General features: G+C 44.8%; 2 protein-coding genes, 3 long non-coding RNA genes, 4 other non-coding genes and 1 pseudogene across 21 annotated transcripts; 7 read left to right on the top strand and 3 right to left on the bottom strand.

The window, feature by feature from the left end:
- Nucleotides 1-51,856: 51,856 nt before the first annotated feature.
- LOC125122596 (uncharacterized) lies at nt 51,857-56,934 on the bottom strand. Of its 5 annotated transcripts, none has more exons than XR_007133856.1 (5): nt 56,427-56,934; nt 54,928-55,037; nt 53,272-53,384; nt 52,376-52,487; nt 51,857-52,178 (listed from the first exon to the last, which is right to left on the bottom strand). It is a non-coding gene; the product is annotated as an uncharacterized LOC125122596 (long non-coding RNA). The 5 variants fall into 5 exon arrangements; XR_007133855.1 differs by having other exon boundaries at nt 54,928-55,000; XR_007133857.1 differs by having other exon boundaries at nt 54,928-56,574; nt 56,766-56,934.
- On the bottom strand, nt 54,114-54,244 carry LOC125123784 (small nucleolar RNA SNORA71). The gene has a single exon (XR_007134162.1). It is a non-coding gene; the product is annotated as a small nucleolar RNA SNORA71 (small nucleolar RNA).
- LOC125123782 (small nucleolar RNA SNORA71) lies at nt 55,937-56,069 on the bottom strand. The gene has a single exon (XR_007134160.1). It is a non-coding gene; the product is annotated as a small nucleolar RNA SNORA71 (small nucleolar RNA).
- A 9,670-nt stretch (nt 56,935-66,604) lies between the features above and the next one.
- On the top strand, nt 66,605-72,823 carry LOC125122595 (uncharacterized). Of its 6 annotated transcripts, none has more exons than XR_007133848.1 (8): nt 66,605-66,806; nt 67,387-67,501; nt 68,516-68,638; nt 69,233-69,312; nt 70,451-70,524; nt 71,809-71,940; nt 72,262-72,356; nt 72,443-72,823. It is a non-coding gene; the product is annotated as an uncharacterized LOC125122595 (long non-coding RNA). The 6 variants fall into 6 exon arrangements; XR_007133851.1 differs by having other exon boundaries at nt 66,638-66,806; nt 68,516-68,702; XR_007133852.1 differs by having other exon boundaries at nt 66,639-66,806; nt 68,516-68,620.
- Nucleotides 68,040-68,172, top strand: LOC125123785 (small nucleolar RNA SNORA71). The gene has a single exon (XR_007134163.1). It is a non-coding gene; the product is annotated as a small nucleolar RNA SNORA71 (small nucleolar RNA).
- LOC125123783 (small nucleolar RNA SNORA71) lies at nt 71,163-71,296 on the top strand. The gene has a single exon (XR_007134161.1). It is a non-coding gene; the product is annotated as a small nucleolar RNA SNORA71 (small nucleolar RNA).
- Nucleotides 72,824-83,979: 11,156 nt separating the features above from the next.
- Nucleotides 83,980-186,409, top strand: RALGAPB (Ral GTPase activating protein non-catalytic subunit beta). Of its 3 annotated transcripts, none has more exons than XM_047771106.1 (30): nt 83,980-84,229; nt 99,007-99,222; nt 102,381-102,583; nt 111,304-111,467; nt 112,983-113,169; nt 116,385-116,516; nt 123,510-123,688; nt 124,728-124,876; nt 125,004-125,220; nt 128,972-129,173; nt 131,810-131,977; nt 132,475-132,589; nt 132,962-133,109; nt 135,814-135,878; nt 137,404-137,533; nt 139,323-139,444; nt 143,954-144,136; nt 145,823-145,974; nt 150,567-150,754; nt 154,197-154,303; nt 155,901-156,053; nt 158,520-158,729; nt 164,320-164,478; nt 171,337-171,502; nt 174,173-174,295; nt 175,579-175,715; nt 177,425-177,533; nt 178,303-178,381; nt 181,425-181,573; nt 182,347-186,409. In XM_047771106.1, exons 2-30 carry the CDS (start codon nt 99,037-99,039, stop codon nt 182,538-182,540), a joined length of 4,476 nt encoding a protein of 1,491 aa, XP_047627062.1. In that variant the 5' UTR covers nt 83,980-84,229; nt 99,007-99,036; the 3' UTR covers nt 182,541-186,409. The 3 variants fall into 3 exon arrangements, with proteins under 3 accessions (XP_047627062.1, XP_047627061.1, XP_047627063.1); XM_047771105.1 differs by having other exon boundaries at nt 139,311-139,444; XM_047771107.1 differs by lacking the exon at nt 131,810-131,977 and having other exon boundaries at nt 139,311-139,444.
- On the top strand, nt 141,690-143,104 carry LOC125122594 (40S ribosomal protein S3-like; annotated as a pseudogene).
- A 2,285-nt stretch (nt 186,410-188,694) lies between the features above and the next one.
- On the top strand, nt 188,695-195,687 carry ADIG (adipogenin). Its single transcript, XM_047770319.1, has 3 exons — nt 188,695-189,087; nt 192,076-192,208; nt 194,981-195,687. The coding sequence occupies exons 1-2, from the start codon at nt 188,961-188,963 to the stop codon at nt 192,192-192,194; spliced, it is 246 nt and encodes an 81-aa protein (XP_047626275.1). The 5' UTR covers nt 188,695-188,960; the 3' UTR covers nt 192,195-192,208; nt 194,981-195,687.
- Nucleotides 195,688-198,400: 2,713 nt separating this feature from the next.
- On the top strand, nt 198,401-211,756 carry LOC125122592 (uncharacterized). Of its 2 annotated transcripts, none has more exons than XR_007133847.1 (4): nt 198,401-199,001; nt 207,472-207,623; nt 208,434-208,560; nt 211,391-211,756. It is a non-coding gene; the product is annotated as an uncharacterized LOC125122592 (long non-coding RNA). The 2 variants fall into 2 exon arrangements; XR_007133846.1 differs by lacking the exon at nt 198,401-199,001 and adding an exon at nt 204,613-205,225.
- Nucleotides 211,757-249,784: the final 38,028 nt, after the last annotated feature.

Here is a 249,784-nt window from a genome sequence, read left to right as displayed (position 1 = left end):
AAGAAGGATTCTACCCAAGAGTCTCAGAGGAAGCAAGGGCCCAGGGACACCTTCTGGCCTCCAGAACCTTGAGACACTACTTTTCTGTTGTTTTAACCCACCCAGCTTGTGGTCTTTTTTTACCGCAGTCCTAGCGAACTTTCCTTCTCCGTGCTTCCTTCACCAATGGGTTTTTCCTTAGTCAGGCAAAAGTCAGCATCTCCCTGAGTTTGCACAATAACCGCAGCTGTTCCAAGTATGCTTTTGAGAGGAGATGACCTCCTGGGTTGCCATGCTTTTTTCTTGGCAGAAAGTCCCAGCGACTCAGTTCCCTCAAGACCTGCCCGTCTGCCCCCGCAAGCCTCCCATGCACTGAGGCGGAGAATCTGATGGTGGTAGCTGCTGAGCTTTGGTGTTCAGTTATTTGGAAAAAATTCTTTTTGCTTCCATTAGAACATCAAGTTTCCCCAATCTATGGGCCAATATCCACAAATATTTATTGAGTCTGCCCTATACACCAGATGGGATATATCCATACACAAAAGAGACCCCAAATCCGCACCTCTGTAAAGCTTATATTCGAGAGGGGAGAGAGAGGCAATAAACAAAAACATAACGCATTCATTACACAGTAGGTTATGAAATGATCACGTTTATGGGAGAATATAGAACAGGGTAATAATCGGATCTTTATTTTGTTGCTCAAAGAGTCCCAGCTTTAAGCCATTAGGAGTGACTTCAGGTTGGTTCCTGGGTCCTCCCACTATAGCCCCATCATTTTCTCAGCACTTCATCATGTCCCAGGATTGTGTTTTACTTTCCATGCCCAAGTTCTGGAATCAACTACTTCCCCAAGACATTTTAGGTATATGTGTATATATATATATATATATATATGGAAAAATACATATATTTATATATGGATACATATATATATGTGTGTATAATTGAAAATGGTATTTAGAAACCACAATCTGGGTACTACATCTCCAGATATGCTCATTGCTACTGGGTTGTCATTGCCTTCTGAGAAGACAGAACGGAAATACATAGGGGAAGCCTAACACATTCATACACATATCCATATTTATTTCTATGTATATCCACGTGTAAATATAAAAAAATATAGGTTATAATTACATTTCCATTTCCAATCCAACACCACACAGGCTTCATTCTAGCCCTTTCTTTATTTCTTTCTTTTCTTCTTTTTTTTTTGTTTTTTGTTTTTTTAGGGTCGCACCCACAGTATATGGAGGTTCCCAGGCTAGGGATCCAATCGGAGGATCCCCACAGCAAGGCCATATCTGAACCAAATCTGTGACCTACACCACAGCTTACAGCAACACCAGATCCTTAACCCGCTGGATGAGGCCAGAGATTGAACCCACAACCTCATGGTTCCTAGTCAGATTCGTTTCGGCTGCACCACGACAGGAACTTCCCCTTTTTTTATTTCTAATTTCTTTTTCTGACCATGAAAAACTTGGCTCTTGTTATCCACAGTATATTTATTTTTTGGTTCAGTAATAGAATAAATATACTTACTCAATAGAGTACAATATTTGTGTGCTCTTCTTTTTGTCTGTAGCCTTACAGCATCCAGTCAAAATACTATATTTAAAAGTTACATAGGTGGTTCTGGAGTTTCCTTGTGACCTAGTGGCTAAAAATCTGGTAGAGGTACAGATTCCATCCCTGACCCAGAAACTTCTACATGCTGTGAGTGTGACCAAAAAAAAAAAAAAAACTACTTAGTTCTTTAATTCTTCAGTAGGATTATCTTATTCACTTGGAACACCAGTTTATTTGCTATGCTTTGTATGCCATTTGGGTTTCTTCCACTTATTCTAGTTGGGTTTTGTTTTCGGTTTTTTTAACTTTTACTATAGTTGATTCACAATATTCTGTAAATTTCTGCTGTACAGCAAAGCGACCCAGTTACACATGTAAATACATGCTTTTTCTCAGAAGATCCTCCATCATGTTCCATCAAAAAGATTTGATATAGTTCCTGGTGCTATACATCAGGATCTCATTGCTTATCCCCTCCAAATGCAATAGTTTGCATCTACCAACCCCAAACTCCCAGTCCATCCTATTCCCTCAACCTTCCTCTTGGCAACCACAAGTCTGTTCTCCATGTTCGTGAGTTTGTTTGTTTTCTGTAGATAGGTGCTTTTGTGCCATATATTAGATTCCAGATATAAGTGATATTATACAATATTTGTCTTTCTCTTTCTGACTTAGCTCACTTAGAATGTGAATCTCTAGTTCCATCCACGTGGCTGCAAGTGGCATTATTTTGTTCTTTTTTATGGCTGAGTAGTATTCCATTGTGTATATGTACCACACCTTCTTAATCCATTCATCTGTTGATGGACATTTAGGTTGTTTCCATGTCTTGGCTATTGTGAATAGACTGCAATGAACATAGAGATGCATGTGTCTTTTTGAATGTTTCGTCTGGATAGATGCCCAGGAGTGGGATTGCTAGATCATATGGTAGTTCTATATTTAGTTTTCTGAAGAATCTCCATACTGTTTTCCATAGTGGTTGTACCAATTTATATTCTCACCAACAGCATAGGAGGGTTCCCTTTTCTTCACATCCTCTCCAGCATTTGTTATTTGTAGACTTATTAATGATGGCCATCATGACAGGTGTGAGATGGTACCTCATTGTAGTTTTGATTTGCATTTCTCTAATAAATGCAAATGAGCATTTTTTCCATGTGACTTTTGGCCATCCATATGTCTTCTTTGGAGAAATGCCTATTCAGATCTTCTACCCATTTTTTAGATGGGTTGTTTGTTTTTTTGCTGTTAAGTTGTGGTTTCTGTTATTTATTTTCTAACTGGGTATGGGAAACATCACCATGGTTCTAAGGGTCAAGGCTATAGAAAAATTGTACTCCCCAGCACTTGGTATTATCAGTATTTTTAACTATAGCCATCCTAATAGGTGTATAATGGCATTTCATTGTGTCTTTAACTTGCATTTTCCTAATAACTAATGATGTTATGTTTCATGTGCTTATTTGCCACCTTTGTATCTTTTTTGGTGAAGAGTCTGTCCAAATCCTTTATACATTTTCTCACTGGATTGTTATCTTAATGTTTTTTGGGGGGGGTTATTAAAGTGTAGTTGAGGAGTTCCTATCGTGGCTCAGTAGTTAACGAACCTGACTAGTATCCATGAGGACTGGGTTCGATCCCTGGCCTCACTCAGTGGGTTAAGGATCCAGCATTGCTGTGAGCTGTGGTGTAGGTCGCAGACATGGCTCGGATCTGATGTTTCTGTGGCTGTAGTGTAGGCCGGCAGCTATAGCTCTATTGGACCCCTAGCCTGGGAATCTCCACATGCCATGGGTGTGGAGACGAAGGACAAAAAAAAGTGTAGTTGATTTGCAATGTTGTGCCAATTTCTGCAGTACAGCCAAGTGATTCAGTCATACTCTAAATGTTGAGTCTAGAGAATTCTTTATATATTCTGGACTCAAGTCTTTTGTCAGATATGTGATATGCATATCTTTAATTTTCTTGTGTCTTGTCTTTTCCTTTTCTTAACAGGATCTTTCACAAATCAAAAGCCTTTTATTTTGATGAAGTCCAACATATCAATTATTTTTTCTTTTATGGCTTGTGCTTTTGGTGTCATGTCTAAGAACTCTTCACCAAGTCCTAGGTCATGAAAATTTCCTCCTAGATTTTCTGGTAAAAGTTTTGTAGTGTTGCATTTTATACTTATATCTATAATTCATTTGGAGTTACCTTTTCATACAGTGTACAGTTTGGGATTGAGGTTCTTTTTTTTTTTTTTTTGGCCTTTCTAAGTACAATTGTACCATTACTACTTGTTGAAGAAAACACTATCTTTGCTCCACTAGGTTGCTTTTGCCCCTTTGTCAAGAATCTGCTGATCAACTTGTGTAGATTTATTTCTGGACTCTATTTTGTTCCCATGATTTGTGTCTGTCCCAGCAGCAATACCACTAGTCTCGATTACTGCAGCTACATAGTAAGTAGTAAAATCAGGAAGTCTGATTCCTCTAAATTTATTTTTCATTTTCAGTTGTTTTAACTATTCTAGCTCCTTTGCCTTTATGTATACATTTTAGAATCAGCTTGTCTGAACCTACAAAAATTCCTGATGGAAGTTTGATAGGAATTATATTAAACCTATATTTAAATTTGGGGAGAAGTGTCATCTTTGTAATGTTGAATAAGCTAATCCAATTATTGTATATTATTTATATAATATGTATATTATTTGTAAGATATTATAATCTATAATTATTGATGTTTTTGACTTCATAACACTTGAGAGTTTTCATCATATTTTGTACATATTTTGTTGGATCTATACCTAAGTTTGCACTTTTAAGAGCTATTGAAAATAGTATTGTGTTTTCGATTTCAATTTCCAATTGGTAATATATAGAAATATGACTGACAGGACTGATTTCTGTATGTTAACCACCTCCCATTCTTTGGCTATAATTTTTTTTTAATTTTTAACTATATAGCTGGGTTCCACCTCTTCATACTTCATGAAGTTCTGCTTTGATATTCATAGATTAAAGTGGTCTGTGAATTTCTTTTTGCTGCTTGGTCAGCTTTTGTTATTTGTCTTAGTTCAGGCTGCTATAACAAAGTACCATAGATGGGGCAGCTTGAACAACAGAAACTTATGTCTCACAGTTCTGGAGGCTTCAAGTCTAAGATCAAGCTGCTATTCAGTTCTTCCTGGTTAGGGTCTCATTCCTGGCTTGCAGATGGCCATCCTCTTGCTGTTTCTCAATGTAGCAGAGAGAAAGGGGGATCACTGTGGTGTCTCTTTTTATAAGGGCACTAACCCCAGCCTGAGGACCTCATCTAAACCACTGTCCAAAAGCCTCACCTCCTAATACCTACCACACTGTGAGTTAGGGCTTCGACGTATGAATTTTGTGGGGAGATACAGTACAAGCTGTGGCAATATTGACATTCTTCCAAAAAAAAAAACCACTGAGGGAGTTCCTGCTTTGGTGCAACAGGATCAGTAGCATCTATGGAGGGCTGAGATGTGGATTCGATCCCCTGCCCAGCACCAATCCCCGGCCCAGCACCGTAGGGTTCCAGTATTGCTGCAGGCGAGTGGGTTGAAACTGTGGCTCAGATCTGATCCCTAGCCCAAGAACTCTGTATGCTGTGGGGTGGCCAAAAAAGAAAAAAAGAAAAATCATTGGGCGGTTTCCTTCTTCCTCTATGCTCTGGAGGAGTTCGATGAGCTTTGAAATTCTGTGTTACCTGTAGATTTGAAAGAAACTATGGGCTTGTTGGGGCTGTCTTGGACAGTTTCTTCAGCTACTTCTATAATTATTTGTCTGTTTGGATTTCTACTTAAATCAATCTTTTTTTTTTCTTTGTCTTTTTGCCTTTTTCTAGAGCTGAACCCACAGCATATGGAGGTTCCCAGACTAGGGGTCTAATCGGAGCTACAGCTGCCAGCCACAGCAACAGCCACAGCAACGCAGGATCTAAGCCATGTCTGTGACCTACACCACAGCTCACGGCAATGCCAGATCCTTAACCCACTGAGTGAGGCCAGAGATTGAACTTGAAACCTCATGGTTCCTAGTCGGATTCGTTAACCACTGAGCCATGATGGGAAGTCCTTAAGTCAATCTTAATAAATTTTATTTTTATTTTATTTATCTTTTTTTTTGTCTTTTTGTCTATTTGGGCCATACCTGCGTCATATGGAGGTTCCCAGGCTAGGGGTCCAGTCGGAGCTGTATTCGCCGGCCCACACCACAGCCACACAGGATCCAAGCCACGTCAGCAAACTACACCACAGCTCACGGCAACAGCGGATCCTTAATTCACTGAGTGAAGCCCGGGATCTAACCTGTGTCCTCATGGATGCTATTCAGGTTCGTTAACTGCTGAGCCACAAGGAGAACTCCTATTTTTTAATTTATTTTGTTTTTTTATTTTTTAATTTTTTAAATTTGTTTTCACTTTATGAGCAGGCTTATGACATATGGATGTTCCCAGGCCGGGGACTGAATGCCAGATCCTTTAACCCACTGTACTGGGCTGGGGATCAAATCTTTACCTCTGCAGCAACCCCAGCTCCTGCAGTGGGATTCTTAACCCACTGCACCCAGTAGGAACTCCCTATTTTAGTTTTAAATCATCCTAATTTTCAGGAGTAGCACTGCATGTGTTAAATAGGCTTTGCTGATTTTCCCCTTGCCTTTATGCTATATCCTATCATGCAGCAATTAAAGAGAGTAAAATAGATCTATATATGCTAACATGGAAATATCTATAAGACAGAAATGGGCAGGAGCAAGTCTCAGAGACAGAGAGAATCCATTTTTTAAAATAAGCTTTTATTGGAGTTCTCTTGTGGTACAGCAGCTTAAGGATCTGGTGTTGTCACTGCAGTGGCTCAAATCACTGCTGTGGTATGCAGGTTTGATCCCTAGTCTGAGAACTTCCATATGCCCTGGGTGCAGCCAAAAAATAAGCTTTTATTTCAGAATTAGAATCTCCTCTTTATACATAAAATGGATGCAAAATGGTCTGGAAAAAAAAAACTCACTAATACCTAATTGTAGTTGGAGTTCCCACTGTGGCTCAGCAGGTTAAGAACCTGACATAGTGTCCATGAGGATGTGAGTTCGATCCCTGGCCTTGCTCAGCGGGTGAAGGATCTGGCACTGCTGCAAGTTGCAGCATATATGGCTTGAATGCAGTGTTTCTGTGGCTCTGGCCTAGGCCGGCAGCTGCAGCTCTGATTCGACCCCTAGCCTGGGAACCTCCATATGTCATGGGTGCAGCTATAAAAAGAAAAAAAAAAATCTAGTTGTAGCAATATTATTCTTAGACCTGAGCAAGAGGGACCTCTCCTTTGGGCACTTGCTTTAGAGGGCCTGCTCATCCTCCCTCCAGGTGCACCACGCCCACGGAGGACATGCCCACCTGGAGCCTGAGCTTCCTTCTAGACCAGGCTTCCTGTTCCATGAGACCCCAGCATTCCCTCTGGAGTCTGAGGAGGGCCTTGCCCCAGGTACGTCCTCTTAAGCATGGAGTGCCCCACTGCTGTGACCACTACTGGCCCAAGCAGTAACCCAGGGGCGCCATTTGAGGGGACGTGGAGGGACAGAGGTGTGCAGGTTAGAGTCTCCATCCATGTATCCACAGGGCCCTTGTGGTATAGACGGCATCTGGCAGGGGAAGAAAAGGGAGAGGCCCCACTGTCACATTCTGAGAAGGGACTTGGGAAAGTCCAGAAATTCTCAATCTGAACCTGGTTTCCCAGGTCAATATGAAGATACACTGGGGTTCCCATCGTGGCTCAGTGGTAATGAACCTGACTAGTATCCAGAAGGACGCGGGTGCTATCCCTGGCCCTGCTCAGTGGGTTAAGGATCCAATGTTGCCGTGTGCTGCAGGGTAGGTCAAAGGTGTGGCTCGGATCTGGCGTTGCTGTGGCTGTGGCGTAGGCCAGCAGCAGCAGCTAGGATTCAACCCCTAGTCTGGGAACCTCCATGTGCCATGGGTATGGCCCTGAAAAGACCAAAAAAAAAAAATTTTTTTTAATGAAGATATATTTATCTAGGTAGGAGGATAGAACATTTTTATGTAACTTCGTTAGCTGGATTTATGAGCCGTAAATGTCATGGAGGGCCTGGTTAGTCGTGTTCCTTCTGGAAAAGAGTGGGGCTTGAGAGGGAAAAGGTTAGAGAGGATGTTGTGCCCTAAACTCCCAGATTCCTATACGAAAGCCCTAAATGCAACCCCACCCCTGTACCTCAGAAGGTGACTATATTTGGAAATGGGGCCTTTTTTTTTTTTCTTTTCTTTTTTTTTTATGGCTACACCTGCAGCATATGGACGTTCCCAGACTAAGGATGGAATTGGAGCTGCAGCTGCCGATCTACACCACAGCCACAGCAACACCAGATCCTTAACCCACTAAGGGAGGCCAGGGATGGAACCTGCATCCTCATGGATGCCAGCTGGTTTTGTTAACCTGCTGAGCCACAAGGGGAACTCCCGGAAATGGGGCCTTTTAATGGGATGATTACGTTCAAATTAGGCTGGACCCTGATCCAAACTGGCTGTTGTCTTTATGAGAAGAGAAATTTGGACACACCAAAAGACCCTGGGGGCTCGTGTACTGAGGGGCGAGCACATGAAGAGGCAGCAAGAGGGCAGCCATCTGCACCCCAAGGAGAGGGGCCTTAGAAGAAACCAGACCTGAGGGCACCTCGTTCTTGGGCTTTCAGCCCCCAGAACTATAAGCAAATACATTTCTTTCGTTTAACGCCACCCAGCCTATTGGTGTTTTGTGATGGCAGCCTGAGCAGACTTTACCCTTTTTACTCTATTTTTTTCTTCTTTTTTGACTTTTATCTCCAATGCATATGTATCTGTGCATTATTTTTTATGCGCATTATTTATGTAATTTAAAAATACATATTAAAATGTTCTCAGCGTGCTTATCTTTCATTTCTCATTCCTAATTGTGTCTTCTCTGTATGTGTTTTTTTTAATCCCCTTGATTAGGCTGCCTAATGGCTTCTCTATTTTACTGTGCGAGGTTTTTTTCCACAGTGAATCAGCTTTTCCATTGATCAATTCTACCTTTGTTCTGTACTTCGATCCATTAATTTCTACTTGTCTTCATTCTGCCCTTTGTTTGCCTTGGATGTTGCTCATTCTGTGTCTTCCTGGGTGGAAGGCGAGACTCATTTATATCTGTCTTTCATTTTCTTTTTCAGAATATAAATGTTTAAGACTAACATTTCCTTTCATAATGGTATTAGCTGTAGCTCATTGCTTTGGACACATAGTGTTTTCTTTTTCTTTTTTTTTTTTTTTCCAATCTGGTTTGAACTCGCAATTTTGATTTCCTTTTGTTCTCAAATGGTTTTCAGTTTTCAGGGAGGGGTTTTTATTTTAATTTTTTAAAGTTTTATTGGGGAGTTCCCACTATAGCTCAGGGTGTTAAGAATCCAAGTAGTATCCATGAGGATGCGAGTTCGAACCCTGGCCCCACTCAGTGGGTTAAGGATCCGGTGTTGCCACAAGCTGTGTCATAGGTCATAGATGCAGCTCGGATCCTGCATTGCTGTGGCTGTGGTGTAGGCCTCAGCTTTAGCTCTGATTCGACTCCTAGCCCAGGAACTTCCATACGCTCCAGTTTTGGCCATAAAAAATAATAATAATAAAGTTTTATTGAAGTATAGTTGATTTACAATGTTGTAATTTCTGTTGTACAACAAAGTGATTCAATTATACACATACACATATCCATTCTTTTGCAGAATCTTTCCCCATATATGCTATCACAGAATATTGAGCAGAGGTTCTTGCGCTATATAGCACGTCCCGGTTGACCATTTATTCCACATACAAGAGTGCACAGATCCCAGTCCCAAACCCCTAATCCATCCCTCCACCCTCACCTGTCTCCTTTGGTAACCATAAGTTGGTTTTCAAAGACTGTGAGTCTGTTTCCCTTTTACTCTACTTTTTTGGCCACACGCATGGCATGCAGAAGTTCCTGGGCCAGGGATTGAACACTCACCACAGCAGTAACCAGAGCCATGGCAGTGACAGCAGCAAATGCCTAACCCACTGAGCCACCAGGGAACTCCACTTTCTGCCTTGTAAATAAGTTTTTTGTATCATTGTCTTTTTGGATTCCTCATAGAAATGATATTACACAATATTTGTCTTTCTCTGTCTGACTTACTTCACTTAATAATTTTGCATGTGGCTGGGTTTTTGTCTCACTTCTACTCTGGGTTTTAACTTCTGGTTTTATTACTGGGTGGTCAAAGAGGTCTCTACTATTTCTATTGGGGGAAAGATACTTATATGTCCTTTAGCGCCTTGGTCAACTCTTGGAAATATTCTCATGGGTCTTTCAATATAAGATATATCCTCTGTTTATATATTCATTTGTATGCATGATAACATATTATCACTAATATGCACCTGTTAGTTATTTGATTCAGATCCTCTGTATCCCGTTGTGACCTGTGGCTCCTGGCAAAGCCCCTTCTCCTGGGTGGGTCAGTCAATTCATCTCTGTTCCACCAGCTTGTGCAAGGCTGATGCCGAAGTGCCATTCTCAGCTCTTCTCCTGACCTCACCCTCACCCTGTTGGTTTGATATGGGAGCCCAGCTCAGAGAAAACAAGGGTTGTGATGTCACTGGGTCCTCCACGATGATAGCCCGGGCTCCCATCAACCCAGGGCTTGAAGACAGTGGCAAGATGTAATCTTCCCTAACTCCTTTGAGACCTCTTCTCCTCTGAGTTCTCCTAATTCCATGTGAAGATATTGGCCAGTCCCTTTCAGACTTTCTCACTTCTTCTTAGGAAACCTGCACCTATTTAATATCCCAGAGATACGCAGGGGTCTCCATGCCTTCCTCAAATATGTTCCAGATATCTCTACATGTCCGGAAGGTACTCAGTTTTCTCCACTCTGCCACATTCATTACAGACGGCACGTTCTTCTATTACCCCATCATTAAATGGTCTCTGCTGCTGCTGCTGTTCACCTGAGAGGTGGTGGGGAGGGGTCAGCAGGGGCTTCGCTCTGCCACCGTTTCCTCCTTATGCTCATCAAAGCCAATTGCTCCCGTCTCTTGCCACATTCTCTGAAAGCCAAGGACTGGATCCTCACTAAATTGAGAGACTATGTGCTGAAGTCTCTGATTCAAGATAAAGGCTATTAACTTTGTGGATCCCTGGGGATGCCTCAAAGGTCATTCTGAAACTAGAGTTCAGGAGGAAGCCGTGCGCCTGCTGATGAGGACAGACAAGGCATGTTAAGATGCCGTTGACAGAGAACACAGTGGCTTCACACTGCGTCTCGAGGACAGAGAGATGCTCCCTATTGTGCCGCCCACAGGCAACTCGATGTGGCCTCTACGTGAGCAGGCTGCACTGGCTTGATAATGTTCCTCTTATGCTCCTGAGCATCACCAGGGAGTCTGTTGAATTGTCTCTAAACACAGCATCCTCAAATTTTCTTTGCTTTTTCTTTACTGATTCACCTTTCTCGTTTTCCTTTCCATTCTTTTTCTTCCTTCTCCTGATCCTGTAACAGATTTGGAAGCACCAGTGTTTCTAATGTCCAGGAAGTATTTTTATGACTCTTTCCCTCTGCTGAAGACCTCATTAGCTCTTTCTCTCACCTTAAGTCTTACCTCCTCGTAGTATTTTACAAGACAGAGGAAATGTCTATTTACTTTAACTGGCAATTTTTACATAAAACATCCTTCATGTGTATTGGTCAGCTTTCACCACATTATGCTGCAGAACAAACAACCCCAGGATCTTAGCGTCTGACTATCACAATGGTTTGTTTCTCAGTCACATGACATCATCAGTTGCAGCTCTGTGCCAAGTCCTCTCCATTCTGGATCCAGGCTGCAGGGGAAAAAAAGGGAAGATCAAGGTGCAAAAGGGGCAAGCTAGCCAAATCAAATCACTTTTAAAGGATTTTCCAGGAGCCCACCTCTTCCTGGTTCAGATGTGTCACAATAGCCTCCTACAGGGCAGGCGGCTATTCTAGCACCTGTTCCTACAGTACAGCAGCCAGCAGCACCAAAAAGCCATAGCTCCCCTCAGCATCCTCACCTTTGGCAATTTTGTATTCAAGTGCCTCCAGTGAGATACCTCAGTGGTATCAGGATAGCTTTCCCTGGTTCATTAGAGGGCAAATTTCTGACAAGTTCCACCAGTAGAAAATTCGGTGACTCCTCTGCTGTCCAGTGAACCATGGCTGTGCCCAATCCAACAAAGTCTGGACCTCAACACTGAGGGGGAGGGAGTGGGGAAGGGCTGGGGGAGGAGAAGCTCTGTCTCAGCCCTAAGGGTAGCGACTGCTCCTTGTATCTGCTACTTTATGTGTATTCTTCAGAGTTCTCTTTACTCCTTCTTCTTCTTTTCTTTTCTTTCTTTTTTTTTTCTTTTTGTCTTTTAGGGCTGCACCCGCAGCATATGGAGGTTCCCAAGTTAGGGGAGCTGTGGCCACCGGCCTATGACAGAGCCACAGCAACTCGGGATCCGAGCTGCATCTGCAACCTACACCACAGCTCATGGCAAGGCCGGATCCTCAACCCACTGAGCAAGGCCAGGGATTGAACCCGAGTCCTCATGGATGCTATTCGGGTTCGTTAACCACTGAGCCACGAGGGGAACTCCCTCTCTTCACTTCTTACTAGCCAATCCTTCATGCTGCCATCTCCTCTTATAGTCAATAATTCTATTAAACTTTCCCTATTCAAATTACAATGTAGTTTTTCTCTCCCCACTGAATCTAGACTAACATCTGCACAGCATTGTTGACTCACATCTCATTGCCAGGACTAGGTGCCAGTGCTGGGAAATGTAGCTCGTTAGCTGGGCAGGTGTCCACTTCCACTAATCCAGGATTCTGCTAATAAGGAAGGAGGGGAGTTGAGGTCTTGCATGAACAACCGGCAGCGTCTGCCTCAACAGCAGCACGTATGGATAAGAATGCCTTTCAGATCTCCAGTGAAACTCTGTTTTCTAGGACACCTCCCTTGACCACATGCACTGGTGAAAATCCCCGCCTGCCCACATTGCCAGGTGAACATTCCTACCTGTCCATGTCTCCAGGCGCCTTTCACGCCATCCTCCCCGATACGATGGATTTCTTCCCTTGAAAATCCCCTCAATGCAATCTCGTCAACAAGTATGATTTGTACCATGACGAGTATTACGCACATCAAATATCCCACAATGTCCCTCTTGTCTTTGGAAAGCCCCCAGTCCCTCCAGCCTCTCAAGCATCTGCTAGACAGCCATCCCATTGACCCTCCATGTGCTGTGACCCATGTTGGGTCTGCCTTCCGGAACATTTGAGCCCCCTCTTAATGGGGAACCTGACCAGTGTCTGTCCCTTGCAGCTCCCTGCCCAGTCACTCTGGCCCCCAAGGCAGGGAGGGGCATCCCTTCCTTTCTCAGGAGGCTTCCTGAGCTCTCAGACGCCGTGCTTGCAACGCAGGCATTATTGCTCCCCATCTACTCCTTTGACTCAAGCACATGTTCCAGTCAAGGTGGAAACAGGAGGTGGTGACAGGGACTTGCTATGTGACTGTGAGAAGGCTAACAATCCCCTCGGGGTAGTTGTGAGCATTACATGAGAACGTGAGAATCATGCTAGTCAGTGTGTCACACACCATATTCTCTCAGTAAATGTTCATTGCGGGTATTACTGGTATCATTTCAACATTTTCTTTTTTTTTTTTTTTGTCTTTTTTGTCTTTTCTGGGGCCACTCCCGAGGCATATGGAGGTTCCCAGGCTAGGGGGTCTAATCAGAGCTGAGCAAGGTCAAGGATCAAACCCGCAACCTCATGGTTCCTAGTCGGATTCGTTAACCACTGAACCACAACGGGAACTCCTATTTCAACATTTTCTGGCTAGCTCTTCAGAAAAAGAGGTCCCTCACCTCCAGGAGCTTAGGAACTTCCAAGTGGGTTCTGACCACTTTGAGGTCCTGGGGCATCAAGAGAAGTCACTCTGAAGGGACAGGAAGGGAAAGTAGGAGGCAGGCAGCTTAAACAGCCAAGCTTTCCTGGTAGATGTTAGCTTGAACAGGAAGCAGCACAATTAGATCTTTCCAGAAACACAGAAGCTGCATTGAAAGTGCAGACTGCACTGCCATCTACTGGCCACGTCTTGGAATGTTACCGCTGGAAAGAATGTAGACAACGAACGGGTCCAGGATGCTGGTTAATCACACAGATTCTGGGCCCACACTCTCAGGGGTACCAGGGGTGTCTGCACATTTATTGAGACCCTCAGAGGATTCTCTTACAGGAGATCCAGTGCTCCCCACTCCTTCCCATGAGGGGACCTTATTTTAAGGTATGAACAAACATGTTCACAACGATGTGATGCCCTAAGTTGCTTTCCTGCCCAAAACACTTAACCTGAATCAAATCATGAGGAAACATCAGACAAACCTAAAGGGAGTGACCGGCCTGTACTCTTCAAAAATATCAAGGTCATGAGAGACAAGAAGACTGGGAAACTCTTACCTAAAGAAGACAATCGAAGGTAATACATGATGCAGGATTTTATTTTGCTCCACAGCATGTTATGGGACAGTTGACAGAATCTGAATATAGTCTGCTGAATAGAGTATTTCATCAATGTCAATTTCATGATTTTTTTTTATCTTTTTGCCATTTCTTGGGCTGCTCCCCCGGCATATGGAGGTTCCCAGGCTAGGGGTCGAATCGGAGCTGTAGCTGCCAGCCTACACCACAGCTACACAGCAACGCAGGATCCGAGCCGCATCTGCGACCTACACCACAGCTCACGGCAAGGCTGGATCCTTAACCCACTGAGCAAGGCCAAGGATCGAACCCTCAACCTCATGGTTCCTAGTCAGATTTGTTAACCACTGTGCCACGACGGGAACTCCCAATTTCATGATTTTTATCATTGTAGTGTGACTATAATAAGAGAGAATTCCTTGCTTTTAGGGAATATATACTTAAGTATTTAGGAGTAAAGGCATATTTAAATAAAGGCATATTTATATATGTGAAATCTTGATAAGAGGCATTCAGGAATTCTTTGCACAGTTTTTGCCTCTTTTTTAATAGTCTGAAATTATACTAAAATGAGAAGTATACTAAAAGCGAATTTTTTTTCACAGCCCTTCTGAGAAACTAGTGACATAATGTCGCCTTGAAGTCAGTCACGCATTAAAACCGTGTCGTTTTCCAGTGCCCTTAGTAGGTGCTGGGTGCATGCTAATTACTTGTCATGGTTTACCTCGTTTAATCCTCTCAGCAACACTATCAGAGAGATGCTATTATCATCCTCCACTTTTCACATGAGGAAAGCTTTATCTCAGAGAGGTGACCTGACTTGCCCCAAGTCACACAGCTAATGATGGAACTGGGGTGGGCTCTCTCAATCCAGAGTCATAAAAATCCAACCAGCAGCATGTGGGGGTCCACAACCCTAGAGGACAGAGTTCTCATTATTGAAAGGACTGCAGGGCACCACTCCTGCAGTTGCCAGATTGAACTCAACCGTCTCCGCCAAACATACCTGGGCCTTGATTCTGCCTCTGTCCAGGCCATTGCCCCTGGATGCCCTTCTCACAGTCGCCAGCGTCCTTCCCCTACATCATCTTCTGGGATGAAACACCTGTTCCCTCACAGTTCCTTCCCAAGCCCTCTGTCTGGGAGGCCCCCCTCCCCACTCTGCAGTCCCATGGCCCTATACCTGTCCCTCTCCCCAAGGCTATTCCATTCTGCATCTCTCGCTGTAATTCCTTTGGCAGAGGCAGAAGAGTGTATCTTTTGTTGGGTCCAGCTCTGGACTCAGGCCTGGGTTCAAAACCTGGCTCTGTTATTTACTGACTGTGTGATCTTGGGCAACTCGCTTCACCTCCCTGAGCATCTTCTAAGTAAAACGGAGCTATGATAACCCAACTCCTATAAAGAGAATTATACAAACCCTTTCCTATGACATCTAGCAAGCAGCAAGTACTTTGAAATGTTAGTTACCATTCTTCCGTCCTATCTCCATAATCACTGCTTAAATTTTTGGAGATAAAATTTGTTATAAGCCTGTGTCAATGTTTGACTTGGATCTTACCACAAAGCCAAGTCACCGTTCCCCTTTTGTTAAGGACATGTCACGGCAGAAGAGGATGGGTGGATAAGCATTATTAAACTGAATACAAGACAAAGAATGTCTGATAGTCAGCTGAGTGTTCGGGTAGCTGATTTCCCCAAGGAGGTGTTAATCTTTTTAAAGTTTATCAGAAATTTACTTAAGCATTTATCAAGAATGCTAATTGCCTCCCAGAAGGAATCTGTGAATTGCATCAAGCAAGAGCGTTCTATACCAGATCATGAGGGGGACATCCGTCTCTTAATCAAACCCGTAATAACCAAGGCTGGCATTTCTCGAAGGTTCACTATACACTTAGCCTGGAGTTGTGTCCCAAGCCCAGCCTCGAAGCAGATCCTGGATGCTTTTTGTCCATTGTGTCCTGCTTCCACGTCCCCCAGGGTCAGACTATGCAGGTGGCTACAACATGGTGATGGGATGGGTAAATGGGAATAGTGGCCATTAAATTCCAGGCCTTTGCACGATGTAGGACACACACCTTCTCCTGTCCTGCGCACTATCTAGGTGGAAATAAATGAGTTTCTGAGAGTGAAAAATCACCCACTGTTCCCTCAATATAGTGAGATGTAGGTAGGTGTTACTCAGGAGAATGAGACTTAGTTAGGCTTTCTGGTCCAATACTGTCAAGTAAGTCCTTTACCAGCTAGATGACAAGGTGTTTAATTCTGGCACAAGGTGCTTAATTCTGCCCACAGAGCCCAGAAGACTGACCAAAGGCTTGTTGTTAAGCATGGATGCCTTTCCTCTAACAGACAACAAAGGGTTGGATCCAAGTTGCTCATTAGCTTCTTTAGGGATTTGTTGGACATCTTGCTGCTATATGAACAAACAGATGGACTTGGCTGTTGGCTGCAGGGATATTTAGGAAGGAGCAGATCTGCCTACTTACTGTGAAGAGCAAGACACTGTATGTGAAGGGGGTGCACGGCCTCCAAACTGGTTTTGGAGGACCTCCGTGGTCTTTGAAGTGTGGTCCCCCCGCCAGCAGCTTCAGCGTCACCTGGGAGTTTGTCAGAAGTGACATGCCTTGGGCCCCACCCTAGACTTAAAGAATCTGAAACTCTGAGAGGGAGCCCAGCACTCTGTGTTTTAACAAGCCTTCTAGGTGATTTGGATGCATATTGCAGTTGAGCTAGGTTAAGCTGGAATATCTTTTCCTCTTATCTCACTTCCCCCATCTTGTCTCTCTTCCCATCACCTCCAGTCCCTTCTCCCCAAAACCAAGACCTTCTCAGAAGCCCCTGGGATGGAATCTGCTAGATTGTGAGACCCCTCAGTGGATCACCAAGGAAGATGAAAGATTATCAGACTCCAGAAAATTGTCACATTCTCCCAGCTGAATGTTTGTGAGCAGGCCTGCCTGCATGATTTAGAAACAATCTTGATGGCATCTGAGGCCTCATCCTCACATGACTCTGAGTAAGAAGCAAGCTCAGGCTGGAGTTTGGAGTCTGTGCTACCCTGGAGCCAGCCTTAGCTGCTTAAAGGATGTTTGGAGCAAAATAGTTTAGGGAAAGAATAGCAGTGGGGAGAAGACATGATGAAGTGGCTGTAGATGCCCACAAAGAGGCTATCACAGTGCAGTCAGAGAAAAACACAACGGCAGCAGAACAGCTCTTCTGGAACACACCAGCATGTGCTGGGATCTTGAACAGATTTCCTGATGACCTTGGGGCTCATATTCAGTGGTTGTTCAAGGAAAGAGCAAAGCGACTTCTATTTTTTATTTTTTGTCTTTTTCCCTTTTCTAGGGCTGCTTCCAAGGCATACGGAGGTTCTCAAGCTAGGGGTCTAATCAGAGCTGTAGCCACCAGCCTACGCCAGAGCCACAGCCACAGCAACACAGGATCTGAGCCTCCTCTGCAACCTACACCACAGCTCACGGCAAGGCTGGATCCTTAACCCATTGAGCAAGGCCAGGGAGCAAACCTCATGGTTCCTAGTTGAATTCATTAACCACTGAACTACGACGGGAACTCCAAGAGTGACTTCTAAAGACTGGAGAACTTGGGACATTCATACAACACTCACAAAGAGAAAGCACAGCCCACCGATTCTTTTTTTTTTTTTTTTTTGCTTTTTAGGACTGTAGCCACAGCATATAGAAATTCCCAGGCTAATGTCGAATAGGACCTACAGCTGCCGGCCTACACCACAGCCACAGCAACACCAGATCTGAGCTGCGTCTGCGACCTACACCACAGCTCACAGAAACGCTGGATCCTTAACCCCCTGAGCAAGGCCAGGGATCAAACCCACATCCTCATGGATACTAGTCAGGTTGTTTACTGCTGAGCCACAATAGGAACTCCAATAAATATTTTCAGTTCACCATGGCACATGGATTTTAAGTAGAGGACAGGTCTGGTACCTCACTCTGGTACTGCGATCCGTTCTAGTAAGCTCTCCAGCCAGCTCCACAACCATCTCCAAGTCTACTCAGACTACTCAGAATCCCAGGAAGCTCAGAGAAACTAAATTCTAAAGCCTCCTGCTATGAACCGAATTATGTACACCCAAAATCTATATGTCGAAGCCAAACCCCCAATGCAACAGTATTTGGAATAAGAACTAATTAACGTTAAATGACATCATAAGGAAGGAACACTAATCTGGTAAAACTGGTGTCCTTGTAAGAGACACCAAGGCACATATATGATGGAATACTACTCGGCCATAAAAAGGAATGAACTCTTGCCATTTGCAGTGATATGGATGGACCTGGAGGGTATGCTAAGTGAAATAAGTCAGAGACAGAGAAAGTCAAACACTGCATGGTATCACTTATATGTGAGATGTAAAATATAAAACAAACGAATGAATATAACAAGGAAGAAGGAAGAAGAGGAGGAGAAGGAGAAGTGGTTGTTCCCTGGTGGCTCACCAGTTAAGGATCCAGCCTTGTCACACTGTGGTGCAAGTTCGATCCCTGGTCTGATAACCTCCGCATGCCAGAGATGTTCTCTCCCCCCCCCCAAAAAAAAAACAGCAAACATAGGGGTGAAGGAAGTAAAAATACAGGATTGTTAAAATGTTTTTGAACTTAAGATCTCAGGAACTTTATCACATAGAGATTGCTATGTACAGAGTGGGGGATATAGAAATAACTATGTAATACCTTTGTATGGTGACTTGTAACTAGAACTGAAGGTTGGTGATCATTTCAAAAGGACTAGAAATACCAATTCACTGTCGTGTCACAGGAACTAACATAGTGTTGTAGGTTAGTTATACTTCAAACCCAACCAAATAAACAAACTCATAGAAGAAAAGAGGTCAGATTTGTGGTTACCAGTGGAAGGGATGAGGGAAAGGGGGATTGGATGGAGGTGGTCAAAAGGAAGAAACTTTTGGTTATAAGATGAATAAGTACTAGGGATGTAATGTACAATATAATCAATATAATGAATACTGTGTGTGGTATATATGAAAGTTGTTAAGAGGGTAAAAAAAAAATTTTTCTTTTTAGGGCCGCACCTGCAGCATATGGAGGTTCCCAGGCTAGGGGTCCAATCAAAGCTGCAGCTGCCAGCCTATGCCACAGCCATAGCAATGTGGGATCCGAGCCAAGTTTGTGACCTACACCACAGCTCACGGCATTGCCCGATACTTAACCCACAGAGTGAGGCCAGGGATCGAACCTGCATCCTTATGGATCCTTCTCAGGTTCATTACTACTAAGCCATGGGAGGAACTCCCAAATCTTAAGAGTTCACATCACAAGAAAATCTTTTTTCTATTTCATTAATTTTGCATCCCTATGAGATAATGAATGCTCACTAAACTTATTGGGATAATCATTTCATGATGTATGTAAGTCAAATCATTATGCTGTACACCTTAAACTTATATAGTGCTGTATGTCAATTACATCTTCCAGTCAAACTGGAAGAAAAAATTCATAATAATAAAACGTCCATACCACCCAAAGCAATCTACAGATTCAATGCAATTCCTATCAAAATTCCAATGACATAATTCACAGAAATAAAACAAACAAGCCCAAAATTTATATGGCAACAGCCAAAGAAATCTTAAGAAATAAGATCACAGCCAGAGCATCACACTCTGATTTCAAAATACATTCTAAAGCTATAATTATCAAAACAACATGATATTGGCATAAAATCAAAAACACAGATGAGTGTAACAGAATAGAGAGCCCAGAAATAAACCCACACTTTTATTGTCAAATAATTTACAACTAGGGAGCCAAAAATGATACAATGGGGAAAGAACAGTCTCTTTAATAAATAGTGTTGGGAAAACTGGGCAGATACATGCAAAAGAATCAAACTGTATCTATACACAAAATGTAACTCAAAGTGGATTTAAGACTTGAATGTAAACCTGAAACCATAAACCTTCTAGAGAAAACATAGATGGTAAGCGCTTTGACATCAGTTTTGACAATGATTTTTTTGGATTTGACATGAAAAGCAAAGGCAACCAAAGCAAAAATAAGCAAGTGGGACTATATCAAACTAAAAAGCTTCTGCACAACGAAGGAAACCCGAATGAAAAGTCCACCTACTAAATGGGAGAACATATTTTCAAATCATTTATCTGACAGGAGGATAAAAATCAAAAGAAGGAAAGAACTCACACAACTCAGTGGTTAAAAAAAAAATCTGATTGTCAAATGGGCAAAGGATCTAAATAGACATTTCCCCAAAGAAGACATACAGATGGCCAACAGGTACATGAAATGATAATCCCGATGGCACTAATCATCAGGGAAATGATCTTGAAAACCCCAGGCAAATATCACCTCGTGCCTGTTAGATTGGCTAACATCAAAAAGACAAGAAATAACAAGTTCTGGCTTACTGTGGTGAAAAAGGAACCCTTGCACATGCACTGTTGGTGGGAACTTAAATTGGTGCAGCCACTATGGAAAACGGTATGGAAGTTTCTCAAAAAAATCAAAAATAGAGGAGTTCCCATTGTGGCGCAGTGGTTAATGAATCCAACTAGGAACTATGAGGTTGTGGGTTCGATCCCTGCCCTTGCTCAGTGGGTTAGGGATCCGACATTGCCGCGAACTGTGGTGTAGGTTGCAGACGTGGCTCAGATCCCATGTTGCTGTGGCTGTGGGGTAGGCCAGCAGCAAAAGCTCCGATTAGACCCCTAGCCTGGGAACCTCCATATGCCACGGGAGTGGCCCTAGAAAAGGCGAAAAGGCAAAAAGACCAAAAAAATTAATAATAAATTAAATTAAATTAAATTAAAAATAGAACTACATTATGATTCAGCAATTTCACTTTTGGGTATCTATCCAAAGGGAGAAAAAGAAAAAACACTAACTTGAAAAGATATATGGACGCCATGTTCACTATGTTATTTACAAGAAATGAGAACAACCCAAGTGTCTATCAATGGATGAATGGATAAAGGAAATGTGCTATATACATTCAGCCATTGAAAAAAGGAGGACTGGAGTTCCCGTTGTGGCGCAGTGGTTAATGAATCCGACTAGGAACCATGAGGTTGCGGGTTCGAGCCCTGCCCTTGCTCAGTGGGTTAATGATCCGGCGTTGCCGTGAGCTGTGGTGTAGGTCGAAGACGCGGCTCGGATCCTGCATTGCTGTGGCTCTGGCGTAGGCTGGCAGCTACAGCTCCGATTCGACCCCTAGCCCGGGAACCTCCATATGCCGCGGGAGCGGCCCAAGAAATGGCAAAAAGACAAAAAAAAAAGAAAAGAAAAGAAAAGAAAAAAAGGAAGACAGGGAGCTCCCATTGTGGCTCAGCAGTAATGAACCCGACTAGCTTCCATGAGGATGTAGGTTCAATCCCTGGCCTCATTCAGTGGGTTAAGGATCCAGCATTGCCATAAGCCATGGTCTAGGTCGCAGATGTGGCTTGGATCCTGCGTGGCTGTGGCTGTGGTGTCATAAGCCAGCAGCTGCAGTTCCAATCCCACCCCTAGCCTGGGAATTTCCAGATGCTGCAAGTGCAACCCTAAAATAAAGCAAAAAAAAAAAAAAAAAGGAGGACAACTTGCTAGTTGTGACAGCATGGATGGAACGTGAGGACATTATGACAAGTGAAATAAGTCAGACAAATACTGCATGGTCTCATTTATGAAATCTAGCAAAAGAAAAAACAAGTTCATAGATACAGAGAACAAGATTAAAAAATAGATGCCAGGGAGATATTGTGCACATCCTGGCAGCTATAATTAATAATACTGTATTGGACTTTTAAAAAGTAATGATCTCATTACCATTTTTAGGAAGAGGACATGTTTCTTTTATGATTCTCAGAGATATTTGCAGGAAATAATCTAACTTAAGTTTCACTTACGTTTATAAAATAAACTAGATTTAGTTTTGCCTACGTGTTCAAATGGTTTCCTCTGCTCAGGGAATTCTCAAGTCTAGTCTCCTTTTCTTCTTATTTCTTTTTTTCTTTTTTTTTTCTTTTCTTTTATTTTAGGGCCTCACCCGTGTCATATGGAGGTTCCCAGGATAGGGGTCGAATTGGAGCTGTAGCTGCTGGCCTATGCCACAGCCACAGCAATGCCAGATCCAAGCCACATCTGCGACCTACACCACAGCTCAGGCAATGCCGGATCCTTAACCCACTGAGCGAGGCCAGGGATCCAACCTGCAACCTCATGGTTCCTAGTCCGATTTGTTTCTGATGTGCCATGACGGGAACTCCTCTTTTTTTCTTTTTATGGCTGCACCTGCAGCATATGGATGTTCCCGGGCTAGGGGTCGAATTGGAGCTGCAGCTGCCAACTTACACCACAGCCACAGCAATGCCAGATCTGTCTGAGCCACATCTTCCAAACTACACTGCAGCTTGCGGCAATGCCGGATCCTTAACCCACTGAGTGAAGCCAGGAATCAAACCCACATACTCACAGAGACAACGTTGGGTCCTTAGCCTACTGAGCCACAGTGGGAACTTCCCTAGCCTCCATTTTGTATTTAATTTTAACACTTCTTTAAACCATCGTTTGTAATATGCCACCCAATCTAAATTTAAATAATACGATGGCAATGAGACACATGGGAAAGTCTGCTGGGGGCCTCTAGGGAAGTTTTTGTCATTCCTAAGAAAGAGACACAAGAGGAGTTCCCGTTGTGGTGCAGCAGAAACAAATCTGACTAGTATCCATGAGAATGCAGGTTCGAGCCCTGGCCCCCCTCAGTGGGTTGGGGCTCTGGCATTGCTGTGGTGGTGGCATGGGCCAGCGGCTACAGCTCCGATTCAACCCCTAGACTGGGAAGCTCCATGTGCTACCGGTGAGGTCCTGAAAAGACAAAAAAAAAAAGCAAGAGACACAAGAAAATAAAAACAACGTTTCTGTTTTTTCCTGTGGCTGCTGTCATGTCTGGATACAACCAAGCAAACTTGATAACAATAAGAAGATGCTAACACGTGGAGATGAGTAGTTTCAAGAGAATCACAGGGAAGCAGAGCACAACCATAACCACGCTGTGCCTGCAGCCCAACTTAACACGAGACTTCTACTTAAGACAGATGATAAATTTTCCTGTTGCCTAAGCCAGGGTATCACAGATTTTGATTCTTTGCTGCCAAAATGCTGATACCCACCCCTACTAAAATTTAAGGTCCATAGTGCAGCAACTCTGCCTGTTCTGTTCATGGCTATATCCCCAGCATCTAACATACCACCCTAGAGTTCCCGTGATGGCTCAGTGGAATCAAATCCAACTAGGTACCGTGAGGACAAGGGTTCGATCCCTGGCCTTGCTCAGTGGGTTAAGGATCCGGCATTGCCATGAGCTGTGGTGTAGGTGGCAGATGTGGCTCAGACCCCAAGTGGCTGTGGCTGTGGTGTAGGCTGGCAGCTGTAGCTCCAATTTAACCCCTAGCCTGGGAACCTCCATATGCCATGAGTGCGGCCCTAAAAAGCCAATAAATAAATAAATAAATAAATAAATAAATAAATAAATACCACCCGGTACATGATAGGTGTTCAATAAATCCTTGTTGGGGAATTAATGGATAAATAAATAAATGGAAAGAGTGATGTCCATTTGAGAAAATACCCGTGAAAGTCCCTTGAGAAATGGAAAACACCAGACATAGCAGCCCAACACGAACTCTCATTATCTGAAAAGAAGAGCAGCCACCATACCAGACAGAAGCTTTCTGGTCATTCTCAGCATCCACGGCTATTGTTCAGCCTCTGTGCCATCCAGTGAGCCTCAAGCATCAGTCGCCTCCCTCACCACCTTCACAATTTTGCCTGAGCCAAAGAGCATCTGTTACCATCAGGTAATATTTCATTAAGTCCACTTTGCGTTAGGACGCTCTTTAAACTTCATCTCCTCCTAAACGATAACATGAATGAAGCCACAGTTTTAACATCCCAGTTATATTTTTTCTAAAATATATTAAAATAATTCTTTAACTATCAAAACTTAAAATATGCATTCATGCATCAGCTAAAGTGGAGGTTGGCAACCTTTTTTTGGAAAGGGCAGCTAATGGATATTTTCAGCGTACCGTCACAGCTCTTCAACTCTGCTGCTGCAGTGTGAAAGCAGCCACAGGCAGTATGCAAATGTATCCCCGTGACTGGGTGCCAAAAAACATTTTTCTCAGAGTTTCCTGGTGGTTCATTGAGTGGAGCATCCGGTGTTGTCACTGCAGTGGCTCGGGTTCCTGCTGTGGCTCAGGTTCGGCCCCTGACCTGGGAACTTCTGCATGCCATGGGTATGGCCAAAAAAAAAAAATCTTTATTCTCAGGTCTAAAGCCACCTCATTCACTGTGCTGAACACCTGAAATGAATACATGGGATGTCAACCCCTCAAAAATGAAAAATAAAAATCAAGCCATCTCAGATATCACCAAGATTGCAGGCCAAATTTGGGAAACCAGAGCACAGTGGGCAGAAAGGTCCATTTGGGAATCAAGGAATTTGATTTCAAACCTCTGCTCTGCCATTTACTACTGTGTGATCTCAGGCAGATACATATTTTCTAAGTCTCAGTGGACTTATCTGTGAAACGAAAAGGCTGTGCCCAAGGAATTCCCACTGGGGCTCGGCATGTTAAGAACCCGCCATAGTGTCCGTGAGGATGCGGGTTCGATCCCTGGTCTTGCTCGGTGGGTTAAGGATCTGGTGTGGCCGCAAGCTGCAGTGTAGGATGCAGATGCAGCTCAGATCGGGCGTTGCTGTGGTTGCGGCATAGGGCACATTCCACCTCTAGCTGGGCTCTTCCATGTGCCGCAGGGGCAAGGCTGTGCCCTCATGAGAGGGCCATGAGAATTTAACACAATCGTGTATACAGAGAAGCTCTTTGTAAGCCATAAACAAGACGTAGATAGATTCCCCTGAAAGCCAGGGAATATCATGCCCTCTTCCTGCAACACGCTCCCTCCCCCATCACCCACAGCCCCCTTGTTCACCCGGCTGCCTCCAGCTGGTCTCCATACCCCTTCACAGGAGGAAACACACTGTATATTCTTTGAACCACTTGTCTGCCTTTGCCGCCGGACCACACAGCAAGACATATCACTCCCAGCTCTGTCTCCACCCCGCCACCCCCAGGCTAGTACCTAGCCTAGAGCCTTCTCAATAAATACTTGCTTAATCTTAAATTCCCTTCCTGAATTCTTCTACTCGAACTTCAGACACATTGTGAAGGAGAGTTGGATGGAGAGAGTAGAAATATTGCCAAGTTCACAGGCTTGGGAATAGTCCCTCTAAAAGCCCAGGATTCTGAGTACCGGAGTCTCTGGAAATACTCTGAGAAGCAGAAAGCTACATGTGTCTGGATGCTCCCACGCTTCTCATTTCTGTTCTGTTTCCTCCTTCTTTAAGGAAAAGGATATCTACATGTCTCCCAGAAATTTCCAGCCTTGGTGGAAACTTCAGCCTATTCATAGGACATTATTAGAGGGCTTTTTTTTTTTTCTTTTTTCTTTCTTTTTTCTTTTTTTTTTTTGACTACGCCAGCAGCAATGTCAGATCCTTAACTCGCTGTGCTGGGCCAAGGATTGAACCTGAGTCCCAGTGCTCCCAAGACACTGCCGATTCCATTGCGCCACAGCGGGGAACTCCTAGAGATATTTTTCCCTCCCATTTTTTTTATATCCCCTCACTTCCAGGCAAGCAAGATAGTCGGGTTGCCTGAATAAAGGGAGGAATTGATCCTCCTGCAATTCCCTTTCCTGCTAAGTTTCCTTGAGCATATGTCTACACTCTGCCACGGAAACGTATGGGAACCTCTTCAGTGTAGTGGTGATGGACTAGAAGACGGCACTCTTGTGTCAATCGTGTCCCCTTGGTGAGTGCCAGGAGTGGGGAATTCCATCAACCCCTGCAGCCAGGAAATGTTTTGCTTCTTATGAGCAACTGGTATTTTTTTGTGTTTTTTTGGTTTTGTTTTGTTTTGTGTTTTTTTGCTTTTCAGGGCTGCACCTGCAACATATGGAAGTTCCCAGGCTAGGGGTCAAATCGAATTGGCGCTGCATCTGCTGCCCTGTATATCACAGCCACAGCAATGAAGGATCTGAGCCACGTCTGCGACCTACACCACAGCTCAAGGCAATGCTGGATCCTTAACCCACTGATCAAGGCCAGGGGTCTAACCTGAATCCTCATGGCTATTAGTCAGGTTCATTTCTGCTGCATCACAATGGAAACTCTGGTGTTTTTTTTCTATGCCGTGTGTAAGTCTTGTTTGCCACTTTGCTTTGGCTGCAGGGAAACTCAGCATCTACCTCTAATTCCTCCTACACACTAACTTTTCTCCCCATCTCCCTCACTCTTCTAACTTTATTTTTCTATCAGATTTTGTTATCTAGTTTCAGCTTATTGTAGTGTTATTACTTTTGTATGTTGCTTTAAAGCCTATTTAAGTGAATTGATTATAGATATAAAAATGCTTTGAGGAGTTTCCATCGTAGCTCAATGGTTAACGTACTTGACTAGGATCCGTGAGGGTCAGTGGGTCAAGGATCTGGCGTTGCCATGAGCTGTGGTGTAGGTCACAGACAAGACTCAGATCCCGTGTTGCTGTGGCTGTCATGTAGCCGGCAGCTGTAGCTCCAATTTGACCCCTAGCCTGGGAAATTTCATGTGCCACAGGTTCGGCCCTAAGGAAAAAAAAAAAAAAGAAGAAAGAAAAGAAAAAAGAAAGGAAAAACCACTTTGATAGGTGTTATTACCTGGAATTCATCTGGGGCACCTGGAAAAATCTGCTTGAATACATTTGACCCCAAGTGCCAATTTTTGGAAGCAGAATCTCCTCCTTAAGATTTTGAAGAATTCCTGGTGGGCCTGGAGTCTCACTTATTGAACCAATGCATACTTCATGAATATGTAAACCACTGCTTCTGTATGCAGTGGTGCCACACACAGAGCCTCAATTCTAAACATAAAATACATCTCCTTGTTTCCTAAAAAAATTCAATGTAGAATTGCCAGGTCATTCAACACTTCCACTATGGCGTATATCCAAAAGCATTGAGGAGTTCCCATCATGGCTCAGCAGAAATGAACCGGACTAGCATCCATGAGGACCCAGATTCCACCCCTGGCCTCACTCGGTTAACTTGAGCTGTGGCGTAGACACGGCTCCGATCTGGTGTGGCTGTGGCCGTGGTGTAGGCCAGCAGTGGTAGCGCCAATTCAATTAAACCCCTAGCTTGGGAGCCCCCATATGCCTCAGGTGTGGCCCTAAAGATAGGGGGAAAAAAAAGAATTGAAAGTAGAAACATTAGCAGATATTTGTACACCAATGTTCATCTCAGCATTAGTTACAATATTCAAAGGGTGGAAACCACCCAAATGTTCATCAGCAGACAAATGTATTAAAAAATGTGGTAAATCACGGGAGTCCCCGTCATGGCGCAGCGGAAACGAATCCGACTAGGAACCATGAGGTTGCGGGTTCGATCCCTAGCCTCGCTCAGTGGGTTAAGGATCCGGCATTGCCCTCAGTTGTGGTGTAGGTCGCAGATGCAGCTCGGTTCTGGTGTTGCTGTGGCTGTGGTGTAGGCCAGCAGCTACAGCTCCAATTAGATCCCTAGCATGGGAACCTCCATATGCTGCGGGCACGGCCCTAAATAGACAAAAGACAAAAAGAAAAAAATGTTGTACATGTAAAAAATGGAATATTATCCAGCCTTAAAAGGGAATAGTACTGTGGAGTTCCTTTCTGGCACCATGGGTTAAGGATCCAGCATTGTCACTGCTGTGGCTCACGTTCATTCCCTGACCTGGGGACTTCCATATGCCATAAGTGCGACCAAAACAAAAAGAGAGCGAGAGTGTGGCTTCCACCAAAAAAAAAAAAAAAAAAAAAAACGAAAACTACTGGTATATGCTATAGCTTGGATGTAGCTTCTAGATAGTATGATAGGAGTTCCCATTGTGGCTCAGCAGGTTAAGAACCCAACTAGTATCCATGAGGTCATAGGTTCAATCCCTGGTCTCGCTCAGTGGGTTAAAAAACGTATGGGAAGGAGTTCCCATCGTGGCTCAGTGGTTAACGAATCCGACTAGGAACCATGAGGTTGCGGGTTCGGTCCCTGCCCTTGCTCAGTGGGTTAATGATCCGGCGTTGCCGTGAGCTGTGGTGTAGGTTGCAGACAAGGCTTGGATCCCGTGTTGCTGTGGCCCTGGTGTAGGCCGGTGGCTACAGCTCCGATTCGACCCCTAGCCTGGGAACCTCCATATGCCATGGGAGCGGCCCTAGAAAAGGCAAAAAGACAAATCAATAAATAAATTCACACACACACACCCCATCCAGGCCATGCCATTTATAGGGCAATGCCCCTTCCGACAGCCCGAGAGCACCCCTTGCACTTGGTTTTCACAGTAAGTTACTGTGGTCTGTTAACATCCAGATCTGCCAGCAACTGTGAGCTCTCCAAAGGAGGGGACTAGGTTTGAATCTCTGTGGCCTCCGTGGTCTGATAGAGCAGGATCTCAGTGAATGTTTGTTGAGTGAACTAATGAGTATTGATCTGACAAGAGCCACCAATTTAAATGACCATGGAGGTAGGGGCAAGTAATGCAAATGAGTGTACCAGGCAGGCTAAATATATCCATCAGGGAGAAGCTAGAAAGGTAGAACCCATGCCAGGAACTCCACTGGAGGGAATTGCCTATTGGGAATTTGCTTCAAAGATGTTAGAAGAGTTGAAAAGCCAAATAGAGAATGGTGAAGCAACCCAAAATTAGCAACAACCCAAAGTCACTAGCATCCCGAAAGCTGGAGAGACCAGGAGATGGTATCAACAGAGCACAGGAGTCAGGATCTCCAGGTGGGAGCTAGGATCATAAAGGAAGGGGGTTGTCTGGCAGCAGCTGGCCCCAGTGTGGAAGTGTGACCACTGCTGAAGACACAATCAGAGGATGGGAGAGAAGGATAAGAAATATCTGGCTTCTACCCTTTTCCTACCTACTCATCTCGCCCCAGTGCTTCCCATTGGCCAATCCTAACTAGGCCTGGATCAATCATTATGGCCTCTTATTGGCTGAGCCAGAATCTAGGACCTAACTTTAGACCTGGGGGTAAGAGTGGAGTCGGTCCCACTGAACCACAAAGACTGGAAATGGGGGATGGGGAAATAGATTTTAAGGAAGGAAAAGATGCTGGAGAAGTTGATATATACAGTTAATACCCCAATCCTAAATAGCCTCCTCCCACTTACATTCCTGATTCAGATACTATAGGTCATCTTCCCTTGAATTAAATTCATCTGGCTGAATCCCCTCTTGGCATGTATGGGGAAAGGTCAGATTCGTGGGTAGCCCTTCTCTTGGGGTGGGGGGGTGCAGTTAATCATAAAGTGGGTTCTGACCCTCTTTCCTCTTTTCTCCAGCTGGATCCTGAATCTCTTCCATGAAAGAATCGAAAACAGTTTCAAAGATGTCTTGGAACAAAAGGTAAGCGAAAGGATGAGGGGATCGGTAGTTAACACGAGGATCATAGGCATGTACACATTTCATATTCGGAAACAGCCTTGTCTCTTAAGTATGTTGTCATTTGAACTTGCTTAGCAAAACCTTCTTCATTCCTGGTACAACTGCAAATTTCAAGGCTTTCTCACATTTGTAGAACCACACATGCTAAATTGGTATTTGGAATTGACAGTGTCTGATATCTGTTGAAGGTAATATTACATATGTGAGTTCTCTTGTGGCCCAGTGGATTAAGGATCCAGCATTGTCACTGCAGTGGCTTGGGTCTCTGCTGTGGCATGGGTTTGACTGCTGGCCTGGGAACTTCCATGTGCTGCAGGAACAGCCAAAAAAAGAAAAAAAAAGTCCTGTTTTGGTAGTTCCCATTGCAGCTCAGTAGCAACAAATCCAGTGAGTATCCATGAGGACGCAGGTTCAACCCCTGGCCTCACTCACTGGGTTAAGGATCCCTTATTGCTGTGGGCTGTGGTGTAGGTAGAAGACGAGCCACGTTGCTGTGGCTGTGGCCTAGGCCAGCAACTACAGCTCTGATTTGACCCCTAGCCTGGGAATTTCCATATGCCACAGGTGTGGCCCTAAAAAGCAATATATATATATATATGAGAGATATGGAGAAGTGACTTTAAATCCTTCCCTCACACTATATATAAAAATCAACTCCAGGTGGCCTATAGATTTAAATGCCAAAATAAATCTAAAACTTTTTTAGGAGGGAGTTCCCGTCGTGGTTCAGCAGAAACATACCTGACTCGCATCAATGAAGAGGCAGGTCCAATCCCTGGCCTTGCTCAGTGGGTTAAGGATCCGGCATTGCCATGAGCTGTGGTGTAGGTCGCAGACACAGCTCAGATCCTACATTGCTGTGGCTGTGGCATAGCCCAAAGGCTGCAGCTCCAATTTGACCCCTAGCCTAGGAATTTCCATATGCCCTAGGGGGTGTGGCCCTAAAAAGACAAAAAATAAAAATAAAAAAAATAAAATAAGAAATGTGAATTCATAGAAATGGTGTAGGTATAGCTGAAGTTAGGAATCACAAACTAGGAAACTTCTGAAATCTCCTAGTCTTGACTGGGAGGAGTAAGTTGGTGGCCAGCTGACCCCTGGAATTCTCTGGAGAACTGTCCTTCTGGCTTTGCTTTGGGGGCCCCCTGGTGGCCCTAGTCAGTACTGCCTGCAGACCAGACACCAAGCTCCTTCCCAGATCCCCTCATCCTGAGTGACAAGGAACCCCAGTAGGAAGAGGGAGGAAAGCAGCTAGGGAATAGGGTTGTGGAGCCTCTGATTCAAGAGCTGCCTCCTGCACCAAAGAAGCTCTTCTGCTTTGTCCCTCTTGCTGTCTAGTAAATGCATTTACCTACTGCACTTCCTGGCACTAAGCAGCCAAGACATTGAACTTAGGACCGCGACAATTGCAGACCCTAGGGCAGTGCCAACTTGACCACCATCTGCATTTTTTTTTCAGGGCCATACCTGTGGCATATGGGAGTTCCCAGTTTAGGGGTCGAATCGGAGCTGGAGCTGCTGGCCTACACCATGGCTCACAGCAATACCAGCTCCTTAACCGGCCGAGTGAGGCCAGGGATTGAACCTGCATAACTCATGAATACTAATCGGGTTCGTAACCTGCTGAGCCACAATGGGAACTCTGTCCACCCTCTGCTTTTAATGTGGGTTCCAGAAAAGTCTGGGAACTTAACCCAGGCCCACCTGTGTCAGAGGCCAGCCTGACTGGAACAGGGACCCCGTGCCATGGTTGGTGGAGGTAGTGATCTCCTCTCCATTGTCACCATACCCTCTCTCCCCCCACTCACCTACCTATAGGGTGGGCATAGAACCCCCGATTCCTGGACTGGTCATCGGGAAGTGGGCAGGGGCAAGACCAAGGGGGAGGGGGAGAAAGGTCTCACCTGCCTTTCTCATCCACTTCTGGCAGATCTGCAAAATGGTCAGGAAGTCGACAAACTCATACCTGAAGCCCTATCTCCAGACTCTGCCAGGTTTGGACCCCCTTGCTTCTCTGGGTGCCATCAGAGGCTGTGGCACCCAGGACCCCTAGAACCACCACCATCATCTCCCAAAAGCCCTGGGAGAATCTTCCCCATCGAGTCTCTCTCCATCCTACATGGATACAGCATGACCCCCTCTCTTGAGGACCTGTTCTCTGGAGAGAGGGCAGCAAGGTGATCAGCAAGGCAGTGACTCAGAAACCTGCTGGGTGCACCAGGTGGGCAAAGGATTATAATCCATGGGAGCATCGCGTGTTGGGCTCTGTCCTGGCTGCTTTAACAAGGCAGGGATGTTCTGAGCTCCCTGTGTAGCCCCCAGACCTGTCCCTCTGTCTGCCATGGGGGGCCTTTTGTTGTTGTTGTTGTTGTCGTTGATGTTATTTGTGTGTTGTGTTGGGTTTTTTTTACTGCCACACCTATGGCATACAGAAATTCCCAGGCTAAGGGTGGAATTGCAGCTGCAGCTGCCAGCCTACACCACAGCCACAGCAACGCAGGACCCAAACTGCATCTGCAACCTACACCACAGCTCATGGCAACACCAAATCCTTAACGCACTGAGTGAAGCCAGAGATCAAACCCACATCCTCATGGATACTAGTTGGGTTCTTAACCCACTGAACCATGACGGGAACTCCCATGGGGCCTTTTACAACCACACATCAGGTCGGGTCTCCCCCTCTTCTTAAAACCCATCAAGGGAGTTCCCATTGTGGCTCAATGGTAACAAACTCGACTAGGATGCAGGTTCCATCCCTGGCTTCGCTCAATGGGTTAAGGATCTAGCATTGCTGTGAGCTGCAGTGTAGGTCACAGAAGTGGCTCGGATCTGGCGTTGCTTTGCCTGTGGTGTAGACTGGCAGCTGCAGCTCCAATTCTACCCCTAGCTTGAGAACTTCTGTGTGCCATGGGTGCAGCCCTAAAAAGCAAAAGCAAAAAAAAAAAAAAATCAGAGACTCCCCTGACTCTCAGAATACTGATCTAGCTGCAAATGACAAGGCCTTGCAACCTGGCCACTGCATATGTCCCCGTGATTCCTCTAATACACCATGCTCCACACTGCTCCAAGGTCTTTGTACATGTCTTTCCCTCTGCCAGGAATGTCCTTCCCCCAGTCCATCCCCCTTCACCCAATCAAACCTACTCCTCCTCATATCTCAGCCCAAGCCACACCTGCTCCAATTCCCTATCCCCCGCTTTACCCCCTGCTATAAGGCTGGCATCAACCTAGGGACTTATGCTACCTAAAAGCGTTGCAATTTTATATCTATTTGCTTAAGTACTTGACAGGAGGGGAAAACTGTCAGCTCCATGAGGTCAGGGACTTTGTCCCACTCAGCTGTTTCATCAGCCCCTGGCATTATGCCTGGCATATAGCAGGCATATAGCAGGAAATATTGAATGAATGGGAGTTCCCACTGTGGCACCATGGGTTAATGATCCAGCTTGTCTCTGTAGCATTGCCTGTTTGATCCTCAGGGCAGTAGGTTAAGGATCCAGCGTTGCTGCCGCTATGGCGTAGGTCACAAATGCGGCTTGGATTCGATCCCTAACTGCAGGTGTGGCCCAAAATAGAAAAAAACTAAAATTAAAAAAAAATTGAATGAATGAATGGAGTGCTCTCTTTGTGACCAAAAGTACCATAGATCGGAACTAGCCCCATTTCCATTCTCCAAGGCTACAATCCATGTGAAAGGAGCTCCCTGGAGTTGTGCAGTGCATAACATGCACAACTGTGTTTGGCTACTCTGTTCATAGTGCTGTCTCTTTCCTGCTCCCTAGTCACCTCAGTGATTGATCAAGTTGCTGGCATTGACTACAGCTTAGTAAGAGCTCCCAAGATGACCTTCCAAGGACTAGACACATCTTTCAAGGTAAGGGGCTATAGAGAAAGGGTCTTAGAGCTGAGAACTGGCAGAAAATCAGCTCTACCTCCCAGAGTGGGCTGCTGCCCTTTCTTTCCAGTTCATCTGCCTAGAAGTCCACATCCCTGTCCAGTGCTCATAGTGGGAAGATGTGATACTTGGAGCTTCAGAACAAAACAAGGTCTCCGAACCAACAGGGTAAATCTATCTGGAGTGCAGAAGACCTGAGCTCAAATCCTGGCTCTAGCGCTTTTGTGCTGGGGAACCTTGGGAGAATTACTTAACCTCTCTGAACCTCTACTGAATTGGATAAATAGCTTAACCGCAGAGTTGCTATAGGAATTGAGATGTGTATAACATGATTAGCAAGTGCCGAGCACACAGTCCTTGTATAAGGTAGTCCTGTTATTACTACCTGCCTTATTCCCTATTATAAATGCCTAAGATGCCCATGTCCCCATCCTCAGAATCTGAGACTTTTACGCTATATGGCAAAAGGGACTCTTCGGGTGTGATGAAATTAAGGATCTTGGGATTACAAAATTATCCTGCACCAAAAAAAAAAAAAAAAAAAAAGGAGTTCCCATTGTGGCGCAGTGGTTAACAAATCCGACTAGGAACCATGAGGTTGCGGGTTCGGTCCCTGCCCTTGCTCAGTGGGTTAAGGATCCGATGTTGCCGTGAGCTGTGCTGTAGTTTGCAGACATGGCTCGGATCCCGCGTTGCTGTGGCTCAGGCGTAGGCTGGTGGCTACAGCTCCAATTCGACCCCTAGCCTGGGAACCTCCATATGCCGTGGGAGTGGCCCAAGAAATAGCAAAAAGACAAAAAAAAAATTATCCTGGATTAGTGGGCTGGGCCATTGTAATCATAGGCGTTCTCCTAAAAAAGGAAGCAGATGGAGTTCCCGTTGTGGCACAGTGGTTATCGAATCCGACTAGGAACCACGAGGTTTCGGGTTCGATCCCTGGCCTTGCTCAGTGGGTTAAGGATCCGGCGTTGCCGTGAGCTGTGGTGTAGGTTGCAGACGCGGCTTGGATCCCGTGTTGCTGTGTGTGGCTCTGGCGTAGGCCGGTGGCTACAGCTCCGATTAGACCCCTAGCCTGGGAATCTCCATGTGCTGCAAGAGTGACCCTCAAAAGGGAAAAGACCAAAAAAAAAAAAAAAAAAGGAAGCAGGAGGTAAGAGACAGCAGTCATTGTGACAACAGAAGCAAGAGGTTGGAGTAAAACTAAGGGTCACAGTCATGAGGCGGGGGTAGGGGGGTGGGGTGACAAGCCAAGGAAAGCAGGTGGCCTCTGCAAGGTAGAAAAGGCAAGGAAGCAGATTCGTCCTTGAAGCCTCCAGAAGGAGCACAGACATGCCAACATCTCGAGGTTAAGCTTCTCACCTCCAAAAATGCAAGAGAGTAAAATCATTGTTGTTCTAAACCGCTAAGATTAGGGGGGTTTGTTACAGCAGCAATAAGACACGAATACACCCCATCTTCATTCCTGCCCCTTCCGCAACCTCCCTGTGGATTGAGCCAGGCCCTGGAATGCCACCCCTGTCCATGTTTAACTATTTAACTAACACGTATATGCTTCTTACTACATGCCAGGGGCTGTTTTAAGTACTCATACAAATATTAACTTACTTAAATGTCCTTCCGCCTCTATGAAGTAGAAACCATTAGCATCCTCCCCATTGTACAGATGAGGAAGTTAAGGCACAAGGAAGTTGGAGACTTACCCAAGGCCCCAGAGCTAGTAAGGGAGAGGCCAGGATCCCAAAACATCAGAGTCCAGCTCCAGAGTCTGTGCTTTTCACTGGGCTGTGTGCTCCCTTCCCTGTATCCTGAGTCTGGAAGAACACAGGACACAGCTCCCCATCCAAAAAAAAAAAAAGGACTACGATGGGAATTTCAGGCAGCTGTCAGGGCCTATATGTTGTGGGGGCCAGAGGAATCTTCCAGGACCTCAGCCCCACCTTCTGGAGACGAAGCCCCACCCCAGCCACCACCATGGCCACCTCCCAGGCAGGCTTGGGAGGCTCCCACCTACCCTCTCTGGTAGGAACCTTGGGTGGCTGATGTGTCCCGTCTCCAGGGAGAATTCTTTGGCCAAAACTTGAGCTCCCCAGTCCCCCTCGACGCTCCACGCATCAGGCTGCCCCAGAAACACAACCGCATGGACTACTTTGCGGTCTCTGAATGCGTCTTCAACACAGCCAGCAGGGTTTACCACCAGGCTGGGCACATGAACTTCACCCTCCAAAACAAGCATGTGAGTAGGGAGGGAGGGGCCTGGGGGTCCCAGGAGAGAGCATGTGGTGGTGGAGGGGGAGGGGGTATAGACCATTGTGGGTGCTCTAGGGAGCCAGGGAAGAATGGGGAATTTGGAGCCTGCCAAATACGGGTTCCAATCCAGTCTGTGCCTCAGTTTCCCTGTCTGTGCATAGGGCTCCCCACAGTGCCTACACGCCTCAGGGGCTATGTGAGAGACCTTCTGCAAAAAACTTGATGTCTGATGCACAATAAGTAGAGTTAGCTATTATCAGAAATATTTTTTTAAAATAAGACAAAAAAATAAAAAGTAAATAAAAATAAGACAGACTCCAGTGTGTCGTCTCAGGTCCTCCAAGCAGCAGATGCCTAGACAGCTTTAGACCTGTAAGACTTATTCGGGGAAATGCCAGAGGGAGATAAAGGGGAGAGGAGGTTGGAGAGGGTCCGAAGAACCCTCAAACCTTGATGCCGGCGAAGCAGAGGGAAGGCAGGCAATTGGGTAGCAGTACCGCTGCAGCCCTAAGTCCTGGTTTAGTTGATGCAGAGCCACAGCTCAAAGCTTGCTTATTAGAGCAGAGGGTATCAGGCAGAAACGGAAGGAGTCTGGCTCCAGGCTGGAATCCTACCCGCAACCCTTAGGTTATTCCATAAGTTTACTTGGCAGGTCTCACCAGACCAGACTTAGTTCCTGGCCAATGCTTGCAGATCTCTGGAGAGAACTGCCCTTAAGGTCTCCAGACCCCGCCCTGCCCCCTACCCTGGGCTGGCCTGCTCTTCTGCCCACCTGCCTCCTTAGGAGAACTTCAGCTGAGACCCCGAACTGGGGGCCTTGAAGATGGGTTTCTCCGGCTTGACTCAGTACTCAGTACTTTTCCCCTCCTGGCCCTTCCCAGTCTCCTCCCATGCCTCCCCCTGGGTCTGCTCTGATAGCAGGTGTCCAGCCACAAGAAAGAGTAGAACATAGCAGGGCCAGCGCCCTTTGCTCTTGCTTACACCATTGCAGTAAGCAGGTGAAGCCTTAATTGTAACTTCCGGTTTGGTTCATTATCTTAATTGGTCACCTCCAATCTGGAGCCAGGAAAAATTCTCCAGGAGTTCCCTTTGTGGCTCAGTGATAGCGAACCTGACTAGTATCCATGAGGATGTAGGTTCGATCCCTGGCCTCATTCAGTGGGTTAAGGATCCAGCGTTGCCGTGAGCTGCAGTATAGGTCAAAGATGCAGCTCAGATCTGGCATCGCTATGGCTGTGGCATAGGCTGGCAGCTGCAGCTCTGAATAGACCCCTAGCCTGGGAACTTCCATTTGCCATGGGTATGGCCCTAAAAAGACACAAAAAATTTTTTTAATTCTCCAGCCCTACAACCCACACAGTGCCCAGTTAGAGGCTGGGAGCATGGCCTCAGGGTGAATGGTGGGGGCCTGAGTGTGAGGCAGGGGGATGTGGGTTTGGTGGGGGGGCTGCTAATCACCTGCCCTCCTTCAGCTGATCCCCTTGAAGGGAGATCTGAGCAGCCGAGCACTGTGATAAGTGTTACAAGAGCAGACCAGGTAAAGAGTGGGGATCCGAGCAGGAGAAAAGATGCAGGAAGGTGGCCTGTGGACAGGTGTAGGCAGGACTCGCCAAGCTGAAACATGAGCCAGTAATAGGCGTGGGTGGAGAACAGCATCATGAGAGATTCCTGGCCAGAAAAGGAGACTGGAGGAAGCCATAATCTGGAAGCACGTTCGCAGTGGTTATCAGCTCTTGTGGGCTTTTTTTTTTTTTTTTTTGTCTTTTTGTCTTTTTGCGATGTCTTGGGCCGCTCCCCCAGCATATGGAGGTTCCCAGGCTAGGGGTCTAATTGGAGCTGTAGCTGCCGGCCTACGCCAGAGCCACAGCAATGCAGGATCCTAGCCTTGTCTGAGAGATACACCAGAGCTCACGGCAACATCAGATCCTTAACCCACTGAGCAAGGGCAGGGATTGAACCCGCAACCTCATGGTTCCTAGTCGGATTCGTTAACCTCTGAGCCACACGGGACCTCCTCTTGTTGGCTTTTTAGGGGAGCATCTGGAGCAGTAATAAATAACAGGAATAGACATTTATGAATTTTCCCTCTGTTCCAGGCCCTGCACTTAGCACCCACTCTGTACAAGTGCTCCTATTATCATCCTCCTTTTCCAGAAGCAGAATCTAATGAAATTTATCAACCATCCATCAGCCCAAAAATGGCGGAAGTGGTATCAGGAGCCCAAGCTGCCTGACCTCCAAGTGCACACCTCTAATTACTCTGCTGTCCTGCTTCTCAAGTAGCTTCCTGCTTCATCTGCTGCAGATTCCCTTAGACGCTTCAATCCACCTGCACACCAGCTCATTCCAGTTCATTCTTCCTCAGGTAAGACCTCGGCCCGCTCATCACAAAGGACAAGACAAAACCCTTTGATGTGAGCCAAATGTGGAGCGTGAATGTGGACATCTATGCATGGTGCATAAATTTTCTCCAAACAGCTGACTTAACGGCATGGTGGAGACAAATAAAATTTATTAAAGGATTTCTTGGGTACAAAACTCCCATTATTCTCTGACTCCTTGTGGCATAAAGGCACAGAATCTGGATTCAGGTCACCTGGGTTTGAATCCAGGATCTGCTCTTTCCAGGAACTCAATGTTGTTGGGCCTCAGTTTCTTCATTTGTCAAATGGGAACAACTACAGTAGTAACTGCCCCACTGGGTGGCTGGGAGGATCAAATGGGGGGTAACACTCAACCAGCACAAATATACAGAATCCTTCAGGCCATAAACAGGGGCACGTTGGGCAGGTTAATAATTGGGGCCTAGGCCAATAATTTATATTGGTTCAATGTGTACGTAGAGCAGAGCTGAAAAGTGGCAGGAGCAGAGCGCAGGCAAGTACTCAGCCTCGCCTCTTTTGAGCCCAGCAATTCAGCTCCAGCCCCAAACTTGCATACTAGTCACCACAAGCTGGCCTGAGTAGGAGGAAGTATAGTAACCATCCACAATGACTGGAGCATGCCCGTTGGGGTGTCTCACCCATCCCACTCTCTATCATGGTGCCCTTTCCAACCATAACAGCCCTCCAATGAAAAGGAGTTCTGGAAAATACAATTCCCAACATCCTGCAATTTTTCTACTCCCAGTTTGGGGTCCGTAAAGATTGGGTCTTGGGGATCTGCCCACCTGGCCTTGCCCAAGATAACTCAGGGTCCCTCTGTCTGTCTCTTGTCCTCCCAAGTCTCTGCTCTTGTTTTCCAGTTGGCCAGGTTGTACCCCAATGTGGAGCTAGAGTTTGAAACATCACCTGAATCGGCTCCTTTGCAGATGTTCACTCCTGGAAATGTGACCTTCGTGCCAGTGATGGGCATCCAGGCCTTCGCTCTCCTGCCCAACTTCTCCGGCCGCCACCCCCTCTTCCAACTCAGGGTGGTGAGTCTGAACCTGGCCAGGGCAACAAAGGGTCATGTTTGCCATGGGTTGAAGCCCCTCCCTCAGCTGAAGGACTGGGAGACTGAACAACTGATGAATGCTGCAGGGTATTTCTTTCTGAAGCGTCATGAATGGGTCTTACATTCCTGGTCTAAACAGCCAGGCTTCCGGAAGGCCTAGTTAATCAAATCATACACTGTCCGAGTTGCAAAAAACCTTCAGAGTCGTTCACTCCAGCTCAGGGGGAAAATGTTAGCTTTCTCACTGTTACTTCTACTATAAAAATGTGTTTAATTTAGGAGTTCCTGTCATGGCTCAGTGGAAACAAACCCAACTAGTCTCCATGAGGATGCAGGTTCGACTCCTGGCCTCGCTCAGTGTGTTAAGGATCCAGCATTGCCATGAGCTGTGGTACAGGTTGCAGACACAGCTCAGATCCGGCATTGCTGTGGCTGGCAGCTACAGCTCCAATTCGATCCCTAGCCTGGGCACTTCCATGTGCTGTGGGTGTGGCCCTAAAAAGCAAAAAAAAAAAAATTAAAAATTAAAAAATAAAAAGTAAATTAATTTAAAAATTGTTTAATTTAAAGCAGAAACCTATTTAAATTGTTAAAAACAAAAATCAAGTTACCCTTTTAAAGAAGGTAAAATTTAAAGAAGTTTTAAAATAGGAAAACTCTCCAAATTGATTTACAGTTTCAACACAATCCCTATCAAAATCCCAGCTGGCTTTTTTCCCTAAAATTCGTATGTAAATTCAGAGGACCCGAAATAACCAAAACAACATTTTTCTCCCCCTTTTTTGGCTGCCTTGCAACATATGGGGTTCCCAGGCCAGGGATTAGAGCTGAGCCATAGTTGTGACCTATGCCATAGCTGCAGCAACACCAGATCCTTTAACCCGCTGTACCAGTCCAGGCCGGGGATCAAACCTGCATCCCGGCACTGCAGAGACACTGCTGATCCTGTTTTGTCACAGTGGAAACTCCAAGCCAAAACAATCTTGATAAAGAGAAAAATTAAGTTGTAGAACTCACACTCCCCTACTTCAAACTTTACTACAAGGCTGTGGTAACCAAGACAGTGCTACTAGTGCAAGGATAGATCTATAGATTGATGGACTATATATAGATTGAGAAACCAGAATTGAAAATATTCTATATATAGAACTGAGAATCCAGAAATAAATTCTCATATTTACAGTCAATTGATTCTCAATAAGGGGATCGATATCATTAAATGTGGAAGAATGAACATTTAAGAAATGGTGCTTAGGAGTTCCTGTTGTAGCTCAACAGGTTACCAGCCCGACTAGTATCCATGAGGATGCAGGTTCGATCCCTGGCCTCACTCAGTGGTTAATCTCGCGTTGCCGTGAGCTGTGGTGTAGGTCACAGACGTGGCTCGGATCCTGCATTGCTGTGGCTGTGGCGTAGCCGGCAGCTGCAGCTCCAATTCAACCCCTAGCTTGGGAACTTCTATATGTTGCAGGGAAGTGTGGCCCTAAAAAAGTAAAAAAAAAAAGCAAAAAAAAAGAAAGAAATGGGGCTTGGGTGACTGGATATTCACACGCAAAACAATGAAACTGAACCCCTTCCTTACGCCATACATGAAAATTAACTCCAAATGGATCACAGAACTAAATGTGAGAGCTAACACTATAAAACTCTTAGAAAATGGGTAGCTGGAGTTCCCATCGTGGCTCGGAGGTTAACAAATCTGACTAGCATCCATGAGGACAAAGGTTCCATCCCTGGCTCAGTGGGTTAAGGATCCAGCATTGCTGTAGCCGCAGCTACAGCTCCGATTCAACCCCTAGCCTGGGAACCTCCATGTGCTGCAGGTGTGGCCCTAAAAAGCAAAAAGAAAAAGAAAGAGAGAGAGAGAAGAGAGAGAAGAGAGAGAAGAGAGAGAGAGAGAAAGAAAGAAAGAAGAACGAAAAAGACGAAAGAAAGAAAGAAAGACGAGAAAGAAGAAGGAGAAGGAAGGAGGAGGAAGGAAGGAAGGAAGGAAGGAAGGAAGGACGTAAGTAAGCAAAAAAACAAAAAAAAAAGAAAATCAACTATACAAAAGACTAAAGAAGAGCAGACATAAAAGACCTCCACTAAAGACAAAACCGTCCTTATTCCTGTCCACCCACTCCCTTCCCTCCCCCAAGCCTGCCCCCCCCCACCTCCGTCATCCCTCCCTCTCCCTCTCCACTCTCCTTCGCTTCCTCCTTCCTTCCTTCCTCTCCCTCCCTCTCCCTACCCTCCCTCCCCCATCCCTCCATCCCCACTCCCCCTCCCTCCCCGTCCCTCCTCTCTTCCTTGCACTTCCTGCCTTCTCCTCCTCCCGTCCTCCCTCTACCTCCCCCCTCAACCCCTCCCTCCCTGCCCTCCCTCCCTCCTTCCCTCGCTCCTTCCTTCTTCATTCCTTCCTCCTGCTTGCCTGTCTCTCCTTCCTCCTGCCTCGCCTCTTCCTTCCTTATTAGTCTCTGTCTCTTCTCTTTCCCTTCCTCGTTTCTTTCTCTTTTTCTCGATTTCGCCTGTGAAATCCGACAGCTCTTCCTATCTACATTCACGGGCTGAGGGTCTGGGCGATCCCCTTTTGCTTTTCTAGGGAAGCAACATCTCCATCAACATCAGTGTGAGCACCAGCAGGATCTTTGGATCACTGGCCACAGGAAGGTAAGAGGCCATGGGTCGGGGGAGGGAGGGGAGTAGGATGGGTCATCAGAGCATCTAGTCTGGCTCACTGATAGGGCTGGGGTTGCCAGAGATCTCCCCTAGGCCTGGTTTGTTCTCCAATTCAGGTGCCCCTCAGGAAAAAAATATATTGACAATGCCTCAGGGAAAAAACCCAAAGCTGAGAAACATAGCTAAATAAGAAGGTTACCTTCAGGCCCCCTATTGCTCTGGATTTCTCATGACCCCCTCTCAGGCATCAATGGAAGAGCTGGAACTTTTGCACAGGGGGACTTAGGAAAAATAGTCTAGTTGGAGAAGGTGGGGCTTGAAGCTGTGTTTCCAAGGACTTTACATATAAGATTGAGGAAAAACTGTCCATATTAACACATCAAAAGGTGGAGGAGATTTTGGAGTTCCCACTGTGGCACAGGGGAAATGAATCGGACTAGTATCCATGAGGATGCTCGTTCAGTCTCTGGCCTCACTCAGTGGGTGGGGGATCCAGCGTTGCTATGAGCTGTGGTGTGGGTCGCAGACGGTGCTTGGATCCTGCATTGCCGTGGCTGTGGCGTAGACTGGCAGGTGTAGCTCTGATTCAACACCTAGCCTGGGAACTTCCATATGCTGGGGTGCTACCCTAAAAAGAAAAAAAAAATCACAGTGCCCTCTTAAAGCCTAAATCCATAAGCACCTCATTGCAGAGGAGCCCTTGGGTGCCAGCCCCCCAAAATGCCTTCACCCATAAGCGCTGCAGACCCCACTTGGGTAGCCTCGGAGAAAGTACTAGCTGTGCATGGGGTGACCCATCTCCTCTTTCTCCAAACAATGAACTGAAACTGCAACTGAAGCACCCCAACATTGGTTTCTTCAATGTGAGTGGTTTTCCTTCAGCATTTCTCGAATGTCCTCTCCAAGCAGGGCTTCACGGGAAGAAGCTTCATGGAAGGGCTCCAGAAGAAGCAGCAAGGTCCCAGACAAAGATGCGCTGTAGTCTTACAGGAGATGGGACACCATGTCGGAAAGTTAACCATTCGAGAAAGATGACACAACATAAACATTAAGAGCACGAGTTTGGGAGGAAGATAGATCTGGGCGCTTCTATTGGCTCTGCCACTGGCTAGCTGTGTGATCCTGGGCAAATCACTTAGCTTTTTCTGAGGCTCAGTTTCCTTGTCTATAAAATGGGAATAATAATAGCATCTACCTCAAATGGAGGCTATAGTATTAAATGGGCAATGAATTCAGTAAGACACTTTGTTTGTTTGTTTAGGGACACATTTTCAGCATATGGAAGTTCCCAGGTGGGGCTCAAATCAGAGCTGCAGCTGCCGGCCTACACCACAGCCACAGCAACGCCAGATCCAAGCCGCATCTGTGTCCTACACCACAGCTCAGGGCAACCCTGGATCCTTAGCCACTGAGCGGGGCCAGAGATCAAACCCATGTCCTCATGGATACTAGTCAGATTTGTTACTGCTGAGCCACAACGAGAACTCCTCAGTAAGACGCCTTTTGATAAAATGTCTCACACATATTAAGCTTTTGACGTATGTCACCATTGTAATAATAGAGCCCAAGTGCACAGTCCCATATCCAAAGCCCTTAGGACTGGTGGGTTTCAGAATTGGGAATTTTTGAGAGGTAATACGGGGCATGGCCCCCATGCTATAGAACACTTCCAGCAGGATCCGGGGCAGTGTTCTGTAATCAAACACATTAATATTTTTGCAGCAAAATGTTCAAACATTCACACAAAGTAAAAAGAAAAAGCACTGGGAGTTCCTCCTGCGGCACAGCAGGATCAGTGGCATCCCTGGATCACTGGGACACAGGTTCAATCCCCAGCCCAGCACAGTGGGTTAAGGATCCAGCATAGGTCACAACAGCAGCTCAGATCTGATCCCTGGCCTGGGCACTCCGTATGCTGAGGGGCAGCCAAAAAAGAAAAAACAAAACAAACAAAAAACGCTGCTAAATAACCCCATGACAATTTAGGTCAAGATTTGCCATAAGTAAGCTTGTGTGCACTTAGGAGAATGAAGTTTGGAAATTGGGGGTTTTGGGAACTGTGAATAGGAGCTGTTTATGTGTGATGTTGATGCGTAACAGTGATGGTCAGGGTTAACCTCTACTTTATAAATGGGATGACAGGTGATGTTTCCAGAGTGGAGAGTCAGAGGTTCTTCCCTTGGATTCCTGTTTGTTTGTTTGTTTAAATTCATATCTTACTTGATTTCTTTGCCCTGACCCCTCCCTCTGCTCCAGGTGGAGTTGATGGAATCCATCGTCAATTACTACGCATTCCACACCATATACCCCTTTCTTAGTGGTAAGAGTGGCTGCTAATGACTGGCTCATGCACCAGTTGAATTCTACCTTTATGTAAGGTTCACGGTTCATTCATTCACTCGTTCATTCAACAAGGTGAACCTCTCTCCTGTGGTGGCTGGGGACTGGCAATCCATGCTCCTCACCCTCACGGAGCCCACACTTTATTGGGAAGGCAGATGTATAAATGACAACACACTTAGATAAATGCACAATAGAAGAAAGCTGGGGGAACTAGGAGGCTGCAGGAGGTAGGAGGGGGCACTGAACATGAGTTAGAGGTCAGGGAGTTCCCATTGTGGCTCAGCAGTAAGGAACCCAACTAGTTCCATGAGGATGCGGGTTTGATCCCTGGCCCTGCTCGGTGGGTTAAGGATCCAGCATTGCCGTGAGCTGTGATGTAGGGCACAGACCAGGTTTGAATCCTGTGTTGCTGTGGCTGTGGTGTAGGCTGGCAGCTGCAGCTCTGATTCGACCCCTAGCCTGGGAACCTCCATATGCTGCAGGAGCCGCCTTTTGAAAAAGAAAGAAAGAAAAGAAAGAAAAAAAGAAAGAAAGAAAGAAAGAAAGAAAGAAAAAAAGAAAAGAAAAGAAAGAACGAAGAAAGAGAAGGAAAGAAAGAAAAAAAGGAGGGAGGAAAGACGGAGTACGAACCAAGGGGGGGCATAGGAATCTAGATACCAGCGGAATAACAGACCAAATGATAAGAAAGAAAGACAAAAGACAAAAGAAACATGACTTGGAGTCCGTCTAACCCCCGGAAGGAGTCTAGGTTAGTCCCAAGCAAGGTAGTTAGCCAGGGGGGGCCTTAACGTGACCTGTGGAGACCTTGGGTTTGCGCACCTGGGTCCCGCTCAGCTAGGTCACTGACTGGCTGGGTGACTTTGATGTAAGCAGTGCTTTGGACAGTGGCTGCTTGTGAACCAAGTGGGCCTCCTCTGATGCCAGGGCCCTCTCCCTCTGGCCTCACCATCTACTTTTTATGACCAAGGGACAAGAGCAGAGAAATTGACCTGGAAAAAAGAAAGTGAGGGAGACAGTGGTCCTTAGGGATGAGTCTTTGGATATAAACCTTGCACATCCCAGCCCAGGCCTCTTGGGATGTGGATGAAAGGGCCCAAGAAAAGCTCAAAAGGCCATATAAACCTGTCCACTCCTGAAGAGGCCTGTGTCTCTATGTGCCCTGCATCCAGTAGCCACATATCAAAGTAGCACACTCTCTCAGTGGCCAGTTGTAAATGCAACACCCTGCATTTTTGCACGTCCCCAGTCTTCTCTGACCAGCCCAACTCTCTCTGCTGTTTCTCTCTCTCTCTTTTTTTTTTTTTTTTTGTCTTTTTGCCATTTCTTGGGCTGCTCCTGCGGCATAATGGAGGTTCCCAGGCTAGGGGTCCAGTCGGAGCCGTAGCTGTCGGCATACGCCAGAGCCACAGCAACGCGGGATCCGAGCCACATCTTCGACCTACACCACAGCTCACAGCAATGCCGGATCCTTAACCCACTGAGTAAGACCAGGGATCAAACCCACAACCTCATGGTTCCTGGTCAGATTCCTTAACCACTGAGCCACAACAGGAACTCCTGCTGTTTCTCTTTCAGCAAAGCTCAAGGAGGGCTTCCTGCTCCCTCTGCCACAGGATACCTGCCTCAACAGCTTGGAGTTCCAAATCCACAAGGTCAATGGAAGGGGAGCTCTGAGACCTTCCAGGAGATCTGCTGCGGATAACTGGGGGAGTCTGTAACCCTCCCCGCCAACATACATCCGGAACCTTTTTTTTTTTTTTTTTTTTGCTTTTTACGGTACGGCGCACCAAGGCATATGGAGGTTCCCAGGTTAGGGATCTAATCGAGCTACAGCTACCGGCCTACACCACAGCCACAGCAATGCAGGACCAAGCCATGTTTGTGACCTACACCAAAACTCATGGCAACACTGGATCCTTAACCCACTGACTGAGGCCAGGGATCAAACCCACATCCTCATGGTTCCTAGTCGGATTCATTTCTGCTGGGCCACAATGGGAACACCCTGAACCTAATTTTTACAGGAAAAAAGTTTTTTTTTTTCTTTTTAGGGCCGAAACTTCAGCATATGGAAGTTACCCGGCTAGGGGTCAAATCGGGGATGCAGCTGCCGGCCTACACCACAGCCACAGCATCGCCAGATCCAAACTTCATCTGCCACCTACACCACAGCTCACAGCATCACCAGATCCTTTAACCCACTTATTGAGGGCAGGGATCAAACCTGCATCCACATGATACTAGTTGTGTTCGTAGCCCACTAAGCCACAACAGGAACTCCAATATTTTTGTTTTAAAGTTTGGAGTGTAAATGGCAGGTCTTGATGATCTGAAATCTTGGCCTCATGCAGAAGAGCTCAGTTCCCAATAATGCAGTGCAAACATGTTAATTGACCATCAACAATGTAAAAGTCCTGTTAGCCGGGTATGGTAGGAGGAGAGGGTGCAAAGGGGTCAGGTTAGATGCACCACTTTTTTTTTTAACTCAATGAATTTTATTACATTTATAGTTGTACAACAATCATCACAACCCAATTTTAACAGCATTTCCATCCTAAACCCCCAGCCCATTCCCCCCTACAACCTGTCTCCTTCAGAAACTAAGTTTTTCAAAGTCTATGAGTCAGTATCTGTTCTGCAAAGAAGTTCCTTTTTTCAGATTCCACATGTGAGTGACAGCATATGACGTTGGTGTCTCAATGTCTAACTTCACTTAGCATGATAATTTCTAGGTCCATCCATGTTGCTGCAAATGCCATTCTTTCTTTCCTCTTAATGGCTGAGTAATATTCCATTGTGTATATGGACTACATCTTCTTTATCCACTCCTCTGTCAAAGGACATTTAGGTTGTTTCCATGTCTTGGCTATTGTATACAGTGCCGCAATGAACACTGGAGTACATATATCTTTTCGAGTCATGGTTTTCACCGGATAGATGCCCAGGAGTGGGATTGCTGGATCAAATGGTAATTCTATTTTTAGTTTTCTGAGGAATCTCCATACTGTTTTCCACAGTGGTTGCACCAATTTACATTCCCACCAACAGTGTAATAGGGTTCCCTTTCCTCCACACCCTCTCCAGCACTTATTGTTTGTAGACTTTCTGATGATAACCATTCTGGCTGGTGTTAGATGCACCACTTCTAAGTTGATAAGGGGCCACCTGAAAAGCCCAGGATCTCCTTGGTGGACTCCCCACCAGCTTTCTTACCCACAGCAGCAAGGGATGGTCCTGGAGAAAAATTGACCAGGACTTCTAATGGAAACATCATCATCAGGGACAGGGATGGGGACAGCCATAGAACGATTTATGATATAAATCCAGAAGTACTACTTTATCAATGCCTTCACTATTCATAATAGATTTTTTTTGTCTTTCTATATAATTTCTTATTACAGTTGATTTACAATGTTCTGTCAATTTCTGTTGTACAGCAAAATGACCCATTTATACATACATTTGTTTTCTCATATTATCTTCTGCTATCAGGTTCTATCACAAGTGACTGGATATAGTCCCCTGTGCTGTGCAACAGGACCTCATCGCTTACCCATTCTAAACATATTTCTTATTCCAAAGTAATCCTGGGCTACATCCTCAGAAACTAATTACATGCACCCATGTGTACATTTCTCCTGGAAGAAAAAAAATTTGAAGCAGGGAAGTGACATTCATAGATGTCTTCCAGATAGGAGATCGGAAGATGCAGATAAATTCCTAGGGGCAGGCAACTGAAAGGGACAGTGTTTTATAAATGCCTCCAAGGCCTTGTTTTGGCACTGACTTGGTCTTTGCTTTTTTTTTAGGATTTTTATTTTTTCCATTATAGTTGATTCACAGTGATCTGTCGATTTCTACTGTACAGCAAAGTGACCCAGTCATACACATATACATTCTTTTTCTCACATTATCCTCCATCATGTTCCACCAGAAGTGACTAAATATAGTTCCCTGTGCTATACAGCAGGATCTCATTGCTTATCCACTCCAAATGCAACAGTTTGCATCTATTAACCCCAGACTCCCAGTCCATCCCACTCCCTCCCCCTGGTCTTTGCCTCTTCCTGTAATGGTTTCCCTTTCAGGAAGCTTCAATGCCATGCAGCTCAGAAAATGATCTTTCTTATTTGTCCTTTTTGCCTTCTCTCCAGAACTTCTCATTCTTAGGGGCTGACATTGATCAGGCTGAAGATGGAAGAGGAGTAACTGCGGCTGGAGGAGTGGACAAGAGCACAGCTGGACCTACCCTTGGCCTTGTGGGGGGTGCAGAGGCTGAGGCCACTCGGTTTCCTCTCCTGAGTGCCCTGGTCCCCATGGACACTAGTCACCATGGAGCCACTGGTGTTTGAAGACACACCTACCCCAAATTTCTCCTCCTTCTCCCCTTTCCCATGTCCCTACATGTTCCCTTTCAGCTGTCCTCAGCCTTACTCTGGGGAGCTCAACCCCAACTCTTTGCCCACAGGCCCCTAGAAAAAATTTCAGCGAAGGAAAAAAGCATGAGCAGTGTTCATCAGCCATGTAGCCTGAAACATCCTGCTCAACTTTAAACACGCATGTAGGAGTTCCTAATGTGGCTCAGCAGGTTAAGGACCCAACATAGTATCTGTGAGGATGCAGGTTTGATCCCTGGCCTTGCTCAGTGGGTTAAGGATCCAGCGTTGCCGCAAGCTGAGGCATAGGTCACAGATGCTGCTTGGATCTGGAGTGCTTGTGGCTGTGGCATAGGCCGGCAGCTGCAGCTCCAATTTGGCCCCTAGCCCAGAAAATTCCACATGCTGCATGTGCTGTCCTAAAAATTTTTTTAATTAAAAGAATAAAATAAACACACATGTGAAACACCATTGTACATGTCATTTGATGTCGTGGTTAAGGGAGTGAAAGTCAGACAGAAGTGGACCTAAATCCTTGTTTTGCCACTTTCTTGGTGTGTAATACTGAGATGGGACAGACCACTCAGCCTCTTTGTAGATTACTCATTTATTCAACAAATTTTGATTTCAATTTTCTGATGATTTACCCACATTGGCTTCTGCCTCTGTACCTGGTGCTACGAGAGGAGGGATTGAACAGGGAGAAAAATGCACAGTCTCTGCCTTTGTCAAGCTTAGTTGGAAACAGCAGCCAGCGAGCTTTTTCTGTAAAAGGCCAGAAATCTTTTAGCAAATCTTTGTCTTTGCCACATATATCATCTGCTATAACTGCTCAACACTGCTGCGGTAGCCGGTGAATGGGTGTGTGTGGCTATATTCCAGTAAAACTTTACAAAAACAAGCAGCAGGCCAGATGTGAGCAATGGGCCACAGTGTGCCAACCACTGGCCTAAAAGAATAATCTACCTGGAGTCTACATGACGAATGCAAGCCTGGCTTACAATTAGAAATTTACTAACATATCATAGCTGGTTACGAGAGTAATAAAGAGCGTAGACTTGGGGCAAGTGTGACCTGCTTAAGAATTGTGCCTCCATCACCTCTCTGCTCTTTTAGCAATTTGCTAAAACCCCTCCAAACCCCAGATTCCTCGGTTTTAAAATAGCATGAGAAGTGGCCAATCACCACACTCATCGTTAAACCTATAGGATGATTCGGCTGTACGCGTCATCTTTTGTCATGACACCGGGAAAATAACTGAAGTAAGGTGTAAAGTACTCAGGGCAATTCTTGGCTCATACTAAGCTAGATCAATAAATGATAGTTATCACCATCCATTCCTAATTATTAAAATTTCCTGGATATACTAGAAGTAGGATGGCACACTAATTAAAAAAAAAAAAATCTTAAACCATCAACCAGTATCATACTTATGGTGAAATTACAGAGGTGTTTGATTTTTATCTTGGAAGGCCCAGGGAATCGCCAAGGATGTCTGATGACCTTGGCCAGGAAAATGCAAACTACCCAAGAGTGAAGAAGTAAGATGATCAGCAAGGATGGTGAAAGATAATAAACCAAAGCTAAATATCATCCTGGGTTGCTTGTTGATTAGCAAAGGAAGTTACAGTTTTTCCTGCAGATGACTGTCTCTACTCTATTGCTCTAAGCATGGACTGTTTGAGAAAAACTTGTTATAAAAACTGTCCCAGGGTTCCCGTCATGGCTCAGTAGTTAAGGAACCCGACTAGCGTTCATGAGGATGAGGGTTCAATCCATGGCCTCGCTCAGTGGGTTAAGGATCTGGCGTTGAGCTGTGGTGTAGGTCACAGACTTGGCTTGGACCTGGCGTTGCTGTGGCTCTGATGTAGGCCGGCAGCTACAGCTCCAATTGGACCCCTAGCCTGGGAACTTCCATATGCTGTGGGTGTGGCCCTAAGATAAAAACAAACAAACAAACAAACAAAAAAAAACCTATCCATCCTCCTCTGTCACTCGTGTTTCTTTGTTTTTTGGCAGAAATAGGTTCCCCCATTCCTCACCGACTTTCCTGGCCAAGGTGATTGGATAACTCTTCCTACTTTCCTGGATTTTCAGAGTAGAAGTATGCTCCCTCCAACTGAAAAGGCCCACTTCTCTTTCTCTTTCTCCCTCTCTCTCTCTCTCTCTCTCTCTCTCTCTCTCACACACACACACACACACACACACACACACACACACACACACACACACACGCACACACACACAAAAGCACATACACCTGTTCTCTCACTGGCAGAAGGCATACCTGTTTTTTTTTTTTTTTTGGAGATTTTGTTTTCCTATTATAGTTAATTTTATAGTGTACTGTCAATTTCTTCTGTACAGCAAAGTGACCCAGTTGTATGTATATATATACATATTCTTTTTCTCACACTATCCTCCAGCATGTTCCATCACAAGTGACTAAATATAGTTCCCTATATTTAGTCACTTGTGATGGTTTTTTTTTTTGGTTTGGTTTTGTTTTGCTTTTTAGAGCTGCACCCAGCATATGGAGGTTCCCAGGCTAGGAGTCCAATCAGAGCTACAGCTGCTGGCCTAAGCCACAGCCACAGCAATGCAGGATCCGAGCCAGGTCTGCAACCTACTCCATAGCTCACGGCAATGCTGGATCCTTAACCCACTGAGGGAGTCCAGGGATTGCACCTACATCCTCATGGATCCTGGTAGGGTTCGTTAACCAATGAGCCATGGAGGGAACTCCAGTACTGTTTTAAAGTCAGCAGACATGTAGGTAGATTGACAAATAAGGCTAAGCCTTTAATAAGGGACTGCTGTCCGAAGCTGGGAGCAAAGGCTGATACACACTTAAAGAATTCAACAGGGAGCTCCCCTTGTGGCTCAGTAGGTTAAGAACCAGACTAGTATCCATGAGGATATGGGTTTGATCCCTGGCCCTCGTTCAGTGGGTAAGGATCTCTTGCTCTGTGCCACAATGGGAACTCCTGGACAATTTTTTAAGTTAAAAATATTGCAGTTCCGGAGTTCCCGTCGCAGCACAGGGGTTAACGAATCTGACTAGGAACCATGAGGTTGCGGGTTCGGTCCCTGGCCTTGCTCAGTGGGTTAAGGATCTGGAGTTGCCATGAGCTGTGGTAGGTTGCAGATAAAGCTCTGATCCCGCACTGCCGTGGCTATGGCATGGGCCGGCGGCTGTAGCTCTGATTAGACCCCTAACCTGGGAACCTCCATATGCCACAGCTGCAGCCCTAAAAAGCAATAAATAAATAAATAAAACCCACGCATGGTGATTGTGTACAGTTTATTGAATGGATGGGTGGAGAGCAGATTGACAAGCAGCTGCCAACTCAAGAGAAAAACTCCTGGTTGAAGTCATCCAGGCGCAGCAGAGAGGCTCAGGGCCAGCCTTCCCCGTTCACAGCTCCCCCAACCCCCAACCAGGACAGTGTCAGGACTCAAGAGACGCCAGTCCCAGGGCTTCCCCTCATCTCTGTGCTGAGGGAAGGGTTCTCCCATGACTCAGCGCAGAGGGCAGCGACCCCTGGTGAGGCTTCGTGTGGGGACCTCCCTCTCCACTCTGTCCCGCTGCTGTGCACATAGTGGATGAATCTAAAACAAAGGACAGGCAAGACGATGGTTTGAAGTTCCCATCTGCACGAACTCGAACCCGTCAACCCTCCGGCAGTGGGTTCCCAGCCCTTGGCATTAAATCTCCTTAGGGAGAAATACCAGCAATCCCAGAACCCAAGTCACCCCAAGGTCACTGCCTCATGGCTTGGGGACTTCATTCCCTATCTGAGGCTTACCTAGAAGCAGCCCACAAGCATTACTTTCCAGCACCATCTTCAAGTAACAGCTCAGAGGATCCCAATGGAACAGGCCCAAGCTCCCAGTTTACACAGCCAAACTAGATGTCACCTGAATATACAAGGTAATAAAGGGGAAAAAAAATCTCAGAAGTTCAGCTTTTAGAATAAATAAATGACTTTTCAAGCAGTTCTCAATCAGGGCAGCTGAGTAGATGGACCAGAGCTTAGCACCACTGGCAGGGGCTCTGACATGAGTTCCCATTGCATCTTGATCAGAGGGATGGACCACCAACCTCAGCAGCTCACCCACCATCGTCATCTGCCCAGCCTGTCATCTTGTTCTGCAAGTACGATCAAGCCAAGAAAGGCAAGAGAAAAATTTTCAACAAGGCTTGTTGGGTGCCCAGATGGTTGAGGATCAAGACTGCCAGGCCCATTTGAAGGACAAACGAGAAAACATCAAGGCTTGAGGACATTACACAAGTGAACCCCAACTCATCGCATGGTGTTAACCCAGATATCTGAATCCCAAGGCCTGGGACTAGGAGTGGGGGGTGATAAACGGTCTTTTTAAAATTGTCATCATCACCACTAAATCCTCCAGACTGGCTGAGCCCTGGGACCAGGGACTAGGCAGTGTGACAGGACAAGTCTCTGATGCAAAAGGTTTGAAAGACAGGAAATCTCAGGTTTATTAGATGACTACCACTTGAATTAGGTGGTTCACATGTATTATTCTCACTACCCTCACATCATGAGATCTGGCGAAACAGGTTTCCATCCCCAAATATGAGAGCCTGAATGTACACAGACGAGAACTAGACAGAAGCCCTCAGACCAAAGTGGGGATGAATGGGATGAATACCCAGACCTCTCCTTCAGTCTCACCTCACCTGCTACCAGGGAGCCAGTCATGCCTCTAGAGGGCGCCGTGTTGCCTCTTCAGGGTCACAGAGTAATGAAAGCACCATTGCAGAGTTTCAGCCTTCCACGAGCACGAACACATCTGTAGCATAGAAAGGCAGGTCAGCCCCCTGCTGAGGGATGGCTGGGGACTCCGCCAGCCATCTAATACACCCACTGATGTGAACCAGAAAGCTAGGGAGCCTCAGACCCACAGGCCTGGGAGTTCTTCTCTAGTGAAACTCTAGGGTCACCCTTTAAAAAGAGAACCTGCAAAAGCACAGATTACAAGGAGGGCTACACTTGGCCAATCAACACCCTCTTCTTCTCAGTGCCCGACAAGACTCCTCAGGTTTTTGGGAGATGGTGACAAACAGAAACTTTTTTACTGATTCAGAATTGATAGAACCTCTCTTTGCCCCTACATCTGGCTCCCATCTTTATTTTCCTTTCTCCATATACTCGACATCACTGGCTGCTGGAGCACACATTGTGCTCCAGGAAGAGTAAAGGAGCAGAGACAACACACCAACGAGCCTGTAAGTCAGGGGCTACAATGAATAATGTATTTTTATGGACTACCCTCCCTCCACTCGTGTAAATTCATAGAGCAGAACTCAATTTACAGTTCTCCCCTGTGCCCATCAGCACCACCTGGATTTTTTCCAGGTGAGGTCCAAATATAAATGTATAGACTGGAGTTCCTGTCAAGTGCCTCCTCAACTCCAAAGACAAAGTGAACCCCACTAGTGGGGGGCTAGCCAGGTCACCACATCACATGCGGGCCAGGAAGGCCTGAGCTTTGAAAGGAATGGCAGAAGACAAAAGCTAGTGTGTGAAAGCTCCAGGGTTTGGAAGGGATGGCTGAGCCCTTCAAACACGGGGAAATGGCTTTCAGCGACTCCTCTCCCTGCAGTATCAATGACCAGGGCACCACAGCCCACGATCACTTTCGATGCAGGAGCAGAAGAGGATGCAAAGAGCCAGGGTGGACAGGAGGCTGGCGCCAGGGGCCTGGGGAATGGCCTGAGCCAGGGAGCGCAGCCCAGCCAAGCACAGCTTCGGTTATATCCTGCAGATGCCTCGTCACCTCCCTGCCCAGGGGGGAGTCAAGACACTTTGGCATAAAAACCTAGACACTGGGCTGGAAAAGACCAGGATCGTGTGGTCACGTGATCATGACACCATCATGAAAATCTTATTAAAACCTTCGCTGCTGGAACTTCCTGGTGGCCTGGTAGGTGAAGATGCAGCATTGTCGCCCAGGAACTTCTGCATGCTGAGGGTGTAGCCAAAAAAAACAAAACAAAAACAAAACAAAAGCTCTTCACTGCTATTCCAGCTTTGATTTTCAGTGGAGTGTGAGACAGGGTTGCAGAGCTAGATGTGTTCAGAGGTGGGCCCAGAGTCTCCGGTGCCTCAAGCCACGCAGTCTCCATCACAGCAGTACCCAGCCTGACACACCAGGACCCAGGAGATGCCCCAGAGAGCCCTTCATCCAAACAGGTTTCTAGAGAGGGACTGCCCTACAGCAGGACGCCACTGTCACCTCACTTCCCCTCACATGATCACCCATGCCCAAAGGAACATGAACGTGACTTTAGAAAATACACACACAATTCCAAAGAAAGGTCCAAAAACCTTACCTGAGGCCCCAGGGTCTAGCGCCTGGCTGACATGAAGAGGAACCTCCCACGGAGCCTGTGTACACAGATCCACCTGAAAGAACGTCGTGAACAGGCGCTCACAGCAGGCCCTGATGGATAGATAACACTTGGCACGGGAGCTGGCAGGTCCTGGCACCCACAAACCTGGGCTGTTACTGTAGTACCTGAATGGCCACACCTACTGTCTCAGAACAAGACAACTTAATTCTAGGAAGGGGTCCACAGATCACCTAGGACAGGAGTAACACCCATGCTATCTGATGTGCCAACTGTGATTAATTTGTTGCCAACCAATCCTGTTAAAAGACCAGGTTTGGGGGAACATACCAGGGCTGACTGGCAGCAACTAGCATGGATGGGGAAAGGTAGCAGGTGGTGGACCCCTGTCTACCATCTAGTATAAGGGCCATGGACATACACAGCCTTGACTATTCTGTGCTTCGTGCAGGTCAGTTACTAGGAAATCACCCCCAAAGGGCCACAGGCCCTGCCCGTGGCCAGGATCAAAAGTAGATGATAACAAGTCTACCTTTCGTTACAAACTCAACACTTCCAGTGAGAAAAGAGACAGCCTCAACCCCCACAGGCTGGCCTGCTGGAGGGCATGGCTCCCTGACCCTGCAATAGGAGAAGCCCTGGGCCCCAGCACCCTGTACCAACCAACTGTGTCACCACCAGCTCTTCAGTTGTTATTTCTGTCCAGGTGCCATACATCAGGCAACACACACAACGCAAAACACGACAGAGGCACTGCCCTCAAGATAACAGCATGGGGGGGGGGACACCCAACAAGTCCACACTGTCCAGGAGGGATTAGTGCCGAAGCAGGGCTGAGGATGTGGGAAGGGCTGAGTGAGGAGAAGGCAGAGCAAGGGTCCAGGAAGGAAGCCCTAGGAGGCAATGGGCCCCAGGGTAGCTCCACCACCAGCCTAGAAACACAAACTCCTGAGACAGGGCCCTGCTCGGGAAAAGGGGCACTCAGTGGACGTGTCCGAAAGCTCCAGAGTTTGTAAGGGACAGGACGGGCCCTCCAAACACGGGGAAGTGCTTTCGGCAGTTCCTCTCCCTGCACTATCAATGACCAGGGCACGGGCAGCCCACCATCACTTTCGAATACAGGGGTGAGCTGGGAAGGGAGGCCACTATCAGAACCCCAGGAAACGGCCTGGACCAGGACAGACCAGCAGACAGTCATGGCCCAGACTTACAACCAAGATGACAGAGCCACTGCTGACAACTTACAGTCCCTACCAAAAGCCTCAGGGAAGACTCACAGCACAAATACCAACCTCTCGCCACCACAGCAGCATCAGGGGCTCCCAGGAGCAGGAGCAGAATCAGGCCCAGGTGGAGGACACTGGGAAGCAGCCCCACTGTACTCTCTCTCACACACACACCCCCATCTCATTACCCAACACCTCTGCTATCGCAGCCTGCAAGGAACTCAAGCTCTAGAGAACCAACAGGCCATCACTTACCTGAGGCTCATAGTCCAGGCTCTTCCTGACCACATCTCTCACAGGACAGCAGGACAAGTCTCCCCACGTGGTGGGTAAGGCCGAGGGCCCGACTTTCCGAAGCGGCGCCGGCCTGTGGCCCCATGACTCGAGGTCCCTTTGTCGAGAGCTCGAATCCCGAAAAGTCCACAGAGCGAGGCAGAGAAAGAGAGCTTGGAACCGGGCTCAAAAATGGGAGCGAATCTGGGATCTGAACTAATTTGCGCGTGGCCCTTCCCACCCCCTCGGGCCTCAGTTTCCTCCTTAACAGGGGGCAGGAGAAGCAGGCCACGTAGTAAGCGCTCCCCGCAGGGAACTCACCGAGGAAGCTGCAACAGACGGCACGGGACAACGGCGGAGATACAGCCAAGAGTGTGGGAAGGCGCGGAGGTGCGTGGATGCCGGCAGATTGGGAGGACACGCGGGAAGTGCAGCCACGCGAGCGGAACACTGCTCCAAACACGCAGCGCCGACGGAAGTGCAGCTGAGGTGGACGCCTGCGGCCTAGAGCGGCGGCGTCCGGGGCCGACCCTGCGCACACCGTCCTGCAGCGCCCCCTGGTGGAGCGGAGCCCAAGTTCTGCGTCTGGATGACCATAATTTCCCAAAGTAGTCTGGAATTTTGGAAATAGCATTCCCTCGCTTGTTTTGCTCTTCTGTGTGTTGTGTTTGTTGTCACTGAATTGTCATTAATTTGTAGGAATTGTCACTCTTCCATGTAAAGAGCTTTAATCATCAAGAGTGCATGTTGAGTTTGAACAACAGAGCTTTTGTCCAATCAACCATTGTATTCAGAGTACTTAGTTTGGTGGCTGGCACAGTTGAACAAATAATGAATTCTGACCATATACTTATTCGGACATCGCCAGACTAAAATATTATTCCGATGACCTGAAACTGGAACGTGAGGGTGACAAGGAGGTAAGCCTAAAGAAATGGGTTTTGCTAAAACTTCATCCTAAAAGTAAAAGCAGCCTTGAGAATTAAGTGAAACAGTTCACACCAAGAGCATAGCACAGAGCAAATGGCCAGGCATGGTAGTTGCTATACTTCAGCATATCTGAGAAAACTCAAGCCTTCTGTCACTGTGAGGACACTGTGGGTTATTTAGGAGGCAGAGAGAGTGTGCTCTATTTGAAGAATCTAAGGCAGCACTATCCAGGAGAAACAGAATGCCAGTCACACGTGATTTTAACTTTTCTGGGAACCATGTTAAAAAGGTACCAAAAAATGAAATTAGTTTTTGTTTTTTGGGTTTTTGTTTTTTTGTTTTTTTTTTGTTTTGTTTTGTTTTGTTTTGTTTTTTAGGGCTGTACCAGAGGCATATGAAAGTTCCCAGGCTAGGGGTTGAATCGGAGATGTAGCTGCCAGCCACAGCAACACTAGGTTCGAGCCACATCTGTGACCTACACACAGTTCACTGCAAAGCCAATCCTTAACCTCCTGATGGAGGCCAGGGATCGAACCCGTGTCCTCATGGATGCTAGTTGGATTCATTACCACTGAGCCACTATGGGAACTCCTGAAATTAATTTTTTTTTGGTCTTTTTTTTTAAGGCCACACCCATGACATATGGAAGTTCCCAGGCTAGGGGTCAAATCAGAGCTACAGCTGCTGGCCTACACCACAGCCACAGCAACACAGGATCGGAGCTGAGCCTGTGACCTACACCACAGCTCAATGCAATGCTGGCACTGAGCGATGCCAGGAATCTAACCCGCATCTTCATGGATACTAGTTGGGTTTGTTACCTCTGAGCCATGACGAGAACTTGGGAACTCCTAAAATTAATTTTAATAACATTTTATTTAATCAAGATAACCAAAATATTATTCCATCATGTAATCGATATTTTTAAATTATCAATAAGATAGTTACTATTCTTTTTCTTTGTACAAAATCTTTGGAGTCAATGCATATTTTATACTGACAGCACTTTGCAACTGGGGTTGGCTACATTTCCGGTGCTCTGTAGTCACATGTGTCTGGCGGCTGCTGTGTTCATTAGGGCAGGTCTAAGTAGCAGTGACAGCTGTGACTCAGACTCAGTCCCTGGCCTGGGAACTTCCATATGCTGTGGCTGCAACCCTAAAAAAAATTTTAAATTAAAATAAAAGAGGGAGAATTATGGATTCTGTGTCTTAAAATAGTGCCGCCAGTCCCCACCCCCCCACCCATCCCAAAGAAGGAGAGCAGGAAGAAGCACCTCTTTCTCTGGTGATCCTCCATCACCAAAAACTTGCTAAATGTTACCTGGAGTTGGGGAGCACAGGTGACCCATACCCAACCCACTCCTCAGTCAAAGGTTCGTTGTCTCCTTCAGCAGGTGTAGACTCTGGGGTAGGAATGTCTGCCTGTTGCCTAGGAGGTTCTGTCTTGGAGGGAGCCTGCCAGGTCAGGGGAACCCAGTCATAGGGCACCAGGGGAAGGGGGTCTCTAAAAAACCCCTGAAATTGGGGCTGAAAACACTCAGCATTTATTTCATGCCCAACCTGGAGATAAATATTCCCCCACCTCACTCTTCAATCCATCTGGGGTTTTTTTAATTGAGGAATAGTTCTGTGTTTTTTTTGTCTGTTTTGGGGGGTTTTTTTAGGGCTGCACATGCAGCATATGCAAGTTCCTAGTCTAGGGGTCAAATCAGAGCTGCAGCTGCCGACTCTGTGGCCACAACACAGGATCCGAGCCCGCATCTACAAACTATGCTGCAGCTCGTGGCAACACTGGATCCTTAACCCCGAGTGAGACCAGGGATCAAACTGGTCGCCTCATGGATACTAGTCAGGTTCTTAACCCACTGAGCCACAATGGGAACTCCCTGAAGTACAGTTGATTTAAAATATCGTGTTAATTTCTGCAGTACAGCAAAGTGATCCAGTTATACATACATACGTGTGTGTATATACACGTTATATACATATCACATACATGTATATATACACATGATATACATATAACATCTATATACATATATGTATACATGTTCTTTTTCATATTCTTTTCCATTATGGTTTATCACAGAATGTAGAAAATAGTTCCCTGGGCTATACAGTAGGACTTTGGTGTTTATCCATTCCCTATAGAATAGCTTACAGCTGCTAACCCCAAACTTCCAGTCCATCCCTCCTCCATCCCCCAGCCCCTTGGCAACCACAAGTCTGTTCTCTATGTCTGTGAGTCTGTTTCTGTTTCATAGATAGGTTCATCTGTGTTATATTTTAGATTCCACATAGAAGTGATATCCTATGGTTTTTGTCTTTCTCTGACTTTACTTAGTATGATAATCTCTAGATCCTCCATGTTGCTCCAAATGGCATTGTTTCATTCCTTTTAAGGGCTGAGTAATATTCCCTGGCATATTATGTACCACATCTTCCTTATCCATTCACCTTTCAATGGATATTTAGGTTGTTTCCATGTCTTGGTTGTTGTGAAGAGTGCTGCAGTGAACATAGAGGTGCATGAATCTTTTTGAATTGCAGTTGTGTCCAGATATATGCCCAGGAGTGGGATTGCTGCAGTCCATCAGTTTTGATCCTGGAGGTATTAGGAGTGGGGTAGTGGACAGAAACCTGGTGAACAGAAACACATTCAGATAAGCAAAGAGAGAAGGTTCCCTTCCCCTCCCAGCAGACAGCAACCCACCCTATGCTTGGCCCCAGCTGGTGGAGAGCAGAGATATTTAACGTATCAATGATCACTGGAAACATGATCAATACGTTAGAGGGACACTTAAGATAATCAAATGGAACCTATGTTCTCCATTTTTAGTAATACAAGACTTATTACTTAAGAATGATCAGAGGGAGTTCCCTCTGTGGCTCAGTGGTTTAGGAGTCCAGCTGCAGCGGCTTGGGCTGTGGTGGCGCAGGTCCAGTCCCCAGCTTGGCACAGTGGGTTAAAGGATCCTTCAATAGCCACAGATGTGGCAGCTCAGATTCAATCCTTGGCCCAGGAACTTCCATATGCCACAGATGCAGCCATTAAAAAAAAAAAAAAAGAAAAAAGAAAAAAAAATAGTTCCCATTGTGGCTCAGCGGGTTAAGGACCGTATGTTGTATCCATGAGGGTTTGGGTTCCTTCCCTGGTCTCGCTCAGTGGGCTCAGGATCTGGTGTTGCCTCAAGCTGCAGCATTGCCATGGCTGTGGTGTCGGCAGGAGCTGCAGCTCTGATTCAGCCCCTAGCCCAGGAACTTCCACATGCTGCAGGTGCAGATATAAAAAGAAAAAAAAAAAGGTTAAAAAACTTATGAGGACTAACTGATATTTTTCTAGGGGCAAGGAAAAGAAATTTCTACTTAGAAATTCTAAAGAGATAAGCAAAAAAAAAATATATATATATATATATATAATTGCATACCAGAAGTCCTCCTTTCAACATCCTGGTTGCCTGCATAAAGGACTGGCTGGGAGCTGGGAGGCCAACATTTCACCCTCCTAGAGTTTGTGATGTCACAGTGGCTGAGAGATCCTTGGAATCTGGAGCCCCTTCCTGCTGGGAGATGAGGGTCTCAGCTGGCCAGACAGACTGTTCCAAGGACCTGATGCACACGGTCTAGGCTGGAAGTCAGCAGCTGGCCTGGCCCCGCAAGACCTGCAGGAGCTCCAAGCCCCACGCCCGCAATCAGAATGATCAACATGCTGGAGGTCTTGCTGCTTGTGTCCGTCTTCCTCCTCCTCTTCTTACTGATCCTCTGTTACTGCATCTTTCTGGAGGAATAGCTCCGGCTCCTGCAGGCTGGGATGGAGGTCTGTTGGTAGCCTGGGCCATCCAGCTGCCCAGGACCTCTGCCACCCCATGGCCTGGGTCTGGGCCTGTTTGGAGATCTCCAGCAGCCCCGGGCCTTCAGTGGATGCTCGGACAAACTGAGATGCAAGGGTCTCCCCTCCAGGGTCAGCTCCCAGCATCCCCTTCTCTCTGGGTCTCCTGGCTGGGCCCTCTGACCCCCCAAAGCCTCTTTGTCACTAGTTTTTCTTCTGATTCATTTTTGTCCTAGACTGAAAGCTACTGGTTCTGGAGCAGTGATCAATGAAGGTGTAAATGGCCCAGGCCTCTGCCGTGGGGACAGACAGAAGAAGAGGTGGCTCTCTCCCTTCAGAAACTGGCCGGGCTGAGCCCTGGGGGACCAGAGGACCTAGGACTGATAACCTTGGCCAGTGACATCGAACTCTCTTTCCATTGGTGGTGGACGATCCTTGAAAGCAACCTTCTTGACAAATAAATCTGGATGGTCTTCGCTAATTAACTTGGGCTTCCCTAAGCAATAACTTTGGCTCTCCCTTGCTAAGTAACTGAGATGCTTGTGTCTAATTACTTAAACTTTCCTGGCTTGAGAAACATTAACTTTCTTGCCTTACTATGTGGGCATTCCAGGATAATGATATTTGACTTTGGCTTGTTATCTTTCATCATGCTAGCTGCCTGTATCGGTTCTTCACTCTTGGGGACCTTGGGTTTTCTTGGCCAAGGGCAAGAGACACCCTGAGTTATTTTTCGGGGACTTTCAAAATATGAATAGAAAAATTCTTCTATGATTTCACCATTAGGTATGATACTGACAGTTGGTTTCTGATATATATTCTGTTTTTAGAATTTTAAGAATTTTAAAAGCAGCGAATGGATATTAATTTTATCAAATCACCATAATCATACTCATGATGATGGTAACCAAAATGTATAACTGTCTTAAATTTTTTTTTTTTTTTTGCTTTTTAGGGGCGCTCCTGTGGCATATGGAGGTTCCCAGGCTAGGGGTAGAATGGGAGCTACAGCTGCTGGCCTACACCACAGCCACAGCAACGAAGGATCGGGGCCTCGTCTGCAACCTACACCACAACTCACGGCAACCCTGGATCTTTAACCCACTGAGTAAGGCCAGGGATCGAACCCGAAACCTCATGGTTCCTAGTCGGATTTGTTAACCACTGAGCCACGACGGGAACTCCTACTAGTTGGGATCTTAACCCACTGAGCCACAATGAGAACTCCTATCACTATCTTACTATAAGCCAACAACGATTAAAAACATTATGATATTCATATATTTCAATATATTACTTTATTTTTAAATTTTTGAGTTGTAAAATAACACATAAAAGCTACCATCTTAACCATTTTATTGTATTTATTTATCTTTATTTTTATTTTTAGGGCTGCACCTGTGGCATATGCAAGTTGCCAGACTAGGGATTTAACTGGAGCTGCAGCTGCCACCTACAGCAATGCAGGATCCAAGTCTACCACAGCCGCAGCAATGCAGGATCTGAGCTGCATCGGCGACCTATGCCACAGCTCGAGGCAACATCGGGTCCCCAACCCACTGAGTGAGGCCAGGAAGCAAACCCACAGCCTCATGGATACTACTAGTGTTCATTACTGCTGAGCCACAACAGGAACTCCCTATTTTATTTTCTTTACTACTGTTTCTTTTTTTTAGTTTTTAAAAAGCTTTATTGAGTTCCCGTCGTGGCGCAGTGGTTAACAAATCTGGCTAGGAACCATGAGGTTGCGGGTTCGGTCCCTGCCTTTGCTCAGTGGGTTAACGATCAGGTGTTTCCGTGAGCTGTGGTGTAGGTTGCAGACGCAGCTCGAGTCCCGAATTGCTGTGGCTCTGGCGTAGGCTGGCAGCTAGAGCTCCGATTGGATCCCTAGCCTGGGAACCTCCATATGCCGCGGGTGCAGCCCTAAAAAAAAAAAAAAAGACGTAAAAAAAGGTGACCCAGTCATCCATAGACACATATTCAGCTCAGTTGCGTCAAGTACATTCTCTATGTTGTGCAACCAATCCCCAGAACCCTCTTCATCTTGCAAAACAGAAACTCTGTACCTGATGACCAACAATTCCCCATTCCTTCCTTCCCCCAGCCCCTGGCAACCACCATTCTGCTTTCTGTCTCTTGAGTTTGACCACTCTGGGAAGCTCGTATAAGTGAAATCATATAGAATTTGTCTTTTATAACTGCCAGGGAGCGAATCCTCATGGTTACTAGTTGGATTCACTACAGCTGAGCCACAGCAGGAACTCCTACTTCTTTGTCTTGGTGACCAGTAGCTCCAAGTGGCTGGTGGCTCCGCCGCCTCCTCCTCCTCCAGCCTCCTTAAGCCCCCTATGCCCGCTCCTGAAAGAGCTTGGTCCAGGCAGACCTTAATCACCAGTCTGCTCCTGCCTGGGTGGGTCCCCAACACATCACCTCCTGGCAAAAGACACACTTGAAATATCCATCCCTTCTGGAGCTAGCAGAGCCTGCTCTGCACTTTTGTTTTAATGTCAGCAGACACACTGCTCACTGACACATAAGGACAAGCCACTGAGCATGGACTATCTGAATGCCAAGAGCCAAGGCTGTCACGACACATTTATTTCGAGCTCTCAACATGCTGCCTTGTTTGTTTGAATCCCCAGTTAGGTAAGCCAGTGACATAGATGGGAAAGTCAACAAGATTAAGCAAAATGCCTGCAGTGCCTCATGCAACAGCCAACCCCCTGATGGAATACCTTAATAACTGGCCATTTGGGGCAAGTTAAGGCAAAGACTCAGGCTTTTAGCCAGTAGTGTTGGTGGCAGAACCCTCACTTATGCTGGAAAAAGAATTACATTATTAGAAAGCTTATGTAATTGAACAAGAGGAAGGGCAGAGGTAGAGCTGGGCTTCCAAGACAACGAACACAAGCAACTGAAATTTCATCAGGGACCCTGCCTCACCTCTCCTTTCCCTGTGTGTGGACTTCTGACTTTACTTTCACTCCATTTAAAAATTTTGTTCACTCCATTTCTTCTTTATGGTGGAGGGGTGGGGGGAAGAACATGTGCTGGGTTTGCCCTGAAGTACATCTCCATCCATCTTCCACTGAAGGTAGGCAGGACCGCCACCTACGGTTGTGCAAGTTGTGCACTGCCCAATTTATGGAAGCACTATTCACATCAGAGTCTCTGGTTGAGAAGCAGAAATGTCAGGGATGCTCGGCTGAGCATGGAAAGCACTTGACGTTTTCCTAGCACTTCCCTCTCTGCTCCAGCCAAGTCACACTATGTCCTGCCATCCTGAAGGAGGGGGTTCAAAAATCCCCATTCTAATCCTTAAATGGGAGGTTCTTCTAATGAAGACCCTTCAGAATATATTAATTTTTGTCTTTTGTCTTTTTAGGGCTGCACCCGCACCCCATGGAGGTTCCCAGGCTAGGGATCCAATCGGAGCTGTTGCTGCCAGTCTATGCCAGAGCCACAGCAACACCAGATCCGAGCTGCATCTGCGACCTACACCACAGTTCATGGCAACGCCAGATCCTTAACTCACTGAGCAAGGCCAGGGATCGAACCCGCAACCTCATGGTTCGTAGTCAGATTTATTTCTGCTGCGCCAAGATGGAAACTCCAAGAATATCTTTAAAGGGCAAAACTTTAGGAGAGTCCCCCCACCCCAAGCTTCATGAGGACAAGCAGAAGATACTTAAACCTGTGACAGTGACACCCGTGCAGATCCATTAGAACAAGAGAAAGGTGTACGAGAAGTGGAAGAACCCTCTGAGAAATTCAGCCCTTAACTCCATGACCGGTGACGCTAGAACTCTTAATTCTCAAAGTTACTTCCACCTTTTTGTAGGTTTGGGGAGACTTACCTACCACAGAGATCTCTCATCTTGGGGTGGGTTGGGAGGTGTTGACTGTGCATAGGCTCCTAGGTGCCCAGGTGTTGAACATGTGTGGACCTCAGGGGCTCTGGTTTGTCCTGCTTGGGATGCTCGGCCAAGACCCATCTCCTTCCTTTTCTTTTTTTTTTTTTTTTTTTTGGCTTTTTAGGACCCAAGGCATATTATGAAGGTTCCCAGCCTAGGGGTCGAATCTGACCTACAGCTGCCAGCCTACACCACAGCAATGCGGGATCACAGCCGCATCTGGGACCTACACCACAGCTCACAGCAACACCGGATCCTTAATTCACTGAGTGAGGCCAAACCTGCATTCTAATGGACACTATGTTGGGTTCTTAACCTACTGAGCCACAACAGGAACGTCTAGCCTTTTCTTTTATTGACCTTGTCTAATTTGGGGATCGTGGTTATTATGCAAACTGAGAACTGTTCTTTATTGTCTGGGAGACTGTGTAAGGCTGCAAAGCTTTGTTGAACTTACGTATGAATACACCTGGGTTTGATGTCTTCTTTGTGAGAAGATTGTTAACCACAGATTCAATTTTTTAAAGTATTATACAATTATTTAGGTTTTCTATTTTTCCTTAAGGCACGTCTGTCAAATATTTTCCAGGAATGTGCTCATTTTACCTAAATTTAAAATTTTATGGGCATTAAGTCAAACACATTGTTCTCTAACCTTTTACTCTCTCCTCTGACTGTCCCAAGTCCTTTTTTTATTCCTAAAATTGTTTGCCTATGTCACTTTAAATATGGGTATCCTCACTTTCTGCCATTTTACTTTATTTGGATCATTTCAGTTGTCATTTTTTCAGTAAGGATCATTTTTTCCTCACTTTTTAAGCCCTCAAGATCCAAAAGCAGACACATGGAATTTTTCTTACACTTCAGAATCAGGTGAGTCCTTCTCCCACTGCAACAATGAAAATTTATCTTTCTTTTCTTGTATAAACACTTGAAGATCATCTCTTACAGGCCATGCAATGAGATGCTCTATCCAGCCTCTAACTTCTTCACATCCCAACATAGACATCTACTCCCCCGTCCCTTCCCCCACATCAGCTTCTGAGTCTTCCTTTTTCTTCCTTTTCTGAACATCTTCCCATCCCCCCTTCTCTGTTTGAGCCCTTCAATACCCCACTGCGGCGCACCACCTCCAAGAATCCGTCTTACTGTGGAAACTGATTGAAGTATGACTCTACCAGTTCACAGCTAGCCTCCAAGCTCCCGTAGGACCCTTGCTTTCTCACACTTGAAATACAAAATTTAGTTAGAAAATATAGATTCCCCAGCTTGGGTCCCTGCTCAACCCTTTGTCAGAAGAGGGCAGGAGACATTATTGACATTCCCAACTAGACAGAGTTCAACAAGAAGGGTGAATGCGGCAAGAAAATCAGGGAGAAGGAGCCGGTAGGTCAAAACTACAGATGTCGTAACCAATCCGGTGGGTAGTTGGGAAAAGGCAAGATGGATACTTGGATACTAGACGGGTCAGAATTTCAGCTCCAACCCACTAGGGGGCGCCGAAGAGACCGCTTGCGCGGGTTCCGCCCGAGGAGCCGCCGCTCTGGGCCGCAGCCCGGGCCCTGACTGCCTTTCCGCCGGCGCCCAAGCGATGAAGGGCGGGTCCTGCATCCGAGGCATCCCCGATCCATCCAGCATCTTCTCGCGCAGTCTTCTTCGACCCGCTGCCACAGTCCCGGCGCCCCAGGTAAGTCAGTGCGGGGCCGCGCTGCCCAGAACCCCCGGCAGTCTGCAAGGCCCGTGCTCCATCTCCCCGCCCCCGACAGGAGGGGAGACCGAGGCCCGAGAGGGCGGGGAGCGCCGGCCGCAGGTCCCCTCGCAGCCCATCCCCTCCCTCGCGTGTGGACTTCTCAGGACTCGTGTCCGGCCGGTGCCATTTCAGAGTATCGGGTCCCCCGGCCTCACCCGCCCCTTGGGGAGACTTGTCCCAGCTGTGATAGCGAGAAGCAGGCCCGGCGACGCGTGGGCCCAAGGTCCTCCCGCAGGGGGTCGTGTGGGGCCCGAGGAGCATCGGCGTCCGCTGCCTTTCACCACCCATCACTCTGAGTAAAGCGTTTCATCCCGCAAAGCCGCTGGTCGGATGAAACCAAATCTGTAGCCCCTGTTCTCTCAGTAACCTTTAAAGGAAAGTGTTAAAAATCTCCATTTTACAGATGGGTCCTTTGCGCTTTAAATTGAGGACGCGCCCAGGGCCCCAGAGGGGCAGAGTCCGGCTTCCTGTCCCCCTGCTTTGCACTCACGCCCTTGCCCACGCTTTCCCTGCCCAGGCCCTGCGCAGATGAAGACCCTCCCTCGGACGGCTTTGCGGGCCCTGCTTCAGCCGGCTCCCCGTTCTCTCCTGCAGGACCCGGACCCGCACTGCAGGGGCTGAGTGCCCCCTGGGTAAGTGCTGCTGCTCCTGGGGCTGTGGCCTTCCTGCCCCAGCGCAGCGGGGTGGTTCTGGGGCTCCGGGGGGCGGGGGGAATGTGGGAGTTGTCTGCCAAGTCCTGGTGCAGGAGGATGGGGCTGGGACTGGGGGCCAGGAGGGCCTGGGGTCAGAGCCTGACTCAGCTCCTCGTTATCTGTGGGATCTGGGGTGAGTTATTTCTTTCTCCTGAGCTTTACTTTCTTTGGGGTGGGGGGTGAGGGGGCAGAAGCCTGGTCTGTGTTTTCCTTTTTGACCCCATAATGCCTGGTCCACAGTAGGTACTCAGCTGGTATTTGTGGGGTGATAAACAATTGAGGCATTGTCATCTGAAGTTGGTCTTCCCCAGCCCTGACTTGATGAGGGGAGATGGGCTGTTGCCATGAGGTGAGGGTGGCCCTTGGGGTCCTGGGTCTGGCTGGGCCTGTTTCCCCAGCCTGGGCAGAGAGCCCGCTGCTGATGTGGGCTCCTCTGCCTGGCTCTCCTCTGCCTGGCTCTCCTCGTGCCCTTCTCTGCCCCAGCCTTTGAAAGTGGTCATGGGCTGCCAGTGCCCCAGTCGTTGATAGCACAGGGAGAGGACCTGCTGAAAGTGCCTCCCCGTGTTTGGAGGGCCTGTTGTGTCCCTTATAAATTCTGGAGCTTTCCCACACACCGCCCCCCCCCCCACCGCTTTTTAGAGGCCTCCTGGTACCTGGTGTGTGTTGAGTGCTCCCTATGAGAGGCTTAGTGCTCGTTGCCGAGAAGCTTTTTAAAAAGGGCGATGAAGCATAGACTGTGTCTAAGGAGATATGGGCGGGCCATGAACCCATAATTGGGTAATTTTCACCAGGGACCTCCTTCCAGAAAGCCACATCTGCCTCCCTTGCCAGTCTAGCATGTTTCCTGGTGTGCTGTAGTCTGGGAAGTGGCTTAACATGAGATGGGGGTTCTAGTCGTACTTTGTGAAAATCATTGATTTTCTTGGCTTTTTGTCTCTCTGTTCTGATCTCAAGGTCGGCATCTGAGTCTTGCCTCCCCATAGGCTCAGTACCTGGCACGTGTCCAAGGCTCAGCGGCTGTACCACAACCACCCAGCAGGAGAGAGACGGAAAGGAGAGGTGCACCCCGGGGATGTGGTGAGGCCATCCCGTCATGGGGAATCAGAAAAGGACTGCGTCTTAGCCAGCCAGATGGGGGAAGGTGGGGGTACCTCTTGTGTTTCCTTTTCTTGGAATTATTCTCCCTGGTGACCGGTATGTATCCATTTGAGGCCCCTTGGCATGAGATAGAGCCCAGGTCACCCGGGGAGACTTAAATAGACACCAGACCTCACCTCGAAGGCGACCTAAGGTGCTCCTGCCCCTTTGCCCTCCCCGTCCAGACCAGGCACTGCCTGTCAGGTGCTGCACGCTCCCAAACCTGTCCTGGATTTTCCATCCTCTTCAAGATTCACCTTCCCAAACCTATACCATGTCATCCGAGACTGCACAAAAGCTGATCTGAAAAGTCTCCTCTGCCTCAGATGCAGATGAATTGTCGTCCCGTGGGGGGTAGTCAGTTTCCTTCCTGCTCACAAGAAGATGGTGTGGCTCATGGGATGGTAACGACAGCCCCCATTCATGAAGTGGCTAGCTGTTGTACCAGATACGTAGATACGTTGCCTGGGCTTCTCGGGACATGTGACCAGGTGGCATCTGGGTTGCTCACCCAGGGCTTCTTGATTGTTGCAGAGGAGGCAGCACCGGGCAGAGGGGCCCTTGAGAGATGTCACCATCCTGTTAAGAAAGGGCTGGACCACAGTGCTGCAGAGGTGAGCTCTGTTCATTGGAGGTCTGGGGCTTGGCATCCCGCAAGTGCCCCCAGGTCCCCTGGTGTGATGTTATCTGGGAAGTAGGTAGAGGAGTGACGAGGGTGGCTTCGTCCTGGCCTTCTCTGGGGCCTTCAGGAACACACCTGGTTTCTACTTATGTCCTTGATTCTGAGAGCTCTTCCTCAGATGTTGGCTGCAGAACGTGTGAATTGAAGCAGGGAAGGGAGTTTGGCATATCCACCTGTACGTGGGTCTCCGTCACTTCTCTGCTGCCTCCTAGCTTTGGGACCTTCTCTTACCTCTGGTTTCACCCTCTGGAAAGCAGGACTCAAATGAGGCCATTTGTCTTCAGATCACATAGCATCTGTCTTTTACAACCTGAGACCTCTTTCACTTTTCCTTCGGAGGCCTCTCCTGTCTGGGCCACGGGGAAGGCTTTGTGCGGGACTGGAAGCAGTTGCTGGGTCCTTGGGCTCCATTGGGCTCACTACTCCCAGGCCTTTTCCATGGGCCTCCTTTTCCAGCAAGCTCCCGTCTTTCCCTGCCCCTGCACTCGGACATGATCACCGGCTGCCCATGGCCCGTTGGTAGGCAGTGCGGGTGGAAGGAGCGTGGGCGGGTTGTCCCACGCTTGGAGAGTCTGCCTCCTTACCCTGCAGTTCCAGGAGCTTTCCCACCCTCCTGCTGCTCCCCTCATACTCCTGGAGCCTCCAGGGCTTCAGGGGCTGTCCTGTGTGCATTAGTGTCATTGTTGGGGCTTTTATTTCCTGCCCTGCTGTTGGGAACCGGACTACATGTGCTGCTTGAGTTCCCCTGAATGTTCAGTTGCTGCCACTCGGCCATGGCATGTTCCCATGGGCCTGGCCTTGACACCCTTTTCTGCCCACCACTGGTGAACGGCACGCTGATTAGCACTGGCCACCCTGCCGCAGGCCATCCGCTGTCTCCCTCTTTAGAGTTAACTACTGTTCTTTTTTATGAGGAAACGGTGTGTCTATTCAGGAAATGATCACTGCCAGCATCTGCAGAGTGCTTACTGTCTGGCGGCTTCTGTGCTGAGCCCTTTTCTGCTGCCTGCCATGTGCTCTATGAGCAGGGGCAAGGCAGGTGCTCATTCTCAGCTTCTTGTCTGATGCAGATGAGTCCACAGTGTGCAGAGGCCGTCGTGGAAGTTGTGGTGTCAGGAGCGCTATAGACCGCAATGTCCTTGAGGTGAGAGCTCTGGTCCATCCTCTGGAGTGTTGGGTCCTCACAGTAGTCATGTGAGTTCTCAGGGCCCTGGGTGCAGATGGAGGGGAGCTGAGAGGTGAGATGAAGGCAGCACCCACGAGTCCCAGATCTGCTCACCACCTCAGCCCCAAGCAACCTCGATCACCCCTGCACGTGTCTTCAGTGGCCGCCAGGGGTGGGCCTCGTGTCCCACTTGGGTACTGGGAGCTCCGGCTCTGGAGTGTCTGCCCTCCGTCCCTCGAGCGTGGGCAGAGCACGTTGGGATGGAAAGTGGGTGGACCAGAGATGCTTTCCCTCTGAGTTTGATGCCCCTTTTGCCGCCATCTCAGTTTGCGACCTTGTCTTCTTCATTTGAAAATCCAAGCTATGACAGAGATGATTTTGTGGTACTTAGGACCGCAAAATGCCTATAATTTCTAGCCATGATATTTTCTCACTGTTTTTGCCCAAAGTGACTCCTCTTTGATTCCCTCTGGCAGGGAGGTCCTGTTGGGCTTTCACAGGAAAGAATGGCCACCCCTGGGCTTCTGTGCTTGGCCGAGTCTTTTTGCTAGACTCAATGTATCCTCTAGGCCACTGGCACCTGCTCATCTTTGTAGATCTCTCTCTGCCTCGCGTGCACCTGCATTCAAAAGTGACCACGGGCTGGCCGTGCTCTGGTCGTTGATAATGCAGGGAGAGGAATTGTGGAAAGCAGTTTCCCGAATTTGGAGGGTCCATACCTGTCCCTTTCAAATGCTGGCGCTTTCACACACTCCTGCTTCTCTCCAGCCCATGCTTTCTGCACTCAGGCAGTGGGAGCTGCGTGTGACAGGCAGTGACAGGAGACTTCCAAGCCTAAGCTTCCTGTTATCAGAGCCAGGCTGTGTCATGTCGTGTTGAGATACTTTAGGGGGTGTAAGGAGCCAGGATGAATTACGCATAATGAATAAGTATGGTGTTGGGGGTGGGTACATAGTGATTGGCATAAGACTTTCTAGGGGAAGCAGCTCTTTGGAGGTGGTGGACTGGGCAGGCCTTTGAAGGGGCGGGTGTCATAGGCAACAGGAAGGGCTTCGAGGGGAGGGGAGGCACACAAGGGTGACTTGAGGCAGGGGTGAGCACGAGCACCGGGGAGTCAGGTGCACAGATAAGTGATGGCTCTGGGGAGTGGGGGACGGCTGCTGGGTGGTGGGCTGAACAGTAGGAGAGAACAAGCTCTCTAGCCATCTCTCTGCCAATTCCCTTTACTCTTTCACCCTGAGAAGACCCATTTCTCCAAGACAGTGTTCATTCTGACTCTTCTCTGGGAGCATTGAGATTCCTTTTTGAGCCAAGTTTGGTGTGGAAAAAAACACTGTAGCTCATCTCTGACTAATTGGAGACGCTTTCATGGATGTCACCTTAAAGAAAGATGAGGTAATATTGGAATTCCCTTTGTGACTCAGCGGAAATGAACCCGACTCGTATCCATGAGTATGCGAGCCCCTGGCCTGGCTCAGTGGGTTAAGGATCTGGCATTGCCATGAGCTGTGGTGTAGGTCGCAGATGCAGCTTGGATCCTGCGTTGCTGTAGCCTAGGATGGCAGCTATAGCTCTGATTCAACCCCTAGCCTGGGAACTTCCATATCCTGTGGGTGCGGCCCTAAAAAGAGAAAAGAAAAAAAAAATAGATGAGGTAATATTGGGGAGCAAACTCTTGTCATGCCCTCCTGGTCTGTGGCCTCCTCATTGCTCTAGGGGTGCTGCTTTGGAAGAAGCCTCGGGGGTCAGAAGCACTCGCCCTCTCAAGGTGAGGACCTGGGTCCCAGCTCCCCCGGAGGGTCCTCCTCATGGTGAGTTACTGCCAAAGGGCTGCGTCGGCCTGTGTTTCTGAGATGGCAGTGCCAAGCTACCAGCCTCATCTGACTTTCTCCTGTAGGTATTTAGGGGCTGACCGCGGACACTGGCTTAGCAGCGTGAAGCAGGATGTTGTCGCATGACCATCGCCAAACCTTTCTCTTCTGTTGCCTCAGCACAGTGTGGAAGGACTCTGCCCTCTGTGTGAACAGGGCAGAGGGGAAGTTCTGGGGCTCCAGGGACTTGGGGTTCAGAGCTGGAGACCTTCTACTGGCTCCCAGCAGGTGCCTCAGAACACTGCTGACCAGGAAGACTGTCTCTTCCCATCTGGACCAGGTCATCCCGTGGCTTCTCTGTCTCCCATTTGCTCCTAGTATAACTTTTTAGAACCAGGAGTTCCTGTTGAAGTCTTGTGTGCCGTGCATCTTATCTTCTCACCCACTTAAATAAATCTCGAAACTGCCCTGCTGCATGTTTTTTCGTTTTTCTTTTTCTAATCCCTGTCTCCATGTGCCAGCAAGGCTGGGTATGGAGCCATGAGGTCACAGGGCAGGTCTTCCAGTTTTTATTCCTTGAGACCTTCCTCTTAGCACATCCCTGAGGCTTGACCCAGGGATGTGGGCTGGGCCGTAGAATTGACATGGGGCCAGATGATCCCAAGTGCTGTGGGGAGCCCAGGCTTAGGAGAGAAGGGAATTGCTGGAATTGTTGGTAGAGGAATGTGTGCACCAGGGCTTCAGAAATGGTAGAGGTGGAGGTAAAGACAGCCAGGGGCCACAGTCCTCGAGGAAGGCAGAGAGCCCGAGCTCTGCGGGTGAAGGGACACCGGGTGACTGTGGGGAGATGGTTTTGATCGGGACTGGGAGTGGGATGTACGAGGCACAGTTGCCCTTGGGAGAACCGGAGGTGTAAGGGCGGGTAAGGGCTAGGGTTGGGGTGGCTCTAGAGTCAACAGTGCGGGCGTGCTTCACCCTGTGGGTACGTGGTGCTCTGCTCGTTTTGCAGGTGTCCACACAGAGGAACTCTCCCAAAGGCCGTGGTGGAAAGGGAAGAGTTCACTGTCTGTTCTTTCCATTGACCTTGGATCACCTTGACTGGGGCAGAGGTAGAAACCAGGTGGTCAGGCTCACATTCGGTGCCTGGATGGCCTCTCTCAGCGGGAGGCATCCTTGGGGCCTGGAGGGTCTACTCTGCCAGCTGGTTCCAGCAGAGGTCCTTATTTCTGCCTTGCTCCATCCTTCGTTCCTACCCCAGGGCCATTTGATGTCTCCTATTTGCTCTATTGATGACCCCCCCCCCCCCCATCTACCAGTTTCATCCCACCATGGCCCTAGGCCCATGTCCCCCAACTTGGCCAAAGCCCCTCCTTTTCAGTGAGATGTCCGTGCTGGTTATCACCTTGGCATCTGGAGACGTCTTTGAAACCAACCATCCCCTCTCATTCCAAGCAGCTTCCCATCAGCTTCGGTAGCAGTGTCCACGCCCCATTCCCCTCTGCTTTATTCTGTTTATTCTCTCTTGCTTTTCCTGACCCCCTACCTCAGTCCTATAGCCTGGGGGTCACTGATGCCCTTTTTACTGTGTTCAGTAAGAGGGGACAGTGATGGAGCAGCGGGAGGAAAGGAAGAGGCGAGAGGGCCATGGTTGGTGAAGTGGAGGGGAGCGAGTCACATGGTGGTAGTGACATCGTCTCTGACCGTGGCTTGGCCCATGGGTACCAGAATTTCCTTTGTAATTAGCTAGACTGGTCAGCTTGTGAGGGTTTCCATCATTCCTTGCCGTGTTTCCACAGCATCCTGGTATCCCTGGACAAGGGGGTTAGTGAAGAAATGCATTAAAGCACTGATTTTGCAGCCCCCGGCACCCAATAAGGTCTCAATAACCTGATCATTGACTTGCTCACTTTCAAATTATAAATGATGCTCACCCCTGCCCCAGCCTCTGAGGTCTGCCCTCTGCTACCCTCACCCACCGGACCCTCAGCCCCAGCATAGGCTTCCCATGCTCAGGGGAGACACGCGGGGCCCGCGGTCTGCCCGTGTACCCTCATCTCAGGCCCCAAAAGTGCCATAGGCCCCAGTCACACTTCCACGTAAGGTTCCTGAACACACTCCCCTTTTCCTGGCCCGTGTGCCAGAAATGTCCTCCCATTTCAGATGCTTGCCTGGCTCAGCTTGGGTCACTTCCTGCAGGAAGCCTTCACTGGCTAGACCTCCACCCAGACTGGATTCTCTGCCTCTCCTTTGATTCACATCAAGTGTCACTTTGGGGCAGGCACAATTCTAGGAAATGGTAAATGAAAGAAAACAAAAGAGCAACCCCCTGCCTTTACAGGGTTTCCATATTAGAGGAAAGAGATGTACAGAGAAGGCCTCACCTGGTAGTGTGATTCGAGTAGAGTAAGGGGCTCACCTTTGGGCGCTGGTGGCAGCCTGTGCAGCCTCCATCACAGCATGGACCAGGGACCGGAACATGCTTTCCCCCAGGATAGCAGGCCCGGGGAACTGGGAGGATGAGAGACCTTTGAGGCCTCTGCAGGGCATCATCTGATGGCCAACATCTGCCATGTGATGAGGGTGGCAGCCAAATCAAGTTAGGATCAGCTGGTCAACCACAGCTCAGTGGACTTGTGCCATCACCCAAGGGTAGGCCTAACCCATGACCTTGGTCTAGGACCAAGAGCAGTGCTAACCAAGCCAGGCAGGTTACCTCTTGAGAGGTTCTGAGTATGGCAAGAGCTTAAGTAATTGGTTATTGGAACCAACACCGGAAGAGATGGAGGAATTAATTCCCTTTAACAGTAGAGTGCAAAGGTGCAGAGCCTCGAGCTCCTATTGTGAGAGAAGCATTTTTTTTTTTTTTTGCTTTTTCTAGGGCCACTCCCGCAGCACATGGAGGTTCCCAGGCTAGGGGTTTAATTGCAGCTGTAGCCGCTGGCCTACGCCAGAGCCTCAGCAAGGCAGGATCTGAGCCACATCTTCGACCTACACCATAGCTCACGGCAACGCTGGATCCTCCCACTGAGCGGGGCTAGGGATCGGACCTAGTCGGATTCTTTTTTTTTTTTTGTCTTTTTGCTATTTCTTGGGCCGCTCCTGCGGCATATGGAGGTTCCCAGGCTAGGGGTCTAATCGGAGCTGTAGCTGCCAGCCTACACTAGAACCAGAGCAACATGGGATCCGAGCTGTGTCTGCAACCTACACCACAGCTCAGAGCAACGCCGGATCTTTAACCCACTGAGCAAGGCCAGGGATGGAACCTGCGATGTCATGGTTCCTAGTCGGATTCGTTAACCACTGCGCCACGACGGGAACTGCCTAGTCGGATTCTTTAACCACCACGCCACAATGGGAACTCCTAAGAGAATCATTTCTTGAACTTTCATAAGGAGAGGATGAGATTCCAGTTTCCAAACCATGTTCGTGCTCCACAAGGCCTGGCTGTAAGCAGCGCTCAGACTTGCTGCAAGGCCTGGGGTTCATTTTGCTCTGAATTTTTATAAGACGTGGCCGAGTGACCAAATTCTAATCTTCCTTTTTAGGGCCACACCCGCACCATCTGGAGGTTCCCAGGCTAGGGATCAAATTGGAACTTCAGTTGCTGGCCTGCACCACAGCTCATGGCAACACCGGATCTTTAACCCACTGAGCGAGGCCAGGGGTCAAACCCACCACCTCATGGTTCCTAGTCGGATTCGCTTCCTCTGAGCCACAACAGGAACTCCTAGTCTTCCTTTTCTTAAGAGCCCTTAACATTGACTATCACTGTGACCTTACTGGAGGGAGATAAATGAGTCTCTGTAAGAGACTGAAGGTGTTACTTACCAGCACAGTGGCTGACACAGGCAAAGAGCTCAATCTGCGTTTACGGATGAGGGATGAAGCCTGTGGTGGCCTTGACCATGGGCACCAGGAATAGCTCTCCAAGGCCCCTCTGCCCTGTGACTACAACTGCCATGTCACCAGGATATTTATTTCCACCTGTATCAAGAAGCAACTGATCTGGAGTTCCCGCTGTGGTGCAGCAGGTTAAGGATCCAGGGTTGTCTGCAGCAGCTCAGGTCACTGCTGAGGCATGGATCCATCCACAGCCTGGCTCAGTGGGTTAAGGATCTGGCATTGCCGTAGCTGTGGCATAGGTTGCAGCCGCAGCTCTGATTCAGTCCCTGACCCGGGAACTTCCATATGCCATGGGTGCAGCTGCCCAGAAAAAGAGAAGAAAAAAAAAAGAAAGCAAAAAATCTGAAAAAGAATGTGTGTGTATGTGTGTGTGTCTGAGTCACTTGGTTGTAGACAGAAATTATCACAACATTGTAAATCAACTATACTTCAATAAAACTTTTAAAAATGGAAAAAGAAGCAATCGACTGAAATGATTGAGTCTGTTGAATTCTGATGTAGTCTTTTAGTGGCTGTGGGGCCTGGAGCATGTTCCTTTGTCTCCTTGAACTTTAGTTTCTGGCTCTGTAGTTTGACCATCAGGATAGGACCTACCCCAAACAGTAATAATGAAATGAGGTGATGCATTTTTATTGTTTTTATTTTTATTTTTGGCTGCACTCGAGGGATATGGAAATTCCCAGATCAGGGATCAAACCCATGCCTCAGCAGTGACCCAAGCTGCTGCAGTGACAACACTAGGTCCTTAACGCACTGTACCCCAAGGGAACTCCCAAAGATGATTAACCTGCCTCTCACAGAGTGCTTTGTGCCTGTCATCTATTTTTATTTGATGAGCATGTCTAGCATGTTGACAGTTAAAATGCAGAACAAATATAAAATGTCATTGTGACAGATTCATCTGTTAATGTGACACCATGAATACTCACTTCTTTGCTAATTTGAAGACATCCCAGTGGGGCTGGCGTTAATCATAGCTTCCATTGATCGAGCTTTTATTAAATGCCATGTGCTCTACTAATTAAGCCTATACCTAGAAGTACTCCATTTAGTCTTCACAACGACCCATTGAGGCCGATTTAATTATCTTCTGTTTCATATACGAGGAAACCAAGGTTCAGAGAAATAAAGGGACCAATGAGCTTCTGCTGAGCGGCCCCACTGGTTTTCCATTTCCTGGTGTATCAAGTAGTGGAAGATGTTGCAGGCTGATTTCATAAATAGCACAAGCACATGAGGCTGTCAGATGCTTGTTTGTACTGGAAAACTGGAAATTAGGATATTTGACTATTCCCTCCATCTGTTTCAAATTATTGCCTAGTAGCCAGGCTTCTTAAAATAGTCCTCATCTGAATTAACAGTCTTGAGGACTGAACTTGTGAACCTGGCCTTGACGGAGATGATGGGAGTATTTCAGTCAACGCCAGAATAGCAAGTGTCCCTCTCACTGAGGTTGTGTCTGAAGCAGGAGTCATCCTAGGTCTTCTGAGCTTGAGGAAACCTTTGCAGGGTATGACCGAGGTGGTCCAGCAACCAGGATCAGGGGAAAGGACAGCCTTGATCCTGTCAGCAAATTGATGCCTGGTACCAGAGCCCCCAGTGAAACAGCTGGTGAGGATTATAGAGCAGAACCAAGCCAGGAGAATGGAGAGCTAGGAAAATGAAGGTTTGTCCATGCAAAAAATATTTGTTAGTTACTTTGCTGAGAATCGCGACATAATGACAAGTAAGAAAGGTTCTGTCCACATGGAGATCACATTCAACAATATAAACAGTAAGTTCTATTTCCAGATATGTGTGAGACAGTCACTCTGAGCCAGGCCTTGCTCTAAGCTGGTCACACAGCTCTGAACAAAGCTGAGAAGGAGCCTTGTGGAGTGTATGATCTAAAACATTACTGTCCAGTGGAAACCAACATATGTAATTTATTTATTTATTTATTTTTGTCTCTTATTTTTTATTTATTTATTTATTTTTTTGGTCCTTTGAGGGCTGCACCCACAGCATATGGAGGTTCCCAGACTAGGGGTCCCATCAGAGCTGTGGCCACTGGCCTACGCCAGAGCCACAGCAACTCGGGATCCCAGCCGCGTCTGCAACCTACACCACAGCTCATGGCAACACCAGGTCCTTAACCCACTGAGCAAGGGCAGGGACCGAACCCGCAACCTCATGGTTCCTAGTCGGATTCGTTAACCACTGCACCACGACGGCAACTCCGAGACTATCTTTCTTCCACTGTATGTTCTTGCCTCCTTTGTCATTGATTAGTTGACCATAGATGCTTGGGTTTATTTCTGTCCTTTCTATCCTGTTCCATTGATCTATATTTCTCTTTTTGTTTTTTCTTATTGAAGGTTCTTCTGCACCAAATCAAGAAGATGGCCAAGTTTTGTGTGTATTTCCTTGTCTTGGAGACTTTGGGGTTGAAGGCTCCAAAGTAGAAGTGTTTGGAGAACTCCTCTTTATTTTTTCCCCCTTTCTTTATTTTCCCTAGAAAATTTGAACAGTACAAGTAATAGACTTGACTTTTAAAAATAAACCTTTTAGGAGTTCCCATTGTGGCTCAGCAGTAACAAACCCAACTAGTATCCATGAGGACCAGGTTTGATCCCTGGCCCCTCTCAGTGGGTTAAGGAATCAGCATTGCCATGAGCTATGTCATAGGTTGCAAATGTGGTTCAGATCTGGCATTGCTGTGAGCTGTGGTGTAGGTCGCAGATGCGGCTCAGATCCTGTGTTGCTATGAATCTGGCGTAGGCCAGCAGCTATAGCTCCAATTAGACCCCTAGCCTGGGAACTTCCATATGCTGAGGGAACGGCCCCAGAAAAGGCAAAAATACAAAACAGAACAAAACAAGACAAAATAAAAGAGCCGTAGTTCTCTCGTGGCTCAGTGGGTCAGGATCTGGTGCTGTTACTGCAGTGATTTGGATTACTGCTGTGGTGAGGGTTCGTTCCCTGGCCTGGGAACTTCGGAATGCTGTGGGTGTGGTCAAAAATAAAACATAAAACAAACAAATGAACAAGCAAATACAAGAACAGGCACACTCCCCCCATGTGGGATAAGTATGTGTGATTTGGACATTTTGACTGAAGGGGATCTTCTGGGGCATCAGCAGTCATTCCAATGGGGGTTCAAGTTGGCAATTAAGACTGCCTGGAAAATGGTGCTTTCAGGGGTGAATGAAGTGAACTCAGAGGAGCTCACAAGGACTATGAGGAGAAGAGAAGGACACTAGCCAAGACCATCCTAGTGTGGGCAAGGCTTCAGGCAAATATTTTTTGCATAGTCCCTGTCTGTATAAACAGTTTGCTTAAAAATATATTACATGGAGTTCCCGCTGTGGCACAACAGGATCAGTGCCATCTCTGGAGTACTGGGACACAGGTTCCATCCCTGGCCTGGCACAATGGCTTAAGGATCTGGTGCTGCTACAGCTGCATTGTAGGTTGCAACTGCAACTGCAGCTTGGATCTGATCCCTTGCTGTGGCTGTGGCTGTGCCCTGGCAGCAGCAGATTTGATTTGACCCCTAGCCTGCGAATTTCCATATGCCACAGGTGCAGCCCTAAAAAGTTTAAAAAAAAAAAAAAAAGAGAGTTGAATAATTCTTCAAAAAGAAGAAATGAGAATGAGACCCACAGGGGATGGACCTGGTCTGGGACTGGGTAGACCTGCCTGAATGGCACTTGTGGCTCTGGTCAGTCCCAACCATTGGAGTGAGACTTAGAATTTTTTTTTTTTTTTTTTTTGCTTTTTAGGGCCTCACCCTCAGCATATGGAAGTTCCCAAGCTAGGGGTTGAAATTGGAGCTACAGCTGCCTACCTACACCACAGCCACAGCAACGTGGGATTTGAGCCTTGTCTGTGACCTATGCCACAGCTCACGGCAACGCCAGATCCCTGACCCACTGAGTGAGGCCAGGGATCGAACCCACATCCTTGTGAATACTAGTTGGATTTGTTTCCATTGCACCACAGTGGGAACTCCAAGACTTAGAAAATTTCAAGATAGAAATTTCTGGCTAATAGGACCCACATGGGACCTGGTCTAGTTTAGGGCACCTCACTAAGATGGCATTGTTGGCCTTGGAGGGGCACTTAGAAAATTTCGAGAAATACCAATCCAAAATGTGGTACTTAAGGCACGGGGTGTGGGGCAGGGGACCTCTTACTTAGGTCTAGTTCCTCTACAACTGAATATCATTCACTAAGATTTAACAACCCAGCAAGAAAGTGGGTTCAGTGCTGAGCTAAAATGCATCTTCCATCCATCCGACAAATGTCCACTGAGCACTTCCACTGTGCTGGTATTGCATTAGGTTCAGGAGAAATAGAAGTGGATTTTTTCAACTGTTATCCACACACCAAGATAGTTCTGCACAACTAACAAAGGAAGAAAAAGAAAAAGAAGGGGGGAATTGGCTACAGATGACATACCTCTCATGTATCTGTTCAGTTAACAACTTTTCTCAGTTATGCTCTTGAAAAGTGTTCCGGTTACTATGACTGCATATAATTCACCCCAAACTTAATAGCTTAAAACAATGATAATATGTTGCTCAGGAATCTGCTTTTTGGGCTGGGGTTATCTTATCTCTGCCCTGCTTGTTTCAGGGAGGTTGGCTTGAAGCTTAGGAACTGGAATCATCTGAAGTCTTCCTTATTCACATATCTGGCCACAGATGTTGTCAGCTAAGATGTTATCTAAGGTTGTCAGCCAGAATATCTCCACATGCTCTCTTCCTGGGGCCTGGGCTTCCTCCCAACATGGTGACTGGGCTTGAAAGGTGAGCTTTGCAAAAAGGTGGTAAGCCAGGTAAAAGCTGTATCCTCCTTTATGATCTGGCCCCTGAGGTCCCATAACATGCCTTCCACCCTACTGGCCGGAACAGTCACAGACCCCAACTAGACTCAAGGGGAGGGAACACGGATCCTGTCTCTCAGGGGGAAGATGTTGGTTACCTTGTAAGAAGAACTGGGGATGGGTTATACATATTGGCATGGCCAACTTAGGAAAAAAGTCTGCCACAAAAGGGTGATACAACTGCTTTGGTTTTTTTTTTTTCTTTTTTGAGTGCGGTGCCTTTAATACACAGTAATTAAACACATGACACAAAGTGATAATTTGATTTATGGTTTCCACTGAAGACAACTCCCCAATTTATTCTACATTTATAATTAGAATTTATGACATAGAACAAATTTGAATTGTGCCGTTTGGAGAATCCATAATGTTTTATTCTGTATATGTCTCTTCAGAATTGTGCATGCACACTTCCCCTACATGTTACAAAATGTTCTGATTTTATTTTATTTTATTTTATTTTATTTTTGGTCTCCAGGGCCACACCCATGGCCTATGGAGGTTCCCAGGCTAGGGTCTGATCGGAGCTACAGCTGTCAGCCTATACCACAGCCACAGCAATGCAGGATTCGAACCATGTCTGTGACCTACACCATAGCTCATGGCGACACTGGATCCTTAACCCACTGAGTGAGGCCAGGGATCGAACCTGCAACCTCATGGTTCCTAGTTGGACGTGCCTCCGCTGTGCCACAATGGGAACTCCCCAAAGTGTTCTGATTTTAGTCTTAAATTTTCCCAAGATGTTTTGTGTGTCTTAAAACTTTATTTTTCTGTTGGCTTAAGAGAAGCCCTCAAAAATTTTTAAAAATTGGCAAATAAAAAGGTGCAGAATTATAATATCAGCTTTAAAGAATGACTTACTTACATCTTCCCCCTACCACCCCTAATCTAATATTAAATCTTGTTTTCTTGGTCAGTACATTAGTCCTTAAAATCTTACAATTTATGTGGAAGCCATATTCTTTTTTTTTTTTTTTGGTCTTTTGTCTTTTTAGGGCCACACCTGAGGCATGTGGAGGTTCCCAGGCTAGGGTTCCAATCGGAGCTGTAGCTGCTGGCCTACGCCAGAGCCACAGCAACGCCAGATCCGAGCCTTGTCTGCGACCTACACTATAGTTCATGGCAACGCCAGATCCTTAACCCACTGAGGGAGGCCAGGGATCGAACCCGAAATCTCATGGTTCCTAGTTGGATTCATTAACCACTGAGCCATGATGGGAACTCCAGGCTTCTTTTGTCCTTCTGTTTTACCTTCCTTGGCACAATCCTCCTCATGGTCCCATGGTGACTACTGCACCTCCAGGCATTACATCTCAGTTCCAAGCATCAAATAGCAGAAGGGTTAAGGTCACAAACTTCTCTAAAGACTTCTTTTATTCAAGCTCTCCACTGGGACTCCTGCCTTACATCTTATTGACCAGAAGTTTGTCTCACTGCCTCTCCTAGCTTCAAGGGAACTGCATGCTTTGCTTTTCAGTCTCTGTAGTTTAGAAAGGCAAAGGATAAGCGGTTGGAATAAATATTGAGAGCCTTTTACAATGTTTGCCTCTTACAATGGAAGTGTATTGCTTTGATTCACAAAGTGTCCCGGATATAGCCTTGTTCTAGTCTTGGAACATTCTCTTTCTTCTTCTCCCCTCTAGCTACTTTTCTGGGTGTGTGGGGCGGGGGGGGGGGGGGGAACGACAAAATCTTGAGGAAATATACTTCTCCTTGGAGTTTCTGTCATGGCGCAGCGGAAGTGAATCTGACTAGGAACCATGAGGTTGCGGGTTAAATCCCTGGCCTTGCTCAGTGGGTTTAGGATCCGGAGTTGCCGTGAGCTGTGATGCAGGTTGCAGACGTGGCTTGGATCCCGAGTTGCTGTGGCTCTGGCCTAGGCCGGCAGCAACAGTTCCAATTAGACCCCTAGCCTGGGAACTTACACATGCTGTGGGTGCGGCCCTATAAAGACAAATATATATATATATGTATTTCTTTATTTTTCTCCTGTAAAGATACCAGTTCCCTTGTCAGGCCTTCCTCCATGGTCTCTTCTGAGGGTAAGGAGGAGGAGTCAGCATCTTTTTCCATTCTGCTCTTTTCAGACACGGTGACTTAAGCACTACTCAGAATGATCCCTTCCTCTCTGAATATCAAGGAAGTTCTCAAGGCCAGGTTTTCTCTCTTCTTTCTCAGCCCAAGTTTTCTCCTTTACATGTCCAAGGCATTTGAGCTTTAACTCTCTGGTGGTGTTTCCCTCGTTGAAGTTGGAACCAAATGATTGCAAGTAGTGCTGTTTACAAAATGTGCGGTGTAACGTAGGTGCTCAAACTGGTATCTCTTGCTGTTGTTATTACTATTAGTAATATCTCGTAGCCTATGTCAGACTCATCTCCTTAATGGCTGTCTCTGAATCTGATGTCTGATTCATCTTTGTAACCCACACCTGGCCTGGAATTGAGTATTGCTTGTAATGCTATAAAGGGGGCAGCTGGTAAAGGGCAACATTTCAAAGGGAAGGGTGCTGTAATGGTGGGACGTGATGAATTCCTAGAACCTGAGTGGGAGGCAGAATCTTTCAGAGAAGACGCTTACTCTGTCCGCACCTAAAACAGGCGGAGTCCCGACTGATGCCTAAGGACCTGTATTGCGATGAGGTAAGAGCACCCGTCACTTCACTGCTCCTCTACATCCGGAAAGGGAGGAGGGACTCTGCCCCGCGCGGTGAACTGGGATAGCTGCGCACGCGCAGCTTCCAGCTCCGTGTCTCGGGAATTATTTGACGCCGCCGCTTCGGCCCTTCAGAAGTCACTGATCAGGCGCAGCGCGCACGCGCAGTGGTCCATTCGACTCCGGGAGTTATTTAACGCTGCAGCTGCTGGCAGTCGGAAGTTGCCTGAGCAGAGCACTGCCGGCTGGCCCTACCGGCCTTCGTCGTCCCTGGCGCCCTCGGAGAGTCGCAGACGTGTAGACGGAGTGACCGCTTGCGGACAGCCTACCGGGACAGCGAAAGCACCGGGCCTATGGCGCGGGTGGCGTGAGGCGGAAGGCCGAGTGCGGCCCGCGGCGGCGACGGCGCCCGCCCCAGCGATGCGGGCCCCGCCCGTCGCCTCAGGTAACCGGGCGGCCCTCCCCATCGCGGCCGGACCCTCCCCTCTCCTCCCCTCCAGGCGGCCCAGGGATGGCTAAGCTTTGTATCTCGGCCCCGGTGGTTCTAAGGCCCCAGCCTTTGGAAGCATATCTCTGCATTTTGGCGGGGGGTGGGGGGTGCGCCTGGCCCTGGAGTCGGCAGCTTCTGTCGGCTCTCTGCAAACCTAGGGGCTGCCTGGGTCGGGAAAACTCTCTTCTGGCAGCCTGGGGGAGGGGGCGGGTCTGGAGCAGAGCTAGACAACTCCGGCTTAGAATCTGGTCCAGCAGCAAGGTTGGTCGAGTGGCTGCCGCCCTGTCGGGACGATGCTGCCCATTACACGGTGACATTAGGAGGAGAAAGAGTTAATTATGAGAAGGCACATCTAACCCTCGTTAAGCGCTTTACTCCACACCGGGCGTTGTGCCAGCCCATTACGTTCACCTCATCTAACTTCACAACAACTCGGTAAAGGAGGATGATTATCCCCATCTTACTGACGAGGCAACTGAGGCCCTGAATGCTTAGGTGACTTCCTTGCCCAAGGTCAGAGAGCTGGTAAATTTGGACCCAGCCAGTCTGACTCCAGATTCAAGTTCTTAGCAATTAGGTCAGTGGCTCTCCAACTTCACTGCACGGAAAAATCACCTGGGGCAGCTTTTAAAGATTCCTGATGCCCAGGTAGCATGGCCAGGCCAATTAAGTCAGCATGTTTGGGAGCAGGATTGGTGAGGAGACAGCAGTGTTTCTTAAAGATCCCCTCATGAATTCAGCGTGCAGCAAAGTTTGGGAACTGCTGCAGTAGATCATTTTGCATCTCAGTAAAACATTTCAGTGTTTCCCCAGTTTAAGTGTGTAGGAGAATCCTCTGTGAGCTTGTTAAAAATGCACGTTCCACCTGCAGAGATCTTTTCATTAGGCCCACTGACTACTATACCTTGTGAAAGCCTGTTGGGGTTGGGAAGTAACTTTCTGTACAGGATTTCTGAGTCAGCTGGACCTTTTAAAGTGCGTGCATCTCATGCAAAACTGTCAGTTTGCCATTTTCCTGAATACACAGTCCTCATGAGTATAGTGTTTCTAAACTCTTGAGTCTTGTTTGCATATGCCGTTCCTCTGCTTAGACTATCCTCCATGCTTTCTCCCTGCTCCACCCAGACCCACACAATGCTGCTCTTTCTTACACACATGCACGTAGCCTTTTCCTCCTGTCTCTGGCTGCATAACTCCCAGCATTCCCAACATTCAAGATGCCTCTGTCTCTGACCCCCACCCTTGACCTCCAGCCACCTTGGGGCTTTCCTGTGTGCTTTTTGGCATCATCATAATGGAATTTACGAGTCATTTTTCTGTGTTGTGTTTTTCTTTTCTGCTAGATTGTGAGCAACTTGAACCATGTCATCTCATCTTTGTATTTCTCCCAGTACTTTGACGTACAGTTTCACAATGGTTTTACTGAATGGAATGTTTGAGTGCCTTTTGTATCCTAGACTGCATGCTGCACACAGATTCTTCTCCATTTCCATTTTTTTTGCAAAAGGTGTTCGGTGTTCTTAGTCTATCAAGTTTTGTTCTTTTTGCTTGAAAATACTCTAGTTACGTTCATTAATTTATCCATTCAGCGGTTGAATAAACATATTGAGTTCTTACCACCAGCAAGACTCTAGGAAGGACTAACTATGCACAGTCAACACTGGTTGGGTTTTAATACCTAGTTTTATCACAATCAAATGCAGTCAGTTCTGTGGTGGAAACCTTTTTATTGCCCTTAGGCCTTTGCATATGTTCCCTCCTAAACACTGTACTGTCCAAAATAATGTTTAGTTGTCATCCACTGAACGTTATTACTTAGTTGGTAAATACTAGTTGATGGAAGTGCTTTTGGTAGTAGTTCATCCTATTCACCAGGAGAGATGACCTGAGTACTTAAGATTAAAACCTTGATATCCGAGGAATTGACACACTTGGTATATATTATTACAGAATTTCTGAACTGCTATTGCCCACCATATTTGCAAATTATAAAGGAAGGCAGGCCAGTAATTCTGATTGTATTTGTATTTGGCTGGTCTTAAAGCCATGTAAGATTTAGAAAATTGCGTAAGTGAAGTGTGTGTGGTCAGTATGAAAAAGTATTTGGACAATCCCAGTTTTTTTGTTTTTTTGTGGGGTTTTTTTGGGGGAAGTTTTTTTATAGCAGTTAAATATGAAGTATATGGATTGAAAAAAAACATTTCACATAATGACATTCTTAACAGAATACAGATTGTTGTAGAACTATTTTCTTGGTTCAGTTTTTTTTGCCATTTTCCCAAATTTTAGGCTAATGCTAATGGTGGAAACTGATGGAGCAATTAATGCTATATTCAGATACTCAAGAAACTTGGCCCTATTTCTCTGATCAGATATGGGCAGAGTATCCAGTTCTGGCCTCAGCACATGGAAGAAACTCAATCTTTAAGCCTGAGGTTTAAGTCTCTAGTTGAGCTGCAAGAAAAGGTGAAAACTACACATGCTCATTTAAAGACCAAAAGTGACTCTAATTATGATAGCCTGAGACCCAAAAATGGATTCCTTTTTTTTGCTTTTAGGGCTGCACCTGTGGCACATGGAGTTTCCCAGGCTAGGGGTTGAATCGGAGTTATAGTTGCCGGCCTACGCTGGAGCCACAGCCACGCCAGATCTGAGCCGTATCTGTGACCTATACCACAGCTCATGGCAACACTGGATCCTTAACCCACTGAGCGAGGCCAGGAATTGAACCCACAACCTCATGGTTCATCGTTGGATTCGTTTCCACTGCCCCGTGACGGGAACTCCTGGATTCTTTTTAATTTGAGGTACCCATCAGTGTTAGCAGATGTAGTTCCCTGACATGTCTAAAGGCTTTTTAGATAGAATGCGTGATTTTCTTTGGTGCAAGATGACCAAAAGTTTTAGAATTAAGATACATGGAGTTTAAGTTTTTATAGATGAAGAAAGTAGTTAACTTGCCTAGGAGTACATGGTTGGCTGTAGCACACCTAGGATTGGAATGCAGGTCTCCTTCCTCTGGACACAGTATCCCCTTCCACCCCCACCTGAGAGGATGTCTTGTTTCTTGTTGTTGTTGTTTTGTGTGTGTGTGAATGTTTGTATGTTGGGGATGGAGGGGAGTGGACAGAGTAGTCTACTATGTTTGAGATATTCAGTTAGATGTACAGTGAGTGCTTGTTGTATGACATGTACTTTGCTGTATAAACTGGGGATATTAAATAAGACACAGCCCCTTCCCTTGAGGAATCTGTAGTCAGAGTTGTAATAAAAGTGTAGTATCTAAGGCAGCCCTGTCAAATAGAAATTTCTGCAGTGATGGAACTGTTCTGTATCTGCAGTGTCCAATATGATAGCCATTAGCCACATGTGATATTGAAAACTTGAAGTGTGACTAGTGTAACTAAGAAACTGAATTTCTAATTTAATTTAAATTTAAGTAACAAGTGGATATGGCTGCTGTGTAAGAGCAAGTGTAAAAGATAAGAACTGTGGTGGTGGTAGGGGTAGGCAGGGTATTTTTTTTTTTTTTTTTGGATAGACTGGCAAAAACTGTTTTCACTTTTGGGGAGGAATGCAGGCAGAACCTGTCTTTCTTTCTTGTGATTCAGGTGTGGTAGGACACTTAATAGTTTGAATCTGGTGCGTAGGTGAATACATTCCTTTTTGGCCAAGCTTGGTTGATATTTGCCTTGTGGGGTCAATAGGACTACAACAAATATGAAGTATGTTCCTTTTGCCTTTGTTAGTCATAAAAGTTATATGGCTGACCTTGAATACACTAGTGTACCATAAAATCCAGTTCATTTACTCAGTTCGTTTATTTATTCAGTGTTTTGGCACCCTAAACCCTATTTTTCCTAAGAGAAGGCATGTCTGATAATGTGTACCTTGCATTTGTACAGCAAAGTGTACTGACCTATGTTGCTTTATTTGTTCCTTCTCCCAAGTCGCTTTAGCTAGGTACTGCAGGTATTTTCCCTGTTGTACAGATCAGGAAAACTGTGACACAGAAACACCATGTGACTTGTCCAAGGTCATATGGTGAGGTATGAAGCCAGAACAAAAGAAGGAGCATTGGACTTCTAGGGAAGAGATGGAATTTCTTGTCCCAGCTCTACTGTTACTTCATATGACTCTGAGCAAGTCATTGTGGCTAGTGACATCTGTCTTACTTAACTTTCTAGGCATGTTACTGAAATAAAGTAACATATGAAAGCTCTTTAAAAATGATCAGTTATACAAAGGTACATTGTTATCAAGCAAGATCTCCAAGAGTTTTTCTGGGAGTTCCCATTGTGGCTCAGTGGAAGTGATCTGACTAGCATCCATGAGGGCGCAGTTTCTATCCCTGGCCTCGCTCAGTGGGTTAAGGATCCGGTGTTGCCATGAGCTGTGGTGTAGGTCACAGACTCGTCTTGGATCTGACATGGCTGTGGTGTAGGCCAGCGGCTACAGCTCTGATTTGACCCCTAGCCTGGGAACCTCCATATGCCAAGGGTATAGCCCTAAAAAGACAGGGAAAAAAAAAACATTTTTTCTGTTGTAGGGTGCTTGCTGCCTTCATAACCTATCCTATCAGTTAGCAAGTTGAATACTACTCTATCATGGATTTATTCATCAGGTCTTCTTCACTATGAAACTTTCTCTTGGGCAGCTATTGTGTCCTGTTTATACATAACTACCTTTCTGCATGTTAGGACCATACCTGAGATGGAGCAGTGCTTAATAAATGTTTGCTCATTGAAATAACAAACATGTACAAATTTACTTTACAAGGTTAAAAAATTGTTCTCTGTAATTAGACTTGAAGCTCCTTGGGAACAAAGATGATGTTTATTCACTATTATAGTTCGTATGCTTGATGTATAGAAGGCATATAATAAATATTGGCTGAGTCAGTTGATGTAATTAATGCCAGGATGTGGTCTTAGTTTGGCGACCACTGTATCAGTCATTTTGGTAATTTGTCAATTAGAACAAACCTTCATGTTACTCTCTGGTGGTATCTATAAACATGAGCTATTATCCAGCACACAGTGGACTTACAGTAGGAACATCCAGAGATTACCTAGAAAATGGGTACGTGTAAAGTTGGGAAGGAGATTGAGTGATCTGCGGGGGGAGCACTGTCGTACTGCCAGAGCATTGAAAGTGGAGTCTTCTTTGCAAGCAGCTTAGGTTGATAGCCAGAAGAGCCTATCTGGGAAGGAGATTCCTCAGATCCTAACACAGCAGTCAAAGCCCTTTACCATCTGACTTCAGTTATGTCTTTGTATCTCACTGCAGTGCCCAACCCTCGCTGCCCTGTTCCCATCCTTCCCGTTCTCCTCCTCCTCAGTGTATTAGCGACACTAGACTTGACCTTTTTGCTGTTCCTTCAGCCTGTCTTGGACACTCCCATCATATTTCCTTAATAGAAATTCAGTTTCTGTTGTATTAGTCCTATGATAAAGTTAAATTTTATGTCATTCTCTGCCCCTAGTTTTTTTTAACTGAATTAATTACAAATTTCCAGTCCTACCTTTTTTTTGTTTGATTGTTTTTGGTTTTTTAGGGCCACACCTGCAGTATGTGGAGGTTCCCAGGCTAGGGGTCCAATCGGAGCTACAGCTGCCAGCCTACACCACAACCACAGCCACATCAGATCTGAGCCATGTCAGTGATCTACACAGCAGCTCACGGCAATACCAGATCCTTAACCCACTGAGCAAGACCAGGGATTGAACCCACAGCCTCATGGTTCCTAGTCGGATTCGTTTCTGCTGAGCCACAGTGGGAACTCCCTCCAGTTCTAGTTTTCATAGTCCTTTATAATTGGTCATGGTTTATTCTTGAAACCTCACTACCTTTTTACCTCTTTTTTTTTGTCTTTTTAGGCTTTCACCCACGGCATATAAAGGTTCCCAGGCTAGAGATCGAATCGGAGCTTTAGCTGCTGGCCTCTGCCATAGCCACAGCAATGTCAGATTCAAGCTGTGTCTGCGACCTACACCATGACTCATGGCAATGCTGGATCCTTAACCCACTGAGCAGGGCCAGGGATCGAACCTGTGTCCTCAAGGATGCTAGTCAGATTCGTTTCCACTGAGCCATGACGGGAACTCCTTCTATGTGCAGCTTTCTTTTCTGCCACGCTAGGTAGACTTTTAGTTTCTGATGCAGTTTTTTGATACTTGAAGCAAGTGTCCTTCCTCTTATATGCTACCTACTCCACTATTCTCACTCTTAACCACTCAGGTTTCTTAATTCTGTTAAAATTATGACCTTTCAGTAGCCAGTTCATATGCCCTGTATGCTGTAATCTTCCCTGATCTTATCCTGCTGTTTTCCAGCTCAACCGTGCTTTCATTCAAAAGTAATCTTTTGTTCTCTGAACTTCGACAGTATCTTGCCTATAGCTTTAAAAAAATGTCATTCAATATTGGAATTTTCTAACTTATGTTGTAATTATGTATTTTTTTTACTTCAATTAAACTGTATAAACTCATTGAAAAAAGTTTCCTATTTTCCTAGTAATCTGTTTTCTTCCTGGTCTTAACACGACATTGTATATAGTAAATAGTAAATAGTTAACCGTCTGTAGAGTAAGCCAACTTGATGCCGGTGTCTGAATGTTCGTATGTATAGTCAGGATGCTGATGTATACTTATCAGTGCTTTGACGTGAAGAGCTTACTACACCAAATTGTACCAACAGTTCTACTACTTAGTGAAAACTGCTTGCAGTTCTCTGTGATCCTTCTACTTTTCAGTCATGTGTATGTGTTTTTCTAGTTGTAATCATGATATATATATATATATATATATAAAACATATCTATATATGTTTTTTCTGCATAGAATAGCTATCATTTGTTGATTGTTCACTGTGGAATAGGTAGGACATGTCCCCAAAATCCCATCACAACTCTGAGGTAGGCTGTTATCCCCATTTCATAGCTGAGGGTGCTCAGACACAGGTAGAGTAACTTTTGCAAGATTTCCCAGTTTGGAGGTGCTGGAGCTGGGTTTTGAATCTAAGAAGTCTAGTTCCAGAGCTCTGGCTCTTAACCGGTCTTCTGTTTGTTTTCATCATTCTCATCTCTGTTTAGTGGCTATATTATCATATGTGAAATTAACATGCTCTGATAATGAAGTTATTCCATTATTGATGGACAGTTAAAAGCTCATGGCAACGCTGGATCCTTAACCCATTGAGCAAGGCCAGGGATCAAACCTATGTCCTCATGGATGCTAGTCAGATTCGTTTCTGCTGAGCCATGACTGGAACTCCTGAGCCACAGTTTTGACCTGTGCTGCAGCTATAGCAATGCCAGATCCTTTAAGCCACTGTGCCAGGCCGGGGATCAAACCTGTGTCCTGGTGCTGCAGAGATGTTGCCAATCCTATTGCACAACAGTGGGAACTCTAATGTATCCTTTTTTTTTTGTCTTTTTTGCTATTTCTTGGGCCGCTCCCTTGGCATATGGAGGTTCCCAGGCTAGGGGTTGAATCGGAGCTGTAGCCACCGGCCTACGCCAGAGCCACAGCAATGTGGGATCCGAGCCTCGTCTGCAACCTGTACCACAGCTCACGGCAACGCCGGATCGTTAACCCACTGAGCAAGGGCAGGGATCGAACCCAAAACCTCATGGTTCCTAGTCGGATTCGTTAACCACTGCGCCACGACGGGAACTCCTTATATCCTTTTTATACCTATCGACTTTACATGTTTCTTGAAGCATTTATTTCATTTTCTTCCACTTAATCATTTAAACATTAATACATTTAACAAATTAAAATCTCTTACATTTAAAAACTTTAGGAGTTCCCATCGTGGTGCAGCAGAAACAAGTCTGACTAGGATTCATGAGGTTGCGGGTTCGATCCCTGGCCTCGCTCATTGGGTTAAGAATCCAAAGTTGCCGTGAGCTGTGGTGTAGGTCGTTGCAGACATGGCTCGGCTCTGGTGTTGCATTGGCTCTGGCATAGGCAGCAATAGCTGCCGGCAGTAACAGCTCCGATTAGACCCCTAGTCTGGGAACCTCCATATGCCGCTGGTGTGGCCCTAAAAGGACGAAAGACAAAATAATAATAATAATAATAAAAATTTTGAAAATAAAATAAAACCTTTAAAAAATTTTTAAAGGAATTTAAGAGTTGTTAATCCTGTTTTGATTGGTCTTTCATAATTTTTTTTTTGCCTTTTCTAGGGCCACTCACACGGAATGTGGAGGTTCCCAGGCTAGGGGTCTAATCAGAGCTGTAGCCACTGGCCTACGCCAGAGCCACAGCAATGCAGCATCCGAGCTGTATTTGTGACCTACACCACAGCTCATGGCAACGCCAGATCCTTAACCCACTGAGCAAGGCAGGGATGGAACCCACAACCTCATGGTTCCTAGTCGGATTCGTTAACCACTGTGCCACGATGGGAACTCCTCATGTTTTTTAAAGAAAGCTTCTTCTGTCTTTACTTCAAAATTGAGAAGCCTGTTACCTGTTTCTTAAGATTCAGATTCCAGGTTCCTACCCAGACCTATAGTATAGAGCTTTTTAGGGATGAAGTCTTGGAATCTGCATTTTACTTTATTTTTATTTTTATGGCCACACCTGCAGCATGTAAAAGTTCCCAGGCCAGGGGCCAGGGGTCGAATCAGGGCTGCGCTGTGGCCTAGGCCACAGCTTGTGACACCGCTGGCTTCTTAGCTCACTGAGCCAAGCCAGGGATTAACCCACATCCTTATATTAAATTACCTTAAATATTTGGAACAATCCAATAATTAAAAAAAAGAATAAATAGCTGAAAAGAGATGGACATTTTTCTATTTTTATTTGCATACAACATGCAGAATTTGGACTTCTTTCAGTGGAATAAAGGGAACACCTTCTAACATCTTCCTTTTTTTCCCTTGGTAAACCTTGACATTCTGAAACATTCCACATGCCCTGTGTGCTAGGGACTACTCAGAGATTCAGGAAGTGAGATTTCCACTCAAAGTTGACACACTTGTGGTGAAGATACCTTTACACAGGTAACAACCTAATGTGAAGCTTAATATGAACAGCCTGTAATAGGGACTCAGAGCTGGGGAAGTGGGATGTTTGGAGGAGTCAAGAAAAGTTTTACCAAAGAGGACATTTGAGCTGTGCTTTGGAGGATGAATACTTCCTAAGGTGGATCAAGTTAGGGAATGGCATGAGTAGGTAATACAAGGTATGAAAAAACTTGTCAGGTTTGAGCAGTCGTCAGTAGTTCTTTGTGGCCATAGCTTGGCAGATGGAGTGGGAAAGTGGTAGTAGAAGATAAGACTGAGAAGGTAGAATAAGCAGTTTCAATTAGAATTTTGGCAAGGTTTTTTTATTTTATTTTTTTATGGCCGCACTTGTGGCCTGTGGAACTTTCCAGGCCAGAGACTAACCTGAGTTGTAGTTGTGACCTGTGGCACAGCTGCCACAACGCTGGATCCTTTAACCAACTGTGCTGGGCTGGGGATTGAACCCGTGCCTCTGAAGCGACCCAAGCTACTGCAGTTGGATTCTGAACCCATGGTGCTGCAGTGGGAACTCCAAGGGTTTTTTTCTTTAATTGCAGAAAATCATCTTAAATTTTATATAAAACAATAAATGCATGGGAATAACCAAGTTTTGAAAAAGAATAGTGGAGGTAGAGGGGGCTTCTATTCCTAGATATAAAATATGTAAAGCTACTGATTAAATCATTATGGCATTAGCATAGAAATAGACAAAGAGTTGAACAGAACAGATTCATAGATTCTTATGTAAATGAGAATTTAATATATGACAAAATTAGTATTTTAACTTCATGGAGAAGAATTTTATTTTTCTGGAGTTCCCGTCATGGCGCAGTGGTTAACAAATCTGACTAGGAACCATGAGTTTGTGGGATCGATCCCTGCCCTTGCTCAGTGGGTTAAGGATCCAGCATTGCCGTGAGCTGTGGTGTAGGTTGAAGACACGGCTCGGATCCCGCGTTGCTGTAGCTCTGGCGTAGGCCAGCGGCTATAGCTCCAGTCGACCCCTAGTTTGGGAACCTCCACATGCCGCATGAGCGGCCCTAGAAAAAGCAAAAAGACAAAAAAAAAAAGAATTTTATTTTTCTTTTTATGGCCCCGCCTGTGGCATATGGAAGTTCCTGGGCTAGGGCTAGGGGTCGAATTGAAGCTTCAGGTCTATGCCACGGCCACGGCAACACAGGATCTGAGCTGAATCTGTGACCTACGCCACAGCTTGCAGCAGTGCCGGATCCTTACCCTACTGAGTGAGGCCAGGAATCGAACCTGCCTCCTCATGGATACCATTTGGTGTTACCACTGAGCCATGACGGGAACTCCCCAAGAATGTGTTTTCGATAGGTGATGTCGGCACAACTGATTCTGCATCTGTAAGAAAATAAAATTAGACCTTTTCTATACCACTTATTGATGTAAAATTCCAGATGACAGAAAATTTAAGTGAAAAGTTCCCTGGTGGCTCAGTGGGTTAAGGATCCCGTGTTGTCACTGCTGTGGCTCAGGTTTGATCCCTGGCCCAGGACCCTCTTTGTGCTGTGAGTGTGACCAAGAAAAAAAAAGGGGGGGGGGAGGAAGAATGAATTATCTTGCATGGAATTCTAGCAGACTACATATGCACTTCAGGGTTATGTTTTTAAGCTTTTAGATTTAGACCTGTGATAAGTATTTTGTGTATTTTACATTTTGACTCAGAATATATATATATATGTATATGTAAAAAATGAAATAAGCTTCATAGAACATTGTTCAGCTTTATGATGTATGGTACCTTTATTGTATATCCTATTTCATATAATTGAAAAGTATTATCTATTGCATTTACTTCATGACCCATAGTTTGAAAAACAGTGATACAGGGAATGGGGGGTGTGTGTGTGAAATCATCTAAGCCAGACACAAAACTAGGGGCTATAAAATAAAGATTAAATATTTGGCTAGAACAATGAACTTTCTCTTCACACCTACTAAATTGGCACATAAATAAATACATAAATAAATCCAATTCTTGGCAAGAAATGGGAGTGAGAGGAGGGAAGAGCTTTCATCCATTCCTGATGTAAATGGGAGTTGTTAGAATCTGGGGGGAAGGAATCTGGCAAGGCCTTTTAACAAAAATACATATACTCTTTGATCCATCAGTTTTATGCTTGGGAACTTGTTCCATAGAAATTAAAAGGCCACTGCTTAAGGATGCATGAACAAGCGTGTTTATTGCGTCATTATTTCCTGGTGACACAAAAAAATGGAAACGAAGAACATCATTAGGAGACTGATTGAATAAGTTATGCCACATCCATGTCATGGAATGTTACATAGCCATTAAAAATCTGTTACTGGAATGATATTCATAAGGTACCATTGGCTAGAAAAAGGATACAGAAAAGTATATAATCCCTAGCTATGCATGTATGTAAATTATTTTAATATGATTGGGCTCAGGTGAGGCAAAATACAAGTGGAAGTGTTAGGTTGGTCAGGATGGATTATTCAGGGAAGTGAATTATTTCGATAGGGAATGAGGATGAAAAAAAAATGAAAAGGGAGAGTTCCCATTGTGGCCCAAGCAGGTTAAAAACCCATCCCCCATGAGGATGAGGGTTCAATCCCTGGCCTTGCTCAGTGGGTTCAGGATCTGGTGTTGCCACAAGCTATGTGGTGTATGCCTAAGTCTTAGACCCGGCTCAGATCTGGCGTTGCTGTGACTGTGGTATAGGCTGGCAGCTGCAGCTTCCATTCAAGCCCTAGCCACAGGTATGGCCCTAAAAAGCGAAAAAGAAGCAAAACAACAACAACAAAATGAAAAGAGTGAAAAATCACACAACACTCTGTAGTGTAATATTCTTGTGCATTTATGTAAGAGATTATAGTGTGTGAATACATATTATGCTGTATACTATATATATTTATATGTGTATGTATGTGTTAATAAAAAAAGGTGAGAAAAAAATGTGTGGGAATAAGTTATCATCTGATGGGGATAGCACCCTGTCAGAGTTTTCCCTTTTTCCCCTTCCACTTTTGAGAGTGCTTATTTTAGGGCAGATGGAGTGGGGGGCACCAGGATATTGTGTGTGTGTGGGGGGGTCCTTACAAATCCTGAGGAAATTGAGGCAACTTTATTTTTTTTTTTAATTAAAAAAAATTTTTTTTTTTATCTTTTTAGGGCCACCTGCAGCATATGGAGGTTCCCAGACTAGGGGTCCAATTGGAACTGTAGCTGCCAGCCTATGCCAGAGCCACAGCAACGAGGGATCCGAGCCGCGTCTGCAACCTACACCACAGCTCACGGCAACGCCGGATCCTTAACTCACTGAGCGCGGCCAGGGATCGAACCTGCAACCTCATGGTTCCTAGTCGGATTCATTTCTGCTGCGCCACGACAGGAACTCTGAGGCTACTTTAATAGTCACATCCGCTGTCCTTCATACCATAGGTACTTCTATACTGGTTCATCCTTTCTCCCTTCCCATTTTTAGGGCCCCTTGGTCCAGAGGAGGACCATATCCTCTTGAAAAAACACTGATACTGGTTGAGCTGGAAGGTGGTTTTTCTAAGATAAACAATGCTACCAGTTTGAAGGAAAGTTAGCTTAAGGGATAGAACTATTTATTTATATATTCATTTGTTTATTTCTTTTGGCCACACCTGTGGCATATGGAAGTTTCTGGGCCAGGGATCAAACACAAACCACAGCAGCGACCCAAGCTGCTGAAGTGACCACACTACATCCTTAACCTGTTGCGCCCCAAGAGAACTCCGGATAGAACTTTTTCTTTCTTTTTTTTTTTTGGTCTTTTTAGGGCCACACCCATGGTATATGGAGGTTCCCAGGCTAGGGGTTGAATCAGAGTGGTAGCTGCTAACCTACACCACAGCCAGAGCAACGCAGGATCTGAGCCACGCCTTTGACATACACCACAGCTACGGCAGTGCCGGATCCTTAACCCACTGAGCAAGGCCATGGACTGAACCTACATCCTCATGGATACTAATTGGGTTTGTTAACCGCTGAGCCACGATGGGAACCCCTGGATAGAACTTTTTATTTTTATTTTTTTTGCTATTTCTTGGGCCACTCCCGCGGCATATGGAGGTTCCCAGGCTAAGGGTCGAATTGGAGCTGTAGCCACCGGCCAACGCCAGAGCCACAGCAATGCAGGATCCAAGCCGCGTCTGCAACCTACACCACAGCTCACGGCAACGCCGGATCGTTAACCCACTGAGCAAGGGCAGGGACGGAACCCGCGACCTCATGGTTCCTAGTTGGATTCGTTAACCACTGCGCCACGACGGGAACTCCTGGATAGAACTTTTTAAAGCTTAAGTGTGTGTACCCTTAAACTCTGCTGGCTGGGCAGACAGATTTCAGAGCACATAGAAAGTGGAGGGTAACAGAAACTAATTGGAAAGGACAAACCATCTTGATTCTCTTTATGAATATGGCGTTTATGATTGTAATATTTACATTGCATTCATATAGATTTGTTTGCTGTGTCTAAAATTGCTCATTCATATTGTAGGCTTAGGTTTCTTTTTATGGAGAATATACAGCATAGGGAGAAGCAGTACCTGTCGTGGAGAATGTATAAGGTAGGGAGGGCCAGTACATGCCTTGGTTAAGAGCACCGTTCCTGGAGCCCAACAGATGTGGGCTCAAAACTTCACTCTACCATGTTATAGTTCTGAAGCCTCAGAGAAGCGGCAAACCTCTCCCTGCCTCAGTTTTTTCATTAATGTTAAGTAATTAACATTACTTCATTTTCATAGAGCTGTTTTGAGTAGTATGTAGTAAGTGGTCAGTAAGTGGTAGCTCTTCCTGGGATGGGAATTGTGGCTGGAAGGGGAATTGTGTGAAGGACACTGACTTCCAGGTGTTCTGGAACCGGAAGTGTGTATGCCACTGCCTTAGAGAATGAAATGTTCTCAAAGAATTTTTTTTTTTTTTTTGTCTTTTCTAGGGCCGCTCCTGCAGCATATGGAGATTCCCAGGCTAGGGGTCTAATCGGAGTTGTAGCCACTGGCCTGAGCCAGAGCCACAGCAACGAGGGATCCGAGCCATCTGAGCCGTGTCTGCAACCTACACCACAGCTCATGGCAATGCCAGATCCTTAACCCACTGAGCGAGGCCAGGGATCAAACCCACAACCTCATGGTTCCTAGTTGGATTCGCTAACCACTAAGCCACGACGGGAACTCCATGTTCTCAAAAAATTTTATGTCTGATTTTAAGGCATTGGTGGGAAATTGCAGGGGTATGTTTCTAGCATGTAATAGGTACTCAGAAACTGTAGGCTGAAAAATCTGGGGCTTAGAATAAGCCCTTTCTTTTGTCTCCCTTTCCTTCTTAGAGTACACCCGTCTTCTATTTTGTTCTGTACTGGAACGTGGAATGAGGAGGGCTCTGCTCATGCTATGAGTGTCCAAATTTGGTTATTTTTTTCCCTTTCATGGTGGCTGTCTGCCCCAGCTCTGCTCCGGGCTTCTGAGGGCTTTTTTGGGGACGTGCTCAGCTGCTTCCCAGGGTCTGCTTTTCTTACCTGATCTTACCAAGAGGCTATTTTAGGACATTCTCAGAACATTTAGATGTTTTTCTCTTAGTCTTCTCAGGGCAATACAGTGCAGCTTTAACTCGCCATATGGGATAAATATGTATTATACTTATTTTTATTAGTTTGCAGCAGTATGATTTGACCCATAATTCTGTCTTGTCTTTTCAGGTGCCATTTGGATAGTCCTTTAGCGGCACGATGTACTCTGAGTGGAGGTCGCTGCATTTGGTGATTCAGAATGATCAGGGCCACACCAGTGTGCTACACAGCTATCCAGAGAGCGTTGGGCGAGAGGTGGCAAATGCGGTGGTTCATCCTCTTGGACAGGCCTTAGGTACCCCTTCAGTGGCTGGTAGTGAGAGTTTGTTAAAAACTGACAAAGAAGTAAGTGTTTCTTCATTTCATCCTACTATGTAAACATGTTTGTTACTGAAGAATTTAGTTAACACTGCCTTTTTAAATGAATGTCTGCTTATTGTAGTGTGACCTCTCAGTTTGACCTGATTTTGGGTTGAGTGTTGGGGCACAGCGTTTGTGGGAGTTATAAGGAATAGGTTGTACTATTGTGCTGTTGGGAATTCCTACTGGCCAGACCCAGTTCTCCACTTGAGCTGGGTGCTAAGACAGAGTCTTGCATGTCAGGCCCTTTTCCCTAAATTCTATACTGTCTTTATTTTTTTATTTTTAAAAATTTTATTTATTTATTTTTGGCTGCATCTACGGCATGCAGAGGTTGCTGAGCCAGGGGTCGAATCTGAGCCATAGCAGTGACAATGCTGAATCCTTGACCACTAGGCCTCTGGGGAACTCCTATGCCCAGTCTTCATATTTCTGTTCAGAGGTTGTATTTGGAAGGTCTTCATTCCTCCTTCTAGATGGTCTCTGACTGAAGGCCTGTTTTGCATTTGACTTCAGGGTACACATATGCCCTGAACTTGAGGCTCTCCCCTATTTCCATAGTCTACCCTTGCCTGGCCTCTGGGTTTTAAGAGTGCTGCAGAGCAGCTAAGTCTGTAGAGCCGTGAGCCCAAGTGGCTGGAATGGGAATTGTGTTTGCCATCCCTAAAGATAAGGCGTTTTTGGAGTGGGTCGGCCTAGAGTAGGTCCTCTCTTCTTGGACTGAAGTTAGGTTGCCAGTGGGAAGTCATGAAAGGGCCCTGAGAATAGGGTGATGCAGGAGCTTGCTAGTATGAGGCCTGGCTGAGATCAGGATTAGAGCCTGTTCCCCATGCTGGGGGCATTCATACAACCTTTATGCTTTGGGTTTACCTATTTCTCAGGAAACCCCTTTTTCCCTGGTGTTTTTTTTTTTTGATTTCCCGTGAAGGAGAGATTAGACTTAATCTAGATATAAGACCCCTCTAGATAGAAGGCTAAAGTTTATCGCTCTGGGGGCAGTTTCTTTACCCTCCGTAGGCCATGGGCTGCCGAAGGGGTGGTGCCTCGTACTGAGGAGTGTCTCTTCTCTTCAGAGTGCCCTGGCAGAGACTCACCTCAAGGCCCAGCGCTTGTCCTGGCACTCTCTCCCCTTGGTATGCCTGTAATTCCTTCGCCTTCTCCTGGGAAGAGATGACATGTGTGTAGATGAAAGTGCTCAGTACAGCCCTTGTTTTTTCCCCCTTTCCCACCCTCAGAAAGATAAGAGAGACTAGTTCCTGAATCCAGTGTCCTCTCGAATTATACTCTCGAAGTGCTGTGTGAAGGTATCACCAAAGATCTTCTCTTTGGTCTTTCCTCTAATAAGTAGGGTCTTGCAGCTTCTTTTAAAAGTCTTTTTCCCTCCACTCCCTGCCCATTTGGCATAGCTTCATGTTGTTATAGTGGCCTTTAACATTTACTGCTATTAAATCAGTTATGTTGCTCTTATGTATTTTCTACCCTTAGCTTTTCTGGTGGTTTTGAGCTTAAAAATTTCAGTACATATATTTATCTTGTTAGATTCAGCTTTAGTTTTAAGTGGTTGAAATCTTTTTGATTCTTGAATTTCTATTTAACAAGTTAGCGATTTTTTTTTTTTTTTTGGTCTTTTTGCCATTTCTTGGGCCGCTCCCGCGGCATATGGAGGTTCCCAGGCTAAGGGTCTAATTGGAGCTGTGGCCGCTAGCCTACACCAGAGCCACAGCAACGCCAGATCCAAGCTGCGTCTGCAACATACACCACAGCTCACAGCAACACCAGATCCTTAACCCACTGAGCGAGGCCAGGGATTGAACCTGCAACCTCATGGTTCCTAGTCGGATTCGTTAACTACTTCGCCACGACAGGAACTCCTGACCAGTTGTAAATCCAGCCATTCTACCTTCTTCTGAAATATATGTCTTCATCTTGTCCGTGGGGATATTCTTCATCTGACCAGATTTGCTAAAGCCTGATTTCTTCTTTGCCAGAGAAAGCTTTTAATGGCATGGTGAGAATAGCTTTAGACTTCTGGTAGGAAGACCAGGGATCAAGTTTTTAGCTCTACCATTTCTAAACTAGTGCCTTTGGCCAAATTGCTTAATTTGCTAAATTTCAGTTTTCTTATTTATAAAGTGAGGCTAGTTTACCCTCCCACATAGGGTTATTTTGATGGTTAGATAGTATTTATGAAAGTGCCTTGTAAACTGATTTTAAATCAGTGCCAGTTTTATAGAGTTGTCAGGTGGCTTCCTAGTAACCCTGTTAATAAAGGAATGAAGCTTGTCTGGCATGACTTGTTCTTTTTGAGCAGGCTGATTCCCTTTTATAAGTGCTTGCTGATCATCTGCTTAGTAATTTGTCCCAGAGTTTTGTCTGGAATTCACTCAGACTTTCTGGTCTAGTTCTGCCCTCTTTTGAAGATTGGGCCATTTCCCCTTTCTCATCTCGCTTTATCCGTATATGACTGCAGGCAGTGGTTCAGTAATCTCTTAGGCAACATCTCTTGGCCCCTAGGATATGATTCTGACAGGTCAGGAGGCTAGAACTCATTTTGTGCAGCTAAGTGCTTTTTAAAAATCTTATCCAGCTTTAGTCCCTTCTGACCTGTGTTTGTTCTTACCCTTCCATTTTAAATATTATTTCTTTGCTCATGAAAATAGTCACAAAATAAGAGTTGGGCATCTTCCTTCCTCTTGTTTGTTAAAGTTGCATAATCTGGAAATGGAATGTGATTAAATTTATGTAAGTGAGTTCCTAAATGATGCACATAACCACATGCAAATTAAATGGAGAAAAATATCTAAAGGTTCTATTTCTGTGCCTCCAATCTCCATGGAAAATTAAGATGATCTGTGTTTACTTTTTATTTTACAATAATAATGTCTATGGGGTGAAAGCCAGTATAGGCTTGATATTTAGAAATAAGCAATTTATTCTTAAATCTTTTGCTTAGGAATTGTTATCTGAATATGTCTTATACATGGAAAGTGCATTATCTAGAACTCGTCTGATGTATCTGTTGAGATGCATGTGCTGTCATTTGAGAGGTTCTTGGCAATGAAATAGGTTAACATTTTAAACCAGTCTACTAATATGCAGATAGAAGGTGTAATGATTCCCTCTCTATATTTTCTTTTGTTTAGGTAAAATGGACCATGGAAGTAATTTGCTATGGACTGACCCTCCCATTGGATGGAGAGACTGTAAAATATTGTGTTGATGTATATACCGACTGGATTATGGCTTTAGTGTTGCCGAAAGATTCTATTCCATTGCCAATTATTAAAGAGCCTAATCTATATGTTCAAAGTATACTAAAACACCTGCAAAATCTGTTTGTACCAAGGTAAGCTGTGCCAGTCTATCTAGCCTCTTATCAGGACCGTAATAAAATATTCATCGGTGTTACTTTTTTATGTTGTTTGTAATTTCATTGTTAGTCCTTTGAACTTTCATTACTTGTTTGTTAAAGGGTGTGTTAATATGTATGATAGAAATGGGCTTATCTAATGTTTACTAGGACTCTATAACAAGTGTATGTTCATTTTAAAGGCTTTTCGCTTTGCTTTAAGATCTGATAGCTATTAAATACTGAAATACCGTGACCCCTTTTCCTTCCACTCAAAAAACTATACTTTTACCTAACATAATTCTTACTTCCACGTAAGTTAAAGGCAACTCAGCCCTCAACCTTAAAATGAATCTTTCTTTCTTTTTTTTTTTGTCTTTTTGCCATTTCTTGGGCCACTCCTGCGGCATATGGAGGTTCCCAGGCTAGGGGTCTAATCGGAGCGTAGCTGCCAGCCTACGCCAGAGCCACAGCAATGCAGAATCCGAGCTGCGTCTGCGACCTATACCACAGCTCACGGCAACGCCGGATTGTTAGCCCACTGAGCAAGGCCAGGGATTGAACCCACAACCTCATGGTTCCTAGTCGGATTCGTTAACCACTGCGCCACGACGGGAACTCCAAAATGAATCTTTCTTGTGAGAGAATGAAAACATTGAAGTAAGCAGATTTGGAATTATTACAGGCAAATTTGTATTAGGCCAAAAGATTACTCTTGGCAGTTTGTTGCTTAGTTTTTCTCCTATTGTCTAAGGCAGAGCCCTTAAATATTATAATGTAAAATTGCCTTATTAGTACTTAAAATTTTTTTTCTAGTCTAGAAGAATTATATGTTATAAAGAACTTTGGAAATATAGAAAATAATGGCAAAGAAAGCATTAGTTCCCTACCCATTTGTAGGGATCTTCTGTGACAGAAATATGTTTTCAGCTATTTTTTTATGTCTGTGAAAGGGTGAGAAGACTTGCCTCCTTTTAGAAGAGTTTTAGTTAGAGCTTTTGGTCTGTCAGATGATGAGGGACTTTGAATCATCCAAAACTCAGCTCTGTAAATGTTAGCTTTTTAAATTTAGAAGGAAGATTACTTGGAAACTCTGAATTAAAAAAAGAGAAATCTCCATTAAGAGCTTTGGTCTGTAGGATCAGGTGTACAGGCATACCTCAAGATGTCATGGGTTTGGTTCCAGACCACTGCAATAAAGCAGGCATTGAGGTAAAGCAAGTCATGAATTTTTTTGGTTTCCCAGTGCATATAAAAGTTACGTTTATATGAAAGTGTAGTCTCCAAGTGTGCATTATGTCTAAAAAAATGTGTGTATCTTACTTAAAAAATACTTTATTGCTAAAAATGCTGACTGTCGTCTGAGCCTTTAGAGAGTTGTATTTCTTTTGCTAGCCTTGATGTGAATGGTTGCTGACTGATCAGGATGATGATTGCTAAAGGCTGGGGTGGCTGTGGCAATTTCTTAAAATAAGACAGCAATGAAGTTTGTTACATTGATTGACTCTTCAGTTCACACATGTTTTCTATGTAGCAGGCAATACTTTTTGACAGCATTTTACCCACAGTAGAAGTTCTTTCAAAATTGGAGTCAGCGCTCTCAAATGCTGCTGCTGCTTTATCAACTAAGTTTATATTCTATTTTTTATTTTATTTTTGTCTTTTTGCCTTTTCTAGGGCCGCTCCCGTGGCATATAGAGGTTCCCAGGCTAGGGGTCTAATTGGAGCTGTAGCCACTGGCCTACGCCAGAGCCACAGCAATGAGGGATCTGAGCCGTGTCTGCAACTTACACCACAGCTCACGGCAATGCCGGATCCTCAACCCACTGAGCAAGGGGAAACCTCATGGTTCCTAGTTGGATTCGTTAACCACTTCACCACCACGGGAACTCCCTAAGTTTATATTCTAAATCCTTTGCTATCATTTCAGTAATCTTCACAGCATCTTCACCAGGTATAGATACCATCTTAAGAAACCACTTTCTTTGTTCACCTATAAGAAGCAACTCTCATCCGTTAACGTTTTATCACGAGATTGTGGCAATTCAGTCATATCCTCAGGCTCCACTTCTAATTTTAGTTCTCTTGTTATTTCTACCACATCTGCAGACTTTCTCCACTGAAGTCTTGAGCCCGTTAAAGTCATCTCTGAGAGCTGGAATCACCTTCTTCTGAACTCTTGTTAATGTTGATAATTTGACATCTTCCCGTGAATCATAAATATTCTTAATGGTATTTAGAATGGTGAACTCTTTCCAGAGGATTTTCAGTTTCCTTTGCCCATATCCATCAGTAGAATAACTGCCTATGGTAGCCATAGTCTTATGAAATGTATTTCTCTAATAAGACTTGAAAGTTGAAATTACTCCTTGATCAGTGGGCAGCAGAATGGATGTTGTATTAGCAGGCAGAAAAGCGTTAATCTTGTTGTCCATCCAATGTTGACTGAAAAAAATGCACAAAGTTGTGAATTCAGAGTTCCCTTGTGGCGAAGTGGGTTAAGAATCTGGCATCATTACTTCAGCAGCTTGGCTTGCTGCTGTGGCGTGAGTTCATTTCCTGGCCTGGGAACTTCCACATGCCGTAAGTGTGGCCAAAAAAAAAAAAGAAAAGTTGAGAATTATGTTTTATTTGGTGACTTACTGAGGACTATAACCAAAGATATAGCTTCTCAGATGGCTTTGAGGGACTGTTCTGACGAGGTAAGGGAGGAGTCCCTGTTGTGGCTCATTGGGTTATGAACCCAGTAGTATCCAGAGGATGTGGGTTCAATCCCTGGCCTCACTCAGTGGGTTAAGGATCCATTGTTGCCACAAGCTGTGGCATAGGTTGTAGATGTGGCTCAGATATGGCATCGCTGTAGTTGTGGTATAGGCCGGCAGCTTCAGCTATTATTCAGCTTCTAGACTGGAAACTTCCATATGCCCCAGGTTTGGCCCTAGACAGAAAAACAGAGGTAAGGGAGATGCAAGGATATGTAGGAGTTTTGCTGAAAAGAAAACAAACCCATGTAGTCGAACATCAAAAGATTACTGTTAATCAAAAAAAACCAAACATCTGAAGTTAATGATTTTAGTACCTTTGGGAAGATGCAAGAGTTTGGGCTCATTGGAATTGTCCCTTTGATATGCATCTGAACTATCTGGGGCCAGTATCTTGTTTTTCTCTGTCCTGAATTCCCCTTAGGGTGTACTGTTGTAGGGGCGCTGTAGTGGCTTATGGCTTTATGACCACAACATCTTTGGTTTCCTGAAACGACAGGCAACATTTCTTTATCCACATCCATCAGAACACTTGGATGACTAGTTGCATTGTCAGTGAGCAGTAATATTTTGAAAGATGTCTTTTTATTTTTTTTCCTGAGCAGTAGGTCTCAACAGTGGGCTTAAAATATTCAGTAGACCATGCTGTAAACAGATATGCTGTCATCCTGGCTTCGTTGTTTCATTTATATGGTACAGGCAGAGTAAATTTATTTATTTATTTATTTATTTTTATTTTTATTTATTTATTTATTTTTGCCTTTTCTAAGGCTGCTCCCGCGGCATATGGAGGTTCCCAGGCTAGGGGTCCAACCGGAGCAGTAGCCACTGGCCTAGGCCACAGCCACAGCAACTCAGGATCCAAGCCGCGTCTGCAACCTACACAGCTCATAGCAATGCCAGATCCTTAACCCACTGAGCAAGGCCAGGGATGGAATCCACAACCTCATGGTTCCTAGTCAGATTCGTTAACCACTGAACCACGATGGGAACTCCATCATAGCTCAATAGCATAATCTTAGGGGCCCTAGGATTTTCAGAATGGCATATGAGCATTGGCTTTAACTTGATGTCACCAGCTGCATTGGCCCCTAACAAGAGAGCCGTCGGCCTGTCCTTTGAAGCTTTGAAGCTAGGCGCTGACTTTTCTCTAGCTATGAAAGTTCTCGATGGCATCTTCTTTCAATAGAAGGCTATATAGGCTGTTTGGTCTACGCTGAAAATCTTCATTAAGTGTCTTGGTTTGATCTGGATAACTTGTTGCAGCTTCTGCTTTAGTTGCTGCTTTACCTTTCACTTTTATTTTATGGAGGTGGCTTCTTTCCTTAAACCTCATGAACCAGTCTCTGCTGGCTTTAAATTTTGCTTCTACAGCTTCCTTGTTTCTCCCAGCCTTCATAGAATTAAGGAGAGTCGGAGCCTTAATGCTGGATTAGGCTTTGGCTCAAGGAAATGTTGTAGCTGGTTTGATCTTCATTCCAGACCACTAAAACTTCCTTCATATCAGCAAGAAGGCTGTTTCTCTTTCTTATCATTTGTGTGTTCACTGGAGTAGCACTTTTCATTTCCCTCAGAAGCCTTTCCTTTGCATTCACAGCTGGGCTAACTATAAGCAGGAGGCCTAGTTTCTGGCTCATCTTGGCTTTCAGTGTGCTTTTTTCACTAAGCTTAATCATTTCTAGTTTTTTTTTTTTTTCCTAAATTGAAGTATAGTGTTTACAGTGTTCCTTTTCAGCTTCTTTTCCATTATAGATTACTACAAAACATTGAATATGGTTCCCTCTGATACACAGTAGGTTTTTGTTGTTGCTGTCTTTTGATTTAAAGTGAGAGACATTCTGTTCTTCTTTTCACTTGAACATGTAGATGCCATTGAAGGGTTATTAAGTGGCCTGATTTCAATATTGTTATGTCTCAAGGAATAGGGAGGCCTGAGGAGAGGGAGGGAGGAGGAAAATGACTGGTTGGTTGGGCAGTCAGAACATACAGCATTTATCAGTTAAGTTTACTGTCTTATATGGGTGTGTTTTGTGGTGCCCCCCCCATTAATAGTAACTTCAGAGCTCACTATAGTGGATATAATAATAACAAAAATATTGCAAGAATTACCAACATGTGGTACAGAGACATGAAACAAGCAAATGCAGTTGGAAAATTAGTGCTGATAGACTTGCTCAATCATTGCAGGATTGCCACAAGTCTTCAGTTTGTTAAACAAAACAAAACAAAAAACAAACCTTGCAATATCTGTGAAGTACAGTAAAATGAAGTGTAATACAATGAGGTATGCCTATAAACTCCTTATCTTATGTGAAATGCCTGCTGTAATCTGACCCCTAACCAAATTAGCTGCTGCTAATTCTGCTTGAGCCCTGCTGTTTGGTCAGACTTATAATTAAACATTCTCCCAGGACTCCTGAAAGATCTTCTCCATCATTACCTGCTTTTGCCATCCTTATCCTCCTCTCGCCCTCCCAGTTGTCCACGTCTCTTCATGGTTCATCTTAAATTCTGCCTTACTTGACCGTCCAGGCCCAGAGGGATCACACCTTTCTGAACCTGTAGGATACTTCTGTGTCTCTCTTGTTATCTAGTTCTATTGCTTATCTTTTAAAATGTATATGTCTCATTTTCCCATCTAACCAACTTGAAGGCAGGAACTGGGTTGTGTATAGTTTGGGCTTCCACAGTACCTGGTGTAGTACTTATATTTCCTTAGGGTGAACTAAATGCTGGTTGCTTGTATTTTTTGATTGCATATGGAAATAATAACAGGAAATAGTGGGAAGTAAGTAGCATATTGTTTGTGGCTAAACAGGTTCTTCTAAAATTATATAATAGTTTTCATCCTTGTCATTCCATTTAGGTGACTGTTTTACTAGGTTTTTTCTTAGTGCATGGAATAGTCTCATGGATAGTGTCGTCACTATGTCTCTTTTCTCTTTGTACCCTTACCAACTCTCAGTGCCCATTTAATTTCTATTAATGAGAAAATCAATGGCATTTTAGTTAATTAGGGAAAAAAGGAGCTCCCTGTTGGCTTAGTGAGTTAAAGATCCAGCTTTGTCATTGCTGTGGTGGGGGTTTGATCCCTAACTCCAGAACTTCTGCATGCCTTGGGCCCATTCGAAAAAAAAATAGATGGCATTTGAGTTAATTAGGCTTTTGCTTTTGCTTCTCTCTCTCTTTTATTTTCTTTTTAGGGCTGCGCCTACACCATATGGAAGTTCCTGGGGTAGGGATCAAATGGAGCTGCAGCTGCCAGCCTACACCACAGCCACAGCAACGCCAGATCCAAGCCACTGCAAGCTATGCTGCAGCTTGTGGCAATGCCAGATCCTTAACCCACTGAGCACAGCCAGGGATTGAACCAGCAAATTTATAGTTGCTGGTCAGGTTCTTAACCCACTGAGCCACAGTGGGAATTCCTGCTTTTGCTTCTCTTTTGAGAAACATGATGACCTTATAAATTGTTCGTTTTACTATTTGATAATTAACTTGTTTTCTCACAGGTGTGTGTGCATATATGTGCATACTTCTGAGAGGGTGCTGAATTTGGGTATTAGAGTTCTCCTGCCCAATAATGTCTTGGGGAGCTGAATATTTTCACTGCTAAATGTTGCAAGTTATGATCTCCTCTCCTATTTATTATTGGAAGAGTCAATTTTTTTTGATTCAGATAGTTAACAAAATTGTCATCAAGTTTATTTAATTAGTTGTTTTTATGAAAACTAACACTCAAAATAGAGGAAACAACCTCTACCACTTTGCTAGAGATAAGTCAGGGTGGATGTAACCTTTCTCTTTGCCTATCAGTTTGATTTTTTTTTTTTTTTGGCACAATTGAATGAAGAGTGAGCCATCTTTTAAAACTGATTAGGGTTTTCATTACTCATATACTGTACTTTAGAAAATGTGATGTCTTTCTAAGGCAGTGGTTGGCAAACTTTGTAAAGAGTCATATAGTAAGTATTTTAGGCTTTTTGGGCCTTACCTTATTTATCACAGTTATTCAACTCTCTGGTGTAGAGAAAGCAGCCATAGGTGGTATATAAATAAACGAATGCTGTTGTGTCCTAATAAAACGTATATTTATAAAAACAGATGCAGGCCATATTTGACCCATTGGCCATTCATAGTTCACCAGCCCCTGTTCTGGGACAGATTTTCTGACGATCACAAGTTGCTTTTGACAGTATTAGGTGGCAAGAAACCTCTCTGGTGTTTAGACTTTTCTCTTTATTTGTCAGTAAAGGTTCCCTGTTTCTCTTAGCTGTCGAAATTTGGACACTGCTCCTGGATTTAGGCCTTCTGAGTGAGGCTACAGTACTTATGGAGCAGAAACTTTTCTGCTAGGTAGTACCTGAAAATGGTGGGTAGGCCTAGGTTATCATTTGGGAGGTTTACAGTGTTATCGCTAGCTTGGAAGAGTGTCAGCCCATGGGACCGTTAGTGGTATAGTATATATATATTTTTTCTTATTCCGAGTTTTTTTTTAATATGGCTAGATGAGGTTTGGGGCTATTATATATTGCTTGCTCTTCTTTAGTAGCTAGAACAACAGAAACAAGCTTGAGCCTCATGGCTTCACAAGGACTGGATTCACCTCCAGCTGAACATGGGACATCTCCCTGCTCCTGGGGGCTCTTGGCTTTTCCTAGGTGAATGTCTCATCATTTTGCTTTAGCTGTGACTCTAGGGAAAACTTAGTGTTGTCGTTTTTTTGCAGCTCCATCGTGTCGTCATGGCCCAGAATCTGGGAATCTTTATCTTAAGGTTACAGTAGAAGTTCTGAGGGTACTCACTTCATTTTCTGGATTTCTTTTTTTTTTCTTTCTTTTTTTTTTTTGTCTTTTTAGGGGCCGAACCCATGGCATATGGAAGTTCCCAGTCTAGGGATTGAATCTGAGCTGCAGTTGCTGGCTATGACACAGCCATAGCAACCTCAGATCCACGCCATGTATGCAACCTACACCATAGCTCATGGCAACGCCAGGTCCTTAACCCACTGAGTAAGGCCAGGGATTGAACCCACATCCTCATGAACACTAGTCAGGTTCTTAACCTGCTGAGTTACAATGGGAACTCCCCTTGTGTTTTTTTTTTTTTGTTTGTTTTTTTTTGCCAGACCCTTGGCATGCTGAAGTTCCTGGGGCAGGGATTGAGCCCGAGCCACAGCAGTGACCTGAGCCACTGATTAGGCAGTGATGCTGAGTCCTTAGCTGCTAGGCCACCAGGGAACCCCAGCCCTAGCCCTGATGTGTTGATCTGTCTTGTTCCTTTGGGGAAAAAATGGTCCTGCTAACTAAAAAGAGTTATAAAACTGTTCTTTGGGAATATCTTGGGTCCTTTAGCCCCCATGTTGGGTTAAGGTGTGTTTTTCAGTAGAACAGTAGTGTCAGGTACTCATTTCTGAGTTGCCTCTATTCTGCATACGTTCGGGAACTGTTAGGATATTCCATTCATACATGCTCTTCTCTGGCAGACGTTAGCTTCAAAGGGACTGTGAGCACTCTGAAATCACAGGCAGAATTGTTATGAATGTGTGTTTACTTTTTTTAAAAAGGAATACAAAGACCATTCTACTTCAGTGTGAGCAGCAGAGGTGGCTGTGGGTATTTACTCGTTGATTCAGCAGAAACCTATTGAGTATCTGTTGGCACAGTTCAGACTTAAAAGAAATCCAGAGGTGAAGTTCACTTTCTAGTGAACTCCCCTATCCCTGGGAGCTTTTCAGGCCTTCCTAGGAGTGGAAGGTTGAGATCCCAGGGTGCTAAACTGTATGATGAGGAATATGTACTTTGAACTGAAGAGGGTGTACCTAGTGCCATCTGCTGATGCTGTTTGTTAGGGAGAGTCATTGCACCATTGCTTGCTGCACCCCAAAGTTGTCTGTCCTTAACTGATACTTTCTCTCTTCGAGGCTTGTCAATGATATCTGTCTGTCTTCTTCAGACAGGATCAGGGCTCCAGTCAGATCCGACTATGCTTACAGGTCCTGAGAGCCATTCAGAAACTGGCCCGTGAGTCATCTATCATGGCCCGAGAAACCTGGGAAGTCTTACTATTGTTTCTTCTGCAGATTAATGACATACTTCTAGCACCACCAACTGTTCAAGGTTTGTTCATTTTTTTCTAATTTATTTCTGAGCCCCAGATACAGTTCATTTTTAGACTCAATGAGTAGTGGACTCAGTGGGGATTTAAATTTTGGCATGACAGTTGGCAAACCAAAATTAAGTTTGAGTGAAAACACTCAAAGTCACAATGTGAAGTTATTTTACCTTCAGTGATGATTTAGCTAATATAGGGAGGGCCTCAGTTAATGAATGTTTGATAATGATAGGAATGGTAGCTTGTTCAGTATATTAGGATAGAGCCTATATAAGAAACAGCTTATTAAATTAGAGCCTATAGGTAATGTACCTGATTACAAAGTAGTTATAGAAGTCGACTCTGAAAACTTGATAGCTATGGAAGATATTTTGTTTATTAGCAAATGAAGCCTACAGAACCTTAAAGTGTCCTATTGGGAAATGTGACAGCATGTCATTCACTATCCAGCCATTAAAAAGTCTCTAATTTTATAAGACTTTAGAGTGTATTTTAGATGTCCTGCTTTGTATGTGTAACATAGTATACACAGACAGTAAGTTCCAAGATCTGTTGTTGCTTATTTGTCTGTGTGATCTCATTACTTACACACACAAGTGTGCTTGTGCTCTTACACAGAGGCAATGTCCAGGAAGATATTTAAAAAAAAAAAAAATCACAGAGTTTTAGTGTTGAAGGGGTCTCTACAATAGGGACACCCTGTCTCCTATGGATGATAGCTGGCCAGACACAGATAGTGTGTGTCTCCACTGCACACTCCCCATGCCAGGGATTTCAGTACCGTAAGGCAGGCGGTCCATCCCCTTCTGGGGCTTGTTATTGTTGAAACTTTGTTTTTGCTCATTTGAAATAGGAATCCTTATAGCTTTTCCTCTGAGTCCTAAGTTTGCTCTCTGGAGCTATGCAGAGTACAGACCACTGCTGTTCTCCTTAGGTCCAGGGCTCGGAACAGAGGAGCAACTCTGTTTTCATGGGAGATGTATACCTGAAGCATTTTATAGCAAAGTTTGGAGGTAGAAAGCCTTGGGTATTTGTTCTGATTGTTTTACCTATTGGCTGCATGAACTTGGGCAAGTTACTTAAATTTCCCAAAACTGTTTTCTCATCTTCAAAATGGGTATAATTGATACTAGGTATTATGAATACCTATGCTGCAGAATTAATGTGTATGGGCTGTGTGGCACAGAAACTGACTCGTGGCAGTCACTCATTGTAGGCATTCATCCTTTCCCTTTTCTCTTCTGTGCTTCTGTCCTACTTGCTGGAAGAATAAGATATTTGATGAGAACTGAGTAGGGTGACTTGAAACTTTCAAAGTGATCATGGGTTGATGTATCCGTGATTTACTTCATAGGAGTTCCTAAGAGTAGTTTTTCATTCTTACTATTGAATGGTTATTTGAAAGTCAAAACTTAATATTGCAGTTACATTAATTTTTTGACCAGTTCTCTCAGATCAGTAAATTAAAGATTGTGCTTTAAAGATAAGTATACCAAAGTCGTTTTCTTTTTGTTGGTAAGGTGGCATTGCTGAGAATCTAGCAGAGAAGTTGATTGGTGTTCTCTTTGAGGTTTGGTTACTAGCTTGTGCTCGGTGCTTCCCAACACCTCCTTACTGGAAAACAGCCAAGGAGATGGTGGCTAACTGGAGGCACCACCCAGCAGTGGTGGAGCAGTGGAGCAAGGTCATCTGTGCACTTACTTCAAGGTGAGTTTTCATCATTGACTTGCCTGCCTTTATCCATTTGGCCTTAGGCACCTTTCTCCTACTTCTGTGTCTTTCTGGGATCTATGGAATACACTGTAAAAGCTTCTATCTGGTGTCTCTTATTACTGTACTTGAGATATAGAATTGAGCCACTTTTTAAAAATAGATGTAGCATTTTGGCTAGTGCCTGTCTAATCTAAAACCTTTCAGAGTAAGCACCTATCTTGGAGAGGCTGCCAAATTCTGAGCCCTACCACTTCTACCCCCAAATCCCACTCTTATTCTGATTATTCAAGAATTCATAGATTCATGACCAAGATAAATAACAAGGACCTATTATGTAGCACAAGGAAATCTACTCAATACTGTGTAATAACCTATATGGGAAAGTAATCTGAAAAAGAATGGATATATGTATGTGTGTAACTGATTTACTTTGCTGTATACCTGAAACTGACACAACTTTGTGTGTCAACTATACTCCAATTAAGTTTTTAAAAAATTCATGATCATTATTTAATTTTAATTTTAATTAATTAATTACTTATTTTGGCTGCACCCGTTGCATGTGGAAGTTCCCGGGCCAGGGATTGAAAACCTGAGCCACAGCAGTGACAAGGTGCCAAATCTTTTTTTTTTAGCCAAAGCATATGGAGGTTCCCAGGCTAAGGGTCTAATTGGAGCTGTAGCCACTGGCCTATGCCACAGACACAGCAACGCCAGTTCAGAGCCACATCTGTGACCTATACCACAGCTCATGACAACACCGAATCCTTAACCCACTGAGCAAGGCCAGGGATCGAACCCACAACCTCATGGTTCTTGGTGGGATTCATTTCCGCTGTGCCACGATGGGAACTCCATTTTTTTTTTTTTTTTAATCTTCTATTTAGGGCTGCACCCGCGGCATATGGAGGTTTCCAGGCTTGGGGTCGAATCAGAGCTGTAGCCGCTGGCCTAGACCACAGCCATACCAACACAGGATCCAAGCTGTGTCTGTGACCTACATACAGCTTATGGCAATGCAGGATCCTTAACCACCTGAGCGAGGCCAGGGATTGAACCTGCTTCCTCATGGTTCCTAGTCAGTTCGTTTCTCCTGAGTCACGACGGGCACCCCAACAAGGCCAAATCTTTAACTGCCAGGCCACCAGGTAGTCCTCATGATCCTTGTTTTAAAAAGCAAACAAGGAGTTCCCTGGTAGCTCAGTGGGTTAGGATCTGATTTCACTGAAGCAGCTCGGGTTGCTGCTGTGGTATGAGGTCAGTCCCTGGCCTGGGAACTTCCACATGCTGTGGGCATGGCCAAAAAAAGATAAAAAATCAATTTGAAATTATTCTATGTAGTATCATCTGCTCTTTTTATTTGATGTCTGCTTCTTGTCCCAGTAATTATATATGCCATTTTTCTTCTTAAATAGATCTCAAGATCATATTTTTAATGGCTTTATAGTTCTTCATTATGTAAATGGAATTATAATTCATTTAATAATTTCCCTGTTGTTTGATACTTAAGTTGTTTCTGTGTTTTACTTAAAAAATATTGTTGATATAATACTTTATACATGGTCTTTGTGTGAATTTTGGTTATTTTATTAAGATAAAATCTCTAGATTATATAATTATAATTATAATAGATTAATAATTGAGTCAGAGGGCTTTGAACAGTTTTAATACATTTGTAATATAGAATTACTTTTTTTTTTTTTTTGGCTTTTGTCTTTTTTGTTGTTGTTGCTATTTCTTGGGCCGCTCCCGCGGCATATGGAGGTTCCCAGGGTAGGGGTCGAATCGGAGCTGTAGCCACCAGCCTACGCCAGAGCCACAGCAACGCGGGATCCGAGCCGCGTCTGCAACCTACACCACAGCTCACGGCAACGCGGGATCGTTAACCCACTGAGCAAGGGCAGGGACCGAACCCGCAACCTCATGGTTCCTAGTCGGATTCGTTAACCACTGCGCCACGTCGGGAACTCCTAGAATTACTTTTAAGGCACACTGTAAATTCTAAACCTCATGTGAAGTTAGCAGTTATTATGAATAAATTACAGCTTAGTTGTGTTGAAGGAGTTTGCAGTATGATGAATTTTTTAAAAATAATTTAAGTAATTTGTATTTTATGACTCATAATTACATAAACATAATTATATATTATGATTATGTGGTTTATTATTTAATTATAAATTAAAATTTTAAATGTGTAATTTTGTAAACAATATAATTTGTAATTTATATTCTATGTGTTGTATAGTTATATAATTATAAACATTATATACAGTATTATGATTACAAAATATTATAAAACTGTGTATTGTATATTATAAAACTTATATGAGATATAATGTTTATAAAATCACTGATTTTACAGTAATTAAATCATAAATAAAATAAACTTACAATTAAATAATGTGTAAATTTATACAGTTGTTCATGAAGAAGTACATTTGTAAATAACAAATTTGTAATATAAATTATATAACTATATGAACTAAATTATAAACAATATTAATTTAAATAAATATTTTAAATAATTTAAAAAATCTTTTACAAAACTGGAAATCCTCTTCTAGTTTGTCTATTTTTTTTGTTTGTTTTCTTTTTCGGCCCCACCTGCAGCATTAGTTTGTCTTTTTATAAACAAGAGTTTTCATTTATTTTATTCACTTCAATGAGGTCTAATACAAGTTTTATTTATTTATTTATTTATTTATTTATTTTTTGGTCTTTTTGCTATTTCTTGGGCCGCTCCCACCTGCAGCATTAGTTTGTCTTTTTATAAACAAGAGTTTTCATTTATTTTATTCACTTCAATGAGGTCTAATACAAGTTTCATTTATTTATTTATTTATTTTTTTGTCTTTTTGCTATTTCTTGGGCCGCTCCCTCGGCATATGGAGGTTCCCAGGCTAGGGGTCCAATCGGAGCTATAGCCACCGGCCTACGCCAGAGCCACAGCAACGCGGGATCCGAGCCGTGTCTGCCACATACACCACAGCTCACGGCAACGCCGGATCCTTAACCCAGTGAGCAAGGGCAGGGATCGAACCCGCAACCTCATGGTTCCTAGTCGGATTTGTTAACCACTGCGCCACGACGAGAACTCCCAAGTTTCATTTATTTTCTCTTATTTTACTCTTATATTTTAATGCTTCATTGTATCTTTTATTCTGTTTCAAAATGAACTTAGTGCGTGTTTTCTTTTTTTAATTTTCTAGATTGCTACGCTTTACATATGGTCCTTCATTTCCTCCTTTTAAAGTTCCCGATGAAGATGCCAGTCTGATTCCTCCTGAAATGGATAACGAGTGTGTTGCACAGACATGGTTTCGCTTTTTACATATGCTAAGGTACTTTGGTTTTAGTATTTCATGTTCTTTATCCAGTGAGTGTCTGAGGGCAGGAACCATGCTGTAACTCCTTGTTGGAGTTCGCAGTGTGGCTGCTAGTTGTCAGATGGAGCCAGATTGAACAACACGCACACTTACATCCTGTACCCCTGCTCTCCCTGTCCCAGGAGGGTCAGGCAGTCCTCAGCCGCTCTTGGGCCACACTGTCTAGGGGCTTGTTCCTAGATGCAATAGATGCAGCATTTGTTCCCATGCCTGTTGCTAGAGCCTAGATGATGATCTTGCTCCCGGGACTTTGTCACATTCTCTGGGGACTAGAGTCTACCTTATTCCTCTCTGCTAGCTGCACTGACTGGTCAGTCTGGCTGTCAGGGCCTCTCCTCTAGCATCCTTGTTTAAAATTTCACTGAGGGTACAGTATAAAATTTCACAAAGGGACAGGTTGCTTAAAGTAGTACTTGCTGCTCTTTCTTTATAGTAATTTTCTGCAATTCAGCTTCATCACTTCATACCTTTCTCTTTCCCAGCCTCATCCTTGCGCTCTGTGAACTTTTGTTCTGTTGTATACTGTCTTGATTTCTAAACTTTTTCCTTGCATGTCTTCTCTTTCTCATTTGACTAGTACTCCTTTCCTTTCCTTTCCTTTCCTTTCCTTTCCTTTTCTATGACTGCACCCTTGGCATATGGAAATTCCTGGGACAGGGATTAAATCTAAGCCACAGCCACAACCCATGCCACAGTTGTGGCAACACTGGATCCCTCAACCCACTGCGCCGGGCTGGGGATCAAAGCCACACCTCCATAGCAACCTGAGCTACTGCACCACAGCAGAAACTACTAGCCTCATTTTCTGCTTATGTGTGGTGATTCTAAATTACCTGTTTATAAGTTAGGGATGTTAACTTTTCTTTTTTTTTTTTCAGTTTGTACTTTTTGTTTTTCATCTTTCAGTGATTTTAGTTGGGTTTTTTGGCTGCATCTGCCGCATGTAGAAGTTCCTGGACCAGGGATTGAACCTGCACCACAGCAGTGACCCAAGCTGCTGCAGTGACAACTCTGGATCCTTAGCCACAAGGGCACTACAGTTTTAGTTTATTTTTAAAAATCTTCTTCTGTGATCATTTTCTGCGTCCTTTAAGATTAGAATGTTTTGGAGTTCCTATTGTGGCTCAGTGAGTTAAGGACCCAGTGTTGTCTCTGTGAGGATGCGGGTTCCATCCCCTGGCCTTGCTAAGTGGGTTAAGGATCTGATGTTGCTGTGGCTGTGGCATAACCTGCAGCTCCCATTTGAATCCTGGCCCGGGAACTTCCATATGCCACAGGTGCAGCCATAAAAAGGATAAAAAAAAAGATTAGAAAGTCTTTTTGTGTTCTTTGATAAGATATTCACTATGATTTCTTCTGACTTTTGTTTCCTTTGTTACATAAAGTTCCTTTTTATTTTTATTTTTTGTTTTTTTGTCTTTTTGTCCTTTTTAGGACCGCACTCACGGCACATGGAGGTTGCCAGGCTAGGGCTCTAATCAGAGCTGTAGCTGCTGGCCTACGCTGGAGCCACAGCAATGCCAGATCCAAGCCACATCTGCGACCTACGCCACAGCTCACAGCAACACTGGATCCTTAACCCACTGAGTGAAGCCAGGGATTGAACCCACAACCTCATGGTTCCTAGTAGGATTTGTTTCCGCTGAGCCATGATGGGAACTCCTTTTTTTTTTTTTTGATAAAATTCCTTTTTATATACAGGTTTTGTCTTTGGGTCAGATATTATTCCATTAATCTCTTCATTCATTCTTTTAGGAGATTCACACTTTTAATTATTTTAACCTTATAATAATTATTGATCTTTGGTAAGCCTAATGTCTTTTTCCCTTTCTTAGAATATTTTTATAATCCCTTTCCTATTTAACACTTCAGATGAATTTTAGAATCCATTTGACATGTTAACAAAATAAACAAACATAAGAACCTCACAACGTTTTGGGGTTTGGAGTGTATATTAATTAGGGTAAGGATCATGTCCTGCTTTAGCAGATGAATCTGAAAATCTTAGTAGCTTAGTACAATACAAGTTTCATTAAGTCTTGGGTAAGGAGTGGTTCAGGGACCCAGGCTCTGCCATCTACAACATGTAGCTTTATTAGGGCCTTACTTGTGTGAGCAGGAGCCTCTGTATCTGGCTAAAAAATGGAAAGGAGAGAGAACAAAGAAAACTGTGGGGGAGGTTTTTATGGACCAGCTCCTGAAATGATGTAAGTCACTGCTGCACGTAATCCATTGGCCAGAACTCAGACATATGCCACACTTAACTGCAAGAGAACATAGGAAGAAGAGAGATACTAGTGAACAGCTAACCAGACTCTGCCAAAGATGAGAATTGTATTAAGCCTGTATATGTATCTAGGGGAAGCTGAGATTCTAAATTTATCAAGTCTGCCTTTCTAAGAGTAGGTATTTTTCTTTTTTAGAATCTTAACTATCTTGCAGAAGTGTTTTATAGTATTCTTTACAAAGATCTGCATAGTTCTTTTACTATTATTCCTATGTATTTATTGCTGATGTTGAAAAGCTTTTTTTTTCTTTTCTTAATCTTATAAGTGGCTATTGCTGCTATAAAGAAAATGTTTTACTTATTTTTATATATTATATCTGGGATTTAAAAATGCTCTGAGTGGAGTTCCCGTTCTGGCTCAGTGGGTTAAGAACCCGACTAGTATCCATGAGATGAGGGTTTGATCCCTGGCCTAGCTCAGTGGGTTAAGGATCCGGTGTTGCTGCAAGCTGTGGTGTAGGCCACAGATGTGTTTCAGATTCCACATTGCTGTGGCTGTGGTGTAGGCCGGTAACTGCAGCTCTGATTCGACCCCTACCCCAGGAACTTCTTCTTTTTTTTTTTTTTTTTTTGTCTTTTTGCCTTTTCTAGGGCTGCTTCCACGGCATATGGAAGTTCCCAGGCTAGGGGTTGGATTGGAGCTGTAGCCACCGGCCTACACCAGGGCCACAGCAACGCGGGATCCGAGCCGCGTCTGTGACCTACACCACAGCTCACGGCAACGCCGGATCCTTAACCCACTGAGCGAGGCCAGGGACCGAACCCGCAACTTTGTGGTTCCTAGTCGGATTCGTTAACCACTGCACCACGATGGGAACTCCAGGAACTTCTATATGCAGCTGGTGTAGCTCTAAAAAGAAAAAAAAAAAAGCTCTTGAGTATTTCACTGATTGAGATTTCTAGATATAATGGTCACATATCTGCAAATAAGAAATGTCTCTTTTCTAGTAATTTGTACTTGAGTCTGTGCTAATTAATTAAAAGTGCTCGGGTTGCAAGACCTTTATGTTTTAACACTTTTTTCTTTGTGAACTTGAGCAAGCAATTTAATCTGCCTGAGTCTCAGTCTCTTTTTAATCTGTAAAATGATAGTAATATCCATATTGTTATAAGAACTGAAGAAAAAGTATTTAAAACAGTATGTCTAGTATGTGGTAGTTCCTTGAAAAGTTGCCATAATTGTTGTAATTACTTCTGTATGTTATTTTACTGCATTAGTCAGAACCTTTAGAACACTGTTGAGTTAAAATGATACTGTTTTGACATCCTTCTTTTGTTATTATTTTCATTGGAATGCCTCTACTACATGAAATTTTGAATGGAATTTTGGTTGTTGATATTAGATAGTTTTTCTTTCTATGTTCCTGATTTCTTGAGCAATTAAAAAAATTTTAGGGGAGTTCCTGCTCAGTGGTTAATCCGACTAGGAACCATGAGGCTGTGGTTTTGATCCCTGGCCTCACTCAGTGGGTTAAGGATCCGGTGTTGCTGTGAGCTGTGGTGTAGGTTGCAGATGCAGCTCAGATCCCATGTTGCTGTGGCTGTGCTGTAGGCTGGCAACTGGAGCTCCAGTTTGACCCCTCGCCTAGGAACCTTCATATGCCATGGGTGGCCCTAAAAAGCAAATAAATAAATAAATAACTTAAACAGTTCCTTGGTGGCCTACTGGATTAAGTTTCCTACGTTGTCATTGCTGTGGCTTGGATCACTGCTGTAGGGCAAGTTCAGTCCCTGGCCTGGAAACTGCCGCTGCCATGGGCACAGCCAAAAAAAAAAAAAACTTTTTAAATTTAAAGATAATGAAATCAGAAATATTACTGGATTATTTTAAGGTCGTATTTTGAGATCCATTTAAGCAATTAAATGTTTTTTGTTCTTTTACCTATGATTTATATTAATTTTCTAATACTGAATCATCATTCTTTAGAGAAAAGTTCTGCTTGGTTATGGAATGCTATTGTTTTAATGTTTTCCCAAATTGTTTGTTTCTTTTCTTTCTTTTTTTTTTCTTTTTTTTTTTTTTTGGTCTTTTTGCCTTTTCCAGGGCCACCTCCCACAGCATATGGAGGTTCCCAGGCTAGGGGTCTAATCGGTGCTGTAGCCACGGGCTTATACCAGAGCCACAGCAACACGGGATCCAAGCCACGTCTGCGACCTACACCACAGCTCACGGCAATGCCAGATCCTTAACCCACTGAGCAAGGCCAGGGATTGAACCCGCAACCTCATCGTTCCTAGTCAGATTTGTTAACCACTGTGCCACGACGGGAACTCCTGTTTCTATTTTTCGACTAATTTATAATTTGGTAACTTTAAAAAAAATTGGAGATGTCTTATCTTTTTCTTTGCTTTGTTGTGTGAAAGTTGTATATTCCTTAAAAAGTTTGAAATAAATCACCAGTAAAACTCTAGTTGTGGTATCTTTTGTAGAGGTAGTTCTTAGATAATCTTTTCCTATTCCTTCATTATTAATTGATCTGTTCAGGCTCGCTCTTCTTGAGGTGAAAGATTTTAGCATTATAGGCAGGATTTTTTTTTTTTTTTTTTAGTATACAGAATAGGAACTTAAGCAAATGCAGGTGAAAAAGAGGGGTTATTTTGTGATGACAGAAAGGTCTCACTAGTCTCCAAGAAGCAGTGAGCATTTTGTACTCAGGATAGGGAGGGATCAAGGCAACCTTGGGACAATATGCCATATCGTCTGTCTCTCTTGGCTTTTTTGCTTCTCTTGTGCATTTATGCTGCTCTCTTTCTCTGGCAGGCTTCCTCTGAGCCCCTGATTCTTCCTGCCTTTAGGGTACATGGAGCCCCATGATAACTACCCAGTGGCGTAAACAGCTATGATGTCGTGTAACTCTCAAACTCTAGCTCTTTCAGTTCATTGGGGCTTTTCCTTTGCTCACATTATCAAAAGGGATAAATTGGATTAAATTATTTTTATTAGGCTGTATTATTTAAAAATCTCTAGCAGACATCTGGATCAACTCCTTTTGGACAGTTTTTCTGTGTTGGTTAAATGAGTTGTGGCTGGGTGGGAGGCAGGATTGTGAAGGTTGCTCAGAAGTGGTGGCTATGGTTATTGGCAAATTCCCAGGAAGAGGGCTGGATATGATGGAGGAAACTGGCATCAAAATTTTGTCCAGTATGGTAATGCTTTATATCTTTTTCCAAGAAAAAAATAAATGTTTCCCCAGTTTAGAATACTACAGTTCTCAAATGCTTGTCCTTGTTTATGTGTGGCCAGTTACCATTTGGGCCCCACCAGGAGGTTCTGTTTCAGTAAATCTAGGTGGAATCTGGATTTATAACAGTCTCTCCAAATCTGTTGGAAACACAGGGCATTGGGAGCTACAGGATTGCCCTTACTATGGTCTGATCCTTGTCCTTTGTTACCCATTCTCATTTCAGATTTTATTTTCTTGAATCTGTTCCCTGAGAATTTGAGGGCCAGTAAATTCATTTCAGGTTTACATCTGGAGAAGCTGGTATTCTCTCCCCAGTTTTCAGTATCAAATAGGCATGAATTTAGCAGCGCTTTGCTGGACCGAGGTGTAGTCCTTTCCAAACTTACTGCTTACTTTTCTGATGTCTGAACAGAGAACTATAGTCCCCCAGTAGAAGCCCATTTTCCACAAATGCATACGTCTCCTGTCCCCACTTGTAATCACTTGAAATAAGAGTCTAAATGGATGGGAAAAGATTTCAAAGGCCAGGGCATCTATAAACCACTGATTTATATTTCTCAGCCTAGTTCTTTTGGTCTTGTAGCTAGTGGAAATTCTTCCCAGGTGCTGGCTATGGGTTGACTAAATATTGCTTTAAGTTGGAAAGACTGTTTAATGGACAGTTGAGAGTATTTTGAGTGGAAATTTAAATCCATTTTTAAATGGAAATACTCAAAATTATACATAAAATATAATTCAAGCCCAAATATATTGTTTTAAATACATTGAAATGTATGACCTAAATATGTACACATGAACACAAACACTGATCCCAATTTTCATACAGTTAAAAAAATTAGAAATGTTAATATTAAAGTAAAATTTTCTTCTTGACATTCTTGTTAATTAATTTATAGTTTCACCACTCCATTGTTTAATTTCAATACACTAAAAAATATCCCTGTATACTTTTAAAAAATTAAAAACTTCCAGTCTTATTTTTTTTTTCAGTTTTTGCTTTTTAGGGCTGTACTCACGGCATATAGAAGTTCCCAGGCTAGGGGTCGAATCAGTGCTACAGTTGCCGGCCTACACCACATCCTCAGCAACACAGGATCCAAGCCGTGTCTGCTACCCACACCACAACTCATGGCAACATCAGATCCCCAACCCACTGAGTGAGGTCAGGGATCAAACCCACATGCTCATGGATACTAGTCGGATTCATTTCTGCTGTGCCACAACAGGAACGCCCCAAAACTTCTAGTCTTGTTTTGATTCTTACTCTGAATAGGCAAAGTAAGTTCATGTAAGCATACTGTATGTCTTCTGTAAAGTGTTGATGTTTGAGTCCCTAGCCTATTAAATACAGATTAATTTCCTCTCTGAATCAAAGAAATAGGCACAGACAGCGCTGTTCTTAAATTAGATTGCGTGTGTTTTATTGTTAAAGAAATTTATAAATGTGTAATTAATTCTTGCTCTCTCTTTTGATAGTAATCCCGTGGATTTGAGTAACCCAGCCATTATAAGCTCTACTCCCAAATTTCAGGAACAGTTCTTAAATGTGAGCGGAATGCCGCAAGAATTGAATCAGTATCCCTGCCTTAAACATCTGCCTCAAATATTTTTTCGTGCCATGCGTGGAATCAGCTGTCTGGTGGATGCATTCTTAGGTGAATTTTGTGTATGTTGCTAGATGTTTGATGATAACTCTAGAGTCTAGTTTTAGAAACTGTTATGGACAGCCCAATGAAAAAGCTGAATAGATTTGATTACAAACAATAAGCTGGGAGAAGTAATTTGCAGTGAATGTAATAGCTAGAGTTTTTGTTATTATTATATAAATCAAGCAATGCAAAGAAAAAGAATAAGACCTGGTAGATAATGGACAGAAGTTATGAATAAATGATTTGCAAAAGAGGAAATTGTTCATTCTCACCAAAAAACGAGAAAGGACAGATTAAAATGCATTAGGTATTATTCATAAGATATCATTTGTAGTGATACATAACTGTATCATTAAGCAAATTATACTTTTCATGAACCATTGTTTTAAACTGTTTTTCACACTTAGGAATGTGAAAAGTCAGAATTTTTTTAACTTATTAAAAGGCGATGATATTTAGTAGCTGTCATTTTCGAAAACATTTGTTATGTGCACTTAATGTATTACATGGTAATATATTAGTTCAGTTAAGTTTGGCTGCCACTTAACCAAAAATACCAGTGGTTTAAACAAGATAGTTTCACCCATGTTGAGCCCAGGGCTAGACTGTCCAGGGCTGCTTGTTATAGCAGTTCCACCATTGTCAGAGACCCAAGGCTCTTCCGTCTTCTGGCTCTTCATCCTATGTGCACTCTCTCATGGGCCATGATGGTTGAAAGAGTTCCAGCTTTCTGTGAAGGAAATGGGAAGGAAGGAACTTCTATCTTTGATTGGTCCTTTTAAGGAGATTTTTTGGAAGGCCCACCCAATAATCACCCACTTTCTCTTGGTCAGAACATGGCCACTCCTAGCTGTAAGGGAGGCTTCGAAATGTGGTTGTTTATTCTGGGTGGTCATGTCCACCTGAAATTTGTGTTCTGTAACTCAGGGAGGCAACTGGCAATCTCTGCTGTAGTCTATCCTGAGCCTTCACTAGCCTGCTTGTGGAAGATTTTCTGACCACATATTTTGTACCAAAGAATAACTCCATTGTCTTCTCTTTAAAGGCATTTCTAGACCCCGATCAGATAGTGCTCCTCCAACACCCGTGAATAGATTGAGTATGCCTCAAAGCACTGCTGTCAATACTACCCCACCACATAATCGGAGGCACCGGGCTGTTACTGTGAATAAGGCCACCATGAAGACAAGCACAGTAAGAGTTTTTATTACCATTATGTACTATATAAAGTTGGCTGTTGAATCTACCATCCTTTTAAAACAATCCTGCTGTTTTCTCACACTTTTCTTGAGTGTGCTATATTCTTGTGTTCTTCTAATAGGTTACTACTGCTCATGCCTCCAAGGTTCAGCACCAGACATCCTCCACCTCTCCTCTGTCAAGTCCAAATCAGACTAGTTCAGAACCCCGGCCACTGCCCGCCCCACGGAGACCAAAGGTTAACAGCATCTTGAATCTCTTTGGATCATGGTTATTTGATGCAGCATTTGTTCACTGTAAACTTCATAATGGGATAAACAGAGACAGCAGCATGACTGGTAAATATTGCCCAAGAAATATGTTATCATTTTTTTCTTTTCTTTTTTTTCTTTTTAATCTTTCCTACCTGCAAGATTAATACGTATCTTAAAAAGCTCTCTGTCTCTGACCAAGCAGTGTCTTGTGCTTAACCCCTTCCAGCTGAAGTAACAAGATTTTTGGAAGTTTTCCTACTTGTCCTTTTTATATTTGTTCTATGAGGTTTGGTTTTTGTCTGGTTTTATTAGACGTATTTCAGGTTAGCCACTTTTTGTTAAATCATATTCCTTTCAGTAGGTGACCTGGAAATTCCCTTCATGTCAGCCAGGATAATAATATTGGTATAAAGAATTAAAGATAGTGACCAGAAATTTATTCACAAGAAGTGTTTTCATAGATTTTGATAGCCACTCATTACTACATATAAATATTAGAAAATTTCTGCTTCACAGAAGACTAACTTTTTAGATTTTAATCTAGAGAATTTATTTCAAGGGCACACTTTAAAAATGTCATTTGCTCTGTAAGTAAATAAGACTGGTGAAGAATTAATAATTCAGTCCTAATATCTTCATTTAGATTTTATCACAGAAATGAAATTCCATTCAAATCTGATTTATTTTTGTCATCTTAAGCATTATACTTGGAAGTAGTGGCATAGGGCGGAGGATAGGAGGGTACTGCAGAGTATACTGAATATTTATGACTTTTTAATAGAGCTGATAATAATAATGGCCTAGCATTTATTGAGCTGCAACTACTGTGCCAGGCACTATGCGTTATGCATTAATTGTGCTATATGCAATAATATAATTAATATTGGTGTGTTGGTAAGAGAAGCACTTTTCCACCAAGTTTAGAAGTAACTTGAAATAAAAGGATGCCTAATTGCATTAGATTATGTGTCTCCAGGGAGAGTGTTAATTCCAAGGATAAAACTAATAAAATGGCCATGAGGATCTCTGCTTTCTCTCAGCTATTATGAGTCATCTCAGAACAAAGGTCTATATTAGCATTATACACATGTAATTATTTTGAATGTTCTTACAATCTTTAAATAATTTAGAAAAGTAGTGCATATAAAGGCATTTTCAGGAATATAGTTTGAGATTGCATGATTGAGTTTAGGGATTCCTTTATTTATTTTGTTTAAATCAGACACTTTATATTCTACCATTTCCATATTTTATTTGCAAGTTTGACTTTTGGATAAATAAATGTACTTATTTGATGACCAGATGAAAATATTTTAGAAACATTTTTGTTTATGTTCATGTGCCTTATATTTTGAGTTTTCTGAACCATGTTTATGTTTATTCATTTGTACTATATTTTCTAAATGAGTCAGTCGTATTTTTATTTTTTATTTATATTAAAGTATAGTTCTTTACAATGTAACTTTTGGGAATCAAGCTCTTGACACTAGAATCTCTAAATTCACAGTGGCTCAACCTGCTGCTTCCTTGGTGGGCTTGCTTAAAGGGAACTTAGAGATTTTCCCACTCTAAGAAGTTTGTAACAGCTTTGCTTACCCTCTTGTGCCAAAAGATAGAAACTAGAATTCAAATAATATGTGGGCAACAAATTCTTACTTTTAAGTCTTAAATTTTCCTTGGTGGGGAAAATATAGAAACTCTTCTTCTTTCCCTGCCTTGTGTTCAGAGATGAGAAAGGCTGTTATGTTACCCAGGAGGTAGGGGGCGTGCGGGTATTTGACTGAGTTGGAGTGCTGTGGGTGCCACTCTAGAGGGCTTGGGATGGTGAGAAGTTTGAGAATACTAACTCTGTTAGTCTGTTTTTTTGTTTGTTTGGTTGGTTTTTTTTTTTTAGTTTTGTTTTGTCTTTTTGTCTCTTTACGGCTGCCCTCATGGCATATGGAGATCCCAGGCTAGGGGTTAAATTGGAGCTGTAGCCTCCAGCCTACACCAGAGTCACAGCAACGTGGGATCCAAGCTGAGTCTGCGACCTACGCCACAGCCACAGCCACAGCCACAGTGGATCAACAACCCACTGAGCAAGGCCAGGGATCGAACCCGAGTCCTCATGGATGCTAGTCGGGTTCCTCACCTGCTGAGCCATGACGGGAACTCCTAGTCTGTTTTCTAAGTACTGGCTGCCATCAAGGAATTCTGCCATGTAGTTCACCTCTAACTTAAAATGTTTGCTTCTATGAACTGGTTAGCTTTAGATTTATATAACAGTACACTATGCTTTGTAAGTGTAACATTGAGCTGGGAAGGGTTAATGAACTAAAATTTTAATGCACGTTCTGGGCAGTTCAAAACCTCAATTCTTTGTAGTTGTGTAATTTTCTTTGTTCATTGTTTTGCATGATACAAAAATCATAATTTTGGATCTGAATGCACAATTTCCTGTTTTTGAACTAGCTTGTGGTATCATAAAGCTTTTAATTTAACTTTTAAAAAGCTAAAAGCTTCTTAACGTATTGTAAAATTTCACCATCTTTAAAGTATTTTATAATTACTGCTGTCCTTTGATTTGTTTCCATTTATTTCTATTATCTTGCAGCATCTTTTATCCAAATTCTTCTTTCTTATAAATCTTGTAAGTAGGAACCAGAAGCTTCTCCTTAATTGCAGTCATGTTTTTATTTTTTTCATAATTCCATTAAAAATTTTGATTGTCATTGTCTCTTGTAGTTTTTGCACTTGGGAAAAGAAATATTCTGTGTTTTGAATGGGGAAGATTGTTGGCAAAAGCAAATTAATCTGCCTGAATCAGTCCCATTATTTTTGTACACTAGTCTGGTCATGTCATGAATTCCAGGATTTTGCACTAACTGTGTTTTGGCTTTTTTTTTTTTTTTAATTTAAAGCTTTAAGCTTATTTTTATACAGATTTAGTGTTTGATTTGTATGCATTCTGCATGTAGTGTTTTTCAATTGTATTATTGCTGGATAGCTTTTATTCAGGGCTAAAAATGGCTCATGGGAAGTTGCATAAAGATTTATGCTTGACTCTGCATTCTGTTAAATCTAATATTACAAAATAATTTAAACATTTCATGTAGAGTGATAAAAGATTTCAGAGTGATTTTCAATTCACTGTGAAATCTTTTGTTAAAAATAAAAGCAACTTTCGAAGGGCTTCTGTTTCAGTGACAGCGAAATATTTCTTACCAATCCAGTTTTCTGATTTATCAACCTCAAGTTAGCTGCTGTCTGTGGTTGTTAAAATTCATTCTCATTTTGCTTGGTTGGGCGATTCTTTGGTGTGTGTTTTGGAGTTGGGTGGGTGGTGGGAATGTTCTCTCTTCCTCCCTACCCATTTCTTATCCTTACCTTGCCCTCTCCCTGAAGTTTACAACCTGGCATGGAATTGCCCATTCAGTTGCAATGTCTGGGGTAATGTGTAAATTGCAGTAGCTGTTTTTCTTATTGTTTAATAGGGAGAGGAAAAAAACCTGAGAATAAAAAATAGAAAAGCCAAATTCTGTGTTATATATCTGTATGTATAGGAATACAGATATATGCAAATGTACTCAATCAAAAATTCAGTTGAAAAATGCTTCTTGTAGAATCTATTAAACTGACAATACCACTGTAAATTGTTACCCCTTTTCAAGGTAGATTTCAGAGAGCCCTTTTTTTAAAAAAAAAAATTAAAGACATAGTTGCTGAACAAAAGCATTATTGGATTCTATTCAAGTAGCTATTAAATGACATCAACATTTGATCTTTGTGTCCAGGGTCCCATGAGCCTATTTGCATATCAACAAATATAATAAAACTCCTCCTTTTTTCTCCCCAGCCATTACAACACAAGCTAGCATGGAGTTTCGACGAAAAGGGTCACAAATGTCCACAGACACCATGGTTTCCAATCCCATGTTTGATGCAAGTGAATTTCCTGATAACTATGAAGCAGGAAGAGCTGAGGCTTGTGGGACACTGTGTAGGATTTTTTGTAGCAAGAAGACTGGAGAAGAGATTCTGCCAGCTTATTTATCCAGGTCTTAGTTTTTTTTGTTTGTTTGTTTATTTTTCCATTTATATAGTTGTGATAGTGAAACCCTATTGTAGCATGGCTGAAGTAGTAGGCTGAATTGATAAGTAAAATGTTGGTTTGAAATACCTGCAAATGTATGTAAGTAATCGAGATTTTTGCTTGAATTCTTCCTTTTTTACCTAATGAGATTTGTTGAAGACCCTTAACAACCTTTTTATTTTAGGAGAATTATTTATTTCATCTTATTTGACTTTTATTAATTATGAAGAGATTTGGAAGGGCCACACTAAATTTTTAATACATTTTTACCACAGTATTAGACAATATGGATGGTCCAGAATGCTTATTTTTTCAAGTGAGTAAAGCCATGTACCCAGGTAACACTGATCCAAGAGCAATAGGAAGTTGGTAGGAGAGAGGCACAGGAAGAAGCAGCATACGTTTGCCCTGGGGATTCAGAAAAGAGTTACAGAGGATTGGATGATTGTGTTGGACTTAGAGAAGTTGACTGGTGTTCAGACTATGGTAGCAAGTTGGGTAGGGTCATCTATCCAAATCTGTGACTTCAGTCTTTTTGAATGGCTCTGCCATTCATTAAGTTGCTTATGCCAGAAACTAGGAATCATTTTAGGCTTCTCTAGTCTCCCTCTGTATCTTTAGTTGGTCAGCCAACTCTGCTACTTAACCCTCTTTATAATCTCTCCACTCTGTCCCCACCATGACACTTCAGGCCTTGTCACGTTTTCCCTAAATTAACTTATAGTGGCCTCCTATTTTCCTTGCCTCTGTTTTGCCTTTCTCAACGGATCATTCACACAGCTGCTAAAGTGATGCTAATGTCAATCAAAACATTCAAGTGTCTGTAACCCTCTAAAGTCAGGACATGCAGCAAGTTTTCATGAAGGGCAGAAACCAGGGGCTAGAAAATGTTCAAGGACCAAAACAACTTTCTTCTTTTCTGTTTCTCTGTCATCATGGTCTCCCAGAACTGCTTCATTTTCTCTTATCTGCAGACCACTTTCTTACATTGCAACATGCTTCTAAGTTCCTAATTTCCATGGCCTTGGTATAGGTGACCAGCAGGGCCAATTAGCATTCTGAATCCTAATTTCAGATTCCTGGGAAAGAGATCTGATTAATCAGCTGTCTACCTCTGGTCTAATCAGCTACTGCTGTGAAGGCAGGTCATATTGGATACTGGCGTCCCTTATGGTGGAGGCGCATTTCTTAGGAGGGAGACGATGGATTGGGACTATACTCCAAACAGTATCAATAGCTGTAAGGGAGAGGGCTGTGACCATGAGCCTTCCATCTGGCCCATACAACTGGATGGGTGGTAGTATGATCAACCAAAGCAACAGATTTGTGAGGGGGCCAAGGATGAACTTAGTATTGAGCCTATTGAATTTGAGGTGCCTGTGGGATATTTATCAACAAATATTTATTAAGTTCCTACTTTGTGTCAGGCACTGTGCTCAGGAAATACTAGAGTATCATCCATAGGCATGTCCTGTCCTCAGGTGTCCAGTATGCTTTTGGCTGATAGATCTGGACCTAGAGACTGATTTGCATATATTTAGTGGCTTAAGTAGTGTTTAAAACCAGGTTAGTTGAAGAGATAGCTTAGAGAACTGAAGGGAGGATCGAATGCTTTAAAAAGGCAGAATAAGTTAAGACTTAGGCATGTCTTCTGGATTTAGCAATTGAGAGGCCATTGGTTATTTGCTGTAACATGGTTTTAGTTGAGTTCTAAAGAGAGAAGATAGATTGAAATGGCTCAAGCAGTGACCAAGAGGGGAGGAAGTTGTTTTGGAAGAGTTTGTGGAGAAAAGTGCCTTATTGTCAGTAATAGAAGAGTATACCAGTACAGTTACTGTGTGTGTGTGTGTTTAGGGCCTCACCCATGGCACATGGAGGTTCCCAGGCTAGGGGTCGAAGAGGAGCTGCAGCTGCCAGCCTGCACCATAGCCTCAGCAACACCAGATCCTTAACTCACTGAGCGAGGCCAGGGATTGAACCTGCATCCTCATGGATACTAGTCAGATTTGTTTCCTCTGAGCCATGACGGGAACTCTAGTATAGTTACTTTTGAATGATGGAAGATTAAATGCTTAGTTCATTGAGGGTCAGGAGCGGATGTTGAGCGGTACATTTCTAAAAGGAATCTTAAGAGTGACCCACATATGATGAATACAGGGTTGAATGAGGTTTCCTTCTTTCATTGTGCCCCCCAAAAATAATAAGGGGGAGAAAAGACAACACACGCCTTTTTTTCCAGAAATTGTGAAATGCTAAAATTTTACTGACATGAAATTTAATTCATTAATTCCTCCAGTTTACTGATAGTTACTGCAGCATTTTTGTATTTAGTTAACTTCATTTGCTGGCACCTGTAACTGAGTTGCAAGACTTAAAACATCAAAGATTCATAGACATGAATCTTCTTTTTTTTCTTTTCATTAGGAAGGGTAATTTGGTTCGTAGTGTATTTGATTCTGAATTGTTTTCACTCCAGTGATACCTTTTAAAGGATAGAAGTAGTGAAGATTAGAAATAGACTTTAAGATGACTATTTAGAAAATATTAATAATTATGAAAATGATCAGTAGTTTTTAAAAAATTTTTTTCTTGCTTTCCTAGATTTTACATGCTTTTAATTCAAGGTTTGCAGATAAATGATTATGTGTGCCATCCTGTCTTGGCCAGCGTTATTCTAAACTCCCCTCCTTTGTTCTGCTGTGACTTGAAAGGGATTGATGTTGTGGTTCCTTACTTTATTTCAGCTCTTGAAACCATTTTGCCTGACAGGTAAGCTATCCCCCAGTACTAATATGTCAGTTGTCAGTTTTGGCCTGGTCTGTTTTGGTGCTTCCTCCTCAGTTTCCTAATTTATCCTGTCCAGTTGTCTTTGTAGCCCAAGGGAACTCAGACCACATTAAATGAGTGTAGAACATCTAGACCCACCTTGTCCCTGAACTCCTTCAGTTTTGATTTGTCCATGGGCCTGTTGAATCTTGGCCTGGTCTAGAGGATAAGAGTAGCCCCAGTCCCGAAGTCTTTTACGGAGTAGGCCTTACATTTAAAACCAGTCAATCAGATACTAGTTTAATTCCAAAACAGTTTAACAGAGATTCTTACACATACACATACACAAATTGTGAATATAAACTCAGAGGAAAGTGGTTTCTGCATTCTTTATAAAACCAAACCCAGTACCTGTGAAAAATTGGCATTATGTATATTTGGCAATAGCTAAAAACATACTTTAGTTTGGAAATATTAATAGCTTTTTTTTTTCACCCCAGAGAACTCTCAAAATTCAAAAGCTATGTAAATCCAACAGAATTGAGAAGATCTTCCATTAATATCCTACTTTCTTTGTTGCCCCTCCCTCATCACTTTGGCACAGTCAAATCTGAGGTAAGTTTTTATTAAAGTTTTTTTAATTCTGTATTCTGTTTTGTCTGCTAATTCAAGCCAGATTGTATGTAAAAATGGAACAGGAGCTTTTAAACTTTTTTCCAGATTATTTCAAGTGAACTAACAAAGTTGATTTGTTTTAGTATTTCTTCTGTCCGTCAGCCTGCATGCCTTGGCCTGCCATTTCAAGTGGCGATGGGCTAGCGACATCTGATAACATGTATTGTGTGAGTTAGTGGTAGACTTAGCACAGTGGCTAATATTAGGCAAACTGAAAGCCGCCTTTGTTAGACTGATGTCTTTGTCCATTGTGGTTCCTATATGGACATTGTGTACCGCAACAGACTATGTTGTTATTTGTTTCTTTCATAGGTGGTCCTGGAGGGAAAATTTAGTAATGATGACAGCTCTTCTTATGATAAACCAATAACTTTTTTGTCACTGAAGTTGAGACTTGTGAATATACTAATAGGTGCCTTGCAAACAGAAACGGATCCCAACAACACTCAAATGATATTAGGTTTGTGTTCACACTTTTTTTTTTTTTTTTGTTAGTGAAAACCCAGGTACAATTGACCTCAGGCATGTCAAGGAGGCAGGAGTTAGTGATGGGAACCTAAGCATAATAGAGCCCTATTTATCCCATTGGAGGCAGAGTTTATTTGCTTTTGTGTGTGACAGCATTTGAAGGGGGTGAAATGACATAAGGCGAGCATCATAGTTGTCTTGGTAGGTCATTCTGGCTTAATTTTATTTGTGTTCTCTATTTTTCTTTCCCTCTTGCCCTTCCTTTTTCCTTCTTTCCCCTTTCCTCCACTTCTTCTCCCCTTTCCTCTCTTCCCTCTCCTTTCTGCCCTCATACTACTACTGCTTCTGCCTCTTTCTCCTGCCCATTACAAGTGAAAATATTTTGAGTTGAGTGTAATTCTGGAAGCTTTCAGAACCCTGCCAAGAGGAGACTGAAGAAGCGCTGTTGCTGTGCCTCCTCCCTTTTTCCTTACTATTTCTTACTGGTTTTCTTTTTTTTCTTTTTTCTTTTTTTTTTTTTGTCTTTTTGCTATTTCTTGGGCCGCTCCCACGGCATATGGAGGTTCCCAGGCTAGGGGTCGAATCGGAGCTGTAGCCACCGGCCTATGCCAGAGCTACAGCAACGCAGGATCCGAGCCGTGTCTGCAACCTACACCACAGCTCACGGCAATGCGGGATCGTTAACCCACTGAGCAAGGGCAGGGACCGAACCCGCAACCTCATGGTTCCTAGTTGGATTCGTTAACCACTGCACCACGACAGGAACTCCTCTTACTGGTTTTCTAATCATACTGACTCTGTGTCTTAAATGGCTCCTTATCGTTATAGTCGCTTTCATATTTTAAATCCACATCACTTCTCAACGTGATTATTGCAGCTCTTAACTGTATTTCTGTTTTTTGGGGGCGGTTTTTGTTTTTTTCAGATGTACCTGTGGCATGTGGAAGTTCTGGGGCCAGGGATTGAACCCATACCACAGCAGTAACCTGACCCACAGCAGTGACAATGCCGGATTCTAACACGCTGAGCCACCAGGGAACTTCTTATTTTTGTCTTCTTTTTTGGCCATCACACCCCCTTCACCTCCCACCCCTGAGACGTTTGGAGTTCCTGGGCCAGGAATCAGATCCAAGCCGAAGTTGTAACCTATGCAACAGTGGTGACAACAATGGATCCCTAACCCACTGTGCTGGGCCAGGGATTGAACCTGTGTCCCAGCACTCCAGAGATACCACTGATCCCATTGTGCTACAGTGAGAATTCCTTTTTTTTTTTTTTTTTTTTTTAATCAAAGCCAAGGGCATGGTCCTAGGTATAGGTACTCTGAGGAGAAAGAAGTGAATGGCATAGATTTTATCCTTGAGCAAGTCTCATTGCAGAGGTTGGAATACCTCACAGAGTTATCAGATAACAGCACAAGGTAGTGCTGCTTGCCTGTCATGTTGAGTAACCTCAGTGTTGAGAGAAAAGAAACCAAAAGAGCAAGGAAACTTCATAGGGGCAAGTGGAAGTTAAATGGAATCTTGTAGGGCAGGATTTGAATAGGTGCCAGTGGGAGTTAGGATTTCATTCCGGGCGAGGGAAAGACATGGCCAGAGAATTAGTGATGGCAGTAGTGGTTGGAGTGGGTAATCTGGAAGTGTAGTATGTTATGCAGCCAAGAGGGTGAATAAATAGGAAAGAGTAAATCCTTTCACTTTGGAAAGGAGTTGAAGGAACAGAGATTAAATATGAGAGAGCCTCCAAGTTGTGTTTTTTTAGGTTGTTCAAATAACCTATCACTTGAAATCAGATAACTTCTACAACTGATAGAGTATTTTCATCTTGCTTTTACTCTTGTGCTGAAGAAGCTCCTATGTATGTGCCAAGGAAGAGTCCATTGTCACTCTCGCCATATTTTGGCAAGGCTGTGTCTGTTCTGTCTCTACCTATTGTGCTTAAGAGCATTCCCCCACTGAAACGAGAAGCACTGTGCATTTTGTTTCTGTTAGCCTTTCTGTATATAAATTTGTAGTTGGCCTTCAGAATACACAGCCATGGGCAAGCCCTGAACCATTCTTAAAAAGCAGTTGGTCAGAAAGATATAGTTGTGATTTTTGTTCTGTTATTTTGTATTGAAAAAATCAGAGTGTGGGGAGTTCCTGTCATGGCTTAGCGGAAGCGAATCTGACTAGGAACCATGAGGTTGTGGGTTTGATCCCTGGCCTCGCTCAGTGGGTTAAGGATCCTGTATTGCTGTGGCTGTGACATAGGCCAGCAGTTGTAGCTCTGATTTGACCCCTAGTCTGGGAACCTCCATATGCCATGAGTGTGGCCCTAAAAAGCCAAAAAAAAAGAAAAAAGAAAAAAATCAGAGTCTGGCTTTAAAAGCATTCCATAATATTTTTCTCAATTTGTATTACCCTTGAAATTGAGATGTTTACATCTGGTCTTTCACACCAATTTTAAAAAATACCTGAAAATGGTCATGTTTTTATGTAAAGCAAAGTTTGACCTTCAGATTTCTTTAAGAAAAACATTTCACAATTTGGGGAGGGCAGATCAGAATTAGGTCTTTTCTGACCAATTTTGGATTTATTAGTAATTTTATGAAAATTTCAGGAAAAGTCTGCTAAAATAATATTTTTATCTCTCCTATGAGGCATTTTAGTGTTCTTATCATATATTTAAATGCATTTTTTGTTTGTTTGTTTCAGGGGCAATGTTAAATATTGTTCAAGATTCAGCACTTTTAGAAGCCATTGGTTGCCAAATGGAGATGGTAAGAAGCATACAGCATATAATTTGTTGGAGAATATCAGCTTCTGTTTTTATGTAAATTATATTCCAAAGTGTCTGTCCTTGTGATTTTTAAAGGCATTTGTGTATAAATTCAGAAGGATCCTTTTTATTTTTTTTAATTAAAAAATTTTTTAATTGAAGTACAGTTGATTTAACAGTGTTGTGCCAATTGCTGCTGTACAGCAAAGTGACCCAGTCATACGTATGTATACATAGAAGGACCCTTTTTAAAATGCTATCTGTTCTGAAGTTTCTTACCTTTCAGTGCCTCATCAGGTCCCTGAGAGATTCTGTATGAAAGAAACTCTAGCTAAACACCTTTTATTCCTGGGCAGTGTCTACTTAAAGCTCTTATTCTTTTGCTATGTTGGTGAACTGGCTTGAATAATCTAGAAAAAGCCCCCTACTCTGTAATACCGTGTGCCCTTCAAAGATCTAATGTTGGCTGTAAGCAAGCATCTAGTTTATTCTTTTCTATCTCACCAGCTTTTTCTGGCCCCTCTAGACCAAATTTTTAAGACCCTAAAGCACCACTGTTTCTAAATAAAAACAGTGTCCTCTACTTCTGTCTTCATGATACGGAATCTCTATATGTGGAGTAGAAGTGGAGTGAGGGAGAATTAATAGAGTAAAGGGGCAGATGTAGGAAAGGTGATCAGATTATTATTAGGGAATTATGTTCATGTCCCAGTAGTTGGTTACTAACCATTTGGATAAAGTGAATTGTGTTTGTAGGGAGAAAAAAATGAGGGAAATCTTTAGCAGATACCTTTGTTAGCTCCTATGCATATGGGAGTTATACTAATCATTTATTTTATTATTTGTGTTTTATGATACAACTGAATGTGAAAGTTACCATTGTTTGCTTATTTGTGTGTGTGTGTGTGGTTTTTTTTTTTTGTCTTTTTGCTATTTCTTTGGGCCGCTTCCACGGCATATGGAGGTTCCCAGGCTAGGGGTCGAATCAGAGCTGTAGCCGATGGCCTACGCCAGAGCCACAGCAACGTGGGATCCGAGCCACGTCTGCAACCTACACTACAGCTCACGGCAACGCCGGATTGTTAACCCATTGAGCAAGGGCAGGGATCGAACCTGCAACTTCATGGTTCCTAGTCGGATTCGTTAGCCATTGCACCACGATGGGAACTCCTTTTTTTTTTTTTTTTTTTTAAAGATTGTGTTCCTGTTCTGAAGTTTTGCTTGGGAGACACTAGGGTATTTCTTTAAGAACCCAGACTTATTAGCTAGTGAAGATGGAAGATGGCCCTTTTAAACAATAGCAGAGAACTCACCAATAAAGGGTGTTTATACCATTGATAACCTCCAGTAAAGGGTGTTTTAAAAACACCACAGCAGATTCAGTCTTTTGTCATTTTTATCTGGTATCAGTTTTTGCTGTTTGGCACGTTCTGTTTTATCAACATGGCTTTTAATGATTAACCTCTATTTGTACTTGTGAACTATGGATGTAATTGTCAAATATTTTATTCATTTTTATTGACTAGGGTGGTGGAGAAAATAACTTGAAGAGTCATAGTCGCACTAATAGTGGTATTAGTTCAGCAAGTGGTGGAAGCACAGAGCCCACAACTCCTGATAGTGAAAGACCTGCTCAAGCTCTCCTAAGAGATTATGGTAAGCCATGTTTTTTTTTTTTTTCTTTTTTTGAAAAAATTACTTTTAATGCCCAGATATATAAACCAAACCAAACCAAATTTTAGACAAGATTTTAATGTTTGTGATTTTTACATATTTAAGTATAATAATCTAAAACATTAAGAAAAAGAAGTCTTTTAAATTTAGCTCTACAGCTTTTAGTAGTTAGATTTTAGGTGGTTTCTTAGATTTTATAAATTATTTTAATGTGTGGTTAGGAAACATTTCTGGACTCTGTAGTAGGTGCTAGTAATACAGAGTCAAATAGGATTTAGGCTTTGCCTCAGAGTCAGCCAGTTTATCAGTTAGTACAGTGTAGTAAGGGTAAGTGATGGTTTATACATGAAATGGTAACCCAGAGGAGAGTCCGTCTTTGTGTTTAAAGCCCACATACCCTACTATATCTGGTTAGATTCTTTAGTCACAAAGAATAAGAAAGAATAAGGAAATGCTTGCATCCTATTCAATGATGCCCTTTACCCTGGGTAGTTACTTTATGGGTTCTCTGAGTTTGTGGGCGCCTTTAGTTTTTTTACATAAATACTGATAGTATATTGAATCTGTGAGAAATAATTCAACAGTAGATTGGAATGAAATCTAGCTCCTTAGATATGAGTTTAATTTTTTAAATTTTCTGGAGAGTTCATGACCCTGGGAGTCCAGGCATGTTTCCGTGACTTAAGTTAGCTCTAAGTATCCTTGAGCATGTCACATACATAAGGTCTTATGTGGCTATTTGACATTTAAATTTTGCATTTATAAAGAAGTTATTTAAATTGTTATCTTACTCATTATTTTTATGGATTTAAGTTTACTTTAGGTGAAAAATTTTTTTCATGCTTCTAAGATACATTTAAACTAAAGCAATTTTTGCATTATTATATGTGTTCTAATATAAATGTTTGAAGTGGTTATTGTTTGTTTCAGTATTTCTAACTGGTGTTAGTTCTGCTTGTAATGTCATAAAATATTTTTTACTAAGAAATCCAGATTTGTGTTAGTGTTGCATGAATGTCTCTCTTTAATGATCATTCCTTTTTCTGTTGTCACTGCCCTCTTTCTGATAGGATCGACAGGTATAATGTCCCTAAAGCTTCCTTTATAAATTCAATTTCATTTGTCCTAATTTATTATTAACTAAGTAGTAAATACTTTTAAATATAGAATTGGAGGCTAAATAAAAACACAGTGACTCAGTTATTTAAATTTCTTTAGAGGTATTAAAGTTGTCCTAGAGAATTAAATGTTAGAATGTGTTTGAAAAGGCATTGCATGTGACTTTGGGTGGCTTAAACCCTGAAAGTAATTTTAAAAGATGCTTTAGGATAATTTCCAGCATCTGAGAAGATTCTAAAATTTGAATTTATTTCTTCTCTGAAATTCCAAGGAAATAATTGATAGCCTTTTCATTGTTTTTTTTTTTTTAATGTGACTCTGTGAATTAACTTAGAAATTTTAAGATTTACACTGATACAAGAATGATACTGAAACTGCCAAATCCCAGTGGATGTCTGTATGAGAATACCTGAGCTGGGAGCTAGAAGCTGCTTTGGTCCAGTGTATGTGCCCTAAGCACTGTTGTTGAGTGAGGCTTGATGCTCAAGCCAGTGGGGCGGGGAGCTATAGCACTGTGTGGGTGCCCGTCATGCTCACTGTGGCTGCTGTGGTCTGTACCTGGTGGAATGCTGTGCTTCTCGTTACTAATGCTTAGTTGTTTTCCCTCCCTGTTGGATGTGGCATTGGGGTTATATCCTAGCTCTTAATACAGATTCAGCTGCTGGGCTCCTGATTCGCAGCATTCATCTCGTCACCCAAAGACTCAACTCCCAGTGGCGGCAAGACATGAGCATATCACTGGCAGCTCTAGAGCTCCTCTCTGGCCTGGCCAAGGTGAGAACATTCCTTTTATTTTAGCCCAGCAGCCTTGGACTGTGGCTCTTTTTTCTGTATCTTCTGACCAATTCGTGTGTAGGTGTTGCAAATGTCGGTTATACTCAACATAGTTTATACTGTGTTGTATAAAATGTGCAAAATGAGCCTCACTTCTCACTTCAGTCACTGAGTGAGATTTTACAAAATGATCTTTACTTTTTTGTTTAATAGGTTCAAGGAGTGCGGATGACATTTTTGCTGTTAAATTAAGGGGAAACATTTCAATACTTGCTATTTATTTATTTGCACATAATAGTAGAATACCTATTGATTTTGTATTTGCTTGTAATACCCTTAAATTTTCAACGTGATATTTTATGCCATTATGAGATCATCTAATTTTCATGAACAAATAGAGATTTAGTAAAGAAAGAAAAGCTTATCTTAAAATATGCCATTTGGAACTACCTATGACTCTCCTGTTTTCTGTTATCACAGATAAGTGAAAATTGGCTCTACTTTCAAATTTCTTTCATGGATCTTATTTCAATTTTGTGCAACCTTAGAGCCCGTTTGCATTTCTCTAAGTGTTTTTTTTTTTTTTTTATTGAGGTGAAATTCACGTAGCATAAATTCAACCATTTAATAGTGAACAACAATTCAGTGCCTATTAAGTGCTTTCACAGTGTTGTGCAACCATTACCTCTGTCTAGTTCCAAAACACTTAGCACCCCCCCAAAAGAAACCCTATACTCAGTAAGCAATTGCTTCCTGGTCTCCCTTTCCCCTAATGCCTAGCAACCATCAATCTATAGTCTGTCTCTATGGATTTACCTGTTCTGGATATTTTATATAAATTAAAATGTGACCTTTTGTATATAGCTGCTTTCACTTGATATGTTTTTGAGGTTCACTTATGTTATAACCTATGTCACAGTTTCATTCCATTTTATGGATGAATGATGTTCCATCATATTTATGTACCAGTTTGTCCGTCTGTTCCTCTGTTGCACATTTTGGCTATTATGAACAGTGCTGCTGTGAACATGCAGGTACATGTATTTATTTGAATATCAATTTTCGATTATTTTGGATATATACCTAGGAGTGGAATTGCTGGGTCATATGGTAATTCCATATTTAACTTTTTGAGGAGCTGCCAAATTGTTTTCTACAGCAACTGAATCAGTGTACCTTTCCACTAGTCATATAGGAAGGTTCAGCTCTCTCCATATCTTCACTGACATCAAGTATTATCTGTGAAATGGGAAGGATTGTCTTGTGTATAACACCTGGTGATGTGAGGATGAAATGAAGTGAAATATGTAGAACACTTTGTAAACACAAAAGTGTTATATACAGGTAAGGTGATATTGTCTGAGAAGATAAAATTCCAGCCCCCATTTTAGGTAACGCTTAGGTAAGGCTGTGACTCACCTAAGTCATGAGAGACAAAATAGGCAAAAAACCTAAGACCTTCTCCCCACCACTTAGAGTTTACCTCACAGATTCTCAGGAGTAGGTGTAATGGCCATAGTTTGTGAGGAGCAGTTATTGATGCAGGAGGTAATAACAGCCATTTGTGAGATGTGCAGGACCGTGCTTGTCTTTGAGGGCAAGGTACTGTTGCCTGTGACCTTCAGTGCACTCTCAGTAGTAGGGGTAATTGGTCCTAGATGGAGTGCTCTCCGGACCTAACGAATTATAAAGGGCTTATACGACTTGATTTTAAGACTTACCATAAAGCTACAATAGTCAAAACAGTTTGGTATTGAAATAAGGATAAACAGACAGATCAGTAGAATAGTATAGGGAGTCCAGAAGTAGATCCACACATGTATGGACATTCAATTTTTGACAAAGGTACAGTGATAATTCAAAGGATAAAAGATAGTCTTTTCAGCATTTGGCGCTGGAACAATCAGATACTCATATTACAAAAAACTCCTTTGATTCATATTTTGTGCTGTGTACAGAAATTACCCCCAAAATGGATTGTAGACCTAAATATAAAACTTAAATTCTAAACTCTAGAAGGAATCATGGGAGAAAATTGTTGTCAGTTGTACTAAGATTTGGGTTATACAGAGATTTCTTAGATATTATACCATAGAGGAACAAACTTTTAAATCTGACTTTTTAAAAACTAAAACCTGGAGCTCCTGCTGTGGCACAATGGGCTCGGCAGCATCTTGGGAGCACTGGGAAGTGGGTTTGATTCCCAGTCCAGCATAGTGGGTTAGGGGTCCGGCGTTGCCACAGCTATGGCTTAGGTTGCAGCCACTTCTCGGATCTGATCTCTGGCCCTGGAGCTCCATATGCCACAGGGTGGCAAAAAAAAAACCAAAAAACAAAAAACCTAAAATCCAATGGTCTTCAAAAAATGCTGTTAGGAGAATGAGATGACAAGTCACAGATTGGGAGAAAGTTTTCCAGAGAATGTATGTGATAAAGGACCTATATCCAGATCATGTAAAGAATTCTCAAAGCTGAGTAATAACCTTTCCTTTTGGTGATGTGCAATATGGTGATGAAAATTTCCAAGAAAGGGATGCTTGTTGTTGATGGCTTCTTCAGAATTAAACTGAAAGAGTTCCTCACTCAGAGACTTGCCAAAGATGACTACTCTGGAATTGAGGTCTGAATTATACCAACCAGGACAGAAATCATTACCTTGGCCTCCAGGATGCAGAATGTCCTTGGTGAGAAGAACGTGTGGATCCTGGAATTGACCAACGTAGTTCAGAAGAAGTTTGGCTTCTCTGAAGGCTGTGTAGAGCTTTTCCTGGAAAGGTGGCTGCCAGAGGTCTGTGTGCCTTTGTCCAGATGGAGTCTGCATTGCAAACTCCTAGGAGGGGTTGCTAGGCAGAGCCCTCCTATGGGATGCTGCAGTTCATCATGGAGAGTGGGGCCAAGGGCTACAGGATCATGGGTGTCAGGGAAACTCCAAGGACAGAGGGCCAAATCCATGAAGTTTCTGGATGGTGTGATGATCCACAGTGAGGATCCTGTTAACTACTATATTGATACCGTCATGTGCCACATACTACTCAGATATGCTGTGCTGGGCATCACAGTGAAGATCATGCTGTCCTGGACCCAAGTGGTAAGACCAGGCCTGGGAGCCAGTGGACCCTGCCTCTGACCACATGAGCACTGTGGACCCTAAAGATGAGATTTTATCCACCATTTCCATCTTGGGACAGAAGGTTAGGAAGCCAGAGCTGTCTGTCCTGCTCTAACCAGTGCCCACTGCATAACAGGGTCTTCTTAGCACCTGGATCTGGAGGTGCCAAGATAATACAGCAAACAACCCAATCTTAAAATGGGCAAAAGCTTGAACACGTATTTTGCCAAAGAAGATATACTGATGGCAAATAAGCACATGAAAATATGCTTATTATCATTACTTATTAGGGAAATGCAATTAAAACCACTCCCTATCTGTCAGGATGGTTCATATTTAAAAGACTGACTATACCAAATGTTTGGTGGTGATAGAGAAGAATTGGAACTCATGTACTCTTTGTACTGTTGAAGGGAATGTTAATCAATCCAATTATTTTAGAAAACAGCTTGGTGGGTCCTTAAAAATTAAATTTACATCTATCGTATGATCCAGTTAGTCCACTCGCAGGAAATAAGAGAGTATATGTCCATACAAAAACATGTATGTGAATGTTTATAGCAGCTTTATTTGTAATATTCAAAAGTTGGAAACAATTCAAATGTCCAGCAGGTGACTGGATAAATGAGTTGTGGTATATAATCCATATAAGGGAATACTAAGCAATAAAAAGGAATGACTGATTGATACACCCAAAAATGTGGATTAATCTCAAAATGATTATGCTGAGTAAGAGAAACCAGATTTCCCCCTACTCCATAGTATAGTATTCTGTGATTTTATTTAAATAAAACTCTAGAAAATGCAAGTTAACCTATAGTGACAGAAAGCAAAGCAGCAGTAACCTAAGCAGGGGCAAAAAGAAGTGGAAGTATTACAAAGGTGCCTGAGGAATTTGCAGGATGATGAGCATATCGCCATCTTGATTGTGCTCATAGTTCATAGGTGTATACCTATGCCAAAATTTATCAAATTGTATATTTAAATATGTGTAATTTACTGTGTGTTAATTATACCTCTGAGCAGCTGCACGGAACTTTGTACCCCTTAGAGATCACTGTGGGGTTTGGTTAGGGGGCTTCAGAAATGTGCACATGTTCCATTGCCAGCCATTCTTGTGATCTGTGGCAGTGATGAGTAGGTGCCCCCCAGGAGTTCGGGTTTTAGAGCATGGAAAATGAAATACTGCGTTAGGATTTGAAAAATGCCCTCTATTTTTATTATAGAGTAGTATACGGTGGTATAGCTGAAATACTACGTTCTTCTATATAAATAATATTTTAAAAGTCAAGGCTTCCTGTGGTGTGTCACATTATCAGAAAGGCTGAGCCTCAGTGTAGAGGCTTTGAAAAGGTACAGTGGTTTCTGGCTAACTGTGTTCCCCATACAAATACGCTTAGGTGAAGGTGATGGTTGACTCAGGAGACCGGAAGCGAGCCATCAGTTCTGTGTGCAGCTACATCGTGTACCAGTGTAGTCGGCCAGCTCCTCTCCACTCCCGGGATCTACACTCCATGATAGTAGCAGCTTTTCAGTGTCTCTGTGTCTGGCTGACAGAGCACCCTGATATGCTTGATGAAAAGGTTAGTTTACTGGATCCTCAAACAGTAAATAGAAACAAAAATGTATGCTGGGAAAATGTCTTTTAAAAGAGAATATCCAAATTTAAACGCAACATCACATTCTTTAAACTGAATATACTTGTTCGGTTTCAAGAGAACATGTGTCCTTTTGAGCACAACTCAAAAAATGTCATCATACAGTTGATCTTTGAACAACATGGGGTCGAACTGTGTGGGGCTGCTTGTTTGCAAATTTTTTAAAATAGTATATACAACACCATTACGTGATTCATGATTGGTTGAATTTGCAAATGTGGAACTGTGGATAAGGAGGAGCTATGTATATGGAGGAGGGCTGACTATAATTTATATGTGGATTTTTTTTTTTTTTTTGTCACACCCATGGCATGTGGAAGCTTCTGGGCCAGGGATCAAACCTGTGCCACAGCAGTGACCTGAGCCACTGCAGTAGCAACACTGGATCCTTAACCACCAGGCCACCAGGGAACTCCTATTCATGGATTTTTTTACTGTACTCTGAAGGGTCAGCAGCTCTAACCCTCATGTTGTTGAAGAGTCAACTGTGTTTGGTTGCAAATTAACCTTTAGAGAAGTTCTTTTAAAAGATGGGGCTTTAGATAATTTATCTATGAACTATCAAGAATGTTCTTTCTGAGGTTCCTGTTGTGGCTCAGTGGGTTAAAAACCCAATGTTGTCTCTGTGAGGATGTGGCTTTGATCTCTGGCCTTGCTCAGTAGGTTAGGGATAGGCATTGACACAAGTTGTGGCATAGGTTGCAGATGCAGCTTGGATCTGGTGTGGCTGTGGCTGTGGTATAGACCATAGCTGCTGCTCTAATTCAAAGAAAAAAAATGTTCTTTCTTGAAAGGGTAGTAGCCTTGAGATGGCCAGTAGGTACCTTAGTCACTAGTCATCAAATCAAGAGGGATAGTTGATAGCCAGGCTCAAACCTAAAGCACAGCTCATTCTTAAAGTTGCTTGTATCCAAAAATGTCATTTCACATATGTTTCTTTTCAAGTAGACACAAATATCTAGGCTGCTTTCCCTACCATTGTTCCATGTAATACTTTTCTTATGGGAAGGCAGGCAGGTATAAAGAATTTACAGTGTTAAAAAAAAAAAAATCATAGATGGACACGTTTAATCATTTCTTGAATAAAAAAATTTGCAAACCTGTAAAAAAAAAAGAATTCACAGTGTAAATAAAAGAAGAGATAGAGAGCTTTTAATACTGTTGATTTAATCTTAGTCATTTTCATTATGACTTCTGAGGTTATGACACTAGAAATTGCTTAAAAATGTCGATAATTGATGAGCTTCCCTTTGGATAATCTAACATGTTTTAAACCATTCAGGTTTAACTGAATTACTGTTACATCTCTTTTACTTGGGCTTCACTATTTATAGTACAGTGAGTTTTACAAGAATTGTGACCGATAAAATTGAATTTATCTTTACTTACTCTCAAAATCTCTGAACACTTAAATTTAGTGCTTTAAAAAAAATTGGGGGGAAGTTTATTTAATTATATTGTATGAAGTTAATATATACCTATTAAAGCAAATGAGAAAGAAACTAGAGCCCTAACACCAAAACACAAGCACTATTGGCATGTTGATCTGTTTCCTTGCGTTTTGATAAAATAGATGTATTACAAAAAGTAATGTGCCTTTCCTTCTTCTAGGACTGTCTTAAGGAAGTGTTGGAGATTGTGGAACTGGGTATTTCAGGAAGCAAGTCCAAGAATAGTGAGCAGGAAGTCAAGTACAAAGGAGATAAAGAGCCAAACCCTGCATCTATGAGGGTGAAGGATGCTGCTGAAGCCACCCTAACATGGTATGAAAGTGATTCTACAGGGATTGTGCCTAGGAGCTAGATGGGATTAGATGGGATCCTGTGTTGTTTCATCTCCTCCAGTCATTCAGCATTAAGTGACATAATCCATTTAGGATACTTTGGACCAAAGGAAACCAGGAACTTGGGGCTAAGAGTTTGGGGTCCTTGTTTGTCTCTGCTGGTTGACGGTAATTCAAGTGGTATCATGTTAGAGCTGGAAAGGATTTTGGAGAACCTTACCCACCACCTCACTTCGGTGGCTAAGTGCAGAGACGGGGTATGTCTGTGGTCACACCATTAGGTCTCTTGCTTTGCAGCTTAGTGGTTTGTATTCTCTGCTGCACCATTTATATTACATATTACAGATTCATTCAGCCAAGATTTATGAACTTCTTGTGAACTGGTAATAGAATTGTAAAGATAAATCAGATCCACTTAACCACCCTCAAAGAACTTCTCATCCAATAGGGAAGATAAGATGTGAACACAAATATCTATAATATTAGGTGGAAAACAGATGCTCTAAGAGAAGAGGTACAAATAAAATGCTGGGTATTGGAAGGGGGAAATGAATGCTTCCAGATTAGGGGAAATCAAAGTAAGATTTCTAAGGAAAATGACATTGACCTGACTCCTAGAGAATGGGTAGTTTGGAGCTGTAAGTCAGATTGCAGGGTGATGAAGGCAGCAAGAAAAGACTCGTGTTTCAAGCATTTTGGTAGTGAACGGAAGGAGACAGGTTGGCGCCTTGAAAAAGCAGAGAGAGTTGAGAGCGTTTGTGTTTGGCTAGTAGGTGAGCAGAGCAGGAAGAGGAAAGGAAGGCAGTAGGCACATTTATCAACTGAAAGAAAGAGGTAGGTGGAGAAGATTAGGTAGAATCAGTACAGATGGAAAGATGGGGTATATGAAAAAGGGTGGATGTGGACCCAGAACAACATAAAAGCAGGAAGAAGTTATGTCACTTCAGTCTGGGTTGGCTCATCCTTGGTCTTCTTAAAGAGGGAGGTGACACAGTTTGTAGAAGATTTATGTGTAAATCAGCCCTTACCAAGATCCCAGAATGTTTTATGAGTTCAGTGACCTTCAGTAACTTGGGGCATGCACAATAAATTTGGGTTTATTTCTGTTCCTCTTGGCTTAGGTCATTCCGTAAAGTTTTAGAAGCATACTTGCTTTAGTTTAGTCCTGCTCATTATGCTAATGCTGGGCTTTTGATGACTTTGTGAAGGTTTGGCTCATAGCTAGAAAATCAGGAAAAATGCTTACTGGGACTCTGCATTATACAAAAAATAAGTTTGCTGCATCTTAGCCTGGATGGGACATTCCATTGAGAGTATAATTGGCAATGAGGATTGGATATGAGCTCGGAGTGAGTAGAGAGTCCTGGGATGCTTCCCACTAACCCAGCCAGGTGTCTCCCCTGCCTTGTCTCTGCTGGCAGCTCTACAAACGATAGCTTCAGTTTCAAGTCTTGAAGAGGGCCCTGAAGAGTCATCATGAAGCATATCCAAAACCAGTTTTCTCTGTCCCTCTCACAGTTACAGCTCTATGTCCCTGTCATTGCTGGTTTCCAGTTATGCAGACACAAAACTTTAACTCCTTTTCTCACTTATGAAGCCCATGACTGAGTCCAATAAACTTTAAATTGTTTTTTGGCCACACCCATGGCATGTGGAAATTCCCAGGCCAGGGGTTAAACCTGGTCCATGGCAGTGGCAATGCTGAGTCCTTAACCACTCGGCCACCAGGGAACTCAGTAGACTTGACTTTTGAATGCATTTCCTCCATCCCTCTAACCTCAGATGGTATCCTAGTCCAGACTGCTCTCACTTATTATTCTACTTCTTTTCTACACATCTGTGCTCATTCAGTCTGACCCTACCACACAGCATGGAATTCTGTCCTGTCCTGATCACACCTGGTTATACTTAATACATGCTAGTGTTGTCTCCCCAGCCTAGACATCGATGATTATGGAATGCAGAGCTGCTGCTTGGTATTTTTCCCTTTGTTGTGCATTAGGACTCTCTGAAGTCATTTCAGCAGCTCCTCTGCTTAAGTCACCTTTAAGATCATGTACCAAGTTATTTAGCCTCTAGTTTTGGGATACTTTAACCTCAGAGGTTTCTCATTTCATTTTAGTTGTTAAAAACTTTGTATTTACATTGAGCTGAAATCTCTCCCACTTTAACTTCTACCCATGGTTCTGATTCAAACTTTTGATGATGAAATCCTTTTGTCCAAAGAGTAGCAATATCTGACAACAATGCTTGTGTTCTTTCTGGTTCATTTCTGTCACTACCTTCAGCTGTTTTTCATATGACAGGGTGTTAAAGTACCTTTCAGTGGTGAAGGTTTGACTGTACCTCTCTAAAGGTCGTTCAGTGAGTATAGTAGGCTAAAGGTCTAGTGACCTTTACACTCTGTAGAATATTATATTTTCACTAAAATATCCTTGCAGACTACATTGGGTTTTTCAGAACCTGATAGATGAGCACTAAGTCAACTAAAATCTTTGAGGCTTTAAAAATTTCATTATGTTTTTCTTCTTTTATTTTATTTATGTATTTTTTGGGGCTACCTCGTGGCTTAGGAGTTCCCAGGCCAGGGATCAGATCTGAGCCACAGTTGTGATCTGTGCCGCACAGGTCCTCTATGTGATAAGGGATTTCCCTTCAGGTTCATAAGGATTTTAAAATCTTGTCTACGTATTTATCAATAAAGTGGCATGTCTTTATTTCAGAGATATTTCTCTGCCTTTCCAGTCTAATCATTATCAAGAAGAGAAAATGTGTTTAGGCTGGTGTGATGATCTTAATTACTTGTTCCCTTGCCAGCATCCTATTTGATAATGTCTTAGAATCTTGCATGGAACATAGGCTCACATGGTCCATATGCTTTGTGGCAACCATCTCTGTCCTGTGCTCTATAGAAACCCACATTTTTCCATTACTGGTCTCCTGGTTTTCCACAAATCCTTAGGCCTTAATTCATTGTGAAATTCTCCTGGTTCCTGAACTTCTCAGATAGTCCTCCTCCTAGGAGGAGAGAAAATGAAAAATACCTGTTGAGCAATATTGCCTTTTAGTATCAGAAAGATTCGGGTTCAAGCATTAGAATGACAGAGAGGAGTTCCCATTGTAGCTCAGCGAGTTAAGGACCAGACAGAGTCTCCATGAGGATCTGGCATTGCCAGAAGCTGCGGCATAGGTCGCAGATGTGACCTGGAGCCGGTTTTGCTGTGGCTGTGGTGTAGGCCTCAGCTGCAGCTCCGATTTGACTCCTAGCCTGGGAACTTTCATATGCTGCAGCTTCGTCTGTAAAAACAGAAAAGGAAAAAAAAACAAAAAAAAACAATGGAAGAGAAAGGGAGGGGCCTCTCAAACGGAGGACTGAGATGAGGAAAGTGGTGTTGGGGAATACTAGCTTTCTAAGTAAGTTGCACATGAAGGGCCAGGTGATATTAGGGCTCTAAGATAAAATCTTTCTATTCCTAGCAAGATTCTTTCTGTGTTTCAGTTTCTCAATTAAGAGATGGGAATAATAATGGTACCTATCCCATAGGGTTGTTATAATAACTAAATAAAATAATATGTGTAAAGTGCTTAGACCTAGTGCCTGGCACATGGTAAGGGGTATATATATGTAAGTTATTATTATTCATTGAATGTATGCAGAAATCTCTGTGGATATAAACATTTCTGAATGTTAAGACTTGATCACTTGAATTCCAGTTTACAGAACATTTTTTGGTATATGTTCTTATTTAACAATTACAACAGTTCTGTGAGTTGTAGCTATTAGTGCATAAAATTCCTTATCTGTAAAATGAGGATTTCTATTCACGGCCCCTGGTTCTGGTCTCTCAGTGATCACATATCATCTGAGCCTAAGTTTCCTTGTCTGAAAATTGAGGGGGGTTGGCTGATTCGGGGTCCTTTTCTAGGTCTAGAGTGCTTTAGCTAGCATAATCCTGAAACCTGGAGCAGACACATTTTTTAAAATATATCTTTAGGAGCTTCATGGTCTGGAAGTATGTTTAGTCGTGTTCCCTGGGTAGCAAATTTAGAGAGAAAATTTCTTGAAAGAGGTTTATTGGAAAGTGCTCTCAGGATCAACCCTTATGGGGGAATGAGGGAAGTAGGACTGAGTGCAGGGAACCACTAAATTGTGATGCATTTGCAACAAAAAGCTCTGGAGCTGGACTGGCCCTTCAGAATTCTCTTTTGTTGGGGCCTAGGGGCTGGAACTTATACCCCTGCATCAGCAAGTCATTGGACGTAAGCTGTCTCAGGAGGAAGCTGTGATCTTGAGTGAAGTGGTTCTCACTGGCCTCTTTAGAGCTCAGATGAAAGCTATGGCCACCATCCCCCTGCATCTGAAGGAATGAATCTTTCAGTTTTGGAGCAGGAAATAAGTGTGGACAGCCCACCTTGGCATCCATCATGGGGAGTATATCTGACCCTCAAAGAGGAAGCATGTCTGTGTCAGTTAAAATCCAAAAAAACAGAAGGACAGATTGATTGATGCATAAGGTAAAAACTTAAGTGTTTGCTTTGGGAATTAACTGCTATCTTTTGCATTCTCTATAGTATTATGCAGCTGCTTGGCGCGTTTCCTTCACCCAGTGGTCCTGCCTCTCCTTGTAGTCTGGTGAATGAGACCACTTTGATTAAATACTCCAGGCTGCCAACCATCAACAAGCATAGCTTCCGGTACTTTGTCTTGGATAACAGTGTCATCCTGGCAATGCTGGAGCAACCTCTTGGAAATGAACAGAGTAAGTTTCAGCACTTTGGGCTTTTTCCACTGCTAAGTCAACATGTTCATTGGTACTAGCAAGCTGTCTCCAGGATTGGGGAAGGAAAGCTGAAAATTATAAGTATTTTACATTTGTCGAAAAGGCTTCTAGGAGTTCCCCTGTGGCACAGTGGGTTAAGAATCTGGCATTGTCACTGCAGTGGCTCAGGTTCAGTCCCTGGCCCAGTAATTTCCACATGCCGCAGCCAAAAAAAGAAAAAAAAAAAGTCTTCAAATTGTGAAATAATAATGACTGAAAAATTGAGGGTCAGAAAATTGAATATACACATTAAATACAATCTTTTGAGGCTCTTTTCTGCATCTGAAATATCAGAAAAGAGCTCCTTAGGTTTTGTAAAAAGTTTGTTGGAGTTCCAGTGGTTAACGAATCCAACTAGGAACCATGAGGTTGCGGGTTCGAGCCCTGGCCTTGCTCAGTGGGTTAAGGATCCAGCGTTGCCGTGAGCTGTGGTGTAGGTCGCAGACGCGGCTCAGATCCTGCGTTGCTGTGGCTGTGGTGTAGGCCGGCAGCTATAGCTCCGATTCGACCCCTAGCCTGGGAACCTCCATATGCCAAGGGAGTGGCCCAAAAAATGGCAAAAAGACAAAAAAAAAGATCCCAACTAGTATATATGAGGGTATGAGTTCGATCCCTGGCCTTGCTCAGTGGGTTGAGGATCTGGTGTTGCTGTGATATAGGTTGCAGACGTGGCTTGAATCCCGCATTCCTGCGGCTCTGGCGGAGGCCGGTGGCTACAGCTCCGACTCGACCCCTGGCCTGGGAACCTCCATATGCCGTGGGAGCGGCCCAAGAAATGGCAGAAAGACCAAAAAATAAAAAAAAGTAAAAAGTTTGTAAAAATCATTATTTATTACTCTTCCTTCCTTCCCCTCAGGCCACATTGTTCTTTTTTAGTTATTGATGCCACCCATACAGGCTAGAAATTGGAGGAGTCATCTTTACCTGCTCCCTCCTGTTACTCCCCTTATGTAGTTGGTTTCCACGTTTCTACCTTCCCAGTGACTTTGGAATCGTCTTTTCTCTGCATCCCTCCCGATACAGCCAAATGCAGGATCTTATGATTTCTTGCCTAGGTAATTGCAGTTGCTTCCTACCTGACCTGATTCTCTCTTCATTCAGTTCCAAAGTTCCTTACCCATACCTACATCCTACTTGATGCCACCATTGTCTTTATCCTTAAATGCAGATCTTACCGTGCCAGTGCCCTTCTGAAAATCTTTCAGTGCTTTTCCATTGACAAAACATGCACTGTTTTCCTCCCCTATTTCCCCCAGTTATAAACCATCTCAAGGTACGTGATTACCACAGCAATGCAGACTACTCAAAATCCATTTTTTCCTGATATTAATTGGAATCAGCTGGTATGTAAAGGAAGCATATTCTTATTGCTGGAAAGGTGAAGAAAAGTGAGGGTTACAGAATCTCTGGGCTCACAGAGAGACCCAGGGAATCACCTCGTGTACAGTTTCCTTGTTTACAGGTGAAGAAACTGGGGCTCAGAGAAAGTATGTGACTTGACCAGGGTTACTAGAGAAGTAGATGGTATATATGCTTCTAGTGTATGACTGGGACTAGAATCCAAATTTTCTGAACCTCATACTCTGTTACAGTTTTCCCACAGTGACAGGATTTTCTCCGTTATTAAAGACTTGCCTTCTTATTTTTACAAAGGTGAAAGTGGTTTTAGAGGGCCATGCAGATTCTCTTAAATCCGTAAAGTAAAATGAAACATTTCCCAGTAGTTCAGGGATAAATGAATACCATCACAGGTTTCCGTCATGCTGTGGTAAGATACAGTGACTTTAATATGAAACAAATGGGGCCTTTAATCATTGCCCAACTCCAAAAGCACTGGTCCTAAGTCTTTCCTGCCAGCATCCCATCCTTCTCTACCTTAGACCCGGTGATTGCTTGACTTTATTCCCTGGCTTGGGCCAGTTATTCATGATTCCTTCAGCTTCCCACTCCCAAGCCACCTGATAAAGATCTGTAAAATCCCATTATCCCCTCCAGGTTTTCTGGCATGGGGTTAAGTGTCAACTCTTTTCCACAATTTTTAATACTCTGCTGCTGTCATTCTAAGTAATTTCATTGCCTTGGAAGTCTGTATCAAAAGTAAAAACAGGAATTCCTGTCGTGGCGCAGTGGTTAACGAATCCATCTAGGAACCATGAGGTTTCGGGTTTGATCCCTGCCCTTGCTCAGTGGGTTAACGATCTGGCATTGCTGTGAGCTGTGATGTAGGTTGCAGACGCAGCTCAGATTCTGCGTTGCTATAGCTCTGGCGGTTAGGCTGGCAGCTACAGCTTCCCCTAGCCTGGGAATCTCCATATGCCACGGGAGCAGCCCAAGAAATGGCAAAAAAAAAAGTAAAAACATTTGGGATTTTATAGATGTACAAGGACATTTTAATGGTTCACTGTAATAGTTAATAACAGAAGTGAGGAGTTCCCGTAGTGGCTCAGCGGTTAACAAACCCAGCTAGCATCCGTGAGGATGTGGGTTCAATCCCTGACCTTGCTCAGAGGGTTTAGGACCCAACGTTGTGGTGAGCTACGTTGTGGTGTAGGTCGCAGACGCTGCTTGGGTCCCTCGTTACTGTGGTTGTGGTGTAGGGGGGCAGCTATAGCTCTGATTTGACCCCTAGCCTGGGAACCTCCATAGGCCGTGGGTGCAGGCCTAAAAAGACAAAAAAAAAAACAACCGAAAAACAGAAGTGAGAGGGAAGTTTAAATAAGTTGACTCCTATAGCAGAGACAAAAGAAGGGACTAGGAAGAAAGATCTGGGTCACTCAGGAAGTCCATCGTGAATTCTTTACCCCTCTTCTTCCTGCCCCTGAACTTCTGCTGGGATAGAACAGTGCCTACATGTGGTGGGCAGTGGTACACAAAGGCATGGGTGGATGTAACATCAGCACTAGACTCTTAACCCACTGAGCCACCAGGGAATTCCCTATTTCATGTATCTTTAAACATGTTTTAAATATATATATAATTGGCACGCTAAAATTCATGGTCTTACTTTTTTTTTTTTTTGGTCCATTTAGGGCCACACCCGTGGCATATGGAAGTTCCCAGACAAGGGGATCAAAACTCCTCATGGTCTAGTTTTAAAATCAAAATACGTAATTTCTTTTAAAAATGTTAACTTTTTTAAAAAAGGGAAGAAAGTGATTGATACAAAGTAAGACAGTAGTAACAATGGTACATGGACATGACAGAATTCACAGAGGTGGTTCATAAAGGATGAAAGTGATATATGGTGAGATGGTACATGGATATGACAAAGTTTGAGAAATACTGTGCTAAGGCTTGATTTTTAGAGGCTGTAAAGTTGACAATAGGGATATTTTATATGTTGTCAGGAATTAAAGCTTTTAATACCAACGTTTTATTCCAGATGATTTTTTCCCCTCTGTCACTGTGCTGGTCCGGGGAATGTCTGGAAGACTTGCTTGGGCACAACAACTTTGCCTTTTACCCAGAGGAGCAAAAGCAAATCAGAAGGTATCCATCAGAAGTTACAGGGAAGTGACTAGGAATGAGTGCGTGTGTGTTTTGTGATTTAAAGGTTAAATAATATTCCAACAAAAATCACAGGCAAAATAAACTTTTTGATCCAAGCCAGATTCTCAGTCAGTGAGTTCACATCAGAATCATCTAGAATTTCAGGTCCACTGAATTACTCTTTAAAGATATCTTCAAGGCATGTGTGTTTTCAAAAAGCTTTCTGGGTAACTCTGACATCTCTACTTACGACTAAGAACTGCTGTTCTGAACAATGGCCCGAATTTTTTTCATGCAGTGTTAAATATCATAAAATTTAGGTACATGCCATTATGAAAAAAATTTGGCCAGATCCTTGATGCCTCTGGCAGTAGGACTTAGTTTCAAATTGTTTCATACTATTTATAACCATACAATTGGTAATATATACTATAATTTTAAAATATGCAGTATAATTTGATGAAATCTTCCTTTGTGGTGGCACAGCTTATTTTCTTTAATAACAGTTATGTGAATAAAATTTGCTTATGGGCAAAGGTTAGAAAATTCAGATAATAAACTTTAAATCGACTGTGCTCTTACTCTCCAGAAGTAGATAGCCACTGTCACTGTCTTGGTGGATTTCCTTAACAGTATTTTTTCCTTTCTGTATGTAACACTTAAGTAGGATTTTAGTCGTTTTCCGATGCCGTTTTCATTTATCTCATTGTCAGCTTTTACCTAAAGTTACTAAAAATCTAGAACATACTTAATAAAACTTGCCCAGCACTGAAGACAGAGACCACAGAATTAGAGCATGTGCCTAAGCTAATTGAACATCCTCAGTGTCTCTGTGAAGTGAGATGTTTTGCTGTGTGGAGCTCACCCGCTTTTCTCCTGGTAGCATCATGCCAGTCACATTCAGCAGCACTATAAGCCACTGAGAGCATTAAAAACTGACTTGGAAGGAGATGAGGACAGGCACTAAAACTGGTTGATAATTTAATATAGGTCATATGTATTTTTATTTAATCCTTACAACAGTCTTGTGATGAGTTATTTCCATTTTTAAGATGTGAAAATGACAGTCACATAGCTAATACATATTAAAGCAGAGATTTGGAGCCATGAAGGCCTAGATCTGGTGCCATACTTTTTCAGTTAAGCATGCCGAGGTTCTAATTATTTAACTCACTGTCTAGAGATGCCTGGTGGACCCAAACTTGCACTTTATTATATGGAATGATTTCAGAGCCCTTAAGGAAAAAGGAGGTTTGAGCCTTAAGCTCTGAGTGCCTTATCTATTGGCCGACCCACTGAATATGCAGGATACAGGCCTGTGCAGTAGAGGTCCATAACCTACTGATAAACCGTTGTGACTGATAAGTCGCAAAATCTACAATAAGTTGATGAACAATTTTTATAAAAATAAAATAGAGTGCACTGGTATGCAAGCTGTTTACCTTTACCATGAATAGTAGTATTTGTAGATTTTTGCCAAGTTCCTGTGTCATGTAATCCTAGGGAAACATAGGCGTCTAAGAGAGCAGGGAAATACATGTCATTACAGATGACACCAAATGTAATAAACATAATGTTACTTGTTTTATTTTAACAGCTTTTTGTGCCTGAACCTCGTCCAGTTCCTAAAAATGATGTTGGATTTAAATATACTGTGAAACATCGACCATTTCCTGAAGAGGTGGATAAGATTCCTTTTGTGAAAGCAGATCTGAGCATTCCGGATTTGCATGAAATTGTCACTGAAGAAGTAAGATAAATTACTATCAGCAGTTGTTAAGAGAATGACTATCAACATTCCTAAACAACTTCTGTGGTCAAGACATTGCCTTTCTTTGGTGTTCCTGGAGGTGATGCATAAGATGACCTGGGTGCTTGTCATCCAGAAGGTTACCATGTAATAAGATAAATACAGACTGCGGCTGATTGAAGGGAGCGGGATATCCCTTGTAAAGAGGTGGCACGGGCTACCTGGGCTGATCCATGGTTTCACTAGTGTGGTGACGTGATCAGACCTAGTGGAGGATGTTTGGAAAAGGGTGACCAATTCAGAGACCACTATGACAGTCCAGGCAGGGGATAGGAAGAACTACCTTATTGATAGTGGAAGTTTAAATATATGGCATGTCTTGAAGAGGTAGATCCAGACAATTGTAGATTAATGAGGGAAGGAAAAGAGCCAAAGAACTTTAGACTAGGGCCTTCAGTGACAACGATAATGGTGCCATTTACAGAAATATAGGCATTAGCAAGAGGACAGGTTTGGGAAGATGGGAAAAATTTATGTGATTTTAGATTAATTTAGAAAGTTAACTAGATTAAGTAATTGGCCTCTTAGGTCAAGGGAGAAGAATTTTAAGAAATGGAAGACAGGAGTATGTCAGGGAATGAGAGAATAAAAGGCAGGAATGGAAGTCACCCGCAATATCAGCTGCTAGAGAGATCAAGGAGAAGGAGCCCGAAGAAGAGGCCCCTAGATTTTGGCATGAAATTATAGGTGACCTTTGAGAGCAGGTTCAAAGAAGTATTAAAGTATAAGGCTCAGAGGAATGGATGGTTAATGAGGAAAAGGCAGTGAATATAAATTTACAACGTTACTGTTGGCAGTAAAGGGAAGGGTACAGAGTGGATAATAGTATGAGGAAATAGCTAAGGAAAGGCAAGCCTAGTTTCTCTTTTTCTTTCTTTTATTAATTCAAGAATGCTAGGAATATGAACATTCTTAGAGGTAGAAGGAGCCACTGGAGAAAAGACTACACCTGCTAATACTGTAAGATGGGCCGGGGAAATGGTAAATAATAGAGTAAGGCCCTAGAGGCAGTAGGGTCAAGAGTCTGTGTGCTTGTGTTTAGAAAAGGGATACTTGGAGTTCCTGTCATGGCACAGTGGAAACAAATCTGACTAGTATCTCTGAGGACGAAGGTTTGATCCCTGGCCTCACTCAGTGGGTTAAGGATCTGGAGTTGCCCTGAACTGTGATGTAGGTTGCAGACACAGCTCAGATCTGGCATTGCTGTGGCTGTGGCATAGGCCAGAGGCTACAGCTCCAGTTAGACCCCTAGCCTGGGAGTGTCCATGTGCTATGGGCGAGGCCCTAAAAAGGCTTAAAAAAAAAAAAAAAAAAAGGAAAAGGAATTTTTCCGGTAAGACGGGAAAGAAGGAGAGGGTAAGTGAAGGTTCAGAGCCATTTAGAAGTGGGAAGGAGGGATATCGAAACAGCTTATGTAAATTTTAATCTTAGTTCTTAGCAATGAAATAGAAAAGCAAAGATGGTTCTTAAAATTGCCAGGCAGCCCAAATAGGTTAAAGTAGTATTATCTGTAGTAAGGTTATTTAACTTACTCTGGTGACTTTCTTCAAAAGTCCTTGGTATCTGGAGGCATAAGTTAAAAATTTGAATGTCGTGGAGCCTGACAAGGTGAATATGGAAGCGTAAGGGACAACATAACAATTGTCTGTGCTTAGGAGAGGGTATTAATACATCAGATTTGGAGATTTCATTTTGGGTGGGAAGTTGGTAAAGCCAGGAGGATGCTAATGGCTTTGGGGAGAGGTTGGTTGCCTCCCAGTGATAGTCTTGGAGGGTGAGGATGTGGGTGAGCTGGAGGAAGGGAATTTCAGAATTGTAGCTCTTAGAAGTGCAGCACATCTGAATACGAAGTGTGTCATGGATGGCCAAAGGTGTGAAGCTTGAGGAGGTTGTAGGAACATAAGCCAGGTTGTTCACTGAAAAGGATGGCACTTTAACAGAATCGATCAGAAGGGAAGCAGAGGGGTCAGGGGAAGTCTCCACTAGTACGACTAATCCACATGGTTGTGGACTTCAAAACATGGGGGGATCATTGCAGGATGAAGATGGACAGGGGTACGGAGGAGGGGGTAAAGTGATCTGGGAATTGGCAGGCATCTGGCAGAGAGCAGCAGCTCTGCCATTGTCTTGCCTCTGTGAAGGGAAGCAAGGACAGAATGTTTCGTTTACAGCAAGGAGATGAAGGAGGAATTTTTAAGGCTGTAGGGACGTGTTTTGGGTATTTGTTTTAACCTCGAAATGGATTTGCTTGGTTGCATACTCTGTACGAAACTGAAACTAAATGTTCATCACTGAAAGTTATCTTCATTTACTTTGTTACTTGTAGCTTTATTTTCATTTAAAATTAAGATTAATCCTATCACTTTTATAATAGTTCTAAAAAATGAAATATTTGATTCATTCCAGTTAGAAGAGAGGCACGAAAAATTAAGGAATGGCATGGCCCAGCAGATTGCTTATGAGATACACCTTGAACAACAAAGTGAGGAGGAATTACAGAAGAGAAGTTTCCCTGATCCGGTTACAGATTGTAAGCCCCCTCCTCCTGCCCAAGAATTCCAAACAGCACGTCTTTTTCTTTCACACTTTGGATTTTTGTCCTTAGAAGCATTGAAGGTAATTTTCATAAACTTTTATGAGTGAATATATTCATAAATAATATTCAACTGATGATAATGAAAGCAGTTTTCTGAGGATAGGAGGAATTTAAAAAGCAAAAATTGTTTAGTTTCACACCCTTCATGCAAGTAAATGAAATTCTGGGATGCTGCAGGTTACAGTCTGAGCTCCGAGACAGTTTTCCCATGAATGTACTCAGTTCTGAGAAGCCTGCCCTGATAATACATCCACCTCTGAATTTTCCTAGGTGGTGTAGGACTTATCTCACACGTATTAATGAAATCTATAGATAATTAGAAAAGGAATGTTGAAACTTCCCCCTGTAAACTTTCCTGTTGACCAAATAGGCTACAGTTGCTGACTCTGCTCTTTCACATCACTTTCAGTAAGCACTTGTTATGTTGTGCAGCTTCTAAGATCAGACTATTTAGGTTTATGTCCTGGCATCACTACTTACCAGCTATGTGATCTTGGGCAAGTTGCCCAACTTTTCTGAGCCTTAGTTCCTCATCTGTAAAATGGGGGGTGATAAGAATTTTCACCTCGTTGTGGTCTGTCGGGTACTTCACACCTGAAGCACTACAATACATAGTACAAAGTAAGCCAGGCTCTAAGGTAAATATTGCCATTGTTAACTCTATTATCCTCAAAACACTTTTACAAGAAAAGTGATGCTGTCTCTAGTTTACAGATATGGAAACAGGGCCTCAAAAATGTGAAATAGGATGTGGATTTAGAGCTTGTACTAAGGCCTATTTGTTTTGAAAAGCGCAACCCAGGATTATCAGGCAAGAAGTTGCTTATTGCACAAGCTGCCCCTGCCTTTAGTCTCCATCAGCTACTAGGTTAAAGGCCATTTAACTTCTTAGGAAAGCAGAAGAGAACATTGCTGTCTGAGTTTGGATTTCAGCCTGTAGAGGAAAAATATTTTTTTACATTGTAGAAAATTGAGTTAGTGGTGGGGAGTAAAAACAAAACAAAAGCAAAAAAGTAAACCAAAAAACCCTAAAATGCAGAAGAAAAGAGCAGAGAGAGGAAAATAAGGAAAAATATACTGGTAAATGTGGAAGGTAAGAGTTCCCCTTGTAGCTCAGTAGGTTGTGAGCCCAACTAGTATCCATGAAGATATGGGTTCCATCCCTGGCCTCTCTTAGTGGATTAAGGATCTGGCATTAGAGTTCCCTTCATGGCTCAGTGGTTAACATACCCAACTAGGATCCATGAGGATGCAGGTTCAGTCCCTGGCCTCGTTCAGTGGGTAAGGATCCAGTGTTAACGTGAGCTGTGGTGTAGGTCACAAACAAGGCTCGGATCTGGTGTTACTGTGGCTGTGGGGTAGGCCAGTGGCTTCAGCTCCAATTCAACCCCTAGCCTGGGAACTTCCATATGCCATGGGTGCGGCCCTTAAAAGCAATCAATCAATCAACCAATCAATTTTTAAAAAGGATCTGGCGTTACCATGAGCTGGTAGGTGTAGGTTGCAGAGGCTCAGATCCCACATTGTGGTAGCTGTGGTGTAGGCCAGCATCTGCAGCTGCTATTCAGCCTCTAGCCTGGGAACTTCCATATGCCACAGGTGTGGTCCTTGAAAAAATGGAAGGCAAAGAACCAAGGTACAATCTACAAATGATTAGTGGTATTCCAAGTGGAGAAAATAGAACAGAGTAGAAACAGTAAACAAAAAAAATATTAGAAGGAAATGATTACATCCTGTGGACTGAAGGGAGACAAGAAGAGCCCTAATAGCCCTGTTTCTGAAATGGCAGTTTTCCTTTCATGTTTTATTTTTATTTTTATTTTTTTGTTTGTTTTTGGCTATACCCAAGGTATGCAGAGGTTCCCAGGCCAGGGATTGAACCTGTGCCATAGTAGCGACCTGAGCCACAGCAGTGGCAACACCAGATTCTCTTTTTTTTTTTCTTTAATGATTTTTATTTTTTTCCATTATAGCTGGTTTACAGTGTTCTATTTTCTACTGTACGGTAAGGTGACCCCGTCACACATACATATATACATTCTTTTTTTCTCCATTATCATACTCCATCATAAATAACTAGATATAGGAGTTCCCATCATGGTGCAGCAGAAATGAATCCAACTAGGAACTATGAGGTTGTGAGTTTGATTCCCTGGCCTTGCTCAGTGGGTTAAGGATCCAGCGTTGCCGTGAGCTGTGGTGTAGGTCGCAGACGCGGCTCAGATCCTGCATTGCTGTGGCTGTGGTGTAGGCCGGCAGCTATAGCTCCGATTTGACCCCTAGCCTGGGAACCTCCATATGCCTCGGGTACGGCCCTAAAAAGCAAAAAAAAGAAAAAAAAGTGACTAAATATAGTTCCCAGTGCTATACAGCAGAATCTCATTGCTTATCCATGCAACACTAGATTCTTAACCCTCTGAGCCATAAGAGAATACCTCTTGTTTTCTATTCTAGTTGAAACTTTTAAGCTTTCAAGAAAATAATTCTCATTCTTTCTTACCTGAGTCAAGACATAGGAAAAAGTCAGAAAGTAACCTGGTTTATTTTATGAATCTTAGCATATCTCTGATACCGTAAACCTGACAGCGCACACCTACAAAATATCTATAAGCTGGCCTTACTTAATGCATATATGTGAAGAAGTATTAATGAGAATGATAGTACAGCTGAACTCAGCAGCATGTTAAGCAGATTAACTTCTACAACCAAGTAAGGTTTACCCTAGGAACTCAAGGAGAGTGAATTATTGGTAAATATTAGTAAGGTTATTAAAAAAATAATTTGATCCTATGTAGCAGATCAGTCAATAAAACAATGTCAGTATTCAGTCAAACAATATTCACTCTGATTTTTTTTTAATGAATAGCTTTTTTTTTTTTTTTTAATGAATAGACGAAAACCCCAAAACTTTGCCTAGGCCAGTAATGTAGATCTCTCTAAATGGCAGCCTGTTTAAGAAATGGGATGGGAAATGAGGAAACTAGAACCATCCTTTGTTAAAACCAGAGGTAAAGCATATCTGTCTACCTTGCTTACTTTTTTTTTTGTCTTTTTGTCTTTTGTCTGTTGTTGTTGTTGTTGTTGTTGTTGCTACTTCTTGGGCCGCTCCTGCGGCATATGGAGATTCCCAGGCTAGGGGTTGAATCGGAGCTGTAGCCACCGGCTTACGGCAGAGCCACAGCAACTCGGGATCTGAGCCACGTCTGCAACCTACACCACAGCTCACGGCAACGCCGGATCGTTAACCCACTGAGCAAGGGCAGGGACTGAACCCGCAACCTCATGGTTCCTAGTCGGATTCGTTAACCACTGCGCCACGACGGGAACTCTCTTTGCTTACTTTTTAACAGTGAGTTTTTTAGTTAGTAGAAAATTATTTTAATTTTTAAATAATTACAGATTAACACAAAGTTTCAAAAAAATGTGCAGGGAGGTTCCATCATAGTATCATCTTTAAGAAAGTCAATGAAATATTAAAAGAAACTAAGTAAGAGGAAAAAAACCATAGGAAAGGAAAAGACAATTCCCAGGTAATATATTTTATATTTAGACAGCCATAAGAGAATCAATAGAATGTTTAAGGCAAATGAAAATTAAGATCAGCACACATGCGATACAAATATTAATGACTATAGCTGTAATATACAGTTAAAAATATGATACAAAAATAACTCAGTTACAATTGTGTTACTGACAGACGTTATCCTAACAAAATGTGTTAGGAGAAACACCTAGAGGAGAAAACTTTAAAAAGTTATTAAGAGATATAAAATATGTGCATTTCCTGAATTAGAGGATCATCCAAAAGAACAAGTTGAGATAGCTTATTTAAAAAAAAGAAGAAGAAAAAGGAGGAGTTGCCATTGTGGCGCAGCAGAAATGAGTCCGACTTGGAATCATGAGGTTTCGGGTTTGATCCCTGGCCTTGCTCAGTGGTTTAAGGATCTGGTGTTGCCATGAGCTGTGGTGTAGGTTGCAGATGCGGCTTGGATCCTGTGTTGTTGTGGCTGTGGCTTGGGCTAGCAGCTGTAGCTCCGATTGGACCCCTAGCCTGGGAACATCCAAATGCTGAGTGTTCAGCCTAAAAAGCAAAAAAAAAAAAAAAAGAAGAAGAATGAGGCAGATTTGTCCTATAAGGAATATTATAGCATGCTGCAGGTCCACAGTTCCTTATCCATGATTTCAAAGTGAAAAATGAAAGCCAGAAGTTTTTTATATGTTTATAGAAAATTCGTCTAGTGGCAAAATTTGACTTGAATTGACATGAGGCTATTTGTAGTCTTTACTTATTTCATAGTGTGGAATACTCATCTGTTTGACTGCAGAAATAGTATGTCTTTGACCATAAGGTGTTGCCTCAACCCTTGTTAGGAATGTTATATAATAGATGAGAAGACCAAGCTCACAATCCTTGCTAATTAGAAAAGAGTAATCCTTGCCTTCTCTGGGGATGCTTTCCTGAGAAATCCATGGATGGCATAGCCTGCTGGGCAAGATCAAGATCTCGAAGAAGATAAGGGATTGGGGGGAAACAAAACAAAAATACTTAAAAAAATTAATAGACTTTAATTTTGAAAGCAGTTTTAGGTTTGCAAAACAACTGAGTAGAAAGTACAGAAAATTCCCACACACCCTGTCTTCTCTACATACATGGTTTCTCCTGTTATAACATCTTACATTGTTGTGACACATTTGCAACAACTGATGAACCAATAGCGGTTGGGTTATTAACTGAAGTCCATAGTTTACATTAGAGTTCACTCTGTGTTGTACAATTCCGTGGGTTTTGACAAATGTGTCATTATGTGTGTCCACCATCATAGTGTTTGACAGAATAGTTTCACTGCCCTAAAAATCCACTGCAGTCTTCCTAGTCATCCCTCCCTCTCTACCTCCCCCAGCCCCTGACAACCACTGTCTTTTACTGTCTCCAGTTTTACCTTTTCCAAAATGTCATATAGTTGGGATCATATATAGACTGTAGCATCTTCAGATTGGTTTCTTTCACTTAGTCATTTGCATTTAGGGTTTCTCCATGTCTTTTTGTGACTTGATAGCTCATTTCTTTTTATCATTGAATAAGATTCCATTGTATGGATATATCGTCTACAGAAAGACATTTTGGTTGCTTCCAAATTTTGGCAATTATGAATAAAGCTGCTATAAACATTTGTGTGCAAGTTTTTGTGGGGTAAATACCAAGTTATACGATTGCTGCATTGTATGATAAGACTATGTTTAGCTTTGCAAGAAACTGCCAAACTGCCTTCCAGCATGGCTGTACCATTTTGCCTTTCTGCCAACAATGAATAAGAAAAAAAATACACACAATTTTTTTCTAGAAGCATGATATGTTATAGAAAAAATATGATTTTAAATTATATTCGTAGTGCAATCTCAGTTGTCTCTAACAAAAAAAAAGGCAAATGAGAGAACTGAAAGGAAGTAAAAAGAGAGTTTCTGTAGTTTGGGGTTATGGTTTTGCTTATTCCTGCCACTCTATAATTTTTTGTTTTACTTAATGTTTATTAAACCATGAGCAAATATTGCTTTTGTAATTGAAACAGTGAAAAGAGACAGTAATTTTCTTTCTTCTTCCTTTGGTGATAGGAACCTGCAAATAGTCGTCTACCTCCTCACCTTATTGCACTTGACTCCACGATACCTGGATTTTTTGATGACATGGGGTATCTGGATCTCTTGCCATGTCGTCCCTTCGACACTGTTTTTATTTTCTATATGAAGCCAGGTCAGAAAACAAACCAAGAGGTAAGATTTCTGAATTTGAGGAGGTAACTTTTTATGTTGTAAATTTAAAAAATTTTACATGGCTTGCACTTACCCATGGTGGGAGATGAGTTATTCCTGATGCTTAAAGACTTGTGAACCAGTTCAGAAACTGAGTTAGTGAAAACTCTGATGCTTGGAGTCCTGAGTCTTTTAACTCTTAGCGAATGTGATTTAGAGAAAAGCTGTAGAGTATCTTCATTTTCCTTAAGGAATTCAGATTCATAAGACAAAAGAAACTAAAATAACAAAGGTTAACCACGAAAAGCTAAAGCTAGGCCTCATTACCTAGCAACCGCTTTTTACTGAACATCTTCCCTGTGGCTCACTCAAGGTGCCCGAGTACAGAAGTAAATAACAATCGTTTCTCTTAAGGAGCTCACTTTCCAGGTAACTTCATAAACAAATGGTTTCAGTTGAGGCACCCATAGTGGTAAAATAACACCTGAAATAAGGTAAAAGATGAAAACGGAAGACACAGTAAAGCACTGTTGGATACCTGTCACAGAGAGACTAGGAGGAGTTCCCTGGTGACCTAGCAGGTTAAGGATTTGGCATTGTCACTGCTGTGATGTGGGTTCAATCCCTGGCCTGGGAATTTCCATATGCCACGGGTGTGACTAGAAAAAAAAAAAGAGAGAGACTAGGAGAAGGATGAAGACAAATAAGATAGGTAAATAGAAAACTGAGAGCAAATGGCAAGAGAGTAAAGTATGTATCAGAGATGAATAGTAGAAACATGGAATAGGTAGGTAGTTACCTGCTGTGACCAAGAAAAGGCCAGGAGTTCCTGTCATGGTGCAGCAGAAACAAATCCAACTAGGAACCATGAGGTTGTGGGTTCGATCCCTGGCCTCAGTCAGTGAGTTAAGGATCTGGCGTTGCTGTGAGCTGTGGTGTAAGTCACAGACACAGCTCGGATCCTGTGTTGCTGTAGCTTGGATTGGACCCCTAGCCTGGGAACTTGCATATGTCATGGGTGTGGCCCTAAAAAAGAAAAAAAAAAAAAAGGAAATTTCCCAGAATATTTATTTATACTGGAAGCACTATTTCAGCTTATTGGTGAACTACTGGAAAAGGAGAAATTTCTTTTTATGTTATTGATTCAATAAATATTTACTCAGTGTCTGCTGTCAGGTGCCATGGTTATAGTGGTGAACAAGATCTACAATGTTTCTGGCCTCCTAAAACTACTGTCTAGAGGGAAGAGAGATGATTAGGTAAACAGCCATAGTAAAGTGTGCTAAAAAGAACATAGTATAGGAGCCATAACAAGAAAACTTAACTTGGTTTGAAGAGGACGTCATGGAAAAGACTTTTAAGCTAGTGTTTGAGGTGTACATTGACAGTAGGTAAAAATGTAGAAGCAGATTATTACTAACCAAGTATTATCGTGTGTAAAGGCCCTGGAGGTGAGAGAGAATCCTCTCTTTGCAAAATCGGTTATGGGTTCCAATTTGCTTGGAGCTTGGGAAAATGTGGGCTGCTGGTGACCAGGGATGAGATTGGTGGAAATTTTGCAAGATCCTCAAGAAGTGGATTAATTGCAGGGGCTGGGGATCCATTTTGAAGGCAGTCTAATGCATGGTTCACATGAGAATAGTGGGGCCATTTTTCTACTACCTGTAGAAGAAGACACAAATCCTTAAGGAAAATCTTATACCAGTTTGTTTCCTTAGCTTTCTAGGGACTCAGGGTGACTAGAAATCAAAAGATTCTCTGAGGCCTCCTTTAGAGTTGCTGAGACCTGCATTCCCTAGCCACAGGGTAGATTTAGATTGATTTCCAACTGCCAGCCAGTGGCCTGCAAATTGAATTTGACCAAATTTTTAGGAATTGTCTATCTAAAAGTTTCACTTCTGAATAAAAATTTTAATTGGAAGAAAATTAGACCTGGCCGTCAAACCTGTATTCTGGCACTTGTAAGAATATGAAGGGATATGGGTGAACTAAATTGAGTACACTTCTGAAGAGAAATGTGTAAGAGATGTTGGCCTGGCACTGATGCCCAGTGGGTTGAGAAATAATAGATGTAACATCCCACATTTTGGCTTAATTAGGCTACTGGATGGGCTTACCAAAGGTTAGCATTTTATGAACTACATCAGTGATCTGTGGACTGGCTGCATCAGTACTTGGAGGAGCTTTTAAAAAGAGTGATTCCAGGATCCTGTCCCTGCTGATAGGAGTAGAAGTTCTGGAGTGGGCTAAGAGAATCTTTTTTTTTTTTTTTTTTTAACTCAGTGTGTTTTATTACATTTATTGTTGTACAATGATCATCACAACCCAGTTTTACAGCATTTCCGTCCCAACCCCCAGCCCATGCCTCCCCCCAACCCAACCCAACCTGTCTCCTTTGGAAACCATAAGTTTTTCAAAGTCTCTGAGTCAGTATCTGTTCTGCAAAGAAGTTCATTGTATTCTTTTTTAAGATTCCACATGTAAGTGATAGCATGTGACATTGGTGTCCCACTGTCTAAATTCACTTAGCATGATAATTTCTAGGTTCATCCATGTTGCTACAGATGCCATTATCTCATTCCTTTTTATGGCTGAGTAATATTCTATTGTGTATATGTACCACATCTTCTTTATCCACTCCTCTGTTGATGGACATTTAGGTTGCTTCCATGTTTTGGCTGTTGTATAGACTGCTGCAGTGAACATTGGAATATACGTATCTTTTCAAGTTATGGTTTTCTCTGGATAGATGCCCAGGAGTGGGATTGCTGGATCAAATGGTAATTCTATTTTTAGTTTTCTGAGGAATCTCCACACTGTTTTCCATAGTTGTTGCACCAATTTACATTCTGACCAATAGTGTAATAGGGTTCCCTTTTCTCACATCCTCTCCAGCACTTACTGTTTGTAGACTTTCATGACTGGCCATTCTGGCTGATGTGAGGTGGTATCTCATAGTAGTTTTGATTTGCCTTTCTCTCATAATGAGTGATGTTGAACATCTTTTCATGTGTTTTTTGGCCATCTGTATGTTTTCTTTGGAGAATTATCTACTTAGATCTTCTGTCCATTTTTTGATTGGGTTGTTTGTTTTTTTGATATTGAGCTACAGGAGGTTTTATTATTTTGGAGATTAAACCCTTGTCAGTCACTTCATTTGCAAATATTTTCTCCCATTCTGTGGATTGTCTTTTCATTTTGTTTAGGTTTCTTTTTCTGTACTTAGACTTCTAAGTTTAATTAGGTCCCGTTTGTGTATTTTTGGAGAATCTTTTTTTTTTTTTTTTGTGGTCTTAATTAGGGCCATACCCATGGCATATGGAGTCTCCCAGGCTAGGGGTCCAACCAGAGCTGTAACTGCTGGCCTATGCCAGAGCTGCAGCATCACAGGATCTGAGCTGTGTCTGCGACCTGCACTGCAGCTCATGGCAATTCCAGATCCTTAACCTGCTGAGCAAGGCCAGAGATCATACCGTCATCCTCATGGATGCTAGTCAGTTTCATTAACTGCTGAGCCATGACGGGAACTCCTGTGGAGAATCTTATGTTTAAGAAATTCCCCAGGTTATTTTGATACACTACCCCCTCCCCGCGTCATTTTTAATTTGTAGAGGATTTATCATTTTCCTTCCTTTAGAATGGGATTTTTAGCAGCAGCACTACTGCTCTTTTGGTCCAGATAACTCCTTGTTATGGGATCTGTCTTATAAAAATAGGGCATGTAGCAGCATTTTTGGTTTCTGCTCACGAGATTCCCAGCAGCACCCCACCAGTTGTGATAATCAAAAATGTCTTCAATGATAAAAACTCTTACCAAAGTGGGTATAGAGGGAACATAACAAAAGCCATTTATGAGAAACCCACAGCAAATATATAAAACTCTGGAGAAAATCTGAAAGCCTTCCCGCTAAAATCTGGAATAAGACAAGGATGCCCATTCTCACCCTTTTTATTCAACATAGTACGGAAGTCCTAGCCACAGCAATCAGACAAACAAAAGAAATAAAAGATATCCACATTGGAAGAGAGGAGGTAAAATTGTCACTGAATGCAGATGACATGATACTATATATAGAAAACCCTAAGGACTCCACACAAAAACTACTCGAACTGATCAATGAATTCAGCAAAGTAATAGGATACAAGGTTAACATTCAGAAATAGGTTGCATTTCTGTATCCTAACAATGAAATATTAGAAAAGGAATACAAAAATACAATACTTTTTAAAATCACACCCCCAAAAATTAAATACCTAGGAGTAAACCTGACCAAGGAGGTGAAAGACATATATGCTGAGAACTATAAAATGTTAATCAAGGAAATTAAAGAGGATTCGAAGAAATGGAAAGATTCCATGCTCCTGGGTTGCAAAAATTAATATCGTAAAAATGGCCATACTGCCCAAAGCAATCTACAGATTCATTGCAATCCCTATCAAATTACCCATGACAGTTTTCACAAAACTAGAATAAATAATCCAGAAATTTATATGGAACCATAAAAGACCCAGAATTGCTAAAGCAATCCTGAGGAACAAAAACCAAGCAGAGGCATAACTCTCTCAGACTTCAGGCAGTATTACAAAGCCACAGTCATCAGGACAGTTTGGTACTGGTACCAAAGCAGACATATAGACCAATGGAACAGAATAGAGAACCCAGAAATAAACCCAGACACCTGTGGTCAGTTAATCTTCGACAAAGGAGGCAAGAATATAAAATGGGAAAAAGATAGTCTTTTCAGCAAGTGTGCTGGGAAAACTGGACAGTGTGATGCAAATCAGTGAAACTAGAACCCTCACACCATACACAAAAATAAAGTCAAAATGGCTTAAAGATTTAAACGTAAGACAAGATTCCATCAAATTCCTAGAAGAAAGAGAACATAGGCAAAACGTTCTCTGACATCAACCTTACAAATGTTTTCTTAGGCCAGTCTCTCAAGGCAACAGAAATAAAAGCAAAAATAAACCAATGGGACCTAATCAAACTGACAAGCTTTTGCACAGCAAAGGAAACCATTAAAAATAAAACAAAAAGACAACCCCCGGAATGGGAAAATACAGTTTCAAACAATGCAGGTGACAAGGGCTTAAACTCTAAAATATACAGACAATTATACAACTCAACAGCAAAAAAGCCAACAACCTGATTGAAAAATGAGCAAAAGACTTGAATAGACATTTCTCCAAAGAAGATACACAGATGGCCAATAAGCACATGGAAAAAGGCTCAACATCACTGGTTATTAGAAAAATGCAAATCAAAACTACTATGAGATACCACCTCACACCTCTCATAATGGCCATCATTAATAAGTCCACAAATAACAAATACTGGCAAGGATGTAGAGAAAAGGGAACCCTCCTACACTGTTGGTGGGAATGTAAATTGCTATAACCACTATGGAAAACAGTATGGAGGCACCTCAGAAAACTAAATATAGAACTGCCATATGACCCAGCAATCCCACTCTTGGGCATCTATCCTGACAGAACTTTCCTTGAAAAAGACACGTGCACCCTTATGTTCATTGCAGCACTATTCACAATAGCCAAGACATGGAAACAACCTAAATGTCCATCAACAGATGAATGGATTAAGAAGATGTGGTATATATACATAATGGAATACTACTCAGCTATAAAAAAGAACAAAATAATGCCATTTGCAGCAACATGGATGGAGCTAGAGATTCTCATACTAAGTGAAGTAAGTCAGAAAGAGAAAGACAAATACCATATGACATCGCATATATCTGGAATCTAATATATGGCGCAAACAAACCTTTCCACAGAAAAGAAACCCAGGGATTTGGAGAACAGACTTGGGATTGCCAAGGGGGAAGGAGTGGGGTGGACTGGACATCTGGGGTTAGTAGGTGCAAACTATTGCATTTGGGGTGGATAAGCAATGAGATCCTGCTGTATAGCACTAGGAACCATATCTAGTCACTTGTGATGGACCGTGATGGAGGATAATGTGAGAAAAAGAATGTATATATATTTATGTGTGTGTGTGTGACTGGGTCACTTTGCTGTATGGTAAAAAATTGACAGAACACTGTAAACCAACTATAATGGAAAAAATAAAAATGATTATAAAAAAATAAGATGAGGGAAGTAAAAAAAAAAAAAATGTCTTCAGATATCGCCAAATGTTCCCTGGAGAGCAAAATCACCCCCTTGAGAACCACTGTTTTATTTATTCATTTATTTTTAGAACCACTGTTTTAGAACAAGGGGCTTTTCTTTCTGAGGCCGGTAAGAAGCCCAGGAATTAATTTTGTACTTGGTGAAGAGGAGAGAATCTTCTAGTCACTTCATTTCTTCTGGAGTGGTTGCATTCTCTTTGGACTAAGAGAAGGATGTTTCCTTCTCATCTATTAATTATACCTGATCATTATTGAACTTTTAATAGGTTTGTACTTTTTATAGCATTTGTCAAGATTTGTGAGTGAATAATTACATACCTATATAATGTTTTTCACTAATCAGACTCTGTGAAGGCAGGGACCTAGTGTTTTTTTGTTTACTTTTGGTGAGCATATCTGGTTCAGTAATTGTTTTGCTAGGGAAGGAGTGAAGGACTGTATTATCTCATCTAGTCTTCACAACCATCATTATTACTCCCATTTTATAGATGAGGAAACTGAAACAGCGGGGTTAAGAAACTTGCCTAAGACCCAGCCAGGATTTGAACCCAAATCTATCTAACTCTGAAACTTGCATTTTTAATTATAGTGATATAGTCCCTAGTTTATTCTGAGCTTGGACTTGATTTGCCTGACACTTCAAAGTGAATTGATTTTTAGGAAGATGATTTTGATATGCTCTTTTATTTCCTTCATTATAGCTGATGATTGATATGTATTTCAGATTTTAAAGAATGTGGAGTCTTCCAGAAATGTTCAGCCACATTTCCTAGAATTTTTGCTCTCTCTTGGCTGGTCAGTAGATGTGGGCAAACACCCTGGTTGGACTGGGCATGTTTCCACCAGTTGGTCTATTAACAGTTGCGATGATGGCGAAGGACCTGAACAAGGTAAAACCAATCACCTCATTTGTTTTTTCTTCTTTTATTCCTTTTTATTTCTCCCCTTCTCCTATCAGTTGTAGTCTTATTTAAAAAAAAAACAAACAGAGGAAGAGAATGGAAAAGTATCCATTCCTTAATCCTCACAGGAGGTCACTTAATAATTGTTTGTATATTCTTCTGTGTCTCCTGTGTAAATGGGGGAGAAACTATATACATATATGTATATATAAATGAACATACATCTTCTATACATGTGTAATGATAGGATTAATTAACATAAAATTAATAGTGTAACTGTCACAAGGTTAGTTTCTTTTTTGTAGTGTGAATGAACAAATTCCATTTTTTATAACAATATTATCATAAATTTAGGTTATCAATAGCAATACAGTTTCCTAATTAGTGTATTTTGTCTAATAAATATAGTTTTCTATGAACAGGTGTGTTTTTGTGGCTGTAATTAAAGGTTACATTCTTGGAATACTATATAAAAATTTTTTAGTAAATAGCTGACTATCTCTGAGAGATTTATTCCCATCTCTGCAAATCCTCCCGAGGAACTGTAATCAGGATAACAAGTACCAGAGCAAGTATAAATTTAAATGTAAGGCCTTTGCCTGACCTGGCTGGAGCTCTTTGTTCTGAGGGCTCTGAAATCAATGGAAAGTTAATAATGCCTCTCTGAAGTGGGTAATGGCTGTGTCCATTGCTTTGAATTAGCAGAATTCTTCCATCAATAAGATCATACTCAAGGTTTCCCATTAAATACTGTTGCGGCTTATGACGTGTATTTTTTTCTACTTTCAACCAAGGTTGAATCAAAGTATTTGAGGATATGCTCTAATTTTAATTACCACATAACCTTTAATATATACTTGAGTGTATTTATAGACTAAATTCTCATAAGTAGAATTGATAAAGGATTTCCACATTTTTCAATTGGATAAATGTGTTAGAGGTAGTTTGCACTGTGGCGTAGGTTAAGGATCTGGCATTGCCGCAGCTATGGCCGAAGTCAAAGCTGTGGCTCAGGTTCAACCCTGGCCCAGGAACCTTCATATACTATGGGTGTGGCCAAAAAAATGTGTGTGTGTGTGTGTGTGTGTGGGTGTAATATATTCTGTGTATATATATATTCTGTATATATAATATATAATATATATTATATATATATTCTGTGTATGTATATTGTATATATATATATTCTGTATATATATATTCCGTTGCAAGTAACAGAATGCCTGACACCAAACTGCCTTAGATTTTTGAGGGTCATTCATTGCCTTATATAACTGAAAATTCCAGAGATGAGTGTGTTGCCTTTGGTCAGCACTCTTGTTCTATTTCTCTGCAGTTTTCCTTTAGCTCCGTTCTCCATGTGTTTGCTTTGTCCCAGCCTGACTTTTCTTGTAGTGCAAAAAAAGACAGTTCCAGGCTCCATATTCACATACTGTGCTATGAAGAGGAGAGATTAGCTGGGTCTCAGAACTTCCCTTCTCCCCAAACCCTGAGATACACAGTTATTGGACCACCCTGAACCTGTGGCTGTGGCAGGAGAGATGAGGTGGAATGACCCTGATAGATATAAACAGGGTAGAGCGGGTGTGAAGGGTCAGTCCCACCTATAGTCCGTGCCAGCTGCAGAGGAAGAGAGGGTGGAGTGGGTGTGATTACTGGGGCAGTGATCAGTGTCTGCTACAGTAGGTACAGGAACCTGCCCACCATCTAAACGAAGAGCTAGCAAACTACAGCCCATGCCTATTTTTGCAAGTAAAGTTTTACTGGATCTCAGCCACACTTGTTTATGTGTTATGACTGCTGCTTTCGTGGCAGAAACCGTATGGCATGCAGATCATTATTTACTCTCTGATCCTTTGCAGAAGAAAATTTGCTAAGCTCTGGTTTAAACTTATTTGCCACATCCTCATCAAATTAGGTGTCTTTCGATCTGTGAGGTGAGGAAATTTCCATTTTTAATTATGATTGAGTTGTAGCGTCTCCTCAATTTTTTTTTTTTTTTTTTTACCTAAGAACTACTTGTTCATTTCCTCTTCCCAATTTTTTGTCAGGTTGTTAGTCTTTTATGTATTACTGATAGGACGTTGTGTTCATTTTAATTGAGCACTGTACTAGCTCTCAGGAATGTTATCTTTGTTAGCTTGATCTTACTGGCATAGAGCAGATACTATTACCAAAACTGCCAGTACATTTTCATATGACATCAATGCTCATTGGGGAAAGTGGCATGGGAGCAGAGCTGAGGGGCAGTAGAGTGAGACCAGGGACAGAAATGCCGTGAAAGCAGGAGTAAACACGCACTGACACCTGCCCCAGCTCTTTTCAGAGGGACCTTAGTGGTCCTCTCCCTTTTGATTACTGTGACCTCTTCCAAAAAGACTGTTCCCTAAATCTGCCTCATACAGATGAGCTAGAGGTCCTGCCAATCAGAAATGGTCTGACTTAGAGTTGTTTCAGAAACTAGGAAATTAAGACTTTATGATTTAAAGTTAGTGTAAAGACATTTAATGAACATTATTCTTACATACCACTTGGTTCTTGTTGAAAACATACCTTCTATTTATTATCACTTTCTAAACCAATTACAGTTTCACAAAGCAGGATGATACTGGTTTTTCCCACTTTTTAGAGCAGTAATGTAGTTTTTCTCATTCCTAGATGAAGTGATTTCTTCTGAAGATATTGGGGCCAGCATTTTCAATGGACAGAAGAAGGTGCTGTATTATGCTGATGCCCTAACAGAAATAGCTTTTGTGGTTCCTTCTCCTGTGGAGTCCTTAAGTAAGAGCATTTTTTGTATAGTGCTGTTTTTGGGGTCTGTTTATTTTTTTGCATGGAACTCTTTTTGTATTCACTGGTTTGTGCAGTATTATTGAATTGGGAGAGATTCTGAAGTCATCTAAGGCATTTTTCAACTTCTAAGGCATGATAGCTTTTAGATTATGCAGAGGTATGGGATGTGAGCTCCTCTTAACTAAAGGAAAGTAGTTAAAGACAAGCAGACTGACTCTCTAGTAATAGTTTTTAAGTAGCAAAAGAGATCCATTTTGACTTATTTTTTTTTTTTGGCCTCTCTTTAATTAGATTAACCAATCTGTAGAAACCCTGTTTTCCAGTTAATTTCTTTCTTTGCCTAATGATGAGTGAGCCCCCACCTGCTTCCCTGTTTCCATGGCAGAGCCTTTATATGGAGCCCCAGAGAATCTTGCAATTGGAAGGCTCTCACGACAACATCTGGGTAATCTACTAACACCGAGGAGGAGAAACTTCAGCCTAGAAAAATGGCAGTCAGGCCTGTTCTTCTCAAAGTTCAGGCGTGGTCATTACTTCCCAGTCTAAATTCTTAGTTTTATTTTGCCTAGAACCTTTGCTTCTTGCAAATTAAGCTCATTTCTTTGTGCCCGACCAGGCAGTAGGTGGAAAACTTCACCTTCTTCATTGAGACCATCCCTAGGGTGGGTGCCACATGTGACATTTTCACAGTCTCATCTCTAGCCTGGTGACTTTTTCTGTGCCCTACCTTGGCAGCCTCCCTACCTTTGTACTTGGACCCTTGATTTTGCTCTCTAAGCCCCTCCCTCCCTGGCTCTTATTCCGGGGCCACCTCTGTCTCTGGGTCACTGTCTTAGCAGCTGTTAGCCTTCATTTCAAGGCTGAGATCATACCGTCTTAATTCTAGAAGCCACGCCCCATCTGTCCTCTGTGGACTGAGTCCCTGCCTGATGTCTCTGGCCCAGCCTCTTTGCACCATCCTAGGAGAGCAGGAGCCAACAAAGTATGGCACACAGGCCAAATTCAGAACACTAAGAATGGTTTTTACATTGTTAAAGGGCTTTGCATAAAATACAGAGAAGAATATGCAATAAAGACCTATAGAGCCAGTGAAGCCTAAAATATTTATTACCTGAGTCTTTACAGAAAAAGTTTGCCAACCCTTGCTCTAGAAACAGTGCTTTGCTTAAGTGACGTAGGTTGGACAATTAGCACAATTAGCATAATATAAACACTTTTGCTCTAATGAAGTAGTAGGTATTATAATTAACATTTTTTTCATTACCCCATAGCCGATTCATTGGAAAGTAACGTCTCAGATCAAGATAGTGATTCAAATATGGATCTTATGCCAGGAATTCTGAAACAGCCTTCCCTGACACTTGAGCTTTTCCCTAATCACACAGACAATCTTAATTCCTCACAGAGGGTAAGTCACTTTGTTGATATATCTCCAAAAATTTGTGGTGAATGGAAGTAGTTATAGAATCGTGCCTGAAAAGCTTTTTAACTTTAACCCAGAAGGTAATTATAGCAGTACTGATTCATTAGTGTCTCTCTCTTTTTTTTTTGTCTTTTTGTCTTTTTCCAGGGCCACACCCACAGCATATGGAGGTTCCCAGGCTAGGGGTCTCATCGGAGCTGTAGCCACCAGCATACGCCAGAGCCACAGCAACGCAGGATCCCGAGCCGAGTCTGCAACCTACACCACAGCTCACAGCAGTGCCAAATCCTTAACCCACTGAATGAGGCCAGGGATCGAACCTGCAGCCTCATGGTTCCAAGTCAGATTCGTTAACCACTGGGCCACAACGGGAACTCCAGTATCTTAATTTTTTGAAATCAAATTCTCATCGTTTTCTTTTTTTCAGCTTGCAGCAAATAATTCATTCTAATATAGTCCCTGTTGTTTTTCTTGATTTAGCCATTCTGATTCCATGCTTGGTTTTTTCATTCCTTCTCCAGCCTGAGATTTTTGTTGTTGTTTTTGCCTGTACCCACGGCATGCGGAGATTCCTGGACCAGGGATTCAATCTGCACCATAGCGGCAACCCAAGCTGCCACAGTGACAGTGCTACATCTTCAACCCACTGTGCCACAAGGGAAATCCTCCAACCTAAGTTTTTATTTGGTCCCAGAAATAGTCACTAAAAGTACAACAGTTACTATAACCTTATAGCATTAATCACGCGAAATTCAACTTAAGTCTGACAACATACAGAAGATAGCATTTTGAAGAATAGCCCACTGAGTGAGGAAACACAGCAGCTGCTACAAGAGGAGAGCCTTTTGCTTTTATATGTTTTTCTTACCTTATCAGTAGCTGTTGTATCTTTATCCGTGTTCTCCCTTCATGTTACCTCTTAATCCTCACTGGAAAGTGACCAAGTGAGAGCAGGAGTAAGGATCAGTTCACAGTAAGAAAATTGATTTAGAACAAGTAATAAAAAAGACAAAAGAAGTATAGACTTTTCTGAAGCCATTCTTCCATTTTACAGGATTTTAATTTGGCTATTTCTACACTTAAAATTATTTTAACCTAAATATTTGCTTAAAAGAATATAGAAGAGATTCACCTTTAAAATTGATATAGGAAAAAAGTTAACTTATGTAAAACTCTCTGAAGTAGACTGATTTTGAAAATCATCAGTTGCTGTATCTAAAAAGATTTCACAGAATACAGTTTGGAGAACAAGCCGGGTAATGCAGAATTTTGGTCAGATCTAAAGTCAGTGATTGGAGTTCTCATTGTGCTTCAGCAGGTTACAAACCCAACTGGTATCCATGAGGATGAGGGTTCGATCCCTGGTCTCACTCAGTGGGTTAAGGATCCATCACTGGCGTGAGCTGTGTCATAGGTCACAGATGCTCCTTGGATCCTGTGTTGCTGTGGCTGTGGTGCAGGCCAGCAGCTGTATCTCCGATTCAACCCCTAGTCCAGAAACTTCCATATGCCACAGATTCAGCCCTAAGAAAAGGGGGGGGGGTTGCAAATGTATTTTATATTATCCTTTTTTCCATAAGTGATTTCCCACCCCCTGATGCTATGTCACTGGGTAGCTTGATGAATGTATGGTTGTAGTTTTATTAAGCCAGTTTTTTTTTCTGCCCTCTTCTGCTTTTCTCTGCCTCCAATAGCTCAGTCCCAGTTCCAGAATGAAGAAGCTGCCTCAGGGTCGCCCTGTGCCTCCCCTCGGACCTGAGACAAGAGTTTCTGTAGTCTGGGTGGAACGCTATGATGATATAGGTACTGTGTAAGGACTTTGTCCATAAGTAAGATTACAGTAGGATGACAGGGACTTGTGAAATGTCTGAAGGAAGTGGCAGCATAGGCCCGGTGTGGCGGTGAAGAGCGGGGACTGGAGTTGAGCAAGCCTGGACTCCATTAAGCCTTAGGTCACTCGTCTGTTACATAGAGATAGTCACGGCACTTACTTCAGCCACTTCAGCCGCGAAGATTTGATGAGACTCATGGATACACAGCCTTTAGCTCTTCTTGGTATGACAGCTAGTAGTTTGTGGCCATTTGGCCCCAGAGCATGTAGCTCCCAGTCACCCCCAGGACCTCTGGAAAGGGGGAGAGGAGCTCGTCCCTCACCTGCTTTCCACAGGCCCTACTGTCTCATTTCAGTGTAAAGACTAATTTTTCCTTAGGGATTCTATTATGGATGTGTTTCTCATCATTTTTATGAAAGCTACATAAGGACATTAGAAATGTATATTTATCCTAGAATCTCATCTGCCTCAGAGTTTATAGGGAAGTGTGGTAGTTGCTTTCTGATGTTTTTAAAGCCCTCCAAGACTATAGATTATGTTCTCTAAAAACTCTCTGCTTTAGATAAACTTAACTAAAATATGTCTGAGGGAGAATTTTCTTTTAATTTGTGAGGAATAGTTAGGATTATATATTTTAGGATAGCACAGCCCATATATTTGTTGCCTGCTATATGAAGAGATTAGGAAATTAGATTTCCTATGAGGGCAGTATTAATTGTAATTCTGTTATCTTCTTCCAGAAAACTTTCCTCTCGCAGACCTGATGACGGAAATCAGTACGGGTGTGGAAACTACTGCAAATAGTAGTACTTCTCTGAGGTACAGTCTTGCTTGAAGTTTATCAACACTGTCTTTAAGCATAAAGAAGCCTATATATATATATATATATATATATATATAAATTGCAGTTTAATCAAGAAATAAAGACTTCTGGGGAGTTTCCGTCGTGGCTCAGTGGTTAATGAATCTGACTAGTAACCATGAGGATGCAGGTTCAATCTCTGTCCTCGCTCCATGGGCTAATGAGCTGTGGTGTAGGTCACAGACACCGCTTGGGGATCCCACATTTCTGGTGGCTGTGGTGCAGGCCAGTGACTACGGCTCCAATTCGACCCCTAACCTGGGATACCTCCATATGCCACAGGTGTGGCCCTTAAAAAAGTAAAAAAAAAAAAAAGAAAAGAAAAAAGACTTTAGGAGTTCCTGTTGTGACTCAGTGGTTAACGAATCCGACTAGGAACCATTGATGTTGCGGGTTCGATCCCTGGCCTCACTCAGTGGGTTAAGGATCTGGCATTGTTGTGAGCTGTGGTGTAGGTCGCAGACATGGCTCAGACCCCATGTTGCTGTGGCTCTGGTATAGGCCGGGGGCTACAGCTCCAATTGGACCCCTAGCCTGGGAACAATATGCTACGGGTGCGGCCCTAGAAAAGACCAAAAAAAAAAAAAAGAAATTAAGACTTTAATGAAACAAAAGGAATGAAGGCAATAATAAGGAAACATAATTAGGGGAAAAGAGAGTATGAAAGAAGCCTGGGAGTTCCCATCACGGCTCAGCAGAAATGAATCTGACTAGCATCCATGAGGATGCAGGTTTGATCCCTAGCCTTGCTCAGTGGGTTCAGGATCTGGCGCTGCCTTGAGCTGTGGTATAGTCGCAGACACAGCCCGGATCTGGTGGTGTTGTGGCTGTCTGTGGTATAGGCTGCAGCTCCGATTCGACCCCTAGCCTAGGAACCTCCACATGCCATGGGTGCGGCCCTACAAAGACCAAAAAAAGAAAGAAGCGTGAATTTTAACTCAGAGAAGATGATTCTTTGGGACACTGGGCCACCATCTTCTCTGTCTGCTAACTTTCCAAATAAAATCGCTATTCCTTGTCCCCGCCCACCCCCAAAAAAAGTATTAGGGGAAAAAAAAGAAAGAAAGAGGTTTGTAAATAAATACGCAAGGTGATCAAATTAGCAAGGATTTTTTTTTTTAATAAAGTACAATTGATTTACAATGTTGTGCCATTTTCTGCTGTATAGCAAAGTGACCCAGGCATGCATATATAGTAAGGATTTTTAAGTGGCATAATTAATTGCTTATTTACATTTATCTGAGGCAAAAAGAAAGATGGAGACGTGGAGGCAGGTATTAATGAAGGCTGGTAATGGAGTAGCAGTGTTATTAGGTAGAAATAATGGAGTTAAGTTGGTCAAAACATTCAGGATAGATAGCAATTAAAATATCCTCATCACTTGAGCTGTTTAATGGAAAAATATTTCCAAATAAAATGTAATACTAGCTTTATTATTATAATATTAAAATTTTTATTTTAGCTTCTCATGCACAGAAAGGGTAAAAATAGAAATATGATTCTAAGAATAGTAAAAATGTATCTGTGAAGGCTCTATCACGCCAAAGCTTTTTGCTTACTTGTCTTTGGCTTAAACAAATAATTTGTCAAGCTAAACTTGATATTTTAACTTTGAGTAAGTTCCTTCTATTTACATAATCTAGTTTGTATTGCATATAAGATGAATTTAGTCTAACCCTGTTAGATTATTGTTATAGAAATGAAATCAGTAAAGATGCTTTATTTTTAACATTGTATTAAATTCCTAGAACAGGGCAAGTCATTCTTAAAACTTCCAATGTTTTTTTATGCTCAAGTATGTTAAAGCAAATTACAGATATTCTAACATCTAAACACATCAATATGCATCTCTAAAAATTAACACTTTTCAAATAAAGATAACATTACAACAGTAATAAAGTTAGTAATAGTTCCTTAATTTCATCTAGTTTATATTCGGATTTCTCCATTTTCCCTAAAAGAGTCTTTAAAGCTGATTTGTTTAAACCAGCATCCATTTCAGCACTTTACATCTGATGTTAATCCTTTAGTCTCTTTTAATCCAGAACTGTCCTGTTTTTCTTTTTTTTCCTCCACAACACTGACTTGCTGAAGAAACCAGAAGAGATTGCACAAAGTGGACTTTTCTGAAACTAGTTTGGAAGAGTCCTTTTAAGTGTCTTACACTGTTTTTTGTTGTTTTAATTTTTTTTAGGTCCAAAGCTCTAAAATTTGTATTTTATTAGTAGATTAGCAAAATTTAGAATTTGTCTTGGAGACAGAATTAGTATAGGATTGACTTTTATTCAGTGTCTTGAAAAATTGACTCACTATTGCTTTGGCTAAAATCACTTTGGAAAGAAAGCTCATTGTGTTGCAAAACCAAACCAAAAAGCCCCAAACCCTGACACATAGCACTGAAGAGTACCTTGGGTTCCTCCAGATGCATGGGCCTATTTCTGACTCATGATGTGTAATTCAGTGTTCTAAAAGTACGGTTGCTGACGTTGCAACTCTTACCTCTTCTGAGACTCTGAGGACTTTGGCTGTGCCAAGATTTGACCATGTATCACCTCCGCTAAGGAGGACACTTGCAACTGACCTAGACTAAGGTCCTACCAACCTCCTTCCCCAGCCGCTGAAGAAAAAATATATCAGGGATTCCCCCAGTGGGCCTAAGTGGTCTTCCCACTTGTGTTCTGAGATTCCAGCATTGACTGTGGTGGAATTCGCTGCCCTCTGGCCAGCCCTACTTTTGTTCCCTGCAAGGAGGAACTAAGTGAAAGTCCCATAGCTGATTGCTTGACTGATAGTTCCCCACAATGCATTTTTCTGGCCTTTCTTTCCACCCTGTAGTTTTCTAAGCACATTTTTTAGATCTTTTTTGGGTCACTTTCAAAAGCCTGCCCCAAGGCTTTGAAAAGCATGGGCTCCCAGAAAGAGGATTCTGAGCAGACTGATGGGGGACTTCAGCTCTTGCGTATCTAGGGCAAAAAGAATTTTTTTTTTTCTTTTCTTAAGATCTACTACTCTTGAAAAAGAAGTTCCTGTCATCTTCATCCACCCTTTAAACACTGGATTATTCCGGATAAAAATTCAAGGAGCCACTGGAAAATTTAACATGGTCATCCCTCTTGTGGATGGAATGATTGTCAGTAGGCGAGCACTTGGTAAGTTTCAAATGTGGCTGAAGGGTTGAGGATTCTGTTTTTTTCTTTAATACTTTTATGAAGCAAAAAGAAGTAAAAGTAAGGAACTGGCAGAGTTCCTGTTGTGGCGCAGTGGTTAACAAATCCGACTAGGAACCATGAGGTTGCGAGTTTGATCCCTGGCCTTTCTCAGTGGATTAAGGATCCGGCGTTGCCATGAGCTGTGGTGTAGGTCGCAGACGCGGCTCGGATCCCGTGTTGCTGTGGCTGTGGCGTAGGCTCGCAGCTACAGCTCCGATTCGACCCCTAGCCTTGGAACCGCCATATGCCACAGGAGCGGCTCGAGAAATGGCAAAAAGACCAAAAAAAAAATAAAAAAAATAAAAAAATAAAACAAGGAATTGGCGATATTACTTAAGTCCCACATGTAGAAAATGCTGTGGCTCCTCTTATTAAATAGGAAACATGTTTTCTTCTCTTTGAAGTGTGCTACATCTAGGAAGTATTAGCAGAGCTACAGTTCACAAACTTCCAGTATTGGAAAGCGAGTATAGTTATTTGTAATCCAGGGCAGGATATGGGTTGTCAGGCCAGATTTTGATTCTGTTTCTCCTTATCCTTGTGTTCCTTCTGGCAGTTTTATCTTAGTCAAGCTCTATTTGTCTCTCCAGGGCTGAGGAGTTTTGCAGCTGGGATGAAATAGTTTTGAGTTGCAGAGACTACTTTATTACTGTTACTGTTTCATCTCGCTGACTCGTTCTTCACATTGATTTTTAAAACCCTCTGTTTTCAAGGTTTTCTGGTGAGGCAGACTGTAATTAACATTTGTAGAAGAAAGAGACTGGAAAGTGACTCCTACAGTCCACCACATGTCCGCCGGAAACAGAAAATCACCGACATTGTCAACAAGTACCGGAACAAGCAGTTGGAGCCAGAATTTTATACGTCACTTTTTCAGGAGGTTGGACTCAAGAACTGCAGTTCTTAGACCACTGTCTGTCTGGGACTATTGAACTCCAGTTTGGGGCTATAATATCAGAGCAAAACAACTTGATAGGTGATCACTGTAAAAATAAAATAAATCACTCCCCAAGAGCTTACTGTTTAATCACCAGAGTAGAAGAGACACATTGTAAACCCATTTGAGAGAAGACTTTTCGGCTTTCTAGTGAAATGGGCTCCCAGACACAATTATATTCCTGCTGGTAATGATGATACACATTTTAGCCATAAACTTTTCTTTTAAAAGTGACAATTTTAGTTAAATAGAAGCCTTTTGAGGAGAAAGGCTTTCATGCATCTCACTTAAACACGTGCATTGGTAGTTTCAGATTTGCAAATTAGAAGTTGAAGATAGTTTTATACCTCACTTTTTAGGAGGTTGTGTCTCAGAATCCTCCAGACGTTTTAAAGACTAATGTTGGTAGATGGAGGCGAAGGGGAAAAAAAAATCTCAACTTTCTGCTCACTCATAGGTCCATTTGTCATCCAATGTCATCCGGCTGTCAAACAGAAAAGAGCATAAGTGTTTTTTGCTCAGATAAGAAGTCTGACATGAAAATACTTCATAGTTTCTCTCCACATTTCAAAAAGTTATCATTTTCCACACTGCAAAGATCTGTCTGAAGGCCTCGGTTTCTGGGCAGCCCAGGAACAGATCTAAAAAATGGAGGCATGGCCCTGTCCTTTAATGGGGATACAAATGGAGTTTGTGGAGTTAAAAGTTAGAAGACAGCAGTGATGCCTCCATGCTCTCCGTTGTTGCCTAGCTCGGTGACGTAATGACAGGCTAACCATTTGTAATTCCTTGGTTAAATACTAAGAAATATAAATTCACAGCAAAGGCCGAACATCATTTGGTTTCATCTGTTGTCTCTTATTTCAGGACCGCGCAGGAAACTACAGTAGTTTATGAAAGATTCTAATGTGGGGTTCAGGAAATAGCCTCTCAACGCTCCTAATTCAGATCTCTCCCAGAGAGCTACTGGATTTCATCATAATTGACAAACATGAGTGACCACCTCCTTGGGTGGCTGCTTTTAGAAATGGCTGTTGTCGTGTTTTCTGGACTTTGCCAGCTGAAGGCACAACAAATCCCTGCCCGGGTTTTTAAATACTTCTGTTACCTCGCTGCTACTTTTCTGCCAGGGATAAATGTTTTGAGGTAGCCAGACCCAGAACATCCTTATAAGGATTCCTGTTACAGTGCTAGAGTGTACACCGCTCATTTCTCCTATTCTACGTGCTTTCTCCTTTATTAAGATTATTTTATGTTAAGGAAATAAGTGGCATTTAAAAGTCCAAAGAGGAGTGATCACAGTCGTATAAGGGGTGATTTCCCACTTGGACTCTGATGGCAGTAGATTCTGTAGGTCAGGGCTACAATGATCTGTTTGGTTTGATGTTTTTGGTAGTTCAATTAGAAGGTGGGGGATAGTGTAGGACTGAATTCCCTGTGCAGGTATTTCTGTTCCCAAAGTGTACACTTTGTTGTCACCTCTGAGCAGGAAATGTGGGCATAGCAACTCTTGGTTTTAAGTTTGCCGTACCTTCCTCTTCATGTTTGTTTTAAGCTCAGGTAAAGGTAACCCTCCTCTTTGTATGACTCCATTTTCCATTCAGGGTATAGTATTATTCAATAATTGGTTTTCTTTTTAATCTGGGCAATAAATGGATGTTTCCAGATGGCCGCATGGGGGAGGCGGAGTGTATGATAAAGATTAGCAAGTTCTACCCTGAAAATGTCTTAGTAGCTCGGCAAGCATAAGATGAGGTTTAACAACTTTCGTGGAAATTCCAGATTGACATTTCATGGGAAAAATGGACCCTCGTTCTCCTGGACGTGGATAAAGAAGTCTATAAATTAATGTGCAGCTTATAACATTCCAGAGGTTAAAAATAACTGATGTACGTATACCTCCTCAGTGTGACGCTTCAGATGACACTTTGACCTTTGGCACAGCTCTGCTGTCACCAAGATGTATGGTGTGGAGTGTGGGTGAGGGGTGGGCTTCCTGAGGCTTCCGTTTGCTCTAACTTCTGGCAGCTCTTTGTAATTTTCGTGGCTTTGATAAATCAGGAACAACCGTGTTGAATGCAACTGGGATCTGGAAGACTTTGGGGTCTCCCAGGGAAGGAGGGATGGATTCAGGACTGTGTGGCCCCCAGGGGCGTGACACCCCAGTGTGTAGAGCACAGCCAGAATATGGGGCGCACATACCTCGTCAGGTGCTGGGTCCTTCTGCTCAAAATCACATCTACCTAAAAAGGGAGTGTGGTGAGGACCCTCGGCCCTTTCACTAGGGTGGGTTTGACTTCGTGGTCACTGAGTTCTCTCAACTGCCTTTGTAAAAATCACCTTGAGTAGAATAAAGCCAGAGGAGCACATTTCGTCCCTAATAATCATCTTTAGTGGTCCACTTGATATATTTGTAACATAGGTTCAGAACCTTTGGGGGGAAACCAGGATCATTTTGGTCTTCGGCTTAAGCGGTTGGTTGCTGCATGTGGCAGGTGCACCAAGGCATGGATCAGTGTGGCATTTGGTGACAAGAAAAGCATTACCCCAAAGATGGAGGCAGATAGCCCTTTGTGGTCCCTTCTCCCATTTGGGGGATGGGGGCTCTCTCCCCCTCTCTGATTAGGGCCATTGAGGACAGTGAGGAGGGCTTTTGCCTTGTCTTGTTTGGCCGGCTCTCGCTATTGTCCCGTGCTTCCTCCTAAGACCCCCTCCTGTCCTGGCGATGTGTACACAACACCCATGCATGCTGTCCTCCATTTCCGGGCCTTCAGGTCCCCGGGGGCAGCCCGTTCCTCTCTGGACTCATTTATAAAAACAAAATACCTACATCTTTGGCAAGTAATGTCAGTTGCCTATAGGTTGTGTGTTTGTAGCCTTCATGAGCGGTTACTTTCTATATACACCAAGGAAGCATTTGGCAGGTTCTGCAGCGTGATTTTAGAGAGTCAGAGTCTTCAAGAGTATTTATTTCTATTGGAAGATGGGACTTTACCCAAAGAAAGGGGGCCTCAGCCTTGCTCAAAAACACATTTTGTGGTAGATAGTTAAAAAAAAAAAAAATCTTTTGAAGAGAATTTGACACTCCAGCTGGTAGTTCTCCATTCAGCTATTTTAAAACCCGTTCAGGTTATATCTTCCTATAAAGAACTGGTTTCTATGTTTACAAGAAACGGTAAGTTGCGTTAGATGATCTGTTTTAGGGACTTCCGTGACGGCCTCTTTTCCTGAGATGGAGAACTGGGAGGTAATCCACTTGCTCAATGTGGAATCAAACTGTGGGTTCTCAGTAGCTCAAGAAGCCATGTACTGTATAGTGTTTTTCTCAGAGTATCAACTCATGTTTCTCAGATGCTTTTCTTTTTTTAATGGTGAGGGAAAGGTCTAACTGGGGATTCCACAGTGCCTTGCATACAGTAGGCGCCCAATAAATATTTGTTGAAGCAAACCAAGTTTCCCAAGTCCTTGTCTCTTGCAGCGACCAAGACCATCCTTCTCCGAAGGGCTTGGCAGTTGTGGCTAAAAAAATTAGCAGTATCATTATTTGCTTGAAATCATATACACTCTTTGTATGAATTTTGGTATGTTGCCAAGACATGATCTTTTTCTTATTGTATTTTCTGTAAATATTTCTGGCACTGAACTGTAAAGTAAAGGCAAACTGTAAATATGAAGGTGTCCCACGTGCCCTCGCCTCCTGTGTTTCCTCTTGTCGGTTAGGGAAGAAGGCCCAGAGGCTCGTTTGTATTTATGCAGATCCTTTGTCCAGAAGAAACCCATGGAATATTGAATGTAATACATTTAGCCAATTAAATTTTAAGGAGATTCTTATCTAAAAATGTCGCGTGTGCTTTTGATGACCAGGCGGGCTGTTTCTCTTCCTGCTTTACTCTTGGCAGAGTGAAGTTACTCTGCCCTGCTTTGGCTGCCCTTCATAACTTAGTGGGTTTGCACCCTGTTCCTGCAGAGTACTCAAAATTTGATCCATTTTAAAAGAAAAATGTTTGGATTTCTGTGCTAGAAGGAACTTTTATGACTAAAGACTGCCCACAAAGGTCCACCTTAGGGAGGCCAGCAATTGCCGAGGGGCTGCTGGCTGGCTTGCGTCCGCTGAGCACAGAAAGGCCAGCTGCACTCCCTGCCTGCAGAAGAGCTGAGCTCTACCTGCACCAGCCAGGCAGGAAAGCAGAGAGGCAGGCGGAGTTCCTCTGCCCACTGGGCCTGAGTTGGGTTGGCTGCAGAGGTTTCCACGGGACCAGGTTAGCACCTTAACGCCTAGGCTGTGCCTGCCTCCGCCGAGGGCCGCACTGACTCCACGTGACATTAATCATGACACCCACCCCCCCAAAGAGCACCTGGAAACCAGGGCTGGAAGATGCTTCCCCTGCAGGCCTGTGTCCACGCCTGCTCTCCTGAGGGCCTGCCACCGGGTCCTGGTGGCAGGAAAGCTTGCCCGTAGACCAACTGCATGGTGGCCCTGTTTCGGTCTGGCAGGGAAACGTGGGCTCAAGCCTGTGCCACCTGTGCTGCCCCAGCTCCTTCTGAGCCCAGTCCCTTCCAGACCCAGTGCCAGCAAGTTACCCTGACCCAGACCACCCAGCTCCTGGTCTTGGCCCCTGGGCCCTGAGTGGCACAGCCCACCAGGCCACCGTGTTTCCTGAATGCACATCTGCCATCTGCCAGACCTCCTCTTCTCGGGACTCTGTCATCCCACAGCTGAGCAAAGCCTCCCTCTAAACACACTGGCCCCTCAAGCCCAGCTGGCCCCCCATTTTTACTGTGGCTGGCTCCATTTGCCCTTCTCCCGGGCCAGTGTCTTCCTCTAAGGGGGTCTTTCCACTCCCTGTCTCATTAGGTCGACCACCCACTTCCACAGCTGCTCCCCCAGCCTGGAACTGGGTCTGCCTGACTTTCCAACTTAGGCCCCATGAGATGCCGTCGTCTCCAGTCTGCCTCAGACTGGTTACCCAGTGATGTGTGGAGGCTGAGCTTCCCACTCCGGAGGTGCTGACTCAGTAGAGCTGGGTGAGCGTGGGAATCGGCAAGTTTCTTTCTCTCTCTCTCTCTTTTTTTTTTTTTTTGTTGTCGTTGTCTTTTTAGGGCCACACCTGCAGCATGTGGAGGTTCCCAGGGTAGAGGTCCAGTCTGAGATGCAGCTGCCAGCCTACACCACAGCCACAGCAACACCAGATCCGAGCCGCCTCTTCAACCTACACCACAGCTCACAATCACGCCAGATCCTTAACCCACTGAGCGAGGCCAGGGATTGAACCCGCAACCTCGTGGATGCTAGTTGGGTTCATTAACCACTGAGCTACAAAAGGAACTCCAGCAAGTTTCATAATAGCCTCTGCCTCCCCACCTTGCCCTGCTGGCAAAGACCGAGGCAGGCGGGCCAGGCGCCCTCTTGGAGAACACCACACTTCTGCGGACTTCCTGCACCCAGCCGGCTCCCAGCCTGGCCAGTCTCCCTCCAGCTTAGGGGCTGTGGGGCCCTGGGAGGTCCAGAGCCTCCTTCCTATCCTGGGGCCTGACACATGGAGGCTTAGTCACTACTTCATGCACGAATGAATGAATGACAGGGGATCAGCTTGGCACTGGGGTGCCCTGCCCACCTGGGAGGTAAAGGAACAAGGTTCAAGTTTAGAAGCTCTTCACCCAAAACACTAATAAAATGCAGAAGTTTCTAGGTTACACAGTCATTTACTGAGGGCCTGGCTGGCTCCAGGAGGACTCTGACCTCAAACATATGAACGCCCACCTGGAGGAAACCTGTATCCGTTTTTCTAGCTTTTAGCAGCTTGGTGAGGATTATTTCCATCCTGCAGGAGGATTAGGGAGGTGTCACGTGAACCCCATAGCATCTTACAGGGATTCAAACCCAGGCCTGCTTGCCTGGAAGCCTAGTTTGTTTGTTGGGTGGTTTTTTTTGTTTGTTTGTTTGTTTTTTTGTTTTTTTTGGTTTTGGTTTGGGTTTTTTTTTTTTTTTTTTTTTTTTGCCGCCCTGAAGTATACAGAGTTCCCAGGCCAAGGATCAGATCCAAGCCACAGTTTCGACCTAAGCCACAGCTGCGGCTACACTGGGCCTTTAACCCACTGTGCTGGGTTAAGGATTGAATCTATGTTCCAGTGTTCCCAAGACACTGAAGATCCCACAGCGGGAACTCCAAGCCAGGCTTTTGTTGGCAGCCAAACTGTCTCACTAGCCCAGCCTCTGCCCACTCATCCAGAACAGCTCTCCCTTCACCCGAAGGACACTGCGACTTCCTTGTTATGTCACCTGCTCAGTCACAATTGCGCTGAGAGCAGAGCGTGGCCCGGCCCCCAGGTTCCCAGGGCAGCTGGGCCAGCAACTTTAGACACACACACACAAACTCACACACACATACCATGAAGTACCCTCTGGTGCCGCTGGTGAACGAGCTGACATTTTCTTTCCTGGCATCCTGGCTCTGCCTGCCCGTGGGCTTGCTATTGTTCTCATTGATCGTCTGGCTATGCTTCCTACTCAGCCAAGGTGAGCCACCCAGGCCAGGCCCAAATCCTGGAGCTGGGCAGGGGGGTGGTCCTGAAACACTCGAAGGAGAGGGGTTTCCTTCAAAGCATCTTAACTGCTGGCTCTGAGTTGACAAATGGTCACCAGTAAGAGAAGAGGATTGACTTGGTACTTTAGAATTTCTTGACCTAGAGTCCCAGAGTGAATCCTGAGTCAAGGAAGCAAAAGGCATGTGTGTGCATCTGTCCCCCTTCAGAGCCACCGCTAGCACATAAGGTCCTTGGTATATATGAAATTATTGTGAATGGGATTGCAAATCTAGTTAAGATTTTCTAGGTTGAAGATATAGTAACTGACTTTTGCACTAATGTAAATGAGTATATTTGTGATAAAAGAAACTTAGAGCAGGAGTTCCCGTCGTAGCTCAGTGGAAACGAATCTGACTAGCATCCATGAGGACGCAGGTTCAATCCCTGGCCTCACCCAGTGGGTTAAGGATCCAGCGTTGCCGTGAGCTGTGGTGTAAGTCGAAGGTGCAACTCAGATCTGGTGTTGCTGCGGCTGTGGTGTATGCCGGCAGCTACAGCTCCGATTCGACCCCTAGCCTAGAAACCTCCATATGCCTTGGGTGTGGCCCTAAAATTTAAAAAGAAAGAAAGAGAGAAAGAGAGAAAGAAAGAGAAAGAATAGAAAAGAAACTTGGAGCAGAAATGTGCTTGGAATTGGTTGTGGTGCATACAAAATTCGTATTATTTCTGAACAAGCAGCAGTCATGGACCACTGGTAATAAGAGCTGTTATTATCAAAATGTACATGTAAGATATATAAACAATAACAGAACTATATTTTCTGTGTGAAATATGGCATCAAATGTAATGTACGCTTCAGCATAATAGTTAATGCTTTCTGTTTTTGTGACCAATCATTAATTTGGAAGAAATTGAATCTTTATAATAAATAAGCAAATGAATAAATACAAAAAAAAAAGATGTCCCTTCAGGGCCACCGATAGCACATAAGTTTCTTGTTACAAATCAGAAAAGGGGGGGGCCCTCTGGGCAGATGAATTAGTAAAAGATGCCCCTTCCTGGGAGCTCAGCCAGGGCACAGGGCTGGGTGAGCAGAGCATGGGCTGGACTCAGCCCTCAGGCTGGTGCCTTTGCAGTCAACGACCAGCATGGGGTGGGCGGGGGGCGGGGGGGGTGTACAGTGACCTGAGGCATTTAGCAGGTGCCCAGAGACCACTGACACAGTTTCCTGCCCAGACCAAACATCAGGGGGGATCTGAGTTTCTGTGGGACACAGGATCATGGAAACTGACCAACATTTGTCCTAAACTCAGCATACCCCCCAGGGGAGCAGGAGGCAGAATGAAGCCGGCCCAAGCGAGGCTGGGGGCCATGGGCAGGGGCAGGGGCAGCTTGGCCACGTGGCAGGAATGACACTGTTCCTCCTGTGTTCAGGCTCCCCGGGGCACTCTCTTCACCAGGGGCCCTCTTCCTGGGGCTGCATTGACATGCACCCCGCTCCTCAGCCTGGGACCTTTGGCCAGCTGGGCAGGGAGGGCCCTGAGTGTGCTGCCAGCTCCGGTCAGAAGGCATTCAGACAGGCTGAGCGGTTCACCCCCAACCTGCCCCATGATCTTAAATGTGGAGGCTGGTAATTGTGCAAAGCTTGGGAGTTCCTGGCAAGAACTTCCAGAAAATGTTCATTTAAAGTGTGTTCTTGGAGTTTCTGCTGTGGCGCAATGGGAAAGTGGCCTCTTGGGAGCACTCGGACATAGGTTCGATCCCCAGACCTGCACAGTGGGTTAAGGATCTGGTGTTGCCCCAGCTGCGGCTTAGGTTGTGACTACAGCTTGGATCTGATCCCTGGCCCAGAGGAATCTCCATATGCCGTGGGAAAAAAACATGTGCTCTCTTAACTTGGGCACAGGGCTGTGGCAGGTAGAAGGCAGAACACCCATCTGGGTAGAGCCTGTAAAAGCCCAGCTCCAGAATCAAGGGCACATGGGCCCAGGGTTCAGCCTTGCCCCTTAATAGCTTATAACCATAGCTGCTTCTTTTTTTTTTTTTTTTTGTATTTTTAGGGCCACATCTGCAGCATATGGAGGTTCCCAGGCTAGGGGTCAAATCAGAGCTACAGCTGCCGGCCTACACCACAACCACAGCAACGCCAGATCCAAGCCGCGTCTGCAACCTACACCACAGCTCATGGCAACGCTGGATCCTTAACCCACTGAGTGAGACCAGGGATTGAACCTGCGTCCTCATGGATGCTAGTCAGATTCGTTTCCACTGAGCCACGACGGGAACTCCCCATGTGCCCATTTAGTATCACGCATAAGTTTTCCCCCCAAATGGGGGGTTTTTTTGGTTTTATTTTACAGGGATTCTACCATATACTTCTCTGCAACTTTCTTGTAATATATCCTAGACATCCTGCAAGTCGAAAGATACAGATCTAATGTAGGCATTTTAACAGCCTCATGACATGCCATGGGGTGGGTGGGCTGTGTGGTGTGAGTGGACCACACGTCATCCAGCAGACCTCTCATGATGCACACAGACGCGGTTTCCAGGGTATTTTAATGTGTGCATGTGTGTGCATGCATGAGTGTGTGTGTGTGTGTGTTTCACCATAAAACAGTGTTCTAAGAGAAACCATAGGACACATACACTCAGATACTTGTTAATAAATGAACAGGCAGACAACTGGGTGGTTGGCCTTGTGTCTCCTCAGCACCGCCTTCTGGACCACACTCAATTCAGGTAGGGTCCTTTCTCTAGAAAGTGGATGTGTCACCGAACAACCTTCTCTCTTGGTCCCTGGACACCATTCAAGGTCCCGAGTTCTTCCTGAGGTCTCAGGGCTGTCTTGGTTCTGCCTTGGACCCCTGGCCTCAGATAAGGCTGCGGGAATACCCCCGTCTAGCAGGGGGATCCTTTCCCATCAGGAATAGGAGATAGGATGTCACCACCCAAGAGGCTTTGTCTTGTACCTTCACAGATTCGGAGGAAAATGACTCAGATCTGTGTTTTGATTGGGAGCCCTGGAGCAAAGGTCCTGCTGAGTTTTTCCAGGAGGAGACACTTCATAGCCCGGAGGAGGGGAGGCCCTGCTGGTGAGCCTATACTGCCAGGTGAGGCCCCTCTAAAAGGTAGGGGGCTGGAAACGGAGACCCCTGCCGTGTTGGAGGTCTGCTCCACCACCGAGTTGGAGACCTGGCTGATTTTGCCACGTCAGAGACCCTTCTGCCTTACTGGGTGGGAGACCTGTTTTTTGTTTGTTTGTTTGTTTGTTTGTTCTGCCTTTTCTAGGGCTGCTCCCCGCAGCATATGGAGGTTCTCAGGCTAGGGGTCTAATCGGAGCTGTAGCCACCGGCCTACGCCACAGCCACAGCAATGCGGGATCCGAGCCACATCTGCGACCTACACCACAGCCCACAGCAACGCCGGATCCTTAACCCACTGAGCAAGGGCGGGGACTGAACCCGCCACCTCATGGTTCCTAGTAGGATTCGTTCACCACTGAGCCACGACGGGAACTCCATGGGAGACCTGTTTTTGCCACGTTCAAGGACCAGCTACCTCTGCCATGAGTTTCTTTCCAAAGGTCCCCTTCCCCTTTATCTCTGTGGCCTCACCTCCCACCACTGTCCTTAGGGTTTTTGCACAGCCTCTTCCCTCTGCCTGGAGCCCTTCTCCCTCAGACATCGCTCTGAGGTTCTGCTCAAATGTCACTTTGTCCCTAGGGCCCCAGCCACCCTCCTCAATATTGTCATCTCTTCCCTGCTCTTCCTCTGCTCTGCATTTCCTTTCGCCACAGCACGTATCGCCTCTGCCATGCCCGATGGCTGATGTTTCCCAAGCAGCCACAGGACACATGCTGGGGGCTCTGTAGATATTTGTCAGGGAAGAAGAAAGACATGATAACAGTGATGACAGAAAAAATAAGGGATGAGAGTCATTGGCTGTTTAATAGATACCAGGGCCCAGGCTAAGTATTCGCAAGCTCATTTATGGGATCCTACAAAGAAGAGCCACCTCTTTATTCTCTTTGTTGTTGTTGTTGTTTTAGGGCCACACCTGCAGCATATGGAGGGTCCCAGGCTAGGGGTATGATCGAAGCTGTAGCTGCCAGTCTACGCCAGAGCCACAGCCATGCCAGATCCGAGCCTGTGGCTTAAACACCACAGCTCGTGGCAACGCCGGATCCTTAACCCACTGAGCCGCCACAGGAACCCCGTTATTCTTCATTTTACAAATGAGGTTGTGGAGCAGCAGATCCATTAAATGATTTTTCCAAGTATCAGAGCTTGAGCCTTCACTGAATAGCTAGGACACCTCACCCATCCCAGTGGGATTAAGTGCCATTTCTATGCCAGTGACCCCCCAAGTGTATCCCATTCTGTCCTCTCTCCTGGGCTCTATTATCTGTCTGCTTAACGTCTTTTCATTGTGAGACTGGGATTCTCCCTTTTTTGAGGTGGGGGGGGGCATGCCTAAGGCTTGCAGAAGTTCCTGGGCCAGGGATTGAACCCTCGTCACAGCAGTGATAACGTTGGATCGTTAACCTTTCTAGACCACCAGGGAACTCCTAGCCTGGAATTCTTAATTCCCTTTGCTACCCAACAAAGTGAAATGCACCACCCCATCTTCTGCCAGCTGGTCCCCCCATCACCACAAACAGCACTGCCATCGCTTGATCTAGCTGATTAAGGCAGAAACCAAGGAGTCAGCCTTCATGATTTTCTATTCCTCCCAACCAGCGCCCCCATCCAGTCCATCAGCAAGTCCTGAACGATATGGCTCATGTGTCCACAGCTCTCTGTCCCCAGCACCACCACGGCCTGCCCTGCTCAAAGGTCTGCCCATCAGTCTCACTCTTGGAGCTCCTGCCTGTCCAAGTGGAGCAAGGAGGTGATGCTGAGAGGCAGGGACACTCACTTGCCACAGTGACACACGTTCTTCACCTTGTCAGGTCATGACCTTGACAGCTGAGGGCCCCCTCCCCAAAAAACACACACCTGGACAGGCACTCAGAGTTTTGTGTTCAGGGCCAGCTTCAGGGGTTGTCCCCTGGGTTGTCCCACAAAGTCACATGTTCAGATGAGCCTCATGCTTCATCCAATGTTCTGCCTATGCTGTCTTGAAATTCTTCAGTTTTGAACAAGACCCCCTACTCTGCCCCATGTTCTTTTTTTTTTTTTTTGTCTTTTTGCTATTTCTTGGGCCGCTCCCCGCGGCATATGGAGGTTCCCAGGCTAGGGGTCGAATCAGAGCTGTAGCCACCGGCCTACGCCCGAGCCACAGCAACGCGGGATCCGAGCTGCGTCTGCAACCTACACCACAGCTCACGGCAACGCCGGATTGTCAACCCACTGAACAAGGGCAGGGACCGAACCCGCAACCTCATGTTTCCTAGTCGGATTCGTTAACCACTGCACCACGACAGGAACTCCCCATGTTCATTTTTTAACGGGCTCCACAGGTCATGTAGCCTGACCTGTTTGTGTCCAGTTAATGGGATAAGATAAGGAGGTTTTTGGATTCTGTTCAAAAATCCTGCCCAGGAGTTCCCATCGTGGGTCAGTGGTTAACGAATCCGACTAGGAACCATGAGGTTGCAGGTTTGATCCCTGGCCTCACTCAGTGGGTTAAGGATCCGGTGTTGCCAGGAGCTGTGGTGTAGGTCGGAGACACAGCTCAGATCTGGCGTTGCTGTGGCTCTGGCGTAGGCTGGTGGCTACAGCTCCGATGAGACCCGTAGCCCGGGAAACCCCATATGCTGTGGGAGAGGCCCTAGAAAAGACAAAAAGACAAAAAAAAAAAAAAATCCTGTCCCATTTCTGTAGAGCCCTCCCAGCCCCATCCTGGATCTGTCCCTCTCTTTCATCCCACTGTCACCCTAGATCCAGCATTTCACTGGTTCCCAGCTTGGTTTTGCCAGAGTCAGCGGGGCTGTGGCCGAGGCCAGCATGGACAGGAGACTTGCCAGGGAGGCAAGAGGGCTTTGGCGAGTGACCTGCTTGCCTGGACCCCCAGCTCATCTCCTCCACCGAGGGACATACGACACCTTCAGAGACGCGGCTCTTCTCTCTTCCAGACAAGCTCCCAGCCCCCTAGGGGGAGGCCCGAGACCCTGAAGGCCACGTGAGCAGACCCACTGGGGAAGCTAGCAAACTCAGAGGCTGAGCTGGGGCAAGGCTGAACCGGAGGGTGTGGGTCCGAATTAAAGAAACAAGGGGTTCTGTGCTCAGGAGCCCCCTGACAAACCCTCGAGAGCTGGCCAGGTCCACTCATTTGACAAGCTTCAGGCTCTGGCCCAGTCCTGGCCCCCATTCGAAACACCTGGAGCTTTGAGGCTCTTCCATCTGTTCGAAAGGCTGGGCGATCTCGCTCTGATCCTAATTTCAAACTTCGCGATGAATCTTCAGATCAACTTCAGTAACAAATCATTTTATAACTACACCTACCACCTGCCTAGTTGTAAGAAGAGCTCATGTTTTTTGTGGGGTTTTTTTGGTTTTTTGCCTTTTATTTTTAGGGCCACACAAGCAGCATATGGAGGCTCCCAGGCTAAGGGTCAATGCAGGATCCGAGCTGCATCTGCGACCTACACCACAGCCACAGCAACGCCGGATCTTTAACCCCCTGATCGAGGCCAGGGATCAAACCTGTGTCCTCATGGATGCTAGTCAGATTCATTAACTGCTGAGCCACCACAGGAACTCCAGAAGAGCTCACGTTTAATGAGTGATTACTATGCTCCAGATACTTCCTACATGCTTTTCACACGTGACAATTTTTTTTTCTTTTTTTTCTTTTTCCTTTTGTTCTTTTGCTATTTCTTTGGGCCACTCCCACGGCATATGGAGGTTCCCAGGCTAGGGGTCGAATCGGAGCTGTAGCCACCGGCCTACGCCACAGCCACAGCAACACAGGATCCGAGCCACATCTGCAACCTACACCACAGCTCACAGCAACGCCGGATCCTTAACCCACTGAGCAAGGGCAGGGATTGAACCCGCAACCTCATGGTTCCTAGTTGGATTCATTAACCACTGCGCCACGACGGGAACTCCCACATGTGACAATTTTTAACCCTCACAAGCTTTCTATGAGGTAGGGGCTTTGGTGACCCCTCTTTGACAGATGGGGAAACCGAGGCACAGAGTAGTCAAGTAACTTGCACAGAGTCACACCGGTGGGGCTGGGATTTGAGCCTGGGCTTTGACTCCAGAACCTGGCTCTGATCCACTGTGCCAGCTCTTCTTCAGGTTGCGGGCGGGGGGGGGGGAAGATACAAGTGTGGGGGCACAATGTTGACCTTTCAAGAACTCCCCTGTCTCCCCCTCGACCCCTGCTAGTTATGCAGAGGCAGCAGGGTGGAGAAAGGGGCAGGCTGTCTTTGGGGTCACCTGGGTGTCATCTTTATCCCCTCTTTCTGTCTCAGCCCCCATCCCACCAGCCACCACCAGCCTCCTAAGCCAAGGAAAGAGAATGAGCCTGAATTATCAGCTGGTCTCCTGGACTTGGGTCTCCCTGGCTCTGCTTTTTCTGCGCTGCTAGAATGATCCATCCAAAGCACAAATCAAAACAGTCTCTCTCTTTCCTTCTCCCTCTCTCTCCCTCACTCACACACACACACACACACACACACATACCACACACACACAACTTTCTCCGCGCATGCTTTGTCACGTGTGTTTGTCAACGCTGTGTTTTCGTGGGGGCTTTCCTGGCACCAAATAAACATTTTGGTAACAAACCTCCCCTTCAGCTGAAGCTCCTCCCTGGCTTGGTCTGGCATTTTCTCCAACACCCCACCTCCGCCCCCGTGGAGTCCCTCACATTGCTCCGTCAGGGCTGTTGGCGCATCATTCAGTTTCTTCCTGACCCCCAAAAAAGCCACCAAGCCCCTCACCCCCAACTTGCCCCCCCCACGCTGGAGGAGCCAGACAAGCTCAGACCTTGAGGGAGGATGGGCACCGCCTGGCTCTGCAGGGAGGAGGGTTGCCAGCACTCCCCGAGCCCCTGCAGCGCAAGGGGGCAGACACCTCCCTGGGGCGCCTGGAAGGTGAGCAACTCTGGAGGCTTGTTGGCGGGGGGCTGTGGGAAGATGCCGTCCCTGCTTGGGGTGGGAGGCTGAGACCCCAGGCCTCTGAGGAGGTGGATTGGGGTCCCTTTCTGGCATTTTGTCCTGTAACGCAGGAGATGGTGTGTGTGTGTGTGTGTGTGTGTGTACATGTGTGCCTGGTAAACACACATCTGATTCTCTAGTAACAGCCCCCCCCCAAGAGACATCCCTCCTATTAGAGCAGCCGAAGCTGAGTACCTGTCACCCTGTGCCCATCCCCGCGCTGTTTCCCACACATTGTCTTTTTTGATTCTCACAACAACCCTATGAGGTGGGTCATGGATCCATTTTCCCTGATAAGGAAACTGAGGGTCAGAGAGGTTAAGTAATTCACTCAGGAGTTCCTGCTGTGGCTCATCGATAATGAGCCTGACTAGTATCCACGAGGATGCAGGTTCAATCCCTGGCCTTGCTCAGAGGGTGGGGGATCCAGCGTTGCCATGAGCTGTGGTGTAGGTTGCAGATGTGGCTCGGATCCCGAGTTGCTGTGGCTGTGGTGTAGGCCGACAGCTGCAGCTCCGATTTAACCCCTAACCTGGGAATCTCCACATGCCACAGATGCGGCCCTAAAAAAAGCAAAATAAATGAGTGAGTGAACGAATGAATGAATGAATAAATAAAACACATAGAATACAATACTTTTTATTGTAGGCAGTTTTTAAAAACTCAAGAAACACGTTAATGACTTCTTGCAAAACTTTCAGGCAACACAGACGTAGATAAAGTAAAATGGAAAAGTTCTGCTCCCTCTCCTGTGACCACGGCCAGTAAACAGAGGAGCCCAGAATGGAATCCAGTCTTGTCAGACCCCAGGACACATGCTTTTTATTATCAGCACCCCTGGAGTCTGGATTTTCCTGACTGTCTGCTGAGCTCTGATTGGACAGAAGGGTTGATCCTGGAGTCTTTGGGAATCTGCCAGTGCCGGCCTGGCTGGGGTTCTTAGCCCACTGTAGGTGTGTTCTTGGGGACACCCCTGCCTGGCTGTGACAATGAGCACCTGTCCTATAGCAGGTGCAGGACCCTTCAGCCTCTGTCTGGGGGTGACCACTATCCAGTAAGCCCAACGGTGGGCTCTGCTCTCAGAGTCCCTTACTCTTTAGGGGTAAATGGCCTCCATCCTGCCATCAAACTTGTGCTTCCACTCCAAGTTCAACAAATATGTATTGCCAAGCCCTCTGTGGACAAGGAAGAGGCCCCCGGGACCTTGACGGGCTCTGCCTCTCATCCCAGGGGTCCCACACCCTTGCTAAGACTTGATTCTTTCTAGTCAGGTCACCTCTTTCTTGGCGCCCCCAGCTCTGCAAAGGGGGCCTCAAGACCTGGCTACGAAGGATGCACGCAGACAGGGACCAGGCAGGAGACAGCCCCGAGGCGGTGAGTGCCCTATACCCCGCCCAGGTAGAGAAGAAAGGGGCCAAGGCCAGCTGGAGGGCACCTGGGGAGCAGCGAGTCAGACCGCCTGGAACGGCACTGCCAAATATGGCCACCAGGGGGCGCGCTAGTTCCGTCGCAGCGAGCGAGGAGGCGGGGTCTCAGAAACGTGGGCAGTGACTTCCAGCTGAGCAAGAACGCAGCTAGCGAGGGAGGTCGGCGGCGTGTCCTGGACACCATCTCCCCTGCCCCCTTTTTAGGCCGCCCAGATATGCGTGGCCGAAGCTCGGGAAAATAGGGTTGCTCAAAGGGGGCGTGGAATGATAGAGGTGAAGAGTGAACCAGTAGAAGGGACGAAACTTCGGAGAACACAGAGTTCCTGAGAAGAATCCAGAATGGAAAGTTGACAGTGTCGCGTTGTGGGTGATGTATATTTATGTAAATCTATATTCATGCGTCTCTAGGTGCCCTGCACGGCACTCCTGTTGCGTATGAGCATGAACGCACGTGCACACGTTTCTATGCCTGTGTGTATGCACAGTTTGGGGGACGTTGTGTATGTGGACATGATACCATCTGTGCACAAGTAGCTGTTGTGAGTGTGTATATGTGCAACTTGTATTTTGAACATGGGTACTTGTGTAAGTGCATGCGTATGCATGTTTACACACTCATGTGAATTCTGGGCATACATACGTGTGCCCATTGCTATGGATCTTTCTCTGTCTGCAGACTCCCAAAGTGGCAAAGATGGAGGTGACCTGGCCTATGAAAGGTCCCCTGGGGGTTCCTGCTGTGGCACAACAGGATTGTCAGAGTCTCTGCAGCGCCAGGACGCAGGTTCCATCCCTAGCCCGGCACAGTGGGTTAAAGGATCTGGTGTTGCCACAGCTGCAGCAGCATAGGTTGCAACAGCGGCTTGGATCTGATCCCTGCCCAGGGAACTCCATATGCTGCAGCGTGGCCAAAAAAAGAAAAAAAAAATCCCTTGTAGGTGGCCCTGACTCCCCCACACCAAAGTGGCCCATGTCCTCAGCGCTTCAGCCCTGTTCACAGGGCCACGAGGGCAGTGAGGACACAGACAGCCTCCTCCCCACCGCCAGGGCCACCTCCCCTTACTCCTTCTAGGAGTCTCTCTCTCTCTCTTTCCCTTCCTCTCTCTCTCCCTCTCACAGGAAGCAGAGTGCCAGGTGCAGAGAGGGGTCAGAGCTGAAGGCCATCAAGGGGAGTTTCGCATGCCCTTGGCCTTGGCCTTTCTGTGCTGGTCAGAACTGTGTTCTCTAACTTTCTTAGAAAGCTTCTTGGCTCCCATCATTCATCAGCCATTCATTCATTCACTCATTCCACAAGTATTTACTAAATGCTTACTCTAGACCAAGTACACGAAGAGGGCTAGCATCACAATGGAAAGAAGAGACAGGGGCCCTGGACCTGCACAGCCCACAGCCCTGGGGAAGAGGTGGACCTGCATCGAAGAGCCACAGAGTAACTCTCGAGTTCCAGACTCCATTAGGTTTTATAAGAAATACTGGGAGCAATGGGAAGAAACAAGGCGCCTGGCTCGTTCACACACACATTCATACTCTACGCATAATCCATCTTGACTTAGAATTTGCCCCTCACCGCAGGCTCCTGTCCCCATCTGTCACCCCTCGTCCCACAGCTTCCATACTGATTGATGTCCAGCAGGAAGGGGCCTTGTGGTGGGAGACCCATGGCTGACCCTCCCCAAGTGGCATCCAGCCGCCTCTTCCCTGTCTCTGGGTGCCGGGGCCCTTCCTGGGCTCTGGGTCTCTGTAGTTGAGCAACCATTAGTGAGGGACCTTTAGTGGTCCTGCTTTGTCCCTGGTCAGCATTGCAGTGGGCCCTTCCCCAAGCAAGTGACTATTAGTGAGTGACCATTGGCCCCACTAAAAGGAGCCTGAATTTGGACTTAGGGAAGATGGGTTTCTTTTTTAAAATAATGATTTTTTTTTTGTCTTTTGTTCTTTTAGGGCCGCACCAGCAGCATATGGAGGTTCCCAGGCTAGGGGTCTAATCAGAGCTACAGCTGCCGGCCTACACCACAGCCACAGCAAGGTGGGATCTGAGCCACATCTGCAAACTACACCACAGCTCACGGCAATGCCGGATCCTTAACCCACTGAGCGAGGCCAGGGATCGAACCTGCAACCTCATGGTTCCTAGTCAGATTTGTTTCCACTGCACCACGACAGGAACTCCTAAAAATAATGATTTTTATTTTTTCCATTATAGCTGGTTTACAGTGTTCTGTCAATTTTCTACTGTACAGCATGGTGACGCAGTTACACATACATGTATACAATCTTTTTTCTCCCATTATCCTGCTCCATCATAAGTGACTTGATATAGTTCCCAGTGCTACACAGCAGGATCTCATTGCTTATCCATTCCAAATGCAATAGTTTGCATCTATTAACCCCAAATTCCCAATCTATCCCACTCCCTCCCTCTCCCCCTTGACAACCACAAATCTGTTCTCCAAGTCCATGATTTTCTTTTCTGTGGAAAGGTTCACTTGTGCCTTATATTAGATTCCAGATATATGCGATGTCATATGGTATTTGTCTTTCTCTTTCTGACTTACTTCACTTAGTATGAGAGTCTCTAGTTCCATCCATGTTGCTGCAAATGGCATTTTTTGTTCCTTTTTATGGCTCAGTAGTATTCCATTGTGTATAATGTACCATATCTTCTTAATCCATTCATCTGTCAGCGGACATTTAGGTTGTTTCCATGTCTTGGCTATTGTGAATAGTGCTGCAGTGAACATAAGGGTGCACGTGTCTTTCTCAAGGAAAGTTTTGCCTGGATATATGCCCAAGAGTGGGATTGCCAGCTCATATGGGAGTTCTATATTTAGTTTTCTAAAGTACATCCATACTGTTCTCCATAGTGGTTGTACCAATTTACATTCCCACCAACAGTGCAGGAGGGTTCCCTTTTCTCCACACCCTCTCCAGATTTGTTATCTGTGGACTTATTAATGACGGCCATTATGAGAGGTGTGAGGTGGTATCTCATAGTAGTTTTGATTTGCATTTTTCTAATAATCAGTGATGCTGAGCCTTTTTCCATGTGCTTGTTGGCCATCTGTATATCTTCTTTGGAGAAATGTCTCTTCAAGTCTTTTGCTCATTTTTCCATTGGGTTGTTGGCTTTTTTGCCGTTGAGTTGTATCAGTTGTTGGAAGATGGTTTTTCGGAGACACTCATCTGCCATCTTCTTGGTCTGCTAGCTTTCTGATTAAAGTCGTTATTCCTTGCCCTGCGACTCATCTCTGGATCTGTTGGCCTCTTGTGTGGTGAGCAGAGTGAACCTGGGTTCTGTATCATCTGGGGAGGATCCTATTGTCTCATTTCCACCTGGGACCAAAAATCAGTGAGGCCACCCCTTCCAGGCCTGGGCTTCGTACACAGTGGCTGGTCTTGCTGCCTCCAGAAGAAAAGCCAGCAGCTGCTTCCCTCTGTATTACGTCAGCAGGTCCACAAAAACTGCCAGCATCCTCCTCTATCAAGTCAGAGGGAATATCAGTAAGTTCTTGGTGGGTTTGGTGTCTGAGCCCAGTCCCTGGGAGCTCTGGGACCTTGAGGGCTCACTAGGCCGCTCGGGGTTGCCGGGGACAGAGTCCACCCTGGGATGATCTTCCCCTCAGGCCTCTGTCTCCCAAGAAACCAGGTGGAACCCTGCTGTGAAGTCAGGGGTCAGCCTATGCACCCCTTAGGATTCCATTTTGCCTGCAGCTGGCCTCGGGCAAGGAGGGGGCAGCGGGGGTGGGGGGGGTTGTTCATTGCAACAGTTGTCAATACCTCTGGGCCAGCCCAGCTGAAGTGGACTTCCTTCTAGGCCAGTGGCCATGATTCCCTAAGGAATTCTCTAAACACATGACCAGTTCTGAGCGTCCCCGGTTTTTTGGGAACTGACCTTGAGCAGCTGCGAGCATCCTCAGCTGTGTTCTCTGGAGCAGGAATTCTCCAACTTGAGCAGTGCCTCGGGATCACCAGGACAGCTCTTAGGACAGGTGGCCGGACCCTGAGAATCAGCATTTCTAGCCAGTTCACAGGTGATGCTGATGCCGGTGGTGCAGGGGCCACACTCTGAGAGCCACTGGCCAAGGAGGAGAGGCGGAGACCAGCCTTGGGGTATAGTGATCCTTTGCAAGGGAGGGAGAGAAGAGGAGAAAGGGTGAATTCCAGCCCTGGCCACAAGGGGGCGGTGGAGCACAGATTGCGTCAGAGAGGGTCCCTTCAGCGGCAAGAAGGCTGGTCTTTCCTCTTCCTTCGCACAAGTTAAATGTCACTTTTACTTCATTCGCATTTTTTTCTCCCTAGTCTAGCACTCAAGGAGTGTTGTCCTTCCAGTGAGTTAATAGAGGAGCTTGGTGATGAGACTGCTTGCCTGTGTTTTTCAATGTGGTCTGGGCCCCACGTTGAACCTGCAGCCACCCAGAGGGGCAGGGAGGAGAAGCGGGAGGGGGAGGGTTGGTGTTATGACAACAGTTTTGAAGGGCAGGATGCTGCAAAGGCAGCTTCTGTGGGACCCGGCTCCACGCCTCTCCCAAGGTCCCAGGTCTTTCCCTTCCTTCTTTCCTGGGTCTGTCCCCCTGGGACAGGTGAAGCCTCATTCATTCATTCATTCAACAATGAATTTATTGAGCCCTTTGTATTTTGCCAAGAGCTTTACAGATTTAATATTCACAGGTAATCCAGGTCTTTGTTCGTGCTTCCTCAGAAGCAGACCCCGAAACAATGATTCAAGTGCAGATAGGGATCCCAGTTAACAAAAAGGTGTGGGAAGCTGAGAAGGGGAGGCAGCCCATAAAAGGATGCATCATCCTGCAAGTTACTACTGTGGGCACCAGAGTTCAGTTCTCCTGGAGGACTCTGAGAAACAGTGTAGAAGACATCCAGCAGTTATCCCCACCCAAGGGGCAAGAGAGCTGGCTGTTTATTTTGCGTTTTTTTGTTTTTTTGTTTGTTTGTTTGTTTGTTTGTTTTTTGTCTTCTTAGGGCCACACCCGAGGCATATGTAGGTTCCCAGGCTAAGGGTCAGGGGTCCAGTTGGAGTTGTACCCTCTGGCCTACCCCACAGCCACAACAACGTGGGATCCAAGCCGAGTCTGCGACCTACACCACAGCTCACAGCAACACTGGATCCTTAACCCACTGAGCAAGGCCAGGGATTGAACCTGCGTCCTCATGGATGCTAGTCAGATTCGTTTCCACTGAGTCATGATGGGAGCTCCGGGAGCTGGGTATTTAGGCATCATCTCCTGTGAGTCATCAGTTGAGGTTTCCTCTTGACAAGGGTGGGCATTTTGTTCCCCAGCCCTTCCAGCCTATGGGAGCACAGGCATGGTTTGCTCTAGTTGCCAGAGAGAGCCCTCTGATAAAGGGCTATAGATGCTGGCAATTAGAAGTTAGCCACTGTACAGTGAAATGGTGGGTGCTGAAAGGATATTGCTGGTGCATTGAGGGCAATGTCCTGCTTGACCTTGAAGGTGAAGATGATGAGGGAGATGATGGTGATGGTGATGATAATGGGGATCATGATGGTAACGGTGATCACAGTGATGCTGTTGCTCCTGCTGCACCTGCTAACAGTCGTGATGATGATAGTGAAGATGGTGGTGCTGATGGTAGCATGACGGTGATCACGGTGGTCATGGTGGAGATGACGATGGTGGTGGTGGTGGTGCTAACGGGGATGCCGATGATGCTGACGGTGGTGGTGGTGGTGGTGATAATGGGAATGCTGATGATGCTGACGGTGGTGGTGGTGGTGCTAATGGGGATGCTGATGATGCTGACGGTGGTGGTGGTGGTGGTGATAATGGGGATGCCGATGATGCTGACGGTGGTGGTGGTGGTGGTGCTAACGGGGATGCCGATGATGCTGACGGTGGTGGTGGTGGTGGTGATAATGGGAATGCTGATGATGCTGACGGTGGTGGTGGTGGTGGTGATAATGGGGATGCCGATGATGCTGACGGTGGTGGTGGTGGTGGTGCTAATGGGGATGCCGATGATGCTGACGATGCCAAGATCGTCACAAATAATCCAGTGTTTCAGTTTGAGGGATGATGTGATGCCAGCAATTGATAGTCACTAAGCACTGACAGTGAATCTAGTACTTCTCCTATGTTCACCCCTTTCATCTCACAACAACCTTAAGAGACATATTATTTTTATGACCTCTTTACAGGAGAAGAAAACTGAGTCTCTGAAAGTTAGTGTTACTCAGCCACATGACCAGTAAGTGACAGGATTTAATTCTAATGCAGTTTAGTCTGGTGTCAAGATGCAGGCTCTTAAGTATTTTAGATCATAAATCCAAACTGTTCCTCCCTAAATACCCAAATTTAAAAGTATTTTAGTGATAATCACTTCCTCCATCTCCCTCTTTCTCTCCTCTCATCCCACAACACAAACACCAAGAAGGAACCAAGAAAACCTAGTGAGGAGGGGTTGACATGAATCCTGGAACTGCATGGCAGGGTGTTTGGAGATTGTAGCAGGTTATGGGCCTTTAAGTGTCCTCAGTTTCCCACCAGCCCCATCCAAAGAGCCCAGACTGGATGAAGCATGAATTTAGCCCAGCAGTAGCCCCACAGTTCTATGAGGTAAGTGGTACTATGGTCCCATTCTACACACAAAGGAACTGAAGCCCAGAGAGGCTATGCCATGAGTCTAAAGTCACACAGAGAGTGAGAATCTTGGATGCCCAATTCTGAATCCAGACCTCTTTCAATCACACTACAGTTGCTTGAAGTAGGATCAGGACCTGGGAGGTGCTAGTGAGAGAGGACAGTCAAGAACAGAAGTGGAGAGCCTGGGTAGATTTTCCATGGGGGGGATCACCATGGGATTCAGCCAGAATTGCAGCTTCTGTTCCCCAATTCCTCCCTATCCCCTACAATCCACCTGCAAGCCTTGTTGGACCTCCCACCAAAATATGCTCTCACCTCTGCCCCACTTCACTCCTCTGTTCCTGCTGTCATCCTAGTCTAAGCCTCTCTCACCTCACTGCCTTTGATGATGGTGGTGAAAATGGTGGTGGTGATGGTGGTGGTGATGATGGTGATGGTGGTGGTGATGGTGATGATGGTGATGGTAGTGGTGATGGTGGTGAAAATGATGGTGGTGGTGATGGTGGTGGTGGTGGTTGATGGTGGTGGTGGTGGTGGTGATGGTGGTGGTGGTGGTGATGGTGGTGGTGGTGGTGGTGGTGAAAATGGTGGTGGTGGTGGTGATGATGGTGATGGTGGTGGTGATGGTGGTGAAAATGGTGGTGGTGGTGGTGGTGAAAATGGTGATGATGGTGATGGTGGTGGTGATGGTGATGATGGTGATGGTAGTGGTGGTGGTGGTGAAAATGGTGGTGGTGGTGATGGTGGTGGTGGTGGTGATGGTGGTGGTGGTGGTGGTGGTGAAAATGGTGGTGGTGGTGATGGTGATGGTGGTGGTGGTGATGGTGGTGAAAATGGTGGTGGTGGTGATGGTGATGGTGGTGGTGGTGAAAATGGTGGTGGTGGTGGTGATGGTGATGGTGGTGAAACTGGTGGGGTGTGTGGTGATTGTGGTTGTGGTGGTGAAAATGGTGGTGGTGGTGGTGATGGTGATGGTGATGATGGTGATGGTGGTGGTGATGGTGGTGAAATGGGTGGTGGTGGTGGTGGTGAAAATGGTGATGATGTGTGGTGGTGGTGGTGATGGTGGTGGTGTGGTGGTGAAAATGGTGGTGGTGGGGTGATGGTGATGGTGATGATGGTGATGGTGGTGGTGATGGTGGTGAAAATGGTGGTGGTGGTGGTGGTGAAAATGGTGATGATGGTGATGGTGGTGGTGATGGTGGTGGTGGTGAAAATGGTGGTGGTGGTGGTGATGATGGTGATGGTGGTGGTGATGGTGGTGGTCCAAAGTCTCAGTGGCTTCAACACCTTTGAACTACTCTCTCTCCTTGCCCTCCTATCTGCCCTCTGTACAGCGGCCATAGCGACCCTTGTAAAACAAAAATTCAATTCTGTTAAACACCCTTTTACTTAAAACCTTCCAGAGGGATCCCAAACCACTTAAAACAGTATCCCAACTCCTTACCCTGGCCTATGAGTCCCATCCAGTATCTGTGATTCCAGTATCTCTGATTCCACTCTATCCACCCTGTCCGTCACTTTGCACAACCAGCCTCATGAGCCTCCTTTCCATTCCTCAGACATACCAACCTCATTCCTGTTCTAGAAGACTCTCCCCCCAGCTACTCCCATGGCCAGCTCCTTTCACCTCTGGGTATCGGCTCACATGTCCCTTCCTTCTTTCTCTGACCATCCCCTTCGATGCTGCTTCCTCTCCTGTCCTCTCTCTCTCCCCCCGTCTCATTGCCTTAATTTTCTTTCTAGAATTTATCATTACCTGAAATTATGTTATTTAATTGCTTTTTTAACCCTCTGTGACCCTAACTAGGATGTAGCCCCATGAAAGCAGAGACCATGTAGGACTTTGCTCACCTTTGTGGATCTGATGGTATCACAGGTGCCCAATAAAAATCCATCAGATGAGGGGAGTTCCCATCAAGGAGCAGTAGAAACAAATCCGACTAGGAACCATGAGGTTGCAGGTTTGATCCCTGGCCTCACTCAGTGGGTTAAGGATCCAGAGTTGCCATGAGCTGTGGTGTAGGATGTAGACGTGGCTTGGATCTGGCGTGGCTGTGACTGTGGTGTGGGCTGGCAGCTGTAGCTCTGATTCGACCCCTAGCCTGGGAACATCCATATGCTGTGGGTGTGGCCCTAAAAGCAAAATAAATACATAAATATCCATCAGATGAGTTAATGGATCCATGAATTCCTCTCTGCTGCTCTGTTTCTTCCAGAAACTGTTGCCCTCACCACCTGACTTAACTCTGGCCTGTCTGATATGCAGTGTAAAGTTGAGGAAATGCACCTGAAGTACCTCTAACGAGTGCTCATGAGGGGCTATCATCACGATTATTAATTATTAACAAGAGCCAGGCAGCCTGAAATGGTGAGTAATGCTATCACCTCCCCCAGGGTTCTCACACCTGCGCTGGCCCCATGGCACACCCCACTCCCTCATTAACAGGGCCAGGATGCTAGGAAGCTGGGTGCTTGGAGGAACAATCCTTTAACCTTGGCAGGAGGAGGGGCACTTGCCTCGGTGGCTCCCGGGAGCCCAGGCCTGGCTGTGCTCCCTCCCACTCTGCGTGGGCCGTCAGCCCTCAGCAGAGGAGCCCGGTTTAATCACATGCCAGTTTCCCCATTCATCTTCAGTGCTATCCGAAGGCTCATCTTCTCCCACCCTCTGGCGTCATGGTGATTGATGATCTTGCACCAGCCCTGCTGCAGGGTTAGCACAGCTCGCAGTGGGTGCCCAGCTTCCCCGGGCTCTTTGCAGTCTGGGCCTGACTTGGGCTGGGATCATGTTTCTTTGAAGGAGCCCTGTTAGGGATGAAATCATGTCCCCCTCCCCCTTTCCCAAATTCATATGTTGAAGCCATAACCCACAAATTGACTGTATTTGACTATCAGGTTTTTAGGAGGTAATTAAGGTTGAATGAGGTCACAAGGGTGGGGCCCTGATCCCATAGGCCTGGTGTCTTTATAAGAAAATGAAAGGCAATGTGCTCTCTCTGTGCACACACAGAGCCAGGGCCATGTGAGGACACAGTGAGGAGGTAGCTACCTGCAAGGCAGGAAGAGAGTCCTCACCAGAAACCAAATTTTCTAGCACCTCAGTCTTGGTCTTCTAGCCCCCAGAACTGTGAGAAAATAAATGTCTGTTGGTTAAGCCCCTCGCCTGTGTGTTTTGCTGTAGCAGCATACGCGGACTAAAACGAGCCCTGCTGCCTCCAGCTTTTGAGAGGGAGGAGGATGAGGTTTGGAAAGATGCCCTCCAGTGGGAGCATTTCCTTGGGCCAGTGCTGAAAAGGACCCCTGAGCAGGTGAGTTGACTCACCTGGCATTCAGGTGAGAGCTTCCCTGGGAAAGGCAGTGCTTAGAGGGGTCGCCCTGGGCTGGCTGGCTGACAGGGCTCCAGCCCAGCTTCATGGGGGCTACAGGCAACTTGCCCAACTTTGTGCTCCCAGAGATTCACCCACTGTTTCTTCCTTTTTGCTCTTTAGAGCCGCACCTGCAGCATAGGGAAGTTCCCAGGCTAGGGGTCGAATCAGAGCTGCAGCTGCCTGGCTATGCCACAGCCACAGCAATGCTGGCTCTGAGCTGCATCTGTGATCTATGCCACAGCTTGTGTCAACAGAGGATCCCCAACCCTCTGAGCAAGTCAGGGATCGAACCCACACCCTCATGGAGACTAGCTGGGTAACCTGCTGAGCCACAGCGTGAACTCCCTCACCTGCTGTTTCTATGCCACAGAGGGTGGGGAGGATGAAATGAGGGAGTCTGCAGTAACTGGACAATGACTTTAAGTGCCCATAGCTGGGCTCGGCTGGGGCCAGAGTAATAAACAGATAGGGAGGGTCTCTGCCCTCAGGGGAGACCCTCACTGACTAATGAGAGAAACACACTAAGTTAGAACTAAACTGACCTCTCATCATGACAGAATTCAGTGAAAATAAAGCAGAGAGAGAGAGAGAGAGATGGGGGCAGGGAGAGGGGCAAAGAGGCGGGAGGCGGGAATTACGGGCGGATCTTCATTTCGAGTGGCCAGAGAAGGGTCTTAGATTTGGGGCCCCAAGAAGCACACTCTGGACTGAGAACCCAAGAGCAAGTATTTGGGAGGTGATCCCAGGAAGACCCAGTGAGAGTAGAGACCAGAGATGTGGGAGGGTGGAGCCACTGAAGGCTGTGCTGGTGAGCAGGTTAGAGCCCTGGGCAGCTGCAGCTCAATGCTGCAGAGGCTTTTGGGGAATGTGTAGTTATGTCTTTAATATGAGCCAAGCAAGGAGGAAAGAAACTAGAGTATTATTATCCACTGATTCCTCCTTGAAGGGTTGCGTGCTGCTCCCATGGGCGTTCCCTCCCTGGCTCATTCGATGCATCCCACAGGCACACAGGCTGAACACCTTCGTGTGTCAGAGGAAGGCCAGGTGCTTGCAAAGGGAGGTCGGTCTTAGTGGGCACCAAGGGGTGTGGGCAGGGGCTGACAAGCGTGGAGTGTCTGCTACCAAACACCCTTCTGAGGAGGTGACATTAGAACTGACACCAAAACGATGAGTCGGGGCCAGCCATCAGAATTGCTGGGAGGAGGAGTTCTCTTGTGGTATAGTGGGTTAAGGATCTGGTGTTATTGCTGCTGGAGTGCAGGTTTGATCCCCGGCCCGGGAACTTCCATGTGCCCCAGGCATGCCCCCAAAATATAAAATAAAATAAAATAAAATAAAATAAAATAAAATAAAATAAAATAAAATAAAATAAAATAAAATAATAAAGGGAGAGCTGGGAGAAGAGGTTTGCAAAGAGAGGGAAGCAAAAGATCTCTGACATGGCCATTGCTGCTGAAGTATCGTGTGCCGGGGCAGAGAGCTTGTCTGGGTATCTGGGCTGAGGGACAGATCAGGCCCCCCCTCCAGAGATTTCCTAACCCTCTCTCCCCACCACCTTCATACAGACTCCTCCCATCCTTGTCCCCTTGCTCCTCTGCTCCTCTCATTGGCCCCAACATCTTCTGAACTTACTCTGTCTTCCCTTGTCTCAGACCCTTAGACTGCTGTTCCCTCTTCTGAGAATGCACTTCCACCCCATTTCTGCCTGCTGAAACTTTCCAGCATGCAGTCAACAAAGATTTCTGTTGAGAGCCAGGAACTGGGGATGGAGCATTGAATCAACACAGACCTTCCCTTCAGAGTCTAGGGAAGGAAGAAAAAATTAAAATAGTAAAACAAAATAAAGTAAAATAAAATAAAAAACTCTTGTCCGACAAATTGCTATATAATTACAATTGTGGGAAGTGTGATGAAGAAGAGGGATCAGAAACGCACAGGGCAGGGGAAGTGGACTAGGTCTGGAGTCTCCCAGGAGGCTCTGGGGGAGAATGATTATTAAGCTGAACTAGAAAGCTGAACGGATGAGAGGTGAAAAGGCATTCTGGGCAGAAGGAACAGTATGTGGTAGACTCTGAGCAAGGAACTTGGTGTGGAGGAGACAAGGAAAGGCTGGTGTGGCTGGAGTTGAGGGAGGGCAGGGGGGCAGTGGGAAGACCGGCCAGGGACTGGAAATGGATCCAAAGAGGTCTGGGAAGACTGGAAGCATTTAAATCCACCCAACCACTGGCCTGGGAATTCTGAGACAGCCCCCAGGTTTGCTCTTAGCCAATCTAGATATGGCCCCAAATGCCCCTGCCTGGGACAATCTGTTGGTCTGCTCTGGGTCGGGCTAGTATTCCTCACTGCCCAAGGCCCTCCCAAGGGCTCTCAGATATTCTTCAAGGCTTTCATTGAAGTTCCTCCCCTCTAAGACGTCTTCTAACCTTGAAATCAGGAGAGATCTCGGCCTCCCACACCCTCCGTGCACTTGGCTCCCAGTCTTTGAAGGGCATCTCTGTGAAGATGAACTTCCTCCGGCTGCCGCTGGGGGCGGAGCAGCCCGGACTCTGGCTGGGGATGAGGGTGGGAGGGTGCCGCCCTCAGGTGGGCAGGTGACTCTCCCTCGGCACGTCCCGAGGTCCATACTCCTGCCGGCCCCTCACACATGGGTTCTATAGCATGGGTGCATTTGCGATCTGTAAAGAACTTCATCCACAGACTTGAGGGGTCTCCTGTCCTGATTTTCAAGCCCCGATGGGAACAAGCTGATGTCCACTGCTGTGTTTTGCAGGTCCCTGGAACCAATGCTGAAGTGGTGGAAACAAAGAGGACTCCCAGAAAACCTATCCTGCTGCCCTCTGCCCATCCCCCCCCCTCAGGGGTGGGGGTGGGGGCTGCTCAGATGGTGGGAGATTCCTTCTATTGAGAACCCCTCTTCCCACCCCAGCCACTTTGCTGTTCTGGGGGAGGGGAATGGGAGCCACTTTCATTGTCCCTGAACACTGGCTGGCAGGAGGCCCAGGGAGGGGGGTCCCCAATAGGGAATCTGCAGCTGCCTGTCTTTAAGGTAAAATTACCGTAATTACTCCAATTACCAAATCCATCAAGAGCGTTGGATTGAGGAGGCCGGTGAACAATCAGTTCTGAGGAGTGTGAGTCACGGGGGTGGGGGCGCAAAGTGTAGGAGGGAGTGGGGCTGATGTTAGACCATGCTCTTGATTAAGGTGGGGGTGGGGAAACACAGAGAAAGCATAATTAGCCAAGATTCCACTTTGCTCCCACAATGCGATTTTCCTCCTATATTGGAAATAATTATTTTTAATTTTTTATGATTTCATTTTATTATTTTATTTTATTTTATTTTATTTTATTGTCTTTTTAGGGCCCCACCAGTGGCACATGGAGGTTCCCAGGCTAGGGGTCAAACAGGAGCTGTAGCTGCCGGCCTATGCCACAGCCACAGCAACGCGGGATCCAAGCCACGTCTGTGACCTACACCACAGCCCACAGCAACCCCGGATCCTTAACCCACTGAGCAAGGCCAGGGAGCAAACCTGCGTCCTCATGGTTACTGGTTAGATTGGTTTCTGCTGAGCCACAATGGGAACGCTGAAATAAATTTTTTTTAAATCCTCTTGCTGGCCACACACCAAGGCCAGCTGATGTGGTTCATCTTTACCCTCTATGAGACTCAAAAGTAAACAAAACAAAAAGAACAGCAGCTGGCATCTCTCATAGGCTTTTGCTCTGGGCCAAGCCCTGTGCAAAGAGCTCTACAAGTTTCATCCCTTCCAACCCCACAGAGCAGGTTTAGTCCCATTTTACAGATGCGGGCTTCGTGCCTCTCCTCTTGGCTTAGATGCTCCGGACACAAGACCCTGGGTGTGGTTTGTCTCCGTCCCCCTTGCTCTTGCCTCACCTAGTAAATCTGGTTCTGGCACATGCTCAAGAGATAGTTGGTGAAGGAAATGAAGTACCAGGCTGGCAGGCTTGGTGGGTTCCTGGGAAAAATCACCGCACTGGCCAGACCCCCTGAAATCACCTCATCTCCTCCCTCCTATGCCTTCTCCATCCAACCTACAGCCTAGATATTGGGGCCTGGAGCTCCTGATGGGGCTCATGGAGCATGGAAGAGGACCATGGCTGCCAGACCCACCCCACTGAGACAGAACAGTGACCCTCATAACCCGTGAGGATGCTTCAGCGCTGTGGGGTAGTATATGTTTTATCACTATTCAAAATCTATGCATAGGGAGTTCCCATTGTGGCCCAGCAGGTGAAGAATCCAACTAGTATTCATGAGGATGTGGATTTGATCCCTGGCCTTCCTCAGTGGGTTAAGGATCCAGCGTTGCCACAAACTGTGGCATAGGTAGAAGATGTGCCTCGGATCTGCTGTTGCTGGGGCTGTGGTGTAGGCCGGCACTGCAGCTCTGGTTTGACCCCTAGCCTGGGAACTTCTATATGCTGCAGGTGCGGCCCTGAAAAGCAATATATATATCAATGCCATCCATCCCCAGAACTTTTTCATCTTCTCAAAGAGAAACTCTGGGCATTCCCGTCGTGGCTCAGTGGTTAACGAATCTGACTAGGAACCATGAAGTTGCAGGTTTGATCCCTGGTCTTGCTCAGTGGGTTAAGGACCTGGCGTTGCCGTGAGCTGTGGTGTAGGTCGCAGACGAGGCTCGGATCCTGCGTTGCTGTGGCTGTGGTGTAGGCCTGCAGTGCAGCTTCGATTCGACCCCTAGTCTGGGAACCTCCATATGCCACAGGAGCAGCCCAAGAAATGGCAAAAAGACCAAAAAAATAAAATAAAATAAAATAAAAAGGAAAAGAAACTCTGTACCCGTTAAATAGGGACTCCCCATCCCCCTCTCCTCCAGCCCCTACCAGTAACCACCGTTTGACTATTCCAGGTAGCTCATGTGTGTAGATTCATACCACATGTGTTCTTCTGTGTCTGGCTTATTTCACTTAGCATGCTGTCTTCAAGGTTCATCCAAAGTTGTAGCATCTGTCCGAATTTCACTCCTATTAAAGGCTGAATACTGCTCCTTTGTGTGTGTGTACTGCAGTTTGTTTATTTGTTCATCCATTGATGGACATTTGGTGGTTTTTTACCTTGTGTCAATGGACACAGGTGTGTAAGTATCTGTTTGAGTCCCTGGTTTTCAGGTCTTTTGGGTATAGACTCAGAAGTGGAATTGCTGAATCATATGGTTATTCTATACTTAATTTTTAAAGAAACCATCAGACTGGTATATATATATTTTTTACCACAATTTAAGAATACCCGCCTCCCAGTGATGGTAACTGTTACCTAATGATTTCCCTCATACTCTGGATAAAATGAACATTCTAAGAAGACGCATTCTCTGCTAACTCTGCCAGCCTATTCATATTCCTCTTTGAAAAGCATGGCTATCCTTCATTCATTTATTTATTCTGCATATATTGGCTTGGTACCTCCTGTGTGTCAGGAACCCCACTAGATTCTGGGGATGTAATGGCGAGGAAACTGGATTTACAGCCTGGAGGGGAGGCAGGCATCTGAGGCATTAAAGGCCCAGAGCCATTCTCAGAGCCCAGCCATAGAAGCAGTGTCTTCAGCCTTCAGCAAGGAAGCTTCCTGGTGGGCTGGCCCAGACTTGGGTGTCCTGTCTCTTTCCTCCGTCTCAGCTTTTTCATCTGTGAAATGGGAGTAAACAGTCTCCACCCCCACCTCATTAGTGTGCAAGACAGACTCTGTATCCCTCTCACTCTTTGCTTTTTCCTTCCCCATCAGTGAGACAGTAAGAGAAGAATCATGCCCATTTTACTGACAAACAGACTGAGGTTCAGGGAGGCAGAGCCGGTCCCAAATGTGCTCTGCTGAGTCCTCAGCAGGGTCTTTCACTCTGTCCCCAGTCCTCCTCAGCCTTCGGGGGGGCACTGCCCACTCCTCCAACTGGGCTCCAGCTGAAAGTGTCGGTGTCTCCTGGCATCTGAGGACAAAGACGGGGGCTTTGCAGGAACCTCCCAGGGCACCTCCCCCTTACTTGTTCTCACCTACCTGGCCCACTGGGCTCAAGCTGGGGCATCAGCTCCCACAGTTCTGGAAGTTTGAAGTCCAAGATCAAGATGAGGCAGGTTTGGTTTTGCCTGAGGTCCCTCTCCTTGCCTTGCAAACGGCCACCTTCCTGCTGTGTCCTTACGTGGCCTTTCCTCTGTGTATGTGCATCCAGCCTCCTTTGTTTGCTTGTTTGTTTAGGGCCACACTTGCAGCATATGGAGGCTCCCAGGCTAGGGGTCTAATCAGAGCTGCAACTGCCAGCCTACAACACCACAGCCACAGCCGCACTGGATCCGAGCCACGTCTGTGAGCTACACCACAGTTCATGGCAACGCCAGTTCCTTAACCCACTGAGTGAGGCTAGGGATTGAATCCATGTCCTCATGGATACTCGTTGGGTTCGTGTCCACTGAGCCACGAAGAGAAATCTCCCTACTCCCTTCTTATAAGTGCATCGGCCCTATAGGATTAGGGTACCACCTTTATAATTTGATTTAACCTTAGTTACCCCCTTAGAGGCCCTGTCTCCAAATACAATCATGTAGGGGGTTAGGGTTTCAACCTCTGAACTTTTAGCATAGGGGTGGGGACACCATTCCATCCATAACAAGTACTCAGGAATTAAAAGGAAGAAGTTAATGATAAATAAGGGAAACCAGACATAAAATGTATCTGAGTCCCATGATAAAATGCTAGAAAAGTCAAAACAAGTCCATAGTGACAGGAAGCATATCTGTGACACTGGAGGGATGGGTGGGAGAGTCTGCGGGGAGAGGGGTTGACTGCAAAGTGGTCAGTCAACCCCTTTTGGTTTTTAAGGCTGCAACTGCAGCATATGGAGGTTCCCAGGCTAGGGGTCTAATTGGAGCTGCAACTGCCAACCTATACCACAGTCACAGCAACGCCAGATCCGAGCCACGTCTTCGACCCACACCACAGCTCACGGCAACGCCGGACCCTCAACCCACTGAGTGAGGCCAGGGATCCAACCCACATCCTTATGGATACTAGTCTGATTCATTACCACGGAACCACAACGGGAACTCTTGAAAATGTTGCCTTTTGATTGAGGTGGTGGCTGTATGGATGTGTACATTCGCCAAAACTCGCTGAACTGTACGCTGAAAATGGGTGCATTTAATTTTATGTGAATTGTGCCTCTTTAAAATAAACGTTTCAAACCCTACCTCGAAGGGTTAAAAAGAAGGTTCAGGTTAGGTGGTGGTTCAGCGTAAATGAGTTAATGCCTGCAAAGGGCTTAGATTGGAGCCTGGCACAGAGTAAATGTGCAAGTAAATGGTAACCATAGTAACCTGAAAACAAGACTGGTGTTCATACATGGGGCAAGAGAGAGAAATAAACACAGAGGGCACTCATGGGCAGGGGCGGGGGGGGGGGGGGGGGGGGGGAGGGGAGAGGAAGAGGGGGCAGGCAAGGGCTGTGACCTTGGCTCTCCAGAGTCCTAGCTGCCTGCTGACCCAGGGGAGGAGCCCCCAGCACCTGTCAGCATCTTCTAGGCCCAGGGACCAGCCACCCACAACTCAGCCCCTGCTCTGTTCCCATCTGGCTTTTCTTCATTCATTCATTCATTCATCCACTGAACACATGCCCTGAACCACCACCCAGATCAACAAAAGTCATCAACGAGCTGCTTCCGTTTACTGAGTGTGTTTCAGGCGCGGGATATTTTACGTTGAACCAATTCAAAGAGCTGATATTTGACCGATTTTCACGCACAGAAACAGCAGCTTACTGTGGTTCAATCAAATACATGATCACTGGAGTTCCTATTGTGGCTCAGGGGGTTAAGAACCTAACTAGTATCCATGAGGATGCGGGTTCGACCCCTGGCCTCACTCAGTGGAATCCGGCATTGCTGTGAGCTGTGGTGTAGGTCACAGATGCAGCTCAGATCTGGCATTGGTGTGGCTGTGGTGTAGGCCAGAAGCTGCAGCTCTGATTCAACCCCTAGCCTGGGAACTTCCATATGCAGCAGGTGTGGCCCTAAAAAGACCAAAAAAAAAAAAATCACTTTCCATCCTCACGACAAGTCCATAGAGGAGATATTGTCATTTTCCTTCTTGGGGACTAGGAAGACATATCTGGGGCAGTGAAACGTCTGGCCCAAGGTCCCACAGCTGTAAATAGTGGCTGGATTTGAACCCAGGCCTGACTCTGACACCCTTATGTTTCTTGCCCTGAAAGAGTCAGTCTAGTGGGCAGAACACACTACGTCTCCCTGGGTCTCCCCCACAACGAGCACCCCAGAGCCCCAGACAGGCTGCCTTCTGCTCTTCAGACTGTGGGTATAAGGGTCCTCAGCCTTCCGAGGATGCCAAGAACCTAGCGCCCCTGCCCCCGTTTCCCCTGCCCACCAGGACGTCCTACCCCTGCCTGGTCTGCCTCCCCCAGGGCCTTGGGCAGCTTATTGTTCAGGCAGAACAGGCTGGGCCCCGGCTGGGGATGTGTTTATGCTCTTCTGCTGCCCCAGGAGTTGGCCTCATTCTGCCCATCTTGTCCCCACTCTGGGCCAGCCCCTCACCCACCTTGCCCTCTTCCCAGGCTCCCTCTGAGTTTACGTTTGTCTTTAATTCACAGCTCATTAGCAGATCAAAGAAGACGGAGCCCCCCTATGTCCAAGAGACCCTCAGGCAGCCCCCTCCTCACACTCTGTGAGGACCACCCCCCCTTGGCATGAGGAAAGGGGCTCCCCCTTGGTTGCTCTTTGTGAAGCGAGAGAGAGGCCGGGGTCTGGCTCCAGGTGCCCCCATCCGTAGCTGGGCCAGAGACTGAGCTGGGGGTGGGGGCTGAGGCGGAGGGACTGGGAAGCAGCCTCAGCCCCCTCCTCCAGTGCCTGAGCAGGACAAGGACAGTTAATTCCTCTGGTGTTATCAGCTGGGCACAGGCGCTGGTTGCATAGCAACCCAGATTGCTCTCCATCGCCAGTGCTCAAAAAGAAAAAAAAAAAATCAGCATTTTCTCCAATTTCGCATCAATGAGATGGAAATGGGCCGGGGTAGCCCAGACTCCCTGCCCCCAGTGAGACTCCTTTGCCGCAGGGAGTTTCTACCCATCCCCCCAGGTAGGGACCCCACTCCTAAGTCCTGCATCTCCCTCTTGCCTCCCCCAGACCAGACTGGGTGTAGGAATCCCCCAACCACACTACCCTACAGTAGTATGCAGCTGGGTCAGGAGCTAAGTGGGTTTGAGCAAGGGAATGCTGGGCAGGCTGGGAACCCTCGTGATAGAATCTGAGCTGTAGGAGCCCCAGCCAGTCCTGGCAATGGCCTTGATTTATGAATAAATCAAGCACCTACTGGATGCCATAACCCTAAACTCCCCAGGTTTGGCAGGTTAAAGATGGCTACAAATTCTTTGCCACTCCTCTCACGGAGGTGAATGGCTATTTCCCTTCAGGCCTGGCTCTGTAGCCTATGTGACAGTAGTGATACTGTGTAACTCTATGACTGGGTCCTAAGAGATTAATAGCTTCTGCCTTTGTCACTTGAAATGCCTCTTCTTGGAACCCAACCACCACGATGAGAGGAAGCTCAAGCAGACACATGGGAAGGCCTTCCTGAAATCCGTATCATTTGCCAGTCACATGAGAAACTCATATGTTGGCATGTAAAGCAGAAGAATCATCCAGGGAACGCCACCAAACCCTCAACCCACAGAATCATGAGCAAATAAAACTATTCTTGATTTAAGCTGGTAAGTTTTGGAGCAACTTGTTTGGCAATAATAACTGAGACACCAGAAAAACTTACTTTAGTCATTCATAAACTCCCAGAGATCAACAAACACGGCTTAGGTACCTAATGTTGCAAGGCCCTGTGCTAAGCTCCGAAGCAAAATGCCACTCAAGAGAGCTGAAATCTAAAATGCTGGAGCAGAGTTCCCGTTGTGGCTCAGTCGTTAACGAATCCAACTAGGAACCATGAGGTTGTGGGTTCGATCCTTGGCCTTGCTCAGTGGGTTAAGGATCTGGCGTTGCCGTGAGCTCTGGTGTAGGTTGCAGATGTGGCTCGGATCCTGCGTTGCTGTGGCTTTGGCATAGGTCAGCAGCTACAGCTCTGATTAGACCCCTAGCCTGGGAACCTCCATATGCTGCGGGAGCAGCCCTAGGAAAGGCAAAAAGACAAAAATAATAATAATAATAATAGTAATAATAAAATGCTGGAGGGCTGGGGTATCCAGAGATGGCAGAGATGCAAGAGACTGGAACTAGAGCCGGATGATGAATATAAGTAATTTGTAATTAGGGGTCAAGAAAGATGGTGAAGAAGGGAGTTCCCACTGTGGCAAAATGGGATCACACCTGTGGCTTGGATCTGATCCCTGGCCAGGGACCTCCATGTGTCACAGAGCAGCCAAAAAGAAAAAGAAGAGGGTGAGGAAGGCAACATTGGTTTCTGACCAGACCACATAGTTTTAAATTTGAGTACTGACTCCACTAATTTGGAAATGGGTGTCTGGATGCTACCGAGAAAAATTCTGACACTAAGTCAGTTCCAGAGACCTGTGATTGATTGGTGATGTCTGCAGTGGGGAGGCAATCAGAGTAAAGACACATATGTCATACATGTACCTCTTGAGCCCACACTGTCCGCTAGCCTCTGTGATTAACTCTCCTGCTTAACTCTCCTCCTGGTAAGCTAAGTGTTCAGGCTGGTTTCATGGGAGCTGGAGCAGAGACGACCCCAGGCGTGCACAACTTTGAGACCTGGAGTTACAGACCTCCATATAAACCAGCAGGGCAGCTTCAGGGGGTTTTTTGGTTTAGTTTTTTTTGTTGGTTTTTTTTTGTTTGTTTGTTTTTTGTGTCTCCTAATCAATTCAGTCCAAAATTCCATTGTCTCATTGTATGTGGTTGGGTCAGAGTTTTTCTTTCTTTCTTTCTTTCTTTCTTTCTTTCTTTCTTTCTTTCTTTCTTTCTTTCTTTCTTTCTTTCTTTCTTTCTTTCTTTCTTTCTTTCTTTCTTTCTTTCTCTCTCTCTCTCTCTCTCACTTTCTCTCTCTCTCTTTCTTCCTTCCTTCCTTCTTTCTTTCCCTCCTTCCTTCCTTCCCCTCCTTCCTTCCTTCCTTCCAGGTATGTTTAGTGACTTTCAATAAAGTTCTATTGATACACAAAAAAACCACTTTCCTCGCACAGGTCTTGGACATCACTTGTGAGATGTATCCCTGGACTCTGTTTGTTTGTTGTGGGTCAGACTTTCTTGACCCTCATTGCACATCAGTGCCACTGATCATGGGCAACAGGTGTGCGGTGGGGCAAAGATGTGGTGTGTAGAGGGTGTGGGGTGAGATGGGAGAAGATGAGGCTGGAGACCTGGGTTCTCAAAGTGTGATCCACTGACCAGCAGCATCGGCCACCTGGGAACCTGTTGGAAATGCAGAGTCTTGGGCCTCACCCCAAGCCTACTAACTCAGAAACTTCCAGGCTGGGACCAGAAGCTGTGTTTTCACAAGTCCTTCAGGGGATTCTGATGAACTCTCAAGTTTGAGAAGCACTGAGCTAGGAAGAGCAGAGGGAGGAGCCATGCAGGGTCTTCTGCATGATGTGGAGGCATTTCAGGCACTTTGCAGGTCTAAGACTCCCCCTTGCTGCCTCCAGAATATTCCTTCTTGGAGACCCTTGACAAGAGCTCAAGGGAGGAGGCAATTTCCTCGATCTCTTTTGGCAGCACCTGATGCTAACATCTGTCCTTGTCTCTCCCACTTGAAGGACTCTGCCATGTATTCCAGCATCGGTCACAATGACATAGTCACAGGTAATTATGGGCAATTCCTTTATTCCAGTGTGTCCATGTGTCACATCAACCGTGTCTATAGCCAAGTCCCCAAGCCCTGACTTCCGAGGGAGATGTGACTTCTGAACCAACTCCGTGTGTTTGATGTCTGGAGAGAGTGCTGCTGAGCAGTGATGGATGGGCTGATGGGACAATTATGGAGAAGGAATCCTCTGGAAGCATCCTCCACCCCTTCACCTCAGCTGTTGCCTAACTCATTCCCATACCTGGCCTTCCTGAGATGCTCCCTCCTCCGTGAAGCCCTCCCTGCCTGCCACTCCGCACCTCAATCTGAATTGTGCCCTTCATCCTATGAGCCTTATAGCCCTCTTGACCTTCCCCATTACACACCTTTCATGCTGTTCTCTCATCACTTGCTTAACTGTCTCTTTCTCCAACACAAGGTTGGGACCCTGTGCATCCTACTCAGCGTAACATCCCCAAGGGCCCTGTCCCCAGTCACCTCTGTTCCTTTTCAAGTGTCACACCAAGGGCTTTATGGGCACTGTGTCTTTTTTTTTTTTTGTCTTTTTGCTATTTCTTGGGCCGCTCCCGCGGCACATGGAGATTCCCAGGCTAGGGGTCCAATCGGAGCTGTAGCCACTGGCCTACACCAGAGCCGCAGGATCCGAGCCGCATCTGCAACCTACACCACAGCTCACGGCAGCGCCGGATCCTTAACCCACTGAGCAAGGGCAGGGACCGAACCCGCAACCTCATGGCTCCTAGTCGGATTTGTTAACCACTGCGCCACGACGGGAACTCCGGCACTGTGTCATTTAACCTTGATAACCTCCCTACGGGTATGTTTTTCATCACCGTCTTACAGATGAGAAAACTCAGGCACAGGAAGTGAAGTACATTGTCCAAAGCCATGTGGCCGCCTGCCTCCAACAGATGAACACAGCTTGTTTTGTTTATGTTACTGTTATTTTTGGTTTTGTTCCAGGGCGGGGTCAAAATGAGAAATTTTCCTGAGCATCTTCATGGCCCCTGGAGCCTGCAGCCCCCTCCTGACCACTGGCCTAAAGTCATAGATAGCAACATTGCTTTCATTCTGAGGGTCACTGAAGAAGGACCTGGCAGAGCTGAGGCTTGTCTGGGACCAGGAGCCACTACGTTCTGGGGACAAGGAGCCAGTGTCTCTGCCTTGGCTCGGCCCTGGTCCGGAGATCTCAAGGGAACTGTCCCTGCAGGGTGCTGGCTGGCAGCTCTGGCAGATAGCCTGTCTCCCTGCTCCCCCTCACTCGGAGCAGCAGTCATTAGCTCTGCAAATTAGCATCGTAATTGCCTTTTAACTATTCATAGATGGGAAAGAGACCAGGCGGGCCCCGCCCCTCCCCCTCCCTGCCAGAGAAAGCGCCGGAGCCTCCCTCTCCAGCCGGGAACACCCCTGCCCACCCTCCCAAGAACCTTCTTCACAATCTTGAGCCTCTGTTGCTCCAACCCCTAAGTCAGGGTGAGGATCCAAACCTCAGAGGCTCATGGTGAGCCGTGGAAAATGCCTGGCACAGTTGTCGGCACCTGTGGGTGCTTCTTGTTTTTGTGGTGGTGGTGGTGGTTGCGTTCGGAGACCCAGTGAGGGCAAACATTTGCCAGTCGGTAGGTAGTACACCCAGGGCCAGCACTCTGGTTCTTTCCACAATGAGCCCAGGGCTCTTCTGAGCCACTGTATGAATCCTTAACTCTGTCTTTCTCTGCCGACACGACTAGAGTGTTTGTAATCATGGGAGCAGACAGTGAGCTCAAGAGCTTTTGCCTAAAGCCATTCCCCTTTCTCATCATAATTAGACGATTTTTGCTATAAACCTATCAGGGCTTATTTAAGAGAAGGGATTTACCCCAACCGTGTTGACTCCTGGGTCATCTGGTTTGTCTCCTATAAATGTGAATAAGTGGCGGTGAAGGAGACCCATGTGGCAGCCCAGCTGGCTGGGTTCAGATCCAGTTCAGCCACTTCCTACAGTGTGACCTTGAGCTAGTAACTTAACCTCTCTGTGCTTCGGTTTCCGGCCCTGCAAAAAATGAGGATGAAAAGAACAAAGGCCTCCCCTGTAGGACTGTTGTGAGGAATCAATCTGTCGATACATGTACAGTACCTAGAACAGTGCTGAGATATGATGAGTACCAGGTGTTTGCTCTCATCACTTATTAGGCGTCTTTATTTATGTGCTTGTGTGGATTCCACACTGCATTTTGGGGAGGGAGTTTCTGCAGTGATCATCAGCCAGATGCTCTTAGGCCGGCCACCATCACAGGGATCATGGACAAAGTACTTTCTTCCCCTGGGTTGCCACTGAATCCGAGTCAGACCAGGAGGGGAGAGTCCCAAGTTGGCCCCAATAACAGATGGGAAAACTGAGGTTCAGGAAGGTTGAGTGATTTATCCAAGGTCACACAGACGGTTAATGGGGGAGCCTGGTCTTGAATGGCACCAAGCCACCGGTGCTGGGAGCCAACTCAAGGGCCACAGTAGGTCCTACATCTTCTCAGCCCTCCCCACGGCCCCTGTCACCAGCATCTCTATGTTGGATGCAAACAGCAGATCCTTCCTTGGGGTGAGAGGCAAGATACCAGGCAGTGGTTAAAAGCACAGATAAACTGAGGTTGATTCGAGAATTAAAGAAGGGGGTGTTTATAATGACCGGTGCAGTGCAAAGCACATGAGTGCTCAGGAAGTAATCTCTATTATTTTAACCCATACTGTTATTTTTTAGCTCAGAAAATCAGCCTTTAATGACCTCACCTGATGCACCCCTTCCAGGCCTGGATTTTAAGTCCCCTGCACAGGTTAGTGCTATGTCCTGGCTTTAAAGATGTAAATCCTGCTGGGAGAAGGGCAGGCCCTCTTGAGTCATATTTCAATTCTGCTTTGGCAAAGAAAAAGTAGCAGCTTGGTGCTGATGTGTCTTTAACATACCCTAACACTGCCTATCTCCTTTTTTACAAAAACAAACAAACAAACAAAAAAAACCATCAGCCTTGTCTGGCCTGAATTTAGCAGCATTGTGGTGTTTTCATTGTGTTTATAGGTATTTTACATTTATGGCCAAAGATATGGGTTGTCCATTTAGGGCAGTAAAATGAATCCCTTTTTTTTTAATTAAAAAAAATTTGTGGCTGCACCTATTGCATATGGAAGCTCCCAGGTCAGGGGTCCAGCAATTGAATCTGAGCTGCACCTGCAGTAACGCTGCATCCTTTAAGGCACTGTGCCGGGCTGGGATCGAACCCGATCCTCTGCAACAACCTGAACCACTGCAGCTGGATTCTTAACCCGCTGCAGAACTCCTAAATTCCCTGTTAAATAAATGTGAAAATAGTATATAGTAATAGTTGAAATTTAGTAAAGTAGTTGAAAATAGCAAAAAGTTAAGAAAAATATTAAGCAAATAATAGCGTGGATGGCACCCAGATAGAGCATAAATTTTGACAGTGATTTGTAGATGATTAAAGTAGGGCACGCGGCCTTAATCCAGAGGGCAAGAAGGTAGAGCCTTTAGAAAGAGGCCTGGAGGAAATGGGGGGCTATGGGGGCCCCTTAGTGCCAATGTAACCCAGAACTGGGATCAGCCAGGCCACCGTCCACTTTCCCATAGGTGTCCCGTCAAAGATAAACAAGGCCGGACACTGGCTAAACATGGTAAGGCTGGTGTTTAGGCGGTGATGTACCATCGCCTTGGGGAAGAGGGTCCAGTGTGAACCAAACTCAGCTCTGGTTTGTACAGAGGGGCCTGGTCGTGCTAAAGGGAGGATGAGGGGTAAGTGGGGCCTCAGTGGAGTCACTGAAAATTTATGAGACGTGGGAAGGGGGAGTTGGTCCATGAGAAACCATCTGGGTTTGTTCCTACCCTCCCGCAGAGGCTGGGAGACAGTGGCCCCATCGTCTGGTGTTGGCTGGAAGAAACGGCTAACTCATTGGGCAGCCTTGAGTTTTCTCAGGCAGGCACTGTATGTCAGGTCCAAGGTCATCCTGGGGAAGTGGCCTTGAGCTCTTAGAAACTGTGTTAGTGTTTGTTCTAGTCTTTATAGGCCAAGGTTGAAGCCTCGCTGAGAAGAGGCCTCAGAAAAGCCCTGCTGGAGTTAAGGAGAGAATTTTGTCACCTCCAAGAGGGTCCCAGGGCAGCCAAGCCAGCACTTGTTCTCGGCAGGATATGTGGGTGGAGGCATTGTCCCAACTCCCGTTTATCCTCATTGGGTTCCCACTGTGTTTACTGAAGTTCTGCTGGGAGCCCAGAGGTTGAAAGTGGGGATGGAGGTGGGGGTGAAAGGGGCAGAGGTCACCCCCTGAGACAACTTCCAGAGTGTTTTATTTAAAAAAAAATTTATTAAAGTGCAGTTGATGTACAACATTGTGTCAATTTCTGCTGAACAGCAAAGTGACTCAGTCATGTATATATATACACATCCTGTTCTCACATTATCTTCCATCATGTTCTATCACAAGAGCCTGGATATAGTTCCCTGTGCTATACAGTAGGACAGAGCGTTTTAAATAATGTAACAATGCCAACAGCTATCTATGAGGGCTCACTGTGTCAAGAGCCTATCACACATCATTTAATCCCTTCCCAAAACTCTGTGAGACAAATAATATTACCCACATTTCACAGATGGGGACACTGAGACTCAGAGAGGTGAAGGAACTTGTCCAGGGGCACAGGGTGGATGCGTGGTAGAGCCAATTGAACCTAGATCTCCCTAGTTCCAGCGTGTTTTTACTTGGCTGGTAGAGAGCCAAAGGATAATGTGATGACTTTAAAACCTGCCCCCAAACTCTTGGACACTCACTGTCAGGAGGTAGAATTTATTTCTCCCTCCTTGAATATAGCTGGTTAGGGGCAGGCAGGGCTATGGAGTAAAGCAAACCCTTTTCAGCACTGTCCGGGGGAATCCACTGCAGCCACAAATGTAAGACCACATATATCATTTACATCTTTTAGCAGCCATATTAAAAAAAAAAAAGTGTGGTGCAGTGGAAATAAATCTGACTAGTAATCTTGAGGTTGTGGGTTCGATCCCTGGCCTCGCTCAGTGGGTTAAGGATCCGACATTGCCATGAGATGGGGTGTAGGTTGCAGACATGGCTCAGAGGTTGCAGATGTGGCTCAGATCCCACCTTGCTGTGGCTGTGGTGTAGGCCGGCAGCTGTAGCTCTGATTTGACCCCTAGCCTGGGAACCTCCATGTGGCCCTAAAAAAGACCAAAAAAAAAAAAAAAAGAAAGAAAGAAAGAAAGAGAGAGGTGAAAAATATTTCTTAAAATATTTTAACAGAATCAACAAACCTCTGACAAACTCACCAAGAAGAGGAGAGAAAGAACCCAAATAAACAAATAAGAAATGAGGAGTTCCTGTCGTGGCGCAGCAGTTAACTAATCCAACTAGGAACCACGAGGTTTTGGGTTCGATCCCTGGCCTCACTGAGTGGGTTAAGGATCCGGTGTTGCCATGAGCCGTGGTGTAGGTTTCAGACGTGGCTCAGATCTGGCGTTGCTATGGCTCTGGCGTAGGCTGACAGCTACAGCACGGATTCAACACCTATCCAGGGAACCTCCATATTCTGTGGGTACAGCCCCAAATAGACAAAAGAGGGGAAAAAAAGAAGGAACATACCTCAACATAATAAAAGCCATTTATGACAAGCCCACACCAAATATAATACTCAATGGAGAAAAGCCAAAAGCCTTCCAGTTAAAATCTGGAACAACATAAGGATGTCCGCTCTCACCACTTTTATTCAACCTAGTACTGGAAGTCCTAGCCACAGCAATCAGACAAACAAAAGAAAGGAAAATATTTCTTAAAATACTTAAATATTTTACTTATAAAATATATAATAGGAGTTCCTGTCGTGGCGCAGTGGTTAACGAATCCGACTAGGAACCATGAGGTTGTGGGTTCGGTCCCTGCCCTTGCTCAGTGGGCTAAGGATCCGGCGTTGCCTTGAGCTGTGGTGTAGGTTGCAGACTCGGCTCGGATCCCGCATTGCTGTGGCTCTGGCGTAGGCCGGTGGCTACAGCTCCGATTCAACCCCTAGCCTGGGAACCTCCATATGCCGTGGGAGCGGCCCAAGAAATAGCAACAATAACAACAACAACAACAAAAAGACAAAATATATATATATATATAATATATTTCTTAAAATACAATATAAATGTACTCAAAATATATTTTAAAAATACATTTTACTTAGCTCAATGTATCCAGAATATTATCATTTCAACATAGAATCAATATGAAAAGTTATTAATGAGCTATTCTACATTCATTCCTTCAAAGTTAGTCTGCATTTCCTGCTTGCTCCACATCTCACGTGGGATGCCCCATAGCTCACGTGGCCAATAGCCCTGTGGCCAGTGGCTCCTATACTGGGACAGCACAGCCCTTCAGCGCCAGGTGCTCAGAGCCTGAGGCTGGATTTGTCATGGGGGAGCCAGGTCAGAGCTGTGCTTTTGGATCTGTCCACCCTGCCACGTACTCTTCCATCAGGGCTCCCTTGAACCTTCGCTTCTCATGAAGAAGGAGGAAGAGGGGGAGGCGGGGAGAGAGGAAGGGGTTAGTGGGCGGGGGCGGGGGGGGGGAGAACCTAAGACAGGCGCGGGGTGGGAGGGCGGGGGTCTTGAGAAAGGAGGAGCGAAGGAGAGAGACTGCCCTGCTCTGTCTGGTGAAGCTTTACATCAATCAACGTCTAATCACAAAATGTGACACAGGCTTTGAAAGAAGGAAAACAACAAGATGGTACAGGGACTAACCGAGGTGTGGGAATTCTCCTTCCAAAAAGGGGTGTTCAAGGGGGACTGCTGGAGGAGATGTTATTTAAGCAGAGAGGGAAGGAACCAGTTATGCAGAGTGGATCGACGGCTTTCTAGGCAGAGAGAACACGTGCAAAGACCGGAGGACACTAAAGCGACTGGCTTGTCCAAGGACCAGAAAGGACACCAAATGTGTGGGGCACATTAAAGGAGACCTCGGTAGGCATGGGCTGGGAGCAGTGGCAGAAGTCGGATCCCGCGGGTCTTACCGCCAAGGTGAAGAGTCGGGGTTTATTCAAGCCTCGGAGCCAGAAAGGATGTCCCCATCCCAGGGCCCGGATAAGACTTTGCGTGTCCAGAAACACTCGAAGTTGGGCCCAGTCTGACAGGCCCTGGAGGCTCTGGGGGTCCCAGACTTGGCTCCGCTCCCTCTCTGTCCCATCTCTCCCAGGATGGGGAAGAAGAGGTCGCTGACAGCTCCCCGATCGGTATTCTCGCCCCTTGCTGCCTTTGTTTAGTCACCGGGCTCTCATTTTCCCGGCAACAATTTTCGGCTTGTTCCAGGCCGGCCAGCAAAAGCAAAGCAAAAAAATTCGTCCGCGGATGGTGGCCGAGCGAGCGAGTCAGCACGCCCTCACCACACGCCCAGGCCGGGACTCGAGACCGGGTGCCCGACCTGCCTGTCACTCCGGGATCGGGTGGGGGCGAGCGCCTGCCTGGCGCAGGCGCAGAGCGCGCAGCGGCTTCCGAGGTGGGGCGGGGGCGCTCGGGCTCCTGCGCCGCGCGGGTGTCAGGCCCTTTGTTCTTCCCTCCCCGGCTCACTGGGCGATCGCTGCGCTGCTGGGAGGCACTTGGTCGCTGGCCGGGAGCCCCCTACCCAGCCCCTTTTCCTGCCCTGGGTGGAGGATGGGAAGGGAGTTTGGGGCTAAGTTCTGCTCAGTCCTAAGCCAAGCCCCGGGAATCGGTCTCCCCTCTCCTACCCCAGAGCTGTCCCGCTCCTTCATTTACTGTGGGCATCCCTGTTTAAGATAAGGAAGGTATTTCAGGTACTGTGGGACCCCCAGAGGAGGGCACCCAAACTCACCCTGTGAGATCTGGGAAGGCCTCCTGGAGGAGGCGGGTCCACAGGGCCTGGAGCCATGGTGGGTGGGGTTCCGTCTTGGAGGGCCTTGAATTCCAGGCAAAGAACATGGGGCTGTCACTAAGGGCTGCAGGGATCTCCAGGGAGAATAGGAGTGGAAGTGGGTAGGAGAGTCTTGATCACATTTGTGTTCTAGAAAGATCCCCTTGGCTTTGAGGGTGGAGGGGTAGGGAGATGAGACTGGAGGCCAGGGAGCCAGGAGTCTGGGGACACTGTTGTTGTTGGGGCAGGAGAGGGTGTGGTAAAACCTGGAAGGGGTGGGTCTGGGAGGCAGAGAGAGGACTTCGAGAGCTACTTCAGAAGTAAAATCTGTGGAACTGGTTAGATTGAGGGAGAAGAGGAGCTAAAGACACCTTCGGATTGTGACTTCAGTTAACTTGGGTGACCACATGGAAGGTGGCACCACTCCTGAGCAGGGAAGGAGCAAAGGTTGCTGCATTCAGCAGAGCCTTCCCCATCACTCCCCAAGCCCCCGTCCACCGTTTCTCCACAGGACTGACCTCCTGAAGTTGTACTTGGATTTATCTATTGGTTTCTTGTCTGTCTCCCCCCCTAGACGGTGAGCTCCCTGAGGACAGGGGCTTCCTTCACTTCTCTGAGGCATCCCCAGGTCCTGGAGCAGCAGGCTTTGCTGGTTTATCACTGAATCCCGGGCCCAGTGCTCAATAGCCGTTTCTTCTAGAGATCCATGAATGAATAAATGGTCACGTCAACACCGAGCCGATAAAATCTAGAGGCCGTGGAGGTCCCATTGTGGCTCAGCAGATTAAGGACCTGCCGTTGTCTCTGTGAGGATGTGGGTTCGATCTCTGGCTTTGCTCTGTGGGTTAAGGATCAGGCGCTGCTGCAAGCTACAGCATAGTTTACGGATGTGGCTCGGATCCGTTGTTGCCGTGGCTGTGGTGTCAGCCGAAGCTATAGCTCTGATTCAACCTCCATGTGCCTCAGGTGCAGTCGTAAAAAGAAAAATCAAGAGGCAGAATGTGAGAAGTGGTGCCATGAGATGCCAGTGGGATAATAAATGAGAAACAGCTGTGTCGATTGAGTGCCTCCTTCACCCCAGGGCTGTGGCACCTGCTGCTTTGAGATGCACTTAGTCCTTGTATCAACCCCACAAACTAAGGATTGCTGGTGCCCCCATTATACAGAGGAGGAAACTGAGGCTCAGAGAGGTGGAATAAGGTGTCCTAATTCACATATCTAGCACATTGCAGGGCCAGGATCTGACCTCAAGAAGTTGGCTCCAGAGGCTACACTGTTACCGAGTCACAGCACAGAAGTTAAAGGCTATGGTTTGTTGGAAAGGGTCAAAGACACCCTCATAGCCACAGGCAAAACTCCTCCCAGCTAAGATGATCCCTTCCTAGGAGATCAGAAGCTCTATGTTGCCTCCGGCCAGGCCAGAAGGACAGCACAGATCTGAATGAAAACACCAGCACCAATTCAGCTGGTCCTGGCCTCCACTGGGCCCATCACTCTACTTTAGGTATGTTACATTTCATCTTGACAGCAAACCCAGTGAAACCACCACTGTTGTTTTGTCTTGTTTTTTAGGGCCAGCCCCACAGCATATGGAAGTTCCCAGGATAGGGGTCAAATTGGAGCTGTGAGATCTGAGCCACATCTGCAACCTACACCACAGCTCACGGCAAAGCCAGATCCTTAACCCACTAATCGAGGTCAGGGAGCGAACCTGCATCCTCATGGATACCAGTTGGATTCGTTTCCGCGGAGCCACAGTGGGAACTCCCCCCACTGTTACCATTATCCCTGTTTTCCAGAGGGAGAAAGTGGAGTTAACCAACTTACCTAAGGCCCCACAGCTCTCACATGGGTGAGCTGACATCCAAACCCTGTCTGTCTGACTCCAGGTCCCACAGTCTGTGCTGCTTCTGTGCTGACCGCAGCGGGAGGCCGAGTGCAGCCAGGCCCCACCAGCCAAGCATTCTGTGGACCAAGTGAGGGCTGCCAGGTGTAGCTGGGGTGGCATTTACTCTGTGGCCATCCTGCCTCTGCTCGGAGACGAGGCAGCTCCCGGGAGCATTGTAAACCCAGCTGAGGCTGAACCAAGATAGCAATCCTCATCCTCCATCCCCTGTCACTGGACATCCTGTATTCAATCACCCACATATTCATTTCTTTTAATCATTCTCTTCTTGACTGTGATAAAGTCATTTTTATAGCTCCGAGAACGTGCGTTTCATTTGAATTAAGTGTGCTGGAGTCAATCGGTTTTGTGGGAGAATCAGGCTGATAAAAGAAGACATTTTTCAATGGTCCCCTTCCTTTTAACTGATTGTTCTCCAGGATGCTATTATGAGTCTCATTCAGGGAGTGTAGGTATGCGACAATCAATATACCCACTTTTAGAGCTGTGGGCGCTAAGGAAGGCCACCTGGGAGCTTGTCTGTAAGGGTCCCCGTGTGCATGGTTGACATTCAGCCCTCAGATGCCAACACCTTCAAGGACTGCAGTCGGCCCTCGGTACCCATGGACTGATTGAATCTGTGGATGCAGAACCTGTGGATACAGAAGGCTGAATCTATGCTGCCGTTTTATACAAAGCAGTTGAGCATCCACCGATTTGGGTACCTTGGGTGGGGTGTGTTTTAGAACCAATCCCCCCATGGATATGGAACAACCATATATGAGTTTGGACAATGAGCATTTTTTTTTCCCTGCTTTTTAGGGCTGCACCCATGGCATATGGAAGTTCTCAGGCTAGGGGTCAAATAGAAGCTGCAGCTGCTGGCCTATACCACAGCCACAGCAACGCCAAATTGGAGCCATGTCTGCGACCTACACCACACTGGCTCTTGGCAATGCCAGATCCTTAATCTGTTAAGCGAGGTCAGGGATTGAACCCTCATCCTCATGGATACTAGTTGGGTTTGTTACCACTGAGCCACAGCAAGAACTCCAACAATGAGCATTTTAACAGCGACCGGTGGGAACAGAATCTCCTGAAATGATCTGCTCTGAATGAAAAGGCTTATGACCTCAATTCAACTGGCAGAGGAGGAGGTGAGGGGGAGGGAGCTTGGTTGTGATTAGTTGAATTTTCTTCTTGGCCAACTGGATGGGGATTTGAAGCTGATCACATCTGATTTTAGGAAATAAGTGATGTGACATTTCTGACTCCCAAAACGGTGGCGTTAATTCAACGTATTTCAGGGATGTTGAATGGGATTGAACAAGTACCCCTGACCCTGGGAAACCTCTTTTAAGTTCTTCTCCTTGTCAAGCTGATTACTTTGTTATAAGAGCTGGCATCTCCAAGAGGCCAAGTCTGCTGGGGCCCTACAACCAGTGGTGCAATGGACAACTTCTGGCTGGAAGGAGAGACCTTCTAAAGATGCCAGCCTGGGCTGGAGATGCCAGATCTAGGGGCAACATGTCACTTACTCCCATGGACCTACTCTGCATTGGTCCCCTTCCTTAGCTTGTCTCCAGTCACCTTCTTCCCTCTCCCTCCAGGCAGGGACTTCAGCATGGAGTCCCCAGAGTGAGGGATGGCTATCACGTATGCAACTGTGCATGTGTGTGCAGAGCCCTGTGTGAGCATCTGTGTGGTTGTGCTCTGTGGGTGCATGCATTTGAGTGCCCTATGCGGTTTAGTCTCTGTGTACCTGTCTGTGCCGTCTCTGCCTATGTGTGCAGTCATTTACATGTGTGCCTGTGTGACCACAGGGAGTAGGACCCTTTGATGATGGGAGGACTGGCCCCACACCTCAACCTGCTCCCACAGCAAGAAGTCTGTGTGTTGGCTAAGGAATGGCTTTCTGCAGGAAAGAGCCGCCCACTGAGTCCTAGTCATGGTCTGGGGTCAGATGCTTCTCTGCCTCAGAATTCTCCTGCCTGGTCAAACCACTGAGAACTGCGTTATTCCCACATCAGGAACAAATAGTGACAACCTCAGTTTGCCTGTTGGAAGGGACAGTGCAGGTCTGGCCCCAGATCGTCCAGGATTCTAGTGTGTAGATGGAGTGGTATCTTCCAAGCCATGCCTGCTTCTCTCTCCTCCACCAGTGATCGAGAGAGGGGTGTCCATCATGTGAGGGGTGAGCAGTTTTCACCCGGCTGTGCTTAGACCTTAGGAAAGTTAGAGTTCCTGTTGTGGCTCAGCAGTAATGACTAATATCCATGAGGATGTGGGTTCAATCCCTGGCCTTGCTCAGTGGGTTAAGGATCTGGCATTGCCATGAGCTGTGGTATAGGGCACAGACTTGGCTTGGATCCTGAGTTGCTGTGACTGTGGTGTAGACCAGCAGCTGGAGCTCCAATTTGACCTCTAGCCCAGGAACTTCCATAGGCCATGGGTTCTTCCCTAAAAAGCAAAAAACAAAAACAAAAAAACAAAAAAACAACCCCCCCAAAACAAACAAACACAAAACAACCCCCAAACCCCAAACCAAACCAAAAAAAAAAAAAAAAACCCTTAGGAAAGTCATTTCCCTCTCTGAGCCTCTGGTCTTTTATGAGATTATGAGATAGAAATATGCACAACAGTGTTGCAAATTACACATAATTAAATCCTATTCAAAATGAGAAAATGCCCCCTGACTAGGTTCTTCCTGAAGGCATGGGGCATTTCTTCTTTCTGTCCCCTAGTGTTTTGTAGGGACCTGATGAGTGGCAAGCTCTTAGGTTCATATTTCCTGAAGGCATGGATGAGTGGATGAATTAAAAAGACTGTCTGAAACACAGTGGGTGCACAATAAAAGTTTGATTTAATTTTCATGTCCTCCAAGGCTGAATTTCTCAATTGTGGTCTATTGAGTTATTGTTCCTTGAAGCCTCAATAGGGAAAAAAAAAATGTCATAGTAAAGGACTCTTCTACAGGTAAATAATTTTGGAATGTGAAAGCCCTCGGAGATTCTCAATATTAGTTAATTAATTCCATGCACATTTATTGAGCATCTACTATCTGTCTGGCACCATTCTGGATGCTGAGGATTGAAAGAAACATCAATAGGAGAGGCAGAAATCCCTGCACTCAAGGAGCGTGCTTTCTAGTGCATATTAATATCTCACACTAGGCTCTGAGAAGTCCATCAGTAAAGAAACCTGATAAACATTTAATTCAATGTTCCCCCTATTTACTTAATTATGGAATCGCTCCCCCCTTTCTCTAAAATGAAAATTTAATTTTACCTCATTGCTCATTACCTGTCCCACTCCCAGGTCCAAGCTCCCCCAGAAGAGCTATGGAATACAGTAACTAAAATAACCAGCTCTAGGAGTTCCCGTTGTGGCTCAGTGGTTAACGAATCTGACTAGGAACCATGAGGTTGCAGGATCGATCCCTGGCCTTGCTCCGTGGGTTAAGGATCCAGCGTTGCTGGGAGCTGTGGTGTAGGTTGCAGACGTGGCTTGGATCCTGAGTTGCTGTGGCTGTGGTGTAGGCCGGCGGCTGCAGCTTCGATTAGACCTCTAGCCTGGGAACCTCCATGTGCTGCTGGAGCAGCCCTAGAAAAGGCAAAAAGACAAAAAAAAATAATAAAAATAAGATAACCAGTTCTAAAGTCAACGATATGGGTCCTGAGTCATTCCTACCACTTACTAGCTATGCCACCCTGGGTAAGCCTCAATTTACTCATGTGTAAAGTGATGATAATGACAAGAATTACATGAGATAATGCTGTATCTCCATTGCTCAGTAATGTGCCTGGTATTTGATAATTATTCTTTTAAATAATATTAATCACTCCAGATGTCCTCAAAATCTACAAAATAATGGCTAAGTTCCCCACATGCTACTCAAGGCCCTCTTCACCTCCCTAGAATTATCTGAAATCGTTCTTCCTTTTATGATCTGGTCATTCAGAACCACTTCCCAATCTTCAAGGCTCCCAAAAGGCCTCCTGTTGGTTCATACTTTGCTTACACGCTGCCACTTCTCCCTAAGATGTTCTTCTCAATGCTTCCCACCTGAAAGACACATCTTCCAGGCTCATCCCTAAAGTCACCTTCATTAAATTTGCACTCACTGACTTATCCACAGCACCAGATGATCCAGGGCTGGTTACAGGCGCATAAGTTACCCAGGCAAGGCCAGTAGAAGAATCACCCAATCAGCAGAATCACAACAAGTAATCATTTTTTTATGTATCTAAATTTTCGGGGTTGTTTATTATCCAGCAGTAAACAACTAGTTTTAAACTCCTTGAAGTCAGCAACAACTGGTTTTTTGTTGTTGTTGTTGTTGTTGCTTTGTTTTGTCTTTTTGCCTTTTCTAGGGCCCCTCCCACGGCACATGATGGTTCCCAGGCTAGGGGTCTAATTGGAGCTGTAGATGCTGGCCTATGCCAGAGCCACAGCAACTCGGGATCCAAGCTGCATCTGTGACCTACACCACAGCTCGTGGATCCTTAATGCCAGATCCTTAACCCACTGAGCAAGGCCAGGGAGCGAACCCACAACCTCATGGTTTCTAGTTGGGTTTGTTAACCACTGCGCCATGATGGGAACACCCAGCAACAACTGGTTTTTAATTCATCATTTTGACCACTGTCATGCAGAGGAGCACGTAGGAATCCCTAGAACCACTGATGAAGCCATGAGATAATGAATAACCTGGATTTTCTTCACTCCAGACTGTAGCTGTAAGCTGGGGTAAATAGGGGACATCTCATAAATCAGCAGTGGAAGGACCCTAGTAGAAAAGAACTGTCTGAGGGTGTGCCTGGTAACAGATCAATGACAGCCATATTGAGCTGTCCAGGGTGCTGACCCTCTTGTTCTAGGGGAACCTGGTACCCCTCTCTGTACCTGGCCTCTCCTGCCCCAGGATCACCTTATTTAACTTCTACCCTAAGTTTGATAACACCTATCAAAATCAAATTTAAATAGAATGTTTGTATCTTCACTTTCCCTTCTCCCTTCCACCATCCCTCTCAGGAACCATCTGACCATGATAATAAAAATCCAGCTTTATGTAAATACTCTGTCCTCCAAGTAATAAATGCCATTAGCTGAGCCTGTCTGAGAAACTGCAGGCTTTTAAACATCCATTTGAAGATCTTTGAAAGCTCTCTCGAGGCTGTTTCTCATAATTCACTAAGTGGGAGTTGGTAATAACTGTGTTAAATGGCCAGGCTCAGCAATTCGCAGGAGGTGTGTCTGTTTGTGTGTTGGTGGTGGTAGTGGTGGGGGGTGCCCTGGAAAGAGGATGCCCTTTCTTCCATGCTGATCAGTTACTTATTTTTAAGAGTCCCCCTGGGGGCTCACAGTCCTTTGATGAGCTTCTAATGAAAGAGCTAGATCTAACAATTAATTTCCCCAGAGTTATTATTTGTTGTTTTGGCAACAATTCTCTGAAAAGCCTTAATACTCACCTGGCTTCCTGATGGTTGAGGGGAGTCATGAGTTGAGGGGAGAAATGGATTCTACTCATTCAATAGTCTTATACTGAGCAAATACTGTGTGCTGGGCACTGCATTAGATCAAGATACACCCCCTGCCTTCAGGGATCCTTCAGTCTGCTCTATGTGGGGGTGGGAGGAGAGGGTAAGACAGATAAGTAAATAGGAAGTTGCAACACAGGTGATACATGGAAGGGACAATGGAGGTGGCTATGGGGGTATAAGGGAGCACATAACCCAGATTTGAGGAGTCATGGAAGGCTGCCAGGAGGAAGAATCCTTAATGACCACTTAGAATTAGCAGGATAAATAAGAAAATAGGGGGAAAGGATGCTCTAAGAAGAATCAGTATGTTCAAGATTCTGAAAAGAGGAAGAGTATCCATAAAATTCTGATGAGAAGGTTGAGTATCATCAATTCTCGGTCATTGCTTGTGGGAGTGTAAAATTTTACACTTTATAAAACAGTTGGGTGTTATCTAGCAAAGTTGGAGATGTGCAAGCCCTATGACCCAGCAATTTCACTTCTTTTTTTTTTTTTTTGCCTTTTCTAGGGCTGCTCCCATGGCATATGGAGGTTCCCAGGCTAGGGGTCGAATCAGAGCTGTAGCCACTGGCCTACACCACAGCCACAGCAACTCAGGATCCGAGCCACATCTGTGACCTATACCACATGTCACAGCAACACCAGATCCTTAACCCACTGAGCAAGGCCAGGGATCGAACCCTCAACCTCATGGTTCCCAGTCGGATTCATTAACCACTGTGCCAGGGTGGGAACTCCAGCAATTTCACTTCTTTCTAGACATAGTTATATATACAACATTGGAAGACACATACACAATGATCAGAGCCCCATGGCTCATAATAACTGGAAACAACCTAAATAACCATCATCAGTAGAATAATTAATTGTGATGTCATCATATAATACAATACTATACAGCAAAGAAATGAATGAACTATAGTTACTCAGTGACATGGACCAATTTTCTTTTTTTTCTTTTTTTTTTTTTGGCCACACCTGTGGCATTTGGAAATTCCCAGGCCAGGGATCAAATCTGAGCTGCAGCTATGGCCTGAGCCATAGCTGCAGCAACACCAGATCCTTAACCCACTGCACCACAGCAGGAACTCCCAAATCTTTCTTATACTAACACCACAGAATACACGCAACATGACTATGCACATTAAATTCACAGTAGGCAAAACTAAGATCTTGTTTTTGGAGTGCATGTAAAGATGGCAAAACTACAAAAGAAAGCAAGGAAATGATTGACCATAGCAAATGGAAGAGTAGTTTATTCTAGGGGGAGGAGGATGAAGGCATGATTGAAAATAGTCACATAGGGAGTTTCTGGCAATGTTCCATTTTCTCATTTGAGTGGTAGTTTCACAGATGTTTACTTTAGAATTATTAAATAACTGTACACTTAGGTCATAAAATTTTCCAGATTGTTGTATATTTCACAATTTTTGTTAAAAGAGGCAAAAAAGGAGGAAGCATCACTATAGCCTCAGCTCCTGGATGTCTACTCTGTTTACATCCATAAGAAGCACAGCATGCCAATGGGAGGGCTAGAGGTGGTCTCAAGGACTGGAGACAGCATCTTGCTGTAGTGTGTGTGTGTGTGTGTGTGTGTGTTCCATGGGCAGCTCTCACAGTGGTGATATGAGGGGCTTCCTGGGACCTGAAGTCCTTGAATATACCTTAAGTGACTTCTGAGAAATATAGCATGGCTCAGTCTCCAGAAAATCTCAAGTGAGCTTGGGTGTGAGTTTCACAGCCAGGTAGTGATGCTCTTGGAGAACTTGAGGGGGTATAGAAATTGCTTTGCCTTTTCACCTGTTAAGTTTCCAGGGTAGGTGAGGATCTGAACGTGTATTCTGGTCATGAAATGCAACTTCAGGGCCCTGAGTCTCTCCTACATGGGGTTGGAAGTGGGTACTCTACAATTAACATCACCATAAGGACATGATATGGTTCTGGGCGACTCTAAATACTTGATGTAAATGGACTTTATTGAAGGATGGGGAAAGGAGATGGGTGTCTCAAGGTGGTTAGAGCTGGAAAGCATCTACATGCAGCCCTTAATACACTCTTTTAGAGCAAGTCATATAATATGGAAGTGAGTAAAGAAAATGTTATAACTATATAATTCCCCAGCCCTCTTATATTCTCAGCCTGTGAGGTAATAAATATTAAGAGCCTGGTGTATTTTCTTCCACATGTCATGCCAAGCTCATACACATATATGTAAACACAGCCTAGGGCTTCCTTCTTTTTCTTTTTCTGAAATGGGATCATAGTATATCAGTACTCTCTAACTTGACATTTCACATTACAACATATCTGGACAACATTCAAAGTCAGCCCTTCCAGATCTAGTGGATTTTTTCAGTGACTGTGGAAAATTTCTCAGTTTGGATGTAGCGAAATTTACTCAACCAGTCCCTTGTGATAGACTGTTAAATAAAGTCCTGTTTTTGCCACTAACAATAGTATTCAATAAATATCCATATTCCTGATACATTTTTTGGTAGGATACATTTTCAAAGCCAAATTGCTGAGTGAAAAAAAATGCACTTTTAAATTTTAATAAATACTAACGGATTACTTTCTCTAAAAGTTATAGTCATTTACACTCTCACCAGTGATATAGGGGAATTCTCATTTCTTCACTCCCTTTCCAATGCTAGTTTTCCAGGTTTTTTTTCCCCTCAATATGATGAGCAAATTAACAAAAGAGGGGAAAAAGCAAATCAAAGCGAACACTGCAAAAAAATCCCCTTGTTATTTTGAGTTGCATATACCTGGTCGTTTAAAAGCTTGATGGCTCTTTTAGTATTGATTTCTAGATGTTGTTGTGGTTTTTTTGGTTTGTTTTTGTTTTGTTTTGTTTTTTGTTTGTTTGATGTTTGTTTTTGGCTGCACCTGCAGGATGTGAAACTTCCACGGGGTTAGGAATCAAACCCAAGCCTCAGCAGTGACAATGCCATATCCTTAACCCACTGAGCACCAGGGGACCCCGCAGAAGATTTTTATATATTAAGAGTATTAACTCCTTGTCTACCTCATGATCCTTCATTTATAAAGATAGAGAAACTGTAACACAGAGGGGAGATGAGTTGTTCAAGGATACCAGAATGCAAATATCAGAGGTGGACAGGGTCACACTTCTAGATTCCCTGTACAAGACTTTATTCCTTGCCCTCTCTACAGCTTAGACCCTTGCAACAAATTTTCTGGGAATTGCTAGAGTGAATTTTCTCAGAGTAGGATCCTTCCTCAGAATTATCTGGTGCTTCATTAAAATTCAGATTCTGGAATCAGACCCAAAACATATTGGATCAGAATCTCTAGAAGTGGAGCCAATGAATCTTCTCAGAGAGCTTTTTATGTTTCCACCAGCTTTTTAGGGCCACGCCCATGGCATTTGGAAGTTCCCAGGCTGGGGGTCAAATCAGAGCTGCAGCTGCTGGCCTATACCACAGCCACAGCAATGGGGGATCCGAGTCTGTGACCAACACCACAGCTCACATTAACTCCGGATCCTTAACCCACTGAGCTGGGCCAGGGATCAAACCCACATCCTCATGGATACTAGTCGGATTTGTTACGACTGAAGCACAACAGGAATGTCTATGCTTTTCTTATATTCACTAATTTAGAGAACAATTACCCTAAAAGCTCAATGTCCTTGCATATGCAAAAAGGGAACTGTCTAAGAAGACAAGGTTAGAGAAATCAATGGGAAAATGGCACAGTAACTCTCCCCTAGCCCACCACCAGCAGGAGAGAGGGGCCTTAAGGCTGAAACATTGAAACAGAGCTATCACCAGGAACCTGTTGGCCTTTTGCTGCCCTTAAGCCAAAAGCAAGCTTTTGTGGCAATAGAGGTGAATCTAATATATCACTTTCTTGCTGGTATAAAGGTGTAAATGTCAATTTCTTCTCGTTTTTGTGAAGATTTGACAAAGCACTTAGAGAAGCACCCATTTTAATCAACAAAGAAGCCAGAAAGATCACAGGGCAGCAAGTGTGCCATATCCTATCCGAGCTTTAGGTGGATTTGAAAATTGCACTTTTAATTAAAATTGGCATTTCTGAAGCTCAGAGTTAGAGCTGGCCCTTTTGCTGGGGAATTGCAGACCAGGAGGCAAACAATGTGAGAGGGAGATTTAAACGAGCAGAGAGGAAAGATTGTGTATGATCAAGAGGCGCTTGTTTAAATAACGAAGTGGAGAAAAGATAATGTAAAAATGCCTTTGTCTGTGTTTAGATAGGTTTCCTCCGAGACTCCTGTAATTGTAGCTGAGCTGTCCGAGGTGCTGACGGCTGAATGAGAGGAACTTGGCAGAGGTAAATGGCTGGTCCATATTCTCAGTCCATCAAGTTTGACCTCTTTCATCAGTTTCTTTCCAGCCAATGATGAACACATTGCCAGATGTTCTGCTACAATATTATTCATTCAGTAAGTCCACAAAATTACTCATTACCTACAACGCATAATGGGTGATGCTCTGAGGAATGGAAAAAAATATCAACCCAGAATCATTTGATTCTGTTCTGTAGATGTTTCAGTGAACTTCAAAGTTGATTTGTTCCAAGATTTAAGGATCTTGTGAACCAGTGAAGCTTAAAAACCATCAAGGACAATTTCAAGTAAAAGATATTTTAGAGCACCAATGGATATCGCCTACTCTCACCCTCTTTTAATAAAAGACAGTATATTTAAAAACTGGGGAAAAAAAGGAAGGCCATAATCTCAGGAGAAAACACAGCTATTGATGGATTTATAAAAACTCACTTCATTGTCTTTATTTTTTATCATTTCACTAAGAGCTACTGAAAATTTCATCGTACAATGGCATCATTTTCAAAATTGGCATTTGAGAATAATTGATCCATCATTCAGGCCCCCAGGAAAAAATAGAAGTTCTATAAATATTCAAACCACAGGTCTTCTTTCTGGGTACACATCTAACCTCCAGGTCAGCCTGTTGGACAGTTTTGTTGGAAAGTTCTTCCTCTTTTCATACTTATAGTGCCTTAAATATGGAGGAGAGAGTTTATGGGAGTAGGTGGGAGGGAATGAATTAACACTTGTTGAGAATCCACTATGTGCCAGAACTGTGACTATGATAAATCTTATACTTAATTTATTCCACATCATCTGATGTTCATCTTCATTTTGTATCAGTAGCCTCCCAATTTGGGGATGTGGAATGTATTACATATAAAAATTTAATTTATAATAAAAGAACTTTCAAAGATTAATTTAGATAAAAACATTCAATAAATGGCAGAAGGATAATTGGTTAGGAAAAAATATGTTTTTACCTTTGCATCAGAGCTGTCATTAACTAAATTCCAAGTGAATTAAATACTTAAATGTAAACCATACAAAAATATAAAGTATTTTTAAAATAGAACACATGAAACTGAAAAGCTATCAAATCTCAGGAGGAAACAAGATTTTTAAACCTTAGAAGCACTTGAGAAAAAGAAAAGTTGACCAGTTTTATTTTCCAGGATGGGAGGATTCTGTAATTTTGCAAAAGTTGATAACTTGTAATTGTGGATGTTTAAAATCTGAAAGTGAAACCAGGAGTTCCCAGTGTGGCTCAGTAGGCTAAGAACCTGACTGATAGCCATGAGGATTCAGGATCAACCCCTGGCCTCGCCCAGTGGGTTGAGAATCCAGTGTTGCTGCAAGATGTGGTATAGGTCACAGATACAGCTCAGATCTGGCATTGCTGTGGCTGTGGCATAGGCCTGCAGCTATGGCTCTGATTCAACCCCTATCCTGGGAATTTCCATATGCCTCACGTGCAGCCCTAAAAAGAACCCCCCCCAAAAAAGCCCAGGAGTTCCCTGGTGGCTCAGCAGTTTAAGGATCTGGCATTGTCACTGCTATGGCGTGGGTTTGATCCTTGGCCCAGGAACTTCTGTATGCCATAGGCATAGCCAAACAAAGTGAAACCCATAGTGATCACTTTTGGGATAGAGGAATTGACTGGGAGTCCTGTAGGGAAAACATTCTCTGTTTTGATCTGGGCAAAAATTAACTGAGCTGAGTGTGTACTTGAGATTAGTACATTTCACTGTGTATTAAAATTTTTTAAAAATGGAGAATGTAACATCCAATCTAAATGCAATACCCTATTTTGGACTACTTCGGGGGAGGGGACCAAGTCCCTATGGCAGTAAAATCTCTTGAGATCATTATGTTCTGTGTGAATTCAATCCAGACAAAACTGACTTGATCCCAGTTCATATGGAAATGATTTGAAGGTTCTAGTTGCTCACAAACTCAAGAATGTCAACTATGAGATTCAGCCAGTATTAAGAAGACACAACGCAAAGTTTTACTGGTAAAGGAAGGCATAGTGTCAACAAGAGAATAATGGACACCTGGCTTAATGACCATTACCCCACCAGGGCAGCTAATGTTTGAATAAATTAATGAAACTGACTTATTTATCTACATGGCAAAGTGTAAGGAGAGAGGCAATCCATCTTGAACTTTAGAATAATACTGGCCTGGATTTGAATTCCCATGCTACCAAGTAAATGTTCTACAACCATAGAATTATAACATCTCTTCTCTGAGCTCAGTCTCCTCATCTGTAAAATGGGAATATGAATAGTATCGGCTTTGGAAGCTTATTGCAGGAACTAAATGACGTGCTGTATATAATACACTTGGTTGTAGAGCCTGACATAATAGCCCTCCTCCCACCTCAACATTAGCTATTATTAGTGGTGTTATTAACTGTGGGTTCCAGGCATCCTCCTTTTATGTCATCTCCATGGGATTTCTGAGGATGTTTGTTTGTTTTTAGGAGCTGGGGAAGTTGTGTGACCATTTATTTGCCAAGAGAACAAAGTTGCCTTCCCCACCCCCCACCTCCCACCACTGACCTAGGGGTGCCCCAGAGCCCACATAGTCTTATTTTGCTGCTTGAGTTGTTGCAATCAATGCCCAAGGCAGCAAGCAAGGCAGGGAAGCGGGCTGTGCAGGAGCAAAAAGATGAAGAAATCGAGAAGTCAGCACAGCTGCGACAGGAGCTCATTGACTCCTTGTCCCCAGGGGCCAGTTCAGCCGGCTGGGGAGGCCTGTCATTAACTCTCTTTATTGTCTACATTTTTTGCCTCACTGACTCATCTGAGAAGGCAAATGGGACTGGCTTCAAGTCATTCCTTGTGTGGACATGGCTTCATTGGCTTCTGGAACTGGGAGGAGCTGGAATCACTGAAAACACTGCCTGCCCAGGAGGCATTCACACGTGTGAAATGGGAAACTGGGTGTGAACATAGCTTGGAGTTTTGTCTCTGGAACTCATCCTAAAGGACCGTGGTATTTTCCACCCAATCTTGCCTTCTTCCAAGCCCAGAGTATCCTACTGCTGCCATTTGGAGGGTCAGCCTGATCCTTTCTGGGCAGATTCATAAGCTCATGCCTTGTATTAAAAAAAAAAAATACGTTCAGGGGAGTTCCCGTCATGACTCAGTGGAAACGAATCTGACTAGCATCCATGGGGACATACACAGGTTTGATTCCTGGCCTTGCTTAGTGGGTTAAGGATCTGGTGTTGCCACGAGCTGTGGTGTAGGTCACTGACATGGCTTGGATCTGGCATTGCTGCGGCTATGGCATAGGCTAGTGGCTACAGCGCCAATTGGACTCCTAGCCTGGGAACCTCCATGTGCTGTGGGTGTGGCCCTAAAAAGACAAAAAAAAAAGTGTTCATATGTTATTTAGCCAGAGGTAGAAGCCGTGTAGCATGGACCTTGCACATAGATATTGATGTACTTCATAACTGCCATGACACCTTATACTCTCTGATGGATTGAGGGGTGGATTATATGAGTCGTAGCAGATAAAGAATTTGGCACAGAGCATGACACAGTAAACTAACTTTATTTTTGTTGTTGTCACTTCCTTCAAGTTCCTTCTTTGGCCAGTATTGATATGGAATATCTAATTGCCCCAAGTCCTTCCTGTATGAGATAGGAAAGAATTTTAGTCTCACTCATTGTGCCTTGGCTAAATAGTTAGCCTTTGCAACCATGAGCGAGTTGAAACGTCCAGTTCCCAAAACAACACACTGCTATTTGGCCTTCAAAAGAAATCTCCCCCTTCCAGTCCCTCCCCATTCTCTCCCCTTCCCTTATCTTCCTTTGCCTCTTCTCTCCTCCCTCCATTCCTTCCTTCCTTCTCTTCTTCCCTCCACCTCTTACTGGAAAGTCTCACAAGGCGCTGCCCTTGGTGCTGACTCATTTTTCTCCCTTGTTCAGCTGGGAAAGGAAACTGTATGCAAACGAAAAGATGTGTAAAGCCGTGCAGCTAGTGAGCCTTGAAGCTGGGGACATTCCCGAGCTAAGTTCTGTGCCTTGGGCATTGCCAAAACTGTCACTGTGCCCCCAGAAAGATGCTCAGAGATGCCAACCTGGCCAGGAGATGCCAGTCTGAGGGTTGCCGCCTCCCCACAGCCATTGACTTCAGAGCTCAGGGCACGGACAGCTAGCACCTTATCTGGTTACCCCAGGGACTGCTACTGGTACAGTGATGGCTCCACTGGGATGGTGAACGTGGAACCCAAGCAGTATACACAGGCTAGAGATAAGGCGAAGAACAGATTCCCTTTGGCGCTCAGGTGCTGTTCATCAGAAATCGACAGCCCCACAGCCCTGGCTGGTGACAGGCACAGGATGATAACAATACCATGTGATCAGTAGCCTTGGAGGAGAGGCTGTCACTGGCTCGCAGAGATAAGGGAACAATGAGCAACCTCTCCACCTAGGGAGGGGGCTGCACAGAGTCTACAGGGCAAAGCAGCAAGAGCTGAATCCCTCTCTGACCCCTACACCTGATAGGGTCCACTCCTCCGCAGGGCCTTGGCATTGCCTCCTATCACCAGGGACCCCTGGCCCCCATTATGTACCCACTTTTCTGACCCCTGTCTTCTGAGGTTAACCCTGTAATAACTAGAGCACAAGTGTTAAAGATGATAACAGACAAGGGGTTTCCTTTCCATCTTCCTGCCCCACAGAGGTTGCTGAGGGCGCGCGCACGTGTGCATGCATGTGTGTGTGTGTGTGTGTGTGTGTGTGTGTGTGTGTGTGTGTAGGGCCCGGGTTGGGTGGGGGCAGTGGTGGGGGAACGACAGAGCTTCCTCCAGATGGTTTATCCAGACCATGGATTCCACCTCCATGATCAGCGTCAGAGGAAAACCCGAAGCTAACTTAGGACTGGAGCAATCAGGAGTGTGGGCAGGGAGGGGCTAGAAGCAGCCTTTTCTGGCATCTTCCCATCCCACCCCCTATGGAGCAAACCTACTGACCCCACTGCCACACACCCCTTTCCCTACCATGCTCACAACAGCCATGAAGCAGGGAGGAAAGATGACTGACCTCCAGTCCCTTCCCTTTTCCAGCTGGGATGTGTGATCTTGGGGGTCATAGCTAAGTCACCTCACTGTGGCATCTGTTTTAAATGGGTGCTGTATTCAATCAGTGCTTCTAGATATTTTAGTGTCCCAACAACTTTAGAAATTTCTTTTTCTGTCTTTTTAAGGCCCCACCCATGGCATATGGAGGGTCCCAGGCTAGTGATTGAATCAGAGCTGCAGCTGCTAGCCTACAGCACAGCCACAGCCACATCAGATCCAAGCCATGTTTGCAACCTACACCACAGCTCACAGCAACACTGGATCCTTAACCCACTGAGCGGGTTCATGGATGCTAGTCAGATTTGTTTCCACTGAGCCACGACAGGACCTCCCCAACTTTAGAAATGTTTTGACAATTTCAAGAAGTTCATGGACTCCCTGAAGCCCACTTAGGAGCATGCAGATTAGATGAACTCCATGGACATTTCAATTTTTGGCCTTAGAATTGCTGATCTTATGTCGCCTTCGACCCATACACCAACCTCATCCCTTATTAGGATGCCGAGGGTAAGGCACAGAGTTCAAGGGTTTACTGGAAGAACAGAGATGGGAATTATGGTGGAACAGGTGTTTTTGATTCCCTCCAATGGGCATAATAGCATAAAAGAATCTGTCTTCTTTGGTCACTTCCCAAGAGTGCTGAACTGGAAAATGTGGGTGTGTTATCTATTCTGGGGTTAAAAAAAAATTACTCCAAACTTAGCAGCTTCAAACAACAGTAAATTTTATCATCTCTCATAGTTTCTTTGAGTTAAGAATTCAGAGTTGGCTTGGCTGGGTGGCTCTGGTTTGAGTCTCTTATGAGGTAATTGTCAAGATGTCAGCAGTCCTCAAAGGGCTTGATGGGGACTGAGGATCCACTTCCAAGGAGACTCACTTACCTAGACAGCAAGTGATTCTGGTCGTTGGTAAAAGGCTTTGATTCCGCCCCACTTGGGCCTCTGCCTGGGGCTGCCCAAGTGTCCTTACAACATGGCGACCAGCTTCCCCCAGAACGAATGATCTGAGAGAGAGTGAGGTGGAAACTGCAATGTCCTTTCTGACCTAGTTTCAGGAGTCACATATTCCCATTCCCACAACATCCCATTGATTACACAGGTCAGCCTTACTCACTGTGAAAGAGACCAGCACCAGGGCGTGAATTCCAGGAGGTGAGAATCACTGGGGCCATCTTGGAAGATGGCTTCCACAGTGAGAGGTGTTCCCAAGGGCGAAACCAACCTAACTGGAAGTTGGGCGTCGGGCGTCTATCCGGCATACCGGCCTGCTTTTAGGTGACATCTGTTTGTCTTTAATTGTTTGTTTCCCTTTGCATTCCAGCTCCCCCCACCCTGAGGCTGACAAGCACAGCATATTTCTCCGTTGTTACAAAAGCAGGTGTGGGAGTTCCTGTCATGGCTCAGTGGAAACGAATCTGACCAGCAGCCATGAGGATGCAGGTTCGATCCCTGGCCTCGCTCAGTGGGTTAAGGATTCGGCACTGCCATGAGCAGCAGTGTAGGTCGCAGGCAAGGCTCGGATCTGGTGTTGCTATGGCTGTGGTGTAGGCTGGCAGCTGCAGCTCTGATTCAACCCCTGGCCTGGGAACCTCCATATGCTGTGGGTGCGGCCCTAAAAAAAAGACAAAAAAAAAAAAAGGCAGGTGTATAAGTGATCACCATGTTTCAGGTAATATAACAGCCAACCCTTATGCATCAGTTTTTTAATGTACCGGGCTCATCCTAAGCACTTTAAGCACTTTACATGTATTTTTCGGTCCTTTTTTTTTCCTCCTTTTTTTTTTTTTTAAGGGCCACATCCTCGGCCCATGGAGGTTTCCAGGCTAGGGGTCAAATCAGAGCTTCAGCTGCTGCCCTACACCATAGTCACAGGAACGCAGGATCCAAGCTGTGTCTGTGAACCTCATCACAGCTCCTGGCAATGCCTGATCCTTAACCCACTGCTCAAGGCCAGGGATCGAACGCACAACCTCATGGATACTAGCTGGGTTCATTACTGCTGAGCCACGACAGGAACTCTAGCACTTTATATATATTCATTTCATCAACAAAAAAACCCTGTGAGGAGTTCCCGTCATGGCGCAGTGGTTAACGAATCCGACTACGAACCATGAGGTTGCCTGTTTGGTCCCTGCCCTTGCTCAGTGGGTTAAGGATCCGGCGTTGCCATGAGCTGTGGTGTAGGTTGCAGACACGGCTCGGATCCCGCGTTGCTGTGGCTCTGGCGTAGGCCAGCAGCTACAGCTCCGATTCAACCCCTAGCCTGGGAACCTCCATATGCCGCAGGAGCGGTCCAAGAAATAGCAAAAAAAGACAAAAAAAAAAAACAACCTATGAGGCAGAAGTTATCATTGTCCCCATTTTACAGATGAGAAAACTGAGGCCCACAAAAGCAAAGTAACTTCCCCAAGGTCACATAGGCAGCAAGTACCAAAGCAAGGATTTGAACCTAGGCCATCTAGGGGGTAGTGTTATTAACCATCTCACTTGACCACTAGCAGAAAGGAGTGTTGATGGCCTGAGATGTGGGAGCTCCCAAGTTCCTCTGGGAGGAGTATTTAGAGAGGGTCCGTGACTGGGAGCTGGAGGCCACCAACACGAAAGGGCAGCAGACACAGGAGAGCTTGGAAGGAACATGGGATGAGATAAAGGAAGAGGCAGGAAAAGAAGCAGGAGATAGCTGTACGCTGGACATCAGATGTGGGAGGAGAGAATTTGTCCAAATGCTGCCCAGGGGAAGGAGAGTCCCAGCCTGGTGTGAGGGGTCCAGGACAGAGCCCAGCCTGAGCCCCCGCCTCCCACCCAGGCCAATCCGAGCAGAATTTGCCCGTCAAAGCTTTGCTCTTGATCCCAGAAGGAAACCTCATCCCAGGGATTGCCAAGTGAAGCCTGAAGACACAAATATTTGCTCGGCTTCTGCCCTTCTTGTTCAAATAGGGCTTTGGCTCTGAGGATGGAGGCTGGCTTCTGTAGCAAGGAAGTAAGAAATCAGGGAGGACGGAAATGTGTGTAGGCGCAGCAATTGCTCACGGGGCCAGTAACGTATCCCCCAGGCTCCACAGCTCCTGGAATCCATTAGCTCATCAAAGCAACTAAATAACACCCCTGCTCCTTTAGGAGACATCTGTTCAAACAAAGGCAACCTTTCCCCTCACCATCAGTCTCCACTGCAGCCCTGTGTCTGCTCCGATTTGTCTGATGGTGGCTAAGTGAGTCGGGTTGTGTGTTCTCTGTGCCCCAGGCTGTAAAATGGTGTGGTCTTCCTTCCCCATTCCTTCCTCCCTCCCTCCCTTTCTTTTTTTCTTTTTTGGCTTTTTAGGGCCACACCCACAGCATATGGAGGTTCCCAGGCTAGGGGTAGAATCAGAGATGTAGCCGCTGTTCTACACCATAGCAACACAGGATCCGAGCCGCGTCTGCAACCTACACCACAGCTCACGACAACGCTGGATCCTTAACCCACTGTGCGAGGCCAGGGATCGAACCTGCGTTTTCATGGATACTAGTTGGATTCGTTTCCACTGCGCCATGACAGGAACTTCCCTTCCTTCCTCTTTTTTTCTTTCTCTCCTTTTCTTCCTTCCTTTCTTTTCATTTTAAGATTTTTATTTTTTCTATTATAGTTGATTCTTCCTTTCTTCTCTCTCTTTCTTTCTTTCTTCCTTCCTTTCTTTCCTTCTTTCCATCTTTCTTTCTTTCTTCCTTTCACATTTCTGATCAATTTGATCGATCCTTGAAAGTCTCAACTTCCAAAATATTGGTCTTGAGGCCACAGGCTGTGACCACCCCCAACCCCCTGAGCCTGGTAGTTCCACTAAAAGACACCTTCCAGGGCCACCCTTTTAGCCCCTGGCCTGGGAAGGCAGCGGGAAGCCTGGGCAGGATCTGCTGAAACCTCCTGCAGCTCCACTTCTGGAGGCTTCCTTCCAGCTCCATCCGGATAGAATTCCTCCGCTCAGAGTGTTTGGAAACGGAGCCTGCACTGCCAGCTGCTGCTGCTCTGGGGTAAGCCCGGCCCATCTCCCTGGGGCAGCTCCACCATCTGCTTTGGAAATTTCCTGCAGGAATGTACTGCATGAAAAAAAAGACCCCTCTAGGATGGGACCCAGCTGCCCAAAGGTCAGCCCCTGTGAGTGTCTAGACTTGGGGCTTTGTTCTGGGGTCATTTCAGTGACAGTCTCTGACAAACACTCAGTCCTTCTCAGTCCACATGATGCTATTCTGAAACTGCACTCTTTCTCACTGGGACTCGAACCCCCCCCCCCCCGCCCCGCCCCTGCTTCTCCCGATTGGGACTCCAACCCAGGGTCCATGACTGGGAGGGGCTTGAACCCACTGTCTTATAATTAAAACCTCTCACCTGGGTCAGGACTTGGGTGGGTTCTTTTGTCTCATTGCAGAAAGAACTCAGCATGAGGCAAAGAGTGAGTTTATTAGTATAGGATGCTGCTGAGAGATCCAGACAGGCTATCATGGGAGCACAGCAGCCCCCCAAACTGAGAGGGTGCCCTGGCTTCTCTCAGTGGGTTCAGGATCTGGCTTTGCCACAAGCTTTGACGTGGGTTGCAGATGCAGCTTGGATCTGGTGTTGCTGTCGCTGTGACACAACCTGGCAACTGCAGCTCC

This window comes from Phacochoerus africanus, chromosome 3, assembly GCF_016906955.1.
Source record: "Phacochoerus africanus isolate WHEZ1 chromosome 3, ROS_Pafr_v1, whole genome shotgun sequence".
NCBI lineage: Eukaryota > Metazoa > Chordata > Mammalia > Artiodactyla > Suidae > Phacochoerus > Phacochoerus africanus.
This window is presented reverse-complemented; position numbering and strand designations above follow the sequence as displayed.

What these genes read in the sequence shown, in the direction of transcription:
- ADIG (XM_047770319.1), top strand. Translation starts at nt 188,961, where the DNA reads ATGAAGTACCCTCTGGTGCCGCTGGTGAACGAGCTGACATTTTCTTTC. An exon ending in ATGCTTCCTACTCAGCCAAG is followed by an intron (nt 189,088 to 192,075) that starts GTGAGCCACCCA and finishes GTACCTTCACAG; the next exon opens with ATTCGGAGGAAAATGACTCA.
- RALGAPB (XM_047771105.1), top strand. Translation starts at nt 99,037, where the DNA reads ATGTACTCTGAGTGGAGGTCGCTGCATTTGGTGATTCAGAATGATCAG. An exon ending in ATCTGTGCACTTACTTCAAG is followed by an intron (nt 113,170 to 116,384) that starts GTGAGTTTTCAT and finishes TTAATTTTCTAG; the next exon opens with ATTGCTACGCTTTACATATG. An exon ending in CTGCCAGCTTATTTATCCAG is followed by an intron (nt 129,174 to 131,809) that starts GTCTTAGTTTTT and finishes TTGCTTTCCTAG; the next exon opens with ATTTTACATGCTTTTAATTC.